The sequence below is a fragment of the Lagenorhynchus albirostris genome, chromosome X (assembly GCF_949774975.1).
Source record: "Lagenorhynchus albirostris chromosome X, mLagAlb1.1, whole genome shotgun sequence".
In the NCBI taxonomy this organism is placed as follows: Eukaryota; Metazoa; Chordata; class Mammalia; order Artiodactyla; family Delphinidae; genus Lagenorhynchus; species Lagenorhynchus albirostris.
This window is the reverse complement of record NC_083116.1, coordinates 91,278,832-91,567,189: the sequence shown is the minus strand read 5'-3', so window position 1 is coordinate 91,567,189 and position 288,358 is coordinate 91,278,832. Positions and strand designations below refer to the sequence as shown.

Here is a 288,358-nt window from a genome sequence, read left to right as displayed (position 1 = left end):
CCTACTGTATAGCACAGGGAACTCTACTCAATATTCTGTAATAACCTATAAGGGAAAAGAATCTGAAAAAGAATGGGTATATGTATATATGTATAACTGAATCACTTTGCTGTACACCTGAAACTAACACAGCATTGTAAATTAACTATACTCCAATATAAAATAAAAATTAAATTAAAAAAATAAAAAAATACAAAATAAAAAAGGGAAATTTGGAGACAGACATGCACAGAGGGAAGACTACATAAAGAAACATGGTAAGAAACACCCTGTGAAGGTGGAAGATTGGAGTGAGGCATCTACAAGCCAAGGAACTCCAGATTTCCAGTAAACCACTAGAAGCTAAGTAAGAGACATGAAAGAACCAACCCTGCCGACACCTTGTTCTTGGACTTCCAGCCTCCAGAACTATGACCTTTCTATTATTTTAAGCTACCCAACTTGTGGTACTTTGTTACTGCAGCCTGAGCAAACTAATACAAGGAGCCTTAGGCAGTGAGTTGCAGTGAAGACCACAACCTGCACAACCCCATGTACTATGTGGAGGCAATATACTGGTGTTTTTTCTTTAACCACTCTCTTCTCTTTCATCTCTCTTTGGTGATAGTGGTGATTGTCTCTTTCTGATGAACTTGTACAGCAGGATCAGTGTTGCCTAAATGTTTGTCAATCACCTGATACTAGAACTCTATGCCACCTGGGTCAGGTACTCCACCTATTTGTGTTCATGCATTACTGTGTCTATAGAGTCTCTCACATAGTAGGTGTTCAATGAAACTGTGTTTGTGAACAAATAAATTAGTTCATGAATATTCAATATTCACATGCCTATGGACATTCAATTATGTCTGAAACTCAGCCAAGGGAATGCTCTGTTGAACTGGGCTGGAATCAGACCTGGAAGAAACACATCAGTTTTATCCTACAGTAGCAATGCCAGGGAATGAGTGGAGGAATCTGGAAATAAGACCACGTAAAAGGCAAACAAACAAATAGAAAAAGAGTCAGATCAAAGTGATGACTAAGAGCCTGGTATGAGGAAGACATGAGAGTATGGAAATACATATACCAGGAAGCAAAGCATCAGAAGTCACACCCAAGCAGGGAACAAGAGAATTGTATTTTCCAACCTAAGGAATTTAATCAGAAACCAAGAAGTTAAGGGATTCTGGGTGTCAGGAACACAGTCAGCGAATAGAGGACATGAGCAGTAATGGATACTTTTGTACTCTTGAAACTGAGGCAGTCTTGCTGGAGTCAGAAAATAAAAGACCATGGGCCTTGGAGTCAGACTTTGATCCCTACACTAACTCTGCCATTTACTAGCTGGGAGACCTAGGTAAGAGAAGTCTCAGTTTCTTCTTGGACAATATGCATATAAAAATGACTATCCAGGTGACAGCAGAGTATTTATTAAATGTGATTTGCCTGCCTTTATGTGTTTCCTGCAAGGTTCAGAGTTGTTTGTTGGGGGTCATCTGCGTAGTGGACAAAAACAAGCATTTTAGGGAACTGATGAGATAAAGAAGTTAGTGGTCCTGGGGTTTATCAAGGCAGGATGACGGCAGTGCTTTCCAAGTGGGGAAGCTACCCCCTCAGGGACTTTCCTGGCTGAGGCAACCCACCAACCCAGAGTGGTTCCAGCCTAGGCCCCATTCAAAGAGCTGTTCTGAAAGAGACATAACTTTCTAACATACTATGATATGTATCTCTTTCTCTTCTCCATCCTGATACCTCCAAAAAGCCCCAGATTCCCTCCCATGTGCTGGCCCCTCATGACCAGGGAGCTTATATGTATTCTTCCCAGTGTTTAGTGCATTACCCTTGTCCATAAAAGTTGCTCAGTAAATGTTGAATTATGAAATGTTGCTCCTCTTGTATAGGCCCCTATTTTATAAACTTCTGTGATCATAGCAGGTATAATATCAAGCATATTTGAAAAATAATATCTCTACTTTCCCTTCTGGTCAAGTTGAAATAACAGGGACCACCCCAAAAAAACAACTAAAAAACTGGAAAACTATATGAAACAATGGGTTTCAAGATATCAGACCTGAAACAGTGGAGAAGAGTGATTGCCAAGACATGGGAAATAAACGAAGTGAACCTGTGATTACCACAGCTTACTGCTTGGAGAGAGATTCCAGGCTGTAGGGCAGTCACCCTGAGTTGAGAAGCAAGAACAAGGGGTCTAGTGAGGCCCAAAGTTGCTAGATTTCAAGGGAAGAGTAACAGACAGAAGAGAATGGGACACAGAGAGAGCTCCAGAGATTTGCAGAGGGATCCCCTCAAGTATTTAGGTGAATATAGATCAGCACGTGCCAACGAAGAAAATACCCAAGGTTGGAGAAAGAACTACTTAAAGGATTGGAGGAAGCAATCTTGAAAACTCACACAGGACAAAAAATAGTTCTTATTCCCACAAAACAAAGTAGAAAACCTCATATATGGTGTGGTAGACTAAATAATGGCCCTCCAAAGTTGTCCATGCCCTAATCCCCAGAACCTGCAAATATGTTGTATTACATGGCTAAAGGGACTTTGCAGATGTGATGACATTAAGGGTCTTGTGATGAAGAAATTATCCTGGATTGTCTATGTGGGTCCAATGTAATCACAAGAGTCCTTATAAGAGGGAGGCAGGAGGGTCAGAATCAGAGAAGGAGAGGTGACAATGGAAGCAAAGGTAAGAGAGGAAGAGAGAGAGATTGGATGATGCTATGCTGCTGACTCAAAGATGGAGAAAGGGACCTCAAGCCAAGGAATCAGGCAGCCTACAGAAGCTGGAAAAGGCAAGGAAACTGATTCTCCCCCTGAGAGCTTCCAGAAGGAATCAACTCTGCTAACATTCGACTATAGCCCAATTAGTTTGATTTTGAACTTCTGACCTCCAGAAATTTAAGATAAAAAATTTGTGTTGTTTCAGGCCACTAAGTTTGTGGAAATTTGTTACAGCAGCAATAGAAAAATATACACATGAGTATTGAGTAGAGTACTCAGAAAGGTCTTGCCTCAGTAGTATGGCAAAATTATTTTTCAACTAAATGGTACTCTAGTCCTGCCCAACAAAGCTTAAAAAGCAAGACTCAAAAGGATTAAACTGTTTCAGGATAGTTCAAACACATCCCAGAACAAAGCTCAAGAATACTTATAGGAAGACAAAAATATCCAGTACCTAATAAGGTAAAATTCACAATGTTTGTCATCCAATCAAAATTACCAGGTAAGCAATGAGGCAAGAAAATATGACTCATGATGATGATAAAATCAATCAATTGAAACTGGCCAAGAAAAAAACAGATGATGAAGTTAGTAGACAAGGGCACAAAACAATTACTATAACTGCATTTCATATGTTCAAAAACCTAGAATAAAGATTGAACATGTTAAGCAGAAAGAGAAAACACTAAAAAGACTGAAATAGAAGTCCTAGAGATGAAAACTGCATTTGAGATGAAAAATACACTGGATGAGATTAATGTCAGATTATACATGGCAAAAGAAAAGATTACTGAACCTACAGCCATAGTAATAGAAACTAGCCAAAATGAAACAGAGACAAAAAGAGTAAGAAAGAAAGAAATTAAAAGAAACTCAAAGAGTATCACTGAGCTATGGGATAACTTCAAACAACCTAATATAATTAGAGACCCTGAAAAGAGAAGGGACAGGAAAAATACTTGAATACACAAAATTTTTCCAAATTGAATATTATAAAGTCACAGATACAATAAGTTCAACAGACCCCAAACACAAGAAACATGAAGAAAATCACACAAAGAAATCACACATATCATACATTCATATGTGTACATATATATATCATAACCAAATCACTTTAAACCAGTGATAGAGATATCTTAAAAGCAGTCAAAGAAAAATACACACTAGGTAATAAGCAAAAAGATAAGGATAACAGCAGATTTCGTGTCAGAAACAATGCAAATAAAAATAGAAATAAAATCAGTTATAAATAAACTCTTATACAAAATTAAAGAGGAAGGGATGTTTCCTAACTCACTCTCTGAAGCCAACAAATGAGATAAAGATATTACAAGAAAGGAAAGCTACAAACCAATATCTTTCATGAACAAAATTGATAAAGAAATTCTTAATGAAATTTAGTGAATTGAATCCAACAATGTATAAGAAGGATAACACATCATGACCAAGGAAAATTTATGCAAGGATTCCACAGTTAGTTTAATATTCAGAAACCAATCCATGTAATTTGCCAAATTAACAGATTAGAGGAAAAAAATATGATCATTGCAATAGACACAGAAGAAGCATTTGACAAATCCAACATCCATTCTGGATAAAACTCTCAGCAAACTAGGAATAATAGGGAAGCACCCTCAACCTGAAAAAAATGATCTATGAAAAACCTACAGCCAACATCATGTAATAGTGAAAGACTAAGTGTTTCCCCTTCTATTCGGAAACAATGTAAGGATGTCTGCTCTATATTCAGACATCTATTCAACATGTCTGCTCTTCTATTCAACTGTGTACTGGAGACTCTATCAATGTATCAAAGCAAGAATAATAAAAGCTGTCCAGATTAGAAACTCTATTTGTAGGTAATATGATCAAATATGATTGACCATACAGAATCTCCAAAAATGTGAAAATCAGTGAGATTAGCAAGGTTGTATGACAGAAGATCAATATTTAAAATTTAATTGAATGTCTGTGTTCTAGTAAAGAATTGGAAGTTAAATGTATTATAACATAACTGAACACTAAGCAATGACACATTGCTGAGAGAAATTAAAGAATTCCTCAATACTCCCTGTTTTGACAAGTTCAGCTTTTTTAGATCTCACATATAAGTGATACCATACAGTATTTATCTTTCTCTGTCTGACTTATCTCACTTAGCATAATGCCTTCAATGTCTTTAATATAACATTTTTAATATTGAAAGACAAAAAAGCCAAACAACCAATAGGAAAATGTAAAAAAGTCATGAATAGTCTCTCTCTCTCAACATAAAAATTTTCAAACTCACTCATAATTAGAGAAATGCAAATTAAAACAACACTGAGATACCATTTCTCACCTATCAGACAGACAAAACTTTAAAAGTATGGCTACACATTTAGTTCGTGAGGCTATGGGAAAGCAGGCACTCTCATACATTGCTGGTGGGAATGCAAATTAGAATAATCCTTCTGGGGCGAAATTTGACAATATCTGACAAAACTACTTATGCACTTACCTTTTGACTCAGCAATTCCAATACTAGAAATCTACCCTGAAATTATACCTCTAACAATACAAAAATACATATGCACAAGGTTATTAATTGCAGCATTGTTTGTAATTGCAAAATATTGGAAACAATCTAAATGCCCATACATAGCATGGTTGAATAAACTATGGTGTATCCGCACAGTGGAGTGCTCTGCAGCTTTTTGAAAAAGAAAAGAATGACTAAGATCTCTATGAACTGATTTAGGGTGAAAATAACAAAGTGCGAAAAAGTATCTATAGTTCTTGTAAGAAAGAGATATAAGAAAATACACGCAGGGAATTCCCTGGTAGTCCAGTGGTTAGGACTCTGTGCTTTCACTGCCGAGAGCTCAGGTTCAATCCCTGGTCAAGGAACTAAGATCCCACAATCTGTGCGGCCAAAAAAAATAAAAGTACATGCATATCCACTCTTTTGTGCAAAAGAAATATAAGAAGAATAAACCATACATTAAAAGTGTTTCTCTCCTATTAGGAATGGTCAACAAAAGAGGGAAAAGAAAGGTGAAATGGGAATGGGTTAGTAGAGATGAAGAAGGAGCTACACTTCCCTGATTATACTTTTTTGTATAGCTTTGACTCTTAGAAACATAATAATGCTTAACATATCTTCCCCAATAAATAGTTGAAACAAACCAAGATGTGAGAGCAACCCAAAATGGAATACAAACAATAATAAATGAACAGAAGTGTATTACAAATGAATAGCATAACCACACTGAAGGAAATCAGGAAGAAAATTCCTAATCTAAGTATACTTGGAGAAGAGTATTTTGACTGGATACTGGAGTAAGGCTAAAGACAAAAAGAACTGGACAGAAATACTGTATTATAGTTAGTAAGTCTGGTTCTCACACGCATATGGGTTAGCAATTCTGAAATTATTTTATATGAAATCTAGAGTTGAACAAATAGGTAAATATATTTTAGATAATGAGAGCCAGGTTTTTCACTCTCAGAATTCCAAATAAGGAAAGTGTTAGAATGAACCCTGTGGTGTGGTATTAGAATTGGAGGTATCAGAAGGAACTCATAGTTTTATATATATATATATATATATATATATATATATATATATATATATATATATAGTTAGATAGCTACAGAAATAAATACAGACATGTGTATATATGGGTTAGTACACACAGATATATTTCCTAGCTCTGTTTACTGAGAGAGCCTAGAAGCAGTGATATCCCAGTAGCAATAAGCACCCCTAGTGTCCAGAGCTTGGTTTCTAAAACACCATTCTCCAATAAAAGAAACAAGGACTCCTTGGAGAAGTAGTTGATTCCAAGACAGGGACAAGAATAATGCAAGATGAGCCTGGAATATTTTGTGGTGCCAGGAAATAAAGAAGTACTCAGAAAAGGATGAGGGTATGTCAAAAGGACATAGGACCCAACTTGAAGAAGGTCCCAATGGCCAAAGATGGAACAATTTGAGAAATGAAATGAATAATGATAGTATTAGATTATAATCCACAGAAAAAAATAAATGTTCATGAGTCTATGTTGATAAAAATAATTAACACATGAATCAGTGAGTGAGAATGGACAGCTCTCCCTTACTGAAGAATTCCAATTTTAAAACGTAGAAAGAATGAGAGAAATGCAAAAATGACCATGGGGCAAACACCACAGTGATCATTGTTGTGGGCAAGATCCACTGATGGATGCTAAAATCAGTGAGTGAAAGTTTGAGGAGAAACAGAGTATTAGCATACCCTAAAAATATCTCTCTCAAGGTATTTATCAATTCCAAAGGAAAAAATAGTAATTTTCAGTAGAGAAACTTGGAAGGCACCACCCTTACCAAGTAATCAAGGTTCATAGTAATAAAACATATTGACATCATGTACCCCCAGTATGATGCACTGAGAAGGACACGACATAACTTCTATATTGGTCTTGTCAAAAATGCATAACCTCAAACTAATCATGAGAAAACACCAGAAAAACTCAAATTAAGGGTTCTACAAAATAACTGACCTGTACTCTTCAAAAGTTTCACAGTCACAAAAGACAAGGAAAGACTGAGGAATGGTCACAGATTGGAGGAGACACAGTGACATGCAACACAGGATCCTAGAACAGAAAAAGTTAATTTGGGGGGAAAAACTGGTAAAATTCAAATGTGCTCTGTAGCTTAGTTAATCATGTTGTACCAATGTTAATTTCCTAGTCTGGATAATTGTACTGTGCTTATATAAGATATTAACATTAGAGGAAGTTGGGTGAAACATATACCTGAAATTTTTCTACTATTTTTGCAACTATCCTGCAAATCTAAAATTATTTCAAAAGGCAAAGTTAAAAATAATCTGTGTGTATGTGTCTGTAGGCAGTGAAGAGAGAGACAGAAAGAGAGAGAGAGAGAGAATGAGCGAGAGAGAGAAATGTCACGAGAGTCACCAGAGATGTATGGCAGTAATCAAATATGACATGAGTCCCACTAAAAACCAACATGTTAAATAGCATAAAGGTGAATGCCCACCTACTGGAGATACGAGAAGGGCAAAGTAGGGGCATCAAGCCTCCTTAAATTACAGAAATACCATTGTATTTCTGATATCTAATCCACTGAAAGATAAACCGAAATGAGATTAGTCTAGTTAAACATGACAAGCCTGCACAGGTTTAGTGAAAGCAGACATGGGCAGGCATTACCTCAAGACCAGAACAAACTCAAAAAGACAGGTGAAAGCTCACCTTTACTGAGAAAGAAATGACCATTCTCCCAGAATCTGAAGGTCCCCAGGATTTCAGAAACTCCTTTTTCTCTGATGTGTGAGGTTACCCACCCATGGAGATAGGTACAGAGCCGCAACAAAGGGTCTAATGGCTGAGTTTTTGTGCTACTATCTATTCCCTGTGTTCGTTACAATCTTACCAGCTCCCTTTTGTTGATCTTGGACTAATGCCCTCATGCTTAAAAGCCGCTTCAAAAGATAGATTATTTAAATATCTTTGTTCTGACTTTTATTTTTTCATTCTGAAGAATTTTTCTATTATCTTATTGCTACACTGGTTTTCACCTTTAATCCAGATGGAAAATATATGCCTAATGCAATACCCTGCAAGTATTTTTAGTCTCTGAACTTTTTTGCCAAGAGTAGCCATTTTAAAGGTGGAGTTTGATAACATCACTTTTGCTGATTAATTGCCTCCATGTTAGATAGATGAGTCTTAAGAGCTTTAAGTTTGGCAAAATGACAAGACAGACAATAATTAAAGACTAGTAGAGAAAAGACAATTCTTTTCATTTCAGGTTGGACAAGAAAAAGAATAATAATGGTAGTGAACCATGGGTACAATCTTTTGGATTAAAGAAAAATGGCTTTGTGAGTAGTGATTGTAAAAGTAGGGAGAGCAAAGAGGGTTTCTTTTGTGGCAGAAGAGTTCTAGCATAGAATGATCATGAAATGCTTTTATTAAAAGTCAGTTGATGTCATATCTTATAAGTCACATTTTGTTTTAGCCTGGGTTCCCTAGAATCTGAGGAAGGCTTATATACCAATGTATTTTTTTTTACATTTTTATTGGAGTATAATTGCTTTACAATGGTGTGTTAGTTTCTGCTTTATAACAAAGTGAATCAGTTATACATATACATGTCCCCATATCCCCTCCCTCTTGCGTCTCCCTCCCTCCCACCCTCCCTATCCCACTCCTCTAGGTGGTCACAAAGCATTGATCAGATCTGCCTGTGCTATGCGGCTGCTTCCCACTAGCTATCTATTTTACATTTGTATACCAATGTATTATTCAGGAGGATACAATCCTAGGGAAGCAAGAAGGAGGGAAAAAGGAAAGTGGGGCAAGGAAGGAAAGAGAGCATATATAGGTGATGAGCTGGCCACAGCTTCTCAAGAAAATCTAACTAGTTCTCAGTTGTGTGGGAAGTTTTCAGAGAAGCCACACAGAGAAACTCCTTCTATGCCCTTTCTCATTCATCATTGTGGGAGTCGTTTAGCAAACATAGGACTAGAATAACTGACCTCTTCCAGCGGGGGACCAGACACACCACTGGTTTATTATAGGCTTACTAGTTCATCTAGTGGTGTGAGAGGAGAAAATGTAGGGAATGTTATCATTATTGGCAAACCCACTGCTATTGCTCATCTACACCAGGTTCTCCAACATCAATACAGCTAATGTTTTAGTCTCCATCAGCCACTCTGCTGCTTATAACCATTGGTATAGAGCTCAGGCATGGGAAAGAAGGGTGTTATCTATTAGCCCCTTCAACCTATAATAGCTATGATTATACTGTGTTATTTGATATTACATATAGGAGTCAGGGTGGGGGGAGAAGGGAGAGAGGCAGAATGTACCTATGGTTCACAATTTTGGACATACCACTGTAGAAAATTCTCACATTCTCATCCTTGGAACAAAGTTTTGATTTAAGAGACAAAGTTCATCACAGCCAAGTCCAATGGATGTAGTGAATGACTTTGGTGTGGGTAACAGGATTGCTTCTTCTTAGGATAGTGAAAAATAGTGTGAGACAATGAGAGAAAAATGCAGAATAAGAAGGGATTAAAAGGAATTGGATGGCTCTTGTGAATATTTCATATTCTAGTCCTGCCAGTGATTCCAACAGTATAATTCTAAAAATGTTTGAGTCAATGACAGCATCTTTGGAACAAGTATTTATTTGGTCTTTTAAGATGATTCTTTTGAAGCATAACAGTCATTTGGATATTCAAATTCTCTCTGGTATCTGTAAGGTCACCATATAATGTATTATACCCAAAAGGGGCACTTTTGAGAGTGAAAAGGGTGCTATTAATAATTATGCTGGATAAACTAACACAACAACGTAAAGCAATTATACTCCAATAAAGATGTTAAAAAATGAGTGTGGGTGAGTCTGGGGGTGTTGGGGTGGAGAAAGTATAAAGCCATGTAAGCCATTTAGAAGAGCAATGCTAGAACTTTGCCCACTTAAGAGCATTCATGGGACTCCCCATCCCCAATTTGGAGGCTTTGCTGTAACGTGACCTCTCTAATCTAAATGGAGCGGCAAGAACAACACAGCAAACCTAAAGTCAGGCCTGGTACAGGGATTATGAAAATTCAAAGAACTAAGATCCTCAACATATAAGCACTTCAGGCCTACAGGATTGCTCCCTGAATGAATGTCCTAGACACAGAGCTCATCTGAGCTTCCCTAGCTGGCAACACCTCACATGGGCAGGGAATTAGGCACATCCACTGGGAGAGGACCCCTGGAATCTTGCTCCTGCTTTCTCTGGACGCTGCACCATGTCTCTTCTTCCTGTGCTGATCCTACTCCACACCTTTTCACTGTAATAAACCATAACTGTTAGTCTAACAAAAAAATAATAATTATGCTGCAACAAAGGCACAAATCAGGACTGTACCAGGCAAATGGGGACATATGGCGCCCTAGATATATGTAAAACATACCATTGTCTTTCCATATAGTCACCCTTTTAAATACCATCAGATGTCTCTTTTTGAAGAATTTCCATTGTGAGGTCCTATGGAAGGAGAAACATTTACTGAAATCTCTTATTGAGATGATATCATATTTAGAGAGTAGGGAGGAAATTTATTCTTTTTATACCAGTGAAGGGGACCAGAATATGCTATCCCAAAATATGCCACTTTGGCATAAGAATTATTTTGAGCTAAAGGCAATTGAGAAGCAGCAGACCCAAGAAAAGCTTTTTACCTCCCCCAACTGCCTAAAAATAAGGTATAAATTTCCCCTTTTGTAAGGACATTTACATTTATATAGGAAATTTCCTTATTTCTTTTTCTTTTTTTTTTTTTTCCGGTACGCGGGCCTCTCACTGTTGTGGCCTTTCCCGTTGCGGAGCACAGGCTCCGGACGCGCAGGCTCAGTGGCTATGGCTCACGGGCCCAGCCGCTCCACGGCATGTGGGATCTTCCCGGACCGGGGCACGAACCCGCGTCCCCTGCATCGGCAGGCGGACTCTCAACCACTGCGCCACCAGGGAAGCCCAGGAAATTTCCTTATTTCTTTTTGTAAAAATGTCTGTACCAGGCAGAGAGCTACTCCTAGAGCCAACTCTTATCACCTACGTGAGAGACTCTTATCTGCATACAAGATAACACTTATTTACCACACATTTCCTCCCCTCCCCTTCCCATAATTTACCTCCCCTGCCCAGAAGTCACAAACCCCTTTTCCTTTGTTTAGCCTAAAATGGTATATAAGCCTCAATCATCTGGCCACCTACTTGAGCCACATTTTTCTTTCTAACTCCCTTGTACATCATTAAAACCGTTTTTTCTCTTGTTAATCTATCTTTTATCAATTTGGTTTGCAGGCCCCAGACGTTGAACCTAGAAGAAAGGAAGCAAAAATTTTTTCCTCCCCTACACCAGCTGTGTTGTCAACAAAAAATGCCAGAACAAATGTCAGAAAAGAAAAATTTAGTCAACTGACTGGAATTTAATTACTAGATGTTCTGACTGTATCATTCCAAGTGGCTAGTGGGGATGACATTTCTTCCCCAGGCAGCCTGAATTCCCTGGTTTTATTGGATCTAGATAAATTGCCTTAGTGTTACCCCAAAACTGGGTTTACCTCGTGGTGGGTGTTGAGCCAATAGACACAACCAAGCCAAAGATCAGGAGAAGGAAGGATTTATTATTACTTGCAGCAAGTAAGGAGAACACTGGGGATCTTTCCCAAAGCAGTATCTCCCCAGAACAAAGAATGGGGAAGTTTTAAGCTAAGGGTATGAAACCAAGCAGGACCCTGTGGGGCTCCTAGGCATGGAAGCCTTTTCTGTGTCCCCCATTTCTTGTTTGCAGGGAATAGGCTTTAGCCTCCATGACCTTCCCTGAGTTCCAAAGGATAGGTTCAAACCGTTGCTAATCAGGTGAGGGAGGGGATGCAGAGACATGGGAGGATCAGTCAAGAAACAATAATGCAGGCTTGGGACAGGATTCCGCCTCAAGGGATACACATAGCAATATCTTTGAGCTCTTCTGAAGAGCTAAAACCCCCAACAAATGGAAGATGTTAACTACTTGATGGAACATTCTTCATTCCAGGCAGAAGGTCACAGTTTGATAACATTGAGAACCACAGAAGCTCATCAGGAGGCCACCTGAGGACAGATTAAAGGAGTGCAGGCCCTGCACACACCCTGATCCCTAACAGTAACCTCACCCTTGAACCATTGCTATAAAACTCCTCGCCAAATTCCCCCAGATTGGGACACACAGTTTTTTTTTTTTTACATCTTTATTGGAGTATAATTGCTTTACAATGGTGTGTTAGTTTCTGCTATATGACAAAGTAAATCAGTTATACATATACATATGTTCCCATATCTCTTCCCTCTTGCGTCTCCCTCCCTCCCACCCTCCCTATCCCACCCCTCTAGGTGGTCACAAAGCACCTAGCCGATCTCCCTGTGCTATGCGGCTGCTTCCCACTGGCTATCTATTTTACGTTTGGTAGTGTATACATGTCCATGCCACTCTCTCGCTTTGTCACAGCTTACCCTTCCCCCTCCCCATATCCTCAAGTCCATTCTCTAGTAGGTCTGTGTCTTTATTCCTGTCTTACCCCTAGGTTCTTCATGACATTTTTTTTCTTAAATTCCATATATATGTGTTAGCATACGGTATTTGTCTTTCTCTTTCTGACTTACTTCACTCTGTATGACAGACTCTAGGTCCATCCACCTCACTACAAATAACTCAGCTTCATTTCTTTTTATGGCTGAGTAATATTCCATTGTATATATGTGCCACATCTTCTTTATCCATTCATCTGATGATGAACACTTAGGTTGCTTCCATGTCCTGGCTATTGTAAATAGTGCTGCAATGAACGTTTTGGTACATGACTCTTTTTGAATTATGGTTTTCTCAGGGTATATGCCCAGTAGTGGGATTGCTGGGTCGTATGGTAGTTCTATTTGTAGTTTTTTAAGGAACCTCCATCCTGTTCTCCATAGTGGCTGTACCAGTTCACATTCCCACCAGCAGTGCAAGAGTGTTCCCTTTTCTCCACACCCTCTCCAGCATTTATTGTTTCTAGATTTTTTGATGATGGCCATGCTGACTGGGGAACACACAGTTTTTGAGGGCATGAGCCCCGCTGTGTCCCCCTTTGCCTGGCAAAGCAATAAATCTATTCTTTTCTACTTCACCCAAAACTCTATCTCTGAGATTCAATTCAGCACCGGTGCACAGAGGCTGAGTTTTCAGCATCAGGTACATGCATATTCATGCGGGGACTTGAGCAGAGGAGAATTCAGCATAGAATTGGGGAAAATGTTGACAGAGTCCAAGCTTTACTTGATTGAGATCAGGAGCGTCAACATCATCATTCCTTCTCCAGCTGGGTGGGGGCCTTATTTCCTGAACTCAAAGATATATTATTATGTATATCCCTTGAGAAACCAGGACCTTGCCCCAAGGCTGCACTAGTGTTTCTTGATCGTTCCTCCTTAGTTTCTGCATTCCCTCCCTTAAGATCATGAATTACTGAGACCTGTTCAAGGGCAGGCAGTGCAGCCAGGCTTAGATCACAAAATAGCTTAGGCCAAAATGGGTTCTCTCATGTCAAGAAAGCTATTCCTGGTTCTCCTTTTCTGGGAACCCCCTAATCTATCTGCTTACATTAGTGTCCTCAGAACTGATTGCACAGAGTTGTGGTAGACACTATGATGTGCTGCCCAGATCCTCCTTCAGAAATGAAGAACTTGTTCCACAGCTACTGGGAGTGCTGCCTACTAATAGCTCTCAGTTCTCAGCCCCCTTCAGGGCTTGCCTTGGCTGAAAAAAAAATTCCTTCACTCAAAGTGCAACTGGGGAAGCCCACATCCAATGCCTGAACAATGCAGGGGTTATAAAAGCCTGGCCCCCTTGCATCAAGTAGAGAAGCTCTGAAGAGCTATCCCAATTCCATTGCTCCCCAGGACATCAGCTGAAGGCTTCATTGAGACTGGCAGCTCAACTTCTCCCTCAACCCAGTCTTGTTTCCTTCCCCTCCTTTCAGGTATTGATCCCAAGAGCACTTCCTAATAAATACCCTGTATGCTGATCTCCATCCTGGAGTCTGATTCCTGGTGACCCCACACTGTGACAGTCAGCTTTAGTCTAACATTTGATCCATTCTGGTCTCAACTCCTAAGTAAAAGGCTCAGATTTATTCTTGGCTCACAAGTTCTACTTTCCATGAATGCCCAGATGGAGAGATTAAAGGCCTCTGCTCTTAAAGTTGCCACTCTCCTTTGAGGATAGACATTTAAGGAGGAATAATGGAAATATCTGTACAACTTCAACAATCAAAACAAACCCATTATGCATACTACAGCAACAGTCTTTGTAGCTTGGAAGCCACTTGACTCATCAGAATTGTGAGGTCCTACTCCCTGTCTCTCTATAAGACAGAAACTGTCTTATTCCAGGTGGATCCCTGGTGCCCTGCACATAGTCAAGAACAGAAGAGATACTTGGTAAATGTTTGTGAATGAATGAATATATGCCTGGAGAGAATGATGAACCAACTCATGCAGTCCCCCAGGGCAGTGCCTGAGAGCCGTAGAAATGAAATGTCCAGCTCAGGATGAGGAGATGAGAAGAAAGAGCTGAAGAATTAAGTGAATGGGAGGCAAGTAGGAAGGTCCATAAAAGGGAGACAGAAGACTGAATAAATTCAAGCCAGTCTTTTACTAAAGAAGGAAGCATTCTGCAAGCTTAGTCACTCCTTAGACTTCTCTCCCCTTAGTTACTTTTCACCAGATTCTCACCTCCATTCAACCTACTAAAGTAAAGGAGCATATTACAGGCCCTGCTTTATTGCAGAATTATTTGTGGCATTATGAGAATTTGTCTATAGCACCAGAACAGTGCTGGTTAACTCTGAGTTCTTTTTATAGAAAACATTTTCTACAGCAGTTGGAATTGAAATTGGAAACATGCAGGCCTCGAGTGTTAAGCTGGAGATGATGAGCAGGAAGTGGTAAATGAATAACTACCTTATTAGATCATATTCTCATTTTTACAACTCTTTAGAACAAAGACATTTGCAGCCACAAAACTTGTTACCTAGTGGTATAGTTGTGTCCAAGCCAATAATGATTGTACCAGGCTAAAAGCCTGTTCAAATCCATCACTGGTAAGTATAAAGAAACCTCAGACACTTCAGGATTTACTATAATTTTTTCTGGATAAACTATGACTTAGTAATGGAAATTTCTGAAAGTGATTCCAGGCATCAACTAACATAAAATATTTTAAACAATGGTGTGAATGGATTAGTGTTCTCTTGATCACAAATAAAATCTATTCTTTTGTTTCTATTTTAAGAGAAAAGACAACTAAGATAAATGCCTTTAGGGATCCTTTCAAACTCCCAAATGTCTAACTAGGGTTTCAAATAACAATGGATCAGAGAATGAACCAGTCCACCCCATGTCCATAAGTATGGACAACATACTTATTCACACTACACGAGGCTGAATGAACTAATCCTGAATGCTCAGCAATATTATTAGTAGGGGCAGCTGTATTTGAAAGCTCTGACTACCTCTAGTAATTATGCTAATTACAGGTGTAAAAATTTTTTTCATAGTGTGTGTCATAAAATTCACTGTGAATGTTAACCATGTTTCATCTTATGTGGCGCATTAGGCATGTGTGTCGATAGGGTAGGATAAAGCATGAAGCACTAATCAGATGATTATAAAGCATGAAGCAGAAATCAAATAAGAGGGCACTTTCTACTGACAGCACTTAGAATTGCCCCATGAGGTCACTCTGAAGAGTTCAGGTTCTAGTAAAATTATTTATGGTTAAGTGCTATAAGGCTATTCAAAGAATGTATAAACAATAACTAAATCGAATTTTTCACGGATGCCATAATTACTTAGAGTTCTTGTTTTTAGTTAACTTTTAAAAGTACAGGTTTATTTCAGAAATGGATTTTTGGGAATGCTTAAGAATTGCAATCTTAAAAAAAATTAATAGTCAAATAATGTACCAACAAATGAATAGTAGTTCAAATTTAGTAAACTATAATTCAAGAAACTCTATTGTTCATAACTGCTCCCAGAATAGCTTAGTTCAACAATGTTCCAAGTTTACCCTATGACCGCACCCTTGCAGAGCTCTGTCAGCTACTTGCATTCCTATACCTGGGGGTGGAAGGAAATCATGTAAAAAGTCAATAATGAAAGGGGTGCAAAGCATTTTCAGAACCTGATTTTCCCCATTCCTTACCCTAGTGCTCAGAGCAAAGGGAGGGCAGAAAGAGAAAGAATACATACATTTCAAAGGAAACTATAAAAGTTTATCCACATTTAGATAACCCAGAAGGCATAAGTTTTACACAGGTCATGGAACCACCCACTTCCATTCAGGAGGTAGTCACACCTATTTTGTGTCCAAAATAAACCTATACAATTGTAGATATTGTGGAGGAGAAGGAGTCAAAGGTTAATACAGAGTGTTCAGAGGAAAAACTCATAAATTATGCTCTTGGGAAAAATACTAGTACAAATGAATATGAATCAGAAAATGCATTCTTCAATAATTGGTGGGAGAGAAATAAATCTCAGAGTTTATATTTATTCAAAATGTATTTTCTCTTTTTTTCCCCCAGTAAGCCAGAAGCATATGCCTCTTAGCACCATCATTGCCCTGTGAGATCTCACCAGAAGTACAGCTAAAAATGGGTTCATATGTACCTTTATGCACCTTTGGCAATAAAGATTTTTTTTTAATAACAGCTGAAATTTGCTTGCGTGCTTGTAACACAAAATTTAGCCAGGTTTACTATTACACCTGATGTTGTATATAAAACTGTGTGCTATTTTAAAAGCTCTGACAGAATTACAAAAATAACCATAGCACAGGAACTCTATGCTAACGTGATGAGTGAATGAGTGAACATGTGAATTTCAGCTTACATTATTGGAAAACATTTCCCCTCATGTATTCTTGAAGCTTAATCTCCAATTTTATCTTCCCAGGAACAGTGCTGATATTAGAACAGAACCTATGAAGTTCTCCCCCAAGAAAGTACTCCCTTTTAAGTGGAGAGTAAAAAAGACTTCAGCTTTTTTCCTATTCTTTAAAGTAACAGTTTTTTAAAAAGTATAATTTACATACCATAAAATTCACCAGTTTTTAGTATACAAGTTAATGATATTTAGTATAAAGAGTCTTACAACTATCACTACAATCCAACTTAGAATATTTCCATTACCCCAAAAAGATCCCTTACACCCATTTACACTCATTCCCTATTCCTATCCCCAGCCGCAAGCAACCAATAATCTACTTTTAGTCTCTGTAGATTTATCTTTTCTGGACATTTTATATAAGTGGAATCATACAGTATGTGGTCTTTTGTGACTGGTTTCTTCATTATCCCATTGTATGGATATATTACATTTTGTTTAATCATTCAAAAGTTGGTGGACTTTTGGAGCTGCTATTATAAATAATGCAGCTATGAACATTTGTGTACAAGTCTTTTTGTGAACATATGTTTTCATCTCTCTTGGGGAGATATCTAGGAGTGAAATTGCTGGGTCCTATGGTAGATTTATTTTAACTTTTTAAGAAACTGCCAAATTGTTTTCCAAACTGGCTCTACCATTTTACATTCCCCTCAGAAATATATGGGGGTTCCAGTTTCTCCACATTCTCATCAACACATTATTATCGTATTTTTGAGCATAGCCAATCTAGTGGATGTGAAATAGCATATTGTTTTAATTTGCATTTTCCTAATGACTAATGGGATCGAGCATCTTGTTCATGTGTTTACAGGACTTTAGTATATGTATTTGCTGAAATGTCTATCTCAAAACTTTTACCTATATTTCAATTGGGTTATTTGTATTATTATTGAGTTGAAAGGATATTTCCTATATTCTAAAAACAAGTTCTTTATAATATATTTGATTTATTAATATTTTCTCCCTATCTGTGGCTTGCCATTTCATTTGCTTAATTGTGCCTTTGAAGTCCAAAAGATTTTAATTCTGATAAATTCCAATACATCATTTTTTCTTCGGGTGTCATATCTAAGAAATCTTGGCCTAACGCAAGGTCACAAAGATTTTTCTGCTATGTTTTTCTCTAAGAGTTTTTTTTTGTTTCTTTGTTTCAGCTCTTACATTTAGGTTTATGATCTATTGTGAGTTAATTTTTGATTATGGTGTAAGATAAGAGTCGTTTATCTTTTTTTATCTGTATGTACAATCGTCCCAGCACCATTAGTTGAAAAGACCATCGTTACCCTATTGGAATACATTGGTGACTTTCTCAAAAATCAATTGACCATAATTGTAAGGGTTTGTCCCTGGACTCTCAATTATGTTCTCTTGATCTATAATATGCCTATCCTTGTTCTTGTTTCTGACTTTAGAGGCAAGCATTCAGTCTTTCACCATTAATTATAATGTTAGTTCTAGGCTTTTCATAGATGCCTTTTATCAAGTTGAGGAAGTTCTCCTAGTTTGTTGAGAGATTTTATCAGGAATGTTGAATTTTGTCAAGTGATTTTTCTGTGTCTTTTGAGATGATCATATGATTTTGTCCTTTATTCTATTACTATAGTGTATTAATTACTTAATTTTTGGATATTAAATCAACTTTGCATTCCTGGGATAAATCCCACTTGCCATGGCATATAATCCTTTTTCTATGTTGCTGGGTTTGGTTTGATAATATTTTCTCAGAAATATTTGTGTATATATCCATGAGGGATATTAGCATAGTTTTCTTGTAATGTATTGTCTGATTTTGCTATTAGGGTACTGGCCCTATAGAATGATTTGGCAGGTGTTTCCTCCTCCTATGTTTTATGGAAAAGTTGTGAAGGACTAATATTATTTCTTGTTCAAGGGTTTGGTAGAATTTACTAGTAAAGTCATCTGTGTCTGGACTTCACTTTGTGGTAAGATTTTTATTTACTAGGTCTGGGACTATACATATTTTCTATTTGTTCTTCAGTAAATTTGGGTAATTTGTATCTTACTGGGAATGTGTTCATTTCATCTAAACTGTAATGTTTATTGACATAACTTTGTTCACAGTTTTGCCATATAATCCTTTTAATATTTGTAATTTAATAGTGGCATCTCCTCTTTCATTCCCAATTTTTGTAATTGTCTTCTCCTTTTTATTGGTCAGTCTAGCTAAGGTTGGTCAATTTTGTTGATCTTTTCAAAAAACCAACTTCTGGCTTCAATGATTTTCTGCATTTTTTTTTCTGTTTTCTGTTCCATTGATTCCTGCTCTAATCTTTATTATTTCCTTACTTCTGCCTGCTTTTGGTTTAATTTGCTCATATATCACTAGTTTCTGAAGGTGAAAAGTGTGGTTATTTATTTGAGATCTTTCTTCTATTCTAAAATAGGTGTTTATAACTATAACTTTCCCTCTAATCACTGCTTTGGCTGCATCCCATACATTTTGATATGGTGCATTTTGTTTTCATTCTGCGCAAAGTATTTTCAAATTTCTCATACAATTTCTTCTTTGACCTATGACTTATATAGATGTGTGTTGTCTAATTTTCAAATATTTATGGATTTCCCAAATTTCCTCCTGTCATTTATTTATAATTTGATTCCATTTTGGTTGTAGGTCACACATTAATTTATGGCTGGATGCCATTCTGCTGCTTGTCCCAACCAGTAATGTAACCTCAGTCTAGCTGTGATGTTGTTCTTCCCTGATTGTTTGCCACTGAAATTGGTATTGTTTTTGACAGTCCCCCAGGTATAGAATGCTGCGAACAAGTCATCATTCTTGCACGGCTGCAGAGCACAACATGCCCACCTAGGTAGGATTATGGAGCTAAGGAGAAGGAATTGGAGTTGTACAAGGCTAAAACACCAGAGACTCTTACTGTTTTTATAGATGTTCATTAAATTTTCATGAATAAACACTCTTTGATTTGTTCCATGTCTTTAGTCAATTTTCAGAGTCTTTAAAAGGTAATTTTTGACAATTGTGCCCAGTTTAGCAATGCCTTTTGGAGAGAGGCTTATACAGCCTTTCTAGATGCCCTGCAGAATTTCAGCTTTTTAGATAAGTAAGACAGTCTAAAGGCCAGACGGCTTTGGGACATTTTAGTTATTTTGGTGCAATTAGTACTTAAATTTTACTAATTTCTTTAAGACGTTTTTTTTAGAGTGAGTAAATTGGCCATAGAATTATTTTTAGAATTCAACCATTATTGTCACTTACTAAGGATTTGCTATGTGCCAGGTACTTGGCATAACTTATATTCAGTAGTAAAAATCTTCCTTTAATATATTATTATTTCACTTTATAGATAAAGAAACTGAGACTTTAAGTTCTTTGCCTAAGAACTCACAATGAATAGGTCCTGGATCTGGGATTTGAATTCACAAATACCTGACTTCAAAGCCATTCCTTTCCATACACCATGCTACAGAACTAAGCACTACCAGATATATTTCTCCCCAAGACATAATTGCAGGTTACTAGATGAATCTTGGATAAGAAGTAAACTTAGATCATTAAGAGAATTGGCATTTATCTACTTGGTGGGACATTAGAGGATAAAAAATGCCACATAAATTAAAATAACCTCTAGTGCCTGCAATTTATTCTATTAATTTATTAGTCAGTTTTTTATGAATGATTTATGCTCTGCCTACTTCAGAAGACTAGAAGTGACTTAGGAGAGTCTTTAGATGCAATGATTTTAAACATTTGGGGGTTCATACATCATTGAAGATCAGATAAAGTCTCTCCCAGAAAAATGGAAAAATATATACCCAATTGTGAATAATACTTCTAGGAGTACATGGGCTCCAAAAGTCATAAACTCCAGTTTGAGAACTCTTGCTTCAATAATGGGGATGAAACCTAGAGCAACTGCTTGCCCATACAACACCTTTGTCAAGTATTAGAAGAAGACAGCCATCACAGTCAAATGCCCCTGTACAATAGAAAACCTGCACGGCTGTACATGATGATCCTGAAAAAGACCGTGGACTTCCTAATGAAGGTGTCTATGCTTCCTTTGTTTTGTATCCCTAGTTCCCAGCACAATACCTGGTACACAGTTATGTTTGATTCATGAATAAATGATTACTAAAACACTTTATTCCAAAATAAGATATTACTTAAAATGCCAATGACCTGAGAAAGGTAACAGTGAGTCTAAAATTTAGAGTAAGGGTTAAATCCCTTGTCTGTTCCTTTGAGATGGACTAGGAAGGTCACAATGTAGAATTTGGGCATTTCAAAAAGACTTTCACCCAGGCCTGAGTCAGACAGGATCTTAGTCCTAGTTCTTTTCTGAAGAAAATAGTGAATAAAGAGTGAAAGAATAACTTACTTGTGGGTTGTCACAGATTAAGTAGACCTCCATAGATAAAAACAACACAACTTTAGCAGTGCTAGAACACCTTAGTGTTTTCCACATCTCTGCAAGTTCATTTTGCTTCCATGTAAATTATTGATTTACATTGACTCATAATAGCTTCTACAGGCAAAAATTTAGAGAAAGTCAAATGCAGGTATGTTGGGTTCCATGTACTCAGCGGTCTCCAATTATCCTGTTCATGGAAGGCTGTCAGGGCAGCCAGCACACATTCTGACCTTCAGTTTATTTTCAACACTCTTATAGGCATTACTGAATATATCATATTGAATCCCCAAACTTCTGATTTTTACAATTCAATTCAGCAAACATTTATTGAGGTTCTACTATATGCCAAGCATGGTCCTAAGATCTAGAAATATAACATCTGTGATTAATGCATTATTGACCACAGGGGAAGGGCTAATGAAGCAACATTCAACTGCTATGAAATTCCAGGTGCTTATTGGGGCTCCTCAACACCTAAGTGATAAGTTGTCCTGCTTATCCACCACCAAGACACCTTGGGGATTTCCTTTGGTAGCACTGGCCACATTAGTTTAATGGCTAATTTCCTATTATACTGGGAGACCCATACTCTCTTATTCACTATTTTATCTCTTACATCTAGTATAAAGAATGCTACAGAGTGGTATCTAATAAATGTTTGTTGAATAAAATACATGTTAAAGCAGGTTAAATATTTTCTGATGGCAGGATTATTTTCTAAGCGTAAAGAACCAGCATTCTGGAGAGAAGGGAACACAATAGAAGGTAGGGGTTAAGGCAGAACTGTTTCTCTCTTAGGGCAATTAGACCATAAGCCTTCATTCCCAGCAATATTTCTTAATGCTGTATCTCTAGCACTTTAGTTTTTTATTCAGTCAGCTGTTTTCTATTGACAGGAACTTCTAGGCTTAAGAGCTAACTATACATAGATACTTTAAAGAAGCCTACACTTTGTCCACCTCTAGCAAAGGAGAGTTTGGTGGGCAGACTCTAAAAGGATCCCAGCCTCCTGATATTTACACCCTTGCATGATCCCCTGCCCTCGAGTATGGGTGGGACCTGCTTCTAACAAACAGAACACAACAAAAGTGATGGGATATTGGGACTTCCCTGGTGGCACAGTGGTTAAGAATTCGCCTGCCAATGCAGTGGTCACGGGTTTGATTCCTGGTCCAGGAAGATCCCACATGCCATGGAGCAACTAAGCCCGTATGCTACAACTACTGAGCCTGTGCTCTAGAGCCTGCGAGCCGCAACTACTGAGCCCACACACCCTAGAGCCCACACACCACAACTACTGAGCCCATGCACCACAACTACTGAAGCCCCCACACTGTAGGGCCCGTGTGCTGCAACTACTGAGCCCGTGTGCTGCAACTACTGAAGCCCGCATGCCTAGAGCCTGTGCTCCACAACAAGAGAAGCCACTACAATGAGAAGCCCGCTCACTGCAATGAAGAGTAGCTCCTGCTCACCGCAACTACAGAAAGCCCGTGTACAGCAATGAAAACCCAATGCAGCCAAAAAAAAGTGATGGGGTATCACTTCTGTGATTATGTTACATAAGATTGTAACTTCTGTCTTGCTAATTGAATCTCTGACTTGCTTGCTTTGGTAAAACAAACTGCCATATTTTGAGTTGCCCAATGGAGAGGATTAGGTGGCAAAGAAATGAAGACAGCCTCTGGCAAATAGCAAGCAAAGAATTGAGGTCCTCAGTACATCAGTCTTAGAGGAAATAAATCCTGCCAACAACTACATGGTCTTGGAAGCAGATCATTCTGCAGTCAAGTTTCCAGATGAGACCTCAGTCCTGGCTGACATCATGATGGCAGCCTTATAAGAGAGTCTGAATCAGAGAACCTAGCTAAGCCATGCCCAGATTCCTGACCCACTGAAATTGTGAGACAATAAATGTTCATTTTTTAAGGTGCTAAATTTGTAGTAAATTGTTATGCAGCAATAGATAATTAATACAGAGGGGTAGCTTATTTTTTGCATTTTACTTTAGGCAAATAACTTTTGTAGCATTATATTCCATCTGTCAATTTTGTTCTGGTATTCAATAGTAAGAAGAGAGAACAGTATTCAAAGTGATAAATAAATTCCAAGGCTAATAATATCAATAGCTATTAACAGAACTGCTAGAATCTCAGTAAGAGAATGGAAATGTACAGTCACAAAAAAAGAAAGAAAGAAAAAAGAGGAATAGCAAAACTCTTCTTTATAGATCATAAAAGGAAGCACCTGAAGACTTCAGTTTCAGGCCAAGAGGGTATAATGTTGCCAGGATTTAACCTACACATTGAAACAACTAAAAAATAGACTTGTCATATGAAATAGCAATTTGTAAGACACTGTACATCAGAAAAAAGAGGATTGTGATCTATGAGAGATGGCAAACAAAGAAAGTGAGCCCTACAATTTTCCCAGCTTACTGCTTTGAAGGATTTTCCAAGCCATGCATCAGGAAGGGGAAATGCAAGCAGAGTCCAGGGATTTCCTGAATCGAAGAGACAAATCTGAGAGCCTGGGGACACCAAGGCAACTAAAGTTCTCATGAAAGAGTACTGAAGAGGAAATGACTGTTCACAAAAAGTTCTGGAGATCTGCAGATGGTCCCCCTGAAGTATTCAGCTTAGTAATGATCAGTGCATATGTGTGAGGAAATTACCTGAAGCCAAGGAAGGAACCACCTAAAAGGATTAGAGACAATGCGCCAAGCCCTCACATAGGGCTGGTAATAGTGCCTGTTCCCACCATCCAAACTGAAAAGCCTCAAAATTCACAGAGCATTGGTTTTTTTTTAAACATTGAGTCTGATTTTTTTTTTTTTGGCTGCTTTGGGTCTTCGTTGCTGTGCGTGGGCTTTCTCTAGTTGCAGTGAGTGGGAACTAATCTTTGTTGTGGTGTGCAGGCTTCTCACTTCAGTGGCTTCTCTTGTTGCAGAGCAGGAGCTCTAGGCATGCAGGCTTCAGTAGTTGCAGCACGCGGGCTCAGTAGTTGCAGCACATGGGCCCTAGACCGCGAGGGCTTCAGTAGTTGTGGCGCATGGGTGCTAGAGCGCAGGATCAGTAGTTGTGGCTCATGGGCTTAGTTGCTCCATGGCATGTGGGATCTTCCTGGACCAGGGATCGAACCCATGTCCCGTGCATTGGCAGGTGGATTCTTAACCACTGCACCACCAGGGAAGTCCCATGGTTTAAGTATAGAGAGGGGTCTTGCCTCAGTAGTGGTGATTAGTCCTAGAGTGAACACATCTTTTGTTCTGACTATCAAATCTTAAAAGGAAGACCCAAAACAATCAAACAGTTTCCAAGTAACTTAACTGCATACCTGAACAAAGCTCAAAAATACTTTTAGTATACAAAAATATCTGGCACATACAGAGGTAAAATTCACAATATCTGGCATCAAATATAAAATTATCAAGAAAATATGACTCAAAATGAGGAGAAAATTCAATCTGTCAAAACTGACAGAGAAGAGACACAGATGTTAAGATAGCAGAAAAGGATATTAGAACAGCTTGTAACTGTATTCCATATGTTCAAAAGGAAAAGTGGCTATGTGAAAAATATTAAAAGGCCCAAATAAAACTCCTAGAGATGAAAATTATAATGTGTGAGACAAAAATAATATACTGGATGGGATTAATGTCAGATTAGAGACTGCAAAAGAAAAATATAGTGAATTTGAAAACATAGCAATAAAAATTATCCAAATGCAACACAGAGGGAAAAAATATATTTTTAAGGAAAAAAGGAGGTAAAGAAGAAAACAACAGAGCATCATTTAGCTGTGACTTCAAGCGGCCTAATGTATGTGCAATTGGAGTCCCTGAGATGGGGAAGAAAAGTGGGGAGAGAAACATATTTGAAGAAATAATGGCCAAATTTTTCCAAATTTCCAGATCAAAGACACTTAACAAACCCAGTCACAAGAAACATGAATAAAACTACACCAAACCACATCATAAACAAATTTCTGAAAAACAATGAGAAAGGTAAAATCTTAAAAGCAGCAAGAGAAGAAAAAACATTATGTATAGAGAACCAATGATAAGGATTACAGCAAATTTCTCATCATAAACAATGCAAGTGAGAAGACAGCAAGCAATATTTTTAAAGTACTAAAAGAAGAAAAACTCTTAACCTAGAAATCTATATCCAGTGAAAATATCTTTCAAAAACAAAGGAAAAATACTTTTCAGACATACAAAAGATAAAACAACTCATGACCAGCAAACTCACACTACAAGAAATGTTAAAGAATATCCTTCAGACAGAAAGAAAACAGTATCAGATGGAAATATGAATCTATGCAAAGGAATGGTAAATATATGGAAAAACATCAGATTTTTTTCTTATTTAAATCTCTTTAAAAATTGCTATTTAAAGAACAATAATAATAAATGGAGATGGACTTTGTAACATACGTAAAAGAAAACTGTATGGCAATAATAGCACAAAAATTGGGAGGGGAATAATAGAAGCATAGTGTTTTAAGGTTCTTATACTCTAGGAGAAGCGGTACAATATCACTAGACGGTAGATCGTGATAAATTAAAGATGCATACTATTACCCTAAAGCAACCACTAAAATAACAAAAAAAAAGTCTACCTACTAAGCTATTCAGGAAATAAAACACAACAATAAAAAATAAATACTCCAAAATAAGATAGAAAATAAGGAAAAGGGAACAAAGAGGAGATGGAAAACAAGTTGGTAGCTTTAAACCCAACCATATCAACAATCACATTAAATGCTAAAAATGTGAAACACCCCAATTAAAAAACAGAGATTGTGAGATTGATTTAAAAGGCAAAACCCAATTATATGCTGCCTATGAGAAATGAACTTATATAAAGTCACAAGTAGTAAAAGAACTGAAAAATATATTCTATCATAACAATAAGCAAAAGAAAGCTAGAGTGGCTATATTAATATCAAGGTAGATTTCAGAGTAAAGAATATTACCAGGGATAAAAAGAGTCATTTCAAAATGATACAGTGGTCAACTCATCAAAAGGACACAGCAATTCTAAACATGCACCTAATAACAGAGCTTTAAGATATTGATACATGAAGAAAAAACTAACAGAACTGCAAGGAGAAATAGACAAATCAACAATTATAGTCTGATATGTGAATACTTCTCTCTCAATAATTGATAGAACTAGTAGACAGAAAATTAGCAAGAATATAGTATACTTGATCAACATGATCAACTAAAAGCATGATTGGCATTTATAGAACATTCCACCCAACAATATCAAAATACACATTCTTTTTAATTGCAAATGAAACAGCTACCAAAATAAACTGTTTTCAGAGAAAAATACATTAAAACAAACAAAAGGAATTAAGTCATACAAAGTATGTTCTCTGACAACAATGGAATTAAATTAGTAATCAATAACAGAATAATATCTGGAAAATCCCCCAAATATTTGGAAACCAAATAATACACTTTTAAATAATCCATGAATGAAAGATGACATCAAAAGTGAAATTAGAAAATATTTTGAACTAAATTAAAATGAAGACATAACATATCAAAATTTGTGAGGTGCTACTTAAACAATACTTTGGGGAAATTCTTTAGCATTAACTCCTATGTTTGAGAAAGAAGAATGGTTTCAAATCAATGACCTCAGCTTCTACCCAAAGAAACTAGAGAAAGAAGAAAAAAATTAAGCTCAAAGTAAGTAGAAGAAAGGAAATAAATCAACAAAAACAAAAGCTGGCTGTTTGAGATGATCCATAAAATGGATAAACCTCTAGCCAGTCTAATCAGGAAAAACAGCTTTAGCTTTATTGAGGTATAATTGACAATAAAATTGTAAGATATTTAAAGTGTACAATACCTTGTGAAAAGATTCTTCCCATCAAGTTAATTAATACATCCATCAGAGAACTTAAAGAGCTCTGAAACCCTGGTTATAGAATAACAAAATCATAATATATTTGAGCAAAGGATTTAAACAGACCAAAGAAGATATATGAAAGGCAAAGAAACAAATGAAAAGTCATTAGGGAAAAACAAGTTAAAATCACAATGAGAGATTACTATATATTTATTAAAATAGCTAAAATTTAAAAGACTGACCACACTAAGTATTGGTGAAGATGTGGAGCAACTATAACTCTCATACATTGGTGATCAGAATGTAAAATGGTACAAACACTTTGGAAAACCATTTGGCAGTTGTTTCAAAAGTTAAGCATGCACTTACTATATGACCCAGCCATTCCATTCTTAGGTATTTATCCAAGAGAAATTAAAGCATATGTCTATTCAAAGATTTGCACATGAATGTTCAAAGCAGCTTTATTTATAATAGCCAAACCAACCCAAGTCTCCATCAACCAATGAATGGATAAGCTGTGCATTCAACAGAATACTACTCATCAATATAAAGGAATGAACTATTGATACAAGCAATAACATGGATGAAGCTCAAAATAATTATTTTGAGTGAAAGAAGCCAGAAGAAAAGAGTGCATGATTTATGATTCCATTTTCATAAAACTTTAGAAAATGCAAACTAATATACTTTTGACTTTTGGGGGTGATGGATATGTTCATTGCCTTGATTGTGGTGATAGTTTCAAATATATATATACATAAATTTCAAAGATATATACATAAATTTTTACAAAATGATAAAATGTATATATACATTTTACCAGTTTGTAAAAATTTATTAATTTCATGGTTAAATTATATGCAGTTTATTGTATGTCAATTATTCATCAGTAAAGTTTTTTTTAAAGAGAAGCCAAAAATATTGGCATTGAACATTTGAATGGAAGACCAGATGGGGAAAAAAGAGCCTCTTGGTATGGGCATTCAACAAAGAAGATAAATATCCATCATTTATTGCAAAGGAGGTAAATTTTGAAACATTTACAGGTATCAAAAGGGGAAAAATATAAATTGTATGTATAACATTGATTTTTACCAATGTAATTTATGTCAAGTATCATATTTTCCTTATTAAAAAAATAATCCACTGAAATGTACATTCCTTATAAAGCTAACATGATGAACCCTACATGGAAAAGCACACCCTGCCTGTTACAAAATCCAGATTTACAAATGCATCACATTTTGCTCCTAAACAATCTGGAGATTTGTCTTCAATGCATAATTAGTTAGGAAGGCAGTTTTGAAGGTACCTTCCTAAAGGACCAGTCAAATCTTTGAAACTGGGACAGATCAAACTCTTAGGCAGTGTTTTCTGTCTCACTGGTGCTGAATACTTTCCTCATAATATCCCTTCAAAATAATCATTATTGTCTCCATTTTGCAGATAAGAAAAACTGAGGCTCAAGAAGAGTAATTTTCTCTGGCTCACTCAATTGCACCAGAGGGCATCATGAAGCTTTGTATTAGATAGGCTAGATTATAAAGTCTAGGATATTCACACAAAGAGCTCTCTACTCATGTTATCCTATTTAATGATGATAAAAATTCTGAGTGATTTTACTATTTCTGACTTACAGATGGGGAAACCAAGCCAGAAACGGATCAGTGCTGGTGAGTCAACGAAGAGCTGTGGGTGGATTACAAAGATGATAATGCCATAAACAAGCCCAACAGCCAGATGAGTTTCAGAAGCAGAAGAGAGGGGACCAAGGAGATGGTAGAGGTACGCAGGCTACAGTCCAGAGACAATTTGCCAGAAAAGATGATTTGGCTGTAGCTGCCTTTTATTTCCATTTAAGACCCTCGAGAACATCCCACTCTATTTCTTAAGGGAACACTGTTGATTTCTGACAATGATCTAATAGATTCATGGAGATGGATCTGTGATTAGGCCTGGACCAGCCTTCGTGTCCTTCTCTGAGTCCTTTACTACAAAACAATGCTAAACCCCAGAACAGAGATACCTCTGTTTAGTATTTACTTCATCCATGTTATCCCATGGTAAATTATTTGTATGCAGGAATCTTGGCTTTATTTAATTTTTTGTTCAAAGACAAGAAAAGATATAAAATTTTTGAAAAGAATATCCCAAGAGAATTTTACCTCAGCACTTCTTAATTTGGAAGATCAAAACCTTTACCTCCAAAATGATAAAGTTTGTAGTTACCAATGAGAATTGACAACATATTAAAGGGCATTGCCTATATAGAGTTCTCGTCACCTGAGAGGGAATTGAAACAAAAACTAAAGTTCTCTGGGTGCAGTTTTGTTGATCATTTAAAAAAATGCATGCATATATTGTAGAAATTCAAATGATAAGAGAACCACTTTATAAAGCTGAAAACAATAATAATAGTAATTTTTTGAATGTCACTAAATGCCAAGAAGTTATATACATGCTCTTGATTAATCCTCACAATAATCAGGTAAAGTATGCATCATTATCTTCACATGAGGTTCAGAAGGTCATATGACATCTTCAAGTTCACATGACTAATATATATCAGAATAAGGATTCAAACACAGCTTGTTTGGCTCCAATCCCCATATCTCACTACCACCCTGGTACTGGGGGAAATAGCTACTTCTGCTCTATTTCCACTTTCCTGATTAGACATGTTTCAGAGGATGTGAACTGGTCAGTGTATGGCTGAAACAATAGGAAATTCTCTGGTTAGAAAAGATCATCAAATGCTGCATGGCTTTAGGAGGAACCACTTGGCTTTGAGCCTCCATCTTTCCTTGTCTCCAAATTAGGTCTAATGGTGGATATTGTGGAAATACGGGCATTGAAATTGGTTCATGTCATTTCAGGAAGATGCATGTTGGACTGATCCACCTATACAAGTGTCAAAGGTCCCTCTCAGAACCCTGGTGAAGTGCCTGGGGTCTTGCCATTTGTTCACAGACTTAGCATTAATATTTATTAAATTCTTTATGTGGATTATCTCATTTCAGCCTCATGTAATTTGACAAGATGGCAGTGTTTCTGATGAGCAACAGGGCAGAGAGAGGATGAATAATTTCCCTAAAGTCACATAGCTAGAAATTATAAAACCAAGATTCAAACTAGGTCAGTCTGACTTCAAAATCTACCCCCAGACATCATGGCAGTGTTGCTGAAAGCATGGTTGTTTTCGGAATTACACAGCAGGGCCATCTGTCAAGGGGAAGGGGGTGTGTAATCACACAGATTCTTGGGCGTCACTCAGACCCACAGCAATAACATTGAATCAGCTGCACTTGAAAGTGTGAAGACCATGATGCTCTTCAGTGAAGCCCTGTTCCTTGCCTGAGCATCTCAGAAGTGCCTGCTCCTGCCTCTCCTCCCCCACTGCTGCTCACACACACCTGCTGGTCACTCTCTGCTGGCTCCCTATGTTGCTGTCAGCTCTGGGCACAAACCCTGTCACCCTTCCCATCTTATATGTGTTCTCCCCCAGCTGTCATCAGGACCCAGCCCCTAACTGTCAGTACCATGTCCCCAAGACATGGCAAGCACAATTCTGTGAAACTAAGGACTGAACATCTCAGAGAGTAAGGTTGACTGAGTATTGGATTGTTTAGAGCTGCTGGGGCCGACATGCTTGGGCACCAGAGCCCCGGAAAGAAGAATCGCAAGTGAGCTCTGCTACCAGGCACTGTGATCAATGCTGAGTATATGGATCAACACAATTCCATATAATCCCCCCCAGCCACCCCAAAAGGTGGGTTTCATTATATCCAGGAGGAGAGCCATGAGGTAAAAAATGTGAAATAATCTCCCAGCATCACATGCGGTATCTGATATCTTCCATTTGCCTCTCCAGATCCACTCCCCCACTTGCTCTCTGTCCCAAAGTCTGAATGGTCCCTTTGCCCAACTAGGTTCAACCAATGGGTGTCCTGGCAGGCTATGGGAGGGCAGGAGGAGAATGAGGTCAGGGTAGTTATTCCCTGGCTTCCTCCCTGCAGGGTCCTTTTAGACTGTTTGCAGCCCTCAACTGAAGGTCACAGTTCCTGTCAGATGCCCCTCTCTGTGTTATTGTAACCACTCCCTTCTCATTCTTTCAGGCCCAGGAGTAGTAACAGCCACTCCATGAGTGCACTATCCTATGTGGTTCTCCTATACCCTTCCCGCACCTTTGCAAATTGTTCTTTTTTTAAGCTTTCCTGAAATCATCCTACTTTGAATGTGCCTGGGACCCTGACTGATACACATGGTTATGGAGTCATGGAGGTAGGATTGGAACCCAGACCTAGTCTGGCTCTAAAGCCCGTATTTTTACCACTACCCTGTTCTAATACTTTGGCTCCTAACCAGAGCAGATCCAAAGAAAACACCACACATCTCGCTCATTCATTTCAATTCAACATTCACAGAACATCTGCTGTGTGTTAGGAATCATCTGAAATCACAGACAAGTTGCTAAACCTTTCTGAGCCCCCTTTATCCATTTCTATGAAGTATGAATAGAATTATCTCCCTAAATTGTAAGATTGTTCTTAGGCTAATATAATATTCTTTATAAAACATGACAGGAAAAGAATGCTACTCATTTTTCCGTCAGAACTTTCTACAATACATGATTCATAGTAGGACTCCAGTAAATGTTATTTGAATGATTGAGTACCTGGATGGATGGATGGATGGATGGATGTACAGACGGACAGAATATGGTCATGCTAGAGATCTGTAATGTATGTATTAACTTCCTCTTCCATTGGACTTTGAGCATTCAAAGGGCAAAAGGCTTCCCCACTCCTGTGTGGGGCACTTCTCTTTCCACTTTAAGACTAAGAAGGCTGGGAAACGAGATGAAGTCCGAATCTGCTACACTGGCCCAAGGATCATCTTCCTGAAAATGAATGGACCAAGTCTGTACTTACGCCAAAAACTTTACATCGATTTTAAAACCATCCATGGAACTTTTGCAGATACTTGGAGAAAGACTCAAAATGTGCTCAAACACTCAATAACTTCCAACACAGCATTTTAATGAATTACGGTAAATGTAAATTGACCAGGAGCATATGGATTTCATTTATTCTTAAGGACGTGCATTTAAACATTTAAGGAGAAAATGTGTCTTTTGAAACATATTCTGGACTATGTCCAGTGTAGCACATTTAAAACAAATTTTCAAATTTTAGATGTATCCAGATCTCTAGTATGCTCACTCGGGCGTTATCAAGAGATGCAGATGGAAAGTTATTTTTATTTTTAAAATGACATTCTCAAAAAGAGCTAGGAATTGGAGTCCTGGTCTGACCATTTAACGTGTGACCTTGGCAAAGCCTCTTACCTCTGTGAGACTGTTTCACATTTGTGAAAACCATATAATACCTTGTGCACTTCACCTGCTTTTTGTGAGGATCAAACAAGATGGTTTATGTCAGAATCTGGTGGCTGGGGACTTCCCTGGTGGCACAGTGGTTAAGATCCACCTGCCATTGCAGGGGACATGGGTTCAAGCCCTGGTCCCGGAAGACCCCACATGCCACAGAGCAACTAAGCCCATGCGCCACAACTACTAAGTCTGTGCTCTACAGCCTGCGAGCCACAACTACTGAGCTCACGTGCTGCAACTACTGAAGCCCAACCGCCTAGAGCCCGTGCTCCACAACAAGAGAAGCCACTGCAATGAGAAGCCCACGCACCACAACGAAGAGTAGCCCCCGCTCGCCGCAACCAGAGAAAGCCCATGCACAGCAACAAAGACCCAACGCAGCCATAAATAAATAAATAAAAGAATCTGGTGGCTGGTAAAGTGTTTAAAGAAATTAAACAATTATTTAATGCCATGCACACAGTAGACACTTTATAAATACTTGCTTTTCTCATAAATATTGATTTTAATTATGAAACAAATGACTTCCCTTTTCTTTGTATTTCCCTTCTATCATCACACACTCAGTTTAGAGTTCACTTAACTCTCACCTACTTGGCTAACTACACAGGGATGCTTGTTGCTGGTTTTTGACATTAGTTTTTCAGACTCCCAGATTCCCTGGAAGGAGCACTGATCAAGCTTTATTCAATTAACACAAAGAACTTCCACTTTTATCCTTCTAGTACTGCTTATTAAAATATATTCTACTGATAATTTTGCTGATCAGCTCTGGCCCAGGGCAGGATAAACTGTGCCTGCCCCAAACTGCCAACTTGTTCAAGGGCATTTGTGTGGTACAACGTTGATTTATCTTTGCTGTTCCAGTAGCTGAGTCCTTTGACCTAGAGTAATCTCAGGTGTGGAAGGCAGCCATTCAGAAATTCCAGAAGCTGTTATCTCTAGCATACTTTGTTCCTCAACCCCAAAGACAAAATTTTTGTTTTGTGGTTATTTTTCTTTTGCTTGAATCTCTGCTGCATCTGGACTCTTTCAGAGAGACATTTTTTCACTTTTTATTTCAAATTTAGATAGAGATAATTTTAGATATAGAGAAATGTTGCAAAAATAGTAAAAAGAATCCCCATGTGTTCTTCACCCAGCTTCCACTAATGTTAACATCTTACATAACAATAGTACAACTACCAAAACCAAGATATTGATGTTGGCACAGTAATATTGACTGAACTACATACTTTATTTTTATTTCACCAGTTTTTCCACCAATGAACATTTTCTGTTCTGGGATACAAATGGGTATTCCAAATTTCATTTAGTCATCATGTTGCCTTCATCTCCTCCAGTCTGTGACATTTCTTCACCCTTTCTTGTCTTTCATGGTCTTGCCACTTTTGAAAAGTACCAGTCAGTTATTTTGTGTAATGTCCCCCAAATTGGATTACTGTGATGTTTTCTCATGATTATACTAAGGATATGCATTTTTGTCAAGAGTATCACAGAAGTGATGCTATGCCTTTCTCAGTACATCATATCAGAGGATCTTATGACTGGTGATGTTAACCTTGATCACTTGATTAAGGCATTATCCACTGAGTTTCTTTACTGTATGTAAAATTATTATTTTCTCTTTGTAGTTAATAAATATCTTGGGAGAGATACTTTTAAAGTACAGAAATATCCTGTTTCTCCTCAAACAGTTGTTGACTAATTCTGGCATTCGTTAGTGGATATCTTGCTTGCAACAATTATTACTGCAGTCTTCTAATAGTGATTTTGTATTTCCTTTATACCTTCTATATATATTAATTGTAATTCTTCTGTAAGGAAGAGCTATCTTTTTCCCCTGTTCATTTATTTATTCAATCAATTATTTATTTACATCAGTCTGGACACATGAGTATTTATTTTATCCTGTGGTTTATGATTCAATACTATTGTTATTCATTTTGTTGCTCAAATTGCTCCATCTTTGGCCATTAGGAGCTTTTTCAGGTTGGTCTCTATGCTCTTTTGATAAGTCCCATACTTTTTAAAGAACTTCCTTATTTCCTGGCTCACAAGATGCTCCAAGTTCATCTTGTGTTTTCCTTTTCTCAGCTCTGGAATCAACCACTTCTACAAGAAGCCCTGGTTCTTTTTATTGAAGAATGATGTTTCAGAAACCAAGATCTGGGTGCTAAGGTGTTTGACTGCTTATAGGCCTCCCCCTGTCTTCTCTCCGTATATATAAATTGACTATAAATGTTCACATTTATAGTCAATTGATTTTCAACAAGGGTGATGAGACAAGTCAATGGGGGAAAATAGTCTTTGTAAAACAGTCTTATAGTCCCTCAAAAAGCTGAACACAGACTTACCATTTGACCCAGCAATTCCACTCCTGGTTACATACCCAAGAGAAATGAAAATCTATGTACATATAAAAACTTGAATGTTCATAGCAACAATATTGCTTAATTTTGATACCTTAGAAGATTTTAGAGAAATCTTTCTGTGATTGATTTCTAGTTCAATTCCATTATCATCAGAGAACATAGGTTGTATGATTTCTTTAATATTAAACACGCTCTTTGATTTTTGACACAGAATATGTTCTACTTGGGGGAAGTGTACTTGAAAAAAATGTGGATTCTGTTCTTACTGGTTTGCATTCTCTATATATGGCATTTAGGTCAAGTTGTTTGATAGTGTTGTTCAGTTCTTCTGTGCTCTTACTGTCTATGTACTTGTTCTACCAATTACTGACAGACTAGTATTGAGGTGTCCAACCATAATTGTAGTTTTGTCTATTTCTCCTTTCAGCTCTATCAGTTTTTGCTCCATGTATTCTGAAACTCTGTTGTTAGGTGCATGTCCATATAAAATTGCTATGTCTTCTTAAAGAATTTATTCCTTTATTATTATGTGATGTCCTTCTTTATCTCTGATAATATTCCTTGTTCTGGATTTTACTTTGATAATACTATAGCTACCCAGCTTCTTTATTTATAGTGTTTGCATCATACATCTTTTCCATCCTTTTATTTTAACGTACCTATCTTTCTATTTTAAGTGGATTTATTGTCGCAGCATATAGTTCTTATTTTTTTGCCTTCTCTTGTATTCATTGTATATTTTTATTGAGCTTTTTGTTATTCTGTTTTATCTCCACTACTGTTTAAAACTTATTATTTATACTTTATAAAAATCGTTGTGTTATTCTAGGGCTTACAATATATATCACCAGTTAAACAGAATCTATCTTCAAATAATATAATATCACTATATGTGTAGTGTACAGACTTTAAATAGTGTGCTCCCAATTCCTCTCTCCCATTCTTTATTCCATATTGTCATTCATTCAACTTTTACATATTATGCCATATATATAATTTTGCTTTAATTAGTTAGTTTTATTTTAGGACAATTTAAGGTAAGAAGAAAGCAAATTTTATTTTACCTTAATTTATTCCATTTCAAGTGCTCTTCATCCCTTTGTGTCTAAGTTTTTACCTAGTATCACATTCCTTCTGCCTGAAGAAGTTTCTTTAACTTTTCTGGTAAAATTGTTCTGATATTTTGTTTGTCAGAGAGAGTGTTTATTTCTCCTTCATTTTTGAAAGGTATTTTTGTGGACTTTAGAAATTCTGGGTTGAAAGAGTTGCTTTTCTTTCAGCACTTTAAAGTTGTCACTCATTGTCTTCTGGTCTGTGTGGTTTCTGACAAGAAGTCTATGGTAATTCTTATCCTTCTTCCTCTGTATGTAATGTGTCTTTTTTCCTCTGGATGCCTCAAGATTTTCTCTTTGTATTTCCTTTTAAGCAGTTTAATTATTTTATGCCTAGGTGGGTATGCTGGGGGTGGGGGTTGGATTTGGGTTTTCAGTATTTATCTTTCTTGGTATTCTCAGCCTCGTGGTTCTGTGTTTCAAAATTCTCAGCCTCTTCGTTTTGTTTCAAAATTCTCAGCCATTAATTCTTCAAATATTTCTCCTGTCCCATTCTCTTTCTCTTTTCTTTCTGGGATTCCAATTGTGTGTATGTTAGACTACCTAATGTTCTGGGATTCCAATTGTGTGTATGTTAGACTATCTAATGTTGTTCCACGGCTCTTGGATGCTCTGTACTTTTTTTTTTCACTCATGTTTATCTTTGTGTTTCAGTTTTGATCATATCTATTGACCTAGCTTCAAGTTCACTGTTTCTTTCCTTGGGTGTGTCAAGTCTCCTAATGAGCCAGTCAAAGGTATTCTTCACCTCTGTTACAATGTTTTTCATTTTATTCTTTCTTATAGTTTTGGTCTCTCTTTGAAAATTTCCCACCTGATTATGCATGTTGTCCACCTTTTGCACTGGGGCCTTCAGCATGTTACTCATGGCTATTTTAATTCCATGTCAGATAGTTCCAACATCTGTGTTATCTCTGAATCTTGTTCTGTTGATTTCTTTGTCTCTTGGATGTGTTTTATTTTTTTCTTTCCTTTTGTATGCCTCATAATGTTAAGTTGAATCCCAGACATCTTGTGTAGCAGAGACCAAAGTAAATAGTTTTGATGCCTGGAAATGGACATGCTTTTTCTTTTGCTAAGCCTTTAATGTGGAGGTTTGAGAATCTAGTAAGGAGGTGAGTTGGGCTGGAGGTTTGTTGTTGCTCTAGTTTGTTGTTGCTTTAGTGTACCCTCAGTGCCCCCCAGACTTCAAATTCCTATAGCAATACCTTATGCTTAGACTGGAGACCAGTTTGCTAAAGAGACTTTTTTCAATGTCACATCAGCTTTAGATTTTCTTTTTAAACTGTGACCATCTCTACAGTCTTGCAACTCTTCTGGCAGTATTCCACTATTACTTGTTACTTGACACTTGTTAAATGGTTGTAAGGAAGCATGGCAGCAGGGTATCTATTGTTCTGATTAAACCTCAGTTTTAGGCAGGCCCCATGCCCCTGGATCTCTGCCTCTTCCACAATGGTTGCTACTCCTCTCCCACAGGCCTTCACCAAGAAGGATGCTTTCTCAGAACTCTTAGCAAGTGGAGTCCATGCAGAAAATTTTTCTTATATCTGCAGCCCCCAGGGTCTCCACACTCTCTCACCAGTCCACACTCAGCCTCCACTGCTTCTAGGTGAATTTTTCATACCAGTGTTTAGGAACTTCTGCCCTGGTTAAAAAAAAAAAGTGCTTACATCCTGTCTCCAAGATGCCCATCTCCCCTTTGATTTCAGGCTAGTTGGTTACCCTGCTACTCAGCTCTCTCAAGAAAATTCATGTACATGCAATTTGGCTAGCCTCCTTTATTGCAAAGCTGGGAATGACTCACTCTAGCTTTCTAAATCTCTGTATGGAAATCAGAAATCCCTCGGAGAGATGTTCAAAAGCAATTTTTAACTATCTTTATAGCAAAGAGGTTACTCTACCAAGGCCATAGAGCAGTAGCTCCAATGGCATGGCATACAAATAATTGTTCAGATCAGTCTGCTATGAAACAGAAGATGAAGAAAGGAAAATGATATTGAACATTTATATCCTGAGGAAAGCATTATAGCATTTTCTCATCTACTCCTTAAGCCTACATAAACTTCCCCGTGTCTCTAGGCCCTTCCATGACCAACCACTCAATAAAAAGAAGGTCAGAATTTGATTTAATTAAAAATTCAGGGCTTCCCTGGTGGTGCAGTGGTTGAGAGTCCGCCTGCCGATGCAGGGGACATGGGTTCGTGCCCTGGTCCAGGAGGATCCCACATGCCATGAAGCGGCTGGGCCCGTGAGCCATGGCTGCTGGGCCTGCGCGTCCAGAGCCTGTGCTCCACAATGGGAGAGACCACAACAGTGAGAGGCCCGTATACCGCAAAAAAAAAAAAAAAATTCATACTGTGTTTTTGTGTTTTATTTAGTCCATTGCATTCTGAATTCTGTCTGTTTCTTCTTCTAATCCCAAGGCAAGTAGAGAAGCAGTCCTTAAATAATTAATAGTAATAAGTCAACAAGAGCTGCTTGGGTGTCTTTCACCACCATACCTGCAAACAGCTGCAGTTATGGACCCAGCCTACACTCACTTCATCCATCCATCAGTCAAAGCCAAACTCTCACTTTAGTTACAGGTTACATGTTCTTCCTATAAACTTGTGTGATCTCATGGTGGTTTCCGAACCTGGCTACACATCAAAATTATTTAGTGAGCCCACAACAGAGATTCTGATATAGTATATCTTGGGCAAGGAGTCTTGTGTTTTAAACAAGTTCTCCAGGTGATTCTGACAAAACTGGTTTGTCTTTGGAACCAAAGAAGTTGCGGATACACTCTGGATCCTTAGTTCTTGATTCCTTAGATAGTGTGTCAACCACAGCCAGGGTTATATTTATGGGACATCGATACTCACAGGACCTGTTCCTGTTTCTCCAGCCACACAGTTAAAACTTCTTAGAGCCCTTTGTATCTGACCATTCACTGCTGAGAGGAGCTCCTGGACTCTATCATGAGGAGCCTCGTTGTCTAACATTTTGCCAAGATCAGGGTGTTATAGGCAGCCTCCAAGATGGCCCCCAAAGATCCCTGACTCTTCACTTGTGTAGTCCCCTCCCACATTGTGCCATGGTTCTTCTATGCGACAAAGAACTATGGTAGAAGTGATGGCATGTCATTTTCAAGATTAGGTTATAAAAGACTTCAGCATCTGTCTTGGGTGAGCACTCTCAGATCACTCTCTGAGGGACGCCATGCTGCGAGCAGTCCTTCAGAGAGGACCACGTGGCCTATGTTTCATTTTTTTTCTGCCAACAGTCATGTGAGTGAGCTTGAAAGTGAATTCCCTAGTCACTTCAAGAGGACTTCAGTCCTAGCTGACAACTTGACTACTCCTGAGGGACCCTGAGACAGAACCATCCAGCTAAACTCTCCCAATTTTCAAACCCTCAGAAATTCTGTGAGATAATCAGTGTTTATTGCTTTAACCTTCTAAGTTTGGGGGTAATTTGTTCTGCAGCAATAGATAACTGATACACTGGGTCAGACCCACAGCTGATGTGAGGAGGCAACAACTGAGAACAGACCTCTCCTGATTCCAGGTAAGATTGGTTTCTAGTAGGCTGCAGGCATACTCTACCTGCTTTCACAAACAGGTTCATTTCCTCAGATAGCTTTCCCAGTCCATGCATTCCTGTACATCAAGGATAGGGCAGCCCAAGTATGGAGTTTCTCAGTACAAAGGAATCTGAAGGAAGCCAGGCTTATCACAGCTCAGCTATCACATGATTAAAAGCATCTATTCCTCATTTCACCTTTTCAAAACACCTGAGTACCATGGTGATTGATGGTATAACAGCAAGCAGCCAGTGGGCAAGAGAATAATGAAAGTATGTGTTGTATAGAAAACAGGAATGATGTCCATACATAAGCACTCTGGAAAGGAAGCTTCCAGGATACACAGAGGTTTTCTGTGAAGACCAGGAATTTGGCACTCAAAGAAAGCAAGAGAGGCAAGCAGCTTCTGGTCAGTGTAAAGCAGCCAAGTGAGAGGCTTCTATTCAAGCAACAGGGTCTTAGGTGTAAAAGGAAGGCCATCATGTTGACTTGACTTGGGGCAACATGGCAAAATGAAATATGTTGATCATTGTTAAGTCTCTGAAGTTTAAAGCAATGAGGAAGGGAAGCAATAATGTACAATGGGGAAAAGACAGCCTCTTGAATAAATGGTGTTGGGAAAACTGGACAGCTACATGCAAAATAATCAAACTAAACTACTCTGTCTCACCATACACAAAAATAAATTCAAAATGAATTAAATACTTAAATGTAAGACCTGAAACCATAGAACATCTGCAAGAAAACATAGACAGTAAGTTCTTATCTACTCAATCTAACTTGATCTTAGTAATATTTTTTTGGCTATGTCTTCTCAGGCAAGGGAAACAAAAGCAAAATAAATGGGACAACATCAAACTAAAAAGATTTTGCACAGTGAAGAAAACTATCAAATAAATGAAAAGGCCACTTACTGAATGGGAGAAGATATTTGCAAATGATATTTTTGATAAGGAGTTAATATCCAAAATATACAAAGAACTCATACAAATCAACATATAAAAGCAAGCCAATTAAAAAATGGGCAGAGGATCTGAATAAACATTTTTCCAAAGAATACATACCAATAGTCAACAGGCATATTATAAGATGCTCAACATCACTAACCACCAGGGAAATGCAAATCAAAACCACAATGAGATATCACCACACACCTGTCAGAATGGCTATCATCATAAAGACCACAAATAGCAAATATTGGAGAGGATATGGAGAAAAGTGAGTAATTAACACCTTGGAGGAATTTAGAGCTATAGAATCATATGTGATGACTTGGAGCACTGGTTCCCTAAATTTCTTGGTTCATGGCACCCTTAGGGTCTCAATAATTTTTTAGACAGAATCCTTATGCCAAAGGAGATACCCAACAATTCTGTTTACCAAGTACAGAACAGAAGAGATTTGAGGACCTCCTGTATTACTCCATCTCTAAGAGGAAGATGATCTAGAAAAGAAAGCTGCAGTGAAGCTGCCACTGAGGTAGGAGGAAAGCCAAGAAATATCCTGAAAGTTAAGGTTTGTTTTTTATTTTTTTTTAAGTGTCTCAAGAAGAAACCAACTTTGGGGAAAAGAGTAAGATAAAGTGTGAGGGAATTCTGAGGAATAACATCAGCGAGATAGCGGTATAGAAATTTCTAGCATTTGTCCACCCCCAGAAACATAAATTTAAACAACTATCTACACCTGAAAATAAATTCATAAGAACTAAGGATTCCATATGAGGGATTAAAGCACCAAAGTGGGGCACAGAACTAAGAAAAGACACATTGAAGAGGGTAGGAAAGAGTCCCACATTAGTCCTGTCACCTCTCCCCCAAGTCCCAGCAGCCCAGTGTGGAGAGAGATGCTCTCCCTGTGGGGGAAGGAGAGTGAAGTGAACACCCAACTTCAACATGGACCCCAGCACCAGGCTCACACCAACGCAAGGCGGCTCCTGTGGGCCCAAGCTCCCAGTGGGCTCCTACAAACCCAGCCCCCAGCCCACTCCAGTACCAGGCCACCCCATACACCCCAACGTCACTAATCATCAGGGAAATGCAAATCAAAACCAAAACGAGGTACCACTCACACCTGTTAGAATGGTTATTATCAAAAATCAAGAGATAACAAATGCTGGAGAGGGTGTGGAGAAAAGGAAACCCTCCTACACTGTTGGTGGGAATGTAAATTGGTGCAGCCATGATGGAAAATAGTATGGCGGTTCCTCAAAAAGTTAAAAATAGAACTACCCTATGATCCAGCAATCCCACTTCTGGGAATATATCTGAAGGAAATGAAATCACTATCTTGAATAGATATCTGCACCCTCATGTTTATTGCAGCATTATTCACAACAGCCAGAAATGGAAATAACCTGTGTCTGTCAGTGGATGAATGGATAAAAATATGTAGGACATATATACATATATATATATATATATATATATATATATATGGAATATTATTAAGCCATGAGAAAGAAGGAAATCCTGCCATTTGTGACAACATGGATGGACTTGGAGGGTATTATGCTTAGTGAAAGAAGTCAGACAGAGAACACAAATACTGTATGATATCACTTATAAGTGGAATCTAAAAAAGTCAAATTCATAGAAACAGAGAGTAGAATGGTAATTATCAGAATTGGGGGTGTGGGAAATGTGGAGATGTTGGTCAAAGGGTAAAAATTTCCAGTTTTAAGTTGAATAAGTTCTGGAGATCTAATATACAGCATGTTGACTATAGTTAACAATATTATACACTTGAAAGTTACTAAGAGAGCAGACCTTAAATGTTCTCACCACCAAAAAAAAAAAAAGATAACTATGTAAGGTGATGGATGTGTTAACTAACCTTATTGTACTAATGACTTCACAATATATATGTGTATCAAATCACGTCATACATCTTAAGGTTGTTTCCAAAGGAATTGGCAGAGTTTAGGGAAATGGTCAGGGCATTGTGCAATTCCCTGAGGCTAGCGACAAACGGGAGCTGTTATCCCCTAGGCCTGAAGAGGCAAGAAAAAGAAGTTACAGGGACTTCCCTGGTGGTGCAGTGGTTAAGAATCTGCCTGCCAATGCAGAGGACACGGGTTTGATCCCTGGTCCGGGGAGATCCCACATGCCACAGAGTAACTAAGCCTGTGCGCCACAACTACTGAGTCTGCGCTCTAGAGCCCATGAGCCAAAACTACTGAGCCCACGTGCCACAACTACTGAAGCCCACACGCTTAGAGCCTGTGCTCCACAACAAGAGAATCCACTGCAATGAGAAGCACGCGCACCACAATGAAGAGTAGTCCCTGCTCACGGCAACTACAGAAAGCCCACGTGCAGCAACGAAGACCCAACACAGCCAAAAATAAATAAATTTAAATTTAAAAAAGAGAGAGAGAGAGAGAAAAAAGAAGTTACAGGAACCAGGGAAAGTATGACAAACAGGAGCCTTGGGTGGAGCCTTAGGTCAAGGATTCAGTCAACTCATGGTGATCAGGCTGGAAGGGACCCAGAGCATAAATACCTTGACTTTGCTCTGTCCACCCTCTGACTTCCTTCTAGTGCCTCCCATTGGCTGAACCCAAAACAAAGCCAGAGGTTAGGGAGCCTATTGATATAACCCATAGATGTCAGTCTCCTGAAGAACAGAGAAGGATGGAGAGGGTGAAGAGTGAATCTGGAAAAGATTTTAGTGTCAAGAAAAATATAGTTAAAGTGACTCAATAGGGATTACAGGTTTTGTTCAAATGATGCACATCAAGGAGCACCCCAAAATTAGGTAACTCCCTGAGCTGAAGCAGGATTGGAGAAGAGAGGGGTACATGACTTTGGTCTTGTCTCTGGTTGCAGTTTTCTTTATCTGTAACTGATGCAAAACTTGCGGTTGGAATGGTTGGTGGTTGGAATAGGTTGGTTTTCATGCCTCAGGATCACTGGTGCCATCTCATATTGGCAGCGGATAGAACAGTTCTTTCCAGAGTTATCTTTGTAAGCCAGGACAGTTGTCTGTAAGCTCTCTAATGTCAGTCAAGATTCAGGGGAGTGGGAGATAGGAAAGGGGAAAAAATGGAAAGGAGAAGAGAGGGAAAAAAAGAAAAGGAGGCAAAGGTCTAGGCAAAGAAAACTGAGGTCTGCCTTAATTCTTTTATAGCTCTTCCTCTTGGCCAAGATAAACTACTTTTATCTCCAGGAAAATCTTTTGGGAGTGAAAACAAAATTACAGGGATGTTCAGCATTCAGGAATTGAGTCAAGAAGTCTCCCATAATGGGTTGGAGGAGCAGTTTGTTCTTCGGTTTTCTGTCTTTAACCATAGTTTGGGTCAACTCTTTGGACAGGACAGTGCTGCCAGTCTTGATTAGATGTGATTGGATGCACTTGAGGAGGGGTTTTCCCATAAGAAGAAAAAGGAAATGATCACTAGCCCTCGGCCAGAAGTGTATCCCATGGGACTTCCCTGGTGGCGCAGTGGTTAAGAATCCCCCTGCTAATGCAGGGGACACGGGTTCGAGACCTGGTCCAGGAAGATCCCACATGCCGCAAAGCAACTAAGTCTGTGCGCCACAACTACTGAGCCTGCACTCTAGAGCCCATGAACTACAACTACTGAGCCCACGTGCCACAACTACTGTAGCCCGCGCATCTAGAGCCTGTGCACCACAACAAGAGAAGCCACCACAATGAGAAGCCCACGCACCGCAATGAAGAGTAGCCCCAGCTCACCACAACCAGAGAAAGCTTGCGTGCAGCAACGAAGACCCAACGCAGCCAAAAATTAATTAATTATTTTAAAAAGTGTATCCCATGGACTGTATCCCTGTTATGAAGACCCAGGGAAAGAGGTTCCTTCCCCAATCACCTGAGGATGATCCATAGGTCCTAGAGCAAAGGACTGCATCATTCACTCAACAACTGTCTTGGTTTGCTTCACAGATGTGCTCATTCAACAAAAAGACATCAGAAAGTTTTGAGAGGATGTGTGTGCAGCAATCATCATTGACAACTGCACAAGTGTATCCCCTAGGTATCAGGATGATGTCTAATGCCAGTCAATGGTGGACAACAGCCTCTGGAATTCTGGTATTTCTTGAGTGTTTCAATATTTTGGTGACATTGTTGGTGGCGTGGGTAACTGAAATTTTTATAAGCCCACAGGGTTTTAGTGATAACCACAGCATAAAATCCAACCCAGGTGGTGGTGAACACATCTAGATTGATTCTGGGTCTTTTAGCTTCTTCACATAGTTCCTTTGCATCACTTGCTGGAAATGGATGTTTTGCAAAGAGGGGTGCTTGACTCCCCTTGTATTATTCTTCCATTTCGGGATCGAGAGTTTGACTCCTGATCTAAAGAGGTCATAAATTCAGATAGGTGAGAGAATATGGTTCTGTATAATTGCTTATTGTTAAAAACCTGTGCTTTGCATCTAGTAGGCCCTTGGCAATGGGCCTCTCAAATATAGCAAGAGTCCTTTGGCCACTGTGGTAGCAGCTAAAACAAACTCCTCATGGGCAGATTTTCTATGACTGAAACTGCAGCCAGCCAGGGAAAAGGAGGCAGAAAAACTGTTTGGACAAATTTTCTGGAACAATGCATTCCTGAACTCTGCCCACCCACACCTTTGCCCCACCCCGAGACACTGGCCACTCCTGAACCTGGAATTCACACGCAAGCCAGAGGCCAAGTTTGGAGCTAAGGAACACCTGTGTCTATGAGGAAATGAGCTAGTCTGATCTCTTCCCTCTTCCCAGAGGCTACAAACTTGAGAGGCTCACACAGTCTTGCGTTTCCCTGCCCAGGAGTGGGGCACAGCCTGACTCACTGGAAAGCAAGCATTAAGCAGCTACTCTGGGCCAGCATCAGTGAATACAGAAATGAATATCACCAAGCTATGAATAAATGTAAAGCTGATAAACTTACCTTTGCTCATACATTTCTTAGCTCAGCAACATGTTCTCCCAGAAATGGCAGACTCCACCATTCACAGGATCTGAATATCCAATCATAAAGAAGTTCAGAGTCTTGAAGTTTTGTGTAAGGAAGAGGTCAAAGGGAAGAAGGAAAGGTAGAACCTGAAAGGTCTAACTCCCCAGCTGATTAAGGACTTCAGTCAAAATATCAGGTCTTCTCCTAGAAGTCACCGATGCAGCCCTAACCCCATACCTTGTTCTCTTTGTATTTGTTCTGGTTCCAACGCTAGAAAGGCAAATTTTTTTTCTTTTTATATTTAATGTTGAAGTACCTTAGGTCAAGAAGGGGCTTTGACATGTGGGGGAATATAAGGGCAAAAGAAAACTGCATTAGAACAGATGGGTAGGGTAATTTCCCTGGTCCAGCTCACCTATCCAGAAACACTAGAAAGGTCATAACCAGTCTTCATGAAGTATGCTTCCAAGACTAAGTCATACCTGCAAAACATCCTTTCCCCCCTGACTTTGGCAGGGTTCCCAGAAGCAGTGGCTGACATAGAAATTCCAGTTGAAGGGATGTATTGAGGAAGGACTATAGGCTGGGGGGGGGGGGGAGCTGGGGGCGGGGGAGATATAGCAAGCAGGAACATGATCCAAGCAGGAGTGTAGCTTCAGCCTGATCCCATGGGGAGGCTCTAGAGCACTAATCCTACCCGTGTGTCAGTAGGCCAAAGTCTGCAGTAGGCAGAAGAGCATGGAGATTGCTAGGCAATTGTCTCTGGAGAAGAAGGTATCCCATAAGTTATCAGCCAACAGTGCCGGCAGCTGGGATATGAGTGCAAGGGCAGGAAAAGGGAAACTGGGTGAGGCATCAGCAGCATCCTCTACCACCCCCTCCACCATTATCTTCTAAATCGGGAGTCAGCAAACTTTTTCTGTAAAGGGCCAAATAGTAAATAGTTTAAGCTTTTGCCATAGTCTCAGTCACAACCATTCAACTCTACCATCGTAGCACAAAAGGAGCCGTAGACAAAATGTAAATGAGTGGACAAGGCTGTGTTCCAATAAAATGCTATTTACAGAAACAGGAGACTGTTTTTCATCTGTCCTTTTGAAGAAAAGGTGCCATCTTGGTCTGTCACCAGTACCAGGTATGAGAGGCAGATGTGGACTGTGGTGGAAAAGCTTGGGCTGCTAATTGCAGCCGTGTCTCTCCATTTCTTTCAGATGCAGGGGCGAGAAACCCAACTCAAATGAGCTCAGAGGAAATGGAGTAGGGGAGAGGGAGTATTTAGTGACTCAGGTAACCTAACCATGGGTGAGCTGGGCTCAGGGACAAACAGTTCCAGGAGTTCAAACTCCTTAGGACCTGCCCTCTGCTTATTCAACATTTTGGCTTTGGTCTCTCCTACTCTCAGTGGACTTTATTTTTGTGTCAGGGAACTTGGCTTCTGGCAGTTCTGGACTCAAACATTGATGGCCCCAGCTCTGGAGAGGAAAGAGGATCTTCTCTACCCAAGGCTAAGAAAGAAGGTCATGGGAAGAAAAATGGAGCATGTGCTCATCAATGTTTTATTCACTCCTCCTTCTTTTCCTCATGACTAAGGTGACAGAGTCTCGCACAAGAAACATGGCAAAGAGAGCCCAGACCTGGCCAGTGGGGAATCATTTTGACCCAGAGTCTCCCCAAATTATGTCAATTACATTAACCTTGAGCTACTAACCTTTGGACTTTCAGTTTTTTCTCAATGCCTACAGTAATATTTCAGTACTCAACAAATATTTTTTGAGCATATACTATATTCCAGGTACTGTGCTAGGTAGGTAGTGTAGATTTAGTACGACCAAGACAAAAATGTCTCTGCCTTCACTTAACTTCCTACAAGTGAGCATTGCAAAACTCAGAACAGCCAGCCCTGATCTTTGGTCCCAATGGTTTGAGAATCACAGAACAGGGTATGTTGCTCTAAAGAATAGTCCCCATTCACTGTCTCCACTTCTTCCCTCATTATTTCTGTCCTACTGCATAGTCCTTAATCATTTCACTGAAACCACCCTGGAAAAAGTCACCAGGAACCTCCTTATTGCCAAAAGGAGTGTACCATTTTTGTCCTCACTTGTACTGAATTTGGAGGCCTTTGATGTAGCTGTCTACTGCCTACATTCTAAAATTGTATTTTCTTAACTTTGGTGCATGTACTCTTCTGGTTCTCCTCCTAGATATGTGGATGAGAGGTCGGTTAATTATGCTTTTTAACTTTACTTTCTATGATTTTTTATAAATAGGAGGTTTTATATTGAAAATTGAATTTTAAAAATAAATTTCAGTTAAATATGGTTAATAAGAAAGTTTAAAAGTCTAGGATTCAAGAGAAAATGGGTTTTAATCTAACTTTAATCCTATCTAGCTGTCAGAATAAACTCTCTACATTTCATTGACTTAATCTCTAAGAAGAGGGGATATAGGTTCAAATTAATAAGCACTGACTGGATAGTCTCTTTGCATTAGGAGTACATACATATATATACATTAGGAGATATATATATATATATATATATATATGTATATGCATTAGGAGTACAAAGATGATGAAGACCTTGCCAACGGCTTCCACAAAGAGCAATGGTGGAGGGGCAGGAAAGATTTTATACATGAGATGATAATTGTCTCGAGATTATGAGGAAGTGTTCAGCAGGCCACCAAGGTGGCATGCCAAACAGGATCACGGCAGGTACATCAGAAACAGCAAAGTTTGTGCTGGGAGTCCTAAGGAGGTCCTCATGGCTTAAGTGTGAAGTTTGGGGGTGGGGACAGAAGGGCCAGGATGAGGCCAGAAGCAGAGACAGGAGTGAAATTAGGGGAAGAAATATGACATTTGAATTGTTTGTGCAAGCAGTGTGAAGGCAGTAGAGCTGTGCTTTCTTAACCTGGGCTATAATGTGGTTGATCACCTTTTTTTTTTTTTTTTGGATTTTTGAATTTTATTTTATTTATTTTTTTATACAGCAGGTTCTTATAAGTCATCAATTTTATACACATCAGTGTATACCTGTCAATCCCAATAGCCCAATTCATCACACCACCATCCCCACCCCACCACGACTTTCACCCCTTGGTATCCATACGTTTGTTCTCTACATCTGTGTTTCAACTTCTGCCCTGCAAACCAATTCATCTGTATTATTTTTCTAGGTTCCACATACATGCGTTAATATACGATATTTGTTTTCCTCTTTCTGACTTACTTCACTCTGTATGACAGTCTCTAGATCCATCCACATCTCAACAAATGACTCAATTTCGTTGCTTTTTATGGCTCAGTAATATTCCATTGTATATATGTACCACACCTTCTTTATCCATTCGTCTGTCGATGGGCATTTAGGTTGCTTCCATGACCTGGCTATTGTAAATAGTGCTGCAATGAACATTGGGGTGCATGTGTCTTTTTGAATTATGGTTTTCTCTGGGTATATGCCCAGTAGTGGGACTGCTGGATCCTATGGTAATTCTATTTTTAGTTTTTTAAGGAACCTCCATACTGTTCTCCATAGTGGCTGTATCAATTTACATTCCCACCAACAGTGCAAGAGGGTTCCCTTTTCTCCACACCCTCTCCAGCATTTGTTGTTTGTAGATTTTTTATGATGGCCATTCTGACTGGTGTGAGGTGATACCTCATTGTAGTTTGGATTTGCATTTCTCTAATGATTAGTGATGTTGAGCAGCTTTTCATGTGCCTCTTGGCCATCTGTATGTCTTCTTTGGAGAAATGTCTATTTAGGTCTTCTGCCCATTTTGGATTGGGTTGTTTGTTTCTTTAATATTGAGCTGCATGAGCTGTTTATATATTTTGGAGATTAATCCTTTGTCCGTTGATTCATTTGCAAATATTTTCTCCCATTCTGAGGGTTGTCGTTTCATCTTGTTTATGGTTTCCTTTGCTGTGCAAAAGCTTTTAAGTTTCATTAGGTCCCATTTGTTTATTTTTGTTTTTATTTCCATTACTCTAGGAGGTGGATCAAAAAAGATCTTGCTGTGATTTATGTTAAAGAGTGTTCTTCCTATGTTTTCCTCTAGGAGTTTTATAGTGTCCGGTCTTACATTTAGGTCTTGAATCCATTTTGAGTTTATTTCTGTGTATGGTGTTAGGGAGTGTTCTAATTTCATACTTTTATATGTAGCTGTCCAGTTCTCCCAGCACCACTTTTTTTTTTTTCGGTATGTGGGCCTCACACTGTTGTGGCCTCTCCCGTTGCGGAGCACAGTCTCCGGACGCACAGGCTCAGCGGCCATGGCTCACGGGCCCAGCCGCTCCGCAGCATGTGGGACCTTCCCAGACCAGGTCACGAACCCGTGTCCCCTGCATCGGCAGACGGACTCTCAACCACTGCGCCACCAGGGAAGCCCCAGCACCACTTATTGAAGAGACTGTTTTTTCTCCATTGTATATCCTTGCCTCCTTTGTCATAGATTAGTTGACCATAGGTGTGTGGGTTTACCTCTGGGCTTTCTATCTTGTTCCATTGATCTATGTTTCTGTTTTTCTGCCAGTACCATATTGTCTTGATTACTGTACCTTTGTAGTATAGTCTGAAGTCAGGGAGTCTGACTCCTCCCGCTCCGTTTTTTTCCCTTAAGACTGATTTGGCTATTCGGGGTCTTCTGTGTCTCCATACAAATTTTAAGATTTTTTTGTTCTAGTTCTGTAAAAAATGCCATTGGTAATTTGATAGGGATTGGATTGAATCTGTAGATTGCTTTGGGTAGTGTACTCATTTTCACAATATTGATTCTTCCAATCCAAGAACATGGTATATCTCTCCATCTGTTGGTATCATCTTTAATTTCTTTCATCAGTGTCTTATAGTTTTCTGCATACAGGTCTTTTGTCTCCCTAGGTAGGTTTATTCCTAGGTATTTTATTCTTTTTGTTGCAATGGTAAATGGAAGTGTTTCCTTAATTTCTCTTTCAGATTTTTCATCATTAGTGTATAGGAATGCAAGAGATTTCTCTGCATTAATTTTGTATCCTTCAACTTCACCAAATTCATTGATTAGCTCTAGTAGTTTGCTGGTGGCATTTTTAGGATTCTCTATGCATAGTATCATGTCAGCTGCAAACAGTGACAGTTTTACTTCTTCTTTTCCAATTTGTATTCCTTTTATTTCTTTTTCTTCTCTGATTGCCGTGGCTAGGACTTCCAAAACTATGTTGAATAATAGTGGTGAGAGTGGACGTCCTTGTCTTGTTCCTGATCTTAGAGGAAATGCTTTCAGTTTTTCACCATTGACAATGATGTTTGCTGTGGGTCTGTCGTATATGGCCTTCATTAGGTTGAGGTAGGTTCCCTCTATACCCACTTTCTGGAGAGTTTTTATCATAAATGGGTGTTGCATTTTGTCAAAAGCTTTTCCTGCATCTATTGAGGTGATCATATGGTTTTTATTCTTCAATTTGTAAATATGGTGTGTCACATTGATTGATTTGCATATATTGAAGAATCCTTGCATCCCTGGGATAAATCCCACTTGATCATGGTGTATGATCCTTTTAATGTGTTGTTGGATTCTGTTTGCTAGTATTTTGTTGAGGATTTTTGCATCTATATTCATCAGTGATATTGGTCTGTAATTTTCTTTTTTTGTAGTATCTTTGTCTGGTTTTGGTATCAGGGTGATGGTGGCCTCATAGAATGAGTTTGGGAGTGTTCCTTCCTCTGAAATTTTTTGGAAGAGTTGGAGAAGGATGGGTGTTAGCTCTTCTCTAAATGTTTGATAGAATTCACCTGTGAAGCCATCTGGTCCTGGACTTTTGATTGTTGGAAGATTTTTTTTAACATCTTTATTGGGGTATAATTGCTTTACAATGGTGTGTTAGTTTCTGCTTTATAACAAAGTGAATCAGTTATACATATACATATGTTCCCATATCTCTTCCCTCTTGCGTCTCCCTCCCTCCCATGTTGGAAGATTTTTAATCACAGTTTCAATTTCATTACTTGTGATTGGTCTGTTCATATTTTGTGTTTCTTCCTGCTTCAGTCTTGGAAGGTTATACCTTTCTAAGAATTTATCCATTTCTTCCAGGTTGTCCGTTATATTGGCATAGAGTTGCTTGTAGTAGTCTCTTAGGATGCTTTATATTTCTGTGGTGTCTGTTGTAACTTCTCCTTTTTCATTTCTAATTTTATTGATTTGAGTCCTCTCCCTCTTTTTCTTGATGAGTCTGGCTAATGGTTTATCAATTTTGTTTATCAAAGAACCAGCTTTTAGTTTTATTGATCTTTGCTATTGTTTTCTTTGTTTCTATTTCATTTATTTCTGCTCTGATCTTTATGATTTCTTTCCTTCTCCTAACTTTGGGTTTTGTTTGTTCTTCTTTCTCTAGTTCCTTTAGGTATAAGGTTAGATTGTTTATTTGAGATTTTTCTTCTTTCTTGAGGTAGGCTTGTATAGCTATAAACTTCCCTCTTAGAACTGCTTTTGCTGTGTCCCATAGGTTTTGGATCGTCGTGTTTTCATTGTCATTTGTCTCTAGGTATTTTTAAATTTCCTCTTTGATTTCTTCAGTGATCTTCTGGTTATTTAGTAACGTATTGTTTGGCCTCCATGTGTTTCTGTTTTTTACTGTTTTTTCCCTGTAATTCATTTCTAATCTCATAGTGTTGTGGTCAGAAAAGATGCTTGATATGATTTCAATTTCCTTAAATTTACTGAGGCTTGATTTGTGACCCAAGATGTGATCTATCCTGGAGAATGTTCTGTGTGCATTTGAGAAGAAAGTGTAATCTGCTGTTTTTGGATGGAATGTCTTATAAATATCAGTTAAATCTATGTGGTCTATTGTGTCATTTAAAGCTTCTGTTTCCTTATTTATGTTCATTTTGGATGATCTGTCCATTGGTGTAAGTGAGGTGTTAAAGTCCCCCACTATTATTGTGTTACTGTCTATTTCCTCTTTTATAGCTGTTAGCAGTTGCCTTATGTATTGAGGTGCTCCTACATTGGGTGCATATATATTTATAATTATGTCTTCTTCTTGGATTGATCCCTTGATCATTATGTAGTGTCCTTCCTTGTCTCTTATAACATTCTCTATTCTAAAGTCTATTTTATCTGATATGAGTATTGCTACTCCAGCTTTCTTTTGATTTCCATTTGCATGGAATTACTTTTTCCATCCCCTCACTTTCAGTCTGTATGTGTCCCTAGGTCTGAAGTGGGTCTCTTGTAGACTGCATATATATGGGTCTTGTTTTTGTATCCATTCAGCAAGCCTGTGTCTTTTGGTTGGAACATTTAATCCATTCACGTTTAAGGTAATTATCGATATGTATGTTCCTATGACCATTTTCTTAATTGTTTTGGGTTTGTTCTTGTAGGTCCTTTTCTTCTCTTGTGTTTCCCACTTAGAGAAGTTCCTTTAGCATTTGTTGTAGAGGTGGTTTGGTGGTGATGAATTCTCTTCGCTTTTGATTGTCTGTAAAGCTTTTGATTTCTCCATCAAGTCTGAATGAGATCTTTACCGGGTAGAGTAATCTTAGTTGTAGGTTCTTCCCTTTCATCACTTTAAGTATATCATGTCACTCCCTTCTGGCTTGTAGAGTTTCTGCTGAGAAACCAGCTGTTAACCTTATGGGAGTTCCTTTGTATGTTATTTGTCGTTTTTCCCTTGCTGCTTTCAGTAATTTTTCTTTGTCTTTAATTTTTGCCAATTTGATTACTATGTGTCTCGGCATGTTTCTCCTTGGGTTTATCCTGCCTGGGACTCTCTGTGCTGCCTGGACTTGGGTGGCTATTTCCTTTCCCATGTTAGGGAAGTTTTTGACTATAATCTCTTCAAATATTTTCTCTGGTCCTTTCTCTTTCTCTTTACCTTCTGGGACCCCTATAATGTGAATGTTGTTGCATTTAATGTTGTCCCAGAGGTTCCTTAGGCTCTCTTCATTTCTTTACATTCTTTTTTCTTTATTGTGTTCCGCAGCAGTGAATTCCACCATTCTGTCTTCCAGGTCACTTATCCATTCTTCTGCCTCAGTTATTCTGTGATTGATTCTTTCTAGTGTAGTTTTCATTTCAGTTATTATATTGTTCATCTCTGTTTGTTTGTTCTTTAATTCTTCTAGGTCTTTGTTAAACATTTCTTGCATCTTCTCGATCTTTGCCTCCATTCTTTTTCCGAGGTCCTGGATCATCTTCACTATCATTATTCTGAATTCTTTTTCTGGAAGGTTGCCTATCTCCACTTCATTTAGTTGTTTTTCTGGGGTTTTATCTTGTTCCTTCATCTGGTACATAGCCCTCTGCCTTTTCATCTTGTCTATCTTTCTGTGAATGTGGTTTTTGTTCCACAGGCTGCAGGATTGTAGTTCTTCTTGCTTCTGCTGTCTGCCCTCTGGTCTGACCATCTTTTTATATGTGTTAACCATCTCAATTTCTACTGGGTGGCTTATCTTTTTCTTATCAATTGGTAGGGTACTTTATGTAATCTGGATCTTAATAATTTGCCTGTTTCTAGTGGTGCAAATATGTCCTCTCAGTCTGTCACTAATTTTTTCTGCTTGCCTATGTGTCATTACCACACAGAACGTCTGTACTTTTGTGTAGATACATGTGTTGGTCTTTTACTTTAGTGAATTGAGAATTAATTTTGTGTCTTAAAAAATCCTTCTCCATTTCAAATATGAAAAATATTTCCTTGTCTAATTCTTTCATAGTTTTGTTTTATAGTTAGCTCTTCATCTGGGAATTATTTCTGTGAATGGTGTAAGATAAAGATCTAACTCTTTTTTTCCACAAAGAAAGAACTATCTTTCACAGCACCATTAATTATACACTCTATTTTTTTCCACAGTATGAATTGCCATCTTAATCACACTCTAAATATTCCAGATTTCCCTATGCACATTAATTTACAGCTGTAAATACGTGTAAAATTGAAAAACACCAAAACCTAAGTAAGAAAATGGTTTAAAGACATTAACAGGCACTACATAGAAAATATATTTAGCTAATCTCCAACCTCAATAGAAACGGAGTGCTGGCTAAAATAATAAAATAGGATTTTCTTCCAGTTTTATTGAGATATAATTGATATACAGCATTGTATAAATTTAAGGTGTACAGCATAATGATTTAGCTTATGTACCTCATGAAATGATTCTCACAATAAGTTTAGTGAACATCCATCATCTCATATAAAGAAATAGAAAAAAATATTTTTCCTTTCGATGAGAATTCTTAGGATTTATTCTCTTAACAACTTTCATATATAACATAGAACAAGCTGTATATTATATCCCTGGCACTTATTTCTCTTATAACTGGGAGTTTGTACCTTTTGACTACCTTCATTTACCCCACTACCAACACCCCGTCTCTGGTAACCACAAATTTGATTTCTTTTTCTATGAGCTTGTTTTTGAAGTATAATTGACCTACGACACTATGTTAGTTGTTTTTTTTTTTTTAAATTATTTATTTATTTATTTTTGGCTGCCTTGGGTCTTTTTTGTTATGTGCAGGCTTTGTCTAGTTGCAGCAAGTGGGGGCAATTCTTCATTGCGGTGCGTGGGCTTCTCATTGTGGTGGCTTCTCTTGTTGCAGAGCATGGGCTCTCAGCATGTGGGCTTCAGCAGTTGTGGCTCGTGGGCTCCAGGAGTTGTGGCTCGTGGGGTCTAGAGCACAGGCTCAGTAGTTGTGGCACACGGGCTTAGTTGCTCCACAGCATGTGGGGTCTTCCCAGACCAGGGCTCGAACCTGTGTCTGGCAGGCGGATTCTTAACCACCGTGCCACCAGGGAAGCCTGACTATGTTAGCTCTTGTTACGCAGCTTAGTGATTTGATATTTCTGAACATTTCAAAATGATCACCATGATAAGTCCAGTTACAATATGTCACCATATAAAGATGTCACACAGTTATTGACTATATTCCCCACACTGTACACTTCATACTGGTGACTCATTTATTTTACAGCTGGAAGTTAATACCTCTAAATCTCCCTCACATATTTCCTTCCTCTCCCCACCCCCCTCCTCTCTGGCAACCACCTGTTTGTTCTCTGTATGTATAACTCAATTTCTGTTTTGTTATGTTTCTTCATTTGTTTTCTTATTTAGATTCCACATATAAGTGAAATCATACAGTATTTGTCTTTCTCTGTCTGACTTATTTAACTTAGCATAATACTCCTCCAGGTCCATCCATGTTGTTGCAAGTGGCAAGATTTCTTTCTTTTTTATGGCTGAGTAATATTCCATTATATATATATATATATATATATATATACACACGCATAAATATATACCACATCTTCTTTAATATTCATCTATTGATGGGCATTTAGGTTGCTTCCATATCTTGGCTACTGTAAATGCTGCTGCAGTGAAAATAGGGATGACTATATCTTTTCTAATTATTATTTTTGTTTTCTTTGGATAAATATCCAGGAGTGAAATTGCTGGATCATATGTTAGTTCTATTTTTAATTTTTTGAGGAATATGCATAATGTTTTCCATTGTGGCTGAACCAATTTACATTCCTACTAACAGTGCACAAGGGTTCCCTTTTCTCCACATCCACACCAACACTTGTTATTTGTTGCCTTTTTGATAATAGCCATTCTGCCAGTTGTGAGGTGATATCTCATTGTGGTTTTGATTTGCATTTCCCTGATGACTAGTGATGTTGAGCATCTTATCGTGTGCCTGGTGGCCATCCATATGTCTTCTTTCTAAAAATGTCTATTCAGATCCTCTGACCATTTTAAATTTGGTTGTTTGTTTTTATGATGTTGAGTTGCATGAGTTCTTTGTATATTTTGAATATTTACCCCTTATTGGAAATATCATTTGCAAATATCTTCTCCCATTCAGTAGGTAGACTTTCGTTTTGTTGATAATTTCCTTCACTGTGCAAAAGCTTTTAGTTTGATGTAGTCCCATCACTACCCTGAACTCCTTCTCAGGTAGATTGCCTATCTTCACTTCACTTAGTTTTTCTTCTGTGGCTTTATCTTGTTCCTTTGTCTGGAACATGTTCCTCTGTCACTTCATCTTGCCCAAGTTGCTATTTTTATTTTTATCTGGTAGGTTGGTTACGTTTCCTGACATTAGAGAACTGGTCTTTTGTAGGAGATGTCCTATGCATCCCAGCAGTGCACTCCTCTCTTATCACCCAGGCTGTAGGGGTTTCCCCTAGGCAGGCTGTGTGGGTCCTTCTATTGTGGTGCACTGACTACGTGGGCAGTCTGGTAGGCTCAGGTGGCTCCAGGTCCAGTTAGTTGCCAGGTCTTCCTTGTGTGGAGGCTGCTAGCCTCTGGTTAGCGGGACCAGATTACAAGGCAGCTGACTGCAGAACCCTAGGGGGCCCCAGGGCTTGTGCTGACTCACTGGTGGGCAGAGTCAGGGTCCAGAAAACTCTGGGGTTGTTCCCTGCCCACTGGTGGGTGAAGCCAGGTCCTGGAGTCTGGTTGCAGGACCCAGGGGTCCCAGAGCTGGTATTGCAGGGGGGCGGGAGGGGTAGCTCCTGACACAGTTGGGTACCAGGTCTGGGGTGCCCTGAAGCTTGTGTTAGCCTACTAGCGGGCAGCGCCAGGGCTCAGCTGGTCCTAGGGCAGGGTCTGGTCTGCTGATAGGCAGGCTGGTTCCATGAGCTGTGGAATTATGGTTTTCTTGAGTCTGGTGTCTGCCCCCTGGTGGACAAGGCTGGTCAAGAGGCTAGACCAGGCTCCCTGGAGGGAAGGGCCAGGGCCTAGGGGATTTGGGGTGCCTGCCCACTGGTAGGTGGAACTGGGTCCTGGTCCCTCTAGTGAGCAGGGCCATGTCTAAAGGCAGGTGTGGGCTCAGGGAGTCTTAAGGCAGCCTGTCTGCTGATGGGTAGGGCTGTGTCCCTGCCCAGTTAGTTGCTTGTCTGGAGGCATCTCAGCACTGGCACCTACAGTGCCAGGTTCTGGCACTAATGACCTAGAGGGAGGATTCCACAATGGTGCTTGCCAGCATCAGTGTCCACATGGTAAAAGGAGCTCCCCAAAATGGCTGCCTCCAGTGTCTATGTTCCTAGGGTGAGCTGCTGTTGCCTCCTGCCTCTCTGGGAGACTCTCCAAGGTCAGCAGGTAGGTGTGACCCACGCTCCCCTCCCTGGGTCCCAATGAATGAAATTTTGTGCATGCTCTTTAGGAGTGAAATCTCTATTTCCCCCAACCCACTGGGACTCCCGAAAGTAAGCATCACTGGCCTCCTAAGCCAAATGCTCTGGGCACTCATCTTCCCAGTGCAGGACCACCATGCTGGGGAGCCTGAAGTGGGGCTCAGACCTCTCACTCCTTTGGGAGAACCTCTGCAATATAATTATTCCCCATTCTGTGGGTCACCCACCATGGATATGGGACTTAACTATATAGCAAGTCTGCCCCTCCTACCCTTCTTGTTGTGATTCCTTCTTTATGTCTTTAATTGTAGAAGATATTTTTTTGGTAGGTTCCAGTCTTTTTCATCAAGGATGTTCTGCAGATAGTTGTGATTTTGGTGTGCCCATGAGAGGAGGTGGGCTCAGAACCTCCTCTGTGCAAACAGCCTACCTGCAGGGCATTTGTAAAAATAATCATTGGCAACTGTTTAACATCACAGCTGCCTGAGATGGTATTAAAAGTTGGGTTCAAAAGAAGCTGACCAAAAAAGTTAAAAGAAAAAACTGGGGAATGATATTTCCATAAGGTGCTTTGAAAAGCTCTGACATATTCTCAGAAATCTAGACAGCCACATGAGTGTTCTGGGCTGTTCCCATGCCTAGGAAAGACCTCAGAAGGCCCTAAACTCTCACCGCTGGCTTATCTTGAGGCTCTGCACAAGCAGGAAGTGAAGGCTAACACAGAGGTACAAAACTGCCTACTACAGCATTCAAAGTATGCCCCAACACATGTACAGAGCCCCTCAGAAAATGCTAGGAGACTTCCTGATTCAAAGCATTTAAGAAAATCTCTGCTCTGTAGATAGTTGATCATTATGCTAACCATGCAGAGACTTCAGTAGCCACACATAACAAATAATATAGATTTTATAGGATCAATACAGAAAAGTCACTAAACACACTACAGATTAATATCTTTTATGAATATAGATACAAAAATCCTTTAAAAAATAGCAAACTGAATCTAGCAACATATTAAAAAGTGGCATTTATCACAGGAATGCAAGGTTAGTCTAACATCAATCAATGCAATACACCATATAAATGGAATAGAGGACAAAAAACACATGATCATCTCAATAAATGCAGAAAAACTATTTGACAAAATCCAGCACAATTTTATTATAAAAACACTCAAGAAACTAGGAGTAGAGGAGATCTTACTCAACCTAAGAAAGAACATCTACAAAAACCTACAGCCAACATCATACTTAATGGTGAAAGACTGAATGTTTTCTCCCTAAGATCAGCACCAAGACAAGAATGTCCGTCCTCACAACTTCTATTCAGTATTGTAATGGAGGTTATAGCCAGGGCAATCGGGTAAGAAGAAGAAATGAAAGACTTACAGATTTTAAAAGAAGAGGTAACAATATATTCACAGGTGATGTGGCCTTATATATACAAAATCATAAGGAATAGACACCAAAATTATTAGAATAAACAAGTTCAGCAAGGTTGCAAGATACAAAATCAATATACAAAATCATTTGTATACACTAACAATGAATAATATGAAATTAAAAGAACAATTCTATTTAGAATAGCAGCAAACACTGAAGAAATAAAAGAGGAAATTAAAAAATACCTAGAAACAAATGACAATGGAGACACAACGACCCAAAACCTATGGGATGCAGCAAAAAAAACTTCCCTTCTAAGAGGGAAGTTTATAGCAATACAATCCTACCTCAAGAAACAGGAAACATCTCAAATAAACAACCTAACCTTGCACCTAAAGCAATCAGAGAATGAAGTACAAAAAAACCCCAAAGTTAGCAGAAGGAAAGAAATCATAAAGATCAGATCAGAAATAAAAGAAAAAGAAATGAAGAAAATGATAGCAAAAATCAATAAAACTAAAAGCTGGTTCTTTGAGAAGATAAACAAAATAGATAAACCATTAGCCAGACTCATCAAGAAAAAAAGGGAGAAGACTCAAATCAATAGAATTAGAAATGAAAAATGAGAAGTAACAACTGACACTGCAGAAATACAAAGGATCATAAGAGATTACTACAAGCAACTCTATGCCAATACAATGGACAACCTGGAAAAAATGGACAAATTCTTAGAAATGCACAACCTGCCGAGACTGAACCAGGAAGAAATAGAAAATATGAACAGACCAATCACAAGCACTGAAATTGAAACTGTGATTAAAAATCTTCCAACAAACAAAAGCCCAGGACCAGATGGCTTCACAGGCAAATTCTATCAAACATTCACAGAAAAGCTAACACCTATCCTTCTCAAACTCTTCCAAAATATAACAGAGAGAGGAACACTCCCAAACTCATTCTATGAGGCCAACATCACCCTGATACCAAAACCAGACAAAGACGTCACAAAGAAAGAAAACTAGAGGCCAATATCACTGATGAACATAGATGCAAAAATCCTCAACAAAGTATCAGCAAACAGAATCCAACAGCACATTAAAAGGATCACACACCATGATCAAGTGGGGTTTATTCCAGGAACACAAGGATTCTTCAATATACGTAAATCAATCAATGTGATACACCATATTAACAAATTGAAGGAGAAAAACCATATGATCATCTCAATAGATGCAGAGAAAGCTCTCGACAAAATTCAACACCCATCTATGATAAAAACCCTGCAGAAAGTAGGCATAGAGGGAACTTTCCTCAACATAATAAAGGCCATATATGACAAACCCACAGCCAACATCATCCTCAATGGTGAAAAATTGAAACCATTTCCACTAAGATCAGGAATAAGACAAAGTTGCCCACTCTCACCACTATTATTCAACATAGTTTTGGAAGTTTTAGCCACAGTAATCAGAGAAGAAAAAGAAATAAAAGGAATACAAATTGGAAAAGAAGGAATAAAGCTGTCACTGTTTGCAGATGACATGATACTCTACATAGAGAATCCTAAAGATGCTAGCAGAAAACTACTAGAGCTAATCAATGAATGTGGCAAAGTAGCAGGATACAAAATTAATGCACAGAAATCTCTGGCATTCCTATACACTAATGATGAAAAATCTGAAAGTGAAATTAAGAAAACACTCCCATTTACCACTGCAACAAAAAGAATTAAATACCTAGGAATAAACCTACCTAAGGAGACAAAAGACCTGTATGCAGAAAACTATGAGACACTGATGAAAGAAATGAAAAATGATACAAATAGATGGAGAGATACACCATGTTCTTGGATTGGAAGAATCAATATTGTGAAAATGACTCTACTACCCAAAGCAATCTACAGATTCAATGCAATCCCTATCAAACTACCACTGGCATTTTTCACAGAAGTAGAAAAAAAAGTTTCACAATTTGTATGGAAACACAAAAGACCCTGAATAGCCAAAGCAATCTTGAGAACGAAAAATGGAGCTGGAGGAATCAGGCTCCCTGACTTCAGACTATACTACAAAGCTACAGTAATCAAGACAGTATGGTACTGGCACAAAAACAGAAATATAGATCAATGGAACAGGATAGAAAGCCCAGAGATAAACCCACACACATATGGTCACCTTATCTTTGATAAAGGAGGCAAGAATATACAGTGGAGAAAAGACAGCCTCTTTAATAAGTGGTGCTGGGAAAACTGGACAGGTACATGTAAAAGTATGAAATTAGAACACTCCCTAACACCATACACAAAAATAAACTCAAAATGGATTAAAGACCTAAATGTAAGGCCAGACACTATCAGACTCTTAGAGGAAAACATAGGCAGAACACTCTAGGACATAAATCACAGCAAGATCCTTTATGACCCACCTTCTAGAGAAATGGAAATAAAAGTAAACAAGTGGGACCTAATGAAACTTAAAAGCTTCTGCACAGCAAAGGAAACCATAAACAAGACCAAAAGACAACCCTCAGAATGGGAGAAAGTATTTGCAAATGAAGCAACTGACAAAGGATTAATCTCCAACATATACAAGCAGCTCATGCAGCTCAATAACAAAAAAACAAACAACCCAATTCAAAAATGGGCAGAGGACCTAAATAGACAGTTTTCCAAAGAAGATATACAGATTGCCAACAAACACATGAAAGAATGCTCAACATCATTAATCATTAGAGAAATGCAAATCAAAACTACACTGAGGTATCACCTCACACCGGTCAGAATGGCCATCATCAGAAAATCTGCAAACAATAAATGCTGGAGAGGGTGTGGAGAAAAGGGAACCCTCTTGCACTGTTGGTGGGAATGTAAATTGATACAGCCACTATGGAGAACAGTATGGAGGTCCCTTAAAAAACTACAAATAGAACTACCGTACAACCCAGCAATCCCACTACTGGGCATATACCCTGAGAAAACCAAAATTCAAAAAGAGTCATGTACCAAAATGTTCATTGCAGCTATATTTACAATAGCCAGGACATGGAAGCAACCTAAGTGTCCATCATCGGATGAATGGATTAAGAAGATGTGGCACATATATACAATGGAATATTACTCAGCCATAAAAAGAAATGAAATTGAGATATTTGTAGTGAGGTGGATGGACTGTCTGCCATGCAGAGTGAAGTAAGTCAGAAAGAGAAAAACAAATATTGTATGCTAACACATATATATGGAATCTAAGAGAAAAAAAAAAGGTCATGAAGAACCTAGCGATAAGACTGGAATAAAGACACAGACCTACTAGGGCATGGACTTGAGGATATGGGGAGAGGGAAGGGTAAGCTGTGACAAGGTGAGAGAGTGGCATGGACATATATACACTACCAAACGTAAAATAGATAGCTAGTGGGAAGCAGCTGCATAGCACAGGGAGATCAGCTTGGTACTTTGTGACCACCTAGAGGGGTGGGATAGGGAGGGTGGGAGGGAGGGAGATGCAGGAGGGAAGAGATATGGGAACATATGTATAACTGATTCACTTTGTTATAAAGCAGAAACTAACACACCATTGTAAAGCAATTATACTCCAATAAAGATGTTAAAAAAAGAAAAGAATAGCAGCAAAAAAGAACAAAAAGGAATAAATTTAACAAACGAGGTTGCAACATAAAAATAAGTAGACAGATGACCCAGTTAAAAACTGGGCAAATGTTTGAGTAAATATTTATCTAAATAATAAAATATTTACAATATTTTTCCAAATTTATACAAATGGCCAATAAATACATCCAAAGATGCTCAACATCACTGGTCATTAGAGAAATAAAAATCAAAACCACAATGAGATACCACTTCACACTTACCAGAACGTCTATAATCAAAATGACAGATAATAACAAGTGCTGACAAGATTGGGGAGAAATTGGAACCCTCATACACTACTGGTGGGAATGTAAAATGGTGCAGCCACAGAGAAAACAGTCTGTCAGTTCCCCACAAAGTTAAACATGACCCAGTAATTCTACTCCTAGTTATATACCCAAGAGAACTGAAAGCATGTGTCCACACAAAAAGTTGTACATGAATGTTTATGGCAGCATTTTCATAAGAACCAAACGAACTTTACTAACCCATCAATAATAAAAAATTTTAATCATCCATACTACACGGAAGACTATCTTTGTATTCTCTCTATAAAAAATATATTATAAAATCATTGTAATATAAAGAGGTGATCATATACTATGCAGCTTAAAACATAGGGAAAGTACTTTAGAGGTGTGTCAGATATTAATTAATTAAGATGTTGTGCTGTTAGAAAAAAAAGTGGAAACAACCCAAATGATAAATGGATAAACACAATGTGGTATATCCGTATGATGGAATATTATTCAGCCAAAAATGTAATAAAGTTCTGATATGTGCTATAACATAAATGACCCTTGAAAGCATTATGCTAAGTTAAAGAAGCCAGACACAAAAGGCCACATATTATATCACTCCATTTATATTAAACATCCAGAATTGTCAAATTCATAGAGACAGATAATAGATTGGTGGTTTCCAGGGCCTGGGAGCAGGGGAGGGAATGGGGAATGGCTACTGATAAATATGGATTTTCTTTGGGGGGGTGATTAAAATGTTCTGGAATTAGATAGTAGCAATGGTTGTACAACTTTGTGAATATACTGAAAACTACTGTACACTCTAAAAGGATAAATTTTATGGTATGTGAATTATATCTTAATAAAGCTGTTATTATACTATAATAAATAATAAAATACAAGAAAAAATAGATGAGGCCGGAGTGCTTGCCAGCTACAACCTCTGTATAGGGAAGTCACAGGACCTCCTGGGTGACATCAAGGCCAAAGCCCTCAGGCCACTTTCAGCATCCTTTGAACCCATCAGTGTAATTTCATGGTACAATAGGGGATAGCGAAGGGCTGGAGTATTCTCTTCCAGAGAGCCTCCTAAAACAACCAGCTTGCGTGCAGTTTGCAGGGCAAATGAGAAAGAACAATCCTGCTTGAGCACCTGACCTCGGCATGCCAACTAACAGTGATGGATACAAACGTATATTTATACACTGCTTCAGAAAATGATTCAGAGAGGAAGTTAACAGAAAAGCTGACATGCCTGCTAAACGGGAGGAAGTTGAATGAAAAGATTTCTTCAGGGCCAACTTCACGGGTGTACAACCTGTGCAGTCATACAGGGCCCCACATTCAGAAAGGTCTTGTGCTTGGCTTAATGCTGTACTGTCCCACTGTCTTGAAATTCTTAGTAATTTTATCTTCAAACTTGTGTCTTCTAAGGGAAATCTGATAGAACAATGGAGCATGAGTGTGAGCAGGGAATATATGGGCAATGTGTGTGTCTACTGTTCCTTGTCACCCCATTCTCATATAACATTCATGATATTTCATGAGCACAGAGCTCCAGTAGACTCATGTTGCATCAGGAGTTCAGTGACACTAAAAGTGAGTACGAGGTAAGTGTGCTACATCTACGACTGAGTAAAGTAGGGGCACTGACAGCCTGTAGAAGCCACATTTACCATTTGAACTAGAAATTGCTAAGATGGCATTGGTATTCTAAGAAACACAAACAACCAATGGGCCCTATTATACCCTTTCTTACTCTTAGTACTTTGCTGCATTAGCCAACCACTTATTCTGAAAATGATGACACAGAAGGAAAAGGGAAAGATAGGGCAACCCACAGTTCTTTTCACTTTTTCCTTACTCATCCATAAGCTGAAGGTAGAGTGCTGGTAGAATGTGAGCACATCAAGAAGTGAGATAAAAATATTTGGCTTTGTCTTCAAATTTTTAATAATTTCATTTTTGACCTTATGTTTTGTAAGTGAAGCCCAATGAGACGATAAAGCCAAAGAGATACGAGCAAAAAAAAATATTTGGTGTCATTTTGTGTAGTATTTCTACTGTCCTGGTACGAATTAAATATATATGCACCTATGAGCTACAAAATACTAATTGTCTAATTTTGGTGATTTGACATACAGGTTAATTTGCATTTAAAAGTAGCATTGGGCAATATAAAGATGAGTGGTAAAATTCATGCTAATACTTCAATTTTTAAATTTTTCTTTATTTAGAATCATATTAAAGAGCAAATAAAAAACATCATGACAAGTCAAGAGAAAGAGAGAGACCACAGAGGAAAGGACAAGTTAGTACCATTTAGTATCTTTAATGGCACTTTGTTCCTGCTTTTTGAACAAAGGGCCCCACATTTTTCTTTTGCATGGGGCCCTGCAATTTATGTAACTGGAGATTGCCTTGATGTCTGCATTTGTGGTTCTCAAAAAGTCTGCTGCTTCACAAGCCTACACTTTATGTTGGAGTCATTGTGTGGGTGTAAATTGTGTCAGTGGGTGTGTGTTAGCAGGGGTGCAGTGAGGTAGGGAAGGTGCTGGAGAGTAGGCTGACAGTAGCAAGCCCGAATTAAGAACACACAGAGGGGTTTCAGAAAAGGAGGTGCTAGTTGGATTCTCTGAAGGGCTCACTCTCAGTATTAAAGTCACAGAAATAAAATTATCATCTTAAATTTTCCAAGTCAAATGATGAAGAAAGAGATGGCGTGGGGGAGGAGTTTCTGCTGCACCATGGCAGCAAAAAGGTTTTCAGATGCCTGAGTGAGGCAGTTTTCCCTAGATGCTTAAGGTACAGAATGTGAAGGAAAATCAGAATTGGTCATGAATGTCATTTGTTGTGAGATATAAGCAATCTCAAGCTTTTCTCTGTGTTTTATTTACCCTTTCCACTTTTTAAAAAAAGAGTTGCTGCCTCCCAGTGCCCAGGTAGTGAATGTTTTCAAACTCACTACCTCTCATTGCACAAAATGAGTTTTAGATTATTTTCTCTATATTTTTTAACATCTGTTTGAGGAGCTCAATATTTAATATACATTATCCTGCAATAGGTATAAAACATTTTAAAGATACAAAATGGAAGCTCGGTAAAATTAAGTAGTTTGCTCAATGTCACACAAAAGGCTGAAGAAGAGCCCAAATCTGTTGCTGCTTGACATAATGAATGGGATACTGGATCTTATTCCCTTACTCTATAAAGACAGTGCATGGTTTCCTTATTTGGTATTGGTTGTGTGGTTTTGTGGGCAGAAAGGAATAATGATTCATTTTAGACTAAGAGCTACTTCAGATATTATAAAGGTCAGCTGATTAGCAATATTAATTCCATCTGCAACCTTAATTCTCTTTTGCCATGTAACATAGCATATTGAGGGATTCTAAGGATTATAACTTGGACATCTTTGGGGAGCCATAATTATGCCTACGCACACGATACAAAAATGAAGAAATAGGCAATTCAGCCATAAATTTGGAGACTTCAATATTTGATTCCCCCAAATTGAGAGAAGAGTTAGACAGAAAATCAGCAAGGATATATAAGACTTGCTGTACCTTATAGGTACAACACTATCAAACAACTTGACCTAACTGGCATCTATAGAACACTCCACTAAACAATGTCATATACATTCTTTTCAAGTACACACAGAACTTTCTGCAGGATAAACCATATTCTAAGCAGTAAAACTAGTACCAACAAATTGAAAAAGATTGAAATAATTTAAAGCATATTCTCTGAAACACAATGGAATTTAATTTGAAATAAAAAAACAAAAAATTGTGAAATCCACAAATATTTGGTAATTAAATATCACTTTTCTAAATTACTCATGGGTCAAAGAAGAAATTACAAAGAAAAAGATTTTTGAACTGCATGAAAATGAAAACACACCATATAAAAATATATGGGGGCTTCCCTGGTGGCGCAGTGATTGAGAGTCTACCTGCCGATGCAGGGGACACGGGTTCGTGCCCTGGTCCGGGAAGATCCCACATGCCGCGGAGTGGCTGGGCCAGTGAGCCATGGCTGCTGAGCCTGCGCGTCCGGAGCCTGTGCTCCGCAACGGGAGAGGCCACAACAGTGAGAGGCCCGCATACCACAAAAAAATAAAATAAAATTAAAAAAAATATATATATATATGGCATGCAGCTAAAGCTAAAGAGTTTATATCCATAAACAGTTATGTTAGAAAAGAAGAAAGATCTCAAATCAATATAGTAAGCTTCTACCTTATGAATCCCACCCCCAAAAAAGAGCTAATTAAACACAAGGCAAGAAGAAAGAAGTAAACAGAAATTAGAATGGAAATCAATAAGATACGAAAGAGAAAATCAGTAAAGAAAAATCAATTAAACCAAAGTTAATTCTCTGAAAAGATAACAAAACTGATAAACCTTTAGCTGGACTGACCAAGAAAAAAGAGAGAACCCACAAAACACCAAAATCAGGATGAAAAAGAGAGGACATTATTACTGACCTTACAGAACATAGAAGAGCTATGAGGGAATACCATGAACAACTTTATGACAAGTTAGACAGTTTAAATGAAATGTATGAATACCTAAAAAGACACAAATTAGCAAAACTGACTCAGAAATGTAGAAAATCTGAATAGACATATAACAAGTAAAGAAATAGAATTAGTAATTTAAAAACTTCCCACAAAGCAAAACTCAGGACCAGATGGATTAAATGATAAATTCTATCGAACATTTAAAAATGAAATAATGCCAATACTACACAAACTTCCAGAAAATACAGGAAGAGGGAATAATTCCCGACTCCTGTGAGGCAGCACTACCATGATACCAAAACCAGACAATGACATCACAAGAAAAGAAAATTAAAGAGCAACATCCTTCGTGAATATAGACACTATAATCCTCAAGAAAATATTAGGAAGCCAAATCTAGTTAAATATAAAAAGGATTATACACCACAACCAAGTGGGATTTATCCCAAGAATACAAGGTTGGTTTAAAGCCAAAAACCAATTAACATAACAAACCATATTAAGAGGATAAAGGGCAAATACTACATGATCATCTCAACAGATACAGAACAGGCATTTCACAAAATCCAATACCCATTCATAATAAAAAAAAACTCTCAACAAACCTGAAATAGAAGGAAACTTCCTCAAGCTGAGAAAGGGCATCTGTGAAAACTCTATAGCTATCATATTTCATGGTGAAAGACTGAATGCTTTCCTCCTAAGATAAGGAACAAAGAAAGAATGTCCATCTCACCACTTCTATTTAACATTGCACTTGGGGTCTGGCCAGTGCAATCATGTAAGAAAAAGAAGTAGAAAGCATTAAGGTTGAAAAGAAGTAAAACTTCACAGATGACATAACCCTGTGAATAGAAAATCCTAGGGAAATCTCAAAACACTATCTGATAAACAAGTTCGGCAAGGTTGCAAGATACAATATCAATGTATGAAAATCAATTATATCTTTATATATACGAGGAATAAATGATCCAAAAGTGAAATTAAGAAAACAATTCCATTCATAATATCATCAAAAAGAATAAAAGTTTAGGAATAGATTTAACAAAAGAATTGTAAGACAAGTACACTGAAAATTATAAAACACTGCTGAGGAAAATTAAAGAAAATCTAAATAAATGGAGAGACATTCCATGTTCATGTATTGGAAGACTCCATATTGCTAAAGTGGCAGTTCTTCCAAAATTAATCAATAGTTTCAGTGCAGTCCCCATCAAAATTCCAGCAATGTGTATGTGTCTCTCTCTATAATTGATAAGATTATCCTAAAACTTATATGAAAAACCAAAAGCCTCAGAATAGCTAAAAAACAATTTTTAAAAGAAATCTGGCAGACTTTCATGTTAAAACTTTAAAAGCTTACTATGTATATGTATGGTTGAGTTGCTTTGCTGTGCACCTGAAACTATCACAACATTGTTAATTGGCTATACTCCAATATAAAATAAAAAGTTTAAAAAAAGGCTTACTATGAAGCTACAGCAATCAAGACAACATGATACTGCATTAAGGATAGACATATATAAATGGAACAGAACTGAGAGTCCAGAACTGCACTCTTATATTTACAGTCAATTGATTTTTCAGCAATGGTACCAAGGCAATTCATTGAGAAAGGATAGTCCTTCCAACAAATGGTGCTGGTACACATGGACATCTATAAGCCAAAAGATGAACTTAGACCCTTACCTAACACTATACACAAAAATTAATTCAAAATGAATTGTAGATCTAAATGTTAGAGCTAAAACTATAACAACCTTTAGGAGAAAATTTTTTAAGACCTTAGGTTCTATAAAAATGTCCTAGATACGATCCCAAAAACATGACCCATAAAAGAAAAAAATTGTTAAATTGGAGTTCATCAAAATTTTAAACTGTTGTGCTTCAAAAGATACCATTAAGAAAATAAAAAGACAAGCCACAGCCTGGGAGAAAATATTTGCAAATCACATATCCAGTAAAAGATGTGTATACAGAACATACAAAGAACTCTTACACACAATAATAAGATAAACAACAATTAAAAATTGGCAAATGATTTGAATAGATATTTCCCCCAAGAAAATATATGAATAACCAATAAGCACATGAAAGGATGCTCACCATCATTAGTCATTAGGAAAATGCAGATTAAAACCACAATGAAATACCATTTCGTATCTGCTAGAATGGCTATGATCAAAAAGACAGACAATGAGAAATGTTGCAAGGATATGGATAAATAAGAGCTCTCATACATCGCTGGGGGAGATGTAAATGGTGCAGCCACTTTGAAAAACTGGAATTTCTTAAAAAGTTAAACATACCTTTACTATATTACCGAGCAATTCCACTCCTTGGTATCTACCCAAGCTAAATGAAAACATATGCCCACACAAAAAATTTCTACACCAATATTCAGAGAGCATTATCCATAAAAGCCAAAAAGTGGAATCCACGCAAGTGTCCATCAATGGATGAATGGATAAACAAAAGGTGGTATATCCAAACAATGGAATTTTATTTGACAATAAAAAGAAATGAAGTTCTGATAATTGCTACAACATAGAAGAACCTCAGAAACATGCTATGAGAAATAAGCCAGACATCAGGGGCCACAAATTGTACATCTCTATTTAGGTGAAATATCCAGAAAAGGCAAATATATAGAGACAGAAAGTAGATTAGTGGTTGCCTGGGGCTGACTGCAACTGGGCACAAGATTTCTTTTTGGGATGATGAAAAAATATCCTAAAACTGGATGATGGTCATAGTTGCACAACTCAGTAAATTAAAAAAATCATTAATCGTACACTTAAAATGGGTGCATTTACAGTATACAAATTATACCTCAATAAATTGATTTAATAATTCTAATGGAAACCAAATTCCCCACTTAAGGTACAAAACATACTTCAGTTACTTTGTAAAGCAAGGCCCTTAGAAGCATCTCTTTATACAGTTACTAACCATAATAACTATCACAGTTATTGAGCTCTTACCATAAGCCATAAACTACCCTAAGCACTTGAAATGCATTTGCTCCTTTAATGCTCATAATAAATTTGAGTTTGATTTAGTAACGTCATGAAAGTCACACAGGTGGCCAAACCAGTACTTAAATTAATGTCTGCCTGACTCTAGAGTCCTTGCTGTACATCCCTATATTCTTATCTATTAATATGAAGCTTGAAAAAAAGAACAAACCACCACCTTTAAAGAGATCTGGAAGACCTGATACCCATTTGACAGAATAGTAAGTACAATAGCAATTATGATCACAGACTTTAAGACAAAGAAAGTGTATTAGTCTCTAATTCTGTGTAAAAAAAATTACTCTAGACTTAGTGATGTAAAACAACAATAAATATTTATTATCTTGCAGTTTCTGTAGGTCAAGAATCTGGGGCTGGCTTGGCTGGGTGGTTGTAGCTCAGGGTTTCTCATGAGGTTGCACTCAAGATGTCAGCCAGGACTGCAGTCATCTCAAAGCTCAACTCAGGCTGGAGCATTCACTTCCAAGGGGGCTCACTCACATGCTTGGTAAGCTGGTGCTGGCTGTTGGTGGGAGGCCTTAGTTCCTCTGTACACAGTCATCTCCACAGGGTTGCATGTGTGTCCTCGTGACACGGTTGCCCACTTCCTCCAGAGCAAGCTGTCCAAGAGATCAAAGTTGCAGTTGTGTTGTCTTTTATGACCTAACCTCCAAGGTCACACACCATCATTTTTTCAATGTCCTATTCAGTGTAGGAAGAGTCTCCACAAGAACATAAATATCAAGAGGAGAGGATCATCACAGTCCCTCTTGGAGGCTGGCTAACAGCAAAGGTTCAGCTCACTCTGGGAGGGCTGAGAGAACTGGAGTTGCCAAGCGTTCAGTCCCACATGTACCACAGACATACACATGACACTCTCACCAAGTTAAAACTACTTGCTCCAAAGTCATGGATAGCAGCCTGTCCCTTTGGGCTGCAGTCTCATTCTGCTTGCCACACGTGACAATCTGAGTGGACCCACATGGTGAATGGGAAGCGAGAATGACTTTTGGTGCCTCTGAAATCCCCTTATCCTCTCTATCTGCAGTCTTATTATGGTATCCTCCCTTCTGTTGATTTCCTATCCTGCACATAGCTTCTCTGAACCTCCCCACATCCCCTATTCCTCATCAAAATGGACCTGTCCCGCATCCCATCTTTTTGAATCCTCCTTTTCATCTAGAGCTTGGAAAGTTCTAAATCCAGAATACTCATTCAAGGTAGTGGGTTAGGAACTCATTCAGTATATTTGCATTCTAACTGCCTTCCAAAGCTTTAGCCCCCAAATGGAGGCATATGAGGGTTTTAGTCATCTTCAGGCAAAGGGAGAGCATTTCTGTCTCTTCAAATTATATCAAGTTGATTCAAACCATATCTTCATGCATTCATTCATTCAGTTAATCACCCAACCAGCGTTTACTGAGGGCCTACCATGTACCGTGCACTGTACTTGGCACCATAAACCTCATCTTGGATACTGTGAATGCATGTCAGCAAAACATTTTATAGGTCACACAACTGCAGAGTATGGAAAGATCGAACATAGGCTCCTTTCCTAAGGTTCCAAGGGAAGGGAAGGAGCACACAAAGGCATCTCCTCGTATAGCACCCTATGATATGCATACATTACTGGAAGGGTAGATTTGTTAGAGTCTCAGCCACACCTAGGAAAAGCTTGTCAGCCAAAAGCAAAACCCAAATTAGTTCCTTTGAGTGCAGCTTTTTTAAAGTACATTTAAAGTACCACCCCCATGAATGCTTCAAAAGGTACATTTCTGAACCCTATGAATATGAAAATATAATTCACATCTAAGAGTTGACATTCTGCCTAAAATAAGGCAGCTAACAAATGTTGCCTTCGGAATAATTAGATATTACAAGTGTAAAGAGCTATCAGGACAGGACACCATTGTTTTAGAAACCAACCAATTAAAAATGTATTACAGGGCTTCCCTGGTGGCGCAGTGGTTGGGGGTCCGCCTGCCGATGCAGGGGACGCGGGTTCGTGCCCCGGTCCGGGAGGATCCCACGTGCCGCGGAGTGGCTGGGCCCGTGGGCCATGGCCGCTGAGCCTGCGCGTCCGGAGCCTGTGCTCCGCAACGGGAGAGGCCACAACAGTGGAGGCCCGCGTACTGCAAAAAAAAAAAAAAAAAAAAAAAAATGTATTACATTCCTCAGCAACTCTTGGGTTCCCCCCACCCCCATTAACAGAGAGAAATAGAGGAATGAAGAGTTTATTCAGTCAACAAAAATTTCTCAGTAACTATTCTGTATCGTAATTAACTGTCCTGGTGCTGGAAATACAGAGATGGACAAGACAGACACATAAATTGAATAAATATTTCAGAAATTTACTCACAGGGGTGAGCAATGCTAGAAGATAGTCCAAAAATATGCAACCCTACACTTCAAGAAAAAATTTTTATGACCAGGACCATGGTCTTATTTTAGCATACAGGGAAGCAGTATAACATACTCATCTTGGAAAACAAGTCCTAAAGTCTGACTACTTGAGTTCAAATTTCAACTCTACCATTTAGAAGTTGTAAGACCTTGGGTCATGTAAATTTTCTAAGTCCCAGTTTCCTCACTTAAAAATAAAGCCTGCTTTGGGGTGCCCTTGAGATAACTGAGATACATAACAGAGCATACTGCCTGGGAATCCCCTGGCGGTCCAGTGGTTAGGACTCCACGCTCTCACTGCCGAGGGCCCAGGTTTGATTCCTGGTCAGGGAACTAAGATCCCACAAGCTGCGTAGCGTGGCCAAAAACAAAACAAAACAAAACAAACAAACAAAAAATCACAAATTGGTGGGGGAAAAAAAGCATACTGCCTCCTATATAATGAATGCTTAGTTAATGTTATCTGTAATTTTATTAACTATGGATCAAAGTAATAATAAAATTAGTTTCCATTCCTTGAGGATACACTCACATTATGAAAGAAGGCTCAGGTTTATATTTTCTCCATGTATTTATTCAGCCACTTATTTACATCTTTGACATCTTTCTTGCCAAAACCAAGGAGAATATAGGATCCCAACACTTTCTTTAAATGTCTTACTTGGCCTCACTTAGATTTTGCTCACTCCAGATACTTGAGAGCATAAGTTTCTTCACTCCCACACTCCAAACCCCATTTCTCTTTTCCTTCCCCTTCTTCTCAAGGGCATCATGGATTAACAAATGGGCTCAACCCCCAAAATAAAGTCAACTCTTCTCATAGGTATAATAGCAGTCAGAGACACAGTGCCAGAGCTTTTAGCACAAGAATGAAATCCCAATATGAGCACGTGGTCTCTGTTTTAAAAATGGTTTGGGTAACCATTTTAGAAAGGGAATTTTTAGCCCTGAAAAAATTCACTATATCCCAGGCAGAAAAGCGATCCTTCAATATATGGACCCAGATTTCATCCACCTATAGAAAAAAAAGTCACTGTAAAGCAAATAGCTATTATTCACCTTAGGAGAAAAGGCAGAGGTGTGCCATTCTTTCATTTCTCATTTTTTTTCATGTCAGTGAATAATAATGACATTTACTCCCTTCATCCTCAGTTCTTTATTCTTCTGTTTTAAATGTTGCTGGGGTTGTTCCTAAAAAAAAAAACTGTCTTGCATAACTTAAGCATCTCATATAACTCAAAATATGGTTATGGTTTCAGCTTCTTAAGATTATTAATTTGAATTCCATTTCTGGGTTCAAACTGTATATATGTGCAAAACCACACATGCAGATGTGTTTATGTTACCAGGTAGCATAAGGAGATAGTGTAAAAAAAGCATGGGTTCCCAAGTCAAACAAGTTAGGGCTCAAATACCAGGTCTGCCATTTACTAGCTGTGTTTAGTAGGCAAACTATTTACCCTCAATGAACCTCAATTTTCTCACCCATGCATTGGGTTTATCGAACGAATAAATGAGATAAGATCTGTAGAATGCTTGGCACCCTAATAGGTGGTCCATAAGTATTAGCAGCCTCTTTTGGAGGAGGTATAGGAAGGGAGTCACGTGTAACTTAAATTTCCACAGGCTGCCCAATTCTTTGTGTAGACAGTAGAAACTCAAATCCCACTGGTTCAGTCCCATCACCCGCACCAGGACACCTTTCTCCCCAAAGTCTCCCCACTTACTTCTGAGAATTCTTAGAAAAATTTTATATGTGTTCACAAAATCTTCACCCACCTTGGCCTTGGTTTTGGAGTCCCGAAGACCTGTGAAGCCAAAAATAGTCCTCCCTTCACCATTTCCCCCAGCTTCAGTGTTCTCCAGAAGAGCATCATTTTCCATGCCATGGAAGCAGCTTTTGCTTCTCCTCAAAGCTGTGGATCATGAGGTATTTGAACAGAACTGGTTTGTTTTGAGTCCTTACTCTGATGCGCCACACTGCGTTCTAGGCATTCATGGCGGAAAAGCCCCTCCTCCCAGCTCTGTGCTGCATTTTGTCACCTGGTCCCTAAGAAGCACTATTTTTTTCCCGAGTATGACAGGAAGCCTCATGAGAAAACCTTCTTTAGTTTCTGCCAGAAGCCCCTCTGCTCATGGGCCACATACTTCCTCGCTGGCCACAAGCTGGGACACATACCATGTTTTCCTCCTGTGTCACATGCCCTCTGTGTCATGCCCATATCTCCTCAGGCCTTACCGATGGCCAACAGCTGCATCACTTTGCCTGAGGCCTTCTTCAGTAGCCTGCCTGCCCTGCTTGCAGGCAGTCTTCTTGGGTGCAGTCCTCAGCCAATGACTGACAGGAATAGGTGTGGATAACTCCAAGGCCTATGTTCTACATCAGCTTCTAGAGTTCCCCAATACAAGGAAACTCCAGTTAACCACAGTGGTAACTGGCTTGATAAGGCATCATTCATTCAGTGACTCTTTTCTTACCTGTCTCACTTCCCTACCCCCTTATTAGTATTTCTTAGGATTATCTCCCCTCAAAACTACTTGCACTCAAATCCTTGTCTTCAAGTCTACTTCTAGGGGAACCTAAACTAAGACGATTGCCTCATGTCCCCATCTTTCTCTCCAGACCCAAAGAGCACATATCTCCCCAGGCAAAATCAACACATACCAGTAAATACTTGAGGAACTACTGATCCACCAGTTCCTTAGACATGGCCAAGGTCTGAATCCAGATCAGCCCCAGCTGGGCATTCTTCTACAAATATAAGTATCCTCCCATATACAGAGATCCTGGGTTAGGTGCCCCTTCTATCGACTTCTCCAGTTTCTATGTTTCCCCAGTTGTCATAATGGCAATGCTGTATTATAATTCCATATTTTATTAACCACTGATGCCATCACATTCTAAGGTCTGTGAGGGCAGGACAGTGTCTGTCTTGTTTATCATTTATACCTATTACATATGATAGTGTATTGTGCAGAGTCAATCCTCCATAAGCACAGGTTGATTTCAATTAAATTTCTAAGGAATAACAAAAGCCTGACACCTCAGGCAGTCTGAAACCAGGGAAAAGGAATGAGCTCATACTAATCAATAATACTGACCACTTGCAGAGAGTCAGCTATATGCCTGGTCCTATGTTAAGTAATTTTCAAACATTATTTCATGGAACATTTATATTTACCTATGAGATAGGTACTACAATTCTCATTTTAGGATAGGGAACATGAAATATAGAAAAGTTCAACACCTTGGCCAAAGATACACTGCTACTAAGTAGCAACATTGGTAACAGATTCAGGTCTGTCTGAATCCAAGAGTTACCTTATTAAGCACTACACTGTCTCTGTTGAGAATCTCTCAATACTATTCTGCTTTGCACATAGAAAGTATCATCAGAGGCCAAGCATTATTGTTTGAATAATGGTGATAGTTTAATGACCATTAAAAATAAGTGTAGTGGCTTGAATGGTGGCCCCCCAAATATGTCCATGTCCTAATCCCCAGAACGTGTGAATGTGACCTTACTGAAAAAAAGGATCTTTGCAGATGTAATTGAGTTAAGGATCTTGAGATGAGGAGATCATCCTAGATTATCCAAGTAGACTTTCAATCTAATGACAAGTATCCTTAGAAGAGGCAGACGGAAGAGGAGGAGGCAATGTGACCATGGAGGCACCAGAAGCTGGAAGAGGTAAGGAATAGATTCTTGCCTAGAGCCTTCTGAGAGAGTGCAGCCCTGCTGATACATTAATTTCAGATTTCTGGCCTCCAGAACTGTGAAAGAACAAATTTCTGTTGTTTTAAGCCACCGTGTGTGGTAATTTGTTATGGTAGGCCTAGGGGACTAATATAGGCCCAACATTCATTTGTCCATTCATTCATTCTACAAACATTTGAAAAGCATCTCTTATTACATGCAAGACACTGCTACACAAACAGATGAGACGCTATCTCTGCCTTCAAGAAATTTATAGTTAAGTTCAGGACCTTATGCCTGAGTCGTATGGGCATTCTACTCTGGCACTAGACCTACTGGCCATTTTGCTGGCCAGTCCACTGCATAATTATGTGGCAAGTTAGAGTGCTAGGCCGCCATTGGATATCTCTGAAACTTGAAAGAGATAGGGATCTTGAAGATCATTTGGTTCAACCTCTCCCCTCCACCCAGTATAGGAATCCACTTTTCAGAGTTCCGGGTAGGGGGCCATTCAGCCTCTTTTTGAGCACTTCCCCAGTGAGTAGTGTATCCCCTTCATACTAAATCTCTCACGTATGGGCAACTTTCACTGTAGAGTTCTCACCGTCACTGAGCTCCAATTTGCCCATTATGGCTTCCATCCAATTATCAAAATTCTATCCTCAAGACCCATAAGAATATGCCTAATTCTTCTTTCATATAACAATCCCTCAAATTATTTAAAACACCTGATATGTTTCCCCAACTATCTTCTGCTACCTGGCAACTAGCCCAGTTTAACTTACCATTCCTCAGGTGAAGTGGTTTCTAAACCTTTCACCATATTGCATTCCTTCTCTAAATACAGTATCGTTTATCCATACAATTTAAAATATGGCACTGAGAACAGAATACAGTTTACACATAACTCAAGCAGAGGAGAATGGGACCATTATCTCCTTTATTCTGGGCTTAACTCACACATCCTAAGACTGTATTCATATTGTAAAAAAATGATGTTACACGATTGACTCATTCTGACCTTCTTGGCAGCTGAAACCTAAGTGTTTTACTGAATTTCCATTAAACCTGGTTTCCCTTATATGCCTATATGCTTGATTTTGGAATCTATGTGAAATATTTTTTATTTACTTCTGGAAATTGCCTGGTTTTTGTTTCAGCTAATTTTTCCAAGCTGTCAAAATACCTTTCAATTCTGATTTCTCATCCAGCATATTAACTTGCTTTGAGTGATTCTCATTCCCATGCTCCCCCACCCCATCCCTGGAACTTACCACTATGTCTTCAGGCTCTGGTTTAAACCCTTTCTTTCTGTACTCTTAGAACCTGTTCACATACTCCGATAAGCCATTACTCCTAGCCCTTGACTCCTGTCAAGTCATGACAAACAATTTCTGGGTCAGGGCTCCAATCTCTAAAGTTCCTTCCAGCTCTAATCTTTTATTCATGTTAGAAACTGGCAGATATTCAAAATCATTGCAGTTGATAGGATGCATGTAAATGTAGGGGGCAGCTAGCACCTTATGAGATCCAGGAAGACAACCAATGTTTTATAAATGGCATCAAAGCAACATAACTGGGGAAGACCCTGGGGAATTACAGCATCGTTAAGTTCACAGCAAGGTTTTGGAAGCCCTTTTGGGTTCTATTCTCTGAGCTGCAGGTATAAACCTGAAGAACCCAAATGTGGCTCTCATAGGCCTATGGACCAGTTCTAAAGCGCTGGGGGCATCACCACCTGACACTATCAAAACTAACTCAGTAAGAAGGGCCCAGAGTTCACTGTGGCTATTGGGGCATAACAAATAGTATCTTGTCAATACCTTGCAGTCATTCTTCATTGAATTAAAAGGCATGTCGATAAGAGAGGTGAAAGGATGAGGTAGGAAGATGTGACATGTTTGGGAAAAAGAAGAAATCCTGTTTCAATGCCACATTTTCTGATTATTTTTCTCCATTTCTTTTCTGAAAAAAAATTCAGTGGAGTAGTTTGTGGTGGTGAGGATGTGATGTAAGAAAAAAGAGGGAAAACTACTATTTAGAAGTTGTTTTATTACTATTTTACAAATTTTCATATTCCCTATGCTATTGAGATGCCAGTCATATTTAAAAGTATTTATGGGACTTCCCTGGTGGTGCAGTGGTTAAGAATCTGCCTGCCAATGCAGGGGACATGGGTTCGAGCCCTGGTCTGGGAAGATTCCACATGCCACAGAGCAACTAAGCCCATACGCCACAACTACTGAGCCCACGTGCCACGACTACTGAAGTCCGTGCGGCCTACAGCCTGTGGTCCGCAACAAAGAGAAGCCACCACAATGAGAAGCTCGCGCACCGCAATGAAGAGTAGCCCCCTCTCGCCGCAACTAGAGAAAGCCTGCGCGCAGCAACAAAGACCCAACGCAGCCAAAAATAAATAAATAAATTTTAAAAATAAAAATAAAAGTATTTATGACAAATGATGGGCTAGAAGGGCTAAAAAAATTAAAATTAAGCAAGTACCATCAATCCAAAGTCTCCAATGATACTTTATACCTACATAGCACTTTACATTTCTCAAAACACTTTTTGCATGCATTAAAACTTCACGACAGGGCTTCCCTGGTGGCGCAGTGGTTGAGAGTCCGCCTGCCGATGCAGGGGACACGGGTTCGTGCCACGCTCCCGGAGGATCCCACATGCCGCGGAGCGGTTGGGCCCGTGAGCCGTGGCCGCTGAGCCTGCACGTCCGGAGTCTGTGCTCCGCAACGGGAGAGGCCACAACAGTGGGAAGCCCACGTACCGCAAAAAAAACTTCACGACAACCCTGTGGAACTGCCATTATTATCTCTGCTTCAAGATGAGATTTGGTAAGGTCAAGAGACTTGCCCAAGTTTATAAAAGTAGTGAGAAAAGGCAGAACTGGGAACTGAACTGTTATATTCCAAGCAGTATTCTTTACACTATGGTACAACTATTCTGAAAGAAGAAAGAACAAATCATTACTAGCACAGCAATCCTGAAAAACTGCAAGTATCTTTAGATTTCATACAAAAGGAGTGGAGATTCCTTTCTTTTATATACAGATGGAAATAATGCAATCACTCTGCAAGTCCCCTATCTCAGTCTCCCTCAGTTAGTCCACAAAGATGTTTCTAACTACTCCAATTTAACGATTTAACAAATGTTTATACTTGCAACACATAAGGTGCTATGCTAAAGGAGTGGAAATTACAGAATTATCTTGGCTCTCAAAAATATTATCATCCAGTAGAGAAGACAGGTGTCTTAGTTATCTATTGCTGCATAACACACCAACCCAAAACATAATGGTTTAAGAGAACAGCAACCATCTCCTATTGCTCATGATTCTATAGGTTGGCTAGGCTTAGCTGGGCAGTTCCTCTCTTCCGCCAGCATTTGGGCGTCCCCAAGACTACCCTCAGGTTCACTAGAAGGACTCACAGAACTCAGAAAAGCCATTATACTCAGAGTTATAATTTATTACAGTGAAAGGATACAGATTAAAATCAGCAAAGGGAAGGGCACATAGGGCAGGGTCCAGGAGAGACCAGGCATGGAGCTTCTAGTTGTCCTTGCCCAGTGGAGTTGGATGGACAGAACTTACTTCTCCCAGCAGTGATGTGTAGCAACATGCACAGAATATTACCAACCAGGGAAGCTAACCTGAGACTTGGTGTCCAGAGATTTTACTGGAGCTCGGTCACATAGGCTTGGCTGACCCCCTACATGGCTGACCTTAGTCTCCAGCCCCTTCAAAGATCAAGCTGATACCACATGGCCCAAGTCCCTTACAATAAATCACATTATTAGCAAAAACTATCTGGTATGGCCCATGGCCCCCAGGTAAACAAAGACACTCTTGCCAGACAGGACACTCCAAGGTCTTAGAGATACCTCTCAGAAGCTGAGCAGGACCAAACCTTTCTTTGGGGAAGATTAATCCTTTGTTGCATATCCACATAATGTCTGCTGGGGCTGCAGACATATGGAGACTTGATTACATTGAAACATCCAAAATGGCTCACTCACATGATGGCAGTTGGTGCTGGCTATAGGCTGAGAGAACTCAGCTGGGGCTGTCAGTTAAAATATCTTATACATGGCCTCTCCATGTAACTTGGCCTTCTCATAACATGGCAGATGAGTTCTAAGAGGGAGCCTTCCACGTACACAAAAACAGAAGTTTCAGGTATCTTAAGACCCAGCCTTGGAAGTTGCACAGTGTCACTTATACTGTATTATACTGGACAAAGCAAGTCACAGACTGAAGAGGAGGGAAAATCAACTCTACCTCTTAATGGGGGAAGTAGAAAAGCATTTACAGCCTTATTTAATGCATGGAACAGCAGATAGGTTTCCTTCAAAGGGACTAGAGTTTTCTTTTCCAAACTCCAGTGACACTGCCCTGAAGACACAGTGTGAACCCTTGTTGGAACAAAACAACTGGAGGGAACTGTAGCTTATACTCTGGATCCTGTTCTGGGTCTCAGAACTACAGGAGAGTTGAGACCAAGGACAAACCACATAGCTATGCCATATTTGTAAGAGGCATACAGTCTATGTGACAAGCTAAAGGAGAGATGGTGAGTGCATTGTAGTCGGCAGCTGCTGACTGCAGTCGGCAGAAGACAAATACATATATACTTAGATACATACAAAGCAACCACAGAAAAACTCTCACCTCTCCAATGTCCCTGTCTCCAGGGAAGCCACCATCTCTGTATCTCCTTTCTGGGACATAAACCAGTTGCTAGAACCTTGAAATATTTAAGAGTCTTAGTTTGGCAAATCTGTACCACTGAAGTGGCTCTACTAATCCTAAATTTATCATTGGCCACATGATGAAGACCTTGACGGCCAACTGTGCATATGAAAACTCCATAAGACAGGCAGTTTCTTTTAATACTAGAGAGTCCTGGTAAAAACAACAAAATGGTTTACCAAAATGACCAAGTAACTACAAGTTCAAGACACTGTGTTTCCAGTTTCAGTTCAAGAAAAGATTTTTTTTCCCATGAGTTTTGTCACCCTCTACCTCATTCAAAAAAGAATCAAATTTTCCAAAAAAATGAGGAAGACTTCCTAAACAATCAAACAAGACTGTCAAAAACTGATAGATCTGAAAGGAGCAACAGACAAATCCACAATTATAGTTGAAGACTTCAACACCTCTTTCAGTAATTGATAGAACAAGTAGACAGAAACTCAGTAAGGATATAGATGACCTGGACAGCACTATCAAGCAACTTGACCAAATTGCCGTTTATAGAAGACTCCATCCAATAAAAGCAGAATACACATTCTCTCCAAGTGCACATGGAACATCCACCAAGATAGACCACATTCTGGGACATATAACAAAGCTGAACAAATTTAAAAAATAGAAATCATACAAAGTACATTCTCAGACCATAACAAAATTAAACTAAAAATCAATAATAGAAAGATATCCAGAAAATCACCAAATATTTATAAATTAAATGATATACTTCTCAGTAACCCATCTCTAGAGAGTCAAAAGAAATCATCTCAAGGGAAATTTTAAGACATTTTAAACTAAAATGAAAATGAAAATAGAATGTATAAAAATTTGTAGTGCTACAACATGGATGAACCCTGAAAACACTCTGCTAAGTGAAAAAAGTCAGACACAAAGGGACAAATATTTAATAATCCCACTTATCTGAGGTACCTGAAAAAGGCAAATTCATAGAGATAGAAAGTAGAATAGAAGTTAGCGGGGCTGGGAGGAGATGATGAAAAAGTCCTGGAAAAGGATAGTGGTGGTTGCACAACATTGTGAATGTACTTAATGCCACTAAATTTCTCACTTAAAAATCATTAAAATTGTAACTTTTATGCTATGTATATTGTACCATAATAAAAAATGCACGGGATGCTGATAAAATAGTACTTAGAGGGAAATTTACAGCATAGCATTAAATGAAAATGTTAGAAAAGAAGAAATATCTAAAATCAATAACTTAAGCTTAGACTTTGGGAAGCTAGAGAAGAGCAAATTAAACCTAAAGCAAGCAGAAGGAAGAAAGTAATAAAAATTAGGGAAGTCAAAGAAATTGAAAAGAGAGAGGACTCAATAAAAGCAAAACTTAGATCTTTGAAAAGATCAATAAAATTGATAAATCTTTAGCCAGCATAACCAAGAAAATTTTTAAAAAGACGCAAATTATCAATATCAGGAATAAAAGAGGAAGATCACAGCCAATCATACTTAAAGGTTAATAAGAGAATACTATGAACATTCCTATGACCATAAACTGAATAACTTAGATGAAAGACACAAACTACCAAATATCATCCAAGGTCAAAGAGATAACCTGAATAGCCATGTATTGCAGAAACTGAATTGATAGTTTAAAACCTTCCCCCCCAAAACTCCTGGCCCAGATGATTTCATTGGTGAATTTTACCAAACATTTAGGAAAAAACAATATCAATACTACATAATCTCTCACAGAAAATGGAAGAGGAGGGAACATTTCCCAACTCATTCTATGAGGTTAGCATTATCCTAATCAAAACCAAACTATACAGACCAATATCTCTCACAAACATAGATGCAAAAATCCTTTAAAAATTAGCAAATTGAGTCCAGTCATGTATATAAAAAGAATATCAAGACCAAGTGGGATTCATACCAGGAATACAAAGCTGGTTCAATATTCAAAAATCAATATTTAAAAAATTTTAAACATTTGAAAAGACTAAGAAAACCCGTATGATCATATCAATAAATGCAGAAAAAGCTTTCAGTAAAATTCAATATCCATTGATGATAAAACCTCTCAACAAACCAGGAATAGAAGGGAACATCCTTAACGAAATAAAGGGTCTCTAGAAAAAACCTGTAGCTAACATTACAGTTAATGGTGAGAGACTGAATGTTTTCTCCCTGAAATCAGTAACAAGGCAAGGATATCTTTTCTCACAACTCTTATTGAAAATTGTACTGTAATTACTAGTTAGTGCAGTGAGGCAAGGAAAAACAATAGAAAGCATACAGATTAGAAAGGAAGAAATAAAATTGTCTTTATTCCCAGATGACATGATTGTATATGTAGAAAACCCTAACCTACAAAAATAGCTATCATAAAAATGGTTAATTTGCAATTATGAACATTTTTGAAACAGATAAAAAAAGTAGTCTCAGCAAAGAAATAGAAAATATAAAGAAGAAACTAATGGAAATTTCAGAACTGAAAAATACATTGACCAAAATTAAAAACTCATCAGAAGGGCTCAATAGCAAAATGGAGATGACAGGGAAAATAATCAGTGAAAGTTAAGATAGATCAAAAAAATTACCCAAACTGAATAACAGAGAGAAAATACATTGGAAAAAGAGAGAGAGAACAGAGCCTCAGACACCTATGTGAAAATAACAAGAGATCTAACATTCACGTCATCTGAGTCTCAGAAGAAGAAAAGAAAGAATATGGGGCTGAAAAAAAATCAAGGAAATAATGGCTGAAAGTTTCCCAGATTTGGTGAAAAACAAACCTACAGATTCAAGAAGCTGAGAAAAACCCAAATATATAAACCCATGTCTATACCCAGACATATTAAAATAGAATTTCTGAAAACTAAAGATAATGAAAACATCTGCTAAAGAATATGTTTTAAATTGGAAATCCAGAGAGGTTTACTTAACTTTAAGGTTTCTTTTGGAAAATAAAAGGCAATAAACAGAAACAAGGATGCAAGATATAGACACATGTTCATTATTTGGTACAAACTAGGGTAATTATTTATGTTTATCTTCAATATTGAAACAGCATTTGGTTTGGTTATTTATTTATATCTTGCCTTACTCAAAGGAATATGAGACAGTTCGCAAAAACAAATAACTTCAAGTATTTAGCCCAGCTATTTGGTTTGATCTCACACACTGTTTGGCTAGTATGGTAGGCAGCACAGTGGCCCCCCAAAGATGTCCACAGCCTAATCCCCGGAACCTGTGAGTATTTTATGTTAGAAGGCAAAGGGGGCTTAAGGTTGTAGACGGGATTAAGGTTGCTAATCAGCCAACCTTAAAATAGGGAGATTATCCTGGATTATCTGGGTGTGCCCAATGTAATCACAAGGGTCCTTAAAAGTGAAAGAGGGATGCAGAAGAGGAGGTTAGTGTGATGGAAATAGAGAAGGACTCAACCTAATGTTGCTGGCTTTGAAGATGGAGAAAAGGGACCAGGAGGCAAGGAATGTGGGTGGCCCCTGGAAGCTGGAAAAGGCAAGGAAATGGAGTCTCTCCTAGAGCCTCCAGAAGGAATACAGCCCTACAGACATCTTGATTTTACCCCAATGAGACCCATATTAGATGTCTGACTTCCAGAACTGTAAGATAATAAAATGTATTGTTGTAAGCCACTAAGTTTATAGTAACTTGTTACAGCAGCCACTGAGAACTAATACAGCTGGGAAAATGGTTTTTCCAAGCACACATTTGAAGCTAATAGAAATTTAAATCAGCTTTACAGATAGTTGTTTGCTCTTTTAGTATCATATTTCCTTTTCTTGTGACCTGACAACATGGACACACATTCATTTGCAAGCATGATTTGGACCAGCTGTTTTTTTTCAGGTTAAACTTTTAGGAAGATAAAGCCTTTAGGAGGCACCCTTCTACAATTAGTTAATAGATTTGGGTGGCATTCTCAATGATCATCCAGTTTTAGATATGGAAATTGAGGTTGTAGAAAACATTAAGAAAATAAAATTATTGTTATAGATGAATATCTTATTGCTGATTGGAAAACCTTTAGACATTCTGAATTAGAACCCTGATGAAAATTACATGACTGTTTGTTTGTTTGACTTATGCTGGATTTTACCTCTGGAAAACTTTTCTAGAGCCATTTACAAAAAAAAAAATCAAAGAGCAAAGCCCTTAACTGTTTACTGAAAGGGCCTTTGGTCTGATTTAGAGCTTAATGCCCTCCCACTCCACATAGCCAGAGACACAGAATTCTTCTACAGAAAAAAAAATTCACAAATTTCTGAAGCATTGAAATTGACTTAAAATATACTAGGAGATACTACAGATTCTCAAGAATATGCTAGGATAGAGATAAAATGGTGATTCGTGTAATTCAAAATAGCTGATAAGCCTATAATCCTTAATATTTGTTTGTGAAATGTGCTATATGCCATACCATATATGAAGCATTCTTGCAAAAAAAAAAAGTCAAACCTGAATATGATCAAGTCTGGTTCAAATAACATTTTACAGGAAATTCAGAAGATAGGAGAACATGTCATGTTAAATGACAAATCAATTACAAGAAGAGAGAGACTTGTAGATTTAAATGGACCTAAAAGCCAAAAAACCAATTACAATGTGTGGACCTTATTTGGATCATGATTAAAACAATTTATGCTATTTATGAGAAAATTGGAAATTTGAACACTTAATGGATACTTGATGACATTAAGAAATTTTTGTTACCTTTTTAAAGTCTGATAATGGTGACTATATTTTTTTAAAGTCCTTACCTTTTAGAGGTACATGCTAAAATAGTGATGGATAACATAATATGACATTTGAGATTTGTTTTAAAAAATATATGGGAAGGAGAGAAGTGGATGGGGCTCAAATGAAGCAAGACTGGCCATGAACTGACAGTTGTTGAAGCTGGGTGATAGGTAGGGGGGTTTCATTATATTATTCTGTCTGCTTATTTTTATGTTTGAAATTCTCATAATAAAATAAATACTAAAACATATATATTCTATATGATGTTTTACACATCCAATTTTCTTTTTTTAAATTTTTATTGAAGTATAATTGATTTACAATGTTGTGTTAGTTTCAGGTATACAGCAAAGTGCTTCTTTCTCAGATTCTTTTCCCTTGTAGGTTATTACAAAATACTGAGCATAGTTCCCTGTGTTATCCAGTAGGTCCTTGTTGTTTATTATATATATATAGTAGTGTGTATCTGGTAATCACAAACTCCTAATTTATCCTCCCCCCCCCCGTTTCCCCTTTGGTAACCATAAGAACACATCCAATTTTCATTTCTCATCACCATTCACTGAGCTAATATTTTAATGGGATCATGTCTCAGGAAAGTAGATGGTTGCTATGACTTTTGAGAGGTGACACAGATGTGTGTTACAGAAAAGGCAAACCTTTTTCATTTTTTGTTCAATATTTGTTTTGTGGGGTTTTTTGGTTGTTTTTGTTCTGTTTTGTTTCCATCAGAACAAAAACTGCACTCGGGAAAAATTATAACCAGCCTTTTTCACTCCCCTCCTAGGGGCTGCCTAATGCTTTCAGATGAGCTTCTATTTGCTGATTTAATCTTCTCAGCAACAGAGGGACTAGTAAATAGACTAGGAAGGAGTGGCTCCCGGAGGGTGGGTGGGGAGGGAGTAGAAGGATGGCTTCGAAGGTACTTCAGATACAACCTGAAAGGAAATCCATTAGGAGTTTGGGATTAACATATACACACTACTATATATAAAATAGATAAACAGCAAGAACCTACCATATAGCACAGGGAACTCTACTCAATATCTTGTGATAACCTATAACAGAAAAGAATCGGAAAAAGAATAGATATATTTGTGTATGTGTATGTATAACTATATCATTTTGCTGTATACTTGAAACTAACACAACATTGTAAATTTAACTATACCTCAATTAAAAAAAAAAGAAAAAAGAAAATCCAGGACAAGAAGTTGGACTGAGAATTATTACTCACCACCTAACAGCAAAACCCAGGGTGGTCCCATTTTGCTAGGCATCTTCCTCCCCTTTTTCCAGTCCACCCCATTTTCCTTACCTCCTTGGGGTTAGGACTGCAAGCATCAATGAGGAAAAGGACAGAGCTAGGCATATTGGGAGGGCAGGGAAGTTAAGCCTTTAAGGGGTATGCCTCAATATGTCTGACTCCGATAACAAGGGAAAGGAGATGAGAGAAAAATTTATTCTCACCTAAAGCCCAACATGCAGAGGCAGACTGCTGGCACCCAGAACACAGGAGCCAAGGAGACCTGCTAGAGCTGTAACTCGAGGTCTCTGGAGGAGAGGGAAAACATTTGGGAACTGAGGGGCTGAATGAAAGGTGTTTCCTGACATCTTCTTCTGGCAATAGCAAGGGGATTTTCTTGCTGCTTTTTTTAAAATCTCGAGATAAGGAAGGAGAAGGGACCCCCAGAGAAAAGAAGCCAAGCCTTCCTCCATGCCCTTACCTCTCCTCATGGCTCACATTTGCAGCAGTGGTTCTCACACTTAGTGCATCAGAATCACCTGCAGAGCTTGTCAAAACCTGCTAGGCCCCAACCCCAGGGTGTCTGACTCAGTAGCTCTGGATGTGACCCAAGAATTTGCATTTCTAACAAGTTCCTGGGTGCTGCTCTTCCTGCTGGTCCCACAGCATGCTTTTGAGAACAGCTGCCCTAGAAGAGAGCTGACGAAAGTCACCAGGAGGTCCCCAGCTCGTAATGTGAGGCTGTGAGGCTTGAGCTTGGGGCCCAGGAAGGTTGATGTGGGGTCCAAGTCCCGGGATGGTTAGCAAACCATTAGCAAAGTGAAGTAGAAATCACTGGATTTAAGTTTTCATATGTTATCACAAAGTAAATGCTTGAAATTAGTGAGTTGCTTTTAGTTGAGGATAATAAATATTTCTTGAGCATCTGTTATGTGTCAGCCCCTGTTTCAGGCTCTTTAACTAATCTAATCTTTTAGCCTTTTAAAAAAATTTATTGAAGTATAGTTGGTTTACAATGTTGTGTTCATTTCTGCTGTACAGCAAAGTGATTCAGTTACACATATATATTATTTTTCATATTCTTTTCCATTACGGTTTATCACAGGATATTAAATATAGCTCCCTGTGCTATACAGTAGGACCTTGTTGTTTATCCATCCTGTATATTATAGTTTGCATCTGCTAATCCCAAACTCCCAATCCTTCCCTCCTTAACTAATCTAATCTTAATGCTTATAGCAACATCTTTGTAAGGTCGTGTTATTACACCAGTTTGCAGAAGAAGAAACTGGTTAGTTAGTTAGCTGAACTACAGATTAGCTGAACTACAACAAATGGCTACAACAAATGCTACACCACTAAGGTGATAAGAATCCTTACAGGAGATGAGTAGAGAGCATTGGTTTACCCAGTCTAGTAAACTATTTCCAGGAGAGCTCTGGGGGTCTGGGTTCAAGTGACAGGAGGTTTTCTATAGCAGAGCCAGGGTCAGGATCAAGATCACTAACGTGGCACTGGATGATTTGTGGTTTGCACGAAAAACAGCCAGCATCTGCGACACTGCTGCAGGTCCTTGGGCCCAGCAGTTGATGGGAACACTGCCCAAGAACTGAAAACCTTCTCGGGTTTCTCTGGCTATTTGGTGCAAATTTCATGAGGACGCAAGGAGAAAAGAGTCTATCCTTTTTAGCATGTAGGTTACTGAAGAAGATACAAAATCCAGGGAATTCTGTCAGTGGCCTCTAGCTAAATAAATCCCAACAGAGCCTGTGTGTCCTATGCTGCAACCAACAGGAGCACGAATCACACTTTATTGTGACACTAAGGAAGAAAAGCAAGGGTCCACCATTTCAAATTGTGATCTTTGTTTTCCTAGTTATTCATTGGCATGAATCAACTTAGAACCCATTCCTTAGCAGATTAAAAGGTTACATTCGTTCCCCAACCGGCTAGTCTCTACATGTTCTAGCAGAGCTATTGGGGTTTGGTTATTACTTTGATTCGAGTAATGTCATAGCCATGCTCAGCATGAGAGAAAGTTGTGAGAAAATGCAAACCTTTCTAATCTAGGAAAGCAACTGCCATAAAGAACATGAGAGAGAGAGAAAAAAAAATCAAAGCTCAGCATTTGCCCAAGCAAGGGAAATACAGCAGGTTGAAAGTGCTCCTTTACACGTGCATATGGGCAATGTTTTCTAACTCTGATGAAGACACAGTCGTTTGCATTTTTCAACCGCAACAAGCTGCTTTGACTTTGTAGGATTTCATGACTCATCATCAGTGAAGTTGATGTTCCTCGGCGTTTGTCCTCCCCACTCCAGTAAGCATCTTCTCTCCAGGGTGAAGTCAAGGCATGGGTGCACCAGCTGCAGTGCCCACACCTGGGAACGGGGCTGGGAACCCCCGTCCACCCCTTGCCTCTGGCCCCAGGCCTCTCCTCCAAGAAGTAGCACCATCTCCGGTTCTCAGTTCATATTGACTGTGATGTTTCTCTCTCTCTCCTGCTCAAAAGAAAACCTCTAAACTGAATTAGGCTGAACCATTTTGTAGGTAAAAAGTGATCAAATATCAGCCATTTCATATAGTTCAACCTCATAAAAATGGAACAATCCGACTTCAGCTGTATACGGGAAAGGGCTTTTGAGAGGAAGGAGTTGGAAATACGGGGCAGGTACCCACACCCCGATAAGAGGGCTTTAGGAGATTTGGGGGTAGAAGGGGAGGCTCCAGGTCACCAATGACATGAGCCCATAGCATCTTTATCTTAAAGACAGAGGAAGTTCCCTGACTTAGCCATTCCACAGTTGCAATTGCCCCTGTTCAAAAAGTAATTGCGACCCCAAAGGATAAAATCCCTGCCAGTTTTTCTTTCTATGGGTGGAGTGAGCAGCAATTAACCACTAGGAAAATCCTCAAACTGTCACATTTATTTTGGTCTCTGGCCTCTAGGAAGAAGGGCAGAGTGAAAGGCCTGATGCTGTGGGCCCTCTGAGGCTGGAAATTAGTCAATAAAATGGTCACAGCCACGAGCAAAGAGCAATGCTTTTCCTGCAGGTTCTGCCACATTATGGCTTGAGTGTAGGCAAAGCTGTGGGGCTACCATGGCAAAGGTAATGTATAGTCATGTCTAAAGTCAATTACAAAAGGCGTAACGTGAGGGCTCTGACACTGGTGTGAATCTCCACCCCTGCATCCCTCAAGTGGATGCTTCTTACTCACATTTTTTCCAAAAAGCTAGAAATTAGAAATGGCTCCAGGATAGTCACACGTTTCTAGCTTTCACTTAAAAAAAAAAAAGAGAGAAAGAAAGTAAAATGTGCGGTCTCAAAAATACATTGCTGCTGCACAACCAAGAAGGAAGTTTAAATGACAAAAGATTTCAGGCCTGAGAGTGCATGTGCCCCTTGCAAGGAGCTCATTCCTGACCTGAACAGCCCACCCTCAGGAGGTTGCCCTGGCAATTCTGAGAGGAGGGCAGCAAGGAAGAGCCTCAAACCCCCATCCCCGGTAGCACCCCAAAGCCTCTGGATGAAGTATCTGAGCCACAGACTGACACATGGGGGAGATGATGTGTGCTTCAAAGCCCTAGAAACACAAAATCATTGTTCCCCTAACATCAGAGCAAGACCAGCAAACTCCATTGTCTCCCTTGCATCCCTGGGCTTTGTTATATCTGAGACTTGAGATGGCTTGGCTGCCTTTTCTGCAGTTGACATTTTTTTAAAAATTATTATTCTAATGGAAAAGAATATGAAAAAGAATATATACATATATGTATAACTGAATCACTTTGCTGTACATCAGAAAGTAACACAACGTTGTAAATCAACTATATTTCAATTAAATAAATACTAATTATTATTCCCTTAGCAGATATAGTATATTGAGAGATTACATACATGCTCTGTGCCTCAGTTTTCTCATCTGCAAAATGGAGATAATAATAATACACCCCTCATAGGCTGGTTGTGAGGCTTCAGTGAGTTAGTAAAGTGTTTAGAACAGTTTCTGGGCCATAGTTAGCACTTAATTTTAGATATCATCGTCATAATAATATTTAGTTATTACTATTGTAAATACTACCACTTCAATAATATATCAGGTACTCTCCTGGATAAGACGAGATTCTCTGCCTCGAAGGTGCTGCAATCTGGCAAGGAGGAGGCAGAGGCATAAACAATTAATAGCAATATCTATTGTGTGATGCCTGCTGGACCAAAGGTATCCAGAGTAATTAATCTAGGCAAGTGGGAGGAGAGTAAGATGCAGGGAATGGAGCCACAGATGACCTGGGTGTGTGCTCACTGAACCTGGTGAGAAGTGTATGCAAAGGTCAGGAGAGCCTAACCAGGGTCCCATGAAAAGGTATGAACAGTCCTTTGTTATCAGGTTGTCAATCTTCCCTGAGCTAGAGATACACAAATTCTATCCACTCTGCCAAACACTTGTAACAGAGAGGCAAAGAATCAGTAGGGGCCCCAGAGGGTATAACAAAAACCATCCACCTCAGTAAAGGGTACAAACAGTGTGCCTCATCAGGGAATACAGCCAGAGGGAACTAACCTGTGAGTCTCCACATGAACTTTGATGATCCCCCCCGCCCCCGCCCCACCAAATTCCATGAATCTGATGTTTTCACAGAATAGGAAGCATTCAGCTGTTGCTGTGAAAACATCATGGGATAGGAGGTGGGACTTCCACAGTGGCTGTATAAGGAATTCAGCAATGCTCTCCCCAGAAAAACAGTGATAAAACTGGGGGAAACTGTTAAAAACAACAATAAATTGAGAAGCATTTATTCAATAAAATCTACTGAATCTCAGTAAGAACAATGGGAGCCTGCAACATTTGAGCCAGGGACTGCTCCCATCCCCGCCAGCTCTGTATTGTGGAAGATCTATTCTGGATGCGTAAGGCAGCCCACGAAGACCGGCAGCTCCCACCCTCCTTCAGTTCTGGTTCCACAGTGTGGAGGTTCCACTTTAGGTGGGGTGGCATGTGGCCAGTGGCTCCCCTCTGCACGTCTCCCCTACAGCTCCAGATCTGTAGCACAAAGGGTTGACTCTAGCAGGGAAAAGCAGGCCAGGAAGAACAGTAGCCCATATATGTCCCTATGGCTCAAACTCTCCTTGGGGTGGGGGGAGATGATAGGGCATGGGAAACTGTGAAGGCTGGCAGGTCTGAGGCTCTGCCTAAGAGGGATGACTTTATTTGGAACAGAGCGTGGAGAAATTTATGCCCAGGAGTAATGTTGAAAACATTAGAGATTATACTGGCTAGAAATTAGAGAAGACTAACAGCTACATGATACTAGGACAGGCAAAAAAATGGCAGACCAGCCAGAAATTTGACAGGGAGAGCCAGGAAAAAGATAGGCAAAGAGCACCCTGCTAAAATCATACTCTTCTTTGGTGCTCCAGAAAACTGCATGCATATGCAGGACTGTGCCCTCTTAGGAGCATCCAGAAAGGGTACTTGTGAGCTTCCAGTCCCTGACTGAATGTGGAACATACTTGTAAAGTCTCTGAACTTTGAAAGCAGTCCCCAAGCCACACACAGATCCAACAGCAAAGGGTGGAAGGCTTACTGGCTCAGGGGGCATAAGCTCAACCTCTGGCCAATCACTGACTGACCAATAAGCTCTGCTGACCACGGATGACCTCCAGGATGCCACGCTTAAAATAAGAATGAGGAAAAAACATGAGCAGTTATATCACAAGCTGCACACTGCAAGAGAAATAGATTTTACAGAATTAGTCCAGGCAAGTCACTAAACAAATAAGCAAACAAACAACATAAAATGAGCAACAAGAACAAAAAGGCTGGTAAGAGGGGGGCAGGAGGGAAGTGGACCTGGGTAATCAGAATCCAGAGTTAAACCAACATATTCTGTAAAATGTCCAATTTTCCCCCAAATGGTAAGATAGTTAAAAAAAAATAGAAAGAAAGAAAAGAAAAGAAAAGAAAGAAAGAAAGGAAAAAAAAAACAAACAGGAAACTGTGACCCATGCATAGGGCAAACCAGGCAATAGAAGCTGCCACTGAGGGGGCCAAGATGTTTAACTTAGTAGAAAAATACTTCAAAGCAGCTATGATAAATATGTCCAAAGACTAAAGGAAAGCATGTTTTAAAAAATTAAGGTATGATGACACGGCTCATGAAATAAAGAATATCAATAAAGAAATACACATTTTTAGGGAATTCCCTGGCAGTTCAGTGGTTAGGACTCCATGCTTCCACTGCAGGGGGCCTGGGTTCAATCCCTGGTCAGGGAACTGAGATCCCGCAAGCCATGCTGTGCAGCCAAAAAAAAAGACACACATTTTTAAAAGAACCAAAGAGAAAAGTAGCATTGAAAAGTATAATAACTGAAATGAAAAAGTTACTAAAGGAGCTCAACAGTAGATGTGAGCTGGCAGAAGAAAGAATCAAGGAGATTGAAGATAAATCAAAAGAGATTATGCAATCTGAAGAAAAGAAAGAGGAAAGAATGAAGAAAATGAACAGTCTCAGAGACAGTTGATATCATTAAGCACACCAACATATGCATAATGGGAGTGCTGGAAAGAAAGAAGAGGGAGAAAGGGGCAGACAAAATATTTCTAGGAATAATGGCTGAATTTCAAATTTTATGAAAAACTCCTAATTTTTGATGATGAAATCCAATCAAGAAAATCAGTATATATCCAAAAGAATTGAGAGCAGGGTCTCAAAGAGGTAGTGGTAAACCCATGTTCATAGCAGCATTATTCACAATAGCTAAAACATGGAAGCAACCCAAGTGTCCATAGATAAATAAATAAGCAAAATGTGGTATATCCATACAATGGAATATTATTCAGCTTTAAAAAGGAGTGAAAGGGACTTCCCTGGTGGCGCAGTGGTTAAGAATCCACCTGCCATTGCAGGGGACACAGGTTCGAGCCCTGGTCTGGGAAGATCCCACATGCTGCGGAGCAACTAAGCCTGTGCACCACAACTACTGAGCCTATGCTCTAGAGCCCATGAGCCATAACTACTGAGCCCACGTGCCACAACTACTGAAGCCCACACGCCTAGAGCCCATGCTCCACAACAAGAGAAGCCACTGCAATGAGAAGCCCGTGCACCACAATGAAGAGTAGCCCCCTCTCACCACAACTAGAGAAAGCCTGCACGCAGCAACAAAGACCCAACTCAGTCAAAAATAAATAAATAAATTTATTTAAAAAAGAAAAAAGGAGTGAAGTTCTGGCATGTGCTATGACAAGGATGAACGTTGAGGACGTTATGCTAAGTGAAACGTCAGTCACAAAAAGACAAATACTGTATGATTCTACTTACATGAGATACTCGAAGTATCTCATATTTTGAATACTTTGAGTAATCAAAATCATAGAGACAAAAAGTAGAATGGTGGTTTCAAGGGCCTGGGGGAGAGGCGGAAATGGGCAGTTATTTTTAATGAATAGAGACTTTCAGTTTTACAAGATGAGAAGAGTTCTGGAAATTGATGGTGGTGATGGTTGCACAACATTATGAATGTATTTAATACCACTGAAATGTACACTTTAAAATGTTTAAGATGATAAATTTTATATTCTGTGTATTTTATCACAATAAAAAAATGGGACAAAAAATCATGGGATAGAGGCTTTGCTGCAGATTTCCTAGGAGAAGGTGTATAACACAAAAATTCCATGCCTGCCCCATGTGACAAATAACTCCTTAATGCCTGAACTGGCTGTCCTGGGGGGACAACTTACTGGAGCACTTTGTGGGTAATTTTCCCACAGCTTCACCCATTTGCTTCTCACAAGACCCTGAAAAATAGAAAGGGTAGTAATTACAAGCCACACCATGATTGGTACAGCACGCTTCCATAACTGACTTGTCTGCAATGAACTAAGACCAGAGTCAAGGACAAGCAGGCCACTTCCACTCCACACAACGTGCTCGACCTACTCCCCTCTCATCACCACGGAGTACACAGAGAGGCCCTCTGAACTGATTGTCTACACCAAGGTCTGCAAACTTCTTCTATAAAGGGCCAAATAGTAAAGAGTCTAGGCTTTGTGGGCCATATGGTCTCTGTTACAACTACTCTGCCATTGTAGCAGGAAAGCAGCCATAATATGTGAAGAAATGGGAGTGGCTATGAGCCAAAAAACTTTATTTACAATTGGTGCAGCCACTATGGAAAACAGTATGGAGGCTCCTTAAAAAACTAAAAATAGAGTTGCCATATGATCCAGCAATCCCACTCCTGGGCACATACAGTAAGTCCCCTACATACAAACGAGTTCCATTTGGAGAGCAAGTTTGCAAGTCCAATTTGTTCATAAGCAACAGAGTTAGCCTAGGTACCCAACTAACACAATCAGCTATATAGTACTTTACTGTAATAGGTTTATAATACTTTTCACACAAATAATACATAAAAAAAAGATACAAAAAATAAAGAAAACATTTTTAATCTTATAGTACAGTACCTTGAAAAGTACCATAATACAGTACAACAGCTGACATCCAGGGGCTGGCATCGAGTGAACAGGGAAGAAGAGTTACTGACTGGAGGAGGGAGAGGAGGTGGGAGATGGTAGAGCTGAAGGATCGTCAGCAATAGGAGACGGAAAGCAAGCTGCAATTTCACTCACGCCTGACGCTGATGGCACAGGTTCTGGTTCCTTGCTGGATTCAGTTCTATCTAGCCTCTTGAAAAAAGGATCCAGTGATGTCTGGGTAGTACTGTACCAGCTACATCACCACTGCCTTTACACTTGCTTTCAGACATCCTGGGCTTGAAATAAAGATACTGTACTACTGTACTCTATACAGTACTGTAAAGTACACAAAAGCACAACCACTTGTAGAGGATGCACGCACGCTGACAGTGTACACCAGACACATGAACTAACTTACGTGACTGGACGTGCGAACAGCCATTTGCATCTCTGAAAGTTTGCAACTTTAAGGTTCGTATGTAGGGGACTTACTGTATCCGGAAAAGATGAGAACTCTAATTCAAAGAGATACATGCACCCCAATGTTCACAGCAGCACTATTTACAACAGCCAAGACACGGAAGCAACCTAAGTATCTGTCAACAGATGAATGGATAAAGAAGATGTGGTGTATATATATATATATATATATATATATACACACATATATATATTCCATTGTATATATATGTACAATGGAATATTACTCAGCCATAAAAAAGAATGAAATAATGCCATTTGCAGCAACACGGTGGACTAGAGTTTATCATACTAAGTGAAGTCAGTCAGAAAGAGAAAGACAATTATCATATGATATAACTTATATGTGTAATCTAAAATATGATGCAAATGAACTTATTTACAAAACAGAAACAGACTCACAAACATAGAAAACAAACTTATGGTTACCAAAGGGGAAAGGGGTTGGGGGAGGGATAAATTAGGAGTTTGTGATTAGCAGATACATACTACTATATATAAAATAAATAAACAATAGGTCCTACTGTATAGCACAGGGAACTATATTAAATATCCTGTAATAAACCATAATGGAAAAGAATATATATATGTGTGTGTACATATACATAACTGAATCACTTTGCTGTACACCAGAAACTAACACAACATTGTAAATCAACTATACTGCAATAAAAAATTTAAAGAAGAAAAGAAAAAAAACTTTATTTACGGAAACAGGTGGCAGACTGGATTTAGCCCAAAGACCCCAGTTTGCCTATCCTGGGTCTGCATGCTTGCCATGCAGGCAGTCCCACCAGGACCCTCACCACTAAAGAGTCAGCTCCTTGATGCAAAATCTCTTGACTGTGAAATTGTCTCAGGGTTGCCTTGGGCATAAGGAACACCTGGCTGCTCGTGGAACTAGCTGGATGCTGCTCAGGGCATCTACCATTCTCCTTGTCCCAGCCCATTTCCTCTCTCATGCTCCCTGCTCCACTTGCAAGTCAGCTCTCTTAACTCCCTGAGGGAGTTTCTGATTCTCTAGGATTTCACTTCAGTCTAGATTGTATCCCCACCCTCCTTTCCACTGTGCTTCTCTGCTCCCCCAAAGCACAAAGATCACCTGGGCAGCTAAATCCCACTGATTTGCCTCTGATCAGCCAAGATGTTCCTCTCCTAGCGCTCACCACAGCTCTTCTATCTTTGAGTAAAATGGCATGCCCCTGGAGCCTCAATTTCTTTGTTTTTTTGATGGTATGTGATACCTCAAACTTTTATTGAATAAATTTTGCATGTAACATAGTACGAATTGAAGGTGTACATTTATATATTGTAATATGTTTGCCCATGTATCTCTATTTATCACATTATATAATTACAGCACAGTATTATTTTCTATATTAATTATACTGTGCATTAGATCTCTATGGTGCATTTACTATTCTTTACAAGTCTGTACCCTTGAACACCATCACTCTTATACCCCTGCCCCCCATTCCCTGGTAACCACCATTTTACTGTTTTTTATAGGTTTCACTTGTTTAGATTCCACATACAAGTGAGATCATACTGTACTTGTCTTTCTCTGTGTGACATCCTCCTTAGCTTAATGCATTCAAGGTCCACCCATGTTGTCACAAGTGGGAGGATGCTTTCGCATCCCGGAGCCTCAGTTTCTTTCAACAGCTTCCCTTTCTCTCCATGCCGGCTCTAATCAGATCACTGAATTCCATAGAAATGGTGGTCTATTATCAATTTTTCATCGAATGAGCATTTTCAAAGCCTCATTCATTCAGCCATTTCATCATTTCAGCAAATATTGATTAAGTCCTTGCTATGGGATGAACAAGACAAGCATAGCCCTGGCCCCTTTGAAATTAGCAGTCCAGTTTGGAAAGCAGGTCAATAGGCAATCAGAACAGAGAGGATCCTGGGGGAAAGTGTAGGAGGAGTGCCTAATTCCATTTCTTAATCTGTTTTCTCTGTGCAGAGTAGGATAAAACAATATAATCTTCACTGACCCGGGGCAAGGCATCCGGCTTCATCAGTGGGCTTTTTAACAGGAAGACAAGCACTGCTGCTTCCCACACTGGGCCTATCTTTTTGAGTGTGCAGGAGTATTCTTGAACACATGGCAGGTTTGTATTCCTTTGGGGTTTTTTGCCAGCTCTGGTTGCCGCCTAACAGCACTCACACCAGAGGTCAAGGGACCTTCCAGGTTCCCTGCACAGCCAGTCCAGTCCTTGGCTTTAGCCTTTCATAAGTGGGGGAGAAACGTGCCCAGCTCTTAGACTGTGGATCTCAGCATATTAAGGGTCTGTAGAAGCTCTCCACGAGTTATTAACTGAAGCCCATGCAAAGAAAATAGTACATTGGAAAACTTTCTGTTATGTAGGCTGGCTACCATGGTAACAACAAATTTCTCCCAGATCTGGGCGATTTTAAATGCAAAGTGGATTGAAAAATCTGTTTGAATTTACAGGATTTAAAGCTTCATGGAGGGTCACAAGGTGGTAGGTGCTACAGATTAACCACACAGATAATATTGGTATCTCCATTTGGTAAATTGCTTCTCATTGATTCTACCTTACCTGGCACATCAGGCCACCCTCTGGCCATTTCTCATAACAGAAACAAAACAAAGCAAATCCAAGCCTTTTTACATATGCAGTGAAGGCTGTTTCTCCACAGAAACATTTGCTCAGAGTCCAAGGCTCTGCCCCATGCTTGAATCCACTGTGTAGGCTCTGGCAGGGGCCCTATGTCATCAACAGGTTGATGGACCTCATAGGAAATGTGCTTGCTTGCCAATTAGGCTAGAATCCTGGTTCACCTCATGGAATGGTGGGGTGGTGGTGGTAAGCAGTGGGTCTTTTAAAAGTTATTTGTATTTTTTTAATCCCTGCCATAAGTGTATTAAGATTTTAGTGGACATAGCAGTCATAAAATATTCTTAAGACCCAAAATCGTGAATCAGGGATATCTGGAAATGGAAGAAAGTATAGGGTCTTCAAGTCAGACAGAGAAAGACAAATATCATATGATATCGCTTATAGGTGGAATCTAAAAACATGATACAAATGAACTTATTTACAAAACAGAAATAGACTCACAGACATAGAAAACAAACTTATGGTTACCAAAGAGGAAAGGAGGGGGAAGGATAAATTAGGAGTTTGGGATTAACATACACACACTACTGTCTATAAAGTAGATAACCAAAAAGGACCTACTGTGTAGCACAGGGAACTATACTTGGTATCTAGTAACAATCTATAAGGGAAAAGAATCTGTAAAAGAATAGATATATACATATGTACAACTGAATCACTTTGCTGTACACCTGAAACTAACACAACATTGTAAATCAATTATATTTCAATAAAAAAATTTTTAAGTATAGGGTCTTCAAATAATCATGGTCAGAATATTTGCTTAAATGCCACACACTTGTTGATGGTTATAAGTCGTGGGTATCAAGTTTTGCTTCACTCTTAGAATAGTACAAAGATTTTCGAATCAGACTGCCTAGTTCAGGCCGGGGCTCTTCTGCTACTGCTTATGTGACTTTGGACAGGCTACTTGGCTTTTTTAGCTTTAGTTTCCTCATCTGAACCTACTTCATAGGGTTGTGAGGATTAGACAGGGCTAAGTACATAGCACCTGGCACATTGGCTAAGATGCAATACAGTGTACTTTGGAATGGAATGGTTAACAGAAATCCAGAGGTCTATGAGAGCAAAGAGGAGTCTCAGACACCCCTGAAAGGTCCCTTACAAGCCTTCCTGGGACCTCAGTTGTGGACAGATAGGAGAAAGCTGGGGCCAGAAAGCACCAATGGAAGAAGAAGAGAGAAAGTTGGGGACAGCATCACGGAAAAAACTCGTCATTAGACTGTGTGCATCAGGAAGGTGGAAACCAGGGCTGCTTTATGTCTGTGTCCCCTGAACAGGCTGAGTACTTGAGCACAGTAGGTGCTCAATGTCTGCGGAATTGAATAGAAATCATTGAACTGAAAGGATCTGGAAGCCTCCCAGAACTGGAGTCAATGCAAGGGGAAACAGAACAATTCTGTTGCCAGAGCATCAGACTGACGCTGGGAACATTGAGTCACAATCACGGGTGTTGTTGGGGTCATTTATGAGGTGAGTCATAAGTAATCTGTTAATAATAAAGTATGGGATGTTCTGAATGATGTGCTCTTTCACAGATTAGAGCAGATTCAAGGTTATCACTATAGCAATGATGTAGCACAATACGCTTTATCGAGTGCGTTTGCTTGTGGGGGCGTTGTACACCTGTATGTGCTGACTGCAGAATAGGTCAAAGCAAACAAGAAAAAATAAAAGCAAATGAGAGTCACTGACTCAGACTGCAGGAGAGGTGGGCCCAGTTTGATTTCCAGTGTGAACCAGAGAAAGTCAATTCCTTTCCTCCATCTTTCCCCCCAGGACCCAGGGTGGGTGATGCTGCTTTTTTTACAGGAAAACGGCAGAGAAATGACATTTAAAGGTTGATTTTAATAATATAAAAACTGAAACCATACCATTCATATTTTCTTGGCATATTAGGCATTACAAATGCTTTCGTATGAATTATCACTTGTTAGAGGATCAACTTGGCTTAAGTGAATGGCCTGTATTTGAAGGCTGACTATGACAGCAAGCAGTGTAAACATTGCAGGGATGTCGTCTAAATGAGATCTGAGAGGTGGGGTCTTTATCCATGGAACACACACCAGCTTTGTGTTAGGGATTTCATGATCCACCTCTTCCCAACGGCTCATCCCACACCCAGACATATCTCCAAATATGGGAAGGGGGGAGGGAGGAAGGAAGGAAGGGAAGGAGGGGAATGTTTATTTGTCTTGACAATCAAGCAATCTGGGGGGAAGCGGTTGTATCTTTTGGTTTTCGAACCCAGTTTGCCCTCCAGTCTCACAAGGCAGGTAAGAGGAGAAAGGCTTAGAGGCTGACCATGGAAACCTGAAATTCACAGTCAAGATCGCATCAATCTCACAAAGCCTTTTCCCTGTTCTCCCACTGAGATTCCTATGGGCCACGCTGGCCCAACCAGCCCTCAGCAGAGGTTGGTTCCAAATCCCCTGCCACCATGGGTTGCTTGTCACACCTAGATAGGGCCTATGACTTCAAACAATGACCTTTTCAACTGGCTGCTCTGCTTCGCTACTTAATTACACAGACTATGCATTTATGGGTAAAAGGAAATGTGTCTCCATATACAATCACTGAGTAAGGGAGATATGGCTGAAGCCTTGATTCCTATTTTAGTGAACGTGATTTACTCTGATACCTGCATCCCATAAGAGGAGGGTAAACCTCTTGAGGTCACTGATCATATCTCATTGCATTCTTTACAATGCCTTGGCCAGTGCTAGACACATAATAATAACAGGTATTAACTCAAAAGAGTTAGCTGTAGGAATATTGGCCTTGTTTCGTTTTATTCACTTCTTGTTGCTAAGTGTTTGTTGCTGTTATTGTTATTTTAAGGTTATTTCTCTGCCCGAATGCTATCCTTTTATGGGGATACCCAGAAATGAAATGATATCGTGGCTACCCATTAAAAATAAATAAATCAGCAAAGTAAAACCCAGGGAGGCTGTACTTCACACTGCTGTAAGGTACACTTAAAAATGGTTAAGATGCAACAGTTGTTATATTTAACCACCATGCCAGGTATTTTTGGAACCAAAATAATGTTAAAAAAAATTAAATTTGTTAAATATTAAAAAAAAGGTGGTTAAGATGGTAAATTTTGTTGTTTTTTACCTCAAAAAAAAAAAAACCCAGGCAGGTTGAAGCCAGATGTCTCACTTCTTGTACGTGCTAAAGGATGGCACAGGGCACGGCACTGTTTGCAAGGGGCAGTTACACAGCCATAACCCTCGTATCCAGTAATGTATTTACAATGAATCTTTTGCAGCAATAGATCAAAGAACAGCTTTTATTGACCTATATCCACATTTGACTGTACAGCAAATTAGCACAAACACACACCCAGAGACCAGCTTCAGTTTCCTCTTACCACACTGGCTCTCTAAAGCGAAATAAATCTTCTGTCCTGAAAACAGAGTTTTGCAAAGAGGAAACTTCTGAAAAACAAGCATTTGTCACTGAGGTTAACAGGGCTCAACTTGAAAAATGACCTTTTGGCTCATGAGAAAACATAACTCTCTCCTAAACTACTATGGGTGAGAAGGGGTGCGAGGGGGGAGAAGAACAGTGGGAGTATGGAGAAAAACAGTGGGAGTATAGAGAACATGATGAATGAAGCAAACAGAAAGACACATATATGTGCGTGTGTGTAGACCTGTTCACAAAACGTCCATTATTTGCATGTTTCATTTCCAAAGGTCCAGATAATGTCAGGTAAAAGTGTAACTTATGACTCAGTCAGGGCCATGCTTTTGCTTTGATAAATCAATGTTAGCTAAGTCAATTAGGGTGGAGGTGGCCAAAAAAAAAACCAAGATGATAAGTGGCAGATGCATTGTTCAGCGGAAAGACAGAATAAGGTAGCTCTCACTTTGAAGAACTGAGTTCAGAGGTTTCAAAGTGCACACAGGAAATGCTCCAACAGCATAAACTGTGCCCCAAGCATCATTCCAGCAAACTTTCAGCCCTCCACATGGCTTTATCTGATCGCCGGATGCTCTATCTCCAGATCCAAGGTACCCACAAAGAAAAAACGCTTTGTGATAAAATCAAGAGCTCAGGGCTCTGATCACCTTTCTGATCAGTGAAGACTGGTAGGTGTCGAGATGAGACTGTCAGATGGTCCGAATCTGGTAGGTTCTCCTGAGTTATTGGAATCTTGATTTTTTTTGTTGGTTTCTGGTTCTGAATGTACTTAGGCACACACAGTGACTGTTTTCATCACAGATATAACAAGTTGACTACCAAAAAGGAAAAGGACGTAGAGCTCCAAACCAGGCCTGTAAAACATTATAAACTCATCTCTGGCTCTCAAAAATATCTACAAGGCAATATTTTGGTGATGATGAATATACACTGAGCCTTGGGTACCCCTTGGACCAAAGGCGGAGAAAACCCAGCATTTAGGGCACCCCATTTTGCTTTTTTGAGGTGCTTTTTTTTAAGGCACCAATTGAAGTAGTATAAATTAAATCTAGAAGACCAAATTGTGAATGCTACTATTTCCCCAACACCAAATAGTATCCACAGAACAGAGAGGTGGAATTGGATGAAAAGTCTTCATGTAAGAAAAGCAATGTTCTTTTCTCTCTGCTACTCTGTGGTTCGCCCTCATTGTGTGGGATTTGGGGCCCACGGTTAGGAGAAGAAAGTGTATACTTTGAGGATAACAGCAAAACAGCGACAAACACATTTTGTGGGAGAAGAGAATACATTAATTGTATATCAGGCTTGAGAATCAGGTACTACAAGTTAACATGGAAAGGTTTCACAGAAAATTGTTTATGTCAGAGGAGATGATGTCCAAGCTTTCAAACATCCTGGCTGTATAAATCTTCAGGGGAAATCAATGTAGTCATCACAGATAATTCACAAGAAGTAGTTTGTGATCATAACTGAATACTTCCACAAATGTTTTCTTAAGAAAAACCATAGAAAATGAAGTTAGTCATAGAATAACTGGATACTCTAATAAACATATACCCCTCAGAAATGTTCCAGATATAAGATCTTGCTGCTTTCCTTATATCTCTTTAACCTGTGAAAAACTCCTCTTCTTTACAACTTCTGTGTCAGGTATTGCAAAACTCAAAATATGCACTTTGATGAGGCCACTGATCATAAAGAGAGAAAAAATTTGTTGGTAGCAATGCTGTGGTTTATCACGTGCTATACAGAACCAGTGTGAATTTCCCTTATTTGATTTATAGAATTAAATTGCAAACATAAAATTCAAACAACAGCCCCCATGATGATTCCTCTCTTTGCTTTTCTCTACTTGGTTTCACTGGGAGACTAGCCTACTGCCTCCCTCGGACACCTCAGGAGTCCCTGGGCCTCTGTTATTAACCCTGAAGGCATGAAATGGAGAAGTCATTTTCTTTAATTGACCATGACTTTATAGTCAGTGGTCTATAGTCACTCTGTCTAAGCAGGCCCATGTGGGAGAAAGGAAAAAATGAATTTTCCAGAATAATGGGAAAGTCTGAATCCAAGGAATTTTCCTGGACTGCTGGGACTCAGTAAGGCAACACTGCCAAGGTACAAAGCAGCATCCCTCAGGGCAGCACACTTTAAACACATGGTCATGAGGGTCTTAATAGCTGTCTTCCAGAATAAGCAACATGTTAGAGGAGCCTCTATGGAGATCTCTAATTGCTACTCAGCCAGCACAATGGTAAACCATATGTTTAATAGAAACAGGGGGAAAGAAATCCAATAACTCGTTTCCTGAGCAATCAAACAAAGTCAAACAAAGGAATACTAATGGTGGTATAGCTGAGGAAAAATTTTCTCTACCCTCTTAGACTCTGTTCTTGGGGCCTGTGAATTAAACTGACAAAAGACAGATTAACGGGAGAAAAGGCATATGTTTCTTTATCGATGCTAATATTTTTATGTGCACAGGGGCTTCACAGAAACAAAGTGAAACCCAAAGGCAGTTAGATCTTTTAACAAAGGGCAATAAATTGTGGAGAAATGATTAGACAAGGAAAAGGGGTTTGGGTTCTTAGGGGCAGTAAACTGTGGGAAGGTGACTAGGAAATGTATGGTAGATAGGGTTGTTCAGTAGAATCTGTTATACAGACTCAAGTTGCTCTCTGATAAGAGTCTTGTCCTCTTCCTTGTATAGAAGAGGGGGACACCTTTACAAATGGAAGTTTATGTCACTTTTACCATGGGAAATTTATGCCCTGCTTTTAGGCAGAAAGGGGGAGTTCTTCCTTTGTCTGCTGCTTCTCAATTGCCTTCAACTCAAATCATCTTTATGCCAAAATGGCATATTTTAGGGTAGCATGTTCTAGGGTAGCATCCCCTTCATTGGTGATTATATCTATGCCTGCAAGGCAATCGATTTCATCCTTCCTTTGCAGACGGTAGACAGCAACAGAACACAGGAACCAATGAGAAACTCCCAGGAATTTGAGGCACAAAAGTGGGTTCACATCTCATTACTCCTTTCTCCATCTTCTTCTCTCCCTCAGTCTCTTTTCAGAATATAAGTTGCTAAACTTTGACTTTTTCTTCATCCCGCCTCAGGATGTAGCTTTGGGGCAATAGGGGCAGCTGTGGCCTACAGGTAATGCTTGATCAAAGACCCTCTTTCTCAGGCCCTTCCTGGAACTCCTCCTCCTTGACTCCCATCCCTGCTTTTGCCTTCCCCAGGCTTCTGAGTCCTCTACTCAAATGGGGGAAGTTGGCCTCATCTACCACGGCCTCCGGATCTCTAGGCTATGCTAGGAAGTTCACTTCCTTATTCCAGTGATACAAGTATTATATTTTAAAGCCCTGTAAAACATTCTGATGCCTCTCACTGAAGGGGATCAGAATATGACACCCCAAATTATGCCACTTTGGCATAAGGATTATTTTGAACTGAAGACAATTGAGAAAAAGCAATCACAAGAAGAGTTCTCTCACAAGTTTCCCTTGTGAACATGTCCCCCTTTCCCATACCAGGAAGAGGACAAAAACACATCACTGAGACAGAGAAGGTACCAAGATGAGTCTGCATAAGCAAACCTGTTTAATAGCCTTTGTCCACCATTAATTTCCCCCACATATTTCCTAGTCACCTTCCTACATTTTATTGCCCCTGAAAGCCCAAACCCCCTTTCCTTTACCTAGTCACAGTTTATCACCCTTTGTTAAAATGGTATATAAGCACTCAAGCTTGATAAATTTTGGGGGATTTCACTTCTTTTCTGTGAAGGCCCCATGAATGAAAAACATATTAACATCAATTTCTCCTGTGAATCTATTGTTTGTCACTTTAATTCGCAGGTCCCAGCTATAGAACAGAAGAGGAGAGAGTAAAAGTTTTTCTCCCCTAAATTACTGTCTGTCTCACTGTCTGTCTAGTTGATAAATATGTGTTGACTGGGACTTTCATGGTGGTCCAGTGGCTAAGACTTCACGCTCTCAATGCAGCGAGTCTAGGTTCAATCCCTGGTCAGGGAACTAGATCCCACATGCTGCAACTAAGAGTTCGCATGCCACAACTAAAGATCCCACATGCCACAATGAAGATCCCACATGTGGCAACGAAAATACCGCGTGCCACAACTAAGAACTGACGCAGCCAAATAAATAAATTAAATATTTTTAAAAAATATGTATCGACTGACAGACTGCCAGGAGAGTCTACATGTACCAGAGCCTGTGACAGGTAAGAGCTCTCAGCTCAGAGGCAGCTGTGCCATGCTCATATGACAGAGCTTGGCAGCAAGTCTTAATGATTAGCCACAAAAGGAAAGTGCAAAGGGGCACAGTTTCTCTTTAGAGAGCTCCAAGATACCATCAATCTCTGTCCCAGCCTAGGGAAATCTGGAAAAAAAAAGTGCCTCAAGCACTAAGGAATGGGGAATGCAGGGGCAAAATGGGTAATGAGTCAGAAAGGAATGTCTGCTAACCCACACTCACATACCTGCATGCCTATGTGAAGACAGCCCTGCATAAATTCTTTTACCCATACCATGTACTTCTGAGGGCATTTTTCCACGTGAGAATCTGCCCTGTGCTTTACAGAACAGTAAGTAGGTCACTTATTTGCTTTCGGATGTAACTCTGCAGAAGTGTGTTGTCACTGTGATATCTTTTTTTCTCTCATGCTTTCTCAGTATCACCAGCCTCGGCGTTCTTCGTTAGATAATAGATTGAAATTCATGCAGTGGCCCGAAAATCACTGCTCCAGAGGAAAATGGGGGAGGAGGTGGTCAATGAAAGCCTGGGCTAGTGGGTTTGGTGTTTTTGGTTGTTTGTCTTTAAATAAATGAGCCTAGAACAATATTTCCCGAATTCGAAAACAGATGCTTTTTAGAGTCAATTTCTTATGCAACAATATAAAAATAAGACATTAAATCCAGGAATGAGAAGTAATTCTCCAACATGGTTTTGTTTTGAATCTCTACCTCTTCACTTAGATACAGGTTTGGGGAAAGAGCTCCATCTAAAGAGCCCATATTTCCATCTGTTACTTTAGATATCAGGTCAGAGTTAGTACTTTTAGAAAGCTTGACAGATCTCTTTGATGCAACAGGGGAAAAAAAGACATACTTTCTAAGCAGTAGAATCCAAGATATCCCTGCTCTTTGTCTCCATGATGCAATGGGTCACTTTGGAGACTCTCAGCAAAATAAGCCCAAAATGGCCATCAGGATTAAGGCATCTGCTGGCCAAAACAGCTGCAGAGCAAGTGGGTTCTCCATCCCAAGTTCCCATTCTCCTTGTGATTTCTCTTTAGTGCAAGAGGTGTGACAGAGAGCAAGATGACATGGGCAAAGCAGCATCTTCGTCATCCTTCTCATCTTGCCAAGGAACAACCCAACCAGGATTCTATGCATTTTTATGTGACAAAGAAATAAAATAAGGTAGAAAATTGTGGAAGAGGGAAATCAACTTTGGCCAAAGGTTCTCAAGCCCACCTCAGTCTTTGGTTAAAAAGTACACATACGGTTTTCTGGGGGGTGGAGGGGGGAGCGCGGAGACAGGGCAGGGGTTAGAGGTAAGCAGATAGAGGGGACACTTCTCTTAAGGCAATATGTAGAAAGCAAAATTTCTTGCCCTTGTAGAGAAAATTCATACTTCAGGGGAAAACTCTTTATTGCCTAAAGCACTTGTTTCCTACAGGAGCTATTCTATAACTCTGTAAGTTGTAGAGAAGGGATAGACATGTGAATTCTGTCCTGCCTGGTTCAACTTACCTCCTTCATTGTGGGGGGCTGGGGGCGGGGAACGTTTGCCTCCATTTGTAATTCATTTCAACATTCTTTACTCCCTATAAATCTGGGCTGCTTCTTTTTTAAATCAGTTATAACACGTGCCTAGTTCCCTCAGTTATTACGAGTAAAATAAAATCTTTAACACATGTTCATTTTTATGTCTGTATAAGGATCAGGATTTTACCTTTTTTCTAAAAATTGTCTTGTAACACCCTTGTAAGACTTCTTTATTGGGTAGCAGCAGAAGGAAACGTGGTGGAGCCCTTCAGGCTGCAGGAGGCTAGCACGGGGTCATCTGATCTACAGGTAAGGGGAGCGAACTGGCTCTTCTCAGGGGACATGCCCTTTCTCCCCTCTAATCTTACAGGTTAATACCACCATCCAAAACATGAATTTAGTCACCTTTCAGGAGAAGGCATCCGTTCCATTTTCGAAGGCATTACTTCTGGCTCCTCTCTCCACTTGCAGGTTTCTCACGCTCTCGATTTGCAGATCGCTGTGTGGGAGAGCTGCAGCTTCACCCAGTGGGCAGGGCTGGGTTTCTGTTATCCGGCCTGCAACCCCCTGCGCTCTGCCAACACACAATGATCAGTGGCATTCCTGAAATTCCTGACATAGCAGAGAAGCCAGGCTTGGCCCTGCAAACGCCCTTGAACTGTGGTTCTGACCCTAATGGGGCATTATCTTTTATTCACAGCCAGAGGTTAGGACCTATTTATGTAAATCCTCCGCCAAGGGTCAATTCATCTTGACCCCCTGGTTTTCATTTCTCTAATTGTCTCAGGTATTTTTTAGACCCCTTGGAAACTCTTCATTCAGTGAAAAGCTTCGGGGTCAGTAAGAATTCAGTTACAAAGGGAAGGGGTGGAGGGCTGGAAGAGTTGAGAAGGCTTCCTTTGAAGTGTTTTAAGAAGCTTTCAGAGGCCACCCAGTTGACAAAGTAAAAACAGCAATGACCTTATGCACCCCATTTTATTCACGAAAAGTAAGCTTTCTTGAAATGGTATCCTCACCTAAGAAGTTGCTTAGAGCACACATTGTCCAATTTCAGTTTCCTAGAGCACGTATTGTCCAGTCACAGCGGTGGTAAGAGGTTGGGAAAGGAGCTATTAGAATGGAGGGCCTCTGGGCGGGCACTGGCTCCGAAGACAATTGTTCCCACTTAATGGGCCCCAGCATCCTCCTAGCTTTGCATTTTAAAAGGAGGCCCCAGAATAGTGAGAAAATACTTTATTCCTAAGAACTGACCCAGGTTACAGGGATTTCAGGCCACATGGGAAGCCAGCAGGGGAGATATTTAGAGGTCAACAGGTCTTTGGGGGGCCCTCAAATCATCTTGATTGAGAGCCTTGTACTCTAGCTTCCAACTCCCAGTAATGAAGACTTTGAGGGAAGGAATCAATTGGAAAGCAGCCCAACTGTTTAACAACCTTGACGGCGAATTTCTCCTTTTCACTAACTGGATTTTCGCCTTCTGTACTTTAAGCCTGTTGAATTTTTCCATTTTCAATTGAGAGTTGGTGGGCAGAATCTTCTCTTTAAAAAAAAAACTTTTTTCTTTATTTGCTGTCAACATTTTATTATGAAAAATGTCTAACATACAGGAAAGTAGAACAAATAGTACTGTGAACACCCCATATACCCACCATTTAAATTCAACAAATGCTGACCTTTTGGTATATTTGCTTTATCTATATACACACTGTACATACATATTTGCTTTATGTATGTATATATATTTTTTTGCTGGTCTATTTAAAAGTAAATTGGAGACCTAAATGTAAGACCGAATACTATAAAACTCTTAGAGAAAAACATAGGCAGAACACTCTTTGACATAAATCACAGCAAGATCTTTTGGGATCCACCTCCTAGAGTAATGGAAATAAAAACAAAAATAAACAAATGGGACCTAATTAAACTCAAAAGCTTTTGCAAGCAAAGGAAACCATAAATGAGATGAAAAGACAACCCTCAGAATGGGAGAAAATATTTGCAAACGAAAAACTGACAAAGGATTAATCTCCAAAATACACAAACAGCTCATGCAGCTCAATATCAAAAAAACAAACAACCTAATCAAAAAATGGGCAGGAGACCTAAATAGACATTTCTCCAAAGAAGACATACAGATGGCCAAGAGGAACACGAAAAGATGCTCAACATCACTAGTTATTAAAGAAATGCAAGTCAAAACTACAATAAGGTATAACCTCACACCGATTAGAATAGGCATCATTAGAAAATCTACAAACAATAAATGCTGGAGAGGGTGTGGAGAAAAGGGAACCCTCCTGCACTGTTGGTGGGAATGTAAATTGATACAGCCACTGTGGAGAACAGTATGGAGGTTCCTTAAAAAACTAAAAATAAAACTACCATACGACCCAGCAATACCACTACTGGGCATATACACTGAGAAAACCATAATTCAAAAAGACACATGCACCCCAATATTCATTGCAGCACTACTTACAAGAGCCAGGTCATGGAAGCAACCTAAATGTCCATCGACAGACGAATGGATAAAGAAGATGTGGTACATATATACAATGGAATATTAGCCACAAAAAGGAACGAAATTGGGTCATTTGTAGAGACGTGGATGGACCTAGAGACGGTCATACAGAGTGAAGTAAGTCAGAAAGAGAAAAACAAATATCATGTATTAATGCATATATGTGGAATCTGAAAAAATTGGTATAGACGATCTTATTTACAAAGCAGAAATAGAGACACCGACGTAGAGAATAAACATATGGGTGTCAAGGGGGAAAGGGGGGTGTGGGATGAATTGGGAGATTGGGATTGACATATATACACTACTGATACTATGTATAAAATAGATAACTAATGAGAACCTACTATAGAGCACAGGGAACTCTACTCAGTGCTCTGTGGTGATCTAAATGGGAAGGAAATCCAAAAAAGAGGGGATATATGTATACATATAGCTGATTCACTTTTGCTGTACAGTAGAAACTAACACAACATTGTAAAGCAACTATACTCCAATAAAAATTTTAAAAAATAAATAAAAAACAAAAAGACAACACACAGAATGGGAGAAAATATTTGCAAATGAAGCAACCAACAAAGGATTAATCTCCAAAATATACAAACAGCTCATGCAGCTCAATTAATCTCCAAAATATACAAACAGCTCATGCAGCTCAATATCAAAAAAAACCAAACAACCCAATCCAAAAATGGGCAGAAGACCTAAACAGACATTTCTCCAAAGAAGATATACAGATGGCCAACAAGCACATGAAAAGATACTCAACATCACTAATTATTAGAGAAATGCAAATCAAAAGTACAATGAGGGGGCTTCCCTGGTGGCGCAGTGGTTGAGAGTCCGCCTGCCGATGCAGGGGACACAGGTTCATGCCCCGGTCCGGGAAGATCCCACATGCCGCGGAGCGGCTGGGCCCGTGAGCCATGGCCGCTGGGCCTGCGCTCCGGAGCCTGTGCTCCGCAAAGGGAGAGGCCACAACAGTGAGAGGCCTGCGTACCACAAAAAAAAAAAAAAAACTACAATGAGGTATCACCTCACACCAGACAGAAATGGCCATCATCAAAAAGTCTACAAACAATAAATGCTGGAGAGGGTGTGGAGAAAAGGGAACCCTCTTGCACTGTTGGTGGGAATGTAGATTGATACAGCCACTATGGAGAACAGTATGGAGGTTCCTTAAAAAATTAAAAATAGAACTACCATGTGACCCAGCAATCCCACTCCTGGGTATATACCCAGAAAAGACAAAAACACTAATTCGAAAAGATACATACACCCCAATATTCATAGCAGCACTATTTATAATAGCCAAAACATGGAAGCAACCTAAATGTCCATCAAGAGAGGATGGATAAAGAAGATGTGGTATATATATATACACACAATGGAATACTACTCATCCATAAAAAAGAATGAAATAATGCCATTTGCAGCAACATGGATGGACCTAGAGAGTATCATTTTAAGTGAAGAAAGTCAGACAAAGACAAATATCATATGATATCACTTATATGTGGAGTCTAAGAAAATGACACAAATCAACTTATTTACAAAACAGAAACAGACTCACAGACATAGAAAACAAACTTATGGTTACCAAAGTGGAAAGGGGGTGGGAGAGGGATAAATTAGGAGTTTGACATTAACATACACACACTACTACATATAAAATAGATCAACAAGGACCTACTGTATAGCACTGGGAACTCTACTGTAATAACCTATATGGGAAAAGAATCTGAAAGAATGGATATATGTATAACTGAATCACTTTGCTGTTCACCTGAAGCTAACACAATATTGTAAATCACCTATACTCCAATATAAAATAAAAATTAAATAAAATGATAAAATTCCTAAAAGACTGCATTATAAAAACAAAAGTAAATTGGAGACATCATGACACTTCACCCCAAACACTTTAGCCTGCATATCCTAATATAAGTTCATTCTCATATATAGCTATCACAGAACGAGCACCCCTAAGAAAATTAACAGTAATTCCATAATATCATTTAACTCTTAGAATACCCAGACCATAGTCAAATCACCCCAATTTCCATTATAATGTCTTATAGAAGTTTCTTTTTTAAACCAGGATCCAATCACAATTCATACATTTGGTTTCTTTAGTCTTTTTGGAATAGTCCCCCTACTTCTTTTTATAAATGACATTATCTTTCTGAAGAGACTTCATAGGAAGTCTCACATTCTGGACTTGTCTGATTATTTCCTTGTGGTGATATTTAACTTGTTCTTCTCTCTCCTAGATTTCCTGTTGTTATGAGTTGAATTGTGTCTGTCCCCTGAAATCATATGTTGAAGCTGAAGGTGTGCAGAATTTGTCACCTTAAAATCTGCCTCTTCGGCATAAGGATTATTTTTGGTTGATTATTTTTTAAGAAAGTGCAGACATAGGAAAAGCTCTGAAAACCAAGTAGAAGTTACTCTTTGTAAGGGACATTTACATTTATAAGGGAGGTCTCCATTTGTAAGGGTGTCTCCCTCTCTGTACCAGGAAGAGATGATGACTAAACCTCTGGAAACTCTTATCAGTGGAGAAGGCACGGACTCAAATATTCATAACAACCATACCCTTTTTTACTTCATTTTCCTTGTGCTTTTCCTGGTAGCCTACCATAACTGCCTCCCCTGTCCTCCCATCTGTCTTTGTCTTTAGCTGGAGATGGTATTTAAGGTGGTGGCTTGAGCCACTTGGGGGGATTACTCAGCTTTCCTGGGTCTCTCCCATGTAAATAGGCAGTATACATGTTCTTAAACTTCCGTTTGTTTTTCTCTTGTTCATCTGTCTTTTTATTACAGGGAGGTCTCAGCCAAGAACCTAGAAAGGTAGAGGGAAATTTATTTTTCCTCCTCTATAAGGCCCTAACCCCCAGTGCTTTAGAATATGACCTTATTTGGAAATAGTGTCGTTGTAGACGTAATTAGTTAGGATGAGGTCATACTGGAGTAGGGTGGGTCCCTAATCCAAAATGACTGGTGTCCTTATAAAAGGAAAAATGTGGAGATAGATGTGCACACAGGGACAACACCATGTGAACATGAAGGCAGAGATCAAGGTGATGCTTCTACACATCAAGGAAGATGAAAGATTGCCAACAAACCATCAGAAGCTAGGAGAGTGGCATGGAACAGATCCTCACAGCCCTCAGAAGGAACCAACCCTACCCACACCTTAATCTCATACGTCCAGTCTCCAGAACTGTGAGATAATAAATTTCTGTTGTTTAAGCCACTCAGTTTGTGGTACTGTGTTATGGCAGCCTAGTAAACTAGGCTATAAACTGGATGTTAGGTCTAGAGGCTTGATTAGATTCAGGTTAAACATTTTTGGCAAGAATGCTACCTAGGTGACACTGTGGTCTTCATATTGCATCACATCATATTACACCACATAGCCTCAGTCTACCTCACTGTAAGTGGTGTTAACTGTGATCACAGGGTTAAGGTCATGACAACCAAGCTAAGTTTTTCTCTTTGTAATTAAAAAGGAACTTGAGGGGTGATACTTAGATACCACATAAGTATACGGCCTCCATCAATGTCACCCAATTGTTTTAGCATTCCTTAATGATCCTTGCCTGAATGGATTATATTCTTGGAAGATGCCAAAATGATGCTACTGTAAAAATTCATTTGCAACTGTTAGCTGGCATTCTTCTATAAAGAAGAATCAAAAGGAGACAAACAAGTTTTTCCTTAAAAGTCGGGGTAAACGCTTAACTCTTTCCTTTGGTTGCCAATTTTCAGAATAAAGTGTTTGTATAATTAGTCATCACCAATCACTGATGAGTTTTTTCTCTCATTTGAGTGTCATGATGGACTCATGATACTCATGGTTTTAATTTATTCAATCATCATAAGCAAAGGCATTCATTTTTCCTCTTGATGCTCAACTGTTCCCATTGGTCTTTTGGTGCTTTCTTAATTTCTGGCATAAGAAGCCCCAGCCTCACCTTATATATTGTCTGTACCAAGCCAGAAATAAGCCATTTCTCCAAGAAGCACTGTTTCCTTCTATTAGGGAATTTAGAAACCAAGATCTGGTTTCAATGTAAGCTTATTGCTATTGGGATGTCATTGCTTCTAGACCAGAGAAGTGAACAGCGCTATGAAATAGATGGGCCAGCTTCATGGGCAAGCTACCAGGACAGTCATACAGGCACTTGTGCCCAGAAGGGCCGTGTGCTTGGAATTTAATACTCTGTAATCACTGTCTTGAAATTATTTGCAATTTTATCTTTATATTTGTATTTGGTCAGTAGAGTCCAATGTGATAATGGAGCATGCGCCAGGGGCTTGGAGCCTCAGTTCATGCTTGGGTCCCCAGGACAGGTTCCCAGGGGCTGCTCCTGTGCCTCCTGGTGCCCTGGGCCCTGCCCAGCCTCCCCATCTCCAACCCTTCCTAGCAACCACTGTTGGCTGCCCTCTGTCCCGAATGGGAGCCTGGGTATGAGTGTAGGGAAGGTAGGGTTGGGTGCATTTGCCCCACAACATCTTGGGACAAGGCATGGTGGTGGTGTCCCCACCCCAGGTTAGCAGTGCCACATCACATTTAGCAGGTGACCAAGCAAGGATAGCCTCTCCCCCACCACCAATCCAGATCACTAGTGTATCCCAGCACTAAAGTTCCAGTATGCTTGGAGGTCTCCCATTAGCTGTTGAGTTGGAGCAGCAGGCCCATAGGAAGGGGAAATGGCTGGCTTGACTTCCCTGCCCCTGGCCCGGGGTGTACATCATATCACATTAGTCATGCCCCATTGTCACAGGGCAGGGCCCCTGGGGGCCTGGGAGCATCTGTACTTGCCTCCTAAGTATCCCATGCAAAGGGATACCTTTTCTTCCTCCTTCGCATTTCCTAAATCTGGTTTGTGTTAGTCTCTTCCGGCCAGCTCAAGACAGTCTCCAGGATAAGTCACAAAATACAAATTGTGACGTTTCAGCTATTCCACATGCAAGTCAAATGCTCTTACATTTGCTTTTAAAACTGACATTGTACAATATAAAGACTAAGGGTAAAATTCATGCTAATAATTTAAATTTTTAATTTTTCTTTACTTAGAACACCATTAAATGGCAAATAAAAAACACCATGACAAGCTGAGTGAGTGAGAGACTGTAGAAGAAAGGAAAAGCCTTTATGTTTTACCTTTAATGGCACTTTATTCCTGGTTTTTGAACAAATAGCCCCACATTTTCGTTTTGCACTGGGTCACACAAATTATGTCGCTGGTCCTGAAAAATATATATACGTTTTATATTTTTATATATATAATAACATATATTATATATATATTAATCATGATATCATGCTTGATATATATGATATATATTAATCATGAGATCATACTGATACTTTCCATTCAAATTTAACATTATAAGGCTTTTTCAAAAGTTATTTTATACATGTATTTATTTCCTATTATACTGAAGATTTTAGTTCTATATATAATTAACATAATTACTTATTTGCTTTATCTATAATACAAACATACACCTACATGAGTTTCAAAATTTCAATACCAATGCTACCACTAACAATAAAACTACAAAGTAACATTTAAGATTCTTTTCACTTCTTTTTGACTTCAGTACAGTTGAAATACTATGTTCATAAATTATTTGAAATAATTCTTGTCTCTGAGCAATTCTGTTACCTTTGATATAGAGTCAGGTTTATTCGTTTCTTTCCAATTTTAGGCTTTGCTTTGTCTTCTTTTTTATTTCATTGCATTTTTGGGAAGTTAAACATTTATATATTTCAAAAGTCAAGCTATATAAAAAGGCATACTCAGGGAATTCTCTCTCCAATTCCTATTCTCTCCTCTTCAGCCCCTTCCCAAGCTCTCTACAGGTAACTGTTTCTATTAGTTTCTGGTATTTGGGGGGAGGGGAGGGCAAACATATACACATATTCTTACTTCCTTTCTTTTATATAGAAAAGATAAAACACTATATAAATGCTCTGCACATCTTTTTAGCAAAATAACCTCCATATCAGTACATAGTCAACTTCTCATTCTTTTTATACAATTGTATAATACTTCATTATGAGGCTATACCTTTGTTTATTCAATAGGTCCTTTATTGGTGGACATTTCAGAGTTCCAGTCTTCATTATTAAACATAATGCCACAATAAATAATCTTGTGCATTTATTATTTCATAATTATAGAAGCATACCTACCAGGTAAATTCCTAGCAGTGAGATTGCTAAGTCAAGGAGTAAGTGTAATTTTGTTAGATAAACCAAATTCCCTTCCTTGGGAATTGTACCATGTTGCACTCCCACCAGCAACGTATGAGAGTACTTGTTTCTTCACAGGCCTGTCAACAGTGTGTTCTGTCAAACTTGAGGATTTTAGCCAATGTGATTTTGGTAAAATGGTAACAGTGTAGTTTTAATTGGCATTCCTATTATTATGAGTGAAAGTAAGCATCTTTTCAAATATTCATTTGCATTTCTCTGCGAACTCTGCCATTTGACAATTTTTTCTATCAAGATTTTAGACTTTTTTGTCTTCATTGTTAAGATCTCTTTATTTATTAGGGAAATTAATCTTTTGTCTGTCATATACATGTCAAATATTTTCTCCAGGTTTACATTTGATTATGATTATGTGTTTTTAATGTAAGAAAATGTATTAATCTTTTATTGATTGATTCTAAATGTTGAGTCAGTTCGAAAAGCTTTCTCTACTCCCATATTAAAAAGAAATACAAGGAACTTCTGGTTTGGGCCAAGATGGAGTGCCTCATTCCTCCCAGGGCTTTCCCTTTACAACTAAGAAACCCTGGCTATAACACAACAAACAAGCTTAGGAAGACTCTGAAAGGTGGAAAGAAGTCAAACTTCCCAGGGACCTGAAACATGACAACGCAGGGGAGATCCCTGGGTTTCCTTACTGCCTCCGTTATATCCCAGACAGGGCCCGGTAGAAACCTCAAACCAAGAATTGCCAACAGGTACAGATAAAAGAAAAAGCTTCAAGAAAAGCTGGATACCCCTAGTTGAGGGACCAGAAAAAGGATGGCAAAACAACAGAAAACTCTTTTGGCAACACCGGCACTACTCCAACCAACCAACAGAAAAAAAGCACGTCTCCTTATGTGGGATCTTCCAAGCCCCACTGGAAGAAGCAGGTGGTGTTCTAATTTCCCTGCAGGGGTACTGATGGGGCTGAGCAGAGAGCTGAGCTTCTATCCCTGTGCAAGGAAGCAGGCAGTGCTCTGATTCCCCCCACCATAGGGTAGTATCAGCAGATCCAGCAGTGAGCTGAGCCTCCACCCCCACTCGGTAGTAGGGGGACTTAACGAGGCAGTGAGAAATGAAACTAGTCAGTACTCTGATCTCCCCCCATCCCAAGTGTTAGCAGGGCCCAGCAGTGGGGAACTAAGTATCCACCCCCATCTGGCATCAATGACACTGGACAAGGTGGTGCTAATCAGGTCTAGTCAGTGCTACACCATCCACTATTCTCCTGCTTCTTGTGTCAGCATTGTCCAGTAGGAAGCTGAATCTCCACAGCAACCCAGTAGCAACAAGATTGAATAAGGTGGTATGAAACAGGGCTAGCAGGCGTTCCTTTTCTCTCCCGTCTGCTCCCATCAGCAGGTCCCAGTGGAGAGGTGGGCCTCCAGTACCACCCAACATTAATGATGAGGCTGAATGAGGTGGCGAGATGTGAGCTAACCCAAACTTTGCTTTCTCCCTCCTCTAGTATCAGTGGGACCCAGTCAGGAGATGAACCTCCATCCCTACCAGGCATCAACAAGGCAGAAGGAGGTGGTGAGAGGTGAGGTTTGTTGGCATTCCACTTTCCCCTTCCTCTCCCTGTATGTTTGAGGGGCTCAGCACAAAGCCAAGCTACTGCCTCTACCCTGTAGCAAAAAAGCAGTGAGCCAACCCTTGGCTTTACCCCTCACTAATGTCAGTGGGAACCAGCGGGGAGCTGAGCTTATATCCACACTAGGAGGTAATGAGATGTCATAAGTCAGTGCCCTATTTTCACTGGGAAGGTGTCCATGGAGCCAAGGGGGGAGCTGAACTTCCAGCCCACATATCTAAAATATGGCAGTGGAGTCACTGCCTACTTTTGCTGGGGTAGTATCATCGGGCACCAGAGGGAAGCTGAACATATACACCACTCAGCCCTCCTGCTACAACTCAACCAGGGGACCGACTGTTTAAAAAAAAAAAAAAGAATTAATAGGATCCAGAGTCTACTGATATAGTATCCAAAGTTTTCAGGATACAATTAAAAAGTCACTCATCATACCAAGAACCGGAAAATCACAACATGAATGAGAAAAGACCATCAATAGACACCAATATGGAAATGAATCAGATGATGGAATGATCTGACAAGAATTTTAAAGCAACCATCATAAAAATGCTTCAACAGGCAATTACAAATTCTCTTCAAACAAATGAAAAAATATAGAAAATATCAGCAAAGAAATACAAGTTATATGAGAAAACCAAATAGAGATTACAGAACTGAAAAATACAATAATAAAAAGAGTGGAGATGACAGAAGCAAAAATCTGTGAATTTGAGGACACATCAATAGAATTTTCCCAATCTGAACAACAAGAGAAAAAAATGAACAGTCTCAGAGACTAATGGAGTAATAACAAAAGATCTAACATTTGTATCATGGGATAGCAGAAAAGAGAGAGAGAGAATGGAACTGAAAATATTTTTGAGGAAATAATGGCTGAAAACTTCCCAAATGTGGTGAATTCAAGAAGACTCAAGAAACTGAGTGAAACTCAAACAGGGATAAACCTAACAAAATTCATGTTAAGACACAAAACTTCTGAAAAGTTTTGAAAACCAAAAAGGAAAAAAAGAGAAATCATGAAAGCAGCCAGAGAGAAATAATGCATTACTTATAGTGGAATACCAATTTGAATCACAGGGTATTTCTCAAAGGAAACCATGGAGGCCAGCAGGAAATAGCACAATATTTTTCAAGTAGTGAAAGAAAAGATCTGTCAATTGTGAATTCTATATCAAGTGAAAATATCATTCAGGAATTAAGAGGAAGTAAAGGCATTCTTGGTCAAAGGAAACTAAGAAAATTTGTTACTAGCAAACCTACCTTTAAAGAATGGCTAAAGAAGTTTCTCTAAATAGCAAAGATGATAAGAGAAGAAGGCTTGGAACTTCAAAACGGAAAGAAGAACATCAGAATGGGTAAAAGCAAGAAATTAGAAATAGAAGAACAAAATAAACCCAGAGGAAGGGAAAAATAAAGATATGAGCAGAAATCAATGAAATTAAAAACAGGTACATAAGACAGAAAATCAATGAAACAGAAAGTTCTTCTTAAGAAATTGATAAAAACTGATAAACCTTTAGCAAGACTGACAAAGAGGAAAAAAGAGAGAAGACACATATCATCAATATAAGAAATAAAACATCGGATATCATTTCAGATCCTGAAGGCATTAAAAGGATAATAAAGGAATACTATGAACTGTATGCTCATAAATTTGAAAACTTAGAAGGGGACCAGTTCCTCCAAATCCACAAACTACCATACTCAACCTCAATAAAACAGGCAACCTAAACAGTCCTATAAGCACTGAAAAAAATGAATTTGTAATTAAAAAGCTCCTGAATGGTTTCACTGGGAATTCTACCAAACATTTACAGAAGAATTAACACCAATTTTACACAATCTTTTCCAGAAAATAGCAGATGGGAAAACTCTCCAACTCATTTTATGATGCTAATATTACCCAGATACCAAAACCAAAGACAGTAACAAGAAAAAGAAAAGAAAAAGAAAAACTGTAGAACAATATCTCTCATGAACTTAAACACAAAAAGTCCTCAATAAAATATTAGCAAATCTAATCCAGCAATATATAAAAGTAATTATACACCATAACCAAGTGGGATTTATTCTAAGTGCGAAAGGCTGGTTCAACATTTGAATACCAGAATAGCTATAATAAAAAACAATAGTACAAACACCTAATGTTTGCAAAGATGTGGAGAAACTGGATCACTCATACATGGCTAGTGGGAATAGAAAATGGTACAGCCACTCTGATAAAGAGGGCAGCACCTTCTTAGAAAACTAAACATGGCTTACCATACAACCCAGAAATTGCACTATTTGGCATATATCCCAAAGAAATGAACACTTATGTTCATACAAATATCTGTATACAAATGTTCATATAAGCTTTATTAATAATAATCTAAAACTGGAAATAACCCAAATGTCCTTCAGTGGGGGACTGTTAAACAAACTGTGATACGTCCATACCAATGGAACACCACTTAGCAATAAAAAGGAACAAACTATCGATACAACAACAGTTTGGATGGATCTCAAGGGAATTAGGCTGAGAGAAAAAAGCCAATCCCAAAAGGTCACATACTACATGGCTTTATCTATACAACATTCTTGAAATTATAAAATTATAGAAATGGAGACCAGATTAGTAGTGGCCATAGGTCAGGGATAAGGGAGGAGAGTGTGACTATAAAAGACAACATGAGGGATCCCTGTGGTGATACAACTGTTCTGTATCTTGACTGTATCCTGGTTGTGATATTGTACTGTAGGTGTGTTAGTCTGCTCAGGCCTCCATAACAAAATACCATAGACTGGTGGTTTAAGCAACAGACATTTATTTCTCACAGTTCTGAAGGTTATGAAATCTAAAATCAAGGTCCTGACAGATTCAGTTTATTGTAAGGGCCCTCTTCCTGGCTTGCAAATGGCTACCTTCTTGCTGTATCCTGACATGGCCAAGAGAGAGAACTCTGGTGTCTCTTCCTCTTCTTATAAGGGTACTAATACCATCATGGGGGCCCCACTCTCATGACCTCATCTAAACCTAATTAACTCACAAAGGCCCTACCTCCAAATATTATCACATTAGGGGTTAGGGCTTCAACATATGAATTTTGGGAGAGAACATTCAGTCCATAACAAGGTTTCTTTTTATTACTGTGATAAATTTTTATTATTGTGATAGCATGAAGTTTGCCATTCTGACCACTTTTAACAGCATAATTTAGTAGCATTAAGCACATTCACAGTGTGATATAACCATCACTGCTATCTATTTCCAAAACTTTTCCATCACTCAAAACAGAAACTCTATAACCATTAAATAATAACTCCCCATTTCCCCTCTCAGCCCCTGGCAACTTCTATTCTACTTTCTGTCTCTATGAATCTGCCTGTTTGTACTATAGTTTTGCAAGATGTTATCATTGGGGAAAACTGCTAAAGGCTACACAGGATCTCTCTGTATTATTTCTTACAACTGTATATGAATCCACAATTATCCCAAAATTTTTAAAAAGAAATTCATTCATGTTTTTGTCTATTATTTTTATTATTATTAAAATCTCTGATCCATTTACTAATTAACCTCTTAATCTCCTGAACTAGTGCTGCATCACATGGTGGCAACCACTCCTCTCCCCTAGTCAAACATGTGGCATGTGGCAACAACTCCTCTACCCGAGTCAAACCTTTTTACATTGGATCAAATAATTTTGGTCATTTCAACTTCTCTCATGCCCACTTTCTACCTCTTAACCATTTTAGTGAATGTTCCAGAAGACAACATACTTTCAAGGAAAGACAGAAATTGGAACAGCCACAAAATGAATACATAACACTAACAAGCAACTACAATGACGACAGCAGGAAAAACTACAATGATTTATTAACTGCTAGAAATTCTAGATAATTACAGCTGTCCCTTGGTATCCACAGGGGATTGGCTCCAGGACCCCCTGTGGACACCAAAATCCATGGATTCTCAAGTCCCTTATATAAAATGTCATGGCAGGATATTTGCATATAACCTATGCACATCTTCCCATATACTTTAAATCATCTCGAGATTACTTATAATACCTAATACAATATAAATGCTACGTAAATAGTTGCTGGCATGCAGCAAATTCAAGTTTTGCTTTTTGGAACCTTCTGGAATTTTTTTCCCAAATATTTCTGATCCAGAGGTGGTTGAATCTGCAGATGTGGAACCTGTGGATATGGGGAGCCAATTGTATATCATTTAATCTTTACATCAACATTGCAGGAAAAGTATTATTAGTGCAATTTTATATACGAAGAAATTTCATCTTGGAGAGGTTAACTAAGCCAAAATTACACCTTTATTAAAATGATGGAGAATGCAGGTACATTTGGCATAAGAGCTTATGCGCTTTCCTCTGTGAAGAACTGAATTGAATCCAGAAACTCTCATTTGGAAAGCAGCAGGACATTCAGTTGGCCCAGGTCTTTTCTTGTCCCAGGTCTCAGAAACAAAATATCACACTCTAACTCTGTATTAGTTTGCTAGGGCTACCATAACAAAATACCACAAACTGGGTGATTCAACAACAGAAATTAATATTCTCACAGTTCTGGAAGCTAGAAGTCCAAGATCAAGATGTTGGTAGGTTTGGTGTCTCCTGAGGCCTCTCTCCTTGGCTTGTAGATGGTCTACTTCTCCCTGTGTCCTCACACGTTCTCTCCTCTGTGCATGCACGTGCCTGGTGTCTCTTTTTGTATTCAAATTTTCCTTTGACACCAGTCAGATTGGATCAGGGCCCACCCCAATGGCCTCATTCTAATTTAATCACCTTCGTAAAGGCCCTATCTCCAAATACAGTCACATTCCGAGGTACTGGGGGTTAGGGCTTCAACGTGTGAATTTGGTGGGAGGGACACAAATTCAGCCCATAACAGGCCCTGAGACTGGATGTGGGTGGGGAGGAGAGAAAAAAGGAAGTTTAAAACCAAGATAAACACCTCCACAAAATCATGTGTTTCAAGTAGGTGCAATCCTGCTCATTTACATTTCATCTAGCCCAGAGTCTTCTAAACTTCTTTTGACCGTACTCATGATAAAAATTTTTTTAATACATTTTGCATTATGGCTCAATACATATGTATTTATTATTATAAAACCAGACAGGAGTCACAAATTAATTCTGATCTTACTATCTGCAATGCATTCCAACGTTTTCTATTTTGTTCTTTTGAATTAAAAGATTGTTAGTTGCCCCTCACTGAATTGATTTTAGGAACTGCTCTTCTTTACAACCTGCTGTTTGAAAATCAATGTTCTAATTTGTGCTGTCAGCAGTGATTGTTAAATTATTTTGTTCATTCTACCACTGCTCTTAAATCCCAGATCCCGCTCTCTTACCATCCCACACATGTACTGGATCAATTGAATTTTCTTTTTTTTCAAAGCCTCAATCCACTTATTCATTAGTTTCATTTCGTAATTCTTTCATTTCTGTCAACTGCCCAGGAAACTGTGGCGCCATTTCCTCCGTAACAAATAGAAAATTGCCATCTAATGGTGGAAGGGAGACAGTGCAGGCCTACATTTAGCATCCTTCCACCCTTTTTTTTTTAATCTCTGCTTTCCCCCCTTCCCCCTTTCTGATGCAATTTTCACAAATACTTGGCAGCATTTTAGTAGGGATTCTTTAAAAATCTTCCTGAAGTGATATTGCATTCTGTAAATTTAGCTACTCCTTTCACAGAAGTTTGAAGGTCCGGGTGCTAGATGCAGCTCTGTCCTATACTAGCTGTGTGACCTTGAACATGCTACTTTACCTCTCTGAGTCTCAGTTGTCTTAACCAAAAAATGCCATGATAAAACATGCCCTGACAACTTTGTTGAGTTGTCTTGCAGTTCAACAAAGAAAATACAGCCTGTTTCTGCCCCTTCCCTGTCTATCCTCAACTCCCCAGGCAGATCCTGTTAAAACTAAGTCAGATCATGTCACTCCCTGCTCAAAACCATCAACTGGTTTCTCAGAGTAAAACTCCAAGTCTTTACCATCACCTAAAAGGTCCTACATAATGTAATCTGCTCGGCCCCCTAACACCACCGGGTAGGGACATTGGAATGCCACTGCCTGTTTCCATAGGGCCAAGGAGGGGGGTTGGGTGGAAGATCAATTCCCTGTTTGGCCCCCCTGGAGTAGGGTGTGTATTATCAAAAAGATTTTCTGTTCTGGAAGGCCACCCTTTTCCTGTTCCTTTGGCTAGGGAAACTAGGCTTTTCTTGGAGCTTTTTGTTCCTTTTCTTTTTTTTTCTTTTTTTTTTTGCTCTGTGCCTGTTGGAAGTTCCAGATTGGAGGCTTCTGCAGCCATTGTCCAGAATGTAGAGGCAATAAGGAAGCCAAGGAAACTCACTACCATGTTGTTCCTCAAGTCCTGAGGTCCCTGGACCATCTACCATCTTCTTTCCACATTTCAGATTCTTCTTATGCTTGTTTGTGTGCTATTTCCAGGGTTTTGTTTTTTTTTGTTTAAGTTGTAAGAGATAGGATGTGGTAGGAATGGGGCTACTCCATCTCAGACAGAACTGGAAGTGAATATTAGATTTGAGAGCCTCTGAAGAGGGCCCAGATGTGAAAAACATACAATGCTGTTTGTGCTACCTTAGAGGAACCTTTCCACGTAGCACTTGAAAAATCACCTTCCCTAGGAAAGACAGAGGAACTCTCACGTACCTATCTTGCAGACACAACAAAACAGAAAAAAAAAACACAAAAAAACAAACAGGGCAACCAGCTAAGGCTGTAGAGGTTTTTCCCTGAACAGAGACATCCCACTGAGGCAGTGAATAGGACTGAAATCAGTTATATTCGCCTTTCAAAACTCTGTGTCTTGGTGTGGGCAAACCCATGAGGAAGACATGCCATTTTGTAATTCATTTGCCAAGAAGGGGCACCATCTTGTATGCAGAAGGTGCTGTTATGGACTTGGAGGCACTAAACATACAAGTTATATCTTCACTAGAGTACCTCCTTACTATAATTATGACCATTCTTCCTCTCTGTGCTTGTGAACTCAGAGTTTGGTATGTCTTTGGGTCTCTGGGGGAGAAGGGGGCCCTCTCCAGGCAGCTGTCCTCTTTCGGTTTTCTCATCAATTAGGAACCTTTCCACTTTCCATCTTCCAAAAATTACTTAAAAGTTCTGGTCCACTGATGATATCCTTCTTTTTTCAGAGCTTTTATGGATGAATATTTTTAAAAATATCTATTTGGATGTTTCACTAGGATTTTGGAAAAAGGCAAGACAAATACAAGTGTTGGTTTCTCATCTTGTGCTTGAAATCTGACAATGACCTAACAATGACACTTGAAAAATTTGTCCAGGATGCTTGTGTCCTATCAACCTTAAAATAATAAAAGATGCAATGAAATAAAGTAAAACACAAATTTACAATCTAACTAAAACCTCAACAGTATTGATATCAGAAGTTTGTAAAAGAGGAAACAATAGACAAAAGACTTTGTAACTTCATCTCATACCTCCTAGCAACTAAAATGAAGAAGAAAACCAAACATATAAATGACAGTAATACAATCTGAGAAAGTTTCCTAAATATATTATTACTATAATCTCAGTCTCTCCTTACCTCTTCCTCCCTCCTTGTCACTACTCTTTCTTTCTACACACGCGCACACACACACACACACACACACACACACACACGCAAACACACTCACCACAGTACTATGGCTTTTTAGTGAAAAGTTAACTATTTTTGTTTACAGAAAAAGCTTCTGTTTTTTTTTCATGTAAACTCAGATAATGGATTAGAAAATATTAAGTTCTTATTTGCATCATTAAGAATTAACCTTACCCAAACAAAAGTCTGGCTTGTGTCCATGGCTCTAGGGAGGTAATGTTTAAGTCCTTAGTAGCCCCACCTGATGAGTGTCTTTGTTTTACTTGGTGGGGGGGCAGCCTTGGACCACACCAGATACTCTAACAATGTGATTTACGGTGGGGCTTTGGGTCATGTGGTACCAGCTCCCCTCTGGAGGAGCTGGAAACTAAGATTGGCCACACAGGCAGTCATCTGTGTCTATGTGACTGAGCCCCAATAAAATCTCTGGACACCAAGGCTCAGGTGAGCTTCCCTGGTTGATAATAATCTGTGTGTATTGTTACACATCATTGCTGAGAGGAGTTAGCTTTGTCCATGACTCTTCTGGGAGAGGACAGTTAGAAGCTTCTCACTTGGAACTCTCCTGGACCCTGTCCTATGCACCTCTTCCCTTTGCTGATTTTAATCTGTATCCTGTCACTGTAATAAACCATAACTATGAGCTTAACAGCTTTTTTTGAGTTCTGTGAGTTCTTATAGTGAATTATTGAACTTAAGGGTGGGGTTAGGGTCCCTCTGACAACAATACCAAATATTGTCAAAGACAGAGTAACAGGAATCTCATTTATTGTTGGTGGAAATGCAAAGTGGTACAGCCACTTCGGAAGAAAATTTGGCAGTTTCTTATAAATGTACACTCATATAATAGACTTATCACATGATCTGGCAATTCTGCTCTTAAGTATTTACCCAGGTGAACTGAAAGACTATACTCACACCAAAAAACCTGTATGCTAATGTTCAGAGTAATTTTATTCATAATCACTCCAAACTGGAAACAACCACAACTATCAGAGAAAACAAAAGAAAAACAAAAAAAAACTATGTTATATCTATGCAATGGAATACTAGTTGGCAATAAAAAGAACATACTTGATTCATGCAACAATGTGGATGAATCATAAATGTATTTTTATAAGTGAAAAAAGCCATATACAAAAGGCTATGTATTGTATGATTCTATCTATATGTCATTCTGCAAAAGGTAAAACTATAGGGATGGCAAAAAGATCAGTAGTTGCCAGAGGTTGGGGTGTAGAAGACAAGTTAACTACAAGTGGATTGCACAGGAAAATTTTTCTGTTATGGGACTGACTCTTCAGTATGGTACTAGAGTGGTGGATCCATGATTCTATGCATTTGTAAAAACCCATAGAATTTTACAAAACAAAAAGTAAACTTTATGCAAGTAAAAAACGTCAACCAAGATATCAGGGCATCCCAGGATGGAATGAAACATGTGACAAATGAATTTCAGTATATTACAAATGCATGACATGACTTCACTGAAGGCTGTGAGAGAAGAAAAGCCAACCTCATTCATTTTTTTAAAAATAGGTCTATTTTTGAATAATTTTAGATTTACAGAAAAGTTACAAAGATAGTACAGAGCTCCTTATTCAATTTTCTCTATTGTCAACATCTCTCATTTTCATGGTACATTTGTCAACTAAGAAACCAACATTAGTACATTACTATTAACCAAACTGTAGACTTTATTAGATGTCACCAGTTTTTCTATTAACATTCTCTTTTCTGTTCCAGGATCCAATCCAGGATACATTGCATTTATTTATGTCTCCCCAGTCTCTTCTGGTCTTTGACAGTTTCTCAGTCTTTCCTTGTTTTCCATGACCTTCACACTCTTGAGGAATACTGGCCTTATATCCAGTAAAATGTCCCTCAGTCTGAGTTTGTCTGATGTTTTTCTCAGGATTATACTGGTATTATTAGTTTTGGGGAAGAATACCACAGAGGTGAAGTGTCTTTCTTATCACATCGTATCAGTTGGTATATATTATCAACTTCACTTATTACTGATGATGCCAACCTTCACATCACTTGGTTAATGTAGTGTTTGCCATGTCTCTCCACTGTAGGGTTACTATTTTTCCTTTTCCCTACTTTACTTTGGATATGAGCCACTAAGTCTAGCCCACCCTCGGAGGGAGTATCCACCTATATTATTTGGAATTCTTTTGTAAGCAAGACTTGTCTCTCCTCCCCCATTTATCTATTTATTCAAGCATTTCTGATTAACTTGTGAAAACAGTGTTTTCACTGAACAATCTAAGGCTAAATACAAAAAGAACTTTACATAAACACTGTATTCTAGTTGATAATTTTGTTTCTCACAGCAACAATTCTAAAACTACTTTACATTTTTATTGTTGAACAAATAAGTAAGCAAATTGTGGTAATAGGACCCAGATTTCTCCCTGTCAGAGAAAGAACTTACAAATAAGCAAGTGGGATAAGCTAGAATAAACCCAGAGGTGCTGGGGTGCTAGATTAGAATCAGAAATATCAGTATGAATACAGGTAGGTAGGTAAGTGGGAAGGTAGGTAGATAGATATTTATAGATAGATTGATACAGAATTATAGATATTTGTGTATACAGGAGTTAGTATACATACATATATTTCCTTTCTCTGTCTGCTGAGAGGGTCTAGAAGCAATGACATCTCAGTACCAATGAGCACTCCCAGTGCCCAGATCTTGGCTTTTAAATACTACTCTCTAATAAAAGGAACTCAGGTTCCCTGGAGAAATGGCTGAATCTAAGGATGGAATACACTACCTGTGTACAGTAATACACTGATATCCATATTATTACATGACATATTTTAAATATTGGCAACTAATTACATAATTGAAAAAATATGTATACAAGCCATTGGTGTAGGGGCCAAACACCTCTAGCAGCTGAATAGAGCCTATGGGTCAGAGCCATTGTGTATGGTTGTGTAGGCTATGTACTGCAAAACCCTATAGGCACCATTCATGTAGAACACAACATAAACAGTACCCTTAGGGTTAGGCAGTGTATAATCATACAAGTGCTACACCATGGGGTCAGCGGTTTGCAATGTTTGCTTGATCTCCTTCACCAAATTTGTGTCAACATCACTGCCAGGACTTTGAGTTCCTCTATAATATGGCCCTTTTCCAGCCAAATATCCCTCTACTGAATGTTCCTTAATCTGTCTTACATCCTAAAGGGACCACATGCTCATCAATCAATTTGTTCAGGCTTTTCTCACACCCTTCTTGGTTCATGCTGCTCTCCCTACTCCTTTCCTTATTTCTTTCCCTACCAACTCCATCTCCACTAGAATACTACCTGTTTATCTTCTCCCAAGAAGCCTCAATTAACTGTGACCTCATTGCCCTTTGAAGCTTTATAAAGAGAAAAGAGTCATTTTTGGCATTTGTCCTATTCTTCCTCTTATAAATCTGAGTTCAGGATTCTTATTTATCATTTTGTCCCAAAGTAGGGCCCCCATATAATAGTTGTGCAGGCTATGCATCCTGCTCTATGTAGATGCGCCCACTGGAGGTGTGCAGTGTACAGTCTGCCCAACTCTATGGAGCAGTCCTGCAATATTAATGCTTTCCACATAAGTGTCTTGTAAATGGCTATTTAGTTGAAATAGAAACATAAACTTCATAGTTCTATAGGAGTAAGTTATAGAATATATAAAATACGTTGATTTTTTTGCTCATGTACAGGAAAGATGGTTGAATAAAGTAAGTTTTTACTATCAAATTTTAAAAAACATTTAGCTCCTAAGGATCTCTAGATGTGAAAATTCAAAAGCCTTTTTCAACTCTCTAGAGGTACCATTTATAATTGAGTGTGTATGCAAGCACCCAACTCTGATGGAATTTTTCATTCTTAATCACCACCACAACAAAAGCAATAATGTTTGTCTACAGTGACTTCTCCTTCTCCATCTGGCTAACTTCTTCTCATCTTTCAAGACTCGATGTCTCCATCGACAGATGAATGGATAAAGAAGATGTCATGTATATATACACAATGGAATATTACTCAAACATAAAAAAGAATGAAATAATGCCATTTGCAGCAACATGGATGGACCTAGAGATTTATCATACTAAGTGAAGTAAGTCAGACAGAGAAAGACAAATATCATATACCACTTATGCATGGAATCTAAAAAAATGATACAAATGAACTTATATATAAAACAGAAATAGACTCACAGACATAGAAAACAAACTTATGGTGACCAAAGGGGAAAGGTGGGGGAGGGATAAATTGGGAGTTTTGGATTAACAGATATACACTACTATATTTAAAATAGGTAAACAACAAGGGCCTACTGTATAGCACAGGGAACTATATTCAATATCTTGTTATAACCTATAATGGAAAAGAATATATATGTGTAACTGAATCATTTTGCTGTACACTTGAAACTAACACAACACTGTAAATTAACTGTACTTCAATTTTTTAAAAAACTCTGGAAATGAAAAAGAAGACTCAATATCACCTTTAGAAGGCTTCCTGAATCATCTCCCACTTCTGTAGGGCTGATGCTCTACTGGACCCCATAGTACCCAGTTACTTCTATCATATAGTGACAGTATCTTTTCATGTTGATGCCCTTCATTGAAACATAAGGTCCTGGGACTTCCCTGTCGGCGCAGTGGTTAAGACTCTGTGCTCCCAATGCAGGGGGCCCGGGTTTGATCCCTGGTCAGGGAACTAGATCCCACATGCATGCCACCACTAAGGGTTTGCATGCCACAACTAAGGAGACAGCCTGTCGCAACTAAGGAGTCCTCAAGCCACAACTAAGGAGCCTACGTGCCGCAACTAAGACCCGGCGCAACCAAATACATATACTATTTTTAATTAATAATAAAAATAGAAATATGATCTCAATCAGTAACATTGCTAATGGTTGTTCTCTATATTTAGTGGTCCAAGATATCAATATTCAATCAAATATCTACAAAAATCTGTGCAGTGGATTTTAGCATAGTTCTTTTTTATTACAAGTGTTGACTTTCTTTTTTAAATAACTTTTAAAAATTTTATTTATTTTTGGCTGCATTGGGTCTTCGTTGCTGCACGCAGGCTTTCTCTAGTTGCGGCAAGGGGGCTACTCTTCGTTGTGGTGTGTGGGCTTCTCACTGCCGTGGCTTCTCTTGTTGCGGAACACTCGCTCCAGGCGCGTGGGCTTCAGTAGTTGTGGCTCGCGGGCTCTTGAGCACAGGCTCAGTAGTTGTGGCGTGTGGGCTTAGCTGCTCCGTGGCATGTGGAATCTTCCCAGACCAGGGCTTGAACCCATGTCCCCTGCATTGGCAGGCGGATTCTTAACCACTGCGCCACCAGGGAAGTCCCAGTGTTGACCTTTTTGATTTTTGAAAATACTTCTTTTGAGAGACTGCTTCATCTTGTCTCTACAAGTAAGGACTTATTTACTCAAATAACCATTGAACATATTGTTTCTGTGAGAGCAATAAATGACTACAAGAAGAACATATCCATTTCTGGTTTGCAGAACCATCATTCCACAGTTGTTTGAGGCATTATCACAGCATCCTTGAGTAAAGGTTTTTCTTCTGCTGAAATCTGTGACATGTATCAGCAAGAGTTGGGATAGCTGCTGTGGACTTGTGGAACCTGCTCCCTCATGCCTGGCTTTGAGCAACAAACTGATCCCATCAAAGCTTTTTTCTCCCTAAGTGTCAGACAACTGACTCAACTTTGAAAAACCTAACCATCCAGTAGCTTAATTTCATTAACCAAATAAGCTGGTGTGTGTTGTGTGAGTGTGTGTACATATGTGTTGTGTATGCAGGAGCTGAGATGGTTGTTTACAAACTGTAAAAAACTCAAATTTAAAAACAAAACAAGAAAACTAGATCTCAGGGAACAAAAACCAATACGTCCAAACCATGACTGCCTGTGAGGAAGCTGTCACATTTTCTCTACTTAAAGGCACCTTTGACAAGGTCAATTTCTTCACTAGCATGAATAATCTTTTGTGGGTCATTGATTAGGCCCTTACATAACACAGAGATGAATAAGAAAGTTTGATATTAAATGAAAGAGATGAGGGACTTCCCTGGCGGTCCAAGTGGTTAAGACTTCACCTTCCAGTGCAGGGGGTGTGGGTTCAATCCCTGGTCGGGGAGCTAGGATCCCACATGCCTCACAGCCAAACACCAAGACATAAAACAGAAGCAATATTGTAACAAATTCAATAAAGGCTTTAAAAATGGTCCACATGAAAAAAAATCTTTAAAAAAATGAAAGAGATGAGAAAAGAATTATTTCTCACTGAGAAAGAGGAAAGCTATGGTCATACACTTAAACAAATGAACTGAAGTATTTTGCTGAGTTAATTCACACAAAGGTACCAGGGAATATAAGGAGTTTTTAGAGATGTTATCCTCAAAGAATACATATGAGAAAAATATGCATATGAAATTAAGTTGGAAGGGAAAGTTAATACATACAATTACAACAATAGATCAGCTAATGTCGGACTTAAAACTCAGTTATGAGAACTGTATAAAAGGTGAACATGCCTTAATACAAATGAGAATGAACAGAGTCACGTTCTGCCCCTAAATGTACCAAGAACCCCTAGAGAAGAGCATGCTCAAAACGGTACAGAAACAGAGATGGGCAGGGAGCAAAGTTTATAACTTCCCCCTCACAGCTGACCATCCTTAAGCACATTGTGCTCTGAATTCAAAGTAAGCATAAGACAGGAAAACCCTCCTAGATCTTGTTCTAGACACATCTCTCTTTTTTTTTTAACATCTTTATTGAAGTATAACTGCTTTACAATGTTGTGTTAGTTTCTGCTGTATAACAAAGTGAATCAGCTATACGTATACATATATCCCCATATCTCCTCCCTCTTGCATCTCCCTCCCACCCTCCCTATCCCACCCCTCTAGGTGGTCACAAAGCACCGAGCTGATCTCCCTGTGCTATGCGGCTGCTTCCCACTTGCTATCTATTTTACATTTTGTAGAGACACATCTCTTTTTATCTCTTTATCACAAAGATAAATACTCTCCAGAATGGTAGAATTTGCCAGTTCTCTGAAAGCGTGATGAGGAGGAAACAATTTTGCTTTGACAGTCAACTGACACATATATGACTGTTTATGTCAATTATTTCTCCAATTATGGAAAGATGATCGATTTTAACTGATCGATTTTCTAGCATTCAGAGTCCTTTTTTTTCTTCTAAGTCGTTGGCTTGGATCAGTTATCCAGCTTTCAATGACATGAGTTTCAGGGCCACAGCCCTTGATCTGCCCTCCCACACTTCTCATATCATAAGGCCAAGAGTACAAGTACCTGCCCAGAGCAAAAACCCCAGCATGTTTCCTCACAAATTCCCAAATCCAATGGAAACCAAGCTGAAAGGACTCAAGAAACTAGAAGGGAGTACATTTGAAAACAACCTAACAAAACAGGTACTTTTCTTACCTATTTTACCACCACTTTACTTGTGCTCGTGGAAGTGGTGAGGGAATGAGGAAAGGCCTTATTTTCTATAATATTGGCTATTGGCAACTTGATTTAAGGCATTTTTTTCCTCACAAAACACACAACTGAAGGTGGAAAGTCCTTCGATAGGTGGCCAATTGTGATTGTTAGTTTTATGTGTCAACTTGACTGAACTAAGGGATGCCTGGATATCTGGCAAAGCATTATTTCTGGATGTGTCTGTGAGAGTGTTTCTGGAAGAGATTGGCATTTGAATCAGTAAACTGAGTAAAGAAGATTCCCCTCACCAATGCAGGTGGGCAGCATCCAATCCATTGAAGGCCTGAGTGGAACAAAAAGGGGGAGGAAGGGAAAGTTCACTCTCTCTGCTTAAGCTGAGACATCCATCTTCTCCTGCCCTTGGACGTTAGTGCTTCTGGTTCTCAGGCCTTCGGACTCAGACTGGTATACCACCAGGTTTCCTGGTTCTCCAGCTTGCAGGCAGCAGATCAGGTAACTTCTCAGCTTCCATAGCTGCATGAGCCAATTCCTATAATTATCTATCTATCTATCTATCTATCTATCTATCTATCTATCTATCTATCCTATTGGTTCTGCTTCTCTGGAGCATCCTAAATAATATACCAAGTTTTTGTGGAATGTAGAAAGCATGGCTGTTTATATCACCTGGTGATATAAATACTCAGAAGGTTAACCCCAAACTTCCAAGGTATAAAGTGATAGTGGGAAGGGATGGTCATATTCAAATTGTTAAAATATCCATAGGGAAGACACAGAAACTCACCACAGACATTTATAAAACATCAATCATCAGAAATCCCATCCTAACACTAGCCTCAAATACACCTTCTGAATATCTGAGCTTAAGTAAGAGTGATTAGCTCTAGTACTTGGAAATGTGGGAACAGAACCCTACTGGGAAGTAAAAAATCAAACCTGTCAAGAAACAAATCTCTCTTTCCCGTACGTAAACAATTTCCCCAAAAGAGACAGAAGGGCTAACACCGTATCCTTAAAAGAGAAAAATCAGAATACAAAGGGTAACATCTCTAAAAGGAATTTCCTGTTTTCACACCAAGCTTCTGCTTCACTACGTTGATGGTGTGCAGAAAACAAAAACAGGAATCCTTTGGGTTGACTGAGCAGAGGCACACAGAGTACAAGCCTGTGAAAATAGTAGCCCTGCTCATGGACCAAGGGCTGAGAACGTCCAATAGAAATATAACCATAGCTGGCGTTGACCAAGGTCAGGCCCCACACTGGCTACTTCATACCTGCATTTGATTATTTAACTCTCATGGCAACCATCTGAAATAGATATTTTTATTTCCATCTTAAAACGAGCAGACAGAGGCATCAAGAGACTAGCTAACCTGTCAAGCTAGCTGTATAGAGCCTAACACAACTAGCAAGTGACAGTCAGGAGTCAGCCCATGTCTTTCTGATTCCTCCCTTTAAGCAACTCTTGCTCCCTGTATTGAGACTGATTCTTTACTCCCAGGTCTTTACAGCCTCTTCTTTCGCAGACATGCAAAGGACAATGCCATGACTAACTCATTCAGCATGGAAACTGTCATTGTAAAAATTACAGAGGCTCTCTCTAGAGAAAGCCAAAATATCGGTATGAAAAATAAAATTCACAGTCAATCTGACATTAATTTGCCACGTCTGAAGAATTGAGTGCTACAATTTTTATTTGCTAATGTATCCCATTCCTGAAAGTGTTGGATAGCTGATATTTTTGTTTTAAATTAAAATGGAAAAAATATAGGTTTCAAACTGTTAAAGATATTGTGAATGTGCTTCAAATTATTATTTTTTAGAGGGGAAGTCTCAAAATCAGAGCTGGAAACAGCTAGTTTGAATGATTTTTTAAAAATAATTAGTTTAGCAGACTTATCCAGATGAAACTCACATCTTGGAACTGTGAAGTTCTAGATTGTCCTTTGGCAGAGGGAAGCAGGTAAGTAATCTATAATAACCCACACCTCAACCTCCCCCTCCCGTACTTCCAATCTCTCTAATAGCAATAACTTCTCTCTCTGGCTTAAAACATCTGAACAGCTCTATGTTCTGTCAGTTTACTAATTACAATAATTCTATCTCTGCAATCGTTTCCTTCCTGCTCCCTGTCTGTTGCAACCACCTGTATCCTACTTCAGATCCTTTTTAACTCTTGCCTCTGAAGTGGCTTCTTTCCCTGTGCCCAGTTCTTCCTACTCTGTCTTATATTTAGCCAGAGAGTTTTATCTACAAAAGCACATCAGTCAATTAACATAAAGCACATAGATCATCTTCAAAACCTCCAGTGATTCCCTATTGCCAAACCAGAAACAAGCAAAACAATACAAAACAAAATGCAAAACAAAATGCAGTTCTCAGTTTCGCATTAAAGGCCTCCCATGATCTGATCACTGTTTATTTTTCCAGACAAGATGGCTTCCCAATATCCCATCCCCTGCACCATACTCTGTAGTCACAGAAGACAATGCAATAGGTCCCTAAAACACCTTGCATTCTCCTACTAGGGCTTTTTTTTTTTTTTTTTTTTTTTTGCTTCAAAATACTATAAGTTCTGTGAAAATGGAAATTTTGCTTGGTGTACTATAAATATTTGTTAAATAAATGAGTGAATGAATGGTGTTCCCCCTGTGTGGAATGGTCTTTTCTCCCATCCTTACCTGTCTATGTACTATCAGTTCCCTCCATACATCATTTAAATCATTCCTCCTCCACAATCCTTCCCTGATGACCCTTACAGAGTCCGTCCCTTGACTATGTCTGCTCTTCCCTTGATTGGCTCTTCTCTGTTCTAACATTTCCACAGGCTGCCTCAGATTACAGGCCCTCCGGCCTCTTGTTCTGCTAGAAAAGCCCTCGGAGAGCAGAGGTAAAGTGTGTACTTCAAGCATGGGGCCTGGCACATAGTAGGAGCTCAAAAGGATAATCATCATCATGTATTAAACTGAAGCTTATTAACAACAGCCAGGCCACACAATACATTCCTGTGTACATGGTTTTTATCTGTATGAGATTTATTTCATCTTCAGGGACAAATTGTGGAATATACAAACATATGTATATATCTAAATCAGGGATCAGTAAACTTCTCCTGAAAAGAGCCAGACAGTAAATATTTTAGGCTTTATGAACCATAAGATCTCTGTTACTTTTATGGCAAAAATAGGCATAGACGTATAAACAAATGGGCATGACTGTATTCCAGTAAAACTTTATTTATAAAAGCAGGCAGTGGGCCATGAAAGGGACCAGGATGTCACCCTGGCATTAAGAATTATTTTGAGCTGAAGCATTTGAGTTCCAGAAATTCCTTATCAGCCTAAAAGCAGAGCCTCCCACAAGAACTCAATTGTCACAAATCTCTCCCCAGGAGCAAATTCCATCTTCTCTTCTCCAGGAGAGGAGGAGTTGACATCACACTCAAACAGACATTACCATAAACTATCATAACTCCCATCTATGTTCCTAAGGACCCATTTATTCTTCCAAAAAGTCATTTGTGTTTCCATTAGTACCCTTTCTCTGTCCCCAACCCCTCTCTAAAAAGTCATTTGTCCTCCCAGAAGTACCCCCTGCCCCTCCCCATCTCCTATTGAGATGATATATAAGCTCCAAACTCTAACCACCGCCTTGAGTCACATTTTTCTGCAAACTGTTGAGTACCTATGCAAATAAACACCTGTCTTTTTTTTCTTGCTAATCTCTCTTTTGTCAGTTTAATTTGCAGGTCTCTGAGCACTGAACCTAAGAGGGTAGATAAAAAGGTGTTTTTCTCCCCAAAAGTTGGATTTGCCCCAAGGGGCATAGTTTTCCAGCCCTGTATTGAATCATAACATCAAATTAGCAGGAACAATGGCTGCTGTGTTTCTTCAGTTTCTCCTTTCACTGAGGCAGACAAAATTCTGTTTCCAATTAAGATCAAAAAACACTCATTCCTATACTTCAATAAAGGGCTTCTCAGTGCTGATGACTATGTTCCTGCTGGAGGGATGCAAAAATAAATATGTGAAAAGTACTTGTGAGCATCCAGTACATAAATATTTGGCATTTTGTAGTATCATTTCCTTCCCCTCTATTTCCCAATTTATACCCTGTTGATTTTTTTAAATTTTTATTTATTTATTTATTTATTTTTGGCTGTGTTGGGTCTTCGTTTCTGTGCGAGATCTTTCCCTAGTTGCAGCGAGCGGGGGCCACTCTTCATTGCAGTGTGCAGGCCTCTCACTGTCGCGGCCTCTCCTGTTGCGGAGCACAGGCTCCAGACGCGCAGGCTCAGTAGTTGTGGCTCACGGGCCCAGTTGCTCCGCGGCATGTGGGATCCTCCCAGAGCAGGGCTCAAACCTGTGTTCCCTGCATTGGCAGACGGATTCTCAACCACTGCACCACCAGGGAAGCCCTGTCCTGTTGATTTTTGAACTTTGTTAACTTTTTGGCACTGAAAATAGATTCTGTTTTCAGAGTGATTTGCCATTCTAGACATATATAATATTTTCCCTTTCTAAAGAATTCCTTTTTGAGAGGGAAAAAAAGCACACAAAAAATAAATCCAAATACTGAATTGAATATTCATTATGGTCTCAACTATATAACAAATGTTCACAGAATTGGTAAGTAAATACTCTTCAGTATTACAGAGAAAAATTTTGTTTCAATGGAGAACACTGCATCTTTTATAGCACACCCTTTGGGTTATCAGATTCTGGTCCTGTTCATTGTCTTTGAACTGTTTTGCATCTCTTTGTAAATTACAGGTAAATAGTAAATATTCAAACTCTACCTTGTCTGACGGGAGATTTAATTGACTTCCTCTCCCTCTGGAAAAACCAGTTTGGGTTCTTACCTGCAAACTGGACTGGATCCTATTACCTTACCCAAATTGTCCATTCTTAACACATTGTCCATTCTTCCAGTTTTCTTCAAAATCTGGTTACAACCCTCCAAACTAACATATCCAAGTTTTCTCCCTCCTGCCTGACTCAGAGTCACCAAGAGCTAAAACCTGACTACCCAGATCCCTATTGAGACCCTGGGCTCCCTTGCAGCTGGCCTTTTCCCCTAGGACTTGAAGAAAACTTGCAAGCTGAATCAGCAAGACTCCATAAAAACCTTGAAGGACTCACTACCCCAGCAGACCAGGCATGGGCTAGAATTCTGCATGGACAAGCCACTGCCTGGACCACTTAAGGATGTCCAGTGAAATGATCAGGCCACACATGCCCTTATATGAGAGGCAACCAAGACTGTGGACAACATGGCCATGAGCATGAACATACTAACTTGAGAGCTTCAAGAAAGTCAGTGAGCTGTGCTGCCTAACCAAGTGGTGCTCACATAATTCTGGCTTCCAGACAGGGTGCATGCACAGTAAGTGGAAGCAACTATTCTAAACTTGTTTCCCGAAATTTCTTTGACATCTTCATATAATCACATTTGAGAGGCCAACAAAGAAATTTGTCAGGTGTCTGCAATTCTCCTGACTCTTGAGCTAAATATTTTCCTCCACCCATTTCTTGGAATCTAGTGGACTGGTTACCCTTAGTGTTCAACTCCTGACACTTCAACATAACTTTTTATTTTTATATTGGTGTTTCTCTTTTTCACTTGGGGCAACCCTCTTTTGAAATGCCTGGTCTCCAGGATCCTAAAACAACTTATCTTTGCCAGCAAATCTCAACAGATGGTTTCACTGGTTTTACAGGAACAATGCCAACAAGAGTCCTGGAAAGACTATTTCTTAGACCCTGCTTCCTCCACTCAGGAAGTTTCTGATCACCTCTGTGTTGTTAACTGCCTCATGATATTTGTCTTGAACAAAAGCGGAGATTGACTGCACTGAATTTTATCTGAAGCCTGTGCTCCTAGAAAGCAGCAAGGGTTAAGAATTTCACCATCCCTTTCCAGAAAAGAGTAAGTGCAAAGGACCACCTGCCCTTGGTATTCAGAGATAAAGACCCACCTCCACCATTCCTTGTGGCTCCTCCTGACTCCCACAAGACTCCCTGTCTACCCTGCCCCATGACTCCCTTGTTTACGACTTGCCTGTGTAAAACTTCAGGTGTTCTCTTTCTTCTTTGAGATGTTCGTTATTAATGAACATTCTCCTTACTGCAATAGTCTGCATAAAATCATCTCCTTAATTGTCCAGTGCATTTTGTCTTTGATGGTATTTTCAAAATTTTTACAATCAGTATTGATTATTGTAGGACAGGAAAAACTTTTTTCCTCTACTCTCCTAGGTTTTTCAGTTGGGGCTCTGCAGATTAGACTGACAAAAGATAGATTAATAAGAGATAATAAACAGAGTTTATTAACATGTGCATTGTGCATATACACAGGAATACTCAGTGATGAGTAACTCAAAGAGGTGGTTAGAACTTGGGCTTATATAGCATCTTAACTAAAGAACAATACATTTTAGCGAAGTGACAAGACAAAGGAGAGGACTTTGAGTTTTGGGGGGCAAAAAACTGTGGGACAGCAAATACATGGGGAAACTAATGGAAAATCAGGGCTAGCTGGTAAAGTTTGTTATGTAGATTCTTCTGGTGCCCTTTCTGGGCTGATAAGAGTCTAGAGTTGTCTCCAGGGATTAAGACTCTTCTTGCCCTTCGTGGTAAAGAAGGAGAGGGCAGAGAGTTTTTCTTGTGTCTGCTTCTTCTCAATTGCCTTCAGCTCAAAACAACCTTTATGCTGGAGTAGCATATTTTGGGGAGGCATACTCTGAATGCCTTCATTATCCTTATATTTTATTTATTATTTTTTCTAATTTTTAAAATTTATTTATTTATTTTTGTTTTGGGCTGTGTTAGGTCTTCACTGCTGCGCATGGGCTTTCTCTAGTTGCGGACAGTGGGGGCCACTCTTCATTGCAGCGCGCGGGCTTCTCACTGTGGTGTCTTCTCTCATTGCGGAGCACGGGCTCTAGGTGCGTGGGCTTCAGTAGTTGTGGCTCGTGGGCTCTAGATCACAGGCTCAGTAGTTGTGGCACAGGGGCTCAGCCGCTCCACCGTATGTGGGATCTTCCTGGACCAGGGACCGAACCCATGTCCCATGCATTGGCAGGCAGATTCCTATCCACTGTGCCACCGGGGAAGCCCTATTCTTATATTTTAAAAGAATAAATAGTACAAAAGTTCTTTTTTAGTTTTTCGTTCAAAAAGTGTTTTGGATTTCTGTGATCCTATGATGATTTTTCCATTGGAAGAAAAGGGACAAATCATTTTTGAGCTTTGTATCACAGTTACTTTGTGCACATTTTGTGTGTGTGTGTGATAGCTGTAGTTGTGAATATTATGATATCTATTTTACTAATGACGACACAGGCTCAGGGACATAATGCCTGTGTAGTCCAGTTGTGCTGGGCAGTGCTGGCACTCAGCATTCTTTGTACCTCCTTCTATACCTTGCCTGGTTTTCAGGGGTTAGCAATCTGGGAACCACATTCCCCAGCTTTCCTTGCCAATAGGATTCTGGATTCAGTTTAGGTTCCCCTAATGAAATGGATATGCACGAAATTGGGTAGGTGGAGAAAAGGTACCAGCAGGTAGACCTATATGTATCAACAGATATGAATTCTTTTCATTAGCCTCCAGATGTTTCTCTGCTAATCACCCTCCCTGATGGAGCCAGCAGCTGCGACCACTGGTGGCAGTGTCCTGCAATTCCTTGGCTGAACAGCTGAAGCAACTTCCTGAGTCTCTGAGAGCCAGCAGGGAATCTGAGAGCTACCAGTGGCTTTCCCTGACCTTTGCTCTTCCAGCCCTTCCAACAGTCACATAAGCACCCAAGTCTCTGTGCTATCACCCTTATTGATTGAAATACCGAGAGTAATTTCTGTTTTGTTGTCCTAATCCTGACTGATACAGGGGTGCCTGATGCTACAGACCCTGGAAGCACAGAGTTAGACTTTTGATCCAGCTCTGTTTGACTCCATAGATCAAGTTCCTTGCCTAAGACCTCCCTGGTTCGCCAGCAGTTCCCTGCACCACAAATCATCCATCCTGGAATGACCTACTTCATGGAGGCTGACAATGGAGTTTTGAGAGCAGGAAGAGAGATGAGAGGAGGCATGAGGAGAATGAGTCCTCCAGTACAACCTCCAGAGGGGAAAAGCACATTATGTAGCTGTTGGACACAGGAGAGAAATGTCAAAAGAACGTGATATCAGGTAGCTATTTATTCTGTACAATACAAAACAAAAAAGTTTCTTCAAAATGACACCACAGTGGAGCCAGTATCTAGCCTAAGTAACCCGAGTCCTACCCAAACCCTTCCCCACCATCATGTAGGACCTGCTGCATCTGGGGTGAAGGAGAGGGCTCCAAGCCAAACTTTGGTCAAAGTCTGCCTTTGACACTGTCGACTGAAAAAGAAAAGCACAATGTAAAAGCTGTGAGTCGAATGTATTCAGTGTCTTACTGAAGACCACAGCCTGGGACACAGCATCTCAGAGAGCTCTGAGAAACTGTTCCAGAGAGGTAAGGGGAGATGTTAGTATATATGTGATACTGGCAAAGGGGGTACATGCAACCAAGCACACATCTCGTCAGGTTGCTGCTAGTCATGAGGGACAGATATCTTAGTTAATGGTTTTAGTGCTTTTCTAAGTATGGGAAGATGCAAGAAATGGGGTTCATAAAAATTTCTCCTGAAAATATCTAACCATCTGAAGCCTTCTTCTGCCAGTTTTCCCAGAGCACAGAATGCCTCATTCTTGATCTCCACCCTGAACTCCTTTCAGAGGGTTCTAAAGGTCAGCAACTGCAGTGGCCAATAACTCAATCCTTGCAGAGCCAGATGGTGAGTGACATTCTTTTGTTGGCAACACCAGCCCACCACTTCTGACATCACCCCCTTTTTGCTCCTGGGTTCCCACCCCACCTATCTAGGTGTCAGTCTCAATCCCTGTTAACTGATCAGAATTGAAAGTGTGACGGGTTCCTGGAATATCTCAATTCCAATAAGGGATACCCAAGCAAAGCCTTCTCCAGCCCCATCTCTCTCTCTTGAGAACATGTATCTTGAAATTCTGATCTGGCTCACATCCACAAAGCATGACACAGACACTATTCCTACGAGACAGGAGTCTACCCTTTCCTCAGAAACCTTCAGAGAAAGTCCCTCTGCCATCAGGTTCTAGTTTCAAACAGCTCAAACGTAAAACACTTGGGGTTACTATTAAGCTGTGACCAAACCAAGACACATAGGGATTTCCTAAATATAAAACTATAAGATTGTTGGTCTCTCTGTCCCTAGAAATGTGTGAGGACTGGTTGACACCAGTCATAAAAGGCATTTAAGAAAATAGGGATGCTTTAACTACCACACTCCTCTCCAACTTCTCCACAGATCAAGTAGATTTCCTCAGAATGGTATCAGACTGGAAACAGAAGTATCCTACATACATGTAAACACACACACACACACACACACACACACACACACACACACACACACCTCTTTTCCACCTCCAGTCTTTCTCAATTGTGTTATCTAAAATTAATAAATATTGACTCTTCTCATACACACACATTATGCTCAAATATCTTTAGGTTAAATTCCCAGCTGTTATCAGCATTAAGGGTACAGTCAAAGACAGCCCCTAGGGTGACCCTCACCAAACCCTCTCCCCTGATGGGTGAAATATTAGGTACTTTGAATCATTTCCACTTCGAAAAGGTTTTAAGAGTTTCTTACTGGTCTCATCTGACAAAAGTCTTTTGAGCCTCTAAGAAGGTATTTTATTTTTCAAAAGGTCAAAGTCACATAATTCCATGAATAAGTAAATTCATGAAGGCATTCAAGTTCAGTCTAAAAATCTAATCTCTGGCCCAAGTTGGGCTCTCAATTTAACAAAATTTTTAATTTAAATTTAATTAAAAAAAATCATGCCTGGGGCTTCCCTGGTGGTGCAGTGGTTAAGAATCTGCCTGCCAATGCAGGGGGCATGGGTTCGAGCCCTGGTCCAGGAAGATCCCACATGCCGCAGAGCAACTAAGCTTGTGTGCCACAACTACTGAGCCTGTGCTCTAAAGCCCGCGAGCCACAACTACTGAGCCTGTGTGCCACAACTACTGAAGCCCGCACGCCTAGAACCCACCCTCTGCAACAAGAGAAGCCACTGCAGTGAGCGGCCCGCGCACGGCAACAAAGAGTGACCCCCGCTCCCCGCAACTAGAGGAAGCCCTTGGGCAGCAACGAAGACCCAACACAGCCAAAAATAAGTGAATAAAATAAATTCTTTTAAAATCATGCCTGCCTGTAACTCCCCATGACTCCTCCTTCTTCTTTACTTACATCCTTTCATTTACCACAGCCCACAACTACTTTTTGATTTCCTTTGTTTGCAACCCAGAAATGTAATCTTTGTTAAGAATCATAAGACTTTAAGTTTTCCCAGTTCTAGCGCATATATGAAATCATTTAACACCCTATGAAGTTTTCATTTCTGATGTTTAATATTCAGGTAGGAAATTGAGGCTCAGTGACATCAATGGTTTCATTCAAGAAGAAGCAAAGTAGGATAAGAACTCAGGTCATTCTAACCTGAGTTCATTCATCCTGTGAAAATTATTGGACCCACTCCAGATTCTCAGAATCAGAAACTCTAAGGATGGGGCCCAATAACCTATCTTTAATAGGCCCTCCAGGTGATTCTGATGCTCACTGAAGTGTGGGAACCACTGAGTTACCAGATGCCACACAGTCTGGTCCTTGCCAACACTTCTGACCTCATCTAGTTCTGCTCCCCGCCTCGTCCACTCTGCTCTAACCCTCTAACCACTCTGGCCTTCTTTCTGCCTGTTAAATACTCCAGGCTGATGTCTAACTCGGGAATGTTTCACTTCTTACTCCCTCTGCCTGGAATGCGTTTCCTGAGGTCTTGGTATGGCCTATTCCTTTTCATCTTACAGGTCTGAACTCAGATGTCATCTCCTCAGAGGAGCCTTCCCTAAATACTTTAAAAAGTCACCTTCCTCAATCCCCTATCTCATTACTTTCTTTTCTTATCTTCATAACAGTTATCACTATAGGGGTGGGAGGGACTTTTCCTCTACCCTCTTAGGGTCAGTACCTGAGACCTTGAATTAAACAGACAAAAGACAGCTTAACAGGAGAAAAAGGCATACATAGTTAATTCATATTTCTAATTTTATGTTGGGGGGAGGTGCTATACAGAAAAGAAGTGAAAACTCCGAAGTGTTAGACTTTATCTAAGCCCCGGTTAGACTCCAGGGCTTAGCTACCATTTTAACAAAAGAGTGATAAATTGTGGAACAGTAACTAGTCAAAGTAAAAAGGGATTTGAGCTCCTAGGGGCTATAAATTGTGGGAAGGTAAATATATGGGGGAAACTAATGCTAGATGAGGGTTGTTTAGTAAGGTTTGTTATGTAGATTCAAGTCAGTGCCATCTCCAGTGATAAGAGTCATCACTGGTGATTAAGAGTATTCTCCTCTTCCTCTTTTGTGAAAAGGAGACACCATTACAAATGGAAATTTTTGCCCTGCTTTAAGGCAGAAAGGGAGAAGGGAAAGAGATCCTCCTGTGTCTACTGTTTCTTAATTGCTTTCAGCTCAAAATAATATACCAAAGTGGCATACTTTGGGATGACATATTCTGATCCCCTTTCCCACCTTAAATTTTCTTATTAAGTTTCATTTTCTTAAATTGCTATCTCCTCATCACTATACTGTAAGCTCTGTGAAGGCAGGGACTTTATCTGTACCGTTGGTTCAATAGTTATTTGTTGAATGAACTGACCTGGATTTCTTCTGTCTCTGCCCAAGTGTTCCCCCACATATGTCTTACCTCAAGTAATGTATAAAGGAATATTGCTGTAAATCGACTGGACAGGTTTTTTCTTCTATCTTTAACTTAAAGAGGCAAAAATATGTGGAAAAAATATGTGCAAAATAAAATGACATTGAAAAAGCCACTTCTAAAGGAAAGTTGATATGTGCCTACTGAAGAGATCAGAACATGCCACCCGAAAATATGCATCTTTGACATATGGATTATTTTGAGTCAATTGAGAACCAGCAGACACAGGGAAAGCTCTTTATCTCCCCCTCACTGCCTGAAAATAGAGTATAAATTTCCCCTTTTGTATAGGAAATTTACATTTATAAAGGAAATTTCCATTTGTAAAGCTGTCTCCCATCAGGAAGAGAGCTACTTCTCAGGAGACAACTCAGCACCTGAGAGACTCTTATCTGCATACAAGATAACCCTTATTTACCACACATTTCCTCCCCTCCCCTTCCCATAATTTACCTCCCCAACCCAGAAGCCCCAAACCCCTTTTCCTTTGTTTAGCCTAAGGTGGTATATAAAGCTTCCATCATCTGGCCACCTACTTGAGCTACAGTTTTCTTTGTGATTTCTCATGTGCACATACATAATTAAAATTGTTTTTTTCTCTTGTTAATTGGTATTTTATCAATTTGATTCACAGGCTCCAGGAGGATAGAGGGGGAAAGAGATTTCCTCCCCTATACTACCAGGCCAGGAAATATTTTTTGCAAGAAATGTTTTAGGTCAAATTAATAAAACTCAGTTTGCCCCTTTGAATTTATCTTTATCAAGTGGGAGATATCCTTCCTTCTCAGTCCACTACTAGAAGTTATCTGAAATGAAAAAAAAATTTTTTAATCAAGATCCATATTGAAACAGGAGGGAAGGGGGCAGGGCACGACCCTTAAAGAATGACAGAGCCGTTGTGGGTATGACATAAACTGGTTAGAATCAACTAGGCCCAAGATGGCAGAAGATTCAACTTCCAGTAGACCTTGAGCCTCATTATATGCTCATTTTAATATATTAGCATACACTAAATGACACACCCACAGGCACCATGACAGTTCTGGGGCTAACCATAATAGGCTAAAAAGTGGGCGGTGGCCCAATTCCTGGAACTCCCCACCCCTTCTCCAAATTAGTTGGAATAATCTTCCCACTCTAGCCTATGAAATTATTCAGGCCATAAAAACTAACCACGCCATATTTCAGGGCCTCTCTCGCCTTTTGAGACGGACCATGTTCTGTCTATGGAATGTGTATCTCTCTAAATAAATCCACTTTTTACCTATCACTTTGCCTCTGGCTGAATTCCTTCTGTGCTGAGACATAAAGAACCTGAGCTTCATTAAGTCCTGAGACCAGGTGTGCAATTTCAATTAAAAGGTAGTGGGTTTGAGTCCCAATCTGTGGGTTCAAGTCCCAATCTGAGTTTTGGCTGCATTCAAATCCCATCTGAGTTGTGTGGTTTTCAATATTACGCATCTGGGAAAGTCCCTCTCATTCCAACACTCTTCCAAAATCATTGTCCTCATCATTATCATTAGCATTGGTATTGTTACCCAGTGCTCTGCTCTGATAATTCTCTTCTCATTCACATATCTAGTTTCAGATTTATTTTTTCTCAATGGGAAGCTATTGATCTTCACTGTTTATGTATATGTGAAATAGAGATAATAACTGCTTTTGATTCAAAAGTGCTATAGAAAGGAAAGGTATTATGTCATTATTATATTATTTTTCAAAGACATCTGCATGGGAGCAGATGCTTTTGTTTCCTTTAAAGATTTCCTACAAGCCATTCCCCCATCATCTATACCTACAACATGCATTGATTTTACATAGAATCAAGTAAGATTGCTTATTCCTATAGAGACCTAACCTTCAGTAAATGAGAGAAGCTAGGTAGCATGAAATTCGAGTCAGAACTCATGTTTAGGGAGGGTCTGAAGGAAATGGACATCAAAAAACTAACTCAAAGTGCAGCCATGGACCATCTATCACTCGTCAGCATTGTTCATCAGAGCATGCTTCATAAAGCCAGTTATATCAATACATACAAAGTAAAATAAATGTCTATCATGGATCACTGAATCAGAAATTCTCTTCTGAGATACATTCATGCAAGGGCCAAGCTATTCCCCCTACACAGACTGGAAACCTCTAGAAACATTGCGATTCTCTTTCTGTCACTAGGATTCCATTGTGAAAGCTGCTGCTTCTATATAGCAAATAGAAGTCTGGAGGTCTCTCCAAGGCCCCACATCCTCAAGAGCCCCTGCCTAACCTGCAAAAAGAGAACAACTACATTCCAAGAGAGCAACTTGGATTCTGAAAGAACACGATGCAGTGTCTCATGAGACCCTTTTCCGTGGCCAGGATTTGCATCAGGGCTTACATGCAAATCCTGGCATTATCCTTATTTGTAACAGCACAACACATAAGAACTAGGACAGAAAACCGTAAATGTGATTGTAATTTGCAGGACAGTTGTGAAGCCATAATCATATGTAATAACACCTTGTAAAATAATGTCACTCCTGTCCCCTTAGGAGCCTCACGCACATTTCTTTGTTCTCAGCTCCTGTGCTGCAAACTAGCACTAAGCTTTCCTCTCTTCAACTTAGTAGGAGTGAAAGAAATTTTGTCCTCACTGTGTCTGAGCTGGACCTCCAGAGTGGAGGTCCTTATATTAGTTTTCTATCGTTAGGTAGGAAATTACCACAAATGCAGCAGCTTAAACAACATAAATTTAGGACCTCACAGTTCTGTAAGTCAGGCACAGCATGGCTGGCTCTCTGCTCAGGGTGTGACATGGTTGATATCCAGGTGTTGGCCTGGCTGGGTTCTTGTCTGGATGCTCTGGGGAGAAAATCTACTTCCAAGCTCATTCTGATTGTTGGCAAAATTCAGTTCCTTGCAAGCTGTAGGACTGGAGTCCCCATTTCCTGGCTAGTTCTCAACGGGGGGCCATGCCCTGCTCTTAGAAATACATCATTATTTCTCAGTGCCTTGACTTTTTTTTAACCATTTTTTAATTGAAGTATAGTTAATTTACAATGTTTTATTAGTTTCAGGTGTACAGCAAAGTGATTTAATTTTATGTATATATATTTTTCAGATTCTTTTCCATTATAGCTTATTACAAAATATTGAATAGAGTTCCCTGTGCTATACAGTAGTTCCCTGTTGTTTATCTATTTTATATATCGTAATGTCTATCTGTTAATCCCAAATTCCCAATTTATCTCCCCACCCCACTATCCCCTCTGGTTTGTTTTTTATGTCTGTGAGTCTGTTTCTGTTTTGTAAATAAGTTCATTTATATCATTTTTTTAAGATTCCACATGTAAGTGATATCATATGATATTTGTGTTTCTCCACCTTGGTTCTTGTGCTTCAAAACTCTGCCCTCCTTTTTGGCAGCCAGCCAGAGGACACTCTTTGCTTTTTTTTGTTTGTTTGCGGTAAGCGGGCCTCTCGCTGCTGTGGCCTCTCCCGTTGCGGAGCACAGGCTCCGGACGCGCAGGCCCAGTGGCCATGGCTCACGGGCCCAGCCGCTCTGCGGCATGTGGGATCTTCCCGAACCGGGGCATGAACCCGTGTCCCCTGCATCGGCAGGCGGACTCTCAACCACTGCGCCACCAGGGAAGTCCTCACTCTTTGCTTTTAAAGGGCTCACCTGATTAGGTCAGGCCCACTCAGGATAACCTCCCTTTGCTACATAACATAACATCAGCACAGGAGTAATATATTCACAGGTTCCAACCGCACTCAAAGGGGAGAGGATTATATAAGAGCAAGGCTCATGGGGAGCCATCTTAGAATTCTGCCTACCACAGCCCAAACGGATAAAGGTGACAGAAATAGTGAATGTGGGCAAGTAGTGGGTATAACAAGCCTCCAGGGTCATTTCAAAAGCACAAACCCTTCAGCTCCCTTATTCCTCCAAGCGTGCTTACCACCCTTTTTAGAGGGCAATACTGAACTCAGAGCACAGTACTCTAAAACTTGTGTTTCCTAAGGGAGCTTCCCCAAGCCCCCAAAATTCAGGAGATCCTCTAATGTTTACCTTGTCATACAGTTTGTCACAAGGGGCTCAAACAGGCTTTTGTTGTGTTCTCTACAAGATTCCAACTTATGGGTAGGAATCTGTCTTCTCCACTGCAATCTCACCACAGTGCCTGTAGACAGTAAGTTCTAAGTGCATGCCTGCTAAATGGATGGCATATAATAATGACACAACTGTCTTGTAATTCCTCCATGACATACTCCTGTTTGATCATGTTTGCTGGCTTCACTAACCATTATTTTTACCAATCTGTATGGTATTTATGAAACTCCATTAGATCAACCAGCATTTATAAATTGTCTATTGTGTGCAAAATTTTACAGGAGATACAAAAAATAATGAAGATAGGGACTTCCCTGGTGGTCCAGTGGTTGAGAATCCACCTTCCAATGCAGGGGACGTGGGTTCGATCCCTGGTCGGAGAACTAAGATCCCACATGCCGCGGGGCAGCTAAGCCCACGTGCTGCAACTACTGAGCCCACGCGCCACAACTAGAGAGGCTGTGTGCCACAACTACAGAACCCATGTGCCACAACTAGAGAGCCCACGCACCGCAACTATTGAGCCTGCACACCACAACTAAGAGAACCCGCGTACCACAACTAGAGAGAAGCCCACGTGCCTCAACGAAAGATCCTGCATACTGCAACTAAGACCTGATGCAGCTAAAAATAAATAAATATATATATAATTTTTTTAAAAATAATGAAGATGAAATCCCTCTCAAGGAGCTTGCACTCTTAAAAAAAACAAGCAGAAAATAAAAGGAGCTTTCTCTCTGAGAGGAAAGACTGGCATATAAACAACTAGAACAAGAACACAAATCTGACCCTGCAACTCTCCTGATTCAAACTCTCAGATAGCCCCTAGATATACTTGGGTTAAAATCCAAAATCCTTGCTGTGGTTTTCAAGGCCCTGTATGACTTGGTCTGCACCTCCCCTCCAGCCACACTTCATTATGGTCCAGCCATAGGAGACACATGTCTTTTTTTTTAATAGAAGTATACTTGACTTACAATGTTGTGTTAGTTTCTGGTGTATAGCAAAGTGATTCAGTTATATATATATATTCTTTTCCAGATTCTTTTCCATTATAGGTTATTACAAGATATTGAATATAGTGCCCTGTGCTATACAGTAGGTCCTTGTTTATCTATTTTACACATAGTAGTGTGTATCTGTTAATCTCAAACTCCTAATTTATCCCTCCCCACTTTCCCCTTTGGTAACCATAAGTTAGTTTTCTATGTCTATGAGTCTGTTTCTGTTTCGTAGATAGGTTCACTTGTGTCATATTTTAGATTCCACATATAAGTGATATCATATGATATTTGTCTTTCTCTTTCTGACTTACTTCACTTAGTATGATAATCTCTAGTTGCATCCATGTTGCTGCAAGTGGTATTATTTCATTCTTTTTTATGGCTGAGTAATATTCCATTGTATATATACCACATTTTCTTTATCCATTCATCTGTCAATGGACATTTAGGTTGTTTCCATGACTTGGCTATTGTAAATAGTGCTGCTATGAACATTGGGGTGCACGTATCTTTTCGAATTAGAGTTTTCATCTTTTCCAGATATGTGCCCAGGAGTGGGATTGCTGGGTAATATGGTAGCTCTACTTTTAGTTTTTTGAGGATTGGCTGCACCAATTTACATTCCCACCAACAGTGTAGGAGGGTTCTCTTTTCTCCACACCCTCTGCAGCATTTACATGTAGACTTTTTGATGATAGTCATTCTGATCTGTGTCAGGTGATACTTCATTGTAGTTTTGATTTGCATTTCTCTAATAATTAGTGAGACACATCTCTTTTTGGACTCAAGGTCTTTAAAACAGTAGTGCACTGATTGAATGTTTAACAATTGCCTCTCCAGAAGAAAAATAAACAAATCTGATTTGTAGCATTCAACAATTTCCATGGTGTAAATACTCCCATCACGGCCAATTTCAAGTTACTGATGTAAAGTCAACCAAATAACAAAATTGCTGAAAATTTAACAATCAGCTCTTAAGAGTGCATTCGAGCCAACTTCCGCACGTCACTGCTTCAGACATATTATTTCTTCTGGTCATCCCCTGTAGTAGGTTGAATAGTATTCCCCCAAAATTCACGTCTACTCAGAAGCTCTGAATGTGAACTTATTTGGAAATAGGGGCTTTGCAGATTTAATTAGTTGAGGATCTCAAGATGAAATCATGCTAGATTTAAGGTGGGCCCTAAATCAAATAATTGGTGTCCTTATAAGAGGAGAGGAGACGGAGACATATGCACAGAGAAGAAGGCTATGTGAAGACACAAGCAGAGATTGGAGTTATGCTGCCACATGCCAATGAATGCCTGGGGCTACCAGAAGCTGGAAGAGGCAAGAAAGGATTCTTCCCTAGAGCCTTCAGAGAGAACCTGGTCTTGCTGCACCTTGATTTCTGACTTCTAACTTCCAGAACCGCAAGAGAATAAAATTCTGTTGTTTTAAGCCACCCAGCTTATAGTATTTTGTCATGGCAGCCCTATCAAACTAATATATCCCCCCAATTTTATCTTGGATGATCCCTTTCTATCCTTCAATCTTCGACTAAAATATCACTTCCTCAGAGAAGCCTTTCCTAACTAAATCAGATACGCCCTGTATATATTTTCATTATGCTTTTCCTTCGGAGCCTGTATTATACTCCATAATGAGGGGGGGGGAGAGAGAGAGACCAAGAGAAAGAGACACAGAGAGAGAGAGAGATGATAGATGATATGGATGATTTTTTTTTAACCTGTCTGTATACCCCACTTGACATAAGGTCCATGAGGGCAGGGACATGGTCGATCTTGTTCACTGCTTTATCCCCAATACCTAGCAGAAATCTTATACTTAGTAGGTGCTCTTCCTTCTCATTCTTTCTTGGTGTCTCCTCCTACTTCCATGTCTGCTCCTTCTCAGTCTCCTTTGTTGTCTTCTTCATCTCCCCAATCATTAAAGGTTAGAAGTTCCCACAGTTCGGTCCTCAAAGCCCCTCCTTATCCACATCCTCTTCCTAGGTGATTTCATCTTGTTTCATGGCTTTAACTACCATCTATATGCTGACAAATCTCAAATTTATTTCTCCGCTGGGCTACAGACTTGTATACCCAAATGCCTACTTGAAATCTCTACTTCTGTGTCTGTTATAGTGTTTTATTCCTTGAGCCAGATGCAGGTTATGCATGCAGTCACTTTGTGAAAATTCAATGAGCACTTTTCTGTTAGAATGTGATATTTCAATTAAAATTATTTTTAAAGTAAAAAAAAAACTGTAACAAATCCAAAATAAAACTCCTGATCTTGCCCCCCTCACCTGCTCCTTGCACCATCTTACCCATCCTGGGATTTAGCAATTCAGTATTTCTATCTGTTCTGGGCAGAAACATTGGAGTCATCCTTGATTTCTGATACCCCATGTCCAATCCATCAATTCTACAATTCTGCTCTACCCAAAAACTATATCCAGATGATCCCTTCTCACCACTTCCCAGTGCAAGCCACTATCAGCTCTTCACTCTTTGCCCATCAACAGTCTATCAACACTGCAGCCCTGTCATTCCTCAACTCAACACCTTCCAGTGGCTTCACATCCCACCAGAGTAAAAACCCAAGTCCTTTCCATAGTCCAATTTTATCTTCTGCTTTCCCCCTCACTCACTCTACGTCTCTGTCCTCCTTGCCCTTCCTCAAACACGCCAAGCACCATCCTACCTTAGGGCCTTTCTTCCCTCTGCTTGGAATGCTCTTACCCAAAATATCTGCATGGCTCACTTCCTCCCTTCCTTAAGATTTTTACCCAATGTCACCTTCCCGCCAAGGCATTCCCCAATCACCCAATAAAAAATAGTAACCTATCTCTTTCTAGCACTCCCTAACTCTCTTACATTGTTTTGTTTTCTTCTCAATGGTTATTCATTTATTCACTAGAACATAATCTCCATGAGACTGGAGACTGTCTATTTCGTTCACTTCAGTCTATTTCATTCACTGTTCTATCCCTAGGCCCAGACTAGCACCTAATACATAGAGGGGCCCAACAAATAAATCAACTCAGAAGGCAGATTTAAATTAAGTACCAGAATAGATGTGTAATGAAACAGCCTTGAGAATATTGAAGAGGACGGAATCTATTCCAGTATCTGTGGAGGGGTAGAAATCAATAATGCCTCACAAAGGAACTAGTATTTGAACATATTCATGGAACATGAGTAGGATTTCCATTCTCTGTGAAAGGATAAAAGGCATTCCACAATTCCGCTACAAGCAAAAATATAATAGTATTACTTGAAAATAAAAATCAAAAAATAAATTAAAAGAGTAAAAGGGACTGTCTCATTATTATAAACCAGGACTTTTCCCTACCAATTGTGGGACTAGTTGAAAATACAGGGCAAAACTTATGCTGGATTAAGCAATCTCATTGTTTAATATATCATTCTTAACAGAATCCATTTTAAAGTAAAGAATTCACTAACTTAACTGTCAAAATAGAAATGTGTTATAATGAGATCAGCAATGCCTCTTGAACTTCAGTTGATAAGCCTGCTCAATCTGGTTTCGGCTTATTCTAAGCCTATGCTTATAGGAAAGCAAGTTTTTAAACTACTGGCTTGAAGAGCAGTTTCTTATAACACTAGATTTACTCAAAAAAATTCAAGAACATTTATAAACATGTCTATTCTACTAAGATAAGATTTCTAAACCTAACACTATAAAAGCACACAAAAGTGACTTCAATTTTGCTTGTGCTTCATGTGATACAAAATGTAAATAACAAATCTGAAAATGTAATATCAACATTTCTTTCCTGTACTACTATTTGTAAGAAAAAGAGGAAAGTATACGACTGAATGACTGAAGTAGAATCCATCTGATAAATGTATCACCTCAAAATTTAACACTGTTTGGGCAGCCAAAGGGAGTAAAAACTAAGGTAAACTAGCTCAGAAGATAAAGCCCTGTATTCCCGGGGCTTCCCTGGTGGCACAGTGGTTAAGAATCCACCTGTCAATGCAGGGGACACGGGTTCGAGCCCTGGTCCAGGAAGATGCTGCAGAGCAACTAAGCCAGTGCACCACAACTACTGAGCCTGTGCTCTAGAGCCCACGAGCCACAACTACTGAAGCCCGCACGTGTAGAGCCGGTGCTCCACAACAAGAGAAGCCACCACAATGAGAAGCCTGTGCACCTCAACGAAGAGTAACCCCCGCTCGCCGCAACTAGCGAAAGCCCAGGCGCAACAGCCAAGACCCAACACAGCCAAAAATAAATAAATTAAATAAATAAATTAAAAAAGAAAAACAAACCCTGTATTCTGATTTTCTGGTCTTGGCTTCGGCACTTATTAGCTTGGGCAAGTCACTGGGCCTCATTTGATCTACACTATTTACAAAGTCAATCCCTGCTCTCATGTTCTATCTGTAGAAGGTAATGCATTTGGAATTAAATCAAGCAGGCATTACGGAAGCTTAAATGTTTTGAAGTACTGGTACAGAAAATCATACATTTTCCCAAGGTAATCTGAGATTCAAGAGGAAGTTATTTTAGCTAGTACAGATTCTGATTTTGACATGCCTACGGCCTTACACCATGGGTCATTTTTTTCCCCTTCTAAATTCTTCCCACGGTGAACTGTGGAATGTTACCGTGCATCATTCAAGTTTTAAAATAACCAATTCACAAACCAGGTAAGTCAGTTGTGAATCTGAGAAGCCCTATAAGATCCAAATCAATTAAATGATACCAGTCTACTCTCAATGAAATCCAAGTAAAATTATGAGCTTTCTATTTTTCTCCTAGGAGAGGAAAGAAGGAAAGAAAGAGAAAAAACACTTCATCTTATGCCCCTAACAAATTCCATCCTAAGTGGTGTTGAATCATGGATGGGGGTATTATTCAGGTCGACACTTACTGCTTCTCTTTCTGTCTGCTCAGAGGACAGCACATGCAGCGGCCTGAAACCTGACCTCAGACACTGGTTTCTATGTGACCCCGTGAACTTTGCCTGGGACAGTTTGGTTATACACATTCATGAATCATGTGGCTATCACTTTCTCCTGTCACAGCTGATTAACCTCAGGGAATTGCCATGGGAACCCTCTTGCCCCATCAGATACTAACAAGATCCGATGCAGATACTGTGTACCTGCCTGAATTGAGTTCCCTGGGAGATGCTTCTCTTTTCTCCCCCAGCATCTGTCTCTCCTCAGTTAGAGGAGGGCTTTGTGTGCCCCCATACACCCCAAGACTTGCACATCTATAATGAATTCCAAACCCAGGAGACTTACTTTCTACTTTTCCTGATGTTTAGATTTGAACTGGGACCTCTGAAACCTAGAAGTTTCCTCATTATTATATTAGCTTAGGAATTCCAAATATTTTAACCAAGGTGTATGGCAGGGGTAACTTTAACACAGAGAAAAGGACTTTCCTGGATGCCAGTGAACCTAGGGTCATGCCAGTGGCTTCAACATGCTGAGGACTCATTCTGGAAATTCCAGGGATGCTTCTGGAGGGCTGCTGGTGCGAGAGAAGATCCTGAAGATCTACCGTTCACTGACAAATTGCCTGGGCCTGGAAATATTCAACAAACTTGCAGGCTTTTGTTGTTTGAGTTAAGAATATGCTTGGAAAAGTGCATCATTCAGCTCTGAAACAGAATGATGTGGGCTCTAAATAGCTCCCAAGACAGTCTGTCTTAGAAAAGAATGCACTTCACAGACATATTCAGGGATTCCACTTTAAAGAGTTCTTATAAGCTGGTAAGAACTGCACACATAAGATATTAGAAAGAAAGGAAAAAAAAAGCATGGAAAAATCTCCTTTCAAAGGTACTCCTGAGAAACTCAATTTGAAGTTCTTAGGAAAAACAATCTGCCATCATTGCAACCAGAGATTTGCTGGAGAAGAAAAGGTCAGGCTTAGGGGGAACTTCAATTCACTTCAAGAACATAACACAAACATCAATATCAGTAGCACAGGTATTTGCTTAAGCTCACTGCATCAATTGGTGTAAACTTTACTGAGAATTAAATGGCCACAACAAATACTCAATGGCAACTTTCTCAGCAAGTGGGACCAAACAGATCCTCGGGATCCAGCTACTGTTCTTACACTCAAGAAAACTCCAGAAGACCGCCAAACATAGAAAACATTGGTCAGGCTAGTTTGGAATTCACAGACATTCACTGCTACCTGGCTCGACAAGGCTTTTTGGAAACCAGAAAAAGAAAATAGACAGAAGGAGAGTTCTTTGTCTACAAGCAAGTGTGCAACAACTGTAGGTTGATGAAGGACTGTGAACTTCTCTTCACAGAGAAGCTAACAAACGAAATAATGTTTCTTCCCCCATGACACCGACTTTGAGGACAATATCTTGCACTCACTATTAAAATGCCAGGGAAGAAAGAGTTATGGCTGTTCATGGGTAGGGATGAGGTCTGAGGTGAGAAAGAGAAGATATGGGCCCAGATAGTAGAAAAAGCAAACAAAAAAGCCTTACTTATTCCAGAAACTATTTTCACTTATGTCAAGCTTCTTAACTCCAGAGCTAGGCATGTGAGAATTGATTCAAAAGTAGAAATAACCTATCCCCCACCTGATCATAAATTCCAGGAAATGCCAGGCACTTTGATTATTATGGCCCATATGCCACGAATTCATTAAAACACAGACCTGTTTCTGCTACAGGAAGCACAGCTTTGTGGAATGAGCACCAGAGTGTGTCCTGGCTTGACTGTTCTCTTTTAAGTGATGCTAGGCAATTTGCTTAGGTCTTTCTCTGTGTTGTAACTCTCCAACTGTAAGAAGGGGCGGGGGAAGAAAGAAGGAGAAAGAGAAAGACAGAGAGAGAAGGAAGGAAAGAAATTCTCCATTCCTCCTGCTTATCATTCAGAGATGCTGTGAGAATTGACAAATAGCATCCTTAGAACACTGAGAGGCTTCTGGAAGCCCGATAGGGGGCATCTCCCAGGGCTGCATGCCTGGAGCTAGGCCCATATCACCATAGGACTGCACAGAGCCTGGGATGTTGAGAAGTTTACACTACAAGCTTCTTCCTTCAGCAAGTCCCACTTATAAATTACAGTTCATTGGTATTTTCTGATGTCCCTTGTGTAGGAGGTAAAAGCTGACTGCTTGTTTTAAAAATAATTTTGTAAGGAAGATTTTTTTTTTAAATATCAAGGCATTTTAACTCGGGAAAGGAAGGGAAGGGAAACATCTCATTCAGTGATAAATGGATTGATTCATTTACTCATTCCACAAACACGTATGGAGCAGCTCCAAGGTGCCAGAAACTCTGCTAGACTCTGGGAAGGCAAAGCCAAATGAGGCAGAGCTCTGGCCTCAGGGAGTTTATGGTCTCATAGGAGAGGAAGAGGAGCTCTGTGATCTAGCACTGTGCTCAGGGTAAGACCAGGTGCTATGAGAGTCTATTGAGGCCACATCTAAATTGTACCGGGGTTCCCAGAACAGGGTGTGCTTTTAGCTGGACTGTAAAGACACATAGGAATTAGATTGAGAAAAAGGAAAGGGTATTCTGGGCAGAAAGAGTAGCACCTGCAAAAATAATGTGAACAGGGACTTCCCTGGTGGTCCAGTGGCTAAGACTCCACACTCCCAATGCAGGGGGCCTGGGTTCGAAACCTGGTTAGGGAACTAGATCCCACATGCTGCAACTAAAGATCACAAATGCTGCAATAAGACCCGATGCAGCCAAACAAATAAATAAAATTATTTTTAATAAATAAGACATGAACCAGCTTTCCCACAATGTAGTGAAATATTAAATGAGATATATGTGAGGAGCACCTAAGGAAGAGTAGGCATTCAACAAATGGGTGAAACAAATGAGGTAGAGCCAGTGAAAGAGCTAAAGAGCTAGGCAGTTGGCAGGGTGGGCATAAGTGTCTCACTTCCTCTAGGAGGCCCTGATGTTTAAGGCTGGTAGGGGGACAGGCAGGACGAAGGGCGTGATACACACAGGATGGCAACCTTGGCCCTCCCAACCTCAGACCTCCACTGTAGTTCTTGCCCCAGCACCATGTTCTTGCCCCCAGAATCACTGATTTTATAAGGTTCCTTGAGAAGCCAGGGACTGAATTATGTATAGATTCATGACAGTAGAACTGCAGAAACTGTGCAGATCTTCTAGACAGTGTGAGCACCCTTAGCTAAAGAGATATAGCCCCCTCTGTATGCGGTGGTCCAAGAGCTTAGAGTTTATGCTTTGGTGAGTTGTAGCAGTTACCTTCTAAAAACACTAATGAAAACCAAACATTTATTGAGCCCTCACTAAACGCCAGGCACTATGATTGCCCTGAGGATATCCAATGACTAAAAAACAGTCCCTTGCTCTCAGTGACCACTGAAAAATTCATTAAAAAAAAAGCAAGCTCCTGCCCAACCTCTAATTAACTCGTGCAGTTTCTGTTATTAGTATTTTAAGGATAGTCATTTCTCTTAGTCGGGCAGTCTGGAAAAGGCATTTAGATCAAAGAGAATCGATCTCTCCATTTACCACAGTTCCAGGAGAGAAAGCTAGAAAAGCCAAGTGTCTGCTGCCCCCATGTGGCCACAGTTCATCCTTTACTTTCCTTAATCACATGAAAGTTCATCTCACACACCAACATCAAAAATGTGAAATTAAGAATTGTGGAGAATAAGGGTACAGTCTTGGGTAAGGGGCTTCTCTTTTTCTGTGTCCCTAAGAAAATCCGATGATAAAAATTGAAAAAAAAATTAAATCTCTCCAAGACAGCCTAAGAGATCCCAGTAGTAAATTCTGGTTTATCTTTCTGAATTGAAGGCCTTTGTTCTGGCATTCTAAATTCCATTAAGTTTCTGCAATATCCAAACTGATAAAACAGTTCATGTCCAGGAATTCAGTAAGCAAATTATGGAAGCTACTTCAACCAACATCTTAGCTACGTGCTGTGAGAGTTGTGAAGAATTCCAACCAAGTTTCATATCTGTTATTTTCAGGTCTCCTTCAAATAATCTTTCCATCCTACACCCACTCCTTAAAAATCTGTCATGCAGTAAGTTTAGCCAAGCAAATACATTTGTTTTTCTCTGTACAGAGGCCAACAACTACTGAATCAAATTATTCTCCCATATTTATTTCAAGCCAATAATTCAGTATCTTCCACCCGAAGGAAAAAACAGAGCCAAAGATAGAAAGAGACAAAGAAAAAAAGACAAAGAGAAAGAATGAGTAGGAACTTATATATAAACTATTCAAAAGTAAGGACTGCACGTTGCCTTTCCATTTTGCCTTCTCCTACACTATTACAATGGGATATATATATGGAGAGAGAGACACACAATAATGAGAGGAGAGTTCAGGATACTATTATTTAAATCCACCTTTCCCAAGAAGAATTTTGAATTTTAACATCAGGTATGAAATATAATGGGAAAGAAAACCATAGCACGTTGAATATATTTCTATAAATGAAATTAGCTTAAAATATTACATTTAGAGATCTGTCTGTTACCTCAGCTAAATGTCAGGCACCTTGCATCTCATGGGTATGAACCATGCCTGCTTTGACTTTTAAAAAAACAGGTTTATTGATGAATAATTTATATGCCACAAAATTCACCCATTTTGAATGTACAATTCAATAATTTTTAGTAAATTTATAGAATTGGGAAACCATCAACACAATCGAGTTTAAGAACATTTCCATCACTCCAAAAATATCCTGTATGATGTTTGCAATCCCCACTCCAACTCCTCACTCCAAGCAACCATTAAACTGCTTTCCATCCCTATAGATTTGCCTTTTCTGGACATTTCATATAAATGGAACCATACATGTTATTTTGCTTCTGGCTTCTTCCATGTTATTACATGTATATGTACTTCATTCCTTTTACTTGTCCATTGAGTGGATATAACCCATTTTGTATTCATATGTCAGTTGATGGACATTTGAATTCTTCCCACTTTTCAACTATTATGAATAATGTTACTATGAACATTGAAGGTCAAGATACAGTCTTTCTATGTTATGTTTTCATTTCTCTTCATTAGATACCTAGAGAATTGCTGAATTTATGGTAACTTTATTTAAGAAACAGCCAAACTGGTTTTTTCCAAAGTGGTTGTCACATTTTATTATATATTCTCACCAGCAATGTGTGAATGTTCCAATTTCTCCACATCCTTACATTCTAATGGGTATGAAGTGGTATGTCATTGTGGTTTTTATTTGCATTTCCCTAAAGATTAATGAGTGTTGAGCAACCTTTCGTGTGTTTATTGGTCATTTGTATGTCTTCTTTGGTGAAATGTGTATTCAAAATTTTGCCCGTTTTAAAATTTAGTTGTCTTTTTATTATTGAGTTATAAAAGTTCTTTTTACATTCTGGACACAGTCCTTTGCCAGAAATACAATTTGCAAATATTTTTTTCTGGTCTGTGGATTGTCTTTTCAATTTCTTAATAATGTCCTTTGAAACACAAAAGTTTTACAATTTTGATGCAGTCCAATTTGTTAATTTGTTCTTTCATGTATTTTGCATTTGGTGTTATATATAAGACATTTTTGCCTAACCCAACAACACCAAGATTTTCTCCTGCATTTTCCTTTTAAAGTTTTACAGTTTTAGCACTTACATTTAGGTCTATGACCCATTTTAACTGAATGTTTGTGTATGTTGTGAATTAAGGGTACAAATCTATCCTTTTACATATGGATATCCAATTATCCCAGCACCATCTGTTGAAAAGACTACCCTTTCTCCATTGAATTGTCTTGGCACTGTTTTCTTCTGAAGTATAGTTGATTTCAATATTATATTAGTCTCAGGTGTACAGCATAGTGATTCAGTTTTTTTATAGATTATACTTCATTTAAAGTTATTACAAAATAATGGCTATATTTCCCTGTGCTGTTCAATATATCCTTGATGCTTATTTATTCTATACATGGTAGTTTGCATCTCTTAATCCCATATCCCTATTTTACCCCTCCCCCCCTTACCTCTCCCCATTGGTAACCATTAGTTTGTCCTCTACGTGTCAGTCTGTTTCTATTTTGTTATATACATTCGTTTGTTTTTTTATTTTACTTATTATTTTTTTATTTTTGGCTGCATTGGGTCTTCGTTGCTGTGTGCAGGCTTTCTCTAGTTGTGGAGAGAGGGGGCTACTCTTCGTTGTGGTGCGCGAGCTTCTCATTGCAGTGACTTCTCTTGTTGCAGAGCACAGGCTCTAGGTGCACGGGCTTCAGTAGTTGTGGCACACGGGCTCTAGAGTGCAGGCTCAGTAGTTGTGGCATACGGGCTTCATTGCTCCGCAGCATGTGGGATCTTTCTGGACCAGGGCTCGAACCCGTGTCCCCTGCATTGTTAGGCAGATTCTTAACCACTGCGCCATCAGGGAAGTCCCTAGTTTTTAGATTCCACATATAAGTGATAACATAAAGTATTTGTATTTTTCCACCTGACTTATTTCACTAAGCATAATATCTTCTAGGTCCATCCACACTGATGCAAGTAGCGGAATTTTATTCATTTTTATGCCTGAGTAATATTCCATTGCATATATGTACCACATCTTCTTTAGCCATTCATCAGTTGATGGACACTTGGATTGCTTCCATATCTTGGCTATTGTAAATAGTGCTGCTATGACTGTTAGGGTGATGCATCTTTTTGAAATAGTGTTTTTGGGGTTTTTTTCAGATATATACCCAGCAGTGGAATTGCTGGATCATATGGTAATTCTATATTTAGTTTTTTGAGGAACCTCCACACTCGTTTTCCATAGTGGCTGCAACAATTTACATTCCCACTATAGGTGTACAAGTGTTCCCTTTTCTCCTCATCCTTGCCAACATTTGTTATTTGTAGACAAATATTGAAACTCCCTGGAATAAATCCCACATGATCATGGTGTATGATCCTTTTTATACATTGTCAAATTCAGTTTGCTAATAGCTTTTTGAGGATTTTGCATCTAATTCATATTGGCCTGTAATTTCCTTTTTTTGTAGTGTCTTTATCTGTTTTTGGTATCAGAGTAATAATGGCCTCATAGAATGAATTTGGGAGTATTCAATCCTCTTCAATTTTTTGGAATAGTTCGAGAAAGATAGGTATTAGCTCTTCTTTATATGTTTGGTAGAATTCCCCTGTGAAGCCATCCAGTCCTGGACTTCTGCTTGCTGGGAGTTTATTACAAATTCAATTTCATTATTAGAGATAAGTCTGTTCAGATTGTCTATTTCTTCTTGATTCAGCCTTGGAAAATTTTATGTTTCTAGAAATTTTTCCATGTCTTCTAGGTTGTCCAATTTATTGACATATACCCGTTCATAATTTCTCTTATTATTTTCTGTATCTCTATGATATTGATTATTATTTCTCCTCTTTCATTTCTCATTTTACTTGGGTCCTCTTTTTTTCTTGATGAGCCTGACAAGATTTATCAATTTTATTTACCTTTTCAAAAAAAACAGCTCTTGGTTTCATTGATCTTTTCTATTGTTTTTTGATCTCTATTTTATTTATTTCCTCTCTTATCCTTATTATTTCCTTCCTTCTACTGACTTTGGGCTTTGTTTGTTCTTCTTTTTCTAATTCCTTTAGATGGTTGGTTAGAGTGTCTATTTGAGATTTTTGTTTCTTGAGGTAGGCTTATATCACTATAAACTTCCCTCTTAGAACTGCTTTTGCTGAATCCCATAGATTTAGGAAAATTGTGTTTCCATTTTCATTTGTCTCAAGGTATTTTCTGATTTCCTCTTTGACTTCCTTATTGACCCATTTTTTTTGTTTGTTTTTTGGGGTTTTTTTTTTGCGGTACACAGGCCTCTCACTGCTGCAGCCTCTCCCGTTGCGGAGCACAGGCTCCAGATGCGCAGGCCCAGCAGCCATGGCTCACGGGCCCAGCTGCTCCGCGGCATGTGGGATCCTCCCAGAGCGGGGCATGAACCCGCATGCCCTGCATCAGCAGGTGGACCCTCAACCACTGTGCCACCAGGGAAGCCCAACCCATTGGTTTCTTAGTAGCATGTTGTTTAGTCTCCACATGTTTGTGCTTTTCCCACTATTCTTCCTGTAATTGATTTCTGATTTCACGCTGTTGTGGTCAGAAAGAATGTTTGGTATGATTTCTAACCTCTTAAATTTGTTGAGACTTGTTTTGTGCCCCAGTATGTGATCTATCCTGGAGAAGGTTCCATGTGGACTTGAAAAGAATGTGCATTCTGCTGTTTTTGGATGGAATGTCCTGTAAATATCTATTAAGTCCAACTGGTCTAATATGTCTTAAAAGACTACTGTTTCTTTATTGATTTTCTGTCTGGATGATATGTCTACTGATATGCGTAGAGTGTTAAGTACCCTAGTATTATTGTGTTATTGTCAATTTCTTCCTTTATGTCTCTTAATATTTGCTTTATGTATTTAGGTGTTCCTGTAATAGGTGCATATATGTTAATGAGCGTTAGATCTTCTTCTAATATTTACCCCTTTATCACTATATAATGTTCTTCTTTGTCTTTTGTTATAGACTTTGTGTTAAGGTCTATTTTGTCTGAGTATTGCTACACCTGCTTTCTTGTCATTTGCATTTGCATGAAATACCTTTTCCCATTCCCTCTCTTTCAGTCTCTGTGTGTCTTTAGCTCTGAAGTAAGTCTCTTGTAAGCAGCATATAGATGGGTCTTGTTTTTTTTTAATCCAATCAGCCACCCTATGTCTTTTGATTGGGACATTTAGTCCATTGACATTTAAAGTGATTATTGATAGGTATGTTCTTATTGCCATTTTGTTACTCGTTTTCTTGTTGTTTTGTAGTTCTTCTCTGTTCTTTTCTAAGTCTTCTAGTTTATTCATTTGTGGTTTGATGATTTCCTTTAGTGGTATGCTTGAGTTCCTTTCTCTTTGGTTTTTATGTATCTACTCTAGGTTTTTGATTTGTGGTTACCATGGGGTTCATATATGTTGACTTATAACTATATCTACTAGTTTTACACTGGTAGTCATTTAAATTCAAATATATTCTAAAAGATCTGCATTTTTCCTCTCCTCTGACACATTTTGTGTTTTTGATGTCCTATATTACATCTTCATGTTCATCCCCTTACTCATTATTGTAGTTATAGTTGTTTTACAATTTTTGTCTTTTAATGTTTGTACTAGCTTATATAACTGGTTGATCTTCAGCCTTTAACATATATTTGTCTTTACTAGTGCGATATTTCTTTTCCTATAGATACTTCTTGTTATAGCCTTTTCTTTTCCACTTGGAGAAGACCCTTTATCATTTCTTTTAGGGTCAGTTTAGTGTTGATGAACTCTTTTCGCTTTTGCTTGTCTGAGAAGTTCTTTATCTCTCCTTCAATTCTAAATGATAATCTTGCTGGGTAGAGTATCTTAGGTTGCAGGTTTTTCCCTTCAGCACTTTGAATATATTATGTGACTCACTTCTAGCCTGCAACGTTTCTGCAGAAAAATCAGGCAATTGCCTTACAGGGGTTCCCTTGTATATTACTCTTTGTTTTTCTCTTGCTGCCTTTAGTCTCTATGTTTAGCTTTTGCCATTTTAATTATGTCTTGGTGTAGGTCTGTTTGGGTTCATCTTGTTTGGGACTCTCTGCTTCCTATACCTGGATATCTGTTTCCTTCTTCTTTTTTGGAAAGTTTTCAGCCATAATTTCATCAAGCACATTTTTTACCTCCTTCTCTTCTCTTCTCCTTCTGGGACCCCTATAATGCAAATGTTGGTATGCTTAATATTGTCCAAAGATCCCTTTCTAATTTTTTTATTTGTTTTTCTTTTTGCTGTTCTGATTGGGTGATTTTTATTATCCTATCTTTCAGACCACTTATGTGTTCTTCTATATAACCTAGTCTGCTGTTAATTCCTTCTAGTGTGTTTTTCATTTCAGTTATTGAATTCTTCAGTTCTGACTGGATCATTTTAATATTTTCTATTTCCGTGTTAAAATTGTCATTGTGTTCATCTATTCTTTTCCCTAATTCAGTTAACATTATTACTACTAATGTTTTGAATTCTTGTTCTGGTAAATTGTTTATTTCTGTTTCATTAGTTGCTTTTTTCAGGGGTTTTCTCTTGCTCTTTCAATTGAAACAAATTCCTCTGTCTTCACATTTTGCTTAACTTTCTCTGTCTCTATGAAAGTAAGTGAAACAGTTACCTATTGCGGTCTTGAAGGGGTGTCCTTGTGTGGGAGCAACACTATACTGCCTGCATGTGTCCTGTGGCTTTGAAGGAAGAACTGGATCTGACACGAACACAAGTCACATCTTTCCCCAGGGTGTGCAGGCAGTTATCACCTTGATAGGAGGTAGGGCTGGAGATTGAGGGGCTAGGGGCTGAGCCAGGTGTGAGCTGAGGGTTCTCCTCTGCTCAGTGGCCATCCCTGCCCTTTCTGGGTTGGGACTGGATCTCAAGTTGCTGGAGTAGAAACCCTGAGGGTTGAGTCCCAGCTGGCTCCATTCCCTTTAAGTGTGTGCTCTCCCCATTCCCAGCACCAGCACCCTCGCCCCAGAGGGGAGCAGCGCTGGGGCAGGAGTTGATGCAGGTGCTGGGCATGGGTTGGGGTACAGGCTGTGGGGGTCAAGCCACAGTCAGTGACCCTGACCGCTTTTGATGCCCTGCCTGTGTAAGCACCAGTAATGGCTGCCCCTGCCCTGCTCAGATGCTCCTCTGGGACTGGGCCACCTTTATCCTCGGCTGCAGCAGTCCTTGCCCCAGTGTGGAGCTGTGCCATGAAGCTGTCACTCAGCTCAGACTGGGGTGCACACCAGGGTGGTGGGGGAAACTGGCCAGTGACCCATGAAGATTCAATCTGCCCTCTCTACCCTGTTTCAGGAGTAAATGTGTGCTCACTCTTCATGAGTGAAGTCCAGGCTTCCCACAGCCCTCCTGTTAGTCCCACTGACCCTCCAACCAGCCAAGGGGACTCATCTTCCCAGTGTCAGACCCAAGGGCTGAGGCACCCAATCTGTGGCTCAAACCACCACTCCCCAGGGAGGATCTCTACCTGTGTAATCCCCCTCCTCTTCTGAGTCCCCTCCTAGGGGCACAGTCCCACCCTAATCACTTCTCTTCTCTTCCTATCCGATTCTGTGTGGATCTTTCTTACAGCCTTGGCTGTACAGGAGTAGTTCTGCCAGTCTCCTGTTAGTTTTCAGGGAAAATTGTTCCACATGTGGATGTATTTTTGATGTGTTCATAGGAGGAGTTGAGTTCCACCTCCTCCTTCTCCACCATCTTGGTCTCCTCTTCTCTCTTGGCATTATTGGGTTTGGCATTTCAATTGTCAAAAATCTACTGACCATAAATATAAGGGTTTATTTCTGGAGTCTTGATTCTGTACCACTGTCTGCCTGTACCACACTGTCTTGATTACTGTAGCTTTTTAGTAAGTTTTTGAAATGAAGAAGTGAAAGTCCTTCACCTTTTTCTTCTTTCTCAAAAATCCTTTTGCTATTCTGGGCCATTTTAGGATCAACTTGTAAATTTCTGGGAGGCAGGGGGAAGCCAGTTAGGATTTTTGTAAGGATTGAGTTGAATCTATAGATCTAGCTAACAGAATTTGGTTTTCTAATCTATGAACATGGACTGTCTCTCCATTTACTTAGATCTTCTTTAATTCCTCAGCAATATTTTGTATTTTCGGTGTACAAGTCTTGCATTTCTTTTGTTACATTGATTCCTGAGTATTTTATTGTCTTTGGTGCTAGCGTGGATGGAATCCTTCCCTTAAATTTCATTTTCAGATGGTTCATTGCTAGTATATAAAAATACAATTGATTTTTGTGTATCAATCTTGTGTCCCACAACCTTGTTCACCTTGTTTATTAGATCTAGTAATTGCTTTTTGTAGATTCCCGTAGGATTTTCTTACATACAGGGTCCTATAATCTGCAAAGAAAGATAGTTTTGCTTCTTTCTTTCCAATCTTGATACCTTTAATTTTTCCTCTTGTTGCATTGGCTAGAACATACAGTTCAATGTTGAATAAAAGTGGCAAGAGTAAACATCTTGCCTTTTTCCCAATTTAGGGAAAGCATTCAGTCTTTCATTATTACATAGGATTTTAGCTGTAGGTTTTTCATAGATGCCATTTACCTAATTGAGAAGTCCCTGCTTATTACTAGTTTGCTGACAGGTTTTGGTTTGTGTTTTTATCTTGAATGTTAGATTTTATTAAATGTTTTTTCTGTATCTATTGAGATGATTCATGCATTTTTAATCCATTACTTGCTAATACAATTTATTATACAAATTGATTTTGAGATGATAAAGTCAATCTTGCATTCTTGAAATAAATTCCACTTGGTAATGGTGTATAATCTTTTTAATATGCTGTTGGATTTGGTTTGCTAATATTTTGTTGAGGATTACTGTATCTATGTTCATGAAGGTTATCAGTCAGTATTGTTTACTTTTTTCTTGTGCTATCCTTATCAGGTTTGGGTATCAGGGTAATACTGGTCTCATACAATGAATTGGGAAGTGTTCCCTTCTCTGTTTTCTAGAAAAGTTTGTGAGAATCAATGTTAATTCTTCTTTACATATTACATAGAATTCACCAGTGAAACAATCTGAGCCTCAACTTTTCTTTGTGGGCAAAATTTTAATTACTAAATTCACTGCATTTACTTATTACAAGTCTATTCAGATTCTCTATTTCTATCAGTTTTATCTATACTCTATCAGTTTTGGTGATTTATATATTTCTAATAATTGGTCCATATTATCTACATTTTCTAATTTGTTCGCATAAAGTTGTTCATAGTATTCCCCAACCGTTCTTTTCATCAATAGTGAAAGATCAATAATGATGATGCCTCTTTCATGCCAGATTGTGGTAATTTGTGCCTCTCCTTTTTTCTTAGTCAGTCTAACTAAGGGTTTTTCAAATGCGTGGATTTTTTTCTAAAAACCAACTTTTGGTTTCATTGATTTTCTCAAAAGTTTTGTTTTTGTTATTGTTTTCTATTTAATTGATTTCTCCTCTAATCTTTATTATATTCTTCCTTCTGTTTGTTTCAGTTTGTTCTTCTTTTTCTAATTTCTTAAGACATAAGCTTAGGTTATTGATTTGGTATCTTCTCTATCTTTTCTAATATACGTGTTTAAAGCTATAAAATATCCCTCTAAGCACTGCCTTAGCTGCAGCCCATAAAATTTGATATGTTATATTTTCATTTTCTTTCACTTCAACATATTTTTAAATTCCTTTTCTGATTTTTTTCTTTCACTCAAGAGTTATTTAGAAGTTTGTTACTTAGTTTCCAAATATTTGGAAATTTCCCAAATTTCATTCTTTGTGGTTTCTAATTCATTTCTGTTGTGGCCAGGGAATATGCTTTGCATGATTTCAAATCTTTTAAATTTACTGAGACTTTTTATGGACTAATATGGTCTATCCTAGAGAATGTTCCATTTGCACTTGAAAATAATATGTATTCTGCTTTGGTTGGATGGAATGCTTTATAGATGTCAGTCAGTTCAAGTTTGCTAATCTTGTTCAAGTCATTTATATCCTTGCTGATTTCCTATCTAGATTTTTATTTATTATTTAGAGTAGGGTGTTGACATCTCCAGCTATGATTGTTAAATGTCTGTTTCTCCTTTCAGTTCTATCAGCTTTTGCTTAGTGCATTTTGGGGCTCTATTGTCATGTGCATATAGGTTCATAATTGTTATAGATTCCTGGTCAATTTACACTTTTATCATCATGAAATATCCTCCTTTAACTCTGATAATACTTTTTTGTCTTAAACTCTATTTTGTCAGATATTAGCATGGCCACTTCAACACTTTCTTAGTTGCTGTTTGCATTGTATATCTTTTTTCATCCTTTTACTTTTAATGTACCTGTGTCCTCCAAAATAAAGTGTGTCTCTTACAGACAGCATAAAGTTGGATCTTGTTTTCTGTCCTAACAATGTCTGGTTTTTGACTGGAATGCTTAATCTACTCACATTTAATGTAATTATTTATATGGTGAATTTACATCTCCCATTTTGTTATTTTTTATTGTCCCATGTCTTTTTTGTTTCACTGTTCCTCCTTTACTTTCTTCTTTGCTGTTATACATTTTTCTATATTATACCATGTAAATTCCTTTGCTGAATTGTTTCACTATTTTTTTTAAGTTACGGTCTTAGTTGTTGCTCTAGGGATTACTATATGTATTTTAACTTGTCACTATCTACTTCATATTAATACTAACTTACCTTTGGCAAAATATAGAAAAATTACACTAACGTAGCTCCATTTCTTCCTCCCCCTTCTTTGTGATATTATTGTCATATATTATATCTTTATATGTTACAAGCTGAACAAAAGAGGCTTATAATTATTATTTTATGAAACCTTATTTCTTTTAAATTTGTTAAGAAAATGTTTTAAATATATATAGCATTTTATATTTACCTACATTTTATCTTTTTCTGGAACTTTTAATTTTTCTAGGTGAATTAGAGTTACCACCTAGTGTCATTTCCTGTCAGCTTAAAGGACTATATGTATTATTTCTAGAAAAAAAATCTGTCTATAAAAAATAAGGTTATTGGAGAGACCTTCAAGATGGCAGAGGAGTAAGACTTGGAGATCACCTTCCTCCCCACAAATACATCAGAAATACATCTATATGTGGAACAACTCCTACAGAACACCTACTGAACGCTGGCAGAAGACCTCAGACTTCCCAAAAGGCAAGAAACTCCCCACGCGCCTGGGTAGGGCAAAAGAAAAAAGAAAAAACAGAGACAAAAGAATACGGATGGAACCTGCACCACTGGGAGGGAGTTGTGAAGGAGGAAAAGTTTCCACACACTAGGAAGCCCCTTCACTGGCGGAGATGGGGTGTGGTGGAGGGGAAGCTTCAGAGCCACGGAGGAGAGCACAGCAACAGGGGTGCAGAGAGCAAAGCAGAGAGATTCCCGCACAGAGGATTGGTGCCCGAACAGCACTCACCAGCCTGAGAGGCTTGTCTGCTCGCCCGCTGGCTGGGACGGGTGGGGGCTGGGAGCTGAGGCTCTGGCTTCTTCAGTGGTCAGATCCCAGGGAGAGGACTGGGGTTGGCTGCATGAACACAGCCTGAATGGGCTAGTGTGCCACAGCCAGCTGGGAGGGAGTCCAGGAAAAAGTCTGAAACTGCCTAAGAGGCAAGAGACCATTGTTTCAGGGTGCGCGAGGAGAGGGGATTCAGAGCACCGCGTAAACAATCTCCAGAGATGGGTGTGAGCTGTGGCTATCAGCGCAGACACCAGAGATGGGTATGAAAAGCTAAGACTGCTGCTGCCGCCACCAAGAAGCCTGTGTGCAAGCACAGGTCACTATCCACACCTTCCCACCCAGGAGCCTGTGCAGCCCACCACGGCCAGGGTCCCGTGATCCAGGGACAACTTCCCCAGGAGAACACACAGCACGCCTGTTGCAATGTCATGAGGGCCTCTGCCGCCGCAGGCTCACCACACATTCCATGGCCCTCCCTCCCCCTGGCCGGAGTGAGCCAGAGCCCACGAATCAGCTGCTCCTTTATCCCCGTCCTGTCTGAGCGAAGAACAGACACCCTCGGCGACCTACACACAGAGGAGGGGCCAAATCCAAAGCTGAACCCCAGGAACTGTGCAAACAAAGAAGAGAAAGGGAAAATTCTCCTAGCAGCCTCAGGAGCAGTGAATTAAATCTCCACAATCAACTTGATGTACCCTGCATCTCTGGAATATCTGAATAGATAATGAATCATCCCAAAATTGAGGTGGTGGATTTGGGGAGCAACGATATATATATATATATTTCCTTTTTCTCTTTTTGTGAGTGTGTATGGGTATGCCTCTTCGTGTGATTTTGTCTGTATAGCTTTGCTTTTACCATTTGTCCTAGGGTTCTGCCTGCCCATTATTTTGTTGTTGGTGGTGGTGGTTTTGTTTTCTAGTACAGTTTTTGGTGCTTTTCATTGGTGGATTTGTTATTTGGCTTGCATGCTCTCTTCTTTCCTTCTCTTTTTTTTTTCTTTTTTTATTACTTTTAAATTTTTTTCATTTTTAAAAATTATTTTTAAATTTAATAACTTTATTTTATTTTTTCTTTCTTCTTTTCTTTTTTTCTCCTTTTTCTTCTGAGCTGTGTGACTGACAAAGTCTTAGTGCTCTGACCGGGTGTCAGGCCTGTGCCTCTGATGTGGGATAGCGTAGTTCAGGACATTGGTCCACCAGAGAACTCCCAGCTCCACATAATATCAAACAGCGAAAGCTCTCCCAGAGATCTCCGTCTCAATGCTAAGACCCAGCTCCACTCAACGACCAGCAAGCTACAGTGCTGGACACCATATGCCAAAAAAGTAGCAAGACAGGAACACAACCCCACCCATTAGCAGAGAGGCTGCCTCAAATCATAATAAGATCACAGACACCCCAAAACACACCACCAGACAGGGTCCTGCCCACCAGAAATTCAAGATCCAGGCTCATCCACCAGAACACAGGCACTAGTTCCCTCCACCAGGAAGCCTACACAACCCACTGAACCAACCTTAGGCACTGGGGGCAGACACCAAACACAACAGGAACTACGAATCTGCAGCCTGCGAAAGGAGACCCCAAACACAGTAAGATAAGCAAAATGAGAAGACAAAAAAACACACAGAAGATGAAGGAGCAAGGTATAAACCCACCAGACCAAACAAATGAAGAGGAAATAGGCAGTCTACCTGAAAAATATTTCAGAGTAATGATAGTAAAGGTGATCCAAAATCTAGGAAATAGAATGGAAAAAATACAAGAAACGTTTAACAAGGACCTAGAAGAACTTAAGGGCAAACAAACAATGATGAACAAAACAATAAATGAAGTTAAAAATTCTCTACAAGGAATCGGTAGCAGAATAACTGAGGCAGAAGAACGGATAAGTGACCTGGAAGATAAAATAGTGGAAATAACTACTGCAGAGCAGAATAAAGAAAAAAGAATGAAAAGAATTGAGGACAGTCTCAGAGACCTCTGGGACAAAATTAAACTCACCAACATTCGAATTATAGGGGTCCCAGAAGAAGAAGAGAAAAAGAAAGTGACTGAGAAAATATTTGAAGACATTATAATTGAAAACTTCCCTAATATGTAAAAGGAAATAGTTAATCAAGTCCAGGAGGCGCAGAGAGTCCCATACAGGATAAATCTAAGAAGAAACACACCAAGACACATATTAATCAAACTATCAAAAATTAAATACAAAGAGAAAATATTAAAACCAGCAAGGGAAAAAAAAACAAATAACACACAAGGGAATTCCCATAAGGTTAACAGCTGATCTTTCAGTAGAAACTCTGCAAGCCAGAACGGCATGTCAGGACACATTTAAAGTGATGAAAGGGAAAAACCTACAACCAAGATTACTCTATCCAGCAAGGATCTCATTCAGATTCGATGGAGAAATTAAAACCTTTACAGACAAGCAAAAGTTCAGAGAATTCAGCACCACCAAACCAGTTTTACAACAAATGCTAAAGAAACTTCTCTAGGTAGGAAACACAAGAGAAGGAAAAGACCTACAAAAACAAACCCAAAACAATTAAGAAAATGGTAATAGGAACATACATATTGATAATTACCTTAAATGTAAATGGATTAAATGCTCCAACCAAAAGACGTAGACTGGCTGAATGGATACAAAACCAAAACCCATATAAATGCTGTCTACAAGAGACCCACTTCAGACCTAGGGACACATACAGACTGAAAGTGAAGGGATGGAAAAAGATATTCCATGCAAATGGAAATCAGAAGAAGCTGGAGTAGCAATTCTCATATCAGACAAAATAAACTTTAAAGTAAAGATTAGTACAAGAGACAAAGAAAGACACTACATAATGATCAAGGGATCAATCCAAGAAAAAGACATAACAATTGTAAATATTTATGCACCCAATAAAGGAGCACTTCAACACATAAGGCAAATGCTAACAGTCATAAGAGGGGAAATCAACAGTAACACAATCATAGTAGGGGACATTAACACCCCACTTTCACCAATGGACAGATCATCCAAAATGAAAATAAATAAGGAAACACAAGCTTTAAACGATACATTAAACAAGATGGACTTAACTGATATTTATAGGACATTCCATCCAAAAACAACAGAATACACTTTCAAGTCAATTGTTCATCGAACATTTGCCAGGAAGGATCATATCTTGGGTCACAAATCAAGCCTTGGTAATTTAAGAAAACTGAAATCGTATCAAGTATCTTTTCCAACCACAATGCTATGAGACTAGATATCAATTATTGGAAAATATTTGTAAAAAATACAAACACATGGAGGCTAAACAATACACTACTTAATAACCATGAGATCACTGAAGAAATCAAAGAGGAAATCAAAAAATACCTAGAAACAAATAACAATGAAAACACGATGACCCAAAACCTATGGGATGGAACAAAAGCAGTTCTAAGAGGGAAGTTTATAGCAATACAATCCTACCTCAAGAAACAAGAAACATCTCAAATAAACAACCTAACCTTACACCTAGAGCAATTAGAGAAAGAAGAACAAAACAAATCCCCAAAGTTAGAAGAAGGAAAGAAATCATAAACGTCAGATCAGAAATAAATGAAAAAGAAATGAAGAAAACAATAGCAAAGATCAATAAAACTAAAAGCTGGTTCTTTGAGAAAATTTTAAAAATTGAGAAAACATTAGCCAAACTCATCATGAAAAAAAAAGGGAGAAGACTCAAATCAATAGAATTAAAAATGAAAAAGGAGAAGTAACAGCTGACACTGCAGAAATACAAAGGATCATGAGAGATTACTACAAGCAACTCTATGCCAATATAATGGACAACCTGGAAGAAATGGACAAATTTTTAGAAAAGCACAACCTGCCAGAACTGAATCAGGAAGAAATAGAAAATATGAACAGACCAATCACAAGCACTGAAGTTGAAACTGTGATTAAAAATCTTCCAACGAACAAAAGCCCAGGACCAGATGGCTTCTCGGGCAAATTCTATCAAGCATTTAGAGAAGGGCTAACATCTATCCTTCTCAAACTCTTCCAAAATATAGCAGAGGGAGGAACACTCCCAAACTCATTCTACGAGGCCACCATCACCCTGATACCAAAACCAAACAAAGATGTCACAAAGAAAGAAATCTATAGGCCAATATCACTGATGAACATAGATGCAAAAATCCTCAACAAAATACTAGCAAACAGAATCCAACAGCACATTAAAAGGATCATACACCATGATCAAGTGGGGTTTATCCCAGGAATGCAAGGACTCTTCACTATACGCAAGTCAATCAATGTGATACACCATATTAACAAAGTGAAGGAGAAAAACCATATGATCATCTCAATAGATGAAGGAAAAGCTTTCGACAAAATTCAGCACCAATTTATGATAAAAACCCTGCAGAAAGTAGGCATAGAGGGAACTTATCTCAACATAATAAAGGCCATATATGACAAACTCACAGCCAAGATCGTTCTCAATGGTGAAAAACTGAAACCATTTCCTCTAAGACCAGCAACAAGACAAGGTTGCCCACTCTCACCACTATTATTCAACATAATTTTGGAAGTTTTAGACACAGCAATCAGAGAAAAAAAAGAAATAAAAGGAATCCAAATCAGAAAAGAAGTAAAGCTGTCACTGTTTGCAGATGACATGATACTATACATACAGAATCCTAAAGATGCTACCAGAAAACTACTAGAGCTAATCAATGAATTTGGTAAAGTAGAAGGATACAAAATTAATGCACAGAAATATTTTGCATTCCTATACACTAATGATGAAAAATCTGAAAGAGAAATTAAGGAAACACCCCCATTTACCACTGCAACAAAAAGAATAAAATACCTAGGGATAAACCTACCTAAGGAGACAAAAGACCTGCATGCAGAAAACTATAAGACACTGATGAAAGAAATTAAAGATGATGCAAACAGATGGAGAGATAAATCATGCTCTTGGATTCGAAGAATAAACATTGTAAAAATGACTATACTACCCTAAGCAAACTACAGATTCAGTGCAAACCCTATCAAACTACCAATGGCATTTTTCACAGAACTAGAAAAAAAAATTCACAATTTGTATGGAAACACAGAAGACCCACAATAGCCAAAGCAATCTTGAGAAAGAAAAACGGAGCTGAAGGAATCAGGCTCCCTGACTTCAGACTACACTACAAAGCTACACTAATCAAGACAGTATGATACTGGCACAAAAACAGAAATATAGATCAATGGAACAGGATAGAAAGCCCAGAGATAAACCCACGCACATATGGTCACCTTAGTTTTGATAAAGGAGGCAAAAATATACAATGGTGAAAAGACCTCCTCTTCAATAAGTGCTGCTGGGAAAACTGGACAGCTACATGTAAAAGAATGAGATTAGAACACTCCCTAACACCATACACAAAAATAAGCTCAAAATGGCTTAAAGACCTAAATGTAAGGCCAGACAGTATAAAACTCTTAGAGGAAAACATAGGCAGAACACTCTATGACATAAATCACAGCAAGATCCTTTTTGACCCACCTCCTAGAGAAATGGAAATAAACAAATGTGAGGTAATGAATCTTAAAAGCTTTTGCACAGCAAAGGAAACCATAAACAAGATGAAAAGATAACCCTCAGAATGGGAGAAAATATTTGCAAATGAAGCAACTGACAAAGGATTAATCTCCAAAATTTACAAGCAGCTCATGCAGCTCAATATGAAAAAAACAAACAACCCAATCCAATAATGGGCAGAAGACCTAAATAGACATTTCGCAAAAGAAGACATACAGATTGCCAACGAACACATGAAAGGATGCTCAACATCACGAATCATTAGAGAAATGCAAATCAAAACTACAGTGAGATATCACCTCACACCAGTCAGAATGGCCATCACCAAAACATCTACAAACAATAAATGCTGGAGAGGGTGTGCAGAAAAGGGAACCCTCTTGCACTGTTGGTGGGAGTGTAAATTGATACAGCCACTATGTAGAACAGTATGGAGGTTCCTTAAAAAACTACAAATAGAACTACCATACGACCCAGCAATCCCACTACTGGGCATATACCCTGAGAAAACCATAATTCAAAAAGCATCATGTACCACAATGTTCATTGCAGTTCTATTTACAATAGCCAGGAAATGGAAGCAACCTAAGTGCCCATCGACAGATGAATGGATAAAGAAGATGTAGCACATATATACAGTGGAATATTACTCAGCCATAAAAAGAAACAAAATTGAGTTATTTGTAGTGAGGTGGATGGACCTAGAGTCTGTCACGCAGAGTGAAGTAAGTCAGAAAGAGAAAAACAAATACCGTATGCTAACACATATATATGGAATCTGAGAAAAAAATGGTTATGAAGAACCTAGGGGCAGGACAGGAATAAAGACGCAGACGTAGAGAATGGACTTGAGGACATGGGGAGGGGCAAGGGTAAGCTGGGACAAAGTGAGAGAGTGGCATGGACTTATATACACTACCAAATGTAAAACAGATAGCTAGTGGGAAGCAGCCGCATAGCACAGGGAGATCAGCTCGGTGCTTTGTGACCACCTAGAGGGTGGGATAGGGAGGGTGGGAGGGAGATGCAAGAGGGGGGATATATGTATATGTATAGCTGATTCACTTTTTTATAAAGCAGAAACTAACACACCATTGTAAAGCAATTATACTCCAATAAAGATGTTAAAAAATATTAAATTAAATTTTTTTAAAAATTAAAAATAAGGTTATTTTGGCTTTACAAAATACTAGGTATCCCATCCTACAGGCAGGTACAAAGATAAAATGGGAAGAGTACAAATATTTTATTTATATCTATTAATTTCTGGAAGATTCATTCTCTTATGTGGTGTCTAGACATACTCTGGAAAATTTAACTGTAAGGTGGCCAAGTTCTTGGGTTATCAGTCCATCATTTTCCTTCAACCTTTGTGAGAGTAGGTTGGATATTTCTTTCTTAAAAGTATTTTTTGAGGGCTTCCCTGGTGGCGCAGTGGTTGAGGGTCCGCCTGCAGATGCAGGGGACGCGGGTTCGTGCCCCGGTCCAGGAGGATCCCACATGCCGCGGAGCGGCTGGGCCCATGAGCCATCGCTGCTGAGCCTGCGCATCCGGAGCCTGTGCTCCGCAACGGGAGAGGCCACAACAGTGAGAGGCCCACGTACCGCAAAAAAAAAAAAAAAAGTATTTTTTGAAAGGAAATCTTGCTTTAGAGATTACTTTGCTGCTTTCTTTTGGATCTCACCACCACCACCTCAAGTTAAGAAGGGGAGTCCCAAGATAACTCAGAATAATGGAGGTTGCCTTTCAGATGGGGAGGCTGACATCTGTTTCTTCCCCAGCTGCTGAGCTGCAGAAATTCACAGACCAATCCTGTCTCTTGGGTGCAACTTGAGAGAGTTGTTGGTAAAACTTGTCCTCAGGACTTTGGAGTGTTGGTGAAGATAATGACTGATGACTTCTCCCACCTAGATAAACTTGTAGAGCAGAGCCTGGTATAGCAGCCTGAAATGGCAAGATGAAGAAAGAGCAGTGGTGAAGACAGTTTGCATGTCCAGAGTTTGGTGGAGTGAGAGGGTTTGGGTTTTCCCAGGGGCCAAGTGGATGCCACAGAAGGCATCCAGCTGGAAGAATCTTAAAGGGTCTTGACCCAAGTGGACAATCTGTCAGGTGAGGACACTAGGGGTAGGGGTAACCCCTGTGGTAGAAACTGAGGCAGTAAGTAAGTGAGCTGAGGAGTAAACACTGAGGAATTCAGTGCTCTTGGGATCATGGACCATCAGAATGACCCTATATTCCCTCTGGTACTCTTCCGTACTGCTAAACCTGTGCAAAGATCTTTCTGTTATTAATGTCTTGGTTTCACTCATTTGCATTATAAGGTTCCTGGGGATGCTTGTCACCTTGTTTTGTTCAAAATGTAGTCTGTGAAGTTTTTCTTTTGCTATCATAATGGTTCTATTTTTAAGACAGTATTTAGAGAAATCAAATCTACACCATCATCACCTTGCCATGACCTGTTAGCCTAATACTGACTTTTTGAAGAAACAGTGCTAGTTGACTTGTAGAATGTCCCATGTTCCATGTCATCTGATTGTTTCCTATGATCTCATCTCAACTTTTCTTTTCTCTCCTGTATTTTCTACAGACTTGAAGTTAGGTACAGAAGTTTGATCAGTTTTAGGTTAAGCATTTTTTAAAATTTATTTATTTTATTTTTGGCTGCATTGGGTCTTTGTTGCTGTGCACAGGCTTTCTCTAGTTGCAGCAAGCGGGGGCTACTCTTCGCTGCGGTGTGCGGACTTCTCGTTGCGGTGGCTTCTCTTGTTGCAGAGCACGGGCTCTAGGTGCGCGGGCTTCAGTAGTTGTGGCATGTGGGCTCAGTAGTTGTGGCTCATGGGCTCTAGAGCGCAGCCTCAGTAGTGGCACATGGGCTTAGTGGCTCCGCAGCATGTGGGATCTTCCCGGACCAGGGCTCGAACCCGTGTCCCTTGCATTGGCAGGCGGATTCTTAACCACTGCACCACCAGGGAAGCCCAGGTTAAGCATTTTTAACACAAATACTTAATAACTGCCAAGAATATTTCATAGGTGCTACTATGCAACCCCCTATTAAGGATGCAATTAGCAAATAATTTGTAGAATAACATTTTGGTTCTATGTGAGCATCTTGTTCAAACAACCTTTTATCAAATGCATTTAACATCTGCTACGGACTGAATGTGTCCCCCCCAAATCCATATGTTGAAATCCTAACCCTCAATGTGATAGTGTTAGGAGGTGGGGCCTTTGGAAGTTGATTAGGTCAGGAGGGTGGAGCCTCATGAATGGGATTGCTGCCCTAGTAAGAAGAGACCAGAGGGCTAGCTTGCTCCTTTTCCACCATGTGAGGATACAACAAGAAGTTCAGCTAGCTACAACCCAGAAGTGGGCCCTCACCAAGAACCCAACCATACTGGCACCATGAGCTCCAATTTCCAGGCTCCAGAACTGTGAAAAATAAAGTTCTGTTGTTGATAAGCCACTCAGTTTATGGCATTTTGTTTTAACAGCTTAAGCTGACTAAGGTAACATCTCTTGAGGTTCCTTACCTGAATCAATTATTTAATTCTTTCTCTATTTATTGGGTGGCATTCTTCTATAAATAATTGCTGTAGTGAATACTGTGTTGCTCCACTCAAATCTCTTTTTTGGGGCCAATACATTATCCCCCAGTTTCTGGGAAAATCAGCTACTGACCTCACAGCTATCTCTCTCATTGGGAACTACCCTCAGCTACAGGCAACTGCCTCACTCAAAGTTATGCCCTCACCTCCCCACCTCTGCTCAGGGAGCAGGCAGTATTAAATGAGTGTCTTATGCAGGAACACAAAGGTCCAGCCTTCCATTTGGGACAACTCTGAAGGGCCATCCCAGCTCCAGAGCTCCCTGTAAGACTGTCTGAGGCCTCAGTTGCAACTGCATTGAGGGTAAATTCTCCCTCTGTCCAATCCTATCTTCCTCAACCTCTTACAGATGTTTCTCCCCAATAAACCTTCTGTATGTAACTTTCCATTTTTGTTAACCCAGAACTCATTCTAAGACAACGACAAAGAGCTTTCTTCTCTTTTTCTTTCATCTTTTTTTCATTTGACTGTTTTTGGAGTATCAGTATGAACTCATGGTTTTGTATTTATTTAATGTATTACAACAAATTGCAGCCATTTTCATCTTGGTGCTCAAATGATCAAATGTGGCCAGTGAAGGCCCTTCATGATGCCTCCTATGTCCTTTAGACATTAATCTTTTATTTATTTATTTATTTATTTTGCGGTACGTGGGCCTCTCACTGCTGTGGCCTCTCCTGTTGCAGAGCACAGGCTCCGGACGCGCAGGCTCAGCGGCCATGGCTTACGGGCCCAGCCGCTCTGCGGCATGTGGGATCTTCCCGGACTGGGGCACGAACCTGTGTCCCCTGCATTGTCAGGCGGACGCTCAACCACTGCGCCACCAGGGAAGCCCTAGACATTAATCTTTAAGTGTGTCTTTTCTAGCACAAGAAGATAACCTATGCTCATCATGTATTCTTCTAGGTCCAGACCCAGAATCAGATATTTCTCTAAAAATCTCTGGTTCCCTTTTAGTGGGAATGGCGGTTAAAGATCAAGATCTGGGCACTAGGGATAAAATGTTTTCTTTTAATTTCATTTTCTAAATGTCTTTTTGCTGGTATACAGAAATACAATTTACTTTTGCATAGACATTTCACTATGGTCACATTAGAATTAGAACCAAGTTCTCCTGAATCTCAGTCTCTATTAGTTAGAAATATTTTCAGCTGCAAATAATGGGAAGCTGACTCACAATGGCCTGGGAAAAACAAGATGTTTAGTTAGCTCCTCTAATAAGGAGTCTGATGATAGCCAGTCTGGGACTGATGCAATGGCTCAATAATCCTGTCAGGGACCCAGATTGTTACTATTTAACCACTTCTTAGTTTGTTCTCATGTTTCTTTTCTTGTTCTTACAAAATGACTGGGCTCCTACCAGATATTATCTATATTCTAGGCAAAAATAAGCAAAGATAAAGAGGTTAATGGTAAAAAAGTTTTCTCCTTTCCAGGCTTTGTTTTTTTTAATTTGAGAAAGATGCCCTCTCCATATAATTCCACTTAATCATTAATGGACAGAACTGTCACGAGTCCAACTCAATATAAGGTAGGTGAGAAAACTGAGGGGTTTTATTTCTTAACTTCCAATAACTGTTAAAAGGAGGGAAAGTTAGAAGGAGTCAAGAATGGATGTTGAAAGTACCTCTTGTGGTATCTGCACTAAAGCCAACGTTCTTCCCACTAGATAATTCCGTTAGGTAAAACTTTGACAAAGTGTGACAAAGCTTGATTCATGTAAAAAAGGATTCCTTTGAACAAAAAGACCTCAAAGTACTTATATTTAGTATGTGTATCTGAAGACAAGATACGCTATAAAAAATGTGATCCTTGTTCACTGGAGAAGAATTTTTATTTAGTTTTCTCAATATAACTGAGGTATAATATTAACATCATGTAAGAAAAAATTCTAACAAAAGATGAATTACTTGTTTTGGACCAACTATCCCAGGGAAAACAACTAGAAAACCTGGGGAAAATATAACAACAACTGTTTGAAGGCATCATAGAATCATAGGCATTAAGACTTTGTACAGCTAAGACCCAGAAGTAGAAGGAAGCCAAGAACGGCTGGCTTTCCTCTCAAAGTGATCACCATTCTGCGCATTCTACAAGTGAGAGCTGCAACTCAGCGATTTCAGCACTCTCGTGGTCGTTGAAAGTTCAGGGCATGCCAATGCAGAGAGGTCTTTATAAACACTCCAAGATTTTAACTGGAATAAGTGTGAACTGAAATAGATCATTCCTAGGAACGAAGCTTGGACTTAAATTAGCTCAATACCTGGCTGGATTAAGGTGGGAGGTCACAAATAAATTAATATCAGGAATGAAAAAGGGAATATCACCACAGATCTTACAGACACTAAAAAGGTCATTAGAAAAGATTATGAAAAGCTTTTACTAAAAATATGAAACTGAGATGCAATGAGCTAAATTCTAAGGAAATACTGTAACAAACTGACACATGAGTAGAGAATCTAAATTTTCCTGCATCTATTTATAAACATTTAATCCATAATTTAAAACTTTTCCATACAGAAAACTCAAGGTTCACATGGCTTACTTGACAAATTTTATCAGGGAGCTAAGGAAGAACTAACACCAATATTACACAAACTCTTCCAAAGAAAAGGAACTCTTTCAGGGCTTCCCTGGTGGCGCAGTGGTTGAGAGTCCACCTGCCGATGCAGGGGACACGGGTTCGTGCCCCGGTCCGGGAAGATCCCACATGCCGTGGAGTGGCTGGGCCCGTGAGCCATGGCCGCTGAGCCTGCGCGTCCGGAGCCTGTGGTCCACAACGGGAGAGGCCACAACAGTGAGAGGCCCGCGTACCGCAAAAACAAAACAAAACAAAAAGAAAAGGAACTCTTTCAAAGAGAAGAATGAAGGGCACCTTTTCCATCTCGTTTTATGAGGTCAGCATTACTTTGATCCAAAAGCTGACAAGAACATTACAAGAAAGGAAAATTTAGTTCAATCTTTTTCATGACATTCTAAATGAAACATTAGTAAATTAACTCCATAAATATATTAAAAGATAATAGGTCATTAGTAAACTGGGTTTATTCTGGGAATGTAATATTCATAAATCAATGAATGCAATGTTATAATGATAGAATAAAGAAGAAAAATCACATCTCAATAGATACAGAGAAGGCATTTAATAAATGTAACATCCATTCATATTAAAGCCTCTTTGCAAACCAGGGATAGAAGGAATCTTTCTTCAACTGGTAACTGATATCTATAGAAATTCTATAGCAAGGATTTTTTTCTTCCAAATGTGACAGGTTATCTTCTCTCATACCAATTCTTTGGCTGATAGAAACTATGAAAACTAGACAAAACACCAAAAGATCACAGCTTTTTAAAGGCATCAGAGATAAAGCAAGGAAACCAGCATTAGAGAGGTCTAGATGATTAAGTAAAGGGAAACACATTGAGGTGAGCTGCTTCTTTCTCCCTTGAGGCATTTGTCAGTTCCTAAGCTGTGTGGAGCCAAGGTGAAGAGCCAAGGTGAAGAGCCAAGGTGAAGAGCAGAAAATAGCGATTCATAGCTTTGAGAAGTCTCATGAAGTAGGGCACAAAAATTGGATTTACTGCTTGTTATTAAGGCAGCCAAGACTTGAAGGTCAAGATCCAACAAAAAAAAAAGGAACCACAGAAAACTGAGCTCCAAATTGTGAGCATAGTTCAATTTCTAAACTACACAAGACAAGATGTCATGAAGTCAAGCAGAAAGCAGCAACTAAAAAGCTAAAAACTTAAGCAGAGCTTTTGGAAGTCTCATAGTAATAGAGACAAAAACTAGAAAACTAGAGATCAGGGTCTACCAGGCTTTCAGGTAAAAATCCTGAATGGCTTTGTCCTAGGAGAGGCAAACCAGTTATACATCAGCCCTCATGAAGATGAAATAGATTCTCAGATCATCTTAATCCTTTTCTGAAATTTATTTATTTATTTATTTAATTTATTTTTGGCTGCGTTGGTTCTTCATTGCTTCGCACGGGCTTTCTCTAGTTGTGGCAAGCAGGGGCTACTCTTCGTTGAGGTGCATGGGCTCCTCATTGCGGTGCCTTCACTTGTTGCTGAAGCACGGGCTCTAGGAGCATGGGCATCAGTAGTTGTGGCACGTGGGCTCAGTAGTTGTGGCTCACAGGGTCTAGAGTGTAGGCTCAGTAGTTGTGGCGCACGGGCTTAGTCACTCCACAGCATGTGGGATCTTCCCAGACCAGGGCTCGAACCCGTGTCCCCTGCATTGGCAGGCAGATTCTTAACCACTGCGCCACCAGGGAAGCCCTCATCTTAATCCTTGATGGGCCAAGGTTATCTGCTTCTACTATATCTGGCCCCCAGAAGAAAAGTAAATTATTTCTAGAGGATGAAACATTATCCAGAGAAATTTTTTAAAACACTTCATATACAATTTCTGGCATTCAACAACAAAAAAATATAACAGGCATGCCATGAATCAGATGAAGGAAACCAAGATAAAATAGGTGATATAAATAAACCCAATAGTGATCCAAATATTTGAGTTATCAGATACAACTTTAAAAAAAAAACTATGATTACTATGTTCAAGAAATTAGGTGACAGGGACTTCTCCAGCGGTCCAGTGGTTAAGACTTCACCTTCCAAAGCAGGGGGTGCAGGTTTGATCCCTGGTCAGGGAGCTAAGATCCCACATGCCTCGCAGCCAAAACAACCAAAACATAAAACAGAAGCAATATTGTAACAAATACAATAAAAACTTTTAAAATGGTCCACATAAAAATAAAATGAAATTAGGTGACAAAATTATTGACATTAGAAAGAATCACATGGGGATTCTAGAACTAAAAAACACAGCTTAAAATAAGCACTAAGTAGATGTTAGATATAGCATAATAGAAGTTTAGTGAACTGGAAATGAGTTAGCAGAGACTATTCAGGCTGGAGCATTATGAAAAAAAGGAACGAAAAATAATGGGAAGAGTGTAAGAGACATGGAACATGGTGTAAAGGTTCAATATATGTTTAATTGGAAGGAATACCAGATTGAAAAGATACCAGAATTGACAAATGATATCAAGCCACTGACTCAAAAAGCTCTACTAATCTCAAACAGAATGAATACAAAGGAAATCATAACTAGGCACATCATAGTCAAACTGCTGAAAACAAAAGAGAAAAAAGGAAAATCTAATTGCAGCCAGAGAAAAAAGGCACATTACATTCAAAGGAGAAACAATAAGAACGGCAACTGACTTTTCAACAAATACAATGAAATGATATCTTTAAAGTGCTGAAATAAAATAACTGCTAACTTAGAATTCTATTCTCAAGGAAAATATCCTTTTAAACGAAGATGAAATAAAGCTGATTTCAGAAAAACCAAAACTGATACAATTAATTGCCAGCAGACCTACACTAAAATAAACACTAGAGGGATTTCTTAAAGTTAGGAAATAATGATGCTTAAAAAATAAAAAGTGAAAGCGTTATGAAGAATAAAGAGTAAATATGTGGATAAAACTATATGAACACTGACTGTATTAAGCAATTATAATAATGCATAGAGAGACTTAAAATATATGTAGAATTAAAATTCAGGTCAACAATAGTATAAATGATAAGAGGGGATTGACCTAAAATATTTTCTATCATTGAATTGTGGAAGAAGCAGTAAAAGTATTAATCTACAGAAGACATAAATTGAGGCATGTATGTCGTAACCTCTAGGGTAACCACTAAAATAATAATTAGGGGGCTTCCCTGGTGGCGCAGTGGTTGAGAGTCCACCTGCCGATGCAGGGGACATGGGTTCATGCCCCGGTCTGGGAAGATCCCACATGCCGCAGAGCGGCTGGGCCCGTGAGCCATGGCCACTGAGCCTGCGCGTCCGGAGCCTGTGCTCCACAATGGGAGAGGCCACAACAGTGAGAGGCCCGCGTACAGCAAGAAAAAAAAGAAAAAAGAATAATTAAAGACTGCAAAACTAACAGGGCAATAGAAGGGAAATGGAATGATAAAAGTTAATCAAGGGACTTCCCTGGTGGTGCAGTGGTTGGGACTCCGTGCTTCCAGTGTAGGGGACATGGGTTCGATCCCTGGTTGGGGAACTAAGATTCCGAATGCCATGTGGCACAGCCAAAAATTAAAAAAAAAAAAGTTAATTGATTCATCTAGACAAATTATCCAATCTCTCAGATTCCTTCAGCCCTTCATGGTACCAGTCTTGGGGGAAGCCTTACTATTTCCATAAAGTGTCACATTTTTACATGCACCTGACTTTCTCCAAAAGTCCTCTATCTGGTACACTGAATGATGATAAAATCTGAGGGGTTGGGCTGCATCAGCTGCCACAGTGGTGTCCGGATTTGAGGGGCCCTCTCTTGTCCCTTTCTTTTCATCTTTAAAGCTCAAAAGTAGGGTTTCCCTGGTGGCGCAGTGGTTGACAGTCTGCCTGCCGATGCAGGGGACATGGGTTCGTGTCCTGGTCCGGGAAGATCCCACATGCCGCGGAGTGGCTGGGCCCGTGAGCCATGGCCGCTGAGCCTGCACGTCTGGAGCCTGTGCTCCACAACGGGACAGGCCACAACAGTGAGAGCCCAGTGTACCGCAAAAAAAAAAAAAAAAAGCTCAAAAGTAGAGTAAACGAGAGATCTAACAACAGGCAGCCTTGTCTCTCAGCCTCAATTTTTCATAGTGACACAGCCAAATTATCTGCCCATTCAGGTGTGCATCTGTGGCCCCTAGACATTTTAACTACACAGTGACTAGCCACCAAGAAGCAAATGAACTGCCCATTCAGCAGTGTTTTTGGGACCTATAGACATTGTGGCCATACAATCATAAGGCCATAAGTTCACATGGCCTGCCAGTTCAGGGGCATTTGTGGCCCACAGAAAATGAGGCCATTCAATCATTAGCACTACTGGTGATTTGTCCTCAACCCCAGAGAGGATGCTTCCCACCCCTCAAGTGAAACAGTTCAACTTTTCTGCCATGTTCACTCCACATTAGGTACCACTGTCAGGCAAAGGGCTCAATCACCAGCAAGCATCATTGAGGCAGGCTGGGTCACAGACACATGGATCAGCACAAAGCACAAGTCTCACATTCTCTCGTTATCCTGTAGAGAGACATGCTTGGGTTGGGTGCAGCTGGACCAGGACCACCCCTGACAATCTTCCTTTTCACAGCATGAGCATGAAAGTGCCATTGTAAGCAGAGGAAAAGTATTTGAGCTCAGGTGCCAGATGTTCAGGGGAATGCTGAAAATGACAGCTGCCCAGCAACCTTGTGGGAAGTTGAGATCATGAGCAGTCCCTCACTCTATCTGGGGGAGGAGGAGCCACTGGTCCCGCCTAGCCCACTGTCAGGCCACCCAGAGAAAGCCTCTTATTATTCCATGTATAATCCTTTTTGTCTCCCAACACGTTCTTTGGAAAGAGTTCTATGGTGAAATACATTTGGAAAATGCTGTATTTCTTTTTTACCTTTTTTTTCACCTTTTTTTTTTTTTTTGCAGTACGTGGGCCTCTCACTGCTGTGGCCTCTCCCGTTGCGGAGCACAGGCTCCGGACATGCAGGCTCAGCGGCCATGGCTCACGGGCCCAGCCGCTCCGCGGCATGTGGGATCTTCCCGGACCGGGGCACGAACCCACGTCCCCTGCATCGGCAGGCGGACTCTCAACCACTGCGCCACCAGGGAAGCCCCTGGAAAATGCTGTATTTTACAGACCTTTTGGGAGATCTATATAGTATCCTACCTACATAGTATCCTAGTGGTTGTAGAAGTCTCTCCATTAAAAAAAAAAAACACATCTAAACAATGTTTCCCAAGTTTTTATGATCATAGAACCTTTTACTCACATCATGATTGTTAATAAGCTAGAGAACCAGTGTTTCATGGAAGACATTTTGTGAAATGCTGACCTAGGGCAGGCATAGCAAATAGGTTTCAACATAATTACCAACTCTGATTGGTAGAGGTAGACTAGAACATACTGTTGAGAAGAATTCTAAGAGCCTGTCTGACCTTGACCAGAAAGAGTACCATTATTTTTTTTTAATTTTTTTATACAGCAGATTCTTATTAGTTATCTATTTTATACATATTAGTGTATATATGTCAATCCCAATCTCCCAATTCACATTATTGACAAACGATAGCTGCCGTGTATGTAGAATATAATGGCAGCATAAGGGCAACAGATTTGCCAGTCTTGATCTAGGTTCTCTAGCTTTATTTTCTCTGGCAAAAGATTCCTCTAGGTCAGAATCGGTGACTTAAGAATTCCTCCAACAGGAACACAACTTGGGAAATGTGAGTCTTCATTCATTATAATTTGCTCATGTTCACTGAGTCTTTACTGAGTAGACTGGTCCCTCAGGAAGGGAAGAAAATTTTTTCCATTGAAAGGAATGCTCTCAGAGGTGTCATATAAAATAAATCCTGGAATCCATCTCCAAGCTCAGTACCCAGGAGGATGCTCTTTACCCGAATGCCCCCATGACTACAGCCTTGGCCTCTGAGGTCAGGGGCATTTGGGCAGAATCTAGGAATTTCTCCCAACTCTCTGAAGCCTCCTTGGCCCTAACACCTATGAATGTTTTGGGCTTCTCCACTGTGAAGCTGCTCAGGGCTTTGGAGGCCAGTACTTTGCACTTGAGGATCTGCTGTCTGAGATGTGGGTCTGTGTGTATGTACCCGCACATCTATAAGAACATACATGTACAAGTGTGTACAAAGATAGTGGGGAGCACAAATTAGGGCTCACTTGATATCCATAGGGTCCAGGGCCAGGAGAAGAAGACAATTCCATGACACAAACCACTGTTGCTTGCCTCAGCAGTTGATGCTTCAGTTTGCAGAGTGACACTGGAGACATCGACAGGGATCAACTTCAGTCTGGAAGGAGGAAAAGGGAGACAAATCTTTCAATTTTAATGGGATTTTCAAAGATGTGCCAGGTATTGTCTGTTGGCACTCTGCGACATTCCCATTGCCATCCCCTCTCCTGTACTGCCGGGGCTGGAAGCATTGAGATTACATTTCTCAGACTTGCTTGCCAATGTGACCTCTCTGCATGAAATTTGGAAGGAAGAAGGGAGTTAGAAACCATACTTTTCCTCTAGCAGGAAGAGTAGGCAAGTATTTTTCAGCAGATGTGAGTTTTGTTTGGTTTTAATTTTATTTAAGTATAGTTGATTTACAATGTTGTATTAATTTCTGCTGTAAGCAGATGTGAGTTTTGCAGCACCTGCTAGACTCCTTGCTATGCTAATCACCCAACCACCCTGGGGCCATGGGACACCTGTGCTGTCAGCAATGGTTTTCTGCAGTTTTTTGACCTCTGGGTCTCAGAAAAAACTTCCTGACTTTCTGTACCATGGTGATCCTGAAAGCTAGTGGTGGCTCCTGACTTGTGCTCCTCCATTCTCTTTCTCACTTCCAGGAATGATGACAACTAGAGTGCCCTGGAAGCCATGTTGAAGAGGGCAGAGATGCCAACAGCCTCGATCTATATGGAGGAACACCACCGTTTAATATGGACTACCCATGGTTGATTCTTATGTGAGCAAGAAAGGTTGTGTCTGAGCCATTATATTTTCCGTCTAATTATTCCAGTAGTTTGGCTTACCCAGACTAATACAAGAGTTGTAGCATGTATCTAGTTACTGGTAGTCCCTGGGGTTGTAGACAGGGGTGTGCTTACAAATAGTGTCTGACCATCAGAGAGACCTCTGTGGGTCCGTTTTCCCCAGAGTGGTGCCTGCATGGGTATGCAGACCTATGAGGAGAGCTATTGGGGTTGGCCCAAAAGTTTGTTCGGGTTTTTCTGTAACATCTTATGGAAAAACCCAAACAAACTTTTTGACCAACACAATATTTTGACCTTTTGACCTGGGCTCAGTATAGCTGGGTCCTCTTGGGCAGCTGAGACCTGTGTTCAGTACAACATGGAGACAAGGAGGCCTAGAATGGAGATCACCCTGGTGGTTCTTATAAAGTCTTAAATAATCCATCATTGAACAATGCCCATTCCTTTACTATTCTCTTCCCCCAGAAGCTTCTGTGCAACAGAGGGAGGGAAGGAGGAGAGGGGCACATTGGCTGGGAAGTCAAGTGGAACAGGTCCCAGTCTCAGCCTGTTAACAACTCCCTGAAGCATACTCTCCCTCCATGGGCCTCAGAGTCTTCAACCCCAAAAGGGAATTAGTGAGGGGTCTCACTAGTGAGATCAGAGAGCACCCCAATCCTACTCCCTCATCACTGTGTCTCCATGTGTGTGTGTGTGTGTGTGTGTGTGTGTGTGTGTGTGTTCCAAGCAGAAGTCATAGCTGCTAAACCAGAGGGGTCCGTAAAACCTTATTTGGACTCAAAGTGTGTTCTGAGGACCAGCATATTAGCACCACCTGGGAGCTTGTGAGAAATGCAGACACTCAGCATCCCCAACAGAACTGCTGAATCAGAAGCTGCAATTTAACAAGATCCCTAGGGGAACCCTATGTAAATTCAAGTCTAAGATGTACTGCTCCAGAGGACGGGGGGAAAAGACGAATCACCTTGAAAAATGAATGGGATCTGGAGTCAGGACACCTAAATTCTAGTTTGAGTTCTGCCACTTACTCCACAAAATTCACCAAGACATGTAAACGTCCAGATCCTTTTCTTAAATGACGATGTGCTCATGACTACTGAATGGTATAGAAGTCAAGGGTATGCATTCTGGAGCCAAACCGCCTAATCTTAACTCTTTATTTCATTTACTAGCTGTGAAGCGTTGGATAACTCACTTGACATCTGTATGCTTCAGTCTCCCGATCTGGAAGGTATGGTATAATAATAGTGAGGGATTCTACTGAGAATTTTAAATTACAAATGAATATAAATAACATAGCACAGTGCCTGGCATAGTCTAAGTCCACAGTACATATTATTATACTCTGGCTTATTACAACATCTTTCAATAACAGAAAGACCTTGAAAGTAGAATCGTCATCAGCTAGCTGAAGTCTTCCTCCTTTGGGGTTTATTGTGGTACACACACTTCTCAACTAACAGACACAGTCATCCAGAGACTAAAGCTCTAACCTCTGTGCCACCTGACAGTCATGTGATTGGCTTCATGCCAACATATTGGAGCCATCAACCAGTTCCCTGGGGTGGATTCCCATTTTGTCTATTCCAGCCCCATTCACTCTGCACATTCTCCTGCCTGTGGGAAATCTGCAGAGGCAGTGGCACACACAGCGATGCAGTGCAGCAGGAGATGAACACTTGCAACTGGCCTTCCCTTTCCTACAGGAACTCACCCAGTTCAAAGAGCAGAACGCCATCAAGACATTGCTTGATGGACCTGTCACCTCAGTCACTGCAGGGAAAACTTCCAGGAAGAGGCAGTACCAGGGACCCTCAGCAGAACCCTGCACCACAGCAAGACAGCAAGCTCCCTCAGCTGCCGCCCACTGCAAGTACTCAGGACCTCTGCTCCTCGGAGGCAGGAAAATCACAGCAGTGCCCTCCGGCTGCTGCTCCTCAGGTCTGCAACCTCCGCACAAACACCAAGCAAGTGTACTGCTGGGGGCGGAGTCACACTGTGTTCATGAGGTCCACCCACTGGGATGGTTGAAACAAACCAACCTCAGAATCTACAGGAACAGTATGTTCGGGTTCCCCAGGACCACCCTCAGGCTTAAAGATTCCCTAGAAGGACTCGGAACTCAGAAAAGCTGTTAGTTCTTTTCAGAGTCTGTGAGTCCTGCTGAGCTGTTATATACAGAATTATTATTATTTTTAAAAGAAATTTATTTATTTATTTATTTATTTGGCTGCACCAGGTCTTAGTTGTGGCATGCGGGCTCTTTAGTTGTGGCATGCGGGCTCTAGTTCCCTGACCAGGGATCGAACCCAGGCCCCCTGCATTCGGAGCATGGAGTCTTAACCACTGGACCACCAGGGAAGTCCCATACACATAGTTAGGATTTATGACAGTGAAAGTAAAATCAGCAAAGGCAAAAGGTGCAGGGGTGAAGTCCAGTGGAAACCAGTGGTGAGATCCAGTTGTCCTCTCCCAAAGGAGTCACATGGACAATGCTTAATTCTCCCAGAAATGATGTGTGACAACACATGCAAAGCGTTGCCAGCCAGGGAAGCTCACCCATGCCTAGGGGTCCAGAGATTTGACTGGAGGTCAGTCGTGCAGGCATGCAGCTTCCACGTCACTCACTTTAGCTACTCGGTCTACAGCCCCCAGATGTCAAACTAATACAGCACAGCCGAGGGCCTCAGACATACAAAACAGACCCTCACCATACGTCACACCATTAGCATGAAGCACCTGGTCAGATGGACCAGAGGTGCCTGGATTACAGAAATACCCTACTAGGCAGAACACGCCAGGCTCTTTGTGGTGCTCTCCCAGGAGTGGGGCAAGGACCAGTCTTCCCGAGACAGGCTTTTCCTGGAACGTAAGGGCTTGAGTAACCTGGGCCTGCTGGGGTTACACTTCACAATGAATTTTAACTTAGAGGCCTAATTGCCATTTAAAAACATGTTTTCAGGGAATTCCTGGCGGTCCAGTGGTTAGGACTCTGTGCTCTCACCGCCAAGGGCCCGGGTTCACTCCTGGGCCCTGGGCAAAAAAAAAAAAAAAAAAAAAAAAGACGTTTTCAGTGGTGACCCTGGGCAAGGTTGGTGGTGAAGGGGAGGGAAGCACACAGTGCAGGAAGGAGCAGCATTGGCACCAGCACGCCCCCTGTGCTGTGGAGAGGGGGCGTTGGGGAGAGGACAGCAGAAACTGCCACGGTAACCAAGCAGGACCCTAGAGGCCTTCCCGGGACAGACCCCTCCCATGTCCTCCACCTGCTTCTCATCTGTAGAAAAACTCTAGCCTCCTTGGTCTTCCCCAAGTTTCAAAGAATAATTTAATCAGAGAAGTGAGAAAATGCAGAAACAAAGGAAAACAGTCAAGCAAGACAAAATAATAGTTTAGCCATTAAACAAAGTCAAGGACCTTTAGTTCCTCCCCAAGGGCTATAGATAATATCCGGAGCCATACCCTGTGAGCTGTTTTGCAGATACTGAAATCCCCATCAGGTGGAAGACCTTAACTGCATGCTGACCACAAGCACTTAGACCCCAGACTGGTTGGAAGCAGAAGGTTGATGAGGTTGACTCCCCGATTACCTCACCAGCAACCAATCAGAAGAATGGCCATCAGCTGATCACACATCCCACAACCTCCTGCCTCACTCTGTCTTTAAAAACCCTTCCCTGAAAGCCATCGGGGAGTTCAGGCCTTTTGAGCACTAGTTGCCTGGACTCCTTGCTTGGTGCCCTGCAGTACACGCTGTACTTTCCTTCACCACGACCTGGTGTCAGTACATAAGTTTTATGGGGTGTGGGTGAGTGGACCCAAGCTTGCTTTGGTAATACCACCACTTACCAGGTGCCTGCCTTAGGACACATTCTGGGCTGGGAGCGCTAGAGATGTTCCTTTAAACAATCCTGACAGCCCGTTGGGATGTGCGGTCTTTAGCTATGACGTACAAGAGGCCCAAAGGGCCGGGAAGTGGTGGAGGCAAGCCTTCTCTTCTACGGATCGGTAGATCCCAACAGCTGGGCAGAGTGTGGGCTGGAAGAACACCTTGGCATGTTTCTTGGTTCCTGGATGCCCAAGTCACACTAGGACATGCTGGCACGGCATGAGCAACAATTGCACGCCCTTCGCCAGCCCCTTCTCTTTCTGAGAAAGCACTCATTCCTGCAGTCAGGATATGGGGAGCATCTGACCAGGGCCAATGACCAGGTCTTTCTGCAGCTGGGGGTTTCTCTACTGTCCTCAGGACACTGTCATACTAACTCTATTAACTTTCTCCTGCCTCCTGACAGTGGTGTCAGAAAAACTTATCAGGTCACCTCTCTTCTGGAAATAAATAGGTTAGCATCCCTAAACCTGGCCAACATTTAAGAAGGTACAAAGAATCACAGTGGGGGGCAAGTCCCCAGTCACGTGCCTGACAGAAAACACACTCTTCTCCCGGGACTTCTACACAAGACTGGGACAGAGTCACTTCCCAGGAGAACTCCAGGTTGTAGATCTGGGCAATGATTCATCCAACCAACCTGGGAATATCACACATGCCACCACCTCCTCAGAGGCGAAAGGGAAAGACAGGGAGAAAGCAGTATGTTCAGATGGAAGAGTAAATAAATGTATGTTGGCTTCCATGACTGCTTTTGTCACTTGCTTCTCTCAACAGTGCCTGGCACCTGTTGGCTGTAGCACAGAAGGAATTGGGTGTACTGAGCCCAGACCCTGCCTTGACCAGCCCAAGGAGTTCTGCTTGGTGACCAGGCAGGTACCACAAGCACACGGCACACCCTTGGCCTCTTTCCCCAGACCCCGACAGGGAACAGAAAACTTTCCTCAAGGGCACTACAGAACTTTTAGCAGGCCATGTTGCCACTGGCTGGCATCGTCAGAGAAACAGCTCTCCCTCCACTTTATGCTGTGCTTTCCAACCGGCAAAGCCCAGATTCTCCAAGGATCCCCAAGGTCCCAGAAACCGGAGTTCCTCCATTTATTTCAGGAGAATCAGGCATCATGGTTTCCCCCTCATTTGTGCATGCTGCCTGCCCTGCAGCACAACTCCCAGCCCCTCCTCCATGCTGCTTCCCCGACTGAGCCTGAACCCTGCTCCCCGACCCCAGGCCTGAGACCGGAGTCCGGCTCCGACGGCTCCACCCCGCGCCCAAGATAGCCGCGCCCATGTGCCGCCGTGGAGGCAGCAGGCACGACTACCGGTATCTTATTCTGAGGATCTAAAGAAAGAGGAGAGCGTGCTTTGGAAGATGGAGGGGCGGGAACTCCCCAGGGAGCACAGCAACAAGGAGGCCGGGCCGCGCGGGAGAACGGACTGGGAGAGCGGGCCTCGGCCTCGGAGGCGGCGGACTCGGATCGCCACGACAGTCCGCGCGGAGCCCGCTCGCCTCCCGCCGCCCGACACGCCTCCCCAGATTCTCATACGACTCGTCGCGGAAAATGCTCGCACGCTCTCGTCGCTCCATCTAACCTCAGAGGGAACCACGTCAGAATCCTTTGTCCCCGAAAGGCGCCGTGTTGCCCATTGGCTGTGTTGCACCCCCGCCCCCAAAGCCCGCTCCTGCGCGTGCACAGCGCTCGGGCTCCCGGGGCGACGCCGAGCGGAAGTGCCCTGCTGACCCCGAGGGCGGTGCGAGTTGACGCTTCCGGTTGTTATCTGCCCTGAGACTTCAGGTTCCTGGCGGTGGAGTAAGGGGAGGCGGAGTTGGGGATGGGCTGGATGGGGAGGTCGGAGGAGCCTTGGGCAATGAGGTCGCGCCCCTGGGGGTTGAGTGACAGGGCCGCGGTGGTGAGGGGAGGGGGGGCTACGGGGGTCAGCGAGTGATTGGTTCATTGCTTGATTCATTCAGCGACCATTTCCTCAGTTCCTAGTAAATGCCGGGCACCCCTGTGTTTCACAGTAGTCTGTTCACAATAGCCCTGTGAGTATGTACTACGATGCTCTTTGTTTTACAGAGAGAAAGCAAGAACAGAAAGGCTGGGAAACCTAACCAAAGTCACACAGTAAAGTGGAGGGATCCTTTTCCTTTTTTCGTTTTTTCGGCATAACGCTTATGCCTTTCCAACAAACGCACCCTAAATTTATCACTTTGCTGGCTCACTGTCTGTATCTCCCCTGCTAAGAGTATGGCTCCGCGAAATGGAGGAACTCTGAAGTTTTGTTCACGTAGAACAGTAGAACCCGTAGAACAGGCACACAGTAGGCCCTGACCTCTTATGAAACGAATAAAAGCGGCAGAGCAGACAGTCAGTTTCGTTCCAGAGCCCAGACCTTATCGGGCGGTAATTGAGCTCTTACTGAATGTCAATTCTTAAAACTACAGTGAGGCACTGTGCCTTCTGATGGCAAGGAAAACTTTGGGGTTTTCCTCAACTTCGCTCCATCATGGAGGTTGCTAATTGCATCGCCTGTGTGGTCATTGCCTTTCCAGGGTCAGGGTTCATAAGTGAGCCCACGGCTCAGCAGCTTCAGACACCAGCTGATCTGCCATGGGCTTCCTTAGTTAGACTACAGAAGACCCAGTCTGAGGCCTCAGAAGGAGGTGAGCTCCTCGGGTCAGAGGCAGAGACATAGTCCTGAAGTGATGGTCCCAGCAAAGGTACCTTTGTCTTTGAATCCTTGGGTCCTGCCTCCTTAGAAATAAAATAGCTCCTCTGAGGGGAGTTGGAAGAGGAGCGCCAGCCCAGACCCCAGGGGCAGAGGGGGAAGGCTCACAGGACAGACCCAGATGCTCTGGTTAGAGGGAAGGGGCTCACAGGATAGCAGGTCCTAGAAGAACTGGACCTGCAGTGCCCTCTGTCCCTTCCTTCAGCTGAGAGAGAGCAAGGCTGACTCGGTGACTCAACTTCTAGCCACCATCAAGAGCTGTGTGATGGTGGTCAGTTGAACCCCTATTGGAGGAGAGGGATGAAAGTTACAGACGGATGGAGGGACGCTGCCCTGCGGTAGTGCCTGCAAAGGCAGGATCAGGCTGGAAAGATTGACCACCTGCCTCACGGGACTTTCTCCACTCCTGACACATTTGTGCACACATCATATTTCCCTCTTGTGCCATGGGCTATTTTTGTTTTGTTTGTTTGTTTTTTGTTTTTGACCGCCCCGCGCGGCATGCGGGATCTTAGTTCCCCAACCAGGGATGGAACCCGCGCCCCCTGCGGTGGAAGCAGAGAGTCTTACCCACTGTTCGGCCAGGGAAGTCCCCTGGGCTATTTTTGGATTTGAGTCAGTCCCATAGTATACACAACCCACTTACCTGTAGCAGAAATGTTGAATCTCCTCTACCCTGACTAGATGACCAAAGAGGTGTCTGGTTTCTGTGTGTCTGTGACCTTTCAGCGTGGTCTCTAGGTAGGCCATCACCTAGCTCTGCTGCCTCTCATTTTGATGCTAGTAACTGGGTCTGGGAAGTGACTCATTAAGCTGCATCTTGCTGAGCCCTGTTGTCCTGATCCTAAGGCAGGGATTGCTACAGTAGCAATGGTTAACAAAAGCTCCTTGCTGAAACTGTGTTTTGAACACCGCCAAATAAGGGAGAGCGTGGCGATCAAATGGACATAATGGGAAATAAGGAAGTATTGGGGCGGGAACAGGGTGGCGGTGGCCCACTGAAGGGCCAAAGGAGCCTGGCGCAAGGTCAGTGGTTTCCAGCTCCATGTGGAAGTGACCAATGCCTGGCCCTTAACCTCCCTCTACCCACCTCCTTTCCTACCTCCTCGCCCCTCCCTTCTGTCCTGTGCTCAGCTCTGGTTTGTCTCCTTCCTCCAAACCACAGCAAGCTGTCCCTGTCCTCCAGACTTTGCTCAGGGTCTATCACCTCCAGGGCTTAGTGTGATAAGAGGTGATTTGTAATAATTTCTCCTTTCTATTTTACTAGTAAATGATATTGTGAAAAATGAAAAAAATGCAAGTAAATAAAAGAGGAAAGGTGGAGTTACCACTGGAAGGTAAGCACTCTCAACGTTTTCATAAATGCTCTTCTGGACTGCTCTTCCTCACTAAATACATATTGCTTAACAAAGGAGATCACACTACACTTGCTTTCTGGTAACCTACTTTTAAATATGTTAAGAAATGAGAACAGGATTGCATTGCATTTTTAAAGCCCATGTGGTATTTCCCATGTTGTGTGTCTAATTTTTGATCTGAGTACCCTTTGCTGGAGGTTTAGTTGCTTCCAAATTGTTGAATGGTGGAAACACCTACAGTTAACATCCTTGTAGCCTGTGCTTATTTATGATTGCCTTTTTACGATAAATTTCCAGGCATAGGATTCCTGAGAGAAAGGAGATGTCAGGTTGTTAATGGCTTCCGAGGAGATGTCTTTAAACACAAGTCATAAATCTGTCCAGGAAGAGAAAATAAATTCATGTGGAAAACCCACAGGATCTTAGCCGTGTCCCAGGGGAACAGGCTGGAGCTACCAGGCCACGTGTCCAGATCATCCCCGCTGTGGGGCAAGAGTGATTGTTATTAAGCTGGTGATGGTAGTCTCATGGCTGTATGCACTGATCTCGACCCCCCTAATTCTGCCTTCCTAGATCTCCATCCTTTGTCAGGGCGGAGCCACATGGCCGTGTCCCAGGTGAGTTCCTAATTTACCCCCTACTTTGTTTCCAGTGAATTTGAGGCAGCAATTAGGAAATTATATTCCAGCCTTGAAAAATCTATTAGTCCACTTAGCTCTGGCTGTTTTCTGTTCAACCTGTCATCGAACTCAGGTTTCTCCAATCCTTCTCTTCCCCACCAAAAAAAAAAAAAAAAAAAAAAAGGGTAAAATGAAAGACACCTCTCAACTGCTTCCCTTTTTTTTTTTACATCTTTATTGGAGTATAATTGCTTTACAATGGTGTGTTAGTTTCTGCTTTATAACAAAGTGAATCAGTTATACATATACATATGTTCCCATATCTCTTCCCTCTTACGTCTCCCTCCCTCCCACCCTCCCTATCCCACCGCTCCAGGCGGTCACAAAGCACGGAGCTGATCTCCCTGTGCTATGTGGCTGCTTCCCGCTAGCTATCTACGTTACGTTTGGTAGTGTATATATGTCCATGCCGCTCTCTCGCTTTGTCACAGCTTATCTTTCCCCCTCCCCACATCCTTAAGTCCATTTTCTAGTAGTTCTGTGTCTTTATTCCTGTCTTACCCCTAGGCTCTTCATGAGCTTTTTTTTCTTAAATTACATATATATGTGTTAGCATACGGTATTTGTCTTTCTCTTTCTGACTTACTTCACTCTGTATGACAGACTCTGGGTCTATCCACCTCATTACAAATAGCTCAATTTCTTTTCTTTTTATGGCTGAGTAATATCCCAATGTATATATGTGCCATATCTTCTTTATCCATTCATCCGATGATGGACACGTAGGTTGTTTCGATCTCCGGGCTATTGTAAATAGAGCTGCAATGAACATCTTGGTACATGACTCTTTTTGAATTATGGTTTTCTCAGGGTATATGCCCAGTAGTGGGATTGCTGAGTCATATGGTAGTTCTACTTGTACTTTTTTAAGTAACCTCCATACTGTTCTCCATAGTGGCTGTATCAATTTACATTCCCACCAACAGTGCAAGAGGGTTCCGTTTTCTCCACACCCTCTCCAGCATTTATTGTTTCTAGATTTTTTGATGATGGCCATTCTGACCGGTGTGACATGATATCTCATTGTAGTTTTGATTTCAGTTTCTCTAATGATTAATGAAGTTCAGCATTCTTTCATGTGTTTGTTGGCAGTCAGTATATCTTCTTTGGAGAAATGTCTATTTAGGTCTTCTGCCCATTTTTGGATTGGGTTGTTTGTTTTTTTGTTATTGAGCTGCATGAGCTGCTTATAAATTTTGGAGATTAATCCTTTGTCAGTTGTTTCATTTGCAAATATTTTCTCCCATTCTGAGGGTTGTCTTTTGGTCTTGTTTATGGTTTCCTTTGCTGTGCAAAAGCTTTGAAGTTTCATTAGGTCCCATTTGTTTATTTTTGTTTTCATTTCCATTCCTCTGGGAGGTGGGTCAGAAAGGATCTTGCTGTGATTTATGTCCTAGAGTGTTCTGCCTATGTTTTCCTCTAAGAGTTTGACAGTTTCTGGCCTTACATTTAGGTCTTTAATCCATTTTGAGCTTATTTTTGTGTATGGTGTTAGGGAGTGATCTAATCTCATACTTTTACACGTAGCTGTCCAGTTTTCCCCGCACCACTTATTGAAGAGGCTGTCCTTTCTCCACTGTACATTCCTGCCTCCTTTATCAAATCTAAGGTGACCATATGTGCGTGGGTTTATCTCTGGGCTTTCTATCCTGTTCCATTGATCTATATTTCTGTTTTTGTGCCAGTACCATACTGTCTTGATTACTGTAGCTTTGTAGTATAGTCTGAATTCAGGAAGCCTGATTCCTCCAGCTCCGTTTTTCGTTCTCAAGATTGCTTTGGCTATTCGGGGTCTTTTGTGTTTCCATACAAGTTGTGAAATTTTTTGTTCTAGTTCTGTAAAAATACCAGTGGTAGTTTGATAGGGATTGCATTGAATCTGTAGATTGCTTTGGGTAGTAGAGTCATTTTCACAATGTTGATTCTTCCAATCCAAGAACATGGTATATCTCTCCATCTCTTTGTATCATCTTTAATTTCTTTCATCAGTGTCTTATAATTTTCTGCATACAGGTCTTTTGTCTCCTTAGGTAGGTTTATTCCTAGCTATTGTATTCTTTTCCTTGCAGTGGTAAATGGGAGTATTTTCTTGATTTCATTTTCAGATTTTTCATCATTAGTGTATAGGAATGCCAGAGATTTCTGTGCATTAATTTTGTATCCTGCTAGTTTACCAAATTCATTGATTAGCTCTAGTAGTTTTCTGGTAGCATCTTTAGGATTCTCTATGTATAGTATTATGTCATCTGCAAAGAGTGACAGCTTTACTTCTTTTCCGATTTGGATTCCTTTTATTTCCTTTTCTTCTCTGATTGCTGTGGCTAAAACTTCCAAAACTATGTTGAATAAGAGTGGTGAGCATGGGAAACCTTGTCTTGTTCCTGATCTTAGTGGAAATGCTTTCAGTTTTTCACCATTGAGGACGATGTTGGCTGTGGGTTTGTCATATATGGCCTTTCTTTTGTTGAGAAGAGTTCCCTCTATGACTACTTTCTGGAGGGTTTTTATCGTAAATGGGTGTTGAATTTCGTCAAAAGCTTTTTCTGCATCTGTTGAGATGATCATATGGTTTTACTCCTTCAATTTGTTAATATGGTTTATCACATTAATTGTTTTGCGTATATTAAAGAATACTTGCATTCCTGGAATAAACCCCACTTGATCATGGTGTATAATCCTTTTAATGTGCTGTTGGATTCTGTTTGCTAGTATTTTGTTGAGGATTTTTGCATCTATGTTCATCAGTGATATTGGCCTGTAGTTTTCTTTCTTTGTGACATCCTTGTCTGATTTTGGTATCAAGGTGATGGTGACCTTGTAGAATGAGTTTGAGAGTGTTCCTCCCTCTGCTATATTTTGGACGAGTTTGAGAAGGATATGTGTTAGCTCTTCTCTAAATGCTTGATAGAATTCGCCTGTGAAGGCATCTGGTCCTGGGCTTTTGTTTGTTGGAAGATTTTTAATCACATTTTCAATTTCAGTGCTTGTGATTGGTCTGTTCATATTTTCTATTTCTTCCTGATTCAGTCTTGGCAGGTTGTGCATTTCTAAGAATTTGTCCATTTCCTCCAGGTTGTCCATTTTATTGGCATAGAGTTGCTTGTAGTAATCTCTCATGATCTTTTGTATTTCTGCAGTGTCAGTTGTTACTTCTCCTTTTTCATTTCTAATTCTATTGATTTTAGTCTTCTCCCTTTTTTTCTTGATGAGTCTGGCTAATGGTTTATCAATTTTGTTTATCTTCACAAAGAACCAGCTTTTAGTTTTATTGATCTTTGCTATTGTATCCTTCATTTCTTTTTCATTTATTTCTGATCTGATTTTTATGATTTCTTTCCTTCTGCTAACTTTGGGGTTTTTTTGTTCTTCTTTCTCTAATTGCTTTAGGTGCAAGGTTAGGTTGTTTATTCGAGATGTTTCCTGTTTCTTAAGGTAGGATTGTATTGCTATAAACTTCCCTCTAAGAACTGCTTTTGCTGCATCCCGTATATTTTGGGTCGTTGTGTCTCCATTGTCATTTGTTTCTAGGTATTTTTTGATTTCCTCTTTGATTTCTTCAGTGATCACTTCATTATTAAGTAGTGTATTGTTTAGCCTCCATGTGTTTGTATTTTTTATAGATCTTTTCCTGTAATTGGTATCTAGTTTCATAGCGTTGTGGTCAGAAGAGATACTTGAAACAATTTCAGTTTTCTTAAATTTACCAAGGCTTGACTTGTGACCCAAGATATGATCTATCCTGGAGAATGTTCCATGAGCACTTGAGAAAAATGTGTATTCTGTTGTTTTTGGATGGAGTGTCCTATAAATATCAATTAAGTCCATCTTGTTTAATGTATCATTTAAAGCTTGTGTTTCCTTATTTATTTTCATTTTGGATGATCTGTCCATGGGTGAAAGTGGGGTGTTAAAGTTCCCTAGTATGAATGTGTTACTGTTGATTTCCCCTTTTATGGCTGTTAGTATTTGCCTTATGTATTGAGCTGCTCCTATGTTGGGTGCATAAATAGTTACAATTGTTATATCTTCTTCTTGGATCGATCCCTTGATCATTATGTAGTGTCCTTCTTTGTCTCTTTTAATAGTCCTTATTTTAAAGTCTATTTTGTCGCATATGAGAATTGCTACTCTAGCTTTCTTTTGGTTTCCGTTTGCATGGAATATCTTTTTCCATCCCCTTACTTTCAGTCTGTATGTGTCTCTAGGTCTGAAGTGGGTGTCTTGTAGACAGCAAATATATGCGCCTTGTTTTTGCATCCATTCAGCCAATCTGTGTCTTTTGGTGGGAGCATTTAGTCCATTTACATTTAAGGTAATTATCAATGTGTATGTTCCTATTCCCATTTTCTTAATTGTTTTGGGTTCGTTATTGTAGGTCTTTTCCTTCTCTTGTGTTTCTTGCCTACATAAGTTCCTTTAGCAGTTGTTGTAAAGCTGGTTTGGTGGTGCTGAACTCTAAGCTTTTGCTTGTCTGTTAAGGTTTTAATTTCTCCATCACATCTGAATGAGATCCTTGCTGGGTAGAGTAATCTTGGTTGCAGGTTTTCTCCTTCATCACTTTAAATATGTCCTGCCAGTTCCTTCTGGCTTGCAGAGTTTCTGCTGAAAGGTCAGCTGTTAACCTTATGGGGATTTCCTTGTGTGTTATTTGTTGTTTTTCCCTTGCTGCTTTTAATATGTTTTCTTTGTATTTAATTTTTGACAGTTTCATTAATATGTGTCTTGGCGTATTTCTCCTTAGATTTATCCTGTATGGGACTCTCTGTGCTTCCTGGACTTGATTAACTATTTCCTTTCCCATATTAGGGAAGTTTTCAACTATAATCTCTTCAAATATTTTCTCAGTCCCTTTCTTTTTCTCTTCTTCTTCTGGAACCCCCATAATTCGAATGTTGGTGCGTTTAATGTTGTCCCAGAGGTCTCTGAGACTGTCCTCAGTTCTTTTCATTCTTTTTTCTTTATTCTGCTCTGCAGTAGTTATTTCCACTATTTTATCTTCCAGGTCACTTATCCGTTCTTCTGCCTCAGTTATTCTGCTATTGATCCCATCTAGAGTATTTTTCATTTCATTTATTGTGTTGTTCATCATTGTTTGTTTCTTCTTTAGTTCTTCTAGGTCTTTGTTAAATGTTTCCTGCATTTTGTCCATTCTATTTCCAAGATTTTGGATCATCTTTACTATCATTATTCTGAATTCTTTTTCAGGTAGACTGCCTATTTCCTCTTCATTTGTTACATCATGTGGGTTTTTATCTTGCTCCTTCATGTGCTGTGTGTTTTTCTGTCTTCTCATTTTGCTTATCTTACTGTGTTTGGGGTCTTCTTTTTGCAGGCTGCAGTTCGTAGTTCCCGTTGTTTTTGGTGTCTGTCCCCAGTGGCTAAGGTTGGTTCAGTGAGTTGTGTAGGCTTCCTGGTGGAGGGTACTAGTGCCTGTGTTCTGGTGGATGAAGCTGGATCTTGTCTTCTGGTGGGCAGGTCCACATCTGGTGGTGTGTTTTGGGGTGTCTGTGGACTTATTATTTTAGGCAGCCTCTCTGCTAATGGGTGGGGTTGTGTTCCTGTCTTGCTAGTTGTTTGGCATAGGATGTCCAGCACTGTAACTTGCTGGTCGTTGAGTGAAGCTGAGTGCTGGTGTTGAGATGGAGATCTCTGGGAGATTTTCACCCTTTGATATTATGTGGAGCTGGGAGGTCTCTTGTGGACCAGTGACCTGAAGTTGGCTCTCCCAACTCAGAGGCACAGCACTGACTCCTGACTGCAGCACCAAGAGCCTTTCATCCACCCGGCTCAGAATAAAAGGGAGTAAAAGTAGAAGGAAAGAATTAGTAGAAGAAGAAAGAAAGAAAGAAAGGAGGGAGGGAGGGAGGAAGGAGGGAAGGAAGGAAAAAAAGAAAAAAAGAAAGAAGATAAAGTAAAATAAAAGTAAGATAAAATATAATAAAGTTATTAAAATAAAATAATTGTTAAAAAAAATGGACAGATAGAACCCTAGGACAAATGGTGGAAGCAGAGCTATACAGACATAATCTCACACAGAAGCATACACATACACACTCACAAAAAGAGGAAAAGGGGAAAAAATCATAAATCTTGCTCTCAAAGTCCACCTCCTCAATTTGGGATGATTCGTTGTGTATTCATGTATTCCACAGATGCAGGGTATATCAAGTTGATTGTGGAGCTTTAATCCGCTGCTTCTGAGGCTGCTGGGAGAGATTTCCCTTTCTCTTCTTTGTTCTCACAGCTCCCAGGGGCTCAGCTTTGGATTTGGCCCTGCCTCTGCGTGTAGGTCGCTGGAGGGCATCTGTTCTTCGCTCAGACAGGATGGGGTTAAAGGAGACGCTGATTCGGGGGCTCTGGCTCACTCAGGCCGGGGGGGAGGAAGGGGCACAGAGTGTGGGGCGAGCCTGCAGCAGCAGAGGCCGGCGTGACATTGCACCAGCTTGAGGCGAGCTGTGCGTTCTCCCGGGGGAGTTGTCCCTGGATCCCGGGACCCTGGCAGTGGCGGGCTGCACAAGCTCCCCCGAAAGGGGGTGTGGATAGTAACCTGAGCTCGCACACAGGCTTTGTGGTGGCGGCAGCAGCAGCCTTAGCGTCTCATGCCCGTCCCTGGGGTCCGCGCTTTTAGTCGCGGCTCTCTCCCGTCTCTGGAGTTCCTTTAAGCAGTGCTCTTAATCCCCTCTCCTCACGCACCAGGAAACAAAGAGGGAAGAAAATGTCTCTTGCCTCTTCGGCAGCTCCAGACTTTTCCCTGGACTCCCTCCCGGCTAGCCGTGGTGCACTAACCCCCTGCAGGCTGTATTCATGCCGCCAACCCCAGCCCTTTCCCTGCGCTCTGACCGAAGCCCGAGCCTCAACTCCCAGCCCCACCTGCCCCGGCGGGTGAGTAGACAAGCCTCTCGGGCTGATGAGTGCCGGTGGGCCCTGATCCTCTGTGCGGAAATCTCTCTGCTTTGCCCTCCGCACCCCTGTGGCTGCGCTCTCCACCACGGCTCCGAAGCCTTCCCCCTCCACCACCCACAGTCTCCGCCCGCGAAGGGGCTTCCTAGTGTGTGGAAACCCTTCCTCCTTCACAGCTCCCTCCCACTGGTCCAGGTCCCGTCCCTATCCTTTTGTCTCTGTTTATTCTTTTTCTTTTGCCCTACCCAGGTACGTGGGGGGTTTCCTGACTTTTGGGAGGTCTGAGGTCTTCTGCCAGCGTTCAGTAGGTGTTCTGTAGGAGATGTTCCACGTGTAGATGTATTTCTGGTGTATCTGTGGGGAGGAAGGTGATCTCCGCGTCTTACTCTTCCGCCATCTTCCCAGAAGCCCCAACTACTTCCCTTTTGGAACTGCACTTCATCTTTTCCTCTTTTCCTTCTAAGAGAAGATTGTTTACATACATAGACTTACCTTTCTTCCAGTTCACTTTTTTCTTTTTAATTAGGGAAAATAATGAAAGTAAATTGATGCTTAATGTTTTAAAATGCATATAAAAATAATAGCCCAATCATCCGTATTTCTTCTCCCCCCAGTACCTCAATTGTCCTCATAGATGCCCACTGTTAACATTTTGGTGATAAGGCACTGTAGATGCATTTACATCAGTGTAATTAAGTGAAAATAGACGTATGTGTAACATGTTTTTGCACAAATGCCATCACATTCCCATACCCATCTTGCTTTCCCCACATGATTATATCCTGGGTGTTGTTTCTCATCAATTCATAAAGATTATTTCAGTTCCTATTTCGTGGTATGGATGTATCATTTAACTATTTCTCTATTCGTAGATATTGGGGTTTTTATTCATTTTTTTTTACTATTATAAACAGTGCCTCATGAACAGCTTTCTATATACCTATAAGCTCAGTAGTATAAGTGTTGTGGAGCATTCACATGGAAATCAGATTGCTGAATAAAAGCCTGGAAAATTGGATCACAGAAATTATCTGATCTTCGAAAATTAATGAAAGTAGTAATTATGAAGGATTTGGGAGTACAAATTTAAATGTAAGATGAAAAGGCACCCAATTCATTTTATGAAGCCACTTAAATTTGATGAAGAGGGCTTCCCTGGTGGCACAGTGGTTGAGAGTCTGCCTGCCGATGCAGGGGACACGGGTTCGTGCCCCGGTCCGGGAAGATCCCACATGCCGCGGAGCAGCTGGGCCCGTGAGCCATGGCCACTGAGCCTGCGCGTCCGGAGCCTGTGCTCCACAACAGGAGAGGCCACAACAGTGAGAGGCCCGCATACTGCCAAAAAAAAAAATTTGATGAAGATACTACAAAAAAGAAAATTATAGACCAGCTTTGCTTAAGAATATGAATTCCCAAAATTGAAAAATATTCTGCATAGAACAGTAATAAATTGAATTACACATTTTTTAAAGTAATGCATGCACAGGGTAAAAATTTCAAGCAAAAGCTTTGTTCAAGAAAAGGTAAAAAGTAATTCTCCCTCTCACTCTGTCCCCATGTCTCCTTCAGTGTTTCATACATTCTTCCAGAGATAATGTATGCATCTCTATCTAGATATATGAATCTCTTAAAAAATTTGTTTTGCAAATTAAAGCACATTGTGGTCCTTGTCTTAATGATCATTCCATTGCAGTTGTACATAGCTTATCCCAGGGATTCTGAACTGTGGCACTCTTGCCATTTTGGGCCAGATTATTCTTTGTTGTTTGGGACGGTCCTGTGCATTTTACCATGTATAGCAGCATCCCTGGCCTCTATCCGCTAGATGCCAGTAGCACTCCCTCCCCCAGTTTTGACAACCAGAATGTCTCCTGACATTGCCAAGTGTCTCCTGGGGGACAAAATTATACAAGGTTTCAAACCAGTGGTCTACCTTATTTACAAAAATAGCCACTTGATATTCTACTGGATGGAAATGCCATTTATTATTTACCTTTCTACTAGTGATGTATATTTAGGATATTTCTAGGCTTTTGCTACCATAAACAACATAGCAGTGAATATCCATGTACATTCCAGTTGTATGCATATGAGTATATCTTTCTAGAAGTGACATTTCTAGGTCAGTGGTTACAGACATTTTGAATTTTGATTTAAGATTGTCAAATTGCCCTCCAAATAGCACGTAGCAGTTTGTACTCCTAGCAGCAGTATGATGCCTTTTCCCATAAACAGGCAATCACAGTGATTTTTGCCATTGTGAGGGGAAAAAAGAGTGGTGCATTTTAATTTGCATTTCTTGAATTGAGTGTCTGTTCATATTTTTAAATGTCATTTGCACTTTTTCCTTTCAGATGATTATTCTAAGTTGTTTGCACATTTTTCTCTTGGGTGTGGAATTACTTTGATTGCTGATTGCTAGCTCTTTATGTTAACTTAATAAGTAAATTAGACCTCTATCATGTATGTTGTAAATATTTTTTCATGGTTTCTCATTTGACTGGGTTTACATATCTTGGAGAGTAGACACTTAAATTTTTAAAATGTGATCTAATTTCACAATCTTTAGTGGCTTCCAGATTTCATGTATTGCTTCAAAAGGCTTTTGTGAGTCAAGATTATAAAAATGTCATTTCAGTTATGGGAAAAGGAGTGGTTAATGAATGATGGTGGCACAACTGAGTTTCCATCTGGATGGAAACAAAGCTAGACTCTTCTACATCATAGGAAAGTAAAATGCCAGATTGATTAAAGAACTACATATATATTTGAGAAATTAGATGAAAATTTAAGAGGATATTTCTGTAACCTTGTTCAATGCAAGAAATATTTTTAATGAAATACAAAACCCAGAAACCATACAGAGAAAGACTATCAGATTAGACTGCATTAAAATGTTAAAATCTGTACAGTCAAAAGACATTTGAGGCTGAAAGGCGGTACATATGGTACACAGAGGATTTATATACAGAAAATGCAAACTGATGATACAAAAAAGACCAAAAATGTGATAGAAAAATAGAAAGATAGTACAGACAATCCAAAAAAAAAAGTGGGTGATGCCGTAAGGGAAGATGTTTACCTTTTCCTTATGGCTCATTTTTATTCCTCCTTTTCTGTTGCATTCCAACAAATGAAACCAGTCTTGGCCCTTCTACTAACTGTTTGCCTTCCAGGTGGAAGTGTGTGTGTGTGTGTGTGTGTGTGTGTGTGTGTGTGTGTGTACAAAAAAACCCAAAATTTTTGCACGGGTTATTTTTAATGAAAATATGCTACTACTATGCATACTCTGCTTTTTTTCATTTAACAAAAATATATCAGACATCCTTTCATGTCAGCCAATTTTTATAATGGCCGTTTTTAGAGTATAGCCATAACAATTTATTTAACCACTCTGTCATCCACCAGTCCAGATGCAGCTTGTTGACTATCAGGGTTCATTCTTATCAGAATCAATGTTGCCTGGTGATATAGCTGTCATGCCACCATTATTAGATTCCCAGGAACACAGGACATTGAGGGTCATCTCCCCTTATTTTTTGCTAATACAAATAATGCTGCCTTGACCATCCTTATGCCCATATAAATATTTCAGTAGGATAGAGTCCTGGTTAAAATATGAGAAAAAATGTAATAGGTACTGCCAAACTACCTGTCAACCAGCCTTCTATGAGAGTATTCATGTTCCTATAGGAGGAACAGTAGCTCATGAACAGTGAGCCGCTCGTGAACAGTGGCTCTTCTCTATCATTTGAATGTTTACCAACCTTATAGGTAAAAGACAGTATCTTGCTGTTTAATTAGCATGTATTTGAACTTTAATGAGGTTTATAATCTATTTGTATGTTTATGCTTATATTTTTGTTGCTATGAATCTTTTGTCTATTTTATTGAGTTGTCTTTTCTTAACTGACATCAAAAAGTCTAGGGTAACAATCCTAGAAAGGGCACTGCTGCATTAAAGAGTATTTGCAACATACATTTTGATGTATATTAACCTGTTGCTCCACCCCCTCCCCCCGAAGGCAATAAATAGTTTATAACTTCTTTGGTGTTTTTCTACACACTTGACTGCAGTAGGTATTATCAACCTGTTGAATGTTTAAGAAGCTGAAGGGTATAAATAAATCCTGGAGATCTAATGCCCAGCATAGTGATTATAGTCAACAGTACTGTATTATAAACGTCAAAGTTGCCGAGAGACTAGATCTTAATTGTTCTCACTACAAAAAAGAAATGATAATTGTGTGACGTGATAGAGGTGTTAGCTAATGCTACTGGACTGTTGGTAATCATACTGCAAAATATAAATGTATCAAATCAACACATTGTACATCTTAAACTTACACAATGTTATATGTTAATTATATCTCAAGAAGAAAAAGAATCTGAAGGGTGATAAATGGTATACTATTATAAATTTATTCCACATTCCTCCAGTTATACTGTATTAGGTTGTGGTCTCTTTCTTAAAGATTTGTTAGAATTTTAGTGTATGAAGGAAATTAGATCATTGTTATGTAGCTTACAAATATTTTTACCACTTTGATACTGATGTTTGAGAATTTAAAAAATTATTTTCTTTCTGCTATTTAGAAATTTCTAATGTCTAGGTAATCAAGTTTGCCAGTCTTTAGCTATATGTCTTCTGAATTTGGGGATGGCTTAGAAAGACTTTCGCCACTCTAGAATTATAAAAACTTTCAACTAGTAATTTTATGGTCATCCTGCACACATTTAAATCTCTGACATATCTGTAATTTATTTTGGAGTTCGGAGTGAGATAGCTAATGCAGCTTTATGGTATGCTTTTTCCCTGCATAAATACCTAGCCAGATTTTGCTAATGACTTCTTTTCTACAGCGATTTGAGATACTTTCATTCTGAACTAAATTCTGACCCTGTGTGTGTAGGATCTGTTAGGGGTTTTTAACTTTCTTCATTGTCATTACTGAAGCATAACACTAAGTATAGCATGAATAAAATTCTTCCTCCTCATTAGGGAAATCTGACCTTGAGTTAACCTGGTTTTAGCTTTGTGTCCCTGGAAACCCAATAATGGTGGAATGACAGCTGTATTACCAGGCGTTGTTACTTAGGATCAAAATGGCTCTTTTCTTTTTAATCTGTACAAATCAAGCATTTTATTTATATAGCAAGGAAGCACTCATTTATTCTCCATTTAAATACCACACTTGAGATTTAAGATCACGTTTAGCAGTGTACTGCAGGATGCTAAATAAGACTTCACTCATATCGCTTTGGATTTCTTGATACCTTGTTACAGTTTCCATCATCCACTGGAACAATTAGTTCAGCTTCCTTAACCTAAACTGGAAGCTTCCCGGATGTAAAAGCCACAATGACTCTTGATTGGTAAACAAACTGCACCTGGACTGGGAGGACTGTGAATAACTGAAAATTGCTGATAGGAAGCCACCGATTTGGGTTTTCCTGAGTCCAGTGTAACTCTCATAACTGGGCATGTCCTTTGCCAGGACCTTGGAAGATGTGCTCAGGGGCCTGTTACAAGAGATACTGGTACATGGAGCAGCTTCTGGCTTCCAAGCCAGATACTGCCTGCACTTGCCAGTGTGGCCCTGTTCCCGGGCACCTCAGGTGGGCAGGGGCAGGTTGAGCTACTGGATTGTACTGAGAACTCCTCTTGCTGGCGTCACTGCCCTTTGGCCCACTGTTTCCTGTCTCCCTCTGCAAAGCTGAGTAAACTGGTGCCACATATGGCCCATGGGGGCCTTGTGGGTGCAAAATGTCTCCTTGAATTTAAAGCCACCAAGTGTGGGTGGGACAGGATGGAATCCAGAATGTAAATAGGTGGATTATTGCTCTCTGATAGGAATCCAGGCACTTAGAGAAGTAAATTCTTATTTGGTGGTGATAAGATCAAGTACAGACCTTTCCTTTTTTACCTCAATCTGCTGACCAGGCCAGATATAGTCCTGTTCTTTGACTCATGATTGATTGGATAATCAGCACTGTTGGTCATGATTGAGTAGCTGTGTTTCGAACTGTTTCTTCTAGATCTACATCCCCTTCAAAGCCTTCTCTGTCAGCCCTAAGCAGAACTGACTTCTTCCTCTTCTGGGTTCCCTGTCCTACCTCTGCCATTGCCTCCTTCCTTTCCTCCCACCCTTTCATGTATGAGTTTGTAAGTGTTGTTTTTCTCCCTCTACTAGACTGTATGTAGCTCCTTCAATTCAGGAGGTGTTTGTTTTTATTAACCTTTACATCCTTAGAACTTATCAGCTTGCTCTCCAGTCAATAAATATGTGTTGGAAGAATGAATTTCCAGGGTAAAATATTTCTAACACTCGATCTCTTTTGCCATAGAGTTTAAAATAATTTTAGTTACATAAGCACCCTATATACTATACTGTGTCAAATTGTGGATGGTGAATAGCATAAGAACAATTACGTAGAGAAAGGCAATGCAGTGTCTAAAAACTGCGTGCGGAAACCAGACTGAATGGACTTTAATCCTTAATTCCTACCTGTGTGATCCTGAGCAGGTGACCTCACACTCTGTGAGCCTTCCTGTCCTCATCTGTCAGGGTTCTCCTGGGTGGTGGGGAGGACTGAAATCTTTCTACGTGTGAAGGACATAGGATGGGCACACAGTGGGCACTTGATGTAACATACTGTCTCCGTCTGCAAGCCCATCACTGGGCTAAAGAAGAGTGTGCTGTTGCAGGAAACGTTGACCTTCAGGGATGTGTTTGTGGACTTCACCCTGGAGGAGTGGCAGCAGCTGGACGCCACTCAGAAGAACCTCTGCAAGGATGTCATGCTGGAGAACTACAGCCACCTTGTCTCCGTGGGTGAGGGACCCTTCACAGGGTGACTGGAACGCACCCCCCGGGGCTCCCTCTCTGTCGGCTGCTGCAGCTCACGGGCGTCTGGGCCCTGAATGAATCGGGCCTCAGGCTCAGGGTCAAGAATCCATAATGGCGTTTGCACCCTGCACGGGATGTCTGTGCTCTCACCTTCTCTGTGGATGGTCTGCACTGAGGGCCCACTAGCTGGGCTCACGGGGCAGTCACCGAGGCCAGACCATCTCTGCCCTGCAAGGATGGGCCTCGGTTCCGGAATGCCTCATGTGTCAATTAGAAAGTCCTCTGTCATTTCCCCTTAACAGGATTCCTCGTGGCCCAACCAGGTAGGACCTTCAGGTTGGGACAAGGAGAAGAGGAGGCCAGGATGGCAGCTGGAGAAAGCCCAACACGGAGGTGTCCAGGTGAGCCCGTGCCGGGCCAGTTGGGCCAGGGCAAGGGGACCTGGTGGGTCAGGGAGAGCTTGGCCTCGGGGGCGCGCCCAGGAGTTCTTCTCAGAAACCCCAGACTTGGGGACACAATTCGGGTCTGATGGAACGAGCTGCTGTGATAGCCACACGATGCCCCACCTGCTGCTCCTCTGCAGCCCCTTGTTCTTGGGGTTCAGACAGAGGCAGCCACTGCTGTTCTGTAGATCCCGTCTCCACCTTCCAGCATCTGGGTGGCTAGGGAGACGTGCCCAGCCTTGTCTCCTTCCTCCTCCCTCTCCTTTCTGGAAGCTGTTGGGACTTTCCCCATCTCTTGGGCATTTGTGTGTTCATCAGAAGACAAGCAGATGGAGGGGTGATGTTTCCTCTTTACTTGGTATACTGTGGGCCCTCGAAGTCTGAAACGCAGAGTCTTTAACCTCAGGGAAATTATCCTACCTGGTTTACTGGAGTTGGGATGGACAAAAAAAAAGGCTTTGCTAGTGGCCTTCAGCTCCACCAGGCCAAGTACCACCATGCCCTTGTCTGCCCTCACTTTGTGGTTAAACAGTGTCCATTTCACACAGGTTTCTGTTTTCTTATTTCTCTGAGGCTCTTCCAAATCTGACTTTTTCCGCCTGTTGTTAGATTCCTCCTCTTGTCAATACTTCCCGCCCACTCAATTATTTTGTCTTTTGTGTTATCTCTATGTATTAAAAAAATAAATAAACTTCAGAGCATATTACTCGCACGATGGCATGTTCTGGATAGAGCTGCTTCTTTCCTTTTCTGTTGAATCTCCTCTACCCTGACTAGATGACCAAGAGGTGTCTTTGGTTTCTGTGTGTCTGTGACCTTTCAGCGTGGTCTCTAGGTAGGCCATCACCTAGCTCTGCTGCCTCTCATTTTGATGCTAGTAACTGGGTCTGGGAAGTGACTCATTAAGCTGCATCTTGCTGAGCCCTGTTGTCCTGATCCTAAGGCAGGGATTGCTACAGTAGCAATGGTTAACAAAAGCTCCTTGCTGAAACTGTGTTTTGAACACCGCCAAATAAGGGAGAGCGTGGCGATCAAATGGACATAATGGGAAATAAGGAAGTATTGGGGCGGGAACAGGGTGGCGGTGGCCCACTGTAGGTCCGAAGGAGCCTGGCGCAAGGTCAGTGGTTTCCAGCTCCATGTGGAAGTGACCAATGCCTGGCCCTTAACCTCCCTCTACCCCCCCGCCTCTCCTCCCTCCTCGCCCCTCCCTTCTGTCCTGCGCTCAGCTATGGTTTGTCTCCTTCCTCCAAACCACAGCAAGCTGTCCCTGTCCTCCAGACTTTGCTCAGGGTCTATCACCTCCAGGGCTCAGTGTGATAAGAGGTGATTTGTAATAATTTCTCCTTTCTATTTTACTAGTAAATGATATTGTGAAAAATGAAAAAATGCAAGTAAATAAAAGAGGAAAGGTGGAATTACCACTGGAATGTAAGCAGTGTCAACGTTTTCATAAATGCTCTTCTGGACTGCTCTTCCTCACTAAATACATATTGCTTAACAAAGGAGATCACACTACACTTGCTTTCTGGTAACCTACTTTTAAATACGTTAAGAAATGAGAACAGGATTGCATTGCATTTTTAAAGCCCATGCGGTATTTCCCATGTTGTGTGTCTAATTTTTGATCTGAGTCCACTTTGCTGGAGGTTTAGTTGCTTCCAAATTGTTGAATGGTGGAAACACCTACAGTTAACATCCTTGTAGCCTGTGCTTATTTATGATTGCCTTTTTACGATAAATTTCCAGGCATAGAATTCCTGAGAGAAAGGAGATGTCAGGTTGTTAATGGCTTCCGAGGAGATGTCTTTAAACACAAGTCATAAATCTGTCCAGGAAGAGAAAATAAATTCATGTGGAAAACCCACAGGATCTTAGCCGTGTCCCAGGGGAACAGGCTGGAGCTACCAGGCCACGTGTCCAGATCATCCCCGCTGTGGGGCAAGAGTGATTGTTATTAAGCTGGTGATGGTGGTCTCATGGCTGTATGCACTGATCTCGACCCTCCTAATTCTGCCTTCCTAGATCTCCATCCTTTGTCAGGGCAGAGCCAGATGGCCATGTCCCAGGTGAGTTCCTAATTTACCCCCTACTTTGTTTCCAGTGAATTTGAGGCAGCAATTAGGAAATTACATTGCAGCCTTGAAAAATCTATTAGTCCTCTTAGCTCTGGCTGTTTTCTGTTCAACCTGTCATCCACCTCAGATTCTCCAATCCTTCCCCTCCCCACCAAAAAAAAAGAGAAAAAAAAAAGGAACAAGATAGAAAGGAAAAGACTTTTCAAATCTACTTCTTACTCTTGGGACTGCTCTTCTTTTTTTTCTTTTCCTTCTCAGAGAAGATTGTTTAAATACATAGACTCATCTTGCTTTTTCTCTTTCTTCACTTTCAGTTCACTTTTTGCTTTTTCATTATGTTTGAAATAATGAAAGTAAATCCATGTCTCATGTTCCAATATGCATAAAAACAGTATCCAAAAGATCCCTACTTCTCTCCCCAGTACCACATCTTCCTCGCAGATGCCCACTGTTAACAATTTGGTGATAAGGTGCTGTAGATGCATTTACATCAAGTTAACTAAAAATAGACATATATGTAACATGTGTTTTTGCACAAGTGCCATCACACTCCCATACCCATCTTGCTTTTCCCACCTGATTATATTCTGGGTTTTGTTCCTCATCAGTACATAAAGATTATTTCAGTTCCTATTTCATGGTATAGAAGTATCATTTAACTATTTCTCTACGAATGGACACTTAGATTTTTAATTTTCTTTTCTATTATATACAGTGCCTCATGAACAACTTTCTATGTATCTCTTGGCCCATTAGTACAGGTATTTATGGAGAATACACCTGGAAGTAGGATTTTTGAATCAAAGGTGTTCACACTTTAAATTTGCTCTTCCAAATCCTGGACTAATTGCTGCTTTCACAAAATTTTAAAGAGCAGATAATTTCTGTGTTCAACTTTTCCAGGCTGTTAAAAGGTGAAAAGGAATCCAGTACATATTATGATGCCAGTTAACTTAAATTCAAGGAAGATACTACAAGAAAGCAAAAGGTGAAAGACCACTTTCACTTAAGAATATGGATGCCAAAATTCTAAAAACATGTTCTGACTAGAGCATTAATAAATTGAATTGAGTCTTTTAAAAAGTACTCTGTGCATATGGCAAAAAATTCAAACAAAACTTTGTTCATCAAAAGGTGAAAAATAATTTTCCCTCTCACCTGTCTTTGTGTCTCCTTCATTTTTTCATGCATTCTTCCGAAAATCATGTGTGCCTATTTATCTATCTTGATATGAATCCCTTTTTCTTTTCTTCTTTTCGCATATTACAGCACATTCTAGTCCTTTTCATGATCATTCCATTTCACTGCTCAACCCCGGGTTTTCTCACCCCTGCCCTCTTGACCTTTGGGCAAGATAATGCTGTGTTGTGGAGGGCTGCCATGTGCATTGGAGGATATTTAGCAACATCGATGGCCTCTACCCTCTAGATGCCAGTGCCCCCCCCCCCACTGCCCACCTTGTTTTGACAGTGGGCTAAGGAGGAGTGTGCTGTTGCAGGAAACGTTGACCTTCAGGGATGTGTTTGTGGACTTCACCCTGGAGGAGTGGCAGCAGCTGGACGCCACTCAGAAGAACCTCTGCAAGGATGTCATGCTGGAGAACTACAGCCACCTTGTCTCCGTGGGTGAGGGACCCTTCACAGGGTGACTGGAACGCACCCCCCGGGGCTCCCTCTCTGTCGGCTGCTGCAGCTCACGGGCGTCTGGGCCCTGAATGAATCGGGCCTCAGGCTCAGTGTCAAGAATCCATAATGGCGTTTGCACCCTGCACGGGATGTCTGTGCTCTCACCTTCTTTGTGGATGGTCTGCACTGAGGGCCCACTAGCTGGGCTCACGGGGCAGTCACCGAGGCCAGACCATCTCTGCCCTGCAAGGATGGGCCTCGGTTCCGGAATGCCTCATGTGTCAATTAGAAAGTCCTCTGTCATTTCCCCTTAACAGGATTCCTCGTGGCCCAACCAGGTAGGACCTTCAGGTTGGGACAAGGAGAAGAGGAGGCCAGGATGGCAGCTGGAGAAAGCCCAACACGGAGGTGTCTAGGTGAGCCCGTGCCGGGCCAGTTGGGCCAGGGCAAGGGGACCTGGTGGGTCAGGGAGAGCTTGGCCTCGGGGGCGCGCCCAGGAGTTCTTCTCAGAAACCCCAGACTTGGGGACACAATTCGGGTCTGATGGAACGAGCTGCTGTGATAGCCACACGATGCCCCACCTGCTGCCCCTCTGCAGCCCCTTGTTCTTGGGGTTCAGACAGAGGCAGCCACTGCTGTTCTGTAGATCCCGTCTCCACCTTCCAGCATCTGGGTGGCTAGGGAGACGTGCCCAGCCTTGTCTCCTTCCTCCTCCCTCTCCTTTCTGGAAGCTGTTGGGACTTTCCCCATCCCTTGGGCATTTGTGTGTTCATCAGAAGACAAGCAGATGGAGGGGTGATGTTTCCTATTTACTTGGCATACTGTGGGCCCTCGAAGTCTGAAACGCAGAGTCTTTAACCTCAGGGAAATTATCCTACCTGGTTTACTGGAGTTGGGATGGACAAAAAAAAAAGCTTTGCTAGTGGCCTTCAGCTCTACCAGGCAAGTGAGAATGGTCTCATGGAGATTGTCCTCCAATATTTATAATGATATAATATCAATCCTATACAAACCCCTTAGGAAAATAAGGAGGAAATAATTCCCAGCAAGTTTTTTAGACCAGCATTACCCTGACACCTGACCAAGAAATTAAAGGGAAAGAAAAGTACAGACCAATAAATCTCATGAATATTGATGTACAAACCCTTGACAAAATATTTAGCAAATGGAATCCAATAATATTTGAAAATGAAAGCAAGGTTAACATTCAGAATTCAATTTAATTAAATATATTAACAGAATAAAGGCAAAAGCATATGATCATCTCAATGGTTACAGGAAAATAATGTGGCAAAATTAATATATGTTCATGATTTTAAAAAATCCCTTAATAAACTAGGAATAGAAAGGAACTTCCTCAGTCTGTTAAAGGGCATTTATAAAACGCCAACACCATATTGAATGGTACAAGCCTAAACACTTTCTCTCAAGCTCATTAATTCTTTCCTTGGTTGTAATGAGTCTATGATGAGCCTGGCATCCCTAGGAGTAAGATTGATGGGCACCAACAGAATTGCAGTTTAATATTACAATCAGAAAAGGGCAAGATTTGGGAATTCCCTGGCCTAACCAGGGACTAACCACTGGACTCCGCGTTTCCATTGCAGGGGGCTCGAGTTCGATCCCTGGTCAGAGAACTAAGATCCTGCAAGCCAGCTGGTACGGCGAAAAATAAAAAAAAAAAAGGCAAGATTCAAAGAGAGAAGTCTGAGGGCAAATGCTTCATTAAAAAGTGAGGGTCCCTTGCTGAGTTCCCAGACCTGAGCCAAATTTTAGATCTGGAACCAATTGTCTAGAGAGGTGCCCATGTCCCTTATAGGAAGAACCCTACAACATTGTAGCAAACATAAAATACTTACCTTAGTCCCTTTCCGAGGGAACCTATGGCCATTTATCTGGGTGACTATGGTCATTGGGGAAAAGGGAATATTTTTAGGACTATTGGACACAGCTTTCTGAGTTGACATTAATACCCAGATATGCAAAGCATCACCATGGCCCTCCTGTTAAGAGTGGGGGCTTACTGGGTACAGGTGTTACACTGAGTCCTCGCTTAAACCTGATTCACAGTGGCCCACTGCACATGCAGACCCATCCAGTGGTGATTTCCTCAGTCTTCTAGTGTATAATTGGAATTCATATACTTATCAGTTGGACCATTTACTACCTCTCTCCTCACCTGTAAAGTTTGTTAGCTGATAATTTATGTAACAGTATTCAGTGGTTACAGTGTAAAGAACTATGGAGATAACTTATTTTTACCCAAAAAAATCACATACAGATATTACAATCACAGGATACCCATTTTTAAGATGCAAAACATATACTCAAAACCATACACTCAGACAACCACATGGAAAAGGAATAGGGAATATATAGACATATGTGAAAATGGGGTCATTTTAAGAAGAGAATTGTGTCACATATTAAAGACAAAGCTGAATGGGAAAATGGATTGGAAGACAGAATCTACTATGCACAAGATCATTTTATGGGTAGTTTCTGCAGACGACATTTAAAAAATTAAAAACTCAATAATCCTACCACCCAAACGATAATCTGGATAATCTGCTTAATAATTTGTTGTATTTCCTTCCGAGCTTTTTGTTCTGTGTCTACCTATACACACACACCTACAACAGATACAAATATAAAACAAATATATTTGTATACATATATATGTGCAAATAATTTTACTCAGCATAAAACTGCTACTTTTCTGCCATCCAGAGTCACTGATATAATGGTGCATTATCCATCCTTGATGTATTTTTTTATAATGTAAACTATGTGGTACATTGTTTTATGTTTTTTCACTTAGCCAATTACCATGAACATTTCTCCAAATCCTCAAACATGAAAAAATTTTTCATTAGTGCATACTATTCTATCTTATTGATATGTCAGTTTTTAATCAATTGACTATTGGATATTCAATTTATTTTTTTTCTATTTTAAATGGTATTATGTTAAGGTAGATAAGCTGAAAATTAAAGAACTTTTACTGACTAATAAAATGAGGCATAAATGTAACCATAAAATGATTACCCTTAAATATTAAGTTATAAGCACTGTTCCTAAGTGAGGTGTGTCAAAGCTTAATATATGCCTTTTCTGTAAGGGGTTTGCATTTCTGCACTGAAGGTGTTGATGAATATGTGTGAGATCTCCTGTTTGAGCTCCTTTGTTTCAGGGATCATGATGACTCATCCTCCGTCACACCACTTAAGGAAGCAATTTTTCTATTTTGTTTAAGAAGTAAACTGGGAGTTTGCCCTAGCTAGGATTAACAATTTTTGCTTTATATTTTTCTTTCAAAAATGTCATCCTCTACTCCACAGTGAACATATCTTAATTATTGAGTGCTTGTTTGCAACCTCTGCACCTTTCACACAAAATGTGTGGTATAGACTATGGAACATATTTCTCTCATAATTTCTAACACAGTTTTCTAAACTCATTAAATTCTTTGTTTTTCCTCAGCATAAATACTCTGATAGGTCAGCATAAATACTCTGATAGGCAAGGATATTTAAATTCTTTCTAAAGTCTTTTCCACATCAATATATTCACAGTTTTGCCACTTTTGAATTCTCTGGTATACAGTTCTCCACTTGTGTAAGAATTCTGCGTGAAAAATTGATCACATTTATTATATCCTTCTGGAATTATACTTTTGTGCCTTTTATTAAGTTAAATGAACATTAAATAATATATGAAAAGTTTTTGACATTTTTTGATATTTATAAGGTTACTCCCCAGGATGAATTGATATATAATATAATGAGGTGTAACTAGTGAAATTATCTCACAGTAAAGTATCTTAATAGGTTTTCTCTCCTGTATGACTTTTCTGATGTTTAATGAGTGTTGACTTCCCACTGAAGGCTTTGCCACATTCTCTGCATTCATAAGGTTTCTCTCCTGTATGAGTTCTGTGATGTACAATGAGAGTTGATTTCACACTGAAGGCTTTGCCACATTCACTACATTCATAGGGTTTTTCTCCTGTATGAATTCTCTGATGTTTAATGAGAGTTGATTTCCTACTGAATGCTTTCCTACAGTCACTGCATTCATAGGGTCTCTCTCCTGTATGAATTCTCTGATGTTTAGTCAGTGGTGACTTTTCACTGAAGGCTTTCCCACATTCGTTGCATTTATAGGGTTTTTCTCCTGTATGAGTTCTCTGATGTACAATAAGGGTTGACTTCTCACCAAATGCTTTCCCACATCTTCTGCATTCATAAGGTTTCTCTCCTGTATGAGTTCTCTGATGGACAGAGAGGTGTGATTTTCCACTGAAAGTCTTCCCACATATGCTGCATTCATAGGGTTTCTCTCCTGTATGAACTCTCTGATGAACAGAAAGGTGTGACTTTCCCCTGAAGCCTTTTCCGCATTTACTGCACTCATAAGGTTTCTCTTTTGTATGAGTTCCTTGATGTTTAATGGGGGTGGGCGTCTCATCAAAGGCTTTCCCATGTTTATTGCACTCAGGTTTCTCACCTGTATGAGTCCTTTGATGTGTAAGGCTGGACTTACCACATTTGATAGCTTCATAAAATGCTTGTCTAATGTGTGTTTTTTCATGTCTAATAAGGTGATATGAACTCTTAAAAGCTTTTGCACATTCACCACATACAAATGGTTTCTCTCCTGTATGAGTTCGCTGATGTTTAATCAGAGTTGACTTCTGGATAAATGTTTTCCCACATTCACTGCATTCATACGGCTTCTCCCCTGTATGAGTTCTCTGGTGTGCAATGAGGGTTGACTTTTGGCTGAAGGTTTTTGCACATTCACAGCATTCATAAGGTTTCTCTCCGGTGTGAGTTCTCTGATGTACAACAAGGTTTGCTTTCTGGATAAATACTTTTCCACATTCAGAACATTTATAGAATTTCTCCCCAGTTTGAATTCTTGGACTTTTATTAAGGGATTGCTTATGGTGGAAGGCTTTTCCATGTTCATTAAGCTCAAAGAATTTCTCTCCAGGTTGAGCTTTATCAAGATTAGAATGGAAGCATAATTTCCAATATGCCTTACATTCATCATCTTTCTTTCTTACATAGCTTCTACTTTGACTAAGAAAATTTAAATTATGTTTTGAACACTTTCCCCATGAATCATATTTAGGGAGTCTTTGTCTTATAGAAACAAAGTTTGTGCTTGGATAAATGATTTTTCTGTATGTTCTGAATTTTGGGCCACTTCCATCCTTCAGTGTTTCCTTATCAAGGGATGCAGCTTGCCACAGAGGTTTGTCTTGGCTTTCCTTATGATTATCTATTGGGTCACCAACTTGCCAGAATTCTAGGGAAAAAAATGCAATGAATCATCAAACTTGTAAATATTTCTACTATAATGTTATGGCATAAAATTCATTCATAAATGCCCTGCTGTGAACTCCTATTAATGGACCTGAGCTGATGTGGATGAAACCTCCCTATGCTCCACCACCACCACCTCCCTCAACTGTAAATACAAACAAATGCTGGCCCACATTTAACAGAAAATAATTTAATACCCAGTCAAGCTCAAAACCAAGAAAAGAAAGTTTTTAGGTGTCAAAACTGAAGTGAGAGTTTAAAGGGATGGCGTGAACAGAAACTGAAGGTTGAAGATTTGCAGGGGAATCCAGACCACAGGGCACAAATGTTCAGGAAACTAGAATATGATTTGCACTAAAAGTAGGAGCCACAAAGGGCATCCATGTGTGTTAAACAGGAACTAGAAAGATTCCCCACTGGTCAAGGAAACTGGAAAGAAGGATGTTATATATAAGAAATCAAAAGCCTGATATGATACTATATATAGAAATCCCTAAAGACTCCACACAAAAACTACTAGAACTGATAAATTCAGCATGGTAGCAGGATACAAGATTAACATCCAGAAATCAGTTACATTTCTTTACACTAACAGTGAAATAGCAGAAAGGGAAAGTAAATAAACAACCCCTTTTAAAATCACATCAAAGGGGAAGGCGGAAGATGGCGGAAGAGTAAGACGCGGAGATCACCTTCCTCCCCACAGATACACCAGAAATACATCTACACGTGGAACAACTCCTACAGAACACCTACTGAAGGCTGGCAGAAGACCTCAGACCTCCCAAAAGGCAAGAAACTCCCCACGTACCTGGGTAGGGCAAAAGAAAAAAAGAAAAAACAGAGACAAAAGAATAGGGACGGCACCTGCACCAGTGGGAGGGAGCTGTGAAGGAGGAAAAGTTTCCACACACTAGGAAGCCCCTTAGCGGGCGGAGACTGCGGGAGGCGGAGGGGGGAGCTTCGAAGCCGCGGAGGAGTGCACAGCAACGGGTGCGGAGGGCAAAGCGGGGAGATTCCCGCACAGAGGATCGGTGCCGACCGGCACTCACCAGCCCGAGAGGCTTGTCTGCTCACCCGCCGGGGCGGGCGGGGCTGCGAGCTGAGGCTCTGAGGCTCGGGTTTCGTTTTCGGACGGAGCGCAGGGAGAGGACTGGGGTTGGCGGCTTGAACATAGCCTGAAGGGGTTAGTGCACCACGGCTAGCCGGGAGGGAGTCCGGGGAAAAGTCTGCACCTGCCGAAGAGGCAGGAGACTTTTCCTTCCCTCTTTGTTTCCTGGGGCGTGAGGAGAGGGGTTTAAGAACGCTGCTTAAAGGAACTCCAGAGACGGGCGCGAGCCGCGGCTGAAAGCGCGGACCCCAGAGACGGGCGCCAGCCGCGGCTGAAAGCGCGGAATCCAGAGACGGGCGCAAGCCGCGGCTAAAAGCGTGGACCCCAGAGGCGGGCGGGAGACGTTAAGGCTGCTGCTGCCGCCACCGAGGGGCCTGTGTGCGAGCACAGGTCACTCTCCACACCCCTCTTCCGCGGAGCCTGTGCAGCCCGCCACTGCCAGGTTCCCGGGATCCAGGGACAACTTCCCCGGGAGAACGCACAGCGCGCCTCAGGCTGGTGCAAAGTCACGCCGGCCTTTGCCACCGCAGGCCCGCCCCGCACTCCGTGCCCCTCCCTCCCCGCCGGCCTGAGTGCGCCAGAGCCCCCGAATCAGCGGCTCTTTTAACCCCATCCTGTCTGAGCAAAAAACAGACGCCCTCCAGCGACCTACACGCAGTGGCAGGGCCAAATCCAAAGCTGAGCCCTGGGAGCTGTGAGAACAAAGAAGAGAAAGGGAAATCTCTCCCAGCAGCCTCAGAAGCAGCAGATTAAAGCTCCACAATCAACTTGATATACCCTGCATCTGTGGAATACCTGAATAGACAACCAAACATCCCAAATTAAGGAAGTGGACTTTAGGAGCAAGATCTATGATTTTTTCCCTTTTCCTCTTTTTGTGAATGTGTATGTGTATGCTTCTGTGTGAGATCTTGTCTGTATAGTCTTGCTTCCACCATTTGTCCTAGGGTTCTATCCGTCCATGGTTTTTTTTAAAATTTTTTTTTCTTAATAATTAATTTTAATAACGTTATTATACTTTACCTTCGTTCTTTCTTTCTTTCTTTCTTTCTTTCTTTCTTTCTTTCCTTCCTTCCTTCCCTCCTTTAGACAACGAATCATCCCAAATTGAGGAGGTGGTCTCTGACAGCAAGATTTATGATTTTTCCCCATTTACCTCTTTTAGTGAGGGTGTATGTGTATGCTTCTGTGTAAGATTTTGTCTGTATAGCTTTGCTTACATTTGTCCTAAGGTTCTATCCGTCCCTTTTTTTTTTAAATAAGAATTTTTTAATTCAATAACTTTATTATACTTTATTTTATTTTTACTGTATCTTCTTTCTTTGTCTTTTTTCCTTCTTTCCCTCCTTCCTTCCTTCCTCCCTCCCTCCCTCCCTCCTTTCTTTCCTTCTTGCCTTCTTTCCTTCTTTGCTTCTTTCTTCCTTCCTTCCTTCCTACCCTCCTTTCCTTCTTTCTTTCCTCATACTTCTACTAATTCCCTCTACTTTTTCTCCCTTTTATCCTGAGCCGTGTGGAAGAAAAGCTCTTGGTGCTCCAGCCAGGAGGCAGGGCTCTGCCTCTGAGGTAGGAGAGCCAACTTCAGGACACTGGTCCACAAGAGACCTCCCAGCTCCACATAATATCAAACGGCGAAAATCTCCCAGAGACCTCCATCTTAACACCAGCACCCAGCTTCACTCAACGACCAGCAAGCCACAGTGCTGGAAAACCTATGCCAAACAACTAGCAAAACAGGAACACAACCCCACCCATTAGCAGAGAGGCTGCCTAAAATCATAAGGCCACAGACACCCCAAAACACACCACCAGACGTGAAACTGCCCACTAGAGAGACAAGATCCAGCCTCATCCACCACAACACAGGCACTAGTCCCCTCCACCAGGAAGCCTACACAACCCACTGAACCAACCTTAGCCACTGGAGACAGACATCAAAAACAGGAGGAACTACGAACTTGCAGCCTGCAAAAAGGAGACCCCAAACACAGCAAGATAAGCAAAATGAGAAGACAGAAAAACACACAGCAGATAAAGGAGCAAGATAAAAATGCACCAGACCTAACAAATGAAGAGGAAATAGGCAGTCTACCTGAAAAAGAATTCAGAATAATGATAGTAAGGTTGATCCGAAATCTTGGAGATAGAATGGACAATAGAATGGACAAAATGCAAGAATCAGTTAACAAGGACCTAGAAGAACTAAACATGAAACAAGCAACGATGAACAACACAATAAATGAAATTAAAAGTACTCTAGATGGGATCAATAGCAGAATAACTGAGGCAGAAGAACGGATAATTGACCTGGAAGATAAAATAGTGGAAATAACTACTGCAGAGCAGAATAAAGAAAAAAGAATGAAAAGAACTGAGGACAGTCTCAGAGACCTCTGGGACAACATTAAACGCACCAACATTCGAATTATAGGGGTTCCAGAAGAAGAAGAGAAAAAGAAAGGGACTGAGAAAATATTTGAAGAGATTATAGTTGAAAACTTCCCTAATATGGGAAAGGAAATAGTTAATCAAGTCCAGGAAGCACAGAGAGTCCCATACAGGATAAATACAAAGAGAAATACGCCAAGACACATATTAATCAAACTGTCAAAAATTAAATACAAAGAAAACATATTAAAAGCAGCAAGGGAAAAACAACAAATAACACACAAGGGAATCCCCATAAGGTTAACAGCTGATCTCTCAGCAGAAACCCTACAAGCCAGAAGGGAGTGGCAGGACATACTGAAAGTGATGAAGGAGAAAAACATGCAGCCAAGACTACTCTACCCAGCAAGGATCTCATTCAGATTTGATGGAGAAATTAAAACCTTTACAGACAAGCAAAAGCTGAGAGAGTTCAGCACCACCAAACCAGCTTTACAACAAATGCTAAAGGATCTTCTCTAGGCAAGAAACACAAGAGAAGGAAAAGACCTATAATAACGAACCCAAAACAATTTAGAAAATGGGAATAGGAACATACATATCGATAATTACCTTAAATGTAAATGGACTAAATGCTCCCACCAAAAGACACAGATTAGCTGAATGGATACAAAAACAAGACCCTTATATATGCTGTCTACAAGAGACCCACTTCAGACCTAGAGACACATACAGACTGAAAGTAAGGGGATGGAAAAAGATATTCCATGCAAATGGAAGCCAAAAGAAAGCTGGAGTAGCAATTCTCATATCAGACAAAATAGACTTTAAAATAAGGACTATTAAAAGAGACAAAGAAGGACACTACATAATGATCAAGGGATCGATCCAAGAAGAAGATATAACAATTGTAAATATTTATGCACCCAACATAGGAGCACCTCAATACATAAGGCAAATACTAACAGCCATAAAAGGGGAAATCGACAGTCACACATTCATAGTAGGGGACTTAAACACCCCATTTTCACCCATGGACAGATCATCCAAAATGAAAATAAATAAGGAAACACAAGCTTTAAATGATACATTAAACAACATGGACTTAATTGATATTTATAGGACACTCCATCCAAAAACAACAGAATACACATTTTTCTCAAGTGCTCATGGAACATTCTCCAGGATAGATCATATCTTAGGTCACAAATCAAGCCTTGGTAAATTTAAGAAAATTGAAATTGTATCAAGTATCTTTTCTGACCACAACGCCATGAGACTAGATATCAATTACAGGGAAAGATCTGTAAAAAATACAAACACATGGAGGCTAAACAATACACTACTTAATAACGAAGTGATCACTGAAGAAATCAAAGAGGAAATCAAAAAATACCTAGAAACAAATGACAATGGAGACACAACGACCCAAAACCTGTGGGATGCAGCAAAAGCAGTCCTAAGGGGGAAGTTTATAGCAATACAAGCCCACCTTAAGAAGCAGGAAACATCTCGAATAAACAACCTAACCTTGCACCTCAAGCAATTGGAGAAAGAAGAACAAAAAAACCCCAAAGCTAGCAGAAGGAAAGAAATCATAAAAATCAGATCAGAAATAAATGAAAAAGAAATGAAGGAAACAATAGCAAAGATCAATAAAACTAAAAGCTGGTTCTTTGAGAAGATAAACAAAATAGATAAACCACTAGCCAGACTCATCAAGAAAAAAAGGGAGAAGACTCAAATCAATAGAATTAGAAATGAAAAAGGAGAGGTAACAACTGACACTGCAGAAATAAAAGAGATCATGAGAGATTACTACAAGCAACTCTATGCCAATAAAATGGACTATCTGGAAGAAATGGACAAATTCTTAGAAATGCACAACCTGCCAAGACTGAATCAGGAAGAAATAGAAAATATGAACAGACCAATCACAAGCACTGAAATTGAAACTGTGATTAAAAATCTTCCAACAAACAAAAGCCCAGGACCAGATGGCTTCACAGGCGAATTCTATCAAACATTTAGAGAAGAGCTATCACCTATCCTTCTGAAACTCTTCCAAAATATAGCACAGGGAGGAACACTCCCTAACTCCTTCTACGAGGCCACCATCACCTTGATACCAAAATCAGACAAGGATGTCACAAAGAAAGAAAACTACAGGCCAATATCACTGATGAACATAGATGCAAAAATCCTCAACAAAATACTAGCAAACAGGATCCAACAGCACATTAAAAGGATCATACACCATGATCAAGTGGGGTTTATTCCAGGAATGCAAGGATTCTTCAATATACGCAAATCTATCAATGTGATAAACCATATTAACAAACTGAAGGAGAAAAACCATATGATCATCTCAATAGATGCAGAGAAAGCTTTTGACAAAATTCAACACCCATTTATGATAAAAACCCTGCAGAAAGTAGGCATAGAGGGAACTTTCCTCAACATAATAAAGGCCATATATGACAAGCCCACAGCAAACATCATCCTCAATGGTGAAAAACTGAAAGCATTTCCACTAAGATCAGGAACAAGACAAGGTTGCCCACTCTCACCACTCTTATTCAACATAGTTTTGGAAGTTTTAGCCACAGCAATCAGAGAAGAAAAGGAAATAAAAGGAATCCAAATCGGAAAAGAAGAAGTAAAGCTGTCACTGTTTGCAGATGACATGATCCTATACATAGAGAACCCTAAAGATGCTACCAGAAAACTACTAGAGCTAATCAATGAATTTGGTAAAGTGGCAGGATACAAAATTAATGCACAGAAATCTCTGGCATTCCTATATACTAATGATGAAAAATCTGAAAGTGAAATCAAGAAAACACTCCCATTTACCATTGCAACAAAAAGAATAAAATATAGGAATAAACCTACCTAAGGAGACAAAAGACCTGTATGCAGAAAATTATAAGACACTGATGAAAGAAATTAAAGATGATACAAAGAGATGGAGAGATATACCATGTTCTTGGATTGGAAGAATCAACATTGTGAAAATGACTCTACTACCCAAAGCAATCTATAGATTCAATACAATCCCTACCAAACTACCACTGGCATTTTTCACAGAACTAGAACAAAAAGTTTGCAATTTGTATGGAAACACAAAAGACCCCGAATAGCCAAAGCAATCTTGAGAACGAAAAACGGAGCTGGAAGAATCAGGCTCCCTGACTTCAGACTATACTACAAAGCTACAGTTATCAAGACGGTATGGTACTGGCACAAAAACAGAAAGATAGATCAATGGAACAGGATAGAAAGCCCAGAGATAAACCCATGCACATATGGACACCTTATCTTTGATAAAGGTGGCAGTAATGTACAGTGGAGAAAGGACAGTCTCTTCAATAAGTGGTGCTGGGAAAACTGGACAGGTACATGTAAAAGTATGAGATTAGATCACTCCCTAACACCATACACAAAAATAAGCTCAAAATGGATTAAAGACCTAAATGTAAGGCCAGAAACTATCAAACTCTTAGAGGAAAACATAGGCAGAACACTCTATGACATAAATCACAGCAAGATCCTTTCTGACCCACCTCCTAGAGTAATGGAAATAAAAACAAACATAAACAAATGGGACCTAATGAAACTTCAAAGCTTTTGCACAGCAAAGGAAACCATAAACAAGACCAAAAGACAACCCTCAGAATGGGAGAAAATATTTGCAAATGAAGCAACCGACAAAGGATTAATCTCCAAAATTTATAAGCAGCTCATGCAGCTCAATAACAAGAAAACAAACAACCCAATCCAAAAATGGGCAGAAGACCTAAATAGACATTTCTCCAAAGAAGATATACAGACTGCCAACAAACACATGAAAGAATGCTCAACATCATTAATCATTAGAGAAATGCAAATCAAAACTACAATGAGATATCATCTCACACCAGTCAGAATGGCCATCATCAAAAAATCTAGAATCAATAAATGCTGGAGAGGGTGTGGAGAAAAGGGAACACTCTTGCACTGCTGGTGGGAATGTGAATTGGTTCAGCCACTATGGAGAACAGTATGGAGGTTCCTTAAAAAACTACAAACAGAACTACCATATGACCCAGCAATCCCACTACTGGGCATATACCCTGAGAAAACCATAATTCAAAAAGAGTCATGTACCAAAATGTTCATTGCAGCTCTATTTACAATAGCCCGGAGATGGAAACAACCTAAGTGCCCATCATTGGATGAATGGATAAAGAAGATGTGGCACATATATACAATGGAATATTACTCAGCCATAAAAAGAAACGAAATTGACCTATTTGTAATGAGGTGGATAGACCTAGAGTCTGTCATACAGAGTGAAGTAAGTCAGAAAGAGAAAGACAAATACCGTATCCTAACACATATATATGGAATTTAAGAAAAAATGTCATGAAGAACCTAGGGGTAAGAGAGGAATAAAGACACAGACCTCCTGCAGAATGGACTGAAGGATATGGGGAGGGGGAAGGGTGAGCCGTGACAAAGCGAGAGAGAGGCATGGACATATATACACTAACAAACGTAAGGTAGATAGCTAGTGGGAAGCAGCCGCATAGCACAGGTATATCAGCTCCGTGCTTTGTGACCACCTGGAGGTGTGGGATAGGGAGGGTGGGAGGGAGGGAGACGCAAGAGGGAAGAGATATGGGAACATATGTATATGTATAACTGATTCACTTTGTTATAAAGCAGAAACTAACACACCATTGTAAAGCAATTATACCCCAATAAAGATGTTAAAAAAAAGCATGATATTGGCACAAAAACAGATATATAAATCAATGGAACAGAATAGAGAGCCCAGAAATAAACCCACACACCTACAGTCAATTAATATTTGACAAAGCAGGCAAGAATATACAGTGGAGAAAAGACAGTCTCTTCAGCAAGGTGTTTTGGCAAAGTTGGACAGCTGCATGTAAATCAATGAAGTTAGAACACACCCTCACACCACACACAAAAATAAACTCAGAATGGCTTGAAGACTTAAATATAAAACAGGACACCATAAAACTCCTAGAAGAGAACATTCTCTGACATAAATCCTACCAATGTTTTCTTAGGTCAGTCTACCAAGGCAATAGAAATGAAAGCAGAAATAAACAAATGGAACCTTATCAAACATTAGCTTTTGCACAGCAAAGGAAACCATAAACAAAATGAAAAGACAACCTATGAAATGGGAGAAAATATTTACAAGTGATGTGACCGACAAGGGCTTAATTTCCAAAATATACAAAGAGCTCATACAACTCAATAACAAAAAAACAAACGGCCTAATAAAAAAAATGGGCAGAAGACCTAAATAGACATTTCTCCAAAGAAGACATACAGATGGCCAATAGGCACATGAAAAGATGCTCAACATCGCTAATTGTTAGAGAAATGCAAATCAAAACTACAATGAGGTACCACCTCGCACCGGTCAGAATGGCCATCATTAAAAAGTCTACAAATAACAAAAGCTGCATTAGGATGTGGAAAAAAGGGAACCCTTCTATACTGTTGGTGGGAATGTAACTTGGTACAGCCACTATGGAGAACAGTATGGAGGTTCCTCTAAAAACTAAAAATAGAGTTGCTATATGATCCAGCAATCCCACTCCTGGGCATATATCTGGACAAAACTATAATTCGAAAAGATACATGCACGCCTATGTTCATAGCAGCACTATTAATAATAGCTAAGATATGGAAGCAACCTAAATGTCCATTGACAGATGAATGGATAAAGAAGATGTTGCATACACACACACACACACACACACACACACACACACACACACTGAAATATTACTCAGCCATAAAAAGAATGAAATAATGCCATTTGAAGCAACATGGATGGACCTAGAGATTATCATACTAAGTGAAGTCAGAAAGAGAAAGACAAATGCCATATGATATCACTTATATGTGGAATCTAAAATATGACACAAATGAACCTATCTATGAAACAGAAACAGACTCACAGACATAGAGAACAGACTTGTGGTCTGTTCCAGGGTCTCTGTGCCAAGGTGGAGGGGGCACGGGGGAGGGATGGATTGGGAGTTTGGGACTAGCAGATGCAAACTATTATGTATAGAATGGATAAACAAGGTCCTACTGTATATCACAGGGAACTATATTCAATATCCTGTCATAAACCATAATGGAAAAGAATATATATGTATAACTGAGTTACTTTGCTGTACAGAAGAAATTAAACACAACATTGTAAATCACCTATACTTTAATAAAATTTAAAAAAATCAAAAGCCTAGTTCTATAACTCAATCCAAATGATTATAAGTGTAGTACAGAGCCCATAAGCTGAAAAATTAAACTAAAAATTGGTCCTGTATTAGTAGGTTCCTAGTAGTGGCAAGCTTTCCAAAAGATATATTATGTTTTTATAGCTTAGGAATCACAGGATATCTATGGAATACCAATTTTCACTGAAGAGTTCACAGTAAAAAATTAACAACTTCACAAGGAAATGACCCATCATGAAAGAGAATCAGCAGATACATTTAAAGATACTCACATTCCTAGAACTGTAGCTAGTAGAACCATGTGAACTTCAAAATAAATATATTTCAACTATTCAAAGAAATAAGGTAAGAACTAGACTATGGGGGAAAAAACTAGGAAAATTATATACAGGCATTATTTTAAAAACTCTAAATAAAGAGGTTGAACAGTAGATAGAAGTTGAACTTCTAACTACTACTTCTATCTAGTCACAGATAAAGATAGATTTAACAAATTAGATGACAGATCTTGAGAAATCACCCAAAATGCAGCATGAAGAGCTAACAATGGAAATATGGTAAGAGAAATAGAGAAATGATAAGTTCCAAAATAGGTTTAATACCAAATCCAAATGGAAGACTAGAGAAAAAGGGAGAGGGGGCAATATGCCAAGAAACGGGTTAACAGAGCAACCCTGAGACTGCTATACTTAGACAGGGAAGCTTGCAAGGTTGGCCCTTGGCTGCCATCTGGGAATCTGGAGTTCAGGAATGTCCCCACCACTGCCTAACGGATATGGCTGCTTGTACAAACAATGTGATTTAAGCAGAACATTTCCTTTCCTTCTGGGGGTCTGGAATTTTGGTATGTGCTAGGCAGTCTGTGATGTGAGGACGCTGACCGAGTCTCTAATGGGCTTCCCTGGGCATAAACATCACACACATGTTGCTGCACTTTCACTGCTGGGAGAAGTGTGCCCTGTGTGACCCTAGGTGGGAGGGAGAGAGCATAAGGAACCCTGTACATGGAGTCCTCCAGATTCTGCTAATGTCTTTTTCCCTTATGCTCTAGTTGTATATCCTTACTATCTCACTGTAATAAATTTTAGCTGTAAATACAACTAGATGCCAAGTCCTGGGAGTCCCTCTCGAGAATCTCTGAATGTGGTAGTGGTCTTGGGGGACCCCCAATCTAGGCAATATTTGAAGAAACAATGACTGGCAGTTTTCTGGTATGGAAGAAAGGCATGTATCCTACTCTTAAATGTCCAGAGTCCTGAGTGTGGTAAATAAAAGCAAATCTGTACCTAGACACAGTTCTGTGTAACTGTAAGACTTTAAGAAAGTACGTATTGAAAGCTACCATGAAGAAATTTTAAAAATCACCTATAAAGAAACAATTAGGTCAGCAATAGATTTCATCAGATAAAAAAGAAGCCAAAAGATTACATATTTTCAAAGTCCTAAGAGAAGATGTCACCTTAGAACTCTATCCCCAGATAAATTATTGCAATGAAAGATGACAAAATAAAGATGTTTTTGGACAAGAAAAGACAGAGAATTTGCCACAAACAAAGCCTGCTAAGAATAATGCTTAATATTGAATTATTCAGGAGGAAAATGACCAAAGGGGAAAAAGGCAGGGGGGAAGGTAAAGAAAATCCAGCAAAGGCAGGAAAAAAGAGGTAAAGGAAAAGCAGGATATCTAGAAAATACAATAAAATAAGAAATACAAATAAAGTAGTAGCACAATAAATATTAATCCCATTAATTATAGGCCAACCATATTAAATTGTACTTTTAAAAACCAGCTATAAGTTTTCAAAAGACAATTAGAGCAAAAAGAAAGAAATGTTGAAAATAAAATCATAGAAATATACTTGGCACTTAACCAAAGGAAAATTGGTAAAACAATGCTTATGTTATACAAAACAGAATGACCTGGATGCCAAAAGCAAGTAAGGACAGAATATGACAATATTATAAAGCAATTTCACTTACATAGATGCAAAACTCTTAAATATACAAGGCAAATTGATTCTATTTATGACAGAAAAAAGGTTATACATCTAGTAATGTTGAAAATGTATATACCCTACTATGTATTCCACTAATAGTTATACCAGAGAGAAATTCTGCAAATATGTACATGTACAAGAATGGCAACAAGATATTAGAAACAACCAAATGTCCAGCAATAGAGGCTTGGATTGATGGACTGTGATACTCAGATGTTGGAATGCTATGCAGGAGTGAAAAATGAATGAACTAAATCTAACATATCAGCATAGCTAAACTCAAAGGGTAACACTGAATACTGAAAGAAAGCTGTAGAAAGACCCCTATGGTTCTAGAGCACTAATCTGGTAAATTTACAAAAAAGAATGCTATATTGATTACAGATGCAAATTTATGTAGTAAAAGTTTAAAAACATGGGTTAGAAAGATAATGCACCAAATTCATGATATTGTTTGCCTGGGGGGGGAATGAAGGGAGCAGGATTCAGGAGAGGAAAAGGGAGGCTTCACCTTTAACTGTAAACCTCTATTTCTTTTATAAACACAAAACCACCACCACCAAATGACAAAATCTTAGCACTTGCTAATTCTGGGAGGTAACTACAAGGGTATTTGTTATGACTATGATTTTCTATACTTTTCTGCAGTTTTAAGAGAAATGCCTTAAGGCAGGGCTTCTGGAACAGTGGAGTGAGGACCTTAGTAAATCCTCTTCCCCATAAAAGCAATGAAAATACTGGCAAAATTATCAAAATCTGTCATTTCAGGACTTTGGAAATTAACCAAAGGCACACAACAGATTAAAAATCATTTATTCAAGAAGAACCAGTGAACCTCACTAAGAGCAGCCAAGTGTGTGGTTTTCCACTTGGTGCTACTTTCCCCCACCCCCACCTCCACCCCAAACCCCTGGCTCCTCAGCTCTGTGGTCCGGAAGCAGTGAAAACTGGCATTGTTACAGCAACTGAAGGGAGTTCCACCAAAAGCCTCATCTCCAGAGTGCTGTCATTACTTGACCTAACTTGGAGCTCAGCTCCAAGAAAGAAGGGACAGTATATGGTAACACCAATCCCCATGAAGAAATAAACAGCACCAGTAAAGGTAATGTGCAGCAAAGTGTTAACATGTCAGGCCTGGCTCGTGCCTGAAGTTTGGTAATGCAGATTGTGGAATGTTCCCTATGTTGATAAGATGATTTTTTGCCTGCCTGGGGCACTGAACACCTGATTTTCTTCTGGGTGACTAGATGCCTGGCAGTGCCTATTTTTAGTGGGTCAATTTGGAATCTCCCACAGACAAAGTGAAAAGGGCTTTCTATAAAGCCTTACTTGCCGCTTGGACTTGAATTGCAGCTGTCTAGCCCTGTAGCATCTTGGCTTTGCACGAGAAAGGAGCAACTATCCCTGCGGGGATTTGTCTCCTCTACCAAGTGCCCAGCAATGCTGGTGAAAATGAACCCCTATTAGGACACATGAAGAAATGTCAGCAAGCATTGAAATAAAGGGGAAAAAATCTTACAAGCTTACAGATAGAAAAAAAATGATACCAAGTATCAATAATCAGAATAGGCTTCAGAGTTCTCAAAAGGAAAATTACAATCAGAAGACAATGGAACAATGCCTTCAAAAGTCTAAGGGAAAGAAATGTCCATCCTAGAACTCTACCCCAACCAAGCTCAACTCTCCATCTTGGATGAGGATTCAACACTTTCAGATATTCAAAAGTCTCAAAAAATTTACCTCCCATGGACCTACATTCTTTCTTAGGAAAGTACTGGAAGAATGTGCTCCAGTGAAATGTGGAAAAAGGCATGGCATAAAGCAAACGAAGGAATCCAACAATGCAGAAAGTAGAGGGAATTCCCAGAATGATGGTGAAGAGATGTCAGGATGGTAGCTGAGCAAACAGGAATGAGGATAATCCACCCAGAAGGAAGTGGTCAGAGGCCTCCAGAGAAACTCAGGGGTATGACATTGATGGGACACTTGAAGCTCTGAAAGCATTCAGAATCACTCTAGACAACTGGTCATGTTTAAGTTAAACTGGTGATAAGTACATAGCGAAAGAAGCAAATGAAAGAAACAAGACAATTTTTAACCAAAGGAAACTAAAAGTTATGCAGAAAAGGTAAATTAATCATAGATGACTACATGGCTAAGCTGTCTATAGTGTTTATATGGTCATTATATTATAAACAGTAGTACTGATGTAAACCAAATTTATGGTATAATTATACTGGGAACATGGGAGAACAAGAAGTTTTTGTGTTCCAAAGAAGACATAGAGATGGCCAACAGGCACGTGAAAAGATATTCAACATCACTAATCATCAGGGAAATGCAAATCAAAATCACAATGAGATACCACCTCACACCTGTCAGAATGGCTACCATCAGAAAGAACACAAATAACAAATGTTGGTGAGGATGTGGAGAAAAGGGGACCCTTGTACACTGTTGGTGGGAATGCAAACTGGTGCAGCCACTATGGAAGACACTATGGAGGTTCCTCAAAAAGTCAAAAATAGAAACTACCATATGATCCAGTAATTCCACTCCTGGGTATATATCTGAAGAAAACGAAAACACTAATTTGAAAAGATACATGCATGTCAATGTTCATAACAGCATTATTTACAATAGCCAAGACATGGAAGCAACCTAAGTGTCCATCAAGAGATGAATGGATAAGGAAGATACACACACACACACATACATACATACACACACACATACATGCAATGGAATATTACTTAGCTATAAAAAGGAATGAAATTTTGCCATCTGTAAGAACATGGATGGGCCTGGAGGGTATTATGCTTAGTGAAATAAGTCAGACAGGGAAAGACAAATACCATGTTTTTGCTTAAATGTGGAATCTAAAAACTAAAACAAATGAATATAACAAAACAGAAACAGACTGACAGATACTGAGAACAATTTAGTTGTTACCAATTGGGAGAGGGAAGGGGGAGGGGCCAGATAGGAGCAGGGGATTAAGAGATAAAAACTACAAGGTATAAAATAAATACGACACAAGGATGTAATGTACACACAGGGAATATAGTCAATATTTTATAATAACTTTAAATGGAGTATTCTATAAAAATATCAAATCACTGTGTTGTACACCTAAAACTAATATAATATTGTAAATCAACTATACTTCAATAAAAAAGAAAAAAAACATTCAAAAAAGAAGTCTTTGTGTGTTTGTATGTGTATGAGTGGCAAAAACAATGAATCTTCATCTTCCATAGCAGAAAATTTTAAATAATTTTTGTAAGATATATGTAAATTATAAAGAACAGAGATACCAAAAAGTATCTGCGCATCCACCACTCATTAAAAAACAAATTATTTTTACCTTTGAAGTTCTTCATGTGCCCATTTCATTCTCTTCTCAGATAATCACTATTCTGAATTTTTATGTTTGTCATGCCCTGACTGCTTCTCAGCCTTTTGGCTAAGACCAAGTACACTATCATGCCCTTGACATTCATTATAGTTTTATCACATTTATTTTATTCTTTAAACCTCGGGCATGATTTAATTTGATAAAAATTAAACTTTTTTTAATCAAAAGAGACTACTGCCTTGGGTCAGTAAATTTGAAATCTCAGATGAAACATAATTGTCTAAAAAAATGACCAGAATTGACAGAAGATACAGAAAACATGAATAAATCAGTAATTATTTTAAATAACTATACAATTCACTAGGTAATCAAAAGTCTTGCCCTAAAATGGGGCCTCTTATCCAGATGTTGTTGTAGATGACTGCTATCAAACTCTTAAGAACAGGTATACTTCAGTCAGTGCAGTTTCAGAAACTAGGAAAAAAAAAAAAAAGGGAAGAGTACCCAGTCTCTTTTATGCAGCTAGGATAACCATAGAGACCAGAGTAAGAGTAGAGTACAAGAAAAGAAAATCTAAGATCTGTCTCACTTCTGAACATTAACGGAAAACTCTGAAATTAAATATGAGTAAACTGAATTCAATTTATTAAAAAAATGTTTTACAACTAAGTAGAGTTTAGTGCAGGAATTCAAGAACAGTTCAACATGAGAAAATCTATTAATATAATCCACCACATTAATAGATTAAAGGACAAAAAAATTATCTTCCCAATAGATGCAGAAAATAAGCATTTGAGAAAATATAACACACATTCATGATTTTTTTTTCTTATTTATTTTTAATTGTGGTAAAATAAATACAACATTTATCATTTTAATCATTTTTAAGTGTATATAGTTCAGTGGCATTAAATACACTTACATTGTTGTGCAACAATCACCACTATCCATCACCATAGCTTTTTATCGTATAAAAACAAAACTCTGTACCCATTAAACAACAACTCTTCATTCCTTGCTTCCCCTAACCCCTGGAAACCACCATTCTACTTTCTGTCTCTATTAACTACTCCAGGTACCTCATATAAGTGGAATCATATAGCATTTACCCTCTCATGACTGTCTTATTTCACTTAGCATAATGTTTTCAAGGTTCACCCATGTTGTAGCTTGTGTCAGAATGTCCTTCCTTTTTAAAGCAGAAACATATTCCACTGTGCATATATGCCACATTTTGTTTATTCATCTGTTGACAAATACATGGTTGTATATCAATTATATCTCAATAAAGCTGAAAAAAATTAAATAACCAGAAATAAGACAAAATAATTTAGACTTAATATAATTTTCATCTTCTAGATCTTTGGCAAAAACTTTGTGTATATTCATAGACATTCTTTCTCAGGAAAATCAATATTATATTACTCCTTATTTTAAGGTAATAAAATGAAACTCTGAATGAAAACTATTTTCTTATAGGAACTAATGGGTTTTTTTTGTTGTTTTTTTACATCTTTATTGGAGTATAATTGCTTTACAATGGTGTGTTAGTTTCTGCTTTATAACAAAGTGAATCAGTTATACATATACATATGTTCCCATATCTCTTCCCTCTTGCATCTCCCTCCCTCCCACCCTCCCTATCCCACCCCTCCAGGTGGTCACAAAACACTGAGCTGATCTCCCTGTGCTATGCGGCTGCTTCCCACTAGCTATCTACCTTACGTTTGGTAGTGTATATATGTCCATGCCTCTCTCTTGCTTTGTCACAGCTTACCCTTCCCCCTCCCCACATCCTCAAGTCCATGCTCTAGTAGGTCTGTGTCTTTATTCCCGTCTTACCCCTAGGTACTTTATGACCTTTTTTTTTTTCTTAGATTCCATATATATGTGTTAGCATATGGTATTTGTTTTTTTCTTTCTGACTTACTTCACTCTGTATGACAGACTCTAGGTCCATCTACCTCACTACAAATAACTCAATTTCATTTCTTTTTATGGCTGAGTAATACTCCATTGTCTACCAAATGTAAAATAGATAGCTAGTGGGAAACAGCCACATAGCACAGGGAGATCAGCTAGGTGGTTTGTGACCACCTAGAGGGGTGGGATAGGGAGGGTGGGAGGGAGGGAGATGCAAGAGGGAAGAGATATGGGAACATATGTATATGTATAACTGATTCACTTTGTTATAAAGCAGAAACTAACACACCATTGTAAAGCAATTATACTCCAATAAAGATGTTAAAAAAAAAGTCTTAGTCAACTAGGGATATAAAAGGAGCTTTTGATGAAAGGCATCTTTCAAAAAACCACAGCAAATATACTTAATGGTGAAAGTTTTAGAAGTTACATTTTCTCTCCGTGCCTCAGTTTCTCATCTATAAAATAAGGATAACAACCAGTCTCCTTTACAGGGTCATTTGGAGGATTAAACTCTGTAATGTGTACAAAGCACACAGAATGCTGCATTTGTGGCACACAGCAAGTGCTCACACATTGACTATCATTACATTTCTAGCATTGTCCTCATCATTATTTCCATTAGAATCAGAAACAAACAAGGAATTCGCTATCACCGTATCTAAAACACTGTAATACAGGCCCTGACTAATAGAATGGGAGAAGAAAAAGAAAATGTATAATTGGACAGGAAAATACAAAATTGTTTTTATGAAGATAATTGTTTACACAGAAGACCCAAGAGAATCTAAAAACTATTAGTATTAATAAAAACATTCAGAGAGGTTTCTGTATACAAGTTGAATATATAAATATCATTGCATTGTCATACATTAGTATTAACTAATTAGGAACCATAATAGGAAAAAAGATCCCAAACACAATTGCAATCATACCTAAGAGGTATCTAGGAATAAATTTAATAAAACATGTGCAAGCACTTCCTGAAGACAAGTTCAAACCATTACTAAATGACAGAAAACACAGGCTGAATAAGAGTTCACTGATGGTAAAATTCAATAGAGTAAAGATACCAAACCCCAACGTACTTCCAACTCATCTCCAAACACAGTGCAATTGCAATTAAAATCCCTACTAGTTTTCCATGGAACTTCACAAACAAATCCTATGATTCCTATTTGAAGACCAAAGAGTCCAAAGAGATAAGGAGAATCATCCTACCAACTATTTACAACATCAGTAACAGTAAGAATGGTGTGTGTAACAGTTGACATTTATATAGTATTCACTCAGTATCAGGCACTTGTAAGTGCTTTACATACTTTAACTCATTAGAATAAAGTTATAAAAACATGCAAATGGAAAAGGGACAAACAGACCAATGGAACAACATAGCCTGGGAACAGACCCACATGGATATGGAACTTGACCTGTAGCTGAAGGGGCATCGCAACCCACTGTTGAAAGGGTTCAGTATGCAGCATGATACAAGTGTATGTCCACGTGGGGAAATAAGGTGATGTAATAGTTTCCTTCCTCACGAGTTATATAAAAATAAATTCCAGGCAGATTTTAAGAAAATAAAAAGCAAAATTTGAAACTTTTAGAAGAAAATTATATGACAACATCTTTATGAGCTCAGTCAGAAAAAAGTTACATAAAATTATACAAAAAGCACAAAGTAAAAAGTTGATCAATCTAATTACAATGAAAACTTCTATTAAAAAGACACCAGCCAAAAAAAAAAAAAAAAGACACCAGCACACCAGCAATAACCAAGATAAAGAAAAGATATTGACTACACACGAACACTCTATGACATAAATCACAGCAAGATCCTTTTTGACCCACCTCCTAGAGAAATGGAAATAAAAACAAAAATAAACAAATGGGACCTAATGAAACTTCAAAGCTTTTGCACAGCAAAGCAAACCATAACCAAGACCAAAAGACAACCCTCAGAATGAGAGAAAATATTTGCAGATGAAGCAACTGACAAAGGATTACTCCCCAAAATTTGCAAGCAGCTCATGCAGCTCAATAACAAAAGAACAAACAACCCAATCCAAATATGGGCAGAAGACCTAAATAGACATTTCTCCAAAGAAGATATATAGACTGCCAACAAACACATGAAAGAATGCTCAACATCATTAATCATTAGAGAAATGCAAATCAAAACTACAATGAGATATCATCTCACACCGGTCAGAATGGCCATCATCAAAAAATCTAGAAACAATAAATGCTGGAGAGGGTGTGGAGAAAAGGGAACCCTCTTGCACTGTTAGTGGGAATGTAAATTGATACAGCCACTATGGAGAACAGTATGGAGGTTTCTTAAAAAACTACGAATAGAACTACCATATGACCCAGCAATCCCACTACTGGGCATATACCCTGAGAAAACCATAATTCTAAAAGAGTCATATACCAAAATGTTCATTGCAGCTCTATTTACAATAGCCAGGACATGGAAGCAACCTAAGTGTCCATCAACAGATGAATGGATAAAGAAGATGTGGCACATATATACAATGGAATATTACTTAGCCATAAAAAGAAACGAAATTGAGTTATTTGTGGTGAGGTGGATGGACCTAGAGTCTGTCATACAGAGCGAAGTAAGTCAGAAAGAGAAAAACAAATACCATATGCTAACACATATATATGGAATCTAAGAAAGAAAGAATAAAAAAGGTCATGAAGAACCTAGGGGTAAGACGGGAATGAAGACACAGACCTACTAGAGCATGGACTTGAGGATATGGGGAGGGGGAGGGGTAGGCTATGACGAGGTGAGAGAGTGGCATGGACATATATACACTACCAAGCGTGAAGTGGATAGCTGGTGGGAAACAGCCGCGTAGCACAGGGAGATCAGCTAGGTGGTTTGTGACCGCCTAGAGATGTGGGATAGGGAGGGTGGGAGGGAGGGAGATGCAGGAGGGAAGAGATATGGGAACATGTGTTATGTATAACTGATTCACTTTGTTATAAAGCAGAAACTAACACACCATTGTAAAGCAATTATACTCCAATAAAGATGTTAAAAAAAAGAATCTATATAAATCAAAAAAGACAAACACCCCAACAAAAACACAAATATAGGGTATGCACAGGTTAAGTCACAGAAGAGGAAATCCAAACAGTCAACACCAAATATGAAATGACAAATACTTTTACTCATAATCAGGGAAACAAAAATTATAATAAGATACCAACTCATACTTAGCAGATTACCAAAATGTAAAGAGTGTGCCCATACTACAATTCTAGAGAGAAAGAACAGTGCCATCACTGCAGAATGTTCTATTGGGTAGCACTGATCTGCGTCATACATTGTCTGTATCATCAGTATGGCTGCATAAGGTTACAGAGCTTTGCATTTTTACATTGACACTTCTTGTTCAAAAGCTGAAGTTTCAGATATTTGAGAAGCTACATCTGCCAACCCAGCTGCAATCCATGCTCTTAGGGAATTGGTTTAACATGATATTTATTAAAACCCATGTAACATCATGGTGACTATAGTTAATAATACTGTATTGCATACTTGAAAGTTGCTAAGAGAGTGAATCTCAAAAGTTCTCATCACATGGATAAAGAAGTATGTATATTGTACATACATACAATGGAATACTACTCAGCCATAAAAAAGAATGAAATAATGCCATTTGCAGCAACATGGATGGACCCAGAGATTATCATACTAAGTGAAGTAGGTTCAGAAAGAGAAAGACAAATACCATATGGTACCACGTATATGTGGAATCTCAAATATGACACAAATGAACCTATCTACGAAACAGAAGCAGACTCACAGACATAGAGGACAGACCTGTGGTTGCCAAGGGGGAAGCGGGGTGAGGGAGGGATGGAGTGGGAGTTTGGGGTTAGCGGATGCAAACCATTATATATAGAAAGGATAAACAACAAGGTCCTACTGTATGGCACAGGGAACTATATTCAATATCCTGTGATAAACCATAATGGAAAAGAATATAAAAGAGGATGCGTATATGTATGTATATATGTATCTCTGAATCACAACATCGTAAATCAACTATACCTCAATTAAAAAATCTATTATGAAATTGTTTTATAAATATTTTTTTAAATGTTCTCATCACAAGAAAATAAAAACATTTTTAAAACCCCACTCTTTTTGTTTCAAAGGCTGGTAATAAAATACTACCAAGTGCTTCCCCAGTCCAGAGGCCTTTGCAGGACTTAAAATGAGTAGGCCAAAACCACTTAATGTCCCTCAGCAGTAACAGACACCTTAAAACTATGAGTATTAAGGTTGAAGAAGCTGAGGAAGAAACTTTCTTCAGAGAGAGCTGTTGGAAAGCTGTGGCGTTTTCTCTAACAATAGGGGCAGGAGGAGTACATTCGCTTCAGCCCTAATCTAGTAAGAAAAACTTCAAGGAGACAACTTGCTTGATATACGCCCAGTAGAGTTTTGGGGATGCAGGGGACTTGGCACCTGATTTGCACCTAGAAAACCTCTACAGGTGACAGGCAGGGTTAGGCAGTCTGTGACCGCAGAAAAGAGGTTGCATGGGGGGTGAAGAGATCAAGGTGCAGATCCCACCACACACACATACTCCACAAGCCAGATGTGGACCCTCTGGATAGGAACAGGATTGGGTTACTTTGGAGAGAGAGCTTTCTGCTAGTATCAAGGTGACCTCAGCAAAAAGAGATTGGAAGTATACAGTGGTGCTGCAGGGTGAGGGTGGGGAGGAGATATATTAAATAACTTGTTGGAAAAGAGGCACTGTCTATATTGAGGAAACTGCAGTCAAGGTTCCTAGCTGGGATGTCTCCAAGGAAACCATAAACATGCCAGGGACAGGAAGAATCAGTCTTTGGAAATTTGCCACATGCAGAGGGCATCGATATCAGATGACATCTGTATCAGTTAGGGCAAACTGTTTTTGTCCTTTGTATGTCCTTCCTTCCTCACTTGCTTCACCCAAGGAGCCAGAGATGGCCTAGTTGTTGCGTAGGGGAGTGAGGGGGAGTAAAGAAAGAAAAAGCTGAGCATGCTTCCTTTGCTACTAAAAACTCCAGCTTGAAGCACTGAAGCAGGCATTAGCTGGGGGAGAGATTTCCCTTTCAATGAAGTTCATAGTTTTCACTTCTACATGTGATTAGACTTTTTTTTTAACTAAAATGAGACTACCACACACCCTCAGAAATTAAAAGGATAATAAGGAAATATTGTAAACAAATTTATGCCAATAAATTTGACAACTTAGGTGAAATGGACAAACTCCTTGAAAGACAAGTTACCAACGTTTTTGTTCATGAAGAAATAATCTGAATAACCCAATATCTATTAAAGAAATTGACCTTGTAGTTTAATGCTTTCCCACAAAGAAAACTCCAGGCCCAGATGAGTTCACTGGGGAATTCTATCAAACTTTTAAGGAAGAAATAACACCAATTCCATACAAATTCTTCCAAAGAACTAAAGAGGGGATGGAATACTTCCTAGCTCACTCTATGACTTCACTATCTTGATTGTGGTGATGGATTCTTGGGTGTGTGCATGTCAAAACTTATCCAATTATGCACTTTAAACATATGCAGTTTTTTGTATGTCAGTTATACCACAAATACAGAGGCTAAAACAGCTAAATCAGTACTTAGAGGCAGTCATAGCATTCACAATGCTTACATTAGAAAGGGAAGCTATCAAATCAGTGATCTAAGCTTCTACCTTATGAAACTAGGAAAAGAGAAAATTAAATTCAAACTAGCAGAAGAACAGAAATAATAAAGATAAAAGCAAGAACGAATGAAATCAAGGTTTCCATTTCTAGCCACAGTGGAGTATGTCTACTACAGCCCCTGTCTCCTGCTGATTATTGCAGCTAAAAACTCTGGACAAAATATATAAAGCAGCTACTTAGGACTCTGACAAGTTAAAAAAAAAAAAGCAGGTAGACTCTGAAGGTGAGTCAAAAAGTGGAGAAGCAGCCCATACACCAGTGAGTTTCTTTTTTGTCCCTGCTCTTTTTTCACAAGACTCTGTCCCAATGGCATACAAAACTCCAGAAGTCCTGAGCTCATCCAAGAGCTGTGTGTACAAGGGAAAGCAAAGCCTCACACCAAAACTTTAAGAACTGAACAAAACTAAGATTTCAACCACAGCTCAAGTCTAACACCTGAGTGAGAAATGCATGGAGACAACCGTAAAACAGGAGAGCAAAGGCTCTGAAAACTGCACAAAGACTTAAACCACCACACAAGACTAAAGTCTCAAATTAACCCCCAAATGGTGCATACACAATACAGATGCAAACAAGCACAGCAAAGGCTTTGAACACCGAACCAACCGGAATCAACACCCACAGAAGGCAAGACAAAACTAGTGGTTTGAATCTAACTAGGTTTATTACATGATAAACAAAGATTAAAAGGAACAAAACAATCACCCCTATCTAAGATAGAATCCAAAATCATTCAACATAACAAACAACTAGCAAAATGTGACCAATTCTCAAGGGAAAAGATAATCAACAGATGCCAGATGCTGGAAATACCAAAGATATTTAAGCAGCTGTTGAAACTAAGCTCTATGAGGCAAACACACTTGAAATGAATGGATAAACAGAAGTTCTCAACAGAGATACAGAAACTGTAAAAAAAAAAAGAAATGGAAACTTTAGAACTAAAAAAGACAATATCTGAAATTAAAAACAAACAAACAAAAACAACACATGGGATGAACTGAGCAGAACAGAGATGACAGGGGCAAGAGTCAATGAACTTGGAGTTAAACTGACAGAAATGATCCAACCTGTCAAGGTGAGGAGTAGAGACAAAAAAATTGGGAAAAATAAAAGAAAGAAATACAGCATCAGGTATTCCTAGGACAATATCAAAAGGTCCAACATTCATGTCATTGGAGTCCTCAAAGGAAAAGAGACTAGTGCAGAAAAAAATGTCTGAAGAAATAATGGCCAAAAAACTTCCCAAATTTGGAGAAAGACGTAAATTGACAGATTCAAGAAGCTCAGCATACCAGAAACAACGTAAACTCAAAGAAACACCCAGAAATATGACAATCAAATATCTGGAATGCAAAGTTAAAGAAAACATCTTGAATATAGCCAGGAAAAAAAAAAGCACACTGCATATGAGGAAACAATGATTCAAATGACTGTGAGGTTCTCATCAGAAACAATGGAGGCCAGAAGATAATGGAACACCTTAAAAATACTAAAGGAAAAGAAATGTCAACCCAGAATTCTACACTGATGCAAAAATATTCTTCAAGAACGAGACAAAATTTTAAAATTCTCAGGAGAACAAAAAGTAAGAGATCTTGTCACCAGCAGACCTGTTCTAAGAGAAATGATACAGGATCTTCTTCAGGGTGAAGGGAAATCATATCAGAAGGAAACGTGGAACTTCAGGAATAAATAAAGATCAACAGAAATGGTAAAATATCTGGTAAATATAGAGACTATTTTTCTCCTTTTGAATTCTTTAAGGTATGTATGACAGTTGAAAGCGAACATTATAACATCGTCTGAGGGGTTTAAAATATGAAAACCTATAACATAAAGGAGGGAAGGTAAGAGACCTATATTACTGTAAACCTTCTACATATGACTTGAAAAGTTAAAATATAACTACAGGTGGTGAAAGGGTTAAGTATGTATATCTTAATCCCCAGAGCAACCACTAAAGTAAAAAAAAAAAAAAAAAAAAAGGAGATATTGACAAAAAGCAAATAGATACGTTTAAAATGAAATATTTAAATTGCAGTTGCATTCCCTATGCAAGACCTATGCATTCAAAACTACCAAATATTACTGAGATGAATTTTTATAGACCTAAATAAATTGAGAGATATACTATGTTTTTGAATCGGAACACTCAATATTGTTAGTATTTCAATGACCCACAGATTCAAAGTAATCCCAAACAAAATCCCTGTAGGCGTTTGTGCAGAAATTGGCAAGCTGATTCTAAAATTTATATGAAAATATCAAGGACCAAAACATTATGAAAAGGAAGAACAAAGTTACTAGTCACAGTACCTGATGTGAACACTTAACGTAGGCTACAGTAATTAAGACACTGCGGTATTGGCAGGTAGACCAACGCTTATGTGCTCAACTGTTTTTGACAAGGGTGCCCAGATAAATCAGTGGAGAAGAGACAGTCTTTCCAAAAATGCTGCTTGAACAATTAAATATGCATATGCCAAAAAAAGAAGAAAAACAATGACCCTTGCCTCATACCAGGTAAAAATATCCATCTCATTATTGGCCATAGGCCTAAATATAAGAGCTAAAAGTATAAATCCTCTGAAATAAAACATATGAGAAAATCTTTGTTACCTTGGCTTACAGAATTATTATATAGGGCACAAAAAGCATGAACCATAAAAGAAAAACTTGATAAACTGGACTTTATCAAAATTAAAAATGTCTTTTTATGGAAAGACACTGTTAAGATAAAATCAAGCCACAGCATGGGGGTAAAAACTTGGAAAACACATAGCTGATAGAGGGCTTGCATCCGGAATATATAAAGAACTCTCACAACTTAATAATAACAAAAATGGCAACAGATTACAAGAAACAGTTCACCAAAGACGTAGAGATGGCAAATAAACACATGAAAAGATGCTGAACATCAGTTACTGGAGAAATGCAAATTAATATCACAATGAGATACTCTTATACAGCTACTAGAAAGAAAGACTAACAATATTAATAATACCAAGTGCTGGCAAAGTAGCAAAACACCGGAACTCTCATATGCTGCTGCTGGGCATCCAAAATGGTACAGTTACACTGGAAAGCAGTTTGGTAGCGTCTTGTGAAGTTGAACATACACTTACCACATGACCAAGCAATCCCACTCTAGATATTTACCTAAGAAATAAGAAAATATATGTCCACACAAAGACCTGAACATGAATGTTCATACCAGCTTCTTTCATAATAACCAAAAGTTGGAAAAAATTCAAAAGTGCATACCCTGGTCTATGGATAAGCAAATGGAGTATCATTCAGCTACAAATAGGAACAAACTGCTGATACATGTCACAACATGGATGAACCTAAAAAGCATTAAGGTAAATGAAAGAAGCAAGATACATAAGGCTGCATACTATAAGATTCATTTATGTGACATTCTAGAAGAAACAAAACTAGAAGAAGAAACAAGATCAGGTGTGGGAGTAGGGGAGAAGTTTAATTGTAAAGGGGAACAAGGGAGTGTTTTAGGGGGAATGAAAATGTCCGATATCTTGATTGTGGTGGTGTTTAAATGACTATATATTTGTTAAACCTATAGAACTGTACACTTGAGAGGTGAACTTCATGGTATATAAATTATACCTCAATAAACCTCATTTTAAAGAAAAGAATGCAGTTACATCAGAATAAATATATCATGACAATACATGGAAAATGCATATGGAAATTACGTTGAAACATTACCATATACAACCCACTATCATATTGTGCTATTTATGCATTTCCTTTTATTAAACTACCTGTTAAGTATTAAGGATAGAAAAAATACTAACAAATATTTAATTCTAGTTAATGATATGCCTGTGGGAATATTTAGGTGTGAAGTGTACTGACCTCCACAACTTACTTTGAAATGCATCCCACACAAAAAATAAGGGAGATTGATGGAAAAACAGAGGAATTAGTACACAAATAGGAGATAAAGAAAATATGGCAAAACATTCATTGTAGAATCTAGGTGGTATTATATGGATGTTCAAACCATAATTCTTTTGCTGTTTTGTCTGAAAATTTTCACAATAAAATGTTGGGGAAAAAAGGAGCTGATAAAGAACAGCAAAGTAAGCTCAAAGAAGTAGAAGTAGAAATAAAAGTAAAAGGAAAACGGAAAACACACAATAGAGAAAATTAACAAAGGTAAAAGTTCTTTCTGTGAAAAGCTCAACAAACTTAAAATAATAAATACGACAGTGAGGCTACTCTTGATACTTGGATCTTGATAGAAGATTTTTATTATCTCAGAATGACCAGAGAATTTATGAGACCTGTCAGAGATTTCATCCAGGGGCCAGAGGAGAATACAGGCCCTGAAGTAGCTTAAAGAATGGAGGAATGGGGGAAGAGAACCAAGCTGTTGCGCTCCTGTTTTCCATCCCACCTGACCTGTGCTCCTAGGTGATGGCCTTGCTAAGTCTCCCAGTCCTTTGAACCCTTTGCAGCGGACATTTAAAGCAATGAATCTGAACTAGACATGGGCTTCACAACTATCTGGGGTGTTATTCACAACGTGCATAACTAGGCCTACCCCAGATTTCTGAAACAATTTCTAGAGGGTGGGGCCTACTCATGAGTATCCCAAGGGTTCCACAGGTCACTATGTGTTACACCTCCAGTTGACGACCACTACGTTTAAAAAAATATTCCGTATGGCTAATAACAATAATAAAAAGCGTGATAATATATACTGAGAACTTCCCTTATTCCAAGCACCCTTTTTGGTGCTTTACATTCATCAACTCATTAAATTCCGACAATCCTGTAAATTCTAGCATTAGCCCCATTCTACAAACAGGCAGAGAAAGGCTAAGCCACGCGTGCAAAGCGACAGCTTGTGAGTGAAGAAGCCAGAATCTGAATCCAGGCTGTGAGCTCCAAAGCCCAAGCTCTTCACCACTGGGCTGTGGAAGAATAACAAACCTCCTTCCTCTGCTCCGGTCCAAAACAATGAAAGCAATACTTATCCAGTGCTTCTACCAGCCCCCCGCCTGGATGAATGAGAATAAGATGCAGGCTCTCGCCTCTAGGGGTTTGTGTTCCAGGCAGAGAAAAAAGCCACAGGCACTTGGCTAGGTTTTAAAAAAGTTACCAAATGGAATGCAAACCTAGAAGTTTAGCTATGTTATTTAAAGTTACAAATGTAGCTAACAAAAAAACAAAAAAAAAAAATTTAATAAACATTGAGAAGAACGGGAGCAGAAGGCCGTGTAATTGAGGTAAATCCTTATTTTTTCATAGAACGGAGAGAAAACTGAGAGCTCCAGAAATGCAGGTGTGTAGGTATACGCTGGACCTATGGAGATGCACATGAGAGGAATTAAAAACAAAAACCTTGAAAACAAGCTGTGCTTGGAGGTGTGGCTGGGAATGCACCGAGATTACTTTGTACTCCATAATGTTCTGCAGACTTAGACTGAACATGCGCATGTGACACTTCTAATATAATACAGCTTGTAATATAAGTGAAATGTGACTCAAAGGGTGGAAGGTGCCTCTGAGTTTGCTTCCTCCTTCCTGTAAACACTGGAAGCATGTTAAGGCATGTCATTACCAGACAAGAAACCCTGATGAATCTCTACAGGGCAGCAGATACGGGATGGACGGAGCAATAAAGAGGGAATTGTAGCCCAAAAAGTCCCTGGGAGAAGGTACAGGGAGGTGGGTGCACACGCCAGCAAAACTGTGGAGGCTCTGAGCGAGAGGGTGCATCTGCCAGGCAGGAGTGGGCTCTGGGAAAGACAGCTGGGGAGTCACCTGGGATCAGCTGGGCCCGCGTCTGACTATAGCTGCAGCTGTGAAACTAAACTCTAAACAGCTGTTGAAAAGCAGATTCAGATTCAGTCAATCTGAGGTGGCTCCCAAGAGTCTTCACTTCTACTCTGAGGCCGGGCCATGCCCAGGCTGCTGGTCCACGAACCACAGTGAATAGTTACAGTGCTCCAGACAGACTTCTTCGGGAGGGGCCACTGAGTGGCCACTGTGAGTGGGAGAGAAAAGGAGGAAGACCAATGACTGAAGACTTTCTGGATAAGGGGACCTGAGAAAAAAAACAAACAAACAACAGAAAAGGAAAGAAGCAGCTCTGTCCAGAACTGAGACACTGCTCACTGAAGCATGCCATCGTGGGAGTAATATGCTCTCAAGTTTATTTATTTTTTAATAAATAGAGATAACACAAAAGACAAAATAATTGAGTGGGAGGGAAGTATTGACAAGAGGAGGAATCTAACAACAGGCGGAAAAAGTCAGATTTGGAAGAGCCTCAGAGAAATAAGAAAACAGAAACCTGTGTGAAGTGGACACTGTTTAACCACAAAGTGAGGGCAGACAAGGGCATGGTGGTACCTGGCCTGGTGGAGCTGAAGGTCACTAGCAAAGCTTTTTTGTCCATCCCAACTCCAGTAAACCAGGTAGGATAATTTCCCTGAGGTTAAAGACTCTGCGTTTCAGACTTCGAGGGCCCACAGTATGCCAAGTAAAGAGGAAACATCACCCCTCCATCTGCTTGTCTTCTGATGAACACACAAATGCCCAAGAGATGGGGAAAGTCCCAACAGCTTCCAGAAAGGAGAGGGAGGAGGAAGGAGACAAGGCTGGGCACGTCTCCCTAGCCACCCAGATGCTGGAAGGTGGAGACGGGATCTACAGAACAGCAGTGGCTGCCTCTGTCTGAACCCCAAGAACAAGGGGCTGCAGAGGGGCAGCAGGTGGGGCATCATGTGGCTATCACAGCAGCTCGTTCCATCAGACCCGAATTGTGTCCCCAAGTCTGGGGTTTCTGAGAAGAATTCCTGGGCGCGCCCCCGAGGCCAAGCTCTCCCTGACCCACCAGGTCCCCTTGCCCTGGCCCAACTGGCCCGGCACGGGCTCACCTGGACACCTCCGTGTTGGGCTTTCTCCAGCTGCCATCCTGGCCTCCTCTTCTCCTTGTCCCAACCTGAAGGTCCTACCTGGTTGGGCCACGAGGAATCCTGTTAAGGGGAAATGACAGAGGACTTTCTAATTGACACATGAGGCATTCTGGAACCGAGGCCCATCCTTGCAGGGCAGAGATGGTCTGGCCTCGGTGACTGCCCCGTGAGCCCAGCTAGTGGGCCCTCAGTGCAGACCATCCACAGAGAAGGTGAGAGCACAGACATCCCGTGCAGGGTGCAAACGCCATTATGGATTCTTGACCCTGAGCCTGAGGCCCGATTCATTCAGGGCCCAGACGCCCCTGAGCTGCAGCAGCCGACAGAGAGGGAGCCCCGGGGGGTGCGTTCCAGTCACCCTGTGAAGGGTCCCTCACCCACGGAGACAAGGTGGCTGTAGTTCTCCAGCATGACATCCTTGCAGAGGTTCTTCTGAGTGGCGTCCAGCTGCTGCCACTCCTCCAGGGTGAAGTCCACAAACACATCCCAGAAGGTCAACATTTCCTGCAACAGCACACTCCTCCTTAGCCCACTGTCAAAACAAGGTGGGCAGTGGGGGGGGCACTGGCATCTAGAGGGTAGAGGCCATCGATGTTGCTAAATATCCTCCAATGCACATGGCAGCCCTCCACAACACAGCATTATCTTGCCCAAAGGTCAAGAGGGCAGGGGTGAGAAAACCCGGGGTTGAGCAGTGAAATGGAATGATCATGAAAAGGACTAGAATGTGCTGTAATATGCGAAAAGAAGAAAAGAAAAAGGGATTCATATCAAGATAGATAAATAGGCACACATGATTTTCGGAAGAATGCATGAAAAAATGAAGGAGACACAAAGACAGGTGAGAGGGAAAATTATTTTTCACCTTTTGATGAACAAAGTTTTGTTTGAATTTTTTACCATATGCACAGAGTACTTTTTAAAAGACTCAATTCAATTTGTTAATGCTCTAGTCAGAACATGTTTTTAGAATTTTGGCATCCATATTCTTAAGTGAAAGTGGTCTTTCACCTTTTGCTTTCTTGTAGTATCTTCCTTGAATTTAAGTTAACTGGCATCATAACATGTACTGGATTCCTTTTCACCTTTTAACAGCCTGGAAAAGTTGAACACAGAAATTATCTGCTCTTTAAAATTTTGTGAAAGCAGCAATTAGTCCAGGATTTGGAAGAGCAAATTTAAAGTGTGAACACCTTTGATTCAAAAATCCTACTTCCAGGTGTATTCTCCATAAATACCTGTACTAATGGGCCAAGAGATACACAGAAAGTTGTTCATGAGGCACTGTATATAATAGAAAAAGAAAATTAAAAATCTAAGTGTCCATTCGTAGAGAAATAGTTAAATGATACTTCTATACCACGAAATAGGAACTGAAATAATCTTTATGTACTGATGAGGAACAAAACCCAGAATATAATCAGGTGGGAAAAGCAAGATGGGTGTGGGAGTGTGATGGCACTTGTGCAAAAACACATGTTACATATATGTCTATTTTTAGTTAACTTGATGTAAATGCATCTACAGCACCTTATCACCAAATTGTTAACAGTGGGCATCTGCGAGGAAGATGTGGTACTGGGGAGAGAAGAAGTAGGGATCTTTTGGATACTGTTTTTATGCATATTGGAACATGAGACATGGATTTACTTTCATTATTTCAAACATAATGAAAAAGCAAAAAGTGAACTGAAAGTGAAGAAAGAGAAAAAGCAAGATGAGTCTATGTATTTAAACAATCTTCTCTGAGAAGGAAAAGAAAAAAAAGAAGAGCAGTCCCAAGAGTAAGAAGTAGATTTGAAAAGTCTTTTCCTGAGATACACCAGAAATACATCTACGCGTGGAACAACTCCTCCGGAGCACCTACTGAACGCTGGCAGAAGACCTCAGACCTCCCAAAAGGCAAGGAACCCCCCACGTACCTGGTTAGGGCAAAAGAAAAAACTAAACAGAGACAAAAGGATAGGGACGGGGCCTGCACCAGCGAGAGAGAGCTGTGAAGGAAGAAAAGTGTCCACACACTAGGAAGCCCCTTCGCGGGTGGAGACTTCGGGAGGCGGAGTGGGGGAGCTTGGGAGCCGCGGAGGAGAGCACAGCAACAGGGGTGCGGAGGGCAAAGCGGACAGATTCCAGCGCAGAGGATCGGGCCGACCGGCACTCACCAGCCGAGAGGCTTGTCTGCTCGCCCGCCGGGGCGGGTGGGGCTGGGAGCTGAGGCTCCGGCTTTTGTCGGAGCGCCGGGACAGGACTGAAGTTGGCGGCGTGGACACAGCCTGCGGGGCGTTGGTGCGCCGCGGCTGGCCGGGAGAGAGTCCGGGGAGGGGTCTGGACCTGCCGAAGAGGCAAGAGACTTTTACTTTCCTCTTTGTTTCCTGGTGCACGAGGAGAGGGGATTGAGAACGCTGCTTGGGAGAGCTCCAGGGACGGGCGCGAGCCGCGGCTGAGAGTGCGGAGCCCAGAGACGGACGTGGGACGCTAAGGCCGCTGCTGCCGCAGCCAGGAGGCCTGTGTGCGAACGCAGGTCGCTGGCCGCACGCCCTTCCGGGGAGCCTGTGCAGCCCGCCACTGCCAGGGTCCCGGGATCCGGGGACGGCTCCCCCGGGAGAGCGCTCGGCTCGCCTCAGGCTGCAGCGTCACGCCGGCCTCTGCCGCTGCAGGCCCGCCCCGCACTCCGTGACCCTCCCTACCCCCCGGCCTGGGTGAGCCAGAGCCTCCGAATCAGCGGCTCCTTTAACCCCGTCCTGTCTGAGCAAAGAACAGACGCCCTCCGGCGACCTACACGCACAGGCGGGGCCAAATCTAAAGCTGAGCCCCTGGGAACTGTGAGAACAAAGAAGAGAAAGGGAAATCTCTCCCAGCAGCCTCAGAAGCAGCGGATTAAAGCTCCACAATCAACTTGATATACCCTGCATCTGTGGAATACTTGAATAGACAACGAATCATCCCAAATTAAGGAGCCCTGTGGATGAAAGGCTCTTGGTGCTGCAGCCAGGAGTCAGTGCTGTGCCTCTGAGGTGGGAGAGCCAACTTCAGGACACTGGTCCACAAGAGGCCTCCCAGCTGCACATAATATCAAAAGCAAAAATCTCGGAGAGCTCTCCATCTCAACGCCAGCATCCAGCTTCACTCAACGACCAGCAAGCTACAGTGCTGGACATCCTATGCCAAACAACTAGCAAGACAGGAACACAACCCCACCCATTAGCAGAGAGGCTGCCCAAAATCATAATAAGTCTACAGACACCCCAAAACACACCACCAGACGTGGACCTGCCCACCAGAAAGACAAGATCCAGCCTCATCCACCAGAACACAGGCACTAGTACCCTCCACCAGGAAGCCTACACAACCCACTGAACCAACCTTAGCCACTGGGGACAGACACAAAAAACAACAGGAACTACGAACCTTCAGCCTGCAAAAAAGGAGACCCCAAACACAGTAAGATAAGCAAAATGAAAAGACAGAAAAACACACAGCAGATGAAGGAGCAAGATAAAAACCCACCAGACCTAACAAATGAAGAGGAAATAGGCAGTCTACCTGAAAAAGAATTCAGAATAATGATAGTAAGGTTGATCCAAAATCTTGGAGATAGAATGGACAATAGAATGGACAAATTGCAAGAATCAGTTAACAAGGACCTAGAAGAACTAAACATGAAACAAGCAACGATGAACAACACAATAAATGAAATTAAAAGTACTCTAGATGGGATCAATAGCAGAATAACTGAGGCAGAAGAACGGATAAGTGACCTGGAAGATAAAATAGTGGAAATAACTACTGCAGAGCAGAATAAAGAAAAAAGAATGATAAGAACTGAGGACAGTCTCAGAGACCTCTGGGACAACATTAAACGCACCAACATTCGAATTATGGGGGTTCCAGAAGAAGAAGAGAAAAAGAAAGGGACTGAGAAAATATTTGAAGAGATTATAGTTGAAAACTTCCCTAATATGGGAAAGGAAATAGTTAATCAAGTCCAGGAAGCACAGAGAGTCCCATACAGGAAAAATCCAAGGAGAAATACGCCAAGACACATATTAATCAAACTGTCAAAAATTAAATACAAAGAAAACATATTAAAAGCAGCAAGGGAAAAACAACAAATAACACACAAGGGAATCCCCATAAGGTTAACAGCTGATCTTTCAGCAGAAACTCTGCAAGCCAGAAGGGAGTGGCAGGACATATTGAAAGTGATGAAGGAGAAAACCTGCAACCAAGATTACTCTACCCAGCAAGGATCTCATTCAGATTTGATGGAGAAATTAAAACTTTTACAGACAAGCAAAAGCTGAGAGAGTTCAGCACCACCAAACCAGCTCTACAACAACTGCTAAAGGAACTTCTCTAGGCAAGAAACACAAGAGAAGGAAAGGACCTACAATAACGAACCCAAAACAATTAAGAAAATGGGAATAGGAACACACATATCGATAATTACCTTAAATGTAAATGGACTGAATGCTCCCACCAAAAGACACAGATTGGCTGAATGGATACAAAAACAAGACCCATATATTTGCTGTCTACAAGAGACCCACTTCAGACCTAGAGACACATACAGACTGAAAGTAAGGGGATGGAAAAAGGTATTTCATGCAAATGGAAACCAAAAGAAAGCTGGAGTAGCAATTCTCATATCAGACAAAATAGACTTTAAAACAAAGACTATTAGAAGAGACAAAGAAGGACACTACATAATGATCAAGGGATTGATCCAAGAGGAAGATATAACAATTGTAAATATTTATGCACCCAACATAGGTGCACCTCAATACATAAGGCAAATACTGACAACCATAAAAGGGGAAATCGACAGTAACACATTCATAGTAGGGGACTTTAACACCCCACTTTCACCCATGGACAGATCATCCAAAATGAAAATAAATAAGGAAACACAAGCTTTAAATGATACATTAAACGAGATGGAGTTAATTGATATTTATAGGACATTCCATCCAAAAACAACAGAATACACATTTTTCTCAAGTGCTCATGGAACATTCTCCAGGATAGATCATATCTTGGGCCACAAATCAAGCCTTGGTAAATTTAAGAAAATTGAAATTGTATCAAGTATCTTTTCTGACCACAACGCCATGAGACTAGATATCAATTACAGGAAAAGATCTGTAAAAAATACAAACACATGGAGGCTAAACAATACACTACTTAATAATGAAGTGATCACTGAAGAAATCAAAGAGGAAATCAAAAAAATACCTAGAAACAAATGACAATGGAGACACAACGACCCAAAACCTGTGGGATGCAGCAAAAGCAGTTCTAAGGGGGAAGTTTATAGCAATACAAGCCCACCTTAAGAAGCAGGAAACATCTCGAATAAACAACCTAACCTTGCACCTCAAGCAATTAGAGAAAGAAGAACAAAAAAACCCCAAAGCTAGCAGAAGGAAAGAAATCATAAAAATCAGATCAGAAATAAATGAAAAAGAAATGAAGGAAACGATAGCAAAGATCAATAAAACTAAAAGCTGGTTCTTTGAGAAGATAAACAAAATAGATAAACCACTAGCCAGACTCATCAAGAAAAAAAGGGAGAAGACTCAAATCAATAGAATTAGAAATGAAAAAGGAGAGGTAACAACTGACACTGCAGAGATAAAAGAGATCATGAGAGATTACTACAAGCAACTCTATGCCAATAAAATGGACAATCTGGAAGAAATGGACAAATTCTTAGAAATGCACAACCTGCCAAGACTGAATCAGGAAGAACTAGAAAATATGAACAGACCAATCACAAGCACTGAAATTGAAACTGTGATTAAAAATCTTCCAACAAACAAAAGCCCAGGACCAGATGGCTTCACAGGCAAATTCTATCAAACATTTAGAGAAGAGCTAACACCTATCCTTCTCAAACTCTTCCAAAATATAGCAGAGGGAGGACCACTCCCTAACTCCTTCTACGAGGCCACCATCACCTTGATACCAAAACCAGACAAGGATGTCACAAAGAAAGAAAACTACAGGCCAATATCACTGATGAACATAGATTCAAAAATCCTCAACAAAATACTAGCAAACAGGATCCAACAGCACATTAAAAGGATCATACACCATGATCAAGTGGGGTTTATTCCAGGAATGCAAGGATTCTTCAATATACGCAAATCTATCAATGTGATAAACCATATTAACAAATTGAAGGAGAAAAACCATATGATCATCTCAATAGATGCAGAGAAAGCTTTTGACAAAATTCAACACCCATTTATGATAAAAACCCTGCAGAAAGTAGGCATAGAGGGAACTTTCCTCAACATAATAAAGGCCATATATGACAAGCCCACAGCAAACATCATCCTCAATGGTGAAAAACTGAAAGCATTTCCACTAAGATCAGGAACAAGACAAGGTTGCCCACTCTCACCACTCTTATTCAACATTGTTTTGGAAGTTTTAGCCACAGCAATCAGAGAAGAAAAGGAAATAAAAGGAATCCAAATTGGAAAAGAAGAAGTAAAGCTGTCACTGTTTGCAGATGACATGATCCTATACATAGAGAACCCTAAAGATGCTACCAGAAAACTACTAGAGCTAATCAATGAATTTGGTAAAGTGGCAGGATACAAAATTAATGCACAGAAATCTCTGGCATTCCTATATACTAATGATGAAAAATCTGAAAGTGAAATCAAGAAAACACTCCCATTTACCACTGCAACAAAAAGAATAAAATATCTAGGAATAAACCTACCTAAGGAGACAAAAGACCTGTATGCAGAAAATTATAAGACACTGATGAAAGAAATTAAAGATGATATAAATAGATGGAGAGATATACCATGTTCTTGGATTGGAAGAATCAACATTGTGAAAATGACTCTACTACCCAAAGCAATCTATAGATTCAATGCAATCCCTATCAAACTACCACTGGCATTTTTCACAGAACTAGAACAAAAAATTTCACAATTTGTATGGAAACACAAAAGACCCCGAATAGCCAAAGCAATCTTGAGAACGAAAGAAGGAACCGGAGGAATCAGGCTCCCTGACTTCAGACTATACTACAAAGCTACAGTCATCAAGACGGTATGGTACTGGCACAAAAACAGAAAGATAGATCAATGGAACAGGATAGAAAGCCCAGAGATAAACCCATGCACATATGGACACCTTATCTTTGATAAAGGTGGCAGTAATGTACAATGGAGAAAGGACAGCCTCTTCAATAAGTGGTGCTGGGAAAACTGGACAGGTACATGTAAAAGTATGAGATTAGATCACTCCCTAACACCATACACAAAAATAAGCTCAAAATGGATTAAAGACCTAAATGTAAGGCCAGAAACTATCAAACTCTTAGAGGAAAACATAGGCAGAACACTCTAGGACATAAATCAAAGCAAGATCCTTTCTGACCCACCTCCTAGAGTAATGGGAATAAAAACAAAAATAAACAAATGGGACCTAATGAAACTTCAAAGCTTTTGCACAGCAAAGGAAACCATAAACAAGACCAAAAGACAACCCTCAGAATGGGAGAAAATATTTGCAAATGAAGCAACCGACAAAGGATTAATCTCCAAAATTTACAAGCAGCTCATGCAGCTCAATAACAAGAAAACAAACAACCCAATCCAAAAATGGGCAGAAGACCTAAATAGACATTTCTCCAATGAAGATATACAGACTGCCAACAAACACATGAAAGAATGCTCAACATCACTAATCATTAGAGAAATGCAAATCAAAACTACAATGAGATATCATCTCACACCAGTCAGAATGGCCATCATCAAAAAATCTAGAAACAATAAATGCTGGAGAGGGTGTGGAGAAAAGGGAACCCTCTTACACTGTTGGTGGGAATGTAAATTGATACAGCCACTGTGGAGAACAGTATGGAGGTTCCTTAAAAAGCTACAAATAGAACTACCATATGACCCAGCAATCCCACTACTGGGCATATACCCTGAGAAAACCATAATTCAAAAAGAGACATGTACCAAAATGTTCATTGCAGCTCTATTTACAATAGCCCGGAGATGGAAACAACCTAAGTGCCCGTCATCGGATGAATGGATAAAGAAGATGTGGCACATATATACAATGGAATATTACTCAGCCATAAAAAGAGACGAAATTGAGCTATTTGTAATGAGGTGGATAGACCTAGAGTCTGTCATACAGAGTGAAGTAAGTCAGAAAGAGAGAGACAAATACCGTATGCTAACACATATATATGGAATTTAAGAAAAAAAAAATGTCATGAAAAACCTAGGGGTAAAGCAGGAATAAAGACGCAGACCTCTTAGAGAACGGACTTGAGGTTATGGGGAGGGGGAAGGGTGAGCTGTGACAGGGCGAGAGAGAGTCATGGGCATATACACACTAACAAACGCAGTAAGGTAGATAGCTAGTGGGAAGCAGCCGCATGGCACAGGGATATTGGCTCGGTGCTTTGTGACAGCCTGGAGGGGTGGGATGGGGAAGGTGGGAGGGAGGGAGACGCAACAGGGAAGACATATGGGAACATATGTTTATGTATGACTGATTCACTTTGTTATAAAGCAGAAACTAACACACCATTGTAAAGCAATTATACCCCAATAAAGATGTAAAAAAATAAAAAAATAAAAAAAAAAATCTTCCAACAAAGAAAAGCCCAGGACCAGATGGCTTCACAGGCGAATTCTATCAAACATTTAGAGAAGAGCTAACACCTATCCTTCTGAAACTCTTCCAAAATATAGCACAGGGAGGAACACTCCCAAACTCCTTCTACGAGGCCACCATCACCTTGATACCAAAACCAGACAAGGATGTCACAAAGAAAGAAAACTACAGGCCAATATCACTGATGAACATAGATGCAAAAATCCTCAACAAAATACTAGCAAACAGAATCCAACAGCACATTAAAAGGATCATACACCATGATCAAGTGGGGTTTATTCCAGGAATGCAAGGATTCTTCAATATACGCAAATCTATCAATGTGATAAACCATATTAACAAACTGAAGGAGAAAAACCATATGATCATCTCAATAGATGCAGAGAAAGCTTTTGACAAAATTCAACACCCATTTATGATAAAAACCCTGCAGAAAGTAGGCATAGAGGGAACTTTCCTCAACATAATAAAGGCCATATATGACAAGCCCACAGCAAACATCATCCTCAATGGTGAAAAACTGAAAGCATTTCCACTAAGATCAGGAACAAGACAAGGTTGCCCACTCTCACCACTCTTATTCAACATAGTTTTGGAAGTTTTAGCCACAGCAATCAGAGAAGAAAAGGAAATAAAAGGAATACAAAACGGAAAAGAAGAAGTAAAGGATTGTTTAAAGGAACATCTCTAGGGCCCCCAGCCCAGAATGTGTCCTAAGGCAGGCACCTGGTAAGTGGTGGTATTACCAAAGCAAGCTTGGGTCCACTCACCCACACCCCATAAAACTTATGTACTGACACCAGGTCGTGGTGAAGGAAAGTACAGCGTGTACTGCAGGGCACCAAGCAAGGAGTCCAGGCAACTAGTGCTCAAAAGGCCTGAACTCCCCGATGGCTTTCAGGGAAGGGTTTTTAAAGACAGAGTGAGGCAGGAGGTTGTGGGATGTGTGATCAGCTGATGGCCATTCTTCTGATTGGTTGCTGGTGAGGTAATCGGGGAGTCAACCTCATCAACCTTCTGCTTCCAACCAGTCTGGGGTCTAAGTGCTTGTGGTCAGCATGCAGTTAAGGTCTTCCACCTGATGGGGATTTCAGTATCTGCAAAACAGCTCACAGGGTATGGCTCCGGATATTATCTATAGCCCTTGGGGAGGAACTAAAGGTCCTTGACTTTGTTTAATGGCTAAACTATTATTTTGTCTTGCTTGACTGTTTTCCTTTGTTTCTGCATTTTCTCACTTCTCTGATTAAATTATTCTTTGAAACTTGGGGAAGACCAAGGAGGCTAGAGTTTTTCTACAGATGAGAAGCAGGTGGAGGACATGGGAGGGGTCTGTCCCGGGAAGGCCTCTAGGGTCCTGCTTGGTTACCGTGGCAGTTTCTGCTGTCCTCTCCCCAACGCCCCCTCTCCACAGCACAGGGGGCGTGCTGGTGCCAATGCTGCTCCTTCCTGCACTGTGTGCTTCCCTCCCCTTCACCACCAACCTTGCCCAGGGTCACCACTGAAAACGTCTTTTTTTTTTTTTTTTTTTTTTTTGCCCAGGGCCCAGGAGTGAACCCGGGCCCTTGGCGGTGAGAGCACAGAGTCCTAACCACTGGACCGCCAGGAATTCCCTGAAAACATGTTTTTAAATGGCAATTAGGCCTCTAAGTTAAAATTCATTGTGAAGTGTAACCCCAGCAGGCCCAGGTTACTCAAGCCCTTACGTTCCAGGAAAAGCCTGTCTCGGGAAGACTGGTCCTTGCCCCACTCCTGGGAGAGCACCACAAAGAGCCTGGCGTGTTCTGCCTAGTAGGGTATTTCTGTAATCCAGGCACCTCTGGTCCATCTGACCAGGTGCTTCATGCTAATGGTGTGACGTATGGTGAGGGTCTGTTTTGTATGTCTGAGGCCCTCGGCTGTGCTGTATTAGTTTGACATCTGGGGGCTGTAGACCGAGTAGCTAAAGTGAGTGACGTGGAAGCTGCATGCCTGCACGACTGACCTCCAGTCAAATCTCTGGACCCCTAGGCATGGGTGAGCTTCCCTGGCTGGCAACGCTTTGCATGTGTTGTCACACATCATTTCTGGGAGAATTAAGCATTGTCCATGTGACTCCTTTGGGAGAGGACAACTGGATCTCACCACTGGTTTCCACTGGACTTCACCCCTGCACCTTTTGCCTTTGCTGATTTTACTTTCACTGTCATAAATCCTAACTATGTGTATGGGACTTCCCTGGTGGTCCAGTGGTTAAGACTCCATGCTCCGAATGCAGGGGGCCTGGGTTCGATCCCTGGTCAGGGAACTAGAGCCCGCATGCCACAACTAAAGAGCCCGCATGCCACAACTAAGACCTGGTGCAGCCAAATAAATAAATAAATAAATAAATTTCTTTTAAAAATAATAATAATTCTGTATATAACAGCTCAGCAGGACTCACAGACTCTGAAAAGAACTAACAGCTTTTCTGAGTTCCGAGTCCTTCTAGGGAATCTTTAAGCCTGAGGGTGGTCCTGGGGAACCCGAACATACTGTTCCTGTAGATTCTGAGGTTGGTTTGTTTCAACCATCCCAGTGGGTGGACCTCATGAACACAGTGTGACTCCGCCCCCAGCAGTACACTTGCTTGGTGTTTGTGCGGAGGTTGCAGACCTGAGGAGCAGCAGCCAGAGGGCACTGCTGTGATTTTCCCGCCTCCGAGGAGCAGAGGTCCTGAGCACTTGTAGTGGGCGGCAGCTGAGGGAGCTTGCTGTCTTGCTGTGGTGCAGGGTTCTGCTGAGGGTCCCTGTTACCTGCCTCTTCCTGGAAGTCTTCCCTGCAGTAACAGGTGACAGGTCCATCAAGCAATGTCTTGATGGCGTTCTGCTCTTTGAACTGGGTGAGTTCCTGTAGGAAAGGGAAGGCCAGTTGCAAGTGTTCATCTCCTGCTGCACTGCATCGCTGTGTGTGCCACTGCCTCTGCAGATTTCCCACAGGCAGGAGAGTGTGCAGAGTGAATGGGGCTGGAATAGACAAAATGGGAATCCACCCCAGGGAACTGGTTGATGGCTCCAATATGTTGGCATGAAGCCAATCACATGACTGTCAGGTGGCACAGAGGTTAGAGCTTCAGTCTTTGGATGACTGTGTCTGTTAGTTGAGAAGTGTGTGTACCACAATAAACCCCAAAGGAGGAAGACTTCAGCTAGCTGATGACGATTCTACTTTCAAGGTCTCTTTCTGTTATTGAAAGATGTTGTAATAAGCCAGTGTGTAATAATATGTACTGTGGGAAACAGGCAGGAGAGTATGTAGAGTGAGTAGAGCTGCTGTTTTCAGAAGTGAAGGCCCTTTCCTCTTGTGCCCCTCTCTTCAGTCATTTTGCTGTACTCGTCATGTCCTATGTTGATGTCACTATCTCATCTGAATTTAATAGTGGTTTTTGCCAGATGTCTTACCACTGGTTAATATATTAAAATTATTGCCTGTAGCCAAATGTATTTTTATACTTCTGCTTGATTCAGTTATTTTTGTACGAGTTTCCTGTTGATTTGTAATGTAGTAGCACAAAACTAATTCTTAATGTCCATCTCCAGTGTGAATTTCACATGCTAAACCAAGAAAAACCTATAGGGCTTCCCTGGTAGTGCAGTGGTTAAGAATCCCCCTGCCAATGCAGGGGACATGAGTTTGAGCCCTGGTCCGGGAAGATCCCACATGCCGTGGAGCAACTAAGCCTGTGCTCTAGAGCCTGCGAGTCACAACTACTGAGTCCGTGTGCCACAACTACTGAAGCCTGCACGCCTAGAGGCCGTGCTCCACAACAGGAGAAGCCACCGCAATGAGAAGCCTGTGCACCGCAACGAAGAGTATCCCCCACTCACTGCAACTAGAGAAAGCCTGTGTGCAACAACAACAAGCCAACGCAGCCAAAAATAAAATAATTTTTTAAAATAATAATAATAAGATGGGGGAGTTCCCTTAAAAATGCTTGATTCTTTAAGAAAAAAAAGGACAACCTATGAATTACAATTATTTAGATTTTATTAAATTATCTGTTGGTGAATAAAGTATGAGGTATGCTTAAAAGAGTATAGAGGAGATTCATATTTCTATTTTATATGAGTTTTCTAAGTAAGAACACATCCCTCCCATCCACGTTCATTATATTCACAGGGTTATGAATTCTCTCATGCTTGGTAATGGCAACAGTGCAGCCACATCTAAAGGATTTCCCAGATTTAATACATTTGTAGGATTCTCTCCTGCAAGAATTCTCATATCTCAGCAACACAGAGGTCATATCTGTAGGCCTTCCCTCATTCATGTCATTTACAGAGTTTCACTTCAGTATGAATGCTACGATGTTGAGTAAGATATGGGGATTGGCTAATTCAACACATTTGCAGGATTTCTCTCTGATATGAATTCTCTAATGTTGAGTAAGAAGTGAGTATTGGCTAAGGTCTTTCCATGTTCCTTACTTTAATAAGTTTTCTATTCAGTAGAAAGTTTATAATGCTGAATAAGTTGTGATCCAGAACTGAATGCATTTGCAAATTGCTTTGAATCGTACGTTTTCTCTACACCATGTTTTCTCTGATGTTTATGCTGAGCATTAACTAAAAGTCTTTGCCATTTCTCAAGCTTATAGGATTTTACTCAAAATAAATCTTTGTCCTTGAGCACAAGAGTAGAATTCTCTCTTTTTTTAAAACATGCTGGGTTCTTATTTAAAATTATTCATTTATTTATTTTTGGCCACACCACGCGGGCATGTGAGATCTTAGTTCCCTGACTGGAGATGGAAGCCAGGCCCATGGCTGTGGAAGTGCAGAGCCCTAACCATTGGACCGCCAGGGAATTCCCAAGAGTAGAATTCTCTTCACGCTCATTATATTTCAAGGGTTTTTCTTTAGCATAAGCAACTTTGTTTTATTGGGAGTAAATTTATTTGGGTATAAATTAATACAGTATTAATATATAATACTGATATATATCATATATATCACATATATAATATTGTTTAATTGGGAGTAAATTTATATGGGAATTTTTATCATATATATAATACTGAGTTTCTCTAATTCCTTTTGTGAAAATGCTCTTGAACCACTGGCTTCAAATGGAAACCTTTACCAGGTTTGTTACATTTGCCTCTTTTTTCCCCAGTTTTTTCTTTAGCATAGAAAACTTTTACCTGAAATGCCTCCCATTTCCCCTCTGCATCTCAAATTAACCTTTGCATTGTCACTTTTTTCTGAAATGAAAATTGTATCATTGTTAATATGCACAGATATCCTAGCTAGATGCCAACTAGGGACTCTGTAGAATCAAGATTAGCCATCATGTACATGTCAATGATAACTAGTAAAATATATATACTAGGAAGAATAATGCACATCAAAAAGCAAGAATTCAACTATAAATAAACCTAAGAAGATTGTATGTCATCTATATAAAAGAGAATAAATAAACTGTATTCATGAATGAAGACTCAATACTGTAAAACCCCAGTTGTCCATAAACCTAATCCATGAATTTCAGGCAATTTGAATCAATATTCTAAATAGGATCAGGGGCCTTTGGTACAATTCTTCATTTTAATTGGCAGGAAAAAATATATATGAAAACAGCCAAGGGTATTTTGAGGATAGTTATAATAAGGGAAGACATATAAGATATTATACTCCATTATAAACTACAGTAAATAAAACATGTGGCATAGAGCAGAATTAAAGAAATCACTGAAACAGAATAAAAAATCCAGAGTCAGTGTCAAGTATATGAAATACTAAATGAAGTTTAGCTAACAATAGTGTAAAAAAACTAAGAAATTGAGAGGGGAATTTGCCTTACTGTATATAAAGTTATAAATCTACTTAAACTAGGTTATGATGGTTGATGAAAAAGTCAGTGGAAGGCAGAGGTCCAATGCATAGCCATGCATATATGGAAAATAACATGACAAATGTGTTGTTCCAAGTTTGTGGAAACTGATAGTGCTGATATGATGTAAATCTTTTTGTAAGGGAAAAAAATTCTGGACCCCTAAATCATATCGTATACAATCACAAACTCCAGATGGATTAAAATTAAATATGACAAAATAATAAAATGTCATAATGAAATATAGGAAAATATCATATAACATTGTGATGGAGGATAAATAAGAACAACTCAGAAGCCATGAAGTAAATCCTAGACCTCATTAAAACATCTTTAAAATAAAAACAAAATCAAAAGGTAAGATGTACATTGGGGGGACTTCCCTCATGGCGCAGTGGTTAAGAATCTGCCTATCAATGCAGGGGACACGGCCCTGGCCTGGGAAGATCCTACATGCCACAGAGCAACTAAGCCCGTGTGGCGCAACTACTGAGGCTGCGCTCTAAAGCCAGTGAGCCACAACTACTGAAGCCCACACGCCTAAAGCCTGTGCTCTGCAACAAGAGAAGCCACCACAATGAGAAGCCCCCACTTGCCACAACTAGAGAAACCCCAGGTGCAGCAACGAACACTCAATGCACCCAAAAATAATAAATAAATAATAAATTTTTAAAAAAAGATGTACATTGGGGAAAATATTTGCAACACTTACAACAGAGCTACTATTCCTAATAAAAATATCCCCACAAACTGTTGTAAGAGAGAATAGAAAAATGGACAAAGAATATGAAGAAGCTAGTCACAGAATAAGAAAAAAGTTGTAACTATTTTGAACTGGTTTTTCTTTTGGATGGTATACCATGTGGATATAGTCTTCAAAGGAATAAAGGAAGTTCATATTTATGAGGGGGAGGTGTGCTCAATCTCATATTTGCATCTCTGACTCTGAATTTTTTCTAAACTATAATCTTACATTTCCATACACTACCAAACGTAAAATAGATAGCTAGTGGGAAGCAGCCGCATAGGACAGGGAGATCAGCTCGGTGCTTTGTGACCACCTAGAGGGGTGGGATAGGGAGGGTGGGAGGGAGGGAGATGCAAGAGGGAAGAGATATGGGAACATATGTATATGTATAACTGATTCACTTTGTTATAAAGCAGAAACTAACACACCATTGTAAAGCAATTATACTCCAATAAAGATGTAAAAAAAAATCTTACATTTCCTACTGCACATAATGCTTGGGAATCTAATTCACACCTCAAACCTATTAAAAGCCAAACAAACTCATCATATTTTTAAACAGAGTAACGCAATCATTGTATTAAAATTAATGAGAAGAAACTGGAACTCTCCTACTTTTCTGGTGGGAATGTATTGAATAAAAAGATACAGCCACTTGGGAAGACAGTTTGGCAGTCCCTCAAAAGATTAAACAGTTACCATATGGCCCAGCAATTTCACTCCTAGGTGTATACCCAAGGAAATTGAAAAACATGTTCACCAAAAAAACTTGTTGTACATAAATGTTCAGAGCAACATCATTCCTAATAACTAAAAAGTGGAAACAAACCAAATGTCAATCAACTGATAAATGGATAAAAAAATGTGTATCTATACAATGAAATATTACTTAACCATAAAAAGGAATGAAGTACTGATACAATGTGCAATGTGTATGAACCATTATAAGTTAAAGAAGTCAAATACTACTCAGCCATGAAAAAGAATGAAATTTTGCCATTTGCAACAACATGGATGGACTTGGAGGGTATTATGCTAAGTGCAATAAATCAGAGAAAGATAAATACTGTATGAAATCACTTATATGTGGATTCTAAAAAATTAATGAATATAACAAAACAGAAACAGATATAGACAACAAAATACCAGTGGGGAAAGGGAATGGGGTAGGGGCAAGATAAGGGTAGAGGATTAAGAGGTACAAGCTACTATGTATAAAATCAATAAGCTACAAGGATGTATGGTACATCACAGAGAATATAACCAACATTTTATAATAACTATACATGAAATATAACCTTTAAAAATCGAATCACTGTTGTACACCTGAAACATATACTATTGTACATCAACTATACCTCAGTTAAAAAAAGAAAGAAGCCAGACACAAAAAGCCACCTATTCTATGATTCCATTGATATGAAATATCCAGAATAGACAAATACCTAGAAACAAAAGTAGATTAGTTTCCAGTGGCTGAGGGGAGGGGGAAGTGGAGAGTGGCTATTAATGGTTTATTAATTTACTAGGGCTGCCATAACAAAGTACCACAACTGGGTGGCTTAAACAACAGAAATTCATTGTCTCATAATTCTGGAAACTAGAGGTCTGAGATCAAGGTGTTAGCAGTGCCCATGTTCCCCCTGGAGGCACTAGAGAAGTGTCTGCCCCAGGCCTTTCTCCCAGCTTCTGGTAGTTCCTTGGCTTGTGGCAGCATAATACTAATCTTCACGTGGTGTTCTCCCTCTGTTTTTGTGTCCAAATTTCCCCTTTTTATAAGGACATCAGTCACATTGGATTAGGGACCCACCCTACTCCAGTATGATTCCATATTAACTAATTCCATCTGCAATTACCCTATTTCCAAATAAGGACACTTTCTGAAGTAGGGCTTCAACATGAAATTTGGGGAACAAACACAATTCAACCTGTAACAAATGGGTATGGAGTTTCTTTTGCGGGTGATGGAACTGTTCTGGGAATTAGTGAGTGGTGGTGGGTGCACAACATTGTGAATATACTATAAGCCACTGAATTGAACATTGTAATGGTGAATTTTGTGTTACGTGAATTAAATTTCAATTAAAAATTACCCCCCAAAAAAACCTTAACCCTCTGGCAAGTTTGTCTTTTTCAAGCCTGGGTGCAATGTTATTCCTCACAATTTATGTAGAATATAAGCTCCCATGAGGACAAGGATTTTTGTGTAATCTGTATCTTAGTGCCTAGTATACTGCTGGAAACATCATAGATGATGAATAAATATTTGTTGAATTAATAGATAAATAAATGAGAGTTTTATACCATGTCTTAAAATTGTGCATCCGAGAGGTAAAATATCTTAAATATGTAACCTTTAAAATTAATCTGGTTTTAAATACTACAGTCAAACAGTGCCTTAATAGTCTTCTCATTGCAGAAATCTTGTTGCAGCCTTAGTAGAGAGGGATGGCAAAGTCTAATTCAGGGTCATCACTGCTCAAAGAGCTCTTTAGCTGAAAATAGAGAAAAGTAGCAAAACTCATCATCTCTAAAAAATTTCTCTCAAATGGATCATCTCCCATGTTCCTACTCTGTTAATACTTGCTTTGTGGGACTTCCCTGGTGGTGCAGTGGATAAGACTCCACGTTCCCAGTGCAGAGGGCTCAGCTTCAATCCCTGGTCAGGGAACTAGACCCCACATGCATGCCGCAACTAAGAGTTCACATGCCACTACTAAGGAGCCCACATACTGCAACTAAGGAGCCCACAAGCCACAACTAAGGAGCCCGCCTGTCGCAACTAAGACCCTAGATAAAATATTTTTTAAAAAAACTTGCTTTGTGATTCCCATTTTCTCAGCTAGAAGCCAGAAGGCTAGGGAGCCTGGTGGATGCAGAGGAGAGGCTCCTAAGACACACAAAGCAGGGTAGAGAAGGTTGGTGAGTGAAACTGTAGAAGAAAAGGGGATTATTCAGCACAGACATGATTTGGTAGAGTTGTTAACATTTGGAACCCTATGTTGATTGGTGAATTGTAATAAGTCTTCATGGAGTTGGAAAGGCCCTTCAGTGTTATCCCTAATTGAAGCAAAGGTGCCAGGCATTGAAACAGTTGTTGGGATGTGGAGATGGGGCATGACTTTCCATTAGATGACTTTCTTGAGCCAAGGGCAAGTCCTGAGAGAGACTCAGCTGAGAGTTATAGGCTGCCGAATCTCTAAGCAGCTGAGAGAATGAGTAACTTAGTCCTAAAGGGGGAGACATCTGAGAGGCACACTACTGCATACACTACAGTTTATTACATTTCCTATCAAGGCCATGTGATTCTTCTGAGATGGAGGGAGTAGATGATGGTTGGAAGTAATGAAACTGGAGCCCGAATGAGAGCCAAGGAATGATAGAAACGGAAGGCAAGGAGAATTAAAGACTGAAGAACAAGTGATTGGTTCTTTAGATTTTCAGTGATTGATGAGATCTTTCCCTTACAGTGGCCTCCTATGAGTGAAAATGGGTGACTTCGTATCCTCCATCGGAGTTGTGCTGTGAGCCCAGATAGGCAGACAAGAAGAAAAGCCTGTCAAAAGAATCTGGAGGAGGAAAATTTTCCTAAGGCACATTTTGTTTGGTTTGGTTTTGTTCTCATCAGTCCCTATTATGCCATTGTCAAATGCCTACTTCGTCTAACACAAGTCAAACCCTGGTCAAAAGGATGAATTCCTAGTTTGCTAAGGATTTTTATTGTGAATGGGTGTCAAATATTTTTCAAATTGTTTTTCATCAATTGATCTTATCAGGTCATCTTTTTCTTTAAATTGTTAATATGACACATTACATTGATTTTCAAATGTCAAACCTTCCTTGCATACCTGGAATAAACCCATACAGTCATGGTAATTATTTTTTTATATATTGCTGGATTCAATTTGTTAGTATTATGTTGGGGATTTTTGCATCCCTTGCTCATGAGAGGTATTGGTATACTTTATTTATAATTGATTCAGTTGCCTGGGTTAGAGCACTCAAGTCCTACATTTCCTTTCCAGGAGCTTCCAACATCCTTGCGGTCTAACCTTAAAGTGACTGCGTACCTCTTGCCCTATTCCAAAGCTCTTACATCAACACACTGTACCTATCACTAGATTTACATAGCAGCTAGACTCTTGAAAAGGGAATACTAATCAAATGCTTTACTCAAAATGAATTTTTTTCAAAACCAATACATAAGAAGTAATAAACACTTTCGACTGTATAAAAAAGAGCTAAGTGACCTACACCCTGTTTTCTCCCCATCACATTTATATAATCAGTAAATAAAGCATTTATAAGGAAATGTGAACATATTAACAATGCTTAGTCATGACACTGACAATGCCTAGTCCAACTATCAGCCTCACAGGCATATAGCCTATGGTTGTATTCATCTTCTTCTCCTCGGCATCACAATCTCTGTATTTCTCAGACCCGGGGCCATTCTTCCATCTTGGTGACCTGGTCCTGTCTTGGTCAGACTGCAGTGAGTCCCTTGTCTTCCCAAGAGTCACCATGGAACAGTGATTGAAAGCATGTTCTGTGGAGCCAAACTGCCTGAGTTTGAAGCCTGGCTCGGCCACTTACTAGCAGCATGGTCTTAGGCAAGTTACTTAAACTCTCTGTGCCTCAGTTTTCTCATCTATATTATTATGACAATAATAAGTGTACCTACTTCTTAGGGCTATTGTGGAAACCAAATGGAGTTAATATCCACAAAGTATTTAGAACAGTGTCTGATATACAGTAAACACCGTTATAAGTGTTAGCTATTAATGTCATTATTTCAGTGTATCTGAGATCCTCTTGAATTCAGTGTTGATGGCCCTTGCCAGCCTCTTCACATGCCTGTGATGTTTGCTGACATTTTCTAGTCCTGGTTTCTCTTCATAGTAAACCTTTCTTCTGCCTTCCCAGGCCCTATCAAAAACAAAAGTTTGGGGGACAGGCAATATTATCAGGCAGTCTTTTGACCCCCATTTGGCCATATAAGAATGGGCCTTGGGCTTGGAACACTTCCTGACCAAGAGATAAAGAGCCCACACAACCTCTGCTTGAGTGAATATCTTTCCCTGTTGCCAGCTCAATGTATGCTCCTTTGTACCACTTAAGCATGTGTGTCATATGGCACCTGGCCAACCCCACTGCTGTATCTGTCCAATGAGGGGAGGGGACAGGGCCTTTTACTAAGGTACAAGAGAGGTGTGCAAAGGCAAACTGCCCTGAGTCAGCTGTGGAGAGAGACCCAGTGGCCACGGGGGACCAACACACACTACTGAAGCTGATCTTGCTGTCTCTTCTCTATGTAAGTAAAGTACTGTTGCATTCAGTACTTGACTGCATTGTATTTTCCTTGGTGACTCCAATATCAAGATGCAGTGGGCAGAAGTGTTTGGAATCCTCACCTGGGACTGGCAACCAGTACACAGTGTTCTGCTCGACAAAAACAAAACAAAACAAAAAATTCTACTCAGGGGAATTCCCTGGTGATCCAATGGTTAGGTCTCTGTGCTTTCACTGCCGAGGGTGCGGGTTCAATCCCTGGTCAGGGAACTAAGATCCCACAAGCCAGGGTGGCCAAAAAAAAATTTCCACTCAGGAAGTCCATTTGCAAGAATGACAGGTAAGCCTGGGAGGCTCTAGTGTCATGAACTCCTGGCTTCAGTTCTAGCTCAAGCCAGTAAGAACTAAGTCACCCTGACTCGGCCACTGACTCCTCACAAGGTGTCTCCCCAGCATGAGAAAACGAAATGAGCAAGGGTATGAATGCATGTCTCAAGGCCTGAACAAATGTTAACTCAAAAAACAAGCAAAGAGCCTCACACCCATGTCCTTTCTGAGAATGTTCCTTTGGTAATGAGGCTTTTCTGCAGAGTTGTTGAGAGTCCCCTGTCTGGTATCTTGAATCCAGCCAGAGTCCTAGTAGGATTGACACTCACAAGTGCAGTAGGAAGAGGGGAATTTTGCTGTATTTTTTTGGTGGGTAGTTCAGGGTAATGAATTAATATTTGTTGAGTGAGCATCCACCTCTACTACACTACTGTGTGAGGTCCTATAACAGGTATAAAACAGACAATGAGTTGTTAAACATAAGATAATTGAGCATAAGACAAAGCTCTTGGCATGGAGAGTCTTCCAGTAGGGCTGAAACCTGTCTAACAATGCTACATCTATAGGAGAATAATAAATGCATTAAGGGGGACTTTGGAAGAACAAAAGAGCTTCAACAGAAAATTGGGGAAGCCTCCATAGAAGAAGTGACATTTGAGCAGGGCCTTGAAGAATGGCCAGGGTTTAGCATGAAGAGATGTGAATGGGAGTGAGAGGAAAGAAGGGTATTGCAGGCAAAGGAAAGATTGGGTTGGCCAAGAAGTTCGTTCAGGTTTTTCCATACCATGTTATGGAAAAACAAGAACTTGTTGGCCAACCCAATAGCTTGAATAAACTACAGAGGTGAAAATGAGTAAAGGGCATTTGTGTAGGAAACCCAGATTTGGTATGAAAGGAATGGGGAGAGTTAGGCTGAAAAGATGGCTTTGACCAGACTTGATAGTACTTAAATGCTGGACTAAGTTAGATTTGGGGTTTTAGACATTGGATACAACTGAAGGATTAAGAGAGATGGCAGGCCTGGATGAGAGTTACACTTTAAAAAGTTAACCTGCTGAGGGGGACCTTCAAGATGGCAGAGGAGTAAGATATGGAGACAACCTTCCTCCCCACAAATACATCAAAAATACATCTACGTGTGGAACAACTTCTACAGAACACCTAGTGAATGCTAGCAAAAGACCTCAGACTTCCCCAAAGACAAGAAAATCACGACACCCCGGGTAGAGCAAAAGAAAAAAGAAAAAACAAAGACAAAAGAATAGGGATGGGACCTGCACCTTTGGGAGGGAGCTGTGAGGGAGGAAAAGTTTCCACACTCTAGGAAGACTCTTCACTGGTGGAGATGGGGGGTGGGTAGGGGGGAAACTTCAGAGCCACAGAGGAGAGCACAGCAATAGGGGTGCAGAGGGCAAAGCGGAGAGATTCCCACAGAGAGGATCAGTGCCAACCAGCACTCACCAGCTTCGGAGGTCAGATCCCAGGGAGAGGACTGGGGTTGGCTGCGTGAACACAGCCTGAAGGGGGCTAGTGTACCACAGCTAGCTGGGAGGGAGTCCAGGAAAAAGTCTGGAACTGCCTAAGAGGCAAGAGACCATTGTTTTGGGGTGCATGAGGAGAGGGGATTCCTTCCCTGTGTGCCCACAGAAGGCAGAGCACCACTTAAGCAAGCTCCAGAGATGGTGGCGAGCCACGGCTATCACCTCAGACCCCAGAGACAGGCACGAAATGCTATGGCTGCTGCTGCATCATCAAGAAGGCTGTGCACAAGCACAGGTCAGTATCCACACCAACACCCTAGAAGCCTGCTCAGCCTGCCACTGCCAGGGTCCCGAGGTACAGGGACAACTGCCCCAGGAGAACCCATGGCACGCCTCGGGCTGTTGCAATGTCATGCTGGCCTCTGCTGCTGCACGCTTGCCCTGCATTCAAATTATGACTACCATACCCCTTCCTCTCCCTGGCCTGAGAGAGCAATAGAGCCCTAATCAGCCACTGCTTTAACCCCGTCCTGTCTGGGCAGGGAACAGACACCTGAGGGCACCTACACAGAGAGGCAGGGCCAAAACCAAAGCTGAACCCCAGGAGGCGTGCAAACAAAAAAGAGAAAGGGCAAGTGCTCCATGAAGCCTCAGGAGCAGTGGATGAAATCCCCAAAATCAAGTTGATGAACCCGGCATCTGTGGAATACCTGATTAGACAACAAATGTGCCCAAAACTGAGGCAGTGGAGTTTGGGAGCAACTGTAGATTTGGGGTTTGTTATCTGTGACTGATTTGTTTCTGATTTTTATGTTTCTCTTAGTTTAGTTTTTAGTGCTTGTTATCAATGATGGATTTGTTTATTGGTTTGGTTGCTCTCTTCCTTTTTTATTTTATTTCTTTATTTTTATTTTATTATTATTTTTATTTTATTAATTAAACATTTTTAAATTTAATTTTAGTTTTTTTTCTTTTGAGCTGTGTGGCTAATGGGGTCTTGGTGCTCCAGCCAGGTGTCAGGCCTGAGCATCCAAGGTGGGAGAGCCGAGTCCAGGACACACGACAAACAGAGACCTCCCGGCCCCATGTAATATCAATCAGCAGGAGCTCTCCCAGAGATCTCCGTCTCAACACTAAGACCCAGGTCCACCCAATGGCCAGCAAGTTCCAGTGCTGGACGCCCCATGCCAAACAACTAGCAACACAGGAACATGACACCACCATTAGCAAGGAGGCTGCCTAAAATCATAATAAGGTCACAGACACCCCAAAACACACCACCAGAGAAGGTCCTGCTCACCAGAAAGACAAGATCCGGTCCAAATCACCAGAACACCGGCACCTGTCCCCTCCATCAGGAAGCTTACACAAGCCACTAAACCAACCTCACCCACTGGGGGCAGACACAAAACAACGGGAACTACGAACCTGCAGCCTGTGAAAAGGAGAACCCAAACACAGTAAGATAAGCAAAATGAGAAGACAGAAAAACACAGCAGATGAAGGAGAAAGATAAAAACCCACCAGACCTAACAAATGAAGAGGAAATAGGCAGTCTACCTGAAAAAGAATTCAAAATAATGATAGTAAAGATGATCCAAAATCTTGGAAATAGAATAGACAAAATGCAAGAAACATTAACAAGGACCTAGAAGAACTAAAGATGAAACAAGCAACAATGAACAACACAATAAATGAAATTAAAAATTCTCTAGAAGGAATCAATAGGGGAATAACTGAGGCAGAGAAACGGATAAGTGACCTGGAAGATAAAAGACTGGAAATAACTACTGCAGAGAAGAATAAAGAAAAAACAATAAAAAGACTTGAGGACAGTCTCAGAGACCTCTGGGACAACATTAAACACACCAACATTCAAATTATAGGGGTCCCAGAAGAAGGAGAGAAAAAGAAAGGCACTGAAAAAATATTTGAAGAGATTATAGTTGAAAACTTCCCTAATATGGGAAAGGAAATAGTCACTCAAGTCCAGGAAGCGCAGAGAGTCCCATACAGGATAAATCCAAGGAGAAACATGCCAAGACACATATTAATCAAACTATCAAAAATTAAATACAAAGAAAAAACATTAAAAGCAGCAAGAGAAAAGCAACAAATAACATACAAGGGAATCCCCATAATGTTAACAGCTGATCTTTCAGCAGAAACTCTGCAAGCCAGAAGGGAGTGACAGGACATATTTAAAATGATGAAAGGGAAAAACCTACAACCAAGATTACTCTACCCAGCAAGGATCTCATTCAGATTCGATGGAGAAATTAAAACCTTTACAGACAACCAAAGCTAAGAGAATTCAGCACCACCAAACCAGCTTTACAACAAATGCTAAAGGAACTTCTCTAGGCAGGAAACACAAGAGAAGGAAAACACCTACAATAACAAACCCACACAATTAAGAAAATGGTAATAGGAACATACATATCGATTTATCTTAAATGTAAATGGATTAAATATTCCAACCAAAAGAAACAGACTGGCTGAATGGATACAAAAACAAGACCCGTATATATGCTGTCTACAAGAGACCGACCTCAGACCTAGGGACACATACAGACTGAAAGTGAGGGGATGGAAAAAGATATTCCATGCAAATGGAAATCAAAAGAAAGCTGGAGTAACAATTCTCATATCAGACAAAATAGAGTTTAAAATAAAGACTAGTACAAGAGACAAAGAAGGACACTACATAATGATCAAGGGATCAATCCAAGAAGATATAACAGTTGTAAATATTTATGCAGCCGATATACAAGCACCTTGATACATAAAGCAAATGCTAACGGCCATAAAAAGGGAAATCAACAGTAACACAATCATAGTAGAGGACTTAAACACCCCATTTTCAGCAATGGACAGATCATCCAAGATGAAAATAAATATGGCAACAGAAGTTTTAAATGATACATTAAACAAGATGGACTTAATTGATATTTATAGGACATTCCATCCAAAAACAACAGAATACACTTTCATGTCAAGTGCTCATGGAACATTCTCCAGGATAGATCATATCTTGGGTCACAAACCAAGCCTTGGTAAATTTAAGAAAATTGAAATCATGTCAAGTACCTTCTCCAACCACGACGCTATGAGATTAGATATCAATTACAGGAAAAATTCTGTAAAAAATACAAAAACATGGAAGCTAAACAATACACTACTCAATAACCAAGTGATCACTGAAGAAATCAAAGCGGACATCACAAAATATCTAGAAACAAATGACAAAGAAAACATGATGACCCAAAACCTATGGGATGCAGCAAAAGCAGTTCTAACAGGGAAGTTTATAGCAATACAATCCTACCTCAAGAAACAAGAAATATCTCAAATAAACAACCTAACCTTACACCTAAAACAATTAGAGAAATAAGAACAAAAAAAAAACCCCTAGGTTAGCAGAAGGAAAGAAATCATAAAGATCAGATCAGAAATAAATGAAAAAGAAATGAAGAAAACAATAGCAAAGATCAATAAAACTAAAAGCTGGTTCTTTGAGAAGATAAACAAAATTGAGAAAACATTAGCCAGACTCATCAAGAAAAAAAGGGAGAAGACTCAAATCAATAAAATTAGAAATGAAAAAGGAGAAGTAACAACTGACACTGCAGAAATACAAAGGATCATAAGAGATTACTACAAGCAACTATATGCCAATAAACTGGAAACCTGGAAGAAATGGAAAAATTCTTTAAAAGCACAACATTCCAAGACTGAACCAGGAAGAAATAGAAAATATAAACAGACCAAACACAAGCACTGAAATTGAGACTGTGATTAAAATCTTCCAACCAACAAAAGCCCAGGACCAGATGGCTTCACAGGCAAATTCTATCAAACATTTAGAGAAGAGCTAACACCTTTCCTTCTCAAACTCTTCCAAAATATAGCATAGGGAGGAACACTCCCAAACTCATTCTACAAGGTTACCATCACCCTGACACCAAAACCAAAGAAAAATGTCATAAAGAAAGATAACTACAGGCAAATATTACTGATGAACATAGATGCAAAAATCCTCAACAAAATACTAGCAAACAGAATCCAACAGCACATTAAAAGGATCATACACCATGATCAAGTGGGGTTTATCCCAGGAATGCAAGGATTCTTCAAAAGACACAAAGCAAGCAATGTGATACACCATATTAACAAATTGAAGGAGAAAAACCATATGATCATGTCAATAGATGCAGAGAAAGCTTTTGACAAAATTCAACACCCATTTATGATAAAAACCCTCCAGAAAGTAGGCATAGAGGGAACTTACCTCAACATAATAAAGGCCATATATGACAAACCCACAGCCGACATTATTCTCAACGGTGAAAAACTGAAACCATTTCCTCTAAGATCAGGAACAAGAGAAGGTTGTCCACTCTCACCACTATTATTCAAAATTGTTTTGGAAGTTTTAGCCACAGCAATCAGAGAAGAAAAAGAAATAAAAGGAATCCAAATCGGAAAAGAAGAAGTAAAGCTGTCACTGTTTGCAGATGACATGATACTATATGTACAGAATCCTAAAGATGCTACCAGAAAACTACTAGAGCTAATCAATGAATTTGGTAAAGTAGCAGGATACAAAATTAATGCACAGAAATCTTTTGCATCCCTATACACTGATGAAAAATCTGAAAGAGAAATTAAGGAAACACTTCCCTTTACCATTGCAACAAAAAGAATAAAATACCTAGGAACAAACCTACCTAAGGAGACAAAAGACCTGTATGCAGAAAACTAAGACACTGATGAAAGAAATTAAAGACCATACAAACAGATGGAGATATATACCATGTTCTTGGATTAGAAGAATCAACACTGTGAAAATGACTACACTACACAAAGCAAACTACAGATTCATTGCAGTCCCTATCAAACTACCACTGACATTTTTCACAGAACTAGAACAAAGAATTTCACAGTTTGTATGGAAACACAAAAGACCCTGAATAGCCAAAGCAACCTTGAGAAAGAAAAACGCAGCTGGGGAAATCAGGCTCCCTGACTTCAGACTATAGTACAAAGCTACAGTAATCAAGGCAATAATGTACTGACACAAAAACAGAAATACAGATCATGGGAACAGGATAGAAAGCCCAGAGATAAGCCCAAGCACATATGGTCTCCTTATCTTTGATAAAGGAGGCAAGAATATACAATGGAGAAAAGACAGCCTCTTTAATAAGTGGTGCTGGAAAAACTGGACAGCTACATGTAAAAGAATGAAATTAGAACACTTCCAAATACCATACAAAAAATAAACTCAAAATGGCTTAAATACCTAAATGTAAGGCCAGACACTATAAAACTCTTGGAGGAAAATATAGGCAGAACACTCTATGACATACATCACAGCAAGATCCTTTTTGACCCAATTCCTAGAGAAATGGAAATAAAAATAAACAAATGGGACGTAATGAAACTTAACAGCTTTTGCACAGCAAAGGAAACCATAAACAAGACCAAAAGACAACCCTCAGAATGGGAGAAAATATTTGCAAATGAAGCAACTGACAAAGGATTAATCTCCAAATTATACAAGCAGCTCATGCAGCTCAATATCAAAAAAACAAAAAACCCAGTCCAAAAATGGGCAGAAGACCTAAACAAACATTTCTCCAAAGAAGATATACAGATCTGCCCCTTTCTTTCTTCTCCTGGCCAACTTCCAGAGTCCTGAAGAAGTTGGTGGGTTTTATCGTTTGTTTGTTTTTGTTTTTGTTTTTCTGCAGTTTTGTCAGTTTTATCATCTCTTTTTGAGGAACGGATTTGTTGAGCTTCTCACTAACCTATTTTGGAAGTCCCACCTCTACAGTAGCTTATTTTAATACCTAATACTTCCATGTCAAGTGGAAGTCAAACAGCTGAAAACAGAAGGCAAGTGGTCCTGAGAAATAGCTGCTTGTTAAAACATTTTAAAGGATACTTGAATTGAATTGCCCATTGAAGAAAACCTATCTTCAAACAAACCAGAGTGGTGAGTAATATTTATTAATACTTGTGTGATTTGGTAATTATTCACCAGCTGAACTAGTGTAATCATCTTACTAAAAGTTCTATAGTTCAAAATAATCATGTTGACTAGAAATAACACTTCACACAACAAAGTTGAATTGACATATTTTCTTCCTCCAGCAGATGGTGACATTTTATAGATTATGGATAAATTGTCCAGAAGGACCAGCAAGCTAAGTGACTAAAATAGACTTGTATCTGTTTCATTTCTTCTTTATCTACATCCTGAATTCATTTACAAAAAAGCATTCATCAAGAAGCTACATCTATCAAAGTAGTCTAAGAACAATAAAAAATCATGACTAATATATACAGTAAAAATTTCAACTTCTTCAGTGCTGAGTTACATTGTGTTTTTAATCAGCTATTTTCTCCTTTGGCATCAGGGCACATCAGCCTGCCCATATACAAAAATAGAACAGCAAGGACAAGTGGGTAAATTTGTCTTTAAATAATGTCCACCTCTGATTTATCTTTGTTTCTTTCTTCCATGGAGGTCCCTCATTCCTCTCAGTCTCCCAAATTAGTTCTTTAGAATCAATCCTCCCTTCCTTTAAACTCAACACATTAATGTTTACTTCCCTAGTTTCTAACCTACAGTATAGAATCTAATTAAAATTCATTCTTAGGTGTATGTAATTAGTTGTCACAGCTTAATGTGCTAACTATACCGAGGATATTAAATACACTAGTTCAAACCAAACATCAATTGAACATATATTTCAAGGTTTCTTGTGGAGTTCAGAGTCCATCTAGTAAGGGAAACAAACTCAAACAGTAGGTAAGAGGTATTTTAATGCACGTGTGCACAAGATTCCATGGGAACCCAGAATGTGAATCGTTAATTCTGTTGAAGGAACTTTATATGTGAGTTTCAAACCTCAGTGCCATATCATAGACTGAGATGGGCAAAGGTCATTTCAGCCAGAGGGAACAACTTGAGCTCAGATTTAGAAGCATCAAACTACTCGGCATTTTTGCTAAACCCAGAACAGTCTTGTTCGAATACACAGCATAAAACACAGTGTGCCAACAGAACTGGAATGGTGGATGGGAGAGGAAGAGGAAGGAAATGGGGGAAAGTGAGACTGTAGAGGTAGGTTGGTGCCAGACTGTGAAACCCTTAGAAGGCATGCTAAAGAGTAACGACAGCTCTATGAAAAACCTTATGAGGTGTACTAAGGAATGTGGACTTGATCTTGTGAGCTTCAAAGAGCTGTATTTTAAAAGCAGTGAGGGATGGAAGCAGAGAGACCAATTGAAAGGTGACAAATCGCACAAAGCCTGAGAGAAATAACACAGTGTGGATTGATGAGTGGTGACGTCTTGCAGGGAAAAGTGTCAATGATGAAGGCAAGTGTAAGAGACATTAACATGGTAGACTTCTGGGCTGAGGCGAATGGCTGGATGTGGTGCCTGAGAAAAGGGGAGGCACGCCCAAAGATGACTGTGAGGTTTCCAATTCTGCCATCTTGGTGTCTAATGATAGCGTTATTCAAAACAGGAAATTCATGAAGAATAGCAGATTCGTAGAGGGCTGCAGAGGATTTGGTTGGGGACAAAATGAATTTGAGATGCTTGCAGGCATCCAGGTGGAGGTGCTGAGACAGAAGCGGAAATATGAGTCTCATTGGAGTTCAAGAGAGAAACCTGGAAATGGCATTTGAGTGAACACTGTAAACTTGCTGGGAGAGGCCATGGTAATGGAGTCTCAGGTGGTTGAGTGCAATGAGAAGAGGGGTCCAAGGATGGGATTCCCAGTATTTTAGGTTAGGTGGAGACTATGAAGGAGATTAAGAAGGAGGAGCTTGAGCGGTAGCAAGGAATAGAGTCGTGTTTGAAGAGGAAAGATGGTAACTAACCTTCCTCTCACAGTGTAACCTCCATATTTGTGGGAGATGGAGTGGTATACAATGATATCCTAACAATATTTCTAGAATAATCCCTGCCTCACTTTGGCCAGAGCTTGGAAGACTGTCCATGCCAGAAAGTCAACATCATAAGAATGTGAAGTGAGAGTATTATGAAAGATGCCCTGACCTACACTGTGTACTTAATTAATTTTTCTTTTCTGATGAGAAAAAAATTAACAAACTTAACTAAGTTCCATTAAAATCTATGTTTTCATCTTCACAAGATAAATTATACCTATTACAACAAGGAAGGAAAATGTGTAAAATTGGAAAAGTTCCTGTGAGAAGACACTCTTTGCCCAGAAAATACATTTATTTGCTGATTTAAGTTTCTATCAGAACATAGAGAGGGACCTGGGAAATGAGTTGTAATTGGATTTCAACAGGAATCCACCCTTTCTGCCTTTGTCGATGACAGAGCGTGTGGTGGATGCTGTCCAGATTCTCCTTCAGGAATAAAGAAAATGTTCCCCAGCTGCTGGGAGTGGTGCCCATGGAGAGCCCTCAGCTGCCGGCCTCTTCAGAGATTGCCTTGGCTGAAGAGAGCTGCCTCACCCAAAGTCACAGCCTTCTATGGATTGGCCTGAAACTAATAACCGAATGACAGGGGGCCTGTCCCCTCAACTTGGGACAACTCTCAATAGCCATTCCATCTTCAAAGGTCACCACGTGGTACGCCAAAAGAGTCGTTGGGCTCCTATTGTAAGCCAGCTTCTCCCTGTTTCCAATCCTGCATCCTTCCATTCCCTTCAATAGATGTTGATGCCTCTGATAAATCTCCTGCATGCTAATCTCTATCTCAGAGTCTGCTTCAACAGAAGACTCAACCTATAACAGGGGTGAACTCATAGAGCATAGACATGGGTTGCAGGCAAACCCTAGGCCCACCTTTTCATCCATTTGAGCTTGGTCATTGGAAGAATGCAGGGCTAGAAATATCTGGATTTCTTAATTTTATTTTTAAATTAACCTACAGTAAAACTCACTCTTTGGGGCATACAGTTTTATGAGTTTTCACAAATGCACCAAGTCATGTAACAACAACCACAGGCAAGATACAGAATAGTTATAATTACCACCACTCCCCAAACTCCCTCATTCTGTCACTTTATAATCAGTTCCTCTACTCTGTCCTTAATCCCTGACAACCACTAATCTCTTCTATCAATATACTTATGCATATTCCAGAATGTAATATAAATGGAATCATACAGAATGTAGACTTTTGAGCCTGGTTTCTTTCACATAGAATAATGCATTTGAGATTCATCCATGTTGCGTATTATCAACAGTGTGTTCTTTTTTATTGTTGAGTAGTATTTCATTGTATAGATAACCAGTTTGTTTCTCCATTCACCAACTGAAGGACATTTATGTTGTTTCCAATTTTTAGCAATTATTTTAAAAACTGCTATATTCACATAGAGGGTTTGGTTTGAACATCAGTTTTCATTTCTTTTGGGTAAATATGTTGCCATGGAATTGATGGGTCATGTAGTAAGTGTATTTTTAACTTTATAAGAAACTGCCAAACTGTTTTTCCAAACTGTTTGAACCACTTTTACACTCCTGCCAGCAATGTGTTAGAGTTCTAATTGTGCTACAACCTTGCCAGCTGCCGTTATTGCCAGGTTTTTTAAAGCCATTATAATAGGCGTTCAGTGGTATCTCATTGTGGTTTTAATTTGCATTTTACTATTGATGTTGAGCATCTTTTCTCACAGGAAATGCAGTGGAATATCTTCCTTGGTGTAGTGTCTGTTCAAATCTTTTGTGCATTTTCATATTGGGCTTTCTGTTTCCTTATCGTTGAATTTTGAGAGTTCTTTCTATATTCTAGTTATGTCTTTTGTCAAACATGTTATTTATAAATATTTTCTCCCAATATATAGCTTTTAGTTTTACCCTCTTAACAGCATCTTTTGTTGAGCAAAAATTTTTACTTTTCATGAAGTCCAACTTATCAAATTTTAATTTTATAGATGGTGCTTTTGGTGTCATATCTAAGAATTCTTGTGCCCAGGGCACAAAGATTTTTTTCTATGTTTTCTTCTTAAAGTTTTACATCTTACATTTAGGTCTATGATTGATTTTGAGTGAATTTTTGTAAAAAGTGTGAGGTATGTGTTGAGGTTCATTTATTACATATGGATGCCCAATTGTTCCAGTACCATTTTTTAAAAAGTTTTATTGAAGTATAGTTGAGTTACAATGTTTTGTTAATCTCTTCTGTACAGCAAAGTGACTCAGTTATATATATATATATATTTCTTTTTCATATTTTTTTCATATTCCTTTCCATTATGGTTTGTCAAAGGATATTGAATATAGTTCCCTGTGCTATACAGTAGGACCTTGTTTTTTATTCATCCTATATATAATAGTTTTTCTCTGGTAATCCCAAACTCCCAATCCTTCCCTCCCCTACCAGCCCTCCCCCTTGGCAACCACAAGTCTATTCTCTATATCTGTGAGTCTGTTTTTGTTTTGTAGATATGTTGTTTTGTATCATATTTTAGATTCCGCATATAAGTGATATCATATGGTATTTGTCTTTCTCTTTCTGACTTACTTCTCTTAGTATGATAATCTCTAGGTCCATCCATGTTGCTGAAAATGACATTATTTCATTTTTTTATGCCTGAGTAATATTCCATTGTATATATATACCACATCTTCTTTATCCATTCATCTGTCAATGGACATTTAGGTTGTTTCCATATCTTGGCTATTGTAAGGAGTGCTGCTATGAACATGGGGGTGCACATATCTTTTCGAATTATAGTTTTGTCTAGGTATATGCCCAGGAGTGGGATTGTAGGATCATATGGTAACTCTATCTTTAGTTTTTTGAGGAACCTCCAAACTGTTTTCCATAGTGGATGCACCAATTTACATTCCCACCAACAGTATAGAAGGGTTCCCTTTTCTCCACACCCTCTGCAGCATTTATTATTTGTAGGCTTTTTAATGATGGCCATTCTGACTTGTGTGAGATGGTACCTCATTATAGTTTTGATTTGCATTTCTCTAATAATTAATGATGTTCAGCATCTTTTCATGTGCCTATTGGCCATCTGTATGTCTTCTTTCGGAAAATATCTATTTAGGTCTTCTGCCCGTTTTTCAATTGGGTTGTTTGTTTTTTTATTATTGATTTGTATGAGCTGATTGTATATTTTGGAAATTAAGCCCTTGTCGGTTGCATTGTTTGCAAATATTTTCTCCCATTTCATAGGTTGTCTTTTCGTTTTGTTTATGGTTTCCTTTACTGTGCAAAAGCTTGTAAGTTTGATTGGGTCCCATTTGTTTATTTTTGTTTTTATTTCTAGTGCTTTGGGAGACTGACCTAAGAAAACATTGGTACAATTTATGTCAGAGAATATTTTACCTATGATCTCTTCTAGGAGTTTTATGGTGTGATAGCTTATGTTTAAGTCTTTAAGCCATTTTGAGTTTATTTTTGTACATGGTGTGAGGGTGTGTTCTAACTTCATTGATTTATATGCAGCTGTCCAACTTTCCCAGCACCACTTGCTGAAGAGACTTTTCCCCATTTTATATTCTTGCCTCTTTTATCAAAGATTAATTGATTGTATGTGTATGGGTATTTTCCTGGGCTCTTTATTCTGTTCCACTGATCCGTATGTTTTTATGCCAATACCACACTGTTTTGATTACTGTAGCTTTGTAGTATTGTCTGAAGTCTGGGAGGGTTATGCTTCCTGCTTTGTTCTTTTTCCTCAAGATTGCTTTGGCAATTCTGGGTCTTTTATGTTTTCATGTAAATTTTATGATTCTCTGGCTTTGCTAACCAGAAATTCTACCTGGAAATTTTTAAATGTTCTATTAAATAATTCTTGAGAGGAAGGGAAATAAAAAAATGAAATAATAGAACTAATTTAAAAATAATGCTAATAAAAACACTACATATCAGAAATTATTGGATATAATTTTTTAAATGATTGGATGAAACTCCATACCCTTAAACAATATCAATAAATAACAACAAATGAATAATATCCATACTAATAACATGAAAAAATAAAAACATGAAAATATATGAATTAAATTCCCAACTCGGGGACTTACCTGGTGGTCCAGTGGTTAAGACTCCACACTTCCAGTGAAGAGGGCATGGGTCTGATCCCTGGTCACAGAACTAAGATCCCACATGCCGCGTGGCCAAAAAAAAAAAAAAAAGAATATATATACATATATATATATATATATATATATATATATACACACACACATATATATAAATTCCCAACTCGAAACACTAGAAAAAGAGCAACAAAGTAAACAAAGTAAAAGCACAGGGAGGAAAGAATAAAGATAAAAGCAGAAATTAATGAGATTAAAAAACAGAAAAACTATATTTTTACATCTAATTAGTAAATCAAAAGCCTTTTTTTCTTGAATAAATTAGTAAAATAGACAAACCACTATTGTACTGATAGTCCCAGTTTAATGTTAAATATTTGTGGAGATAATGGGTATCCTTACCTTGTTCCTGATCTTAGCAGAAATTTCTCTAGTGTTCCAAGGAAAAAAAAAAGAGGTGGCAGACGTATACAAGGTTAGAAATGACATGAGGGAAATAATCATTGAAATAGAAGAAATTTTTTTTAATCATGAGGACTTTCATAGACCTCTATGCAAATAAATTTGAAAACAGATGAAATAGATAAGTTTTTAGGAAAATACAGTTGCTAAAATCGACCCCTTTAGAGAGACAAAGCTTAAACATATCAATTTCTTTAAAGTTATAAAAGAACTCTTCCACAAAAGAGCAGTTGGCTCAGATGGTTTCACAGTAGAATTCTGCCAAACATCCATAGACAAGATTGTTCAAATAGTACATAGATTATTCCATAGCATGGAAAATGAAGGAGAAACTTTACTTTCTTTTTATGAAGCAAGTATAATCTTGATACCTAAACCTTATAAAGACAGCATAAAAAATCACAAATTAAATCACTTTTATGAATATTGGTGCAAAAATACTAAATAAAAAATAAGCAAACATGATCCAACATGACATTAGTAAGTAATACTCCATGTCTAACTGGGATTTAATCCTGAAATGAAAGGTTGGTTCAATATTATGAAATTCATTAATATAACATATTAACACATCTGAGAAGAAAAATTATTTGATTATCTCCATTGATGTGAAAAAGCCTTTGACAGAATTTAACTTTATTTCCTAATTTTAAAAACACTCAAGAAAATAGAAATTTATGGATACTTCCTTTACATACTTCCTAGCATCTCAGGAATTTCTGTTAAGATCAGGAACAAGGTAAGGATACCCATTATCTCCACGACTATTTAACACTAAAGTGAAGGAATTAGCCAATAGAATTAGACAAGAGAAATTAATTAGAGGCATAAGAGTTTGAAAAACAGAAATAATTTTCTATTTGCAGATGACATGATAGTAAACCTGGAGGCCCCTACAGAATCAATAATAAAAACTAACTCAAACAATGAAAGAATTCAGTAAGTTAGCAGGATATAAAATTAACATAAAGGAATCAGCTGCTTCATGTGCACAATAACCTGTTAGTAAATGTAATCTTAGAGAAAAATCCATTTACAATAGCAACAAAGAAGGTAAAATACTTGAGAATAAGTTGAACAGGGAATATGCTAATCTATATAATGAAAACCTTAAAACACTCCTGAATGACACAAAAGTAGTCTTGAGCAAATGGAAAGACATTCCTTTATCTTGGATAGGACAAGTAAATATCATAAAGACAATTCTCCTCCCTAAGTTATTTGAAAAATTTACCACACTCTCAATAAAAATACCAATAAGTTTTATTCTGAACCTAGACAAGTTGACCCTAAAATTTATATGGAAAAACAAATTTGTGAGAATAGCAAAATGGTCTAAGTTTTTTGAACTGACCAGGTTTTCTTCTGCTACTCCATTGCCACCTCATTTAATTGGGCTCTTCTCCATCTTCAGATCTCAGCTCGAGTGTCCCTTCTGGGAAGCCTTTACTGCACACACACACACACACACACACACACACACACACACACATACACACACACATACACACACAGTCTAAGGCAGGCATTTTGTTATACCCTGTCACAGAACTGTGTTACTCTCCTTCATAGCACCTTGGCTCAATTTGGAGTCATTTACACACTGGGGGATTTATTTGGTTAAAGCTGGTCTCCTCTCCTAGGCTGGAAAGGACAAGAGAGGAGAGACAGGGACTGTTTTCCTCACCATGTATCTCCTCAGCCCAGCACAAACCCAGGTGTAAATGCATGATTGCATTTGGTAAATATTTTTGAATAAATATCAAGACATGAAAAAAATACAAAGGAAAGTTCCAGCCATTTTTGAGGAGGCTTGGTCTCCAGTCCAGGGTTTTTAAAGGATTAAAGATGTGATTTTAGCACCCCTGTTTATAATGTTTGAAACCTCATGAAAAAGAGAAAAGGTAACAGAATAAATGAATCAAAAGGAATCATTTTTTTCTTTTTCCCACCTCAACCATTGGCCTCATTTTTCCTCAGCCAGGCCTGCGGATTCTGCTTTCCCAGGCTCTCTCCATCCTTTCCTTTCCTACTGCCATCTACTTCAAATCCTCCTCCCCTTCCCGCCCAGTACATCTTCTTGCCTCCATCTCAATCCACTGGACTCCAGCAAGAC

At 39.8% G+C, this 288,358-nt stretch overlaps 2 protein-coding genes and 1 long non-coding RNA gene across 5 annotated transcripts; 1 reads left to right on the top strand and 2 right to left on the bottom strand.

The window, feature by feature from the left end:
• Nucleotides 1-71,139: 71,139 nt before the first annotated feature.
• Nucleotides 71,140-195,332, bottom strand: LOC132513727 (uncharacterized). 3 transcript variants are annotated; one of them, XR_009538525.1, is made up of 5 exons: nt 195,212-195,332; nt 188,911-189,041; nt 116,198-116,283; nt 108,909-109,077; nt 74,290-74,415 (listed from the first exon to the last, which is right to left on the bottom strand). It is a non-coding gene; the product is annotated as an uncharacterized LOC132513727 (long non-coding RNA). The 3 variants fall into 3 exon arrangements; XR_009538524.1 differs by lacking the exon at nt 74,290-74,415 and adding an exon at nt 102,409-104,203; XR_009538526.1 differs by lacking the exons at nt 74,290-74,415; nt 108,909-109,077 and adding an exon at nt 71,140-71,441.
• Nucleotides 195,186-219,067, top strand: KRBOX4 (KRAB box domain containing 4). The gene is made up of 9 exons (XM_060138281.1): nt 195,186-195,414; nt 197,616-197,685; nt 198,280-198,323; nt 211,996-212,122; nt 212,440-212,538; nt 214,606-214,649; nt 216,157-216,283; nt 216,601-216,699; nt 217,891-219,067. Exons 2-9 carry the CDS (start codon nt 197,634-197,636, stop codon nt 217,956-217,958), a joined length of 660 nt encoding a protein of 219 aa, XP_059994264.1. The 5' UTR covers nt 195,186-195,414; nt 197,616-197,633; the 3' UTR covers nt 217,959-219,067.
• Nucleotides 219,068-220,106: 1,039 nt separating this feature from the next.
• ZNF674 (zinc finger protein 674) lies at nt 220,107-271,226 on the bottom strand. The gene is made up of 5 exons (XM_060137354.1): nt 271,218-271,226; nt 262,626-262,891; nt 251,740-251,894; nt 251,324-251,422; nt 220,107-221,599 (listed from the first exon to the last, which is right to left on the bottom strand). Exons 1-5 carry the CDS (start codon nt 271,224-271,226, stop codon nt 220,107-220,109), a joined length of 2,022 nt encoding a protein of 673 aa, XP_059993337.1.
• Between the last annotated feature and the right edge of the window lie 17,132 nt (nt 271,227-288,358).

What these genes read in the sequence shown, in the direction of transcription:
- KRBOX4 (XM_060138281.1), top strand. Translation starts at nt 197,634, where the DNA reads ATGAAAAAAATGCAAGTAAATAAAAGAGGAAAGGTGGAGTTACCACTG. An exon ending in CAGCCACCTTGTCTCCGTGG is followed by an intron (nt 216,284 to 216,600) that starts GTGAGGGACCCT and finishes TCCCCTTAACAG; the next exon opens with GATTCCTCGTGGCCCAACCA. An exon ending in CCCAACACGGAGGTGTCTAG is followed by an intron (nt 216,700 to 217,890) that starts GTGAGCCCGTGC and finishes TTTCCATTGCAG; the next exon opens with GGGGCTCGAGTTCGATCCCT.
- ZNF674 (XM_060137354.1), bottom strand. An exon ending in CAGCCACCTTGTCTCCGTGG is followed by an intron (nt 251,423 to 251,739) that starts GTGAGGGACCCT and finishes TCCCCTTAACAG; the next exon opens with GATTCCTCGTGGCCCAACCA. An exon ending in CCCAACACGGAGGTGTCCAG is followed by an intron (nt 221,600 to 251,323) that starts GTGAGCCCGTGC and finishes TTTTTTCCCTAG; the next exon opens with AATTCTGGCAAGTTGGTGAC.